This window comes from Adiantum capillus-veneris, chromosome 10 (assembly GCF_014529385.1).
Source record: "Adiantum capillus-veneris isolate H3 chromosome 10, ASM1452938v2, whole genome shotgun sequence".
Taxonomy (NCBI): Eukaryota; Viridiplantae; Streptophyta; class Polypodiopsida; order Polypodiales; family Pteridaceae; genus Adiantum; species Adiantum capillus-veneris.
The window spans coordinates 37,393,752-37,682,109 of NC_140940.1; the positions used below are offsets into that span (position 1 = coordinate 37,393,752).

Genomic DNA, 288,358 nt, shown 5'->3' on the forward strand with positions numbered 1-288,358 from the left:
GGCACTTATGTTGGCTAACCATACACACACAAGCTTGTTGCAAAAGGACATTGACAACTACAAGAGGGCCAATCATACAGCAACTGACGAAGATACTATGAGGCATGTGCTTCGATACAGCACCCCATCCACCATGCCAGGCTCCTGCTCGTGGCACCGCAAGAACCTAAAGGACTTGATAGCAATGGTGGACGAATGGGGAATGCCTGGTTTTTTCTTGACTTTCACTGCCGATGAGGTCACAGACACAAGATGGCATGAGATTGACACGATCGAGCTAATTGCACATTACTTAAATGCCTCCTTCACTTGGACAGACTGCCCAATTGAATGCGCCCTCACCTTCCACTCTAAGTTTCAAATGCTTATGTCCAAATATATACTTGCAAAAGGTGTATTGGGCCGTGTGCAACATCACTCGGTTAGATATGAGGTTCAAAATAGAGGATCATTGCATGCTCATGTCATATTGTGGATGCATGAAGAAGACACCGAGCAACTATCTGCTGAAATAGCTGCATACATCCCGACAGAAACAGGCTCTATGGTTTTGCCAGAAGTAAGCCGGCTTCGAGAACTTGTACTCAGGAAACAACTTCACAAGTGCCATACAAGTTGTTACCACGCTCAAAGAGATGGAGTATGTAAACATGGGTTTCCATTTCATGTGCAGCCGAATCCAAACCCAATCTTCAACGAACAAAATCACAGATGGAAATACTTCAGGCCCCGACATGAAGACAGAAATGTCGTATCGTACCACCCTACACTGCTCTTGCTATGGGGTGCACATATGAATATACAGTGGGTCACGAATTCATCGATGTCCTACTACCTCTTGAAGTATGCACTCAAAACTGAACCAATGGGCCATCTCAACATCCGCTCAGAAGATGCAGAGCGCTTAGGCCTAGGTGGCCTCGACACTATAAAATTGAAGCTGATCTCAACCTCTTTATTGTCGAAACCTATCTCAGCAACAGAAGTGGATTAAATTATTTGCAAATCTCAATCATTTCAAAGAGCGATAGCGTCCAATATGTTGACTCATCGCCTTCGGCACTATGACAACGAATCATTTCTCACAACAATGATGTCGTGCTGCACCCTATTGATCTATATTGTGCACGACCACAAACTCTGGAGAAGCTTACATTTTACGAATTCCACAAGAATTACATAGTGACGAAGGGAAAAGAAAGGAAAAAAAGTATTTCAGAGGAGAATACCTACGGCCAATCGCTGCAGCGGCAACGCCGACTGGTCCATTTCACAGACTTTCACCTAGGGCATCATCCGGAGGCTTTCTTTTACAACGTGTTGCTAAAGACCATCACCTTCATAAATGAATCCCAGCTGCTCTCACCGGAGAACACGTCCAGGTCATACTATCTTGAGTTCAAACTTAGAAATTTGATATTGACAAATGAGGACCTTGAGATGTACATCACAGAGTACACACAGTGAAATATGCTGACGACAGATCAAACACACCAATTTCATAACACGATACTACATAAGACATCCTCAACAAAGGCTAATCTCCAAATGTGCAAACAGACTACGAGCAACAAGACACGTCATTTCGTAGCTCTGCCCTTCTAAACGAGCTTCAAAATGTCCAAAACGCGTCACTGACAATTGAACAAGCAGAGATCTACAAGAAGCTCACAACGGCAAAGGGTGGACTGCATGTGATCATAGGCACTCATGGGAGTGGCAAAAACTTCCTCATAAGATACATCACAAGCCAACTCATAATGTAAGGGAAAATTGTCACACTCGCTGCTTCGACTAGTGCAGCAGCCAGAGGTTAAGCAGCATCGCAACAACTATCCATTACCAATTCAAGATACCAGTGCGCACACAACAGTATCCCCTGTCAATCTCCAAAACTTATGACATATATGTCAGTATTAAAGAAGCAGACACGATTATCATAGACGAGATTTCTATGTTAACAAAGCAAACTTTTGATCTCATAGTACGACAAATTGTGAATGTTACCAACGGCACTGCTAGACCCATTCAAAGATAAAAAGGTCTTCTTGTTCGGTGATTTAGCGCAGTTGCCGCCAGTATGCAGGCATCAAAGTGATCAGTGCTACTCGTGCCACATCACAAGCTCCACTTATTGGTCCTCTACTACTATGTACATTATGTCTTGCTCAGTGTGCCATGCAAAAGATATCTCTTTATAGAGTTCCTCAATACAATAAAAGTCAGGCTCCCCACAAAGAAAGAGATTCATGATGTGCTTGGTGACCGCATCATAAAGCAGGATGAAATAGAGCAATACATGGATAGGAACATGACAATCATTTGCACACACAAGAGTGACGTTCGATATTATAATAACCTTCTTTTGGAACGCTTCCATTGGCATAGTCACATCATCCAAATCGGCCTCAAGACGAATGCACACAATGTCCCTGAGCTCCAAGCATGGCTTGAAGATCCTGACTTCCACACAATTGACAGAATAGCAGAAGGAGCAAAGGCGCTGATAACAGAGAACATAGACTTAACAATTGGAGCAGCCAATGGATCATTATGTCGCGTAGACGAAATCCTCCAAGATGAAGATGGCGGCGTCAAAGCAATCAAAGTGACGCTAGACACATCCAAACAGGAACTTACACTTCGACGGTCAAAGCATAGTAGGCGGACATTCAATGGACATTGGTACCATAAATCCACATTCCCAATAGCTCTCGCCTATGCTATGACTAAACACAAGTCCCAAGGCGCAACAATCAACACAAACGTCTTGCTCATTGTAAAAGAAGTTTTCGCCCGTGGCCTTCTATATGTGATGCTACCGCGTGTCACTGAGCGAACCCGGCTACATTTACTGCAGCTCCCTATGCCAGAGATGTTCACACCATCTAGATTTTTGACCATCTAAATGTGAAAGTTTCCTTCCCCCTCTTCAGTATCAGTTCCTCTTTCTATTAAACTGATTGAATCGCCTTGTAACTGCCTTGTATATAAAGCAAAAATTTTTGTTCAACTGCTTATCTTCTCTTCTGTCGATGTGTCATGTTCAATATGTTACATTGTTGAGACATCTTCTCTATCACCTCTTCTCACTCTGATCCACCTTTTGTAAATTTACTGCTCTTCCCTTCCTCACTTCATTCATTTGTGTTTAAACGTTTATCGGATCTTATGCTTCAGAAATACTGTAAGAGATCATCAAAATAATTATTTCTATGTGCAGGAAACTAAATCAAAAAATGGATCACAACACGGTACATTCTGCACGTTTGTCTGATCTTGCATCTACCTATGTATACACATGCGAATCAATCACTCATCTTACTGTGCATCTCTTCAAGCAATACACGAACAATGCAAAGGAAACGCAACCCATGATACAACCTAAGAGATTTTACCTCACGACTAAGCAGATGAGATTGGCTAACTCAGCAGGCGAGAAACCCCATGCGTACATTGAGGGGTTCCATACTTTTTAAGAGCGTCGCAACTTCATGAATAGGTGCGATGCAAGATATAAAGCTCTAAACCAAACGATGGACACACCAAACACAGATAGGATGACAACAGGTACTATTAGAAAAGAAAAATCTAATGCCCTTTGTCTGTCATGCTAACCAGCTTGCTACTACATCCTGCAGGTCTCATGAAGCAAATACTAGAAAAGCTTGATATCTAGTACGAGGATGATGAGAGTATGCTGCGTAATGTTGAAGCACAACAACTCCTCGACACAAAAAACTAAAGGAATTACATTGTATACAATGGAGCAGCTGCGGTTTGGTTACAACATTGATTTGGATGAACTTTCAAAAGCTACTCAAGAAAAGTGTGCCGCTATCTTGGCAAATTTCATGACTTCAGCAAACACACGCATGACGCAACTAATCCACCTATCACAATCTAGAAGGTAGCATGGCACTACAGCGAACACAAGACAGTAAGTTACGGCCAACCAGCCTCCCCATACGAGCCAGTTGCAACAGTGACTTCAGCAAACACACGCATGACGTAACTAATCCACCTATCACAATCTAGAAGGTAGCATGGCACTACAACAAACACAAGACAGTAAGTTACGGCCAACCAGCCTCCCCATACGAGTCAGTTGCAATAGACCAAAGCAAGTATGGATAACAAGTATCACTAGCTTCCATTCATTTCTCCGTAGCATTGTCATTTTTTTACTGACCTAACCAATCTGCATGGACTACAGATCTTGACACTCATCAACAACCAGAGACAAGCATCGGTCTTCCACCCTAGAAAAAGCAACGTCGCAGGAAGAATACATAGTCTACAGTATACGATGCATGAAAAACGATAGGAGATATATCGGAGTTACAAACAACATCCATAAACACGTTGGCCAGCAAAACGCAATCCTTCGAAGAGAATGCAAGTGGACACATAGTCCTTTCGAGGACAATTTTGAAATTACCACTTTAGCAACTAGTACCAATATACATAAAGCTAGAACATTTCTATATTAAACAACACAAAACAACATCTGCCTTAGGTTATAACGTTTGTTTTGGACATCCACCAAGGTTGAGAAAATATTAATTTTTGAAAAAACACAAGAAAATATAGCTGCGAACTTCTGCCGTCTTTATTTCATTGTTTTGTTCATTGTCTTTGTCACATAACTTTCATCATTGGCTACAACAATGTCTTTTTGTTTCCATTCAAACTATGACAGACATGACAACCTATCAACTGCTTCGATTTATTAAATGCTTTTTTTTCTGTTCAGAATGGGTAGGACAATTCCAGCAGATCTGGTTGAGTAGCAAACAAAATTTGAGACTGCAATGTATAAGTTGCAATACTGTCTTTACCCAAATTTGCAAGAGCGGGTGCTCAGACACTACATGCATAAATGGAGTGAGTTCATTCCATGGCCAGTTCAACCACCTACCCTGTGGCATCCACATTACATCACTTGGAATACACTCGGTCGACAAATCACCATCGACATCGCCGTACTGGCTAGTTGCTCCACAAAACACCATTGTATGTTGTTCGTGCAGATTGCGGACGTGCTTGGCCTACTCAAGAATATAGAATTAAATTACTCTAATGTGGTCCCCAACCACCTTCAGTCAGCTAAACAATTCGTTTCACGCTACTTTCCTGACAACCAATTAGCCACACGCGCAACTTTGAACAACATCTTACCGATATAGCCTTTTCTTCCTGCATCAAAAACTCCCACTGATATGTGTTGTTACCTAGTCCTCCTCCTCTTCTCCACAAAAGTTTTGTCCATTGCATAGTAAAGCAGTCATTGCATGCTACATTCAAAGTCTTCCCAACTCTCGCTTGCTTAGTTCCGTTCTTAATTCATCAACTTTTTTTGGCATACTCTTTACATCAAATAGTTTCAGTGACTTATACTCACTTAGAGTAACAAGATTTGTGCAAAACAAATAATAAGCGCTCTCTCTCTCTCTCTCTCTCTCTCTCTCTCTCTCTCTCTCACCTTCATTTCTACATTCTTCTTTACGGATGTATACTCTTGTTCAGTGCTTTCATGAGAACAAAACAGTATATACATTCTTGTAAGTATGAGTGACTTCTACTCACTTAGGGTAATAAGATTTGTCGAAAACAAATAATAAGCGCACGCACGCTCTCTCTCTCTCTCTGTCAGCTTTAAAACCATTTTGTTATCCACTTCCAGTTATGCAGGCTAACGAAGCACTCTAGTTTTATATTGCAGTTCATTAACGCTTTCTCCATTCGCTTGTTACTTTGGTGAGCCAAAGGCTCTTTCTGGGCTATCTAGACACAGAAGCCACCACGTGGCAAAAAAAAAAAAAAAAGCTGTGAAATAAGAAACACTGCCATGAAAAGCTACCAACTAACTAAATAAAAGCACCAAGTTCAAAGGATTTCAGTGCTTTTCTTGTAGATAGTAGTTCAAAGCAATTCGGAGCTTGGTCTGCAGGTTTGTCTCTAGCGCGCGCGCACACACACACACACACACACACAAAGAGAGAGAGAGAGAGAGAGAGAGAGAGAGAGAGAGAGAGAGAGAGAGAGAGAGAGAGAGAGAGAGATAGTTCTATTATCGTCCTGGGAGGTCAAATATGACCTATGGGACCAAATGAACATGTCACGTGGTGTGAGTGGAGTTCATAAGTGACTCTCGATGCTCAAAAATGGCTGAAATGAGCGTCGCAATAGAGAGTCCACATCGTGGTTGGGAGAGGAAGGTATGTAGGGAGAGCTCATGGCTGAATATATGGGGAAAAGAGGACCTAATGTGGTCAAAAGCTGAGCACTCAAGTAGTGTGTGGTACTCACTCTCTCGCACTTGACGAGGGCATAAGGTGCAAAGTCGATGACACTCCTCGCCAGTGCCCCAACGTCCTGTCTCGCAGCGTAGAGAATGGGAGCTAAGACGAATGGAGGCAATGGTGCGGATCGCACTCAACGGGATGGGCTCAAGGATGTAGGAATGGGTTCGGTTACCTCGTTCCGAGAAGAAGAGAGATTTGTAGTTTGGGGCAACGTGTGTGGTGTAATGGCTGAAGCGAGAACCTCCAGATTTCTCCCAAGCCATGATACATTGGCGTTGTAAGAAGGCCTCATTAACTTGGGAGTCGATCGACGCATCCTTGACCAAGTGACATGCATCCCATCTTCCAAACCATTTCTTGATATCAAGCATCCACCCCGAACTTAGTATTTTGCTCTTGCATGTCTTTTGAACCTTTTGACTTGCTTCATATGCGATTCTAGGAAGTCGATGCAAAGGGCTACGTTGTGTCTTACGCATGTACTCCACAACCCTTTCCATGCCCAAGACCTCAATGGGAAGCGATCCGGACTCAAGAGGTAAGAGCATGTAGGGTGTTTGTGTCTTGACTTGGAGAAAGTTGGTGAGAAAACGCTTTTGGACATTCTCAAACTCTTTCCAAGTAGACTTCCCGATGCTTCCACCCCACACCTCCACTCCATAAAGAAGCACCGGTGTCACCAATGTGTCAAAGAGGTACTTTTTGAGAGCCCAACACTTGATCTCTCCTGCATTGCACATGTTCTCAAATGCATAATAAGCCCTCTTTCCCGGCTTCCAAGCGACGCATTGCACAATCCTTCCATTTATGATTGGATGGAACCTCAAGGCCAAGGTACTTGAAGTGATCTACCACTTCAAGTTTCTCATTGTTGTATACAATGCATGGATTTTTGTCATTGAGGGTCTTTACAAGCATAACCTTGGTTTTGGATCCATTCACAATCAGCCCGCTATGTAGGCAAAAGCGTTCCAAGACACTCATAAGCTTTTGTGCATCTTCTAAGGTATGTGCCAAGAGCACTACATCATCGGCATAAAGCAAAAGCATGATCACCGCATTTCCAATCTTAACCTCTTCTATGCCTTCTTGCTGCATAAAATCAAGAACCATGTATTCCAATTCATCAATGAGTAGCCCAAAGAGGGTTGGGGAAAGTGGGCATCCTTGTTTGACACCAATAGTGCTTGCAAAAAATTCTGAAATTCCATCTCCCATACGTAATCGACATATCACTTTTTGGTAGATGCGAAATACTGCATGCATAAATTCTCTCGGCACTTGAAGGCTTTGCATACGTCTCCAAAGATTTCCTCGCGGTACCATGTCAAAAGCTTTCTTGAAATCCACAAAGCAACAATACAACTTTTTTCCTTTCAATCGAGACGCTTCCATAAGAACTCGAAGAGTGACAAGGTGATCAATAGTGCTATGATGCTTTCGAAAACCTGCTTGGCCAAGCGCACGTTTGCCATTCTTTTCAGCCCATTCACTTATCTTCATCTCCATGATACATCCAAATAACTTTGCCATCAAAGAACCAACCATTATAGTGCGATAGTTGTTCACATTGTTTACATCTCCTCCTTTGTGCAAAGGTTTGATCCAATTTGCACTCCAATCATGAGGCATGCCATACTGAAGTGCAAGGTTAAACATATCGCATATCCAATATCGTGTTTTCTTGCTTGTCCATTTAATCATTTCAGCCTTGACACCTTGAAGGTCACCTGCCTTGCGAGTAGCAAGTTTCTCAAGCGCGCGGCATACATCTTCAATGGTAAAGAAGGGAGACATAAATGGAAGGGAGCTACAACCCTCCATCTTATCAACATTGGGTTGCTCATAGAGGTTCTTACAATGCATATACATATCCTCAAGAGTCAAGTCACCAAAGCTCTCAACGCGCTTGCCTTTTAGATTTTGCCAAAACTTGCCACATGCATGTGCTTTCTCTTGTGCTAAAAGAAGTTGTTTTTCGACTTCCCACCTTCTCCTCTTCTTTTGAACAAGTGCTTTGTATGTGTGTGAACATTCCAAGTAAACTTCCTTGTCTTTGATTGCATCCAATCTTAGCAAGTGTTTTCGGGCTTGACTACATTCCATGTCAAACCATTTCTTCTTGGTGCTACCCTTCTTAGACCTTTTGCAAGACATGTGTTTCGCCGAAAAGCATTCCTTTGCACAAGAGAAAATTACTTCTTTGAAAACTTTCCACTTGCATTCTAATGTTGGGCTCCCTTGATGCTCTATCATGCTTAACATTTGGTCCACCATATCAGCATATATAAGTGCTCGTTTGAAGTCTAGACGTAGGTACAAATGATTCACATCATGATTGGAGGCTACATGCTCGGGCCGTTTACCACACTTGAGGTCAATACATAACATCCTATGATCCGATTCCGGATTCCATTCACCAAGTGTAAAGCTTTGTATGCATTCTAGAGTGGCTTCTGAGAACAACATATAGTCAATCACGCTAGCACCATTGTGCTTTCTACATGTAAAGTCATTGGTGCCTTGCCATAGAGATACACCATTTGCAATGAGCATTCCGGTACTATTGCACATATGTAGAAGTGACTTTCCATAGTGATCCACTTCTTTTGCATCATTAGAACTTCGATTATACATGTATGAGTCATCCACTCTTCTTGATACATGCGGCATGTCGACTTGTTGTGTGTCGTGTTGTAACATATTTGTGCGAGCATTCATGTCTCCAAAAACAATGACTTCACCTTGATCCTTGTAATAAGCAATGTCTTCCTCTAGTTCAACAAAGGGCTGATCTCTATCCATATTCAAGCGAGCATAAAAGTTGGAGTCATAGTGAGGAATGTAGCAGCCGGCCACAAACATGACTTGACCATTTGGTGGGCTAATTTTCAGCCATAAGTAGCGTTTATACTTATCTTCTTTGACAATGGAAACATCTTTCAAACCCTTTTTGGTCATACATGCTATGCCTCCTTGGCCTCTTCGTTGCTTTGCATTTTTGGCCCACATCAAAGAATGTACATCGTATTTGTCAAATCCAAGAATTCGTTGCGCATCATGCTCCCATGTTTCGACAAGAAGTATCACATCGGAGTCATTGGTAAGCTCATCAATGCCAATTCCCGCATTCCATGGATACCCGTTACAATTCCAAAAGCTTATTCGCAAGCGTGAGTTGGTCTCATAGATCATGTGTCCCTATTTGTTGGGTGGACTTGCATCCTCCTCAAGTGCCTTTTCTTCTTGAGATGATATCTTAACCTTCTTGCTTCTTTCCTCGTATGCTTTGCGACGTACATTTTGTTGCATAAGAGTGCGATCCTCATATACATTACAACCCGTTCCTTTGAGGTAGATCCAACCATTGTCAAGGATGATCTTTCTCTTTACCTCATCAGCCATGGTACATACAATAGGTCTTTCTCCCGAGCGAGGGACTCCTTGTTTTCCAACTCGATGTGCACCATAAGCCATGATTCCTGACATGCCAAAGTGTGTAGCAAAAAACTCTTCAATAGCAACTGCAAGAGATTGGGGTGTTTCCATGCTTTCCTCCTTGATTCCACGAATGACGATGTTCTTTGAGCGTTTTTGTCGTTCTTGCAATTCTTGAGTGTCCACATTCTCTACATTCTTTGCTTGGACAACGGCTTGCGTGATAGGAGATGTAGAAACCACATTATCCTTACATATATCAGCCCATGATTTGGATGCATTTCTCATCTCACATACATCATGTCGTATTGTATCTATCGTTTCCTCTTTCAATACATGATCACTCTCAACTTTGCTCAAGCGCTCTTTCACTACATTCATGTCAACAAGAGAGCGTTTACATTCTTGAACTTCATTCTCAAGATGCATCAAGCGCGTTGTTTGCATTTCAAGAACCTTCTTGAGGTGCTCATTCTCCACAACGAGAACTCTTAAAGTACCATTCTCCATTGCAAGTGCGCGCAACTCTTCACCTTGCTTGTTGACGGTTTCTTGTAACGAGATCAAGTAAGCCATGATCATTGCTTCCGTTGTTGTAGACGATGTGGTTGGATTAGCATCCAAATTCCTTGGAGATTTTGCATCATTCTCCATGGCGAGTGTGGCTTTTCCACCCTTGCGAGTTTTGTCTGACATTGCCTTCAAGTCGGCAACAAAAACGCAAAGTTTTGACAGTTTTTTCAGTTCTGAGATGCTGTTACAGCAAAGCCTTCCATTACACAGAAAAATTCTGTCTTTACATCAATGCGTAGAGGGCTTCGTGCTCTTCGATTGAGGCTATAGATCACCTAAATCGGAGTTCGGATGAGCAAGTTATGGTCAAAAGAGTGAACTGCTGTCTACTAGGTCAAAAAACGGCTGTGTGTGTGTGTGTGTGTGTGTGTGTGTGTGTGTGTGAGAGAGAGAGAGAGAGAGAGAGAGAGAGAGAGAGAGAGAGAGAGAGAGAGAGAGAGAGAGAGAGAGCATGAAACCGCAAGGTGGTTGCACGCTAGAGCAAGAGATGAGGGTGCTTGTCTGTGCAGAGAAAACAAGAACTGGCTGCGAAGGAGCTTGTGGCCAAGAGGAGCACGAGATGTGTGTGGTATCAAGAGTGCCGCCAAGTGTGTGTAAACATGCTTTTCTTTACCAAAAACCTCAATACCAAGAGGTTTTTGCTTAAGACCATACAAGGCCTTACTCAACCTGTAAACATGCTTTTCTTTACCAAAAACCTCAATACCAAGAGTTCACATGGAACCATATTTGAGAGAGAGAGAGAGAGAGAGAGAGAGAGAGAGAGAGAGAGAGAGAGAGAGGTGGGGAGAGATGATGAGATGCTTGTAGAGAATTTGTGAGGAGCGAGGGAAAGGTGACCGATATGAGCTATTTAGATCTCTCGAGTCCCATGTTCGCTCTCTTCACAATGTTCGCTTCAATTGTGGCCGTTCACATGGAGCTCCTCCAACCCACCAATTGGTTCTTGTGAACCATAGTTGCGAGAGAGAGAGAGAGAGAGAGAGAGAGAGAGAGAGAGAGAGAGAGAGAGAGAGAGAGAGAGAGAGAGAGAGCAGGTGTGCGTGGAGATGCTGATCCGTTGCAACTCGAAACCAGCTTTATAAAGGACCCCAGGGCCCAGGCCAACTATAGATCTGTTGATGTTTATAGTCGCTCCACCTTTTTTGATAGATTGAGCCTTTCTTGAATTTGACTTTGGAAAGAACAGACATACTTGGGACCCAAGGCCAGCTTTTCGATAGGCTGACTTAATCAATATCCTACATCTACTGCATTTGTCTTAATGCATGTTTTGTGTATGGCAGGGAAGACATGTATTCACAACACTTGACATTTTGACTGTACGAGCGCGACTCCAACTCGACAACACTACAAGGTCCATTATCTGCATCCAATTTCTCATGTCTATGCGTTTGCTTGGCGCAACGCATAAACGCTACAGGGCAGGGCACGACTTCCGTTTCTTATAATTTTTGGAAAGACCACAGTGTCAATTCTCCACCATACTTTTATATGGCACTTCTACATGATGTGCACTGTATACTTTGCAATTTCAGTCTTCGATGTTTCATTGCAAGATGAAATGTTTAACTATTCACATTGCTTTTTTGTAGCGTGACTCAAATATCGGCCTGTATATTGGACAATTGAAAAGCACGAGTACAACTTTGCAGGTCAATAAAACAAAATAGTTTCTTGTTGGAGTTCAATACCGCTTTAGCCATTTGCTTGTTTTAGAATTTTGCACATTACTCTATTTGGTTAGGTTTACTTGGATGTTGTTTTTAGAAGTATACATTCGATGTCAATCAAGATCTGCACATGTTAATTACGCACGCAACTCCTTGCAATTTCATTTAAACCAACAATATGTTAATTTCTAATATCAATCTCTATTTACCTCTATTAATTCATGCACCTAACTTTGTATCCTCCCATAACCAAAAACATAATAACAAGTTTAAAATGTTTTTCTACTTCTCTTCAACACTCAACTAAACTCTCCCAAAAATCATCCCTATAATCTCTATTAATTGCGCCACCGTTCCCAAATTAGCCCCAAATTAGTCATGGTCTTGTTTTCTATAAATCTCAATTTGCAAATGTCCTGGTATATTCTATAGATGTTATATAGCATGGCGCACCAAGCAAGACTAGTTCAATGGATTCACGATTTTCCTAAATCTCCTTTTCCTTCCAAACTTAATGAGCCCTTTTTTTTGAATTTTCTCCAGCTGGTAGTAGTAGTAGGCAGGCTCGTTCCAACTTTACAAACGTGATCGTACTTGAGATTTCATTTCACTGCAACTAAGGATGTGCGGCATCGGCCTCGTTGTTTCGTCTTCGGCACAGCCTGAGCAAGTTCGTCCCTCTGCTTTTCTTGTTTTTTTGTTGGTTCGAAGGTCAGAAGCCAACAGGAAGGAGAGAGAGAGAGAGAGAGAGCTGTAGCACAGGTACATGGTCAATCAAGTATCATTAGGCAAATCTCATGCGCATGCACACATGCACACGTGAGGATTGCAAAGTGCTGCTCAAGGGCAAGTGATTTGGCTACTCAAAACATATCATGGAAACATATGTGTCTTTTCCAAGGGGATTGGAACCAACAACTTAGTGGGCTTAAGAACCTTGCTGCCACAGATTGTGAATGAGCAAGAGTTTGAGGTGGATAGTTCAAAGCCCACCTTGGGCTTTGAACTATCCATGTGTTATCCTGTCCAGAAACAAAAGAGAAAAAGTGAGTTCAAAGGGATATGAACCCATGGCCAAGTGATGTCTAGGCACCAATTTTCCATTGCTGTTATCCTCTTGAGGACAAAAAATGACAAAATTCTAGACCTATAAGTATAAAAAGAGCAAAATACAAAACCAGGGAGTTATTTTGGGTCATATGAGCTATGGAGTGTCAAGACCTTTAGTGCCATGCACAATGGATAATGTCAGACGTCAGCAGAACTTGGAAGGTGTGGTGACATGGAAGCATGGGGGGGAAAGAGAGAGGAGAAAAGGAGAGAGAATATGCAAGCGAAAGAAGATGGAGAGAGTGAGAGAGAAACGAGACTGGCCTCGCAAGGGCAATTTCTAAACAAGAGAAGTATAAAAGGCTCTACGAGGAATTTGCAATCTTTGCTTGAACCCCCCCCCCCCCCCCCCCCCCCCCCCCCCCCCCCTCCCCGCGGAATAGAGAGGTGTAGCTAGGTTGAATGTTGCCCAATTTCAATCTTACACCCCATGACCCATAAAATAGGAAATGTGGGAATGCCAAGGGTCACAAGCCTAAAACAGGGTGCCCTCTACAGGTGGCATAAAAACTGACCAATGCAAAACAAATTTAGGAAGCCCCCATGGTGTGTGGACACTAGCAAAGCCTCACAAGGTTGGACACGGCCACAAAGAAGCCTCTCTCACTAGACAAGGATTTGGCGACCTCAAAGAATGAAGAAGGAATTGGGCAAGTCTAGTCCACGAGAGCTATTTCTATTTGAACAAACGTGGTGTTCAAAAAGTTTTTAAGTAAAGTGATATTGGACATAATCTCAAAGCGCGAGAGAGATTAGCTATCTCTCGTAGTGATTGTCCTTGTATCAAGGTGGTTGCCTTTTCTTCTTACATGAATGGAGCTTTGGGTCATGAGTTACTTCAATTTGTTCTATTCTTCCTTTTGATTCCTTTTGAGGAGTCTTTAGGAGTTCAAGGTATTTTTTCGCATTGGAAGTATGTAGCTTAAAAAAAAGCTTCTTCTGAAAGTAGCATCTCTAGGAAGGAATAGCTTGTCCTTTTGAATTTGTGTTATCTCGTATGTAGATGTCACGTGCGCACTGTAATTGTGCTACGTAGATAAGCTTCTGCTGTAGTCTAGCGTCAGTTTAGTCAGCTCAGGATTTAGCCTGACATTTTGTGAGACTCTAGAAGGACGTGCATGATCAGGCAGGTCATAGTTGCATACCCTCACTTGCAAAGTTAAGTTAAGCATATAGGCATATGAGCAGTCACTTAAGTCATTTATTAATATGTGACTTTGACATGATATTTATTAAAAGTAGGTAGGACAAATGGCTAAAAGACTTAAAAAAGAAGCCCTTTGGACGCTACAAAAGACAGAAGAGGCAGAGGAAGACGCAGTTCCCGCAACAACACCTCTTCTCAGTTGTACCCAACAGATATGGCGTTTTTAAGCCATCAGCCTCAACGTTTTGAACATTCAGCCCATAACCTCATCGCGATTGCAGATTTCGGCCTCGACATTCCCTAGCGTTTTTAGCATTCAGCCATAGCCTCACCGTACAAGCATCTCTACCAAGTATCGTTGTCGAAGTACCCCTCGTCATCGTCATCGTCATCGTCGTCGACGAAGTACCAAGCATCTCCAACAACACCCATTAGCACCTCAACAGCACTGCAATACAAGTACCCCTCGTCGTCGTCGTCATCGTCGTCGACGTAGTACCCCAACATCTAGCACCCCTTGCGTTTTGGCTTGGCTCTTGCCTAGCTCAGTGTAGGGATCATCAGGACCTCCGTGTCCTTAGCACCCAAGTACCTTTTGTACCCAAAGTGCCCGCAGTATCAAGTACCAGCAGTACCAAAGTACCCTGCAATACCAAGCACCAAAGTACCCGCAGTACCCAACGCTTAGCCTCTCAAGTACCAAGCATCCACCGCAGTACCCAATCCTTAACCTTAGGAGTACCCAGCATAAGTTGTATCAAGTACCCATTAGCATCTCAGCATCTCAGCATTTAGCATTGTTGTATCAAAATTTTGTGCAAGTAATAAAGCAAGCACTTGCTCTGGCAACAGAGCAAGGGGGCCCTTGAGGGTGGTTGGGACTCGACATCTCGTGTCGTCTCTCTTTTCTCTTTTTGTGTCACTCTCGTTCATTGTCTTCAGTTGAGTTTCTCTTTTCAAGTGAAGTAAAGTAACCTTGTGTTCGTGGGGAGTTCTAGATCCGAGCTAAATCCTTAAAACACTTCCGCTGCACCTGACATTGGTATCAGAGCTCTGTGCGTGCTTCAACTTCGCGAAGTGAAGGCAAGAACCCAAGAATCCCAAGAACCCAAGCGAAACTAAGAACCCAAAGAACCTCTCTCAAATTTTTTTTCCTTCAAAGAATCTTTGCGTCCCGATCCCGGACTTATTAGCCACTCCCACCCTTAGTCCATCGCGCATCGGGCGCGCTCCTGTCTTCATTGTTGTCTTTGAACGAAGATCGACATCGCATACATGAACATCCAGATCTTGAATACCAAAATTTACTTGCCTTGTATGTGGATATGGAAAGAGTTGGAGAAAGGATCCCTAACCCTCTTTTGCATTCGCATTTGCATGTAGCGTGCATCCACTTTCGTTGACAAGCAACCCTTGGAAATATCTCCGAGCACCTTTACCTTTTAGCTTTACCTGCTATGTTTTCACGACAGGACTATTCGAGTGGTCGTACTCGCTCGCAAGGCAGAATCAGCACCAAGGCTGGTATTGTGCGACAGTAGTAAGGCTACCTAGTAACTCGTATGGTCGGTGTTTACATCATAGCAATACCTACATCCACGGTACCCACCCGTTTGGAGCATTTTTCATCGGCTTATGCGTCCACAAGCATCAGAAGAATTCAACATTCAAGATCAAAAGTACAGAAAGAATTCAAAGGTAGAAGTTCGACAGTTGTGTCTCACCTTTAACAGGGGGGGTTTGTCACGTGCGCATTGCAATTGCGCTACGTGGACAAGCTTCTGCTGTAGTCTAGTGTCAGTCTTAGTTAGCTTAGGATCTAGCCTGGCATTTTGTGAGCCTCTAGGAGGTGCATGATCAGGCAGGTCATAGTTGTATACCCTCACTTGCACAGTTAAGTCACTTAAGCATATAGGCATATGAACACTTAAGTCATTTATTAATAAGTGACTTTGACATGACATTTATTAAAAGTAGGTAGGGCAAATGGCTAAAAGACCTATAAAAGAAGCCCTTTGGGTGCTACAGAAGGCAGAAGAGGTAGAGGAAGAAGCAATACCCGCAACAACACCTTTTCTCAGCAATACCCAGCAGATCTGGTGTTTTTCAGCCATCAGCCTCAGCGTTTTCAGCATTCAGCCTATAACCTCGTCGCGGTTGCAGATTTCGACCTCGGCATTCTCTAGCGTTTTCAGCATTCAGCCATAGCCTCACCATACAAGCATCTCTACCAAATATCGTCGTCGAAGTACCCCTCGTCACTGTCATCATCATCGTCATCGCCGCCTTCGTCGTTGATCGTTGTCGTCGTCGTCATTGTTGTCGACGCAGTACCCTAGCATCTAGCACCCCTTGCGTTTTGGCTTGGCTCTTGCCTAGCTCAGCGTAGGGATCATCAGGACCTCCGTGTCCTTAGCACCCAGTTACCTTCCATACCCAAAGTACTGGCAATACCAAGCACCAAAGTATCCGCAATACCCAACACTTAGCCTCTCATGTACCAAGCATCCACCGCAGTACCCAATCCTCAACCTCAGTAGTACCCACATCAGTCGTATCAAGTATCCATTAGCATCTCAACATTTAGCACCATCGTATCAGCATTTCGTGCAAGTAATAAAGCAAGTATTTGCTCTGGCAATAGAGCAAGGGGGCCCTTGAGGGTGGTTGGGACTCAACATCCCGTGTTGTCTCTCTTTTCTCTCACGGCACAAACTTGTGATTTACCCCCTTCTTGAAGAATGGTAATTGCCTTCGATTACGCCTACAATGCAGACACATGACAAAAACTAGCTCAGTAGACACTGAATCTATGTACTCATGCACTAGACTAGACACATCCAACACTTGCACACAGACATCACCAAAAGCATATCCTGCTAAAATGCTGGCCCTAGGCTGCCGTACAGTTCTGTGAATTGCGGCGGATTTTCCACTAACTACCATGTCAGCAAATGATACTCTTTTTAGGGTTTATGTCCGCCTCTTTAGTGGGAGCCAATGGCCCTGCCATGTCATCACACTTGTGACATGTTGCATTTTCTTCAAGAACTTTTCATCACCTTACCTCTGAGCCAGGCCCCCCTATTAAGGCCTATTGGCAATAATGCATGGGTAGGGAGCCCGACAATGATCAGGATATTTCCATCCTTACAATGACAAATGTGTTAGCAATCTTATAATCAGCAGGCAACTACTTTTGCAAGCAAGTTTGGACTTCTAAATTCCGAGTTCTCATGCCATGAAAGTGTGATGATTGTATGTTTTGAGAATCTATGATTATCAAAGATGTTTTACACACCCACATACAAAGTTGTATGCATGTTAGACATATTTATGGTTCCGTACTTAACGTTTTTATGAAAATAATGTCAAGGTCTAGTACAAACAACTTTTTTTTTTCATACTTTAGGTCTTGTATGTAACATCTATATCCACCTTGCTCACAACAGACACATACATGCACACACCCACATAGAAGATGTATATTAGGTTTGCATGTACTACATTGTTCAAGGATTCAAGTCTATTTTTGTTTTACTGCAGCTTTTGAATGACGGGAGACTCTTAGTAGGAGATCTTTTGGAAGCTCTCAAAAGAAGGGGTCCTGACACCATGGGAAAGCACACCATTTGCCTTCCGACTCGCTTTGAGCATAACATCAAGAAACCTATGGAACCTGATGGTGACATGCTGCAAACTCATGAAAGAAATGTGCAAGTTATTCTTGAGTTTTTGGCAACTACCTTGCAACTTCGAGGATCGGTACAAATCTGCCAACCTTTGAAAGATTTACATGAAAACGTGCTCATCTACAATGGTAATATTAGTTAATTGCTACAAATTCATTTCACAATCCCTTGCTAACAGTTTTGTTTGCATATTTTGCATTTGTATTGTGGGCATAGGCTGTATAAACGCTTCAAAAGATACCAAGCCGTGATGACATCTTCTTTCATAAACCATGCTGAAGTGAAAATTCTCTTGAATTTTATCTACTTCTTAGGTGCTTCCTTGTGCAACAACAAAGTAGACCACCATGTCTGTGCATTTCCTTTGAGATGAGATGCCGCCCTTCGTACCTTGGAGCATTCCATTCTAAGAAACGACCTCTTGAAAAGGCGATGTTAAACTGATGTATGAATTCAAGGGCTCGTTGGTAGCTGAAAACGTGTGAAACTTGACTGCTTGACCCCCATCCTTGAACTCCTTTGTCTTCTTGTTCTTTTTCTCTCTGTTTGAACTGTCAGAAGATGTCCTCTAGTCTGCTAGATTGCTTTTTGTGCTTTCTAGACTTTTTCTTGGCTCTGCTTTTCTTGCTTTTCACTTCTTCTTCTGCTTTTTTCTCATCCTCACGGGAACTAGGGGACAATGAACTGTCAGAACTCTCTGAAGACGAAGAAAAATTTGGGTCATCCTCGAAACGAACATGTTTTTTGGATCTGCTAGCCACCTCGAAAGTGGATTTCAGGCCCAAAGATCCGGGGGAAGCCACTGATTTTCTCTTCTTTCAAGCGTGTTTCATGCTTTTCATCAACTGGTTTGTCTTCTTTTCAAGAGCTTCATCAAACTCTTTCTGCGTAGAGTTTCTGCTTTTCTGCACCTGGCTTTCCTTTTTGTTTCATTACCGACTTGAGAGGAGACTGGATGGTCTCTGGCCATCTGGAGTGCACCTTGTCAAGCGGGTAATTCTGTAGGTGATTCACACATTTCGCGTACTTGGAGTACTTGATCAATCTTTTCGTGCACGTGTCAACCTGCAGTTGACGTTTGTACTCTGCGTTGTCGAGATACCCCTCTTGAAATTTGCCAAAATCTCCCGACTCCTCGGAAAAAGGCTTACTCTTGTTTGAATCTCCGTTGGTTTTCTCTGTTCCCCTGATGGGATTTTGCTTTTCTTCATCTCTCCCTAGACTAGCAGTTGGAGGGGGGTCGTCTCTATTGAATTCTCCACGAGAATGCATGTGTGTTGTAGATTGAATGGGATCCTCCGAGGTTCTTTTCTTGAGTGATGATACCGAGCACAGCTTTGAGAAATTAAATGTGAAAGAGGCTCTTTTCTTGAGTGATAATACTGAGCACTGCCAAAGAGCTCTGACACCAATGTAATGTGTTGCGGAAGTGATTGACGGTGAATGCTCAAGTTGAGTGCTCGGTGCGTACTCAAGGTTCCTTTTACTGAATGAGAGAGTTCCTTTTGCTTCATGAGAGATGTGCAAAGACTAGAGAGAGAAGATGTAACAGACTTGGACACTCCAAGTCAAGAATCAATCACGACAACACCAAATAACCACTTCAAAATAATACACAGATCACAATAGATTTGCACTGGCCCGACGGAGTTCCATGCCTAGAGATATTGGCCCCAAAGACTGGCGCCCCTTTTGGTATTTCTTTATGTATTAATCAATGTCAAAGTACAAGAGAGCGGTTAGGGTTTCACTCTCAGACTCTGTGCCCAGATGCTCTGCAGAGTGAGCCCAGAACCACTTATTTAAAGTTTACAAGGGATGCCCAAAAGCAGAGCCCCAAAAGCTTCCAAATCAAAAGCAACCGTTTCTCTCTCAAACCCTCTTAAAGGCTTTCCATTAAAATAAAGCAATGGAACTCTCTCTCTCTCTCTCTCTCTCTCTCTCTCTCTCTCTCCTTGGTCAATTTGCGTTGCCAAAAGCTGAAAAATCAGCACCGTAAAATCCGTCGCGAAACCCGGAAATCCGTACTGTTGCCACGTGGCATTTCTGCCGCCCGAATTAGGGTTTCAGCCACATTTAGGATTTCAGCCAGCAGTTAAGGGTTAGGGTTTCCAGAATTAGGGTTTCTGCAAATTAGGGTTTGCAGGTTTTAGGGTTTCTGGCAGAAATTAGGGTTTTTGCTCTCGGTAGCCATGTCATCACTTTGTGACAGAAGAGAGTGATACTGTGAATGAAGGTTCTAAGAGAGAGAGAGAGAGAGAGAGAGAGAGAGAGAGAGAGAGAGAGAGAGAGATTTTTTATGTCTATGTCAGGCCCAAATCGGCCTATGAGACAAATCAAATATACATTGTGTGTATGTCATCCGTCTATTAGAAAGACAAATGAAATAATACTGATACAAAACTGAACTGAAGTGGAAATAAGTAATGATGTACTGGAGATGGTGGTGGTGATATATCCAGGGGATATCTGAAGGGGGATGAAGCTCTATCTCTGGGGGTATATGCATGTCTATATGCTCAGGGTAGTACAATCATGAGAGTGCATCAAGCTATCTACCTCATCGTGTACTAATGGGGGGGTGTAATATGTGGTACATGGGCGGGTCTGGTGCCAGGGCTGCCCGGATGAAAGCTGCAGGGTTGGCCCTCATCTGAGCCACTCGCTCCTCAATGGCACGACGCTCTCGAGCCCGAATCTCCTCGATTTTTCGGTGGAGGCTCTGCACCCCTGTAGCCAGTGACTTGTGGTCGTTGTCTAGCTCGGCTCGCCTTGGCTTGTGGGAGTGTCACTCCCCTCTCAGTGTCGGATGAGGAGGGGGCTATAACTCTCTGAAAGAAGTCTGTGAGCTGCGACGGTCTATCCTCTGTCTATGTAGCTGCGTGTGTCTGTAGTAGTGTGTCCCAGTGGCTCGGTATCTCTAATAGGAAACGCCCTAGCTGTCTCTGATCTCGAGAGTCCATGATCTCTCGGAGAGTGGGCTGCCCTCTGAATAAGGCCTCATACTTGCCTCTGATCTCAGTATATGCGCTGCATCGACACATAAAATGCTCCTCGCTCTCCACCTCCTCTGTGCATGCTCTGCAGACTCACTCCTCTCTGGGGACACCAGTGTCTCCCAGTCTCAATCTCTAACCTGTGTGATGCCACTCTCAACTGACCAATCGCCACCCGTGAGCTATGTGGCATGTATGTGTCCGTGTAGCGTGGTCTCTGTATGAACCCATCAGGTAGTATAGTAAGGAACTGGTCTCTGTAGTCTGACATCTTCGTTCCCAAGCCTGGTGACTCCCAGACTCTCCTCGTGTATAGCTTCCAAAGGTCCTGTCTCAACACTAAGTTCCTCTTGCTGCAAGAGAGTTGAACATAGGGTGAGTCAGGGTCGTACCGGAAGGGTGGTAGACTCTCCATATCAAGAACGTGTGCCTCAAACCATGCTTTGACCTGTGAGTACCATGCTCTCTCATGCCCACTCTCTGATAGCTGTATAGCTGCCTCAAAAGCCCTCCGAGTAAGTTTGTCGAGAGGTAGCTCTCTCATCCTGTGGATGAAACAGACTGTCTGGAATATTGCCTCTACTACCATAGGTAGTGTGGCGAGCTCTGCTCTGATAATGTCATGTGGCACTGTCTGCTTGCTACGAGCACTGTCTGATAATGTCATGTGGTACTATTTGTGGCATCTCTATCTGTGCCCACTGGTTAGCTGTCAATCCTAGTGCCCATACTACCGCCGAGTACATCAAGGCCTGGGTGACTAAGGTGTCGAAAAGCCACCCCTTCGTGCGGGTCTCCTGAAAGTGTGCCTGGTGGCACCTCCGCTCTAGCATGGCGAGGACTGCTGAAATCGGCCTGTAGGACGGTAGGCGTTGGCTTTCACTCGAAATTCTTTACTTTAGACACACACACAGAGCACTTAGCAAAGGGAACCTGCGACGGGAATTAACACTTAAACACACACACGGCTCGAAAGCTAGAATGCTTCGAGCAAACGCCGACAACCTGTAGGCCCCAAAATTGGCGCCCCTTTCGGTATTTCTTTATACTTTGAGAGGGTAAATTACAAAGTAGAGTCCTGGGAATCCTTTACGTGTATCCCTCTAGATACTACATGGTAACAATCACTAAACTTTTGCAAAAATGCTGACCTTTCTTTATCTAACACATATAAATTTGACTGATCACTATCTGAGACATCACGTGCAAAAATCAAGTACACAGAAAGATGATTCTTTATTACAGAAGTGATAGCAGAAGCAGATACAATAGGGACTGACTCTCCTTTAAGCTTTACATCCAAGATGTCAGTTTTGCCCCTATGCTGTACATTGATCTTTTTGTTGTAGGCATCCTAGACTCCATGCACTCGGAACATCCACGGGATCCCCAACAAGCATCACATCCTTCTAGCGGCATGATGTAGAACTCTTCTGTGTCCACATATGATTGAATATGCAGACGCAGCTTTCCAATAATGGGAGTAACACACTCTGAGTGGCCAGGACATGCCAACCCTGCCTCTGCTGTGTATCCCATCTCTTCAGCTCTGATGCCCAGCTTCATAGCTAACTCTGGTGAGATAAAGTTGGCTTTGGCACCTGGATCAAAGAAGATGAGTGCCGTCTGACCCCATGTCATGCATAACTCACTGGCATTTGTACTGGGCCTGTCACCCACCATGTCTGGCACCAAACCTGCCGTGGGTTTACGCTTCTTGCCTTTTTGGTCTTCTTTATCATCTGAGTTAGTTGGTCTTTTCCTTTGTGGACAATTGGTAGCAAAGTGACCAGGCTGCTCGCATATAAAGCATTTTTTTTCAACCATTAGGACCTTTTTCTCGAGCGACTTGCCCACAAAAGGCTTCCTTTTTTGTTTCTTTGCCTTCGCTCCAGAAGTCCCGGCTGAATCCTTGTCTTTGGTGGCCTTTTCCGACCCCTCTGATGCATCAGGAGCCGTTTTCACAAAGGGCTTCTTCGCTGAATTTTTCTTTTGTTGGCCTCCTTTCTCATTGCTAGGAAACCCACTGTCCTCTCCTTTCAACAAGGCAAGACCAGTGTTCGCAACTTGTCACAAAGTGATGACGTGGCGGACAGCAGAAACCCTAATTTCTGCCAGAAACCCTAAAATTCCTGCAAACCCTAATTTTTGCCAAAAACCCTAAATTCCGGAAATCGCAGAGGCGGATTATTAAAAAAAAAAAAAAAAATAAATTTTTTTTTGTTTTTTTTTGTTTTGGAAAATGATGAGCGACGCGAATTTTGCTTTTGCTTTTTTATATTAAAAAAAAAAAAGAGAAAAGACTCTCTAAGAGAGAGAGAGAACTGATGCTTTTGATTTTAAAAGCTTTTGGGGCTCTGCTTTTGGGCATCCCTTGTAACCTTTAAATTAGTGGTGAGGGCCTCACTTCTCAGGGCATCTGGACGCAGAGTCTGAGAGTGAAACCCTAACCGCTCTCTTGTACTTTGATGATTGATTAATACAAAAAGAAATACCGAAAGGGGTGCCAGTCTTTGGGGCCAATATCTCTAGGCACGGAACTCCGCCGGGCCAGTGCAAATCTATTGTGATCTGTGAATTGTTTTGAAGTGGTTATTTGGTGCTGTCGCGGTTGATTCTTGACTTGGAGTGTCCAAGTTTGTTACAGTGGTATCAGAGCACGGCCGATTTCTCTTCTACGGGAAATCCGATCCCCGAATTTTTTTTCCGCGGCACCTATGGCTTCAGGCAATGATCAGTCGACTCCCTCTGCATCTGGAGATGCGGGCTGGGATCACAACGAAGATTCAGGCAGAGAGTATGGCCCGCCTTGGCCTACTTAGGCGGAGCGGCGAGAGATAGAGCGTCGCGAGTTGATCAGCGATGCAACAATGATGATGCTCAATTTTGCCAAGGAAGCGAAGATGGCAAAATATATGAACCAGACCTCTTTGGAAGAGGTACAGATGGAGTGGCAGAGAACCACAACACCACTCCCGAAACCCGCTCTCAAGAAACCTTCTGCCTCCAAGAAATATACGGAGAAGGAACTGGAGAACGTGGTTGATGCACGGATTGCTCAGCTTTTTGACACGCAAAAGAAAGCCAAAAAAAAAAAAGCAAAAAGTGAAGCAAGGCACAAAGCTTCGGAAAGGGCAAGAAAAAGGCAAAGAAGGCTACATCTCGCCCAGAGACTGACAGTTCTACTGAGGACTCGTCTACAGACAGCTCAGATTCCGATGACGGGAAAGTTTTATGCGAACAAGAAGAATTTTTACAAAGCCAACCAATATGACTTTCTCGAAGATAACAGCAAGAAAGTCCGAGAGTTTAAGGAAGGTGGCCACTCGATCAAGTTTGATACTTTTCAGGATACTCAGATGCTTCGAAGGCTTTGTCTTTTATACAGCAGTTTGACATCGCTTTCGCGGGAGGACGCTATTCAGAGCACTCCAAGATTCGGAGAGCTGCCTCTTACTCTGAGGGGAATGCTCGTACTTGGTGGTCCACGCTTCTATTAAGCAAGACTGTGCCAGTTACATGGCTGAAATTCAAGAGGCTTTTTATTTCTTCTTGGTTGACTCAAGAGTTTGAGCGAGATATACGAGCTGCTTGGAACCATCTCCGGATGACCAAGAGCGATACAGTGAATTCTTATTGTGAAAGATTCTGGAGCTCTTTTCTACCCGCCTCTTCATTCAAGAAGATCTCGTTCAGAGAACAGATTGAGCGGTTTACCTTGGGTCTACCTACAGAGATCCGAGATCACTGCTTGGAACAGAAGTCAGCTTCTATTCAGGAGTTGATGAGTCATGCGAAGCGGGGCTTTGCCATTCACTCTGGCAGTCTGACCTACCCCACAGATGAGGCCATGACACAACGAGCCGAACAGACTTTTGGGAATGAAAGTAGAATGAAAAAGAGCAACCCAGAGAAAAAAAAAGGATGCACGACCCAAGCTTTACTCCTGAGGAGAGAGCTCGCTTCATCAGAGAGGGGAAGTGCTTTGGATGCGGGAAACATGGACATATTTCCGCAAAGTGCCCTGATAAGGCACAGAAAGAACAGAATGATAAAGACGACGACAGGTCTTAGAGTTCGAGAGCAGCTGAGGAATGTGGCAGAAAAGGCAGATAGAAAAGCAGAACTGGTACCACATGGCGTGGGACTTGCACCGAATCAAATGAATGAAAGTACAAACTTTGCCGTTTTTTTGGGGCAAAGTGAAGGATCAGGAAGCTCTTTTGAAGGAGCCAAGGCCAACTTCTTTTCACTTGGAATTGGCGGCTCGATTTGGAACTACGCCCGACAGACTGACGCCACAGGCGGAGGTAGTTCGACTGGCACCCGGATGGGATGTTGCCATTACACCGAGCATTGGCAAACTTTGTTTGCAATGACAGGGGTGTTCAGGGCACGTGAGTGACGTTCTACTCGGGATCCCTTGGTACCACAAGAACTACGCCGTGGTTGACTACCGGGCCGAGAAAGCGACTTTGATAAATGAAGGGCTTAGAGATTGTACTTGATGAACTTCAGTTTTCTTACTCATTCTTTTGGGAGAACTGAACCATGGATAAAAGTTGAATATGTTTTGACCTGAAGAAAAGAACGCCACGATTTTTTTTCTCCACGCTCATGCCGATTGCTTTTGAGAGGGCCTGAAGATCATACCATTGATCTGATATCTGGAAGCACACCACCGAATCGGCCACCTTATTGTGTGAGCCGAGTACAGAATGAAAAGATTATGAACTCAGTGAAAGACCTCTTGGAAAAGGGTCTTGTCCAGCTTAGTACTTCACCGTATTGCTCTCCAGTGTTGTTGATTTTGAAGAAAGACAGATCTTGGAGAATGTGCATCGATTATAGCACTCTCAACGAAATCACCATCAAGAACAGATTTCCGATTCCTAGGATCGATGATATACTCGACAGGTTACAGGGATCCTCGTGCTTTAGCAGGATTGACTTGAAGAGTGGATATCATCAGATCAGGATAGCGCCAGGAGATGTCTACAAGACAGCTTTTCGGACGACTTTTGGGTTATTTGAGTTTTTGGTGATGCCTTTTGGCTTAACCAATGCTCCTGCGACATTTTACCGGATGATGGACAGGATTTTTCGAGAGTACAAACTATTTGTTGGCACTTTCTTTGACGACATCATTGTTTTCTCCAAGAATGAGGCAGAACACAGAGATCATCTGCTTCAAGTCTTTCAGGCAATTACGAGATCACACGTTAGTGATTAATGCTAAGAAAAGTGAATTTTTTCCTACCATGGATACACTTTTTGGGACACATTGTGTCAGCAACACAACAGGAGTGCAAATGGACCCGGCCAAGATAGAGACTATCCGTGATTGGCCCGATTTGAGGAATGTCCATGAAGTTAGAAGCTTCTTGGGACTATGTTCATACTACAGGCGGTTCATACGAAAGTTTGCAGAGGTTGCTTCCCCTTTGCATACCTTGACACAGAAAGGAGTACCTTTTTCGTGGGGACCCACAGAGGTGACTGCCTTTCAGACATTGAAAGAGAAATTGACTACGGGACCTATTTTGACTTTGCCGGACTTGCAGAAGTCATTCGAAGTATATTGTGATGCTTGTGGTCGTAGTCTGGGTGCGGTCTTGATGCAAGAAGGCCATGTCATAGCTTACGAGAGCCGTTTGTTCTCTAGGCCGGAGATGACAGCACAGATTTATGAGAAAGAGCTTTTGGCGGTTATCCATGCTCTTACTCAGTGGCGGCATTACCTACTCAGAGCGGATTTTATTGTCTTTACAGACCATCAGAGTTTGCGCTACTTCTTGTCACAGAAGCAGCTTTCGGAAAAGCAGATGCGGTGGGCGAACATCTTGTCACAGTTTCACTTCCAGATTGTCCATGTGCAGGGACAGAAGAATGTGGTGGCAGATGCTTTGTCTCGGAAACCGTTGGTTCTGGCTATTTCCGCGATACATCATAGGAGCTTCGAGGATATGGTCGATCAGTGTGCCACAGATACAGATTTTGCAGATATTTTCACACGGATACGGGATGGGGAGACAGTAGCTGGATACTCCCTTCGAGAAGGCTACTTGATGAAAAAGACTATGTTGTGCGTTACACAGCCGTTGAGGGAAAAGGTTATGACTGATTGCCACTGTCCACCTTTTACGGGTCACCGCAGCATTGCTACCACCATGAAAGGGGTAGAGAGAGATTTCTTTTGGCGGAGACTGAAGAAGGATGTGGAAGAGTTTGTGCGCAGTTGCTTGGTATGCTAGAAGGTCAAGTTTGACAGGCATAAGGCACAGGGATTGTTACAGCCTTTACCCATACCCACCCACCCGCCCCTGGGAAAATATTGAAATGGATTTCATTTTTTTTTAATCTCCCGAGAATACAGAATGATCACGATGATTTTCCGATTACATGGCACGCCTGAGACGATTGTCTCCGACAGAGACCCCAGCTTTATGAGTTTGTTTTGGAAGGCAATTTGGGAGAACATTGGGACGCGGTTGCAGTTCTCGTCATCGTTCCACTTGCAGACTGACGGGCAATTTGAGATTGCCAATTCAGTGATTTTAGATTTATTGAAGTCTTGTATCTCGCATCAGAAGACTCAATGGGAAAAGAACTTACCTTTGGTGGAATTTGCCTACAATAACACGATACACTCTTCGACGGGGAAGACGCCATGAGAGATTGTTGAAACTGCTGCGAAGGTTCCATCCTTCCTGAGCACGAAAGATTAGAAATTTGAAGCGGATGAATATTCGCGAGATTTGGATACGGCTTTTGCCAAGGTTCACGAGACTTTACAGAAGTCTCAAGAACGACAGAAAAAGGCAGCGGATCGCCATCGTCGCGACTGGAAACTGAAGGAGGATGATTGGGTGCTCTTACTTTTGAGAAGGCACGCCTAAGAAAAAAAAAAGGGCAAAGGAGAGGCTTTTTCCAAAGCTTAGTATGTGATACTACGGACCTTTCCAGATTACTGACAAGATAAATGATGTCTCCTTCCGATTGGACCTGCCAGATACTTGGAGGATTGATAATGCATTGCATGTGAGTCTCTTGAACCCTGTTAAGGGTGATGTGCCTGATGATGGGGAGCTTGATGAGCAACCCGAAGTGGAAGAAAACGAGGAGATCCTTGTTCCTGAACAGATTTTGGCACATAATGATACGAAGAAAGGTAAAGTCCGAAGGCGGTTCTTGGTTAAGTTCAAGAACTTTCCTGCATTTGATGCGAAGTGGATGGAGGAGGAGGACCTAGCAGATACTCCTCGGATTGTGAAACTTTACCTCGATGTTTTGGTTTAGCATAGTCTACTCCAAACGGAACCCAGAAACTCAGCTTGGCCGAAGATCTGGTGCAGTGGGATGCACAAGAGGGGAGTCGCTCCACTCCTTTGTCAACAGATGCCTCGATTTTGATACTAAAGTCACTGATGTCTCTTTGAGCTTCAGGGATACTGAGAGCTGACAGTATTCTGCTGGATGACTTTATGAAATGGAATTCCTGATTATGATACTGATTTGTTCTTGACTTCTTGTGAGTGCAGGAACTGATAGCCGAAATGATTGCAGCATTTTGGTCTGATTGATCTCGAATAGACATGGTTGCAATAGGGGTTAGTCAATCAGACATCGATGAGGTCCCGATTGGACCTAGATGTGATTGCTAGCTACATTGCCGATAAATCATGGTCTAAGATCCGAATGAATGTTGAATGTCATGTGATGTCTGGTGATGTCCTGTGATGTCGTGTGATGTGACTGTCGATTTTGTACATGTGCTAGATGTGTGTTCCTAGTACGTAGGTACTAACAGTCAGTGTCTGCTAAGACGGTTTATGGCTTTTGTCGGTTTTGCAGGCGTAATCGCGGTCGATTACAATGCTTTCAAGAGGGGGGTATGTCACAAAGTGATGACGTGGCGGACAGCAGAAACCCTAATTTCTGCCAGAAACCCTAAAATTCCTGCAAACCCTAATTTTTGCCAAAAACCCTAAATTCCGGAAATCGCGGAGGCGGATTATTAAAAAAAAATAAAAATAAATTTTTTTTTTTTGGTTTTTTTTTGTTTTGGAAAATGATGAGCGACGCGAATTTTGCTTTTGCTTTTTTATATTAAAAAAAAAAAGAGAAAAGACTCTCTAAGAGAGAGAGAGAACTGATGCTTTTGATTTTAAAAGCTTTTGGGGCTCTGCTTTTGGGCATCCCTTGTAACCTTTAAATTAGTGGTGAGGGCCTCACTTCTCAGGGCATCTGGACGCAGAGTCTGAGAGTGAAACCCTAACCGCTCTCTTGTACTTTGATGATTGATTAATACAAAAAGAAATACCGAAAGGGGCGCCAGTCTTTGGGGCCAATATCTCTAGGCACGGAACTCCGCCGGGCCAGTGCAAATCTATTGTGATCTGTGAATTGTTTTGAAGTGGTTATTTGGTGCTGTCGCGGTTGATTCTTGACTTGGAGTGTCCAAGTTTGTTACACAACTTCCATAAGCTGAGTGACGGTAGCCACTCTGTTCTTGGTACAGTAACCACGAAGCCCTTTAGGCAACCCACAACAATACTTCTCTATCTGCTCTGTCAATGGCACAAATCTGTAGGAGGTCACTGAGAGTAACGCTTTACAAAACCTCCTATTGTACTCCAGCAAGCTCTTGCATGAAGCTGAAGTAAGCTGGTGCCAATCTGTGTCACGTGACACATCCCAACCCTATGTGTCCGTGGACAAGCTACACCACAGCAGGGTTCAGTCAGTTCAGTCAAGTCTAGATTAGCAGTGATCTGGCACTTTTGTGAGTCTATTCGTAGACCGTGCATGCCCAGTCACTTAGCATAGATGCATATCCTCCGGTTGCACACAACATGATCATCGGAATTCCCATCAGAATCCATTAGCATCAGTTAGGGGAATTTTCCAGTGCATTTAGCCTATCTTCCTATTTATTGGGATTTTGACTTATTATTTTTAAGTGACTTTCCTACAAAAGTAAGTAGGGCAATTTTGCTAAGTTTCTATATAAGCAAACCCAAGTTAGCACTAAATGGCAGAAGAGGCAGCAGGAGCTTCCCGCTCAACAGGCAACTTCTCAGCAGTACCCCCCCCTCGCAGTAGATCCTCGCCATTCTCCCATCCCCTTGGCGTTTCCTCTGCTAGCAGATCCTGGCGTGCCATTCCCAGTAACCATCGCCAGCACCTACCAGATCTTGGCGTTTTTCCATTAGCACCAAGGCAGCCAGTTCAGCCCATTCAAAAACGCCAGCAAGCCAGATCCTTCCAGCGTTTTTGTTCAGCTTTAGGACCCTTTTCACACCAGCGTTTTTCAGCATGGATATGCCTGCATAACCAGCGTTTTTCCAGCCTGATACATCAGCCCTTGCAGCGATTTCAGCAGGTGCAAATCTGCCCTAAAACGCAGCCAAGAAATGCAGCAGATCTCAGCGTTTTCATGTCAGCCCTCAGCGTTTTTGATCAGCAGTTCTCAGCCATGAAGAAAAGGCAGTTTTCAGCCTATGCACAGTAGCCGATCGCCCCCAATGAGGTTGCAGATGGTTCCTCATTTTCAGCCATAAAAACACAGCCCAAAACAGTCCATTTTCAGCCCTTGAAACAGTCCAAGAAATCAGCATCAAGAAGAGCCCAGATTTCAGCCCAAGTCGCCGTCGTCGTCATCGGCATAGTCTCATTGCATCAGTCCATTGCATTTGCATTGTACGCATTTGTGCAATCAAGTAGACCACTCTCGCCGACGAGAGTGGGGCCTTCGGAGGAGGGTTTTACAACCCCTCGGTGTCGTATCTCTTCTCTCTTCTTCTCTTAGTCTCATTCACTTGCACGCACAATCCACTCACTTTGTTCGTGACCACAGCACTCTACAAGACGGAAAGCTCTCTCTCTTTCCCTAAAGAACTAAAAGGAACCTTGAGAAATAAAGATCACTAATCTTGAGAAAATACAACATTCATTCCGCTGCACCTAACATTGGTATCAGAGCTTTGGAAGTGTTCTGCATTACTCAAGGAAAGAACCACAAGAACCACAAGATTTTTTTTTGCTTGTTACGATCGCACGAACCCAAGTTTACTTGGGCGTGGTGATTCCTAATCGTGTTTTGTTGAAGAGTGACAGGAATCCCAAGAAAGAAGGGCTTGTCCAGCCTCCCCTTGTGTCTCTTTTCACTCATTGCGAGCGGACCGTGCACTTAGCGGCCGGCCAATCGACATGAGGTGGGAAAAAGCAACCTTGGTGTGAGCGCAAGGCCGCCAAGGGGTGCGCCCGCAGAAAAGGGTAGAACTCGGGTGAAGAGAAGATCCTTCTCCAACGCGATTTGCAAGCGAAAGAAACCCTCAAGAACCCCAAGAACCCAAGACCCTCAAGACTCAAGAACCTCAAGAACCCTAGATTCTCACGAATCAAGGACCCCAAGAACCCAAGACCCTCAAGACTCAAGAACCTCAAGAACCCTAGATTCTCACGAATCAAGGACGTCAAGAACCTCAAGACCCTCAAGAACCAAGTTCCTCGCGAGCTTAAGACCCCAAGATCATAGTGCATGGTCGTCACCCGAAGCGGCATGGATACTTTGCCTTCAAGTGATGAGCATGAGAGAGGCGACGAAGGATTCTCCCTACCAGGAGGTTTTTCCAACCCTCCCCCTTCGCCATCTACGCCAGACCTTATGGAGGCAATGATGAAGCAAATGATGGCCATGATGGATTGACAGGACGACAAGCACCTTGCTCAGGAGCGTGAGCGCATTGCTCTTGCCGCAAAACAAGAAGAAAATTGACTTGCTTTCGAACGCGAACGCGATGAACGCAAGGCTCAAAGGGAGATTCGTCATCAAGAGTTTATTTCCCACATCCTAGCCTCGAAGACCGAACCACCCAAAGATCGTGGAAGTTCGTCAAGTGGCGCAAGCCACGACGCGGATTCCAACCATCCAGTTAAAGAAAAGTTGACTTTCAGTAAGTATGACGGTAAGATGGATGCTACAGTGATTCATTCTTGGTTGCATCAATTTAATGCTTATTTTGCGACAACTAAGAAGACAGGGAATAGCAAAGTATTGACGGCAGCTATGTACCGTGCCGGTGATGCCATCAATTTGTACCACGCATGGCAAGAGGCACAGCTAGCCGCGCACCTAGAGGCAGCCGACGATTTCACGCCCCTCTCTTTTAGTTGGGCTGATTTCCAAGACAAGCTCAAGGCGCGGTTTATGCCACCTCAGTATCTCGCACGGTTGAAAGACGATTGGCGCGCTCTCAAGCAAAATGGTATGCCGGTTATGTCTTTTTCTAATCGTGTTTTGCAGCTAGGTACCCAATTACGCATGTCGGATGATGAACGCAAAGAGGCTTTTCTCTTTGGATTGGACGAGTATATCAAGTACGATGTCAAGGTATTCGATCCAATCGATCTCAACAAGGCGGTAGCCAATCGATCTCAACAAGGCAATAGCGATTGCTCTCGCACAGGAGATGAAGCACAACAAGGGAAAGCCTAAGGAGAACAAGACTTCCACAAGTACCTCGCAGACTCCTCCGAACAGTAAGAACGGTAAGAATGGTAAGAATGATAACTCTTCTAACCACTCTACCAACAGTATCTCATCAAAGAATTCTTTCAATGAATCTAAGGGTAAGGCTAACACAATTGCTAAACCTAAGCTTACTCCAGATGAAAAGGTAACACAAGGAATTGTAGGAGGTTACATCACTTCGGAAGAACAAAGCACGTATTCTAAAGAAGGTCGTTGTTTTCATTGTCACATTAAGGGTCACATAAAAAGAACATGTCCTAAGCTTGAATCGAATGAATCTAAAGAACCCACAACACCCACTACATCTGTCAATGCAATGTATCATAACACGATTGTGCCCACAGTTTCTCAGGACCCTCCTATTGATGATTCTCTCATCAAATGTTATGGTCGTACGTCAGGGCACCGTTTTGTCATATTGTTTGACCCAGGTAGTATGCATGATGTGATCAGCCCCTCTCTTGTTGAGAGAGCCCGCCTTGAAGTTAGTCCAAGGTCTCCTATCGAGGTCTCTGGCTTTCGTCCTGGTATGGACGCTCTCATCACGAAGGAGTGCCTTGATGTGTTGTTTGCAATTCAGCAGACTGCCTTCACTAGAAGATTTGTTGTTTCTCCTCTCTCAGGATGTGATATGATTTTAGGCATGAAATGGTTTCGTGAAATCAATCCTCTCGTTGATTGGGAGGCTAGCACTTTAACTCTCAATGTCAAAAGTGATTCTCCTACTGTCTTTCATGGAGTGGATACTTCTCCTTCTCCATCTCTCATTGCTAATATGCAGGACAAGATTGAACGGATTCGGGATAAGGAGATTCTCTCAGTCTCTCTTTCTCCAAAGCAGGATACACAGGATTTGCATGATTGTTTGAAGCATGATGATGATTTGAATGACAATGATTTGCATGATGATTTGGATGCCAATGATTTGCATAATGATTTGGATGACAATGACAAGTATGATGATTTGCATAATCAAGATGTGATTGTTCACAAGGCTGATGTCACGTGACACATCCCAACCCTATGTGTCCGTGGACAAGCTACACCACAACAGGGTTCAGTCAGTCCGATCAAGTTAGATTAGCAGTGATTTGGCACTTTTGTGAGTCTATTCGTAGACCGTGCATGTCGAGTCACTTAGCATAGATGCATATCCTCCGGTTGTACACAGCATGATCATCGGAATTCCCATCAAAATCCATTAGCATCATTTAGGGGAATTTTCCAGTGCATTTAGCCTATTTTCCTATTTATTGGGATTTTCACTTATTATTTTTAAGTGACTTTCCTACAAAAGTAGGTAGGGAAATTTTGCTAAGTTAATATATAAGCAAACCCAAGTTAGCACTTTCTGGCAGAAGAGGCAGCAAGAGCTTCCCGCTCAACATGCAACTTCTCAGCAGTACCCCCCCCCCTCATGACCCTCCTAGCGTTTTTGCATCCTGACCCCATCCTTGGCGAATCCCTTCTACTGCAGGCCATCGCCATCCATCTTTAGCCCCTAGCGTTTGCAGATCCCCGCCATCGCCAACAGATTCATCAAGTTTCCCTAGCGTTTTCCCAAGACAGCCCAACCAGCGTTTTTGGATTGCAGAGCCAAATCAGCCTAGCGTTTTTGGCTAGCAGCAGGACCCCTTCAACGTTTTTGGTTTCAGCCCCTTACCGCAGCAGATACTCGCAGTTTCAGCCTTAAGACACAGAAGCAGATCAGCCCCCAAGTTGGTTGCAGATGATCCCCCATTTTCAGCCATAAAAACGCAGCCAAAACAATCATTTTCAGCCACCAAAACAGTCCCGAATTCAGCGATTAGAAGATCACAGATTTCAGCCATCAAGCCGTCGTCGTCATCACCGTCGTCGTCATCGGCATAGTCCCATTGCATCAGTCCATTGCATACGCATTGTACACCTTTGTGCAATCAAATTAGGCCACTCTCGCCGACGAGAGTGGGGCCTTCGGAGGAGGGTTTTACAAACTCGCGGGTGTCGTATCTCTTCTCTCTCCTTCTCTCAGTCTCATTCACTTGCACGCACAATATCCACTCACTTTGTTCGTGATCATAGCACTCTCCATAAAAAGCATCAGTTCTCTCTCTCTCTTAGAGAGTCTTTTCTCTTTTTTTATAAAAAAAAAAATAATTCGCATCGCTCATCATTTTCCCAAAATTTTTAAATTTTTGTTTTTAAAAAGCCTCTGCGATTTCCGAAAATTAGGGTTTTTGGCAGAAATTAGGGTTTGCAAGAAGTTTAGGGTTTTTGGCAGAAATTAGGGTTTCTGTTGTCCGCCACGTCATCACTTTGTGACATTCCGCTGCACCTAACATTGGTATCAGAGCTTTGGAAGTGTTCTGCATTACTCAAGGAAAGAACCACAATAATTTTTTTTGCTTGTTGCGATCACACGAACCCAAGTTTACTTGGGCGTGGCGATTCCTAATCGTGTTTTGTTGAAGAGTGACAGGAATCCCAAGAAAGAAGGGCTTGTCCAGCCTCCGCTTTGTGTCTCTTTTCACTCATTGAGAGCTGACCGTGCACTTAGCGGCCGGCCAATCGACGTGAGGTGGGAAAAAGCAACCTTGGTGTGAGCGCAAGGCCGCCAAGGGGTGCGCCCACAGAAAAGGGTAGAACTCGGGTGAAGAGAAGATCCTTCTCCAACGCGATTTGCAAGCAAAAGAACAACTCAAGATCCTCAAGAACCCAAGATTCTCACGAATCAAGAACCTCAAAAACCCAAAGAACCCAAGAACCAAGACCCCAAGAATCCAAGAACCAAGACCTGCAAGAACCCAAGTTCCTCGTGAACTTGAGAACCCAAGACCCGCAAGAACCCAAGTTCCTCGTGGACTTAAGAACCCAAGACCCCCAAGAACCCACGACTTCAGAATGATCATCACTCGAAGCGGAATGGATACTTCGCTTGGAAGTGATGAGCATGAGAGAGGCGACGAAGAATTTTCCCCACCAGGAGGTTTTCCTGACCCTCCCCCATCTACGACACCGATTGCACTAACTCCTATGGAGGCTTTCGACAAGAGGATGATTGACAAGAAGTTAGAAGACAAAGCAAGAGATGCCAAACGAAAAGCAGAAATACAGCGTGACCACGAAGAAAAGATGGCAGCCATAGAGCGTCAGTACCAAGAAAGAATGGCAGCCATAGCGCGTAAGAGTGAGCAAGCACGCTTGGAAGCCAAAGCAAGAGAAGCAGAAATGGATCGCAGACACGCAAAAGATAAAGCAGAAAGAAAAGCAATACAAGAACAGAGCGACCGACAAAACACAGAGTTTTGGCGACTCTATTCTCAAGTTCAGGCACAGATGCAAGAGATTTGGGGAAAGGAGACTCTCTCAGTCTCTTCGTCTCCAAAGCATGACACACAGGATTTGCATGATTGTGCGAAGCATGATGATGATTTGATTGACAATGACTTGCATGATCTTTTGATTGACAATGATAAGCACAATGATTTGCATGATGAATTGGATGCCAATGATAAGCATGATGATTTGAATGATAAAGACAAGCATGATGATTTGCATGATAATCAAGATGTGATTTCTCACAAGCATGATGAGTTGCATGAAGATGATGTGATTGTTCACAAGGATGATATGTTAGTTGATGCTTTTTCTAGCAGTAGGAGCTTCCCGCTCAACAGGCAACTTCTCAGCAGTACCCCCCCCTCACAGTAGATCCTCGCCATTCTCCCATCCCCTTGGCGTTTCCTCTTCTAGCAGATCCTGGCGTGCCATTCCCAGTAACCATCGCCAGCACCTACCAGATCTTGGCGTTTTTCCATAAGCACCAAGGCAGCCAGTTCAGCCCATTCAAAAACGCCAGCAAGCCAGATCCTTCCAGCGTTTTTGTTCAGCTTTAGGACCCTTTTCACACCAGCGTTTTTCAGCATGGATATGCCTGCATAACCAGCGTTTTTCCAGTCTGATACATCAGCCCTTGCAGCGATTTCAGCAGGTGCAAATCTGCCCTAAAACGCAGCCAAGAAATGCAGCAGATCTCAGCGTTTTCATGTCAGCCCTCAGCGTTTTTGATCAGCAGTTCTCAGCCATGAAGAAAATGCAGTTTTCAGCCTATGCACAGTAGCCGATCGCCCCCAATGAGGTTGTAGATGGTTCCTCATTTTCAGCCATAAAAACACAGCCCAAAACAGTCCATTTTCAGCCCTTGAAACAGTCCAAGAAATCAGCATCAAGAAGAGCCCAGATTTCAGCCCAAGTCGCCGTCGTCGTCATCGGCATAGTCTCATTGCATCAGTCCATTGCATTTGCATTGTACGCATTTGTGCAATTAAGTAGACCACTCTCGCCGACGAGAGTGGGGCCTTCGGAGGAGGGTTTTACAACCCCTCGGTGTCGTATCTCTTCTCTCTCGTTCTCTCAGTCTCATTCACTTGTACGCACAATCCACTGACTTTGTTCGTGACCACAACACTCTACAAGACGGAAAGCTCTCTCTCTTTCCCTAAAGAACTAAAAGGAACCTTGAGAAATAAAGATCACTAATCTTGAGAAAATACAACATTCATTCCGCTGCACCTAACAATCTCTCATGACGTCGGCTTCAAATTCATTTGACAGCCGAGCAGATGCGAACATTTGCTTGAAGTAAACCCAAGTGGCGAGTGCCTGTCCTTGCATTAACAATGTGGTCCACCATGTGAGCGCATTGACCTTTAAGAAAGCGGCTGCCCCCATCCGTCTGTAAATCTCTTCCACATAAATTGAATCCGTCTCTGGTGTAAGAGAGAGAGAGAGAGAGAGAGAGAGAGAGAGAGAGAGAGAGAGAGAGAGAGAGAGAGAGAGAGAATGAGCGAAGCTTCTTGTCCGAAATCTTCCAGTGACGAGGTGGACGATGGGGGGGGGGGGGACTGCTCGCTGCCCTAAGAGCCCACGCTCTGCTGTCCTGGTGCCCTGAGACCTGTGCGCGCTGTTGTTGCGTACTCGTGCTGACGCTGAGGCCTACGCGAGCAAGCCTACGCGCTAGTGTTGAGGCTCATTCTACGCGAGCAGGCAGCTTTCCTGACTTTCGAGGCCTTTGTAAAACTCCCTCTTGCATAAGCTGTATGAAACTGCCGGAGGAAAGTGAGAGTCTTTGTTTTATCCTCAAAGCCACTGGAAGTGCTGAATTTCATAGGTGCACCACCTTCTTTGTAAGCTTTGGGCTTTTGCAGTGCCCCCAAGTTGTCATATGGAATGGTCTGCAACATGGGCACTATAGTAGGCATGATCGGCTCATCTTGGCGATTCACATTTTGCGTCAGAGGCGCGATATATGGCTGCTGTCCAGAAAAACAAGCCATGCCAAAATGACCCTGTGGCACCCCGAACTGGCCCTGGTTGCAGTGAAAACCTTGTTGCATGCCGATACTACCATACATGGGGTTTGGCATGATGCCTTGCATACCCCCAAACACTGTTCCTGGCATGTACGGCTGACTTCCAGGCGCATAACCAGCCATACTTTGGAACACTGATCCATCCCGAAATACCCAGGATGTACCGTGGGTGGTGGAAAAACGGGGTGCATAGCCTGGTATCCAGTTCCCTGTCCATTCAAGACAGCATGCGGGCTCTAAAAAGTGGCGGGCTGAACTGGCATAGCCTGTGGAATAGGCGCTCTAGCCACCTCTTCAAGCACAGAAGGAACCTGTTTTGGAGCCCCTGATTGTGCAACATGGGAGTGTTCCCTTTCCTCCTGAGTCGCATTGAGTACTTGGGCTTGAGCCTCAACAAGCTCCGTACGCGGTGTAGGTTGCCTATTTTGCTGTTGCACTGGTGGCACTTGCAAGAACTCCATAAACCCTAAATTCTGCACTAGCTGCGAAAAGACATTCACCGCGGCAACTAATTGAGTCCTGAATGCATCATCCTCAAGTTGCCCAGTCATAAAGCCTTGTACTACTGGAGGGACATTCACATTGACAGGAGGTACAGTCTCACGTGGCCGTGAGCTCTTGCCAATCTCGAAAACAGTAGGGATTTCCTGTGTGTCCTATGAAGAGGAACCCTCTTCCATAATGCCCTTCCCCTTGTCGGCCATAGTGTAATCCCGCGTTCCTGCACTTTGTCTTTACCCAAAACAACCGAGGCTCATTCTTTGAGGAAAAAGTGATTGATGTCCCGGCAACGGAACCTTGAAACCGGCCTGTAGGGCGGTAGGCGTTGGCTTTCACCCGAAATTCTTTACTTTAGACACACACATAGAGCACTCAGGAAAGGGAACCTGCGACGGGAAATAACACTTAAACACACACACGGCTCGGAAGCTAGAATGCTCCGAGCAGACGCCGACAACCTGGAGGCCCCAAAATTGGCGCCGCTTTCGGTATTTCTTTATACTTTGAGAGGGTAAATTACAAAGTAGAGTCTTGGGAATCCTTCACCTGTATCCCTCTAGATACTACATGGCTTGGCCAAATTTTGGTAACCTAACAGTCCCAAAACTTGCGCAAAACCAATTCCCCTGCTAGAACTTACTTCTACTGGCGTATACCCTCTAATTCCAGCTCAAAAAAAGTAAATTCAGCTTGCTGTATTTACTGGTTTTTGCCCTGTTTTCAGCCCCAAACAGTCCCCTAGCTGTCCTCTACCAGTGGGGCAGGATTCCCAAAGGTTCTGAGGTCCGTATGGCTGAAAAACAATCAATTTTCTGTGCATACACAGCGCTGAATTTGCACCTGTACGGTGAGGTTATGACCCTCACCCGTGCCTGCTTTGGAGTAGCAGCGAGTTCCTGCTGAAGGAGGCTCTTGCCTCAATACAAAAGCATGAACCCACACAGCTGTACATCAGTCAAATGAAGAGCCCTCTTGCGGGGCATCACATAACTGCACGTAGGGGGGAGAGAGCATTGTGTAGCGTGCAGGGCATCACTCCTAGCACCACATTGTACATGGGAGGGAAAGAAAGCACTCCATAGCTCTTAACCTGTGACCGAAAACCAAATGAAGCCTCCTCCCATCTTAAAATTCAGTGCCCATTTTTTTGCATGGTAAGTTCATGAAAAATTGCCACTTTGCGCATTTAGAAGCATTTTCCCGTTTCGGGTTTGTAGCCTAAAAATCTCCCGACTTGTTGGTCAGTTGACTTTGCGGCAGGGTTGTAAAATGTTCCCCTAATCATACCGAAGGTAATGACATGAACACATTTCACGGCCCAAAATAGGAGTTCCCTAAATTTTAGGAAATGATTCCGTGGGGCTCCCAATGGTCATCTGACCATCTATCCTCATTGGGACCGCATCCAAAAGTGCAATGTGGCCAATTGTCGGATACTTTTTGTTTGTAGTCCCACCTTGACTTTACGCTTTTATTGAGTTCACTTCCTAGTATCCACCAACTTGCTAAGTGCAACGGGGGGACTTACATGATCTTGCTCTGAGCCTAGACATCCTCTTACTATACGAATTCCAGTGCCGACCACTACCCATCTTCGGGTGAAACTACTGTTCACATTGGCCATACAATGTCCCACCGTTCGCTACTTCAAAAAGAGGGTCTCAAAAATAAAACAAAACCAATGTTGGAAAGAAAGCAATAACTAAGTTAGCAGTTGCCACGTCCTCGTGACATTTTCTATTTGGTCGGCTACACCCTGGCACCAAATCTATCCGATGGTCCTCAGGTCTCTCTGGCGGCAATTGCGACGGTAATGAATCAGAAAAACAGTCACTAAACTTTTACAAAGATGTAGACCTTTCTTTATCTAACACAGATAAATTTGACTGATCACTATCTGAGACATCACGTGCAAAAATCAAGTACACAGAAAGATGATTCTTTATTACAGAAGTGATAGCAGAAGCAGATACAATAGGGACCGACTCTCCTTTAAGCTTTACATCCAAGATGTGAGTTTTGCCCCTATGCTGTACAATGATCTTTTTGTTGTAGGCATCCAAGACTCCATGCACTCGGAACATCCACGGGATCCGCAACAAGCATCACATCCTTCTAGCGGCATGATGTAGAACTCTTCTGTGTCCACATATGATTGAATATGCAGACACAACTTTCCAATAATGGGAGTAACACACTCTGAGTGGCCAGGACATGCCAACCCTGCCTCTGCTGTGTATCCCATCTCTTCAGCTCTGATGCCCAGCTTCATAGCTAACTCTGGTGAGATAAAGTTGGCTTTGGCACCTGGATCAAAGAAGATGAGTGCCGTCTGACTGGATCAAAGAAGATGAGTGCCCCATGTCCTGCAGAACTCACTGGCATTTGTACTGGGCCTGTCACCCACCATGTCTGGCACCAAACCTGCCGTGGGTTTAGGCTTCTTGCCTTTCTGGTCTTCTTTATCATCTTTGTCAGCAGCTGGTCTTTTCCTTAGTGGACAATTGGTAGCAAATTGACCAAGCTGCTCGCATATAAAGCATTTTTTTTCAGCCATTAGGACCTTCTTTTCCTCGAGCGACTTGCCCACAAAAGGCTTCCTTTTTTGTTTCTTTGCCTGCGCTCCAGAAGTCCCGGCTGAATCCTTGTATTTGGTGGCCTTTTCCGACCCCTGTGATGCATCAAGAGCCGTTTTCACAAAGGGCTTCTTCGCTGAATTTTTCTTTTGTTGGCCTCCTTTCTCATTGCTAGCAAACCCACCGTCCTCTCCTTTCAACAAGGCAAGACGAGTGTTCGCAACTTCCATAAGCTGAGTGAGGGTAGCCACTCTGTTCTTGGTACAGTAATCACGAAGCCCTTTAGGCAGCCCACAACAATACTTCTCTATCTGCTCTGTCAATGGCACAAATCTGTAGGAGGTCACTGAGAGTAACGCTTTACAAAACCTCCTATTGTACTCCAGCAAGCTCTTGCATGAAGCTGAAGTAAGCTGGTGCCAATCTGTCATGATGTCGGCTTCAAATTCATTTGACAGCCAAGCAGATGCGAACATTTGCTTGAAGTAAACCCAAGTGGCGGGTGCCTGTCCTTGCATTAACAATGTCGTCCACCATGTGAGCGCATTGTCCTTTAAAATAGTGGTAGCTATCCTGACTTTTGAGGAATAGGCGCTCTAGCCACCTCTTCAAGCACAGGAGGAACCTGGTTTGGAGCCCCTGACTCCGCAACATGCGAGTGTTCCCTTTCCCGCAGAGTCGCATTAAGTACTTGGGCGGCTTGAGCCTCAACAAGCTCCGTACGCGGTGTAGGTTGCCTATTTTGCTGTTGGATTGGTGGCGCTTGCAAGAACTCCATAAACCTTGGATTCTGCACCAGGTGCGAAAAGATATTCACTGCGGCAACTAACTGAAGCCTGAACGCATCATCCTCAAGTTGCCCAATCATAAAGCCCTGTACTACTGGAGGGACATTCACATTGACAGGAGGTACAGTCTGACGTGGCCGTGAGCCCTCGCCAATCTCGAAAACCATAGGGATTTCCTGTCTGTCCTTTGAAGAGAAACCCTCTTCCATAATGCCCTTCCCCTTGTCGGCCATAGTGTAATCCCGTGTTCCTGCACTCTGTGTCTTTACCCAAAACAACCGAGGCTCACTCTTTGAAGAAAAAGTGATTGATGTCCCGGCAACCGAACCTTGAAACCGGCCCGTAGGGCGGTAGGCGTTGGCTTTCACCCGAAATTCTTTACTTTAGACACACACACAGAGCACTTAGCAAAGGGAACCTGCGACGGGAATTAACACTTAAACACACACATGGCTCGGAAGCTAGAATGCTCCGAGCAGACGCTGACAACCTGTAGGCCCCAAAATTGGCGCCCCTTTCGGTATTTCTTTATACTTTGAGAGGGTAAATTACAAAGTAGAGTCCTGGGAATCCTTTACCTGTATCCCTCTAGATACTACATGGTTTGGCCAAATTTCGGCAGCATGACAGTCCCAAAACTTGCGCGAAACCAATTCCCCTGCTAGAACTCACTTCTACTGGCGTATACCCTCTGATTCCAGCCCAAAACCAATAAATTCAGCTCGCTGTATTTACTGGTTTTTGCCCTGTTTTCAGCCCCAAACAGTCCCCTAGCTGTCCTCTGTCAGTGGGGCACGATTCTTAAAGGTTCTGGCGTCGGTATGGCTGAAAAACAGTCAATTTTTTGCGCATACGCAGCGCTGAATTTGCACTTGTACGGTGAGTTTATGACCCTCACTGGTGCCTACTTTGGAGTAGCAGCTAGCTACCCCTGTTCCTGCTCAAGGAGGCTCTTGCCTCAGCACAAAAGCATGAACCCACACAAGTGTACATCAGTCAAATGAAGAGCCCTCTTGTGGGGCATCACATAACTGCACGTAGGGGGGAGAGAGAGCAGTGTGTAGCGTGCAAGGCATCACTCCTAGCACCACACTGTGCATGGGAGGGAAAGAAAGCACTCCATAGCTCTTAACCTGCGACCAAAAACCAAATGAAGCCTCCTCCCAGCTTAAAATTCAACGCCCATTTTTCTGCATGAGGCAAGTTCATGAAAAATTGCCACTTGGCGCATTTAGAAGCATTTTCCCGTTTTGGGTTTGCCGCCTAAAAATCTCTCGACTGGTTGTTCAGTTGACTTCGCGGCAGAGTTGTAAAATGTTCCCCTAGTCATACCGAAGGTAATGACGCGAACACATTTCACGGCCCAAAATAGCAGTTCCCTAAATTTTAGGAAATGATTCTGTTGGGCTCCCAATGGTCATCTGACCATCTATCCTCATTGGGACCGCATCCAAAAGTGCAATGTGGCCCAACTGTTGGATACTTTCTGTTGGTAGGGCCACCATTGACTTTATGCCTTTATTGAGTTCACTTCCTAGTATCCACCAACTTGCTAAGTGCGACGGGGGGACCTACATGATCTTGCTTTGAGCCTAGACATCCTCTTACTATACGAATTCAGTGCCGACCACTGCCCATCTGCGGGTGAAACTACCTCTCACATTGGCCATACAATGTCTGACCGTTTGCTACTTCAAAAAGAGGGTCTCAAAAATAAAACAAAACCCATTGGAAAGAAACCAACAACTAAGTTAGCAATTGCCATGTCCTCGTGACATAGTTAACAACTGCCACGTCCTCGTGACAGTTGCATATCCTCGAGTGAGCGTGTGAGTAGCTGCCTGCCTCATAGTTTGGTGAATGTAACTCCTGGTAGACATATGAGGTGATCACATCAACCCGTCCTGCTGCTGTGAAGGTGGAGGAGCGGGGATATGAGAGAGAGAGAGAGAGAGAGAGAGAGAGAGAGAGAGAGAGAGAGAGAGAGAGAGAGAGAGAGAGAGAGAGAGAGAGAGAGAGAGAGAGAGAGAGAGAGAGAGAGAGAGAGAGAGAGATATGAAATGTTATATTAACGTCTTCAAAAGGCCAAAATGACCTATGAGACCAATCTGTTACAAAATGGTGAATATAATACCATGTCTGTGTACAAAAGAACTAGAACAAAGATACTACTACCAGAATCCATCCTCATCTACACTCTGGATGTCGAGAGAGTATGGCTCGAATCCTCTGCTGTAGTCTCCGTCGATGCTGTGTAGCCTCTCTCCCCAATCGTGGCCGTCTGGATCTCCGTAGCTCCAGTGCTCGGTCGATGAGAGTGCCGGTAGTGGTCGAATGAGTGTGGGCCGAGCTCTGCAGTGATGGCTGCTCCTCTGGCTGTCCCATATCTAGTGAAAAGAAATCTGTAATCTGTCTCTGGGACTGTCTCTCTCTATCTCTCCCCATTAAAGTGTCTCTATATCTGTGTAACTCAAGTAGATATAGCCCAAGACATCTCTGATTCTCATAACTCATGACCCTAGAGAAAGGACCGAAACCCTCTCTAAATAAGCAATGGAAATGGCCTCGTATCTCATAGTACACTGTGCTCTGTCTGTGGCTCTTGCTGGCATAAGCGGCATATCTTGATGTCTGATGGTCTCCTCTGAATCTATCAGTCTCAATCTGCAGCTGATGTGAGGATGTGCGTATCTGACGAATGGCACACCGCAAACCATGAGACATATGTGTGTCCATGTAGCTGGGTCGAATCACAAACCCATCTCCTGTGAGGTGGAGAAGATGCTCTCTATAGAAAGCCATCTTCGTGCCCAGCTCCTGTGGCGGCTCTATCCATGTCCTTTTGGTATCCAACTGATCAGGTCCTGACGAATGAGTCTAGTAATCTCCACCCGTGTAAGAGACATCGAGGGTGCCTGAAGAGAGTACTGGAAAGGGGCCAGCCTGTACATGGTGAAGCCATGTATCTGAAACCATGATGTAATCTGTGCATACCAGCATGAAGTGTCCCCCTCAAGAGCTAATTGTTTGGAAGACTCAAGGGCCAGTCTAGCATATCTGTCTCTAGTAGTATCCCACAAGCTGTGCACAAAGGAGACTGATCGGGTAAGCGCCTCAATCTCCATAGGAGGGGCAGCTAGCTCTGCTCGAATGATAGCGTGGGGTACGGAGGCCTTGGCTCTGATCAGTCGAGAGATCATAGATACCAAGGGCCTCTCCGTACGTCTCTGAAAGGGCGGTGGTGATGCCTGTGCTAGTTTCCACCCAACCGTGCTATCTTATAGCCTCCCCCTAGCGTACACACTGTCCGGCCGTGCCAGTGGCCTTGCCCATAGGACCCTTGTCCTTACATTACCCCCCCCTCGGAGAATCGTTTTTGTCCTTGAAAACAAACGTAGGAAAACATTTCTTAAGTATCTAGCCATTTTACCAACACCTGTCGTCTGACATGATGTCTGGTGCGAAGCTCATGAGAATCCAAAATCTTTTTGGGCTCATGAGAAATGCTTGGCGATTCGATAAGGTCAACTAACACACCTATGTCAATGACGTTATCATTCTGTCCTAGCTGTTTTTGTAAACGGCTAACATGAAAAACAGGATAAACTTGTGAGTGCTCTGGGAGAGCTAACTTATAGGCCACTTGACCTATACGTTTGAGACCTATACGTTTGAGAATGGTAAACGGTCCACAATAGCGTGGTGAAAGTTTAGCAACTTTTCCCGTCTTCAGACTTTCTGAATGCTCCGGAACTTGAAAACCTTGTCTCCTTCTTCGAAAGTAGCAAGACAATGATGCTCATCTGCGTACTTCTTATATCGATCTTGAGCTTGCTTAACATTCTGTGGAGCAACTCGAAGCATGTCAAAATGGTCTTGGAGAAAATCCTTCGCTTGTTGTATCTTCTCCTTAGCCAACCCCACCGTAACGGGTGATCTATGTTGAAATCCATATAAAAGCATAAATGGATTGAACCCTGTAGTCACATGCTTTGAACTATTATAAGCAAATTCCAATATAGGTAAGTAGTCTTCCCAATTGGTTGGCTTCTTGCTAACGTACGCTCGTAGCATATCCTCTAGCACTTGATTAACTCTTTTTGTTTGACCATCCGTTTCTGGATGATCAGTCGTACTTGGATTAAGTTTAGTTTCCAACTTTTGGAACACAGCTCTCCAGAAGTGATTATCGAACTTTCGATCTCTGTCACTAATGATACTAGCTGGAAAACAGTAGAGTTTATATATATGCTCTACAAATAGACGTGCTAATTCCAATGTCTTAACCGTAGTCTTAGTGGGAATGAATCGACCCATCTTTGTGAGACGGTCTACAATTACCCAAATGGCATCATAGCAATGATTTGTAGTAGGTAGTCCTACTACAAAATCCATAGAGATACTCTCCCACTTACCTTGTGGAATCTCTAAAGGATGTAAAAGGCCACCTACCTTGAGGCGCTCTGCCTTATTAACTTGGCACTGTTGGCAGTTTAGCACGTACTCTTGAACATCATGATGTAAGCTTGGCCAATAAAATTGCCGTCGAACTAAGGCATACGTCTTACGGATACTTGGATGACCAACACTTGGACTATCGTGATACTCAAATAAGATTTGGCGCCTAGTGTCTGAGTCCTTTGGCACACATACTCTACCTTTGTGGAGTAAGTAGCCATCATCAATGAAAAAATTCTTCCATCGCTTAAGCTCTTCCTGAATAGGGGTGGAGCTTTGTGTGTTGGAGTTTCTGTTTACGCGTGCAGAGACATGTTGATCTCGCTGTTCAGAGATATGTGAGTGTGAGGGATCCCTTTTTAAAACTGCACTCTACACTTTAGCATATGATTGATCTTGTGCACACTTGGCATGTAATGACTCCAAAAATCACCTCTTTAGTTCCGTGAAAGCAAGTGAATTAATCTGAGGCATCCGAGTTAGTACATCTGCTACTACATTATATCGCCCCTTGCGATATCGTAGCTTACAATCATAATCTTGAAGGATTTCTGCCCATCTAGCTTTACGGCCCTTCAAGTCTGTTTGAGTAGTAAACCATTTGATACTCTCATGGTCAAAAACTACTTCAAACTCGGCACCATATAAATAGTGTTGCCACTTTCGTAAAGCGTGAATTATGGCATAGAGCTCTCTCTCATAAACAGAATAATTCTGTTGAGCTCTATCTAACTTTTTACTTTCAAAAGCTATAGGTCTTCCCTCATGGAGAAGTACTGCACCAATGGCTTTATCACTAGCATCCGTCTCTACCACAAACGGCTTAAGTGGGTCGACGATTGCTAGGATGGGAGCAATAGCTACCTTGAGCTGTTCGAAACTGCGTTTTTGGGCTTCTTCCCAAGAAAAGGTCTTACAGTTTGCTTTAAATTGATCCGTTATAGGAACAGTGATTTTGGCATAGTCACGGATATACTGTCGATAAAATCAAGCCATGCCTAAAAATATTTGAAGCTCTTCAACCGTGTTGGGATGTGGCCATCGAAGAATGGCAGCGACCTTGTCAATGTCCATCTTGATGCCAGAATAAGAGATCACATGACCGAGGTAATGTATCTCTGTTTTAAAGAATTCGCACTTGCTTTGCTTAGCATACAGCACGTGAGCTCGTAGCTGTTCGAACACTAATGGTAATTGTTCTATGTGTTCATCTTCAGCTTTACTGTAAATGAGAATGTCATCAAGGAAAACCACAACAAATTTTCCAAGATAGGGACGTAAGACACTATCCATGAGTGTCATAAATGTAGCTGGAGCATTGGTTAGACCAAAAGGCATAACCAAAAATTCAAAATGCCCGAACCGTGTTCTAAAGGCAGTTTTGGAGATATCTTGTAAAAGGATACACACCTGGTGGTATCCTGAACGAAGATCTATCTTTGTATAGTATCTTGCCCCATGGAGTTGATCAAACAACTCATCTACTCTTGGCAGAGGATACTTGTTCTTGATGGTTATGGCGTTTAATCCGCGATAATCTACGCACATGCGCATAGTACCATCTTTCTTTTTTACCAATAGAATTGGTGATGCCCAAGGCGAAGTGCTAGGTCTAATGAAACCACGGGCGAGGTAGTCAGCTAACTGACTCTCAACCTCCTTGGCTTCTTTAGCACTCATACGATAAGGTGGTTTACTCACCGGTTTAGTGCCTGGCAAGACATCTATGCCATGCTGCACATCACGTGTAGGGGGTAAACCCGTGGTAAATCACTTGAGAACACATCACTATACTCCGTGAGTAAGTGAGTTAGCTTTTGCCGTGCAAAAGGAGAAAGTAAACTAGAGTTATGCTGGGATGGAGAATCTTGTTATTCCTGTAATGTTTGTTAAACAACAGTTGCACGTTGCTCTATAGAATTAAAATTGAGAGCACTTTGCTCGTTAGATTTGTTAACACTTTGTTTATCAGTAGAATTCATTGCACTTTGCATACCATCACTAGAATTCACCGCACTTTGCTCTTGAGAATTCACAAGACTTGGAGACAAGCAGTAACACAAAAAGACTTCATCTATTAAATTTGCTTTCTACAAAATAGAAAGCTCAGCTGTACATATAAGAGGTGCAGATGGTATATTTTTCTCACCAAGCAAAAGCACATGTTTACCATTGGCCATAAAGGATAAGGAGTTGTGTTCATAACTAGTGTGCAATGTGTTTCCTAAACCATGCAGCCACTCCCGTCCTAAAACTACATCAGTACGGTCCATGTTCATAACTTGGAAGTCAAGGGTCATGGTATGATCTTGAACAATAAGCTCAACCCCTTGAACTACCGTGTCCCATACTTCTTTATCATTCGACATCTGCTCCACCACATACTTGTGAGAGCAGGGAGTCTGTGTAAGCTTCAATTTCTTGACTAGCTTATAGTTCACGAAGTTATGAGTTGCACCATCATCCACTAAAATACGAACACGTTGTCCGTTAAATAGTGCCATGCATGCGAATCACATCATGGGGGCCAAAGGTGGGCTGCCACATTGAAGCAGGCACACAACACTTTTGCTTTTCTTCCATATGAAGAACCTCTACATCACAATATTTAGGAGATGAATCTAATGTGAGGTGTTGCACCGTGTGCATGGCCTTTTCTTTGCCTTGCAAAAGAGGACAATCTTTCTTGTTATGTTGGTCCGAAAGACATCTAAAACACAAATTGTGTTTCTTTGCACGCTCAAAATCAGCAGTGCTGAGAAACCCACGTGGAGTATCTCGTGAGTGATTAGGCTTCTTAGCCTCTTGTGGGCGTGGAGAGGTAGATTGTCTCTTATTCCTCTTGGAACGTGTGGGAGATCTACCTCGCCATTGGCTCTTAGCAAAAGTATTCTTAGAGTAGGGACCATTTCCTTTCCTCTCTTTGTCATCATCATATCTTTGCGCATGACTGATGGCTTCTTCCAAAGTTTTTGGATGTTGGGTCTTGACATGAAGACGATAGTCTTTGTCAAGACCCATATTAAAACCCCGTATCTTTTGGAATTCATCTAGACCTTCTAGTTTTAATATGATTTCCCGATACTTTGAAAGGTACTGTGTGAGAGAGAGGCCAAACATGCGGCATGCATCCCATGCTAACCAATTCTTATCTTCTTCATTGGAGTCCAAATTTTTTTTGGAGAAAGAAGCTTGAAACGTAGCCCAAGACGGAGGACGAGCATCTATTGGAAATGTCATCCACCTCTTATAGGCCTTGCCTTTAAGAGATAGACTTGTTTTCATAGCCGTCTTTATATCCGGGGTGTGTCTCAATCTATGAATGTCACTCCATTTGTGTAAGAACGTATTGACCGCATCCTTGTTGCGATCATGCTCTTCCCTGTGAAACTCAAGAATGGTGATATTCTTAAGTAATGTATTGCTACCTTCTGCATCTTCTGCAACACTTGTTTCTTGGACTCCTTGAGTCATGCGAGCTTGGTTCCCTTGAACCGTGCCACTTGTGGCTCCTTGAGTCGTCTGTGAATTCATAAATTTCACAAGTAACTCCGTAAGATTGGTAACATTTGCATTGAGTGCACAGAGGTTGCTTTCAAGTACGCTTTGGCGATGTTCCAAAGTCTTGAAAGAAGCCATATCTACAAGCCCATGATCTCCTAGATCATCATCATGATGCATATTAGTGTCAGCAGCACCCGTGGTGTCTTGATTTTGATCTACGTGCTCAAAATTAAATGTGTGTGTAGGTGGATATCCTCACTGGCCATGGTAAACACACATTAATGCAAAGAGAGAAAAAAAAACGACAACTTGTACCTTGTGAAATTGAAGTCTTTGTGTTTTGTATGCTCCGCGATTTGCGTTGCATGCGAACCTCGCCTTGCGGGAATTTGAGCGCTTCACTTGTCGTTCGTTGTAAGAACACCTTTGTTGATTCTTCACAAAAATCCGTCGTTTTTGTGAAGGCTTTTGTTCACTTTGAAGCTACCTCCTTGAGAAAAAAAGAATTTTTGGAGGAAAACTTGCTTTCCTCCAAGAAGTGAAAAGGAAGGGTGAAGCTACTTCCTTGAAGTTTGAAGCTTTCTCTTTCCTTCTAGTTTTCCTTTCAACACAAGTAGGCTATCTTTCTTTGTTATACACAACAAGGGTCAATAGCTTGAGGGTAAAGTGTTGGCCTCTTATCCTCATGGGGTGGGTTCAACCCTCCTTCATGCAAGGGTTAAGCGAGCCTTCCTACGCGCGTGGCCAATGGCGCCAACGGAAGCCTTCGGAGCCTCGGTGCTGTCGAGTTGCCGGTCAAGTTTGCCTTAGTCGCCCGCCTTAGTTGTGCGCTGTGGAGGGCGTTTATGGGGGGCCGCGGTCGGCTGTCGTTGTTTGTCCGCGTGCTGTGCACAAGAAAGCGTGCCTGTCTTCTTTTGCTGCACAGCGAAGACGTCGCTGTCTGCGGAACATGGGAGAGAAGCGGGGCGTCGCACGCACATGCAAGCCGCTTTTAGCCTCCTCCCAAAAATAGCTCAGATACCAGTGAAAGGGCGGTGGTAATGTGTGTGCTAGTCTCCACCCAACCGTGCTATCTTATAGCCTTCCCCTAGCGTACACACTGTCCGGCCGTGCCAGTGGCCTTGCCCATAGGACCCGTGTCCTTACAGTCTCCAACCATCCTGGCCTATAGAAGGTCCCCATATCTGCACCCCATACAACATAGCTGAGGCTACTAAAGTATCAAAGAGCCATAACTTTGTCCGAGGTCTTGGAACTGAACTTGCGAATACATCCTCTCCAAGCCTCCCAAGGCCGCAAAAGCTCCAGTCTGTCTAGTCTCTGCTGCTCTCCCCAAAGAAAACCTCGGCCCAGTGAAGACAACCCCACTGTATACTCTACAATCTCCTGACCATTTGTGAAAGTCGGTGCCTATCTCCTGATCCACTGTGGGCATCCAACTATTGGTGCATACCCTTTGGTGAGTCAGAGATCAACACAATATCATCAGCATATAATAACAATGGGATCCATGTCCCTGCCAGTTGGGCACCTCTATCACCCTCTCTGTCAATGTAATCAGACACCTCATCAACATACATACCAAATAGAGTGGGAGACAAGGGGCAACCTTGTCTCACCCGAATGGAGTGAACTAAATCAGATATCCCCTCTGGAATGCGTACATGTCCCATCACTGATCTGTATAGAGCCATAATCCCCCAAATCAACACTATGAGAGAGAGAGAGAGAGAGAGAGAGAGAGAGAGAGAGAGAGAGAGAGAGAGAGAGAGAAGACTAACACCAGATGGGGTCCCAAACCCCCTAACAAGGGCCCCCCTCTCTATCGCTAGAGAGGTATTTGCTTTAGATTGCACGAATGCAGATACAATGGTCCTAGATGTTGAGATGCTGATGGGATCTTGCTGTGGACGCTTGGATCTGCAAGGCTAGGGGTTGAAAATGCAAAACGGTAGGGATGTTGAATAGGATCTACAACTGCGACGAGGCTATGGGCTGATCTGCTCTCGTTGATGTTGGTCATGGGCCGAAAACTAAAAAACACTGGCTGATTTGAGGGCTGAATCTGGAAACGCTAGGACAATGGCTGAAATCTGCAAATCTGAAAAACGCTAGGGCTGAAAACTGATGGCGATCCAATCTGCTATTGTTTGCTGAAAACTCTGATGGTCTGCTGGTCGTGGCTGAAAACGCTGGTGCAAAAACGCCATGGATGCTGATGGTATTGTGGGTACTGGGTGCTGGTACCAAGGGTACTGACTAATGCTGGAGACTCGAGAGGGGACCCCTAGGGTCACTTATATAGGGAATTTAAGCTGGGTTGAGCAGTGTCAGATTGAACCCCATGACCTTATAACATGATGCTAAAATGTCACTTATTAATAGGTTGATGAACTACTAGTAAGAGGTGTTTCACATGCAAGCTTGGTACTAATAGTGCTCAATGGGAACACTCCCCAATGCCTACACCTAGTAGACACTGGTTGTGCTCATGTGCAGGGTATGCAACTAATGTAAAGTGTCTGGACATGCACATCTTGCGTACAGGCTCACAAGGGTGTCAAAACACTGCCTAGGCTGTCCTAAACTCTAGAAGTAAGATTTTCTACATGCACATAGAATTAGATGTGCAAGTGAAATTAGGGCCATGCCACGTCAGCAACTTGTAACGTATCCCCCTCTTGAAAGAAGATTAATTGCCCTCGATTACGCTTGCAAAACTCTAGAGACGTTTTGCATGATTGTTGAATGGTAATGTTGTTTGCTATGATTTAGTTTGTTTATTGTTTTGGGTTCTAAGCAATCAGAATTTTACGTAAGCAATAGCATGCACATGTCTTAATTTTGGTATAAATCTGCTCTCAGGTGAAGTATTTGATGGTCCTGTCATTGAGAGCAATGAAAATGATGCTCAGGTGCTTTTGGATTTGCTAGGCGATTGCTGTTCTTGCCTCTGCCATGCAGGATGTGCAAGTATGGATGGTTGCACATGTTTGGTTTCTGAGAGGGACAGTAAAATCCATATTAGTGTTCCAGAATTCTTGTCCACAATAAAAGGCCCTTGGGCTTTGGTGTTCTGGCAGGCAAGTGTTCAATTCTTTGATTAGCATGAGCACTATTGATAGCCTTTCACACATAGCCCAGTTGTTCACGGGCACCCCTGCTATTACAGAAATAGGGTTTTAGGAATCTGATTATAGGAGCTTTTCAGAGAGTGTGCAAGCACTTAAATTTTGCAGCCTCTAGGTCAAGTCTTTGTTGTCAAGTCTCCCAGGCATAAATTTAAATAATGAATATGCATATGTAGTTGTGGAATTTGCTCGTGGTTAAATATTTGCAGTTTTTCAGTTACAGAGTGCAGGGTTAGGCATGGAAATGGTTTGTGTCTATAAGAGTCCTCAAATTGTTTGGTTTAGATTACTTATATTTGGTAGACATTTCTAATTTATTGGCAATTTGTACAGGCTAAGTCAGGAATACTTTGGTTTGGTCGGGATGTACTTGGACGACGAAGCCTTTTAATACACTGGCCATGTCTGAATGATCAGCGGCTGATTTTGTCGTCTGTCTGTCCTCCCTTCGATTATTCAAAGTCAACAAGTACATTGTTTGAATCTGGCATCTTTGAATATTGGGAAGAGTTACCTTGTGGCATTTACAGTATTCACATCAATGCTGGGGCAATCAAAAACATTGCTAAGAGGGCAGTGAAGCATTCTTGGAAAAATGCTGTCTTAATTGAGCTCATTGGTTGGAAAAGAGACTGTATAGAGCCCCCACCTGAGCACTTGGATGTAGCCTCGCAAAGTGCTTGTGATGACCTTCAACTGGGTAGGGCAGATTTGTCAGTCATCTCGACGTTAAATGCAAAAACTTCACATCATGTTCAGGTGTTAGCTTCTTTGCAAGAATCGGTGAGACGGCGCACGTCAAATATTTCTGAGTATTGGAAGGTATGTGTATAGTTCTGCTCTTTTGCTGCCAGTTGTTTTGTTGAACTTGGAAGCACTGTCTACCCAGATTGAACAAGAAGAGCCTTTAAACAAAACCAAGAAGATCTTTCGACAAAAAAGTTATCTGGCTAGTTGGACATATTATTTCTTGCACTCATGTGTTCTGGCTTTTGGACGAGGCTAATGGATGTTTCTGTGAAATGTTTAAAGTATAAATTAGCATGAGTAGTAGATTGGGCTAGCCCAGCAGCTCTTTCTCATGAATTGTAGAAAAGGCGTGAAGTCTAACTGAAGGTAAGATTTAGAACAATTTATAATAATCTCAACTTACTAGAAGGTGCTCTCAAGCCCCAAATAGTGGAGCCCCAGCTTTAGTTTCTTGTCTTCCCCCCTTCAGAAAACACCAGCCCCGATGATTCAAAAGATAGTTCTATCACCCGCCTTCAGTAAGAGATGTAAAAAATTCCAACATAGGGCAAGTCATGCTGAGAGCCGACACAACCGACATCCTGTGGAACAGCAATTGTTTTTACATGAGCCAACATGCTGATTGTTTGCATGAGCCGTCACAACGGACTTAGGCACTTGCAAATAGTTTACATGGTGTTGTACGATTTTCGTGCGCTAAATTTTTAGCCTCTCTGAAACGCTTTATTGATCGTGCATGCAGGAAGATGTGAAATCAATACACGCGCCATTGACAACTGAGCTAAAGATGGAAACTCCTTTTGCGATCCTTTTCTCTGGGGGCCTTGATTCTATGATATTGGCTGCTATTGCAGATCAATCTGTACCTTCGCATTGTAAGCCATTTTTGGTTGTTTTAGTCTCGAAGGAGCACTGAGGTTACAACATGTCAATCTTGAGTTCTGATTTCTGTGGGCTTGTCCTCATTTTTTTCTCTGGAAATGCTATTATCAAGAATTTCAAAACTATTGTACGTAGCTTGTAGGCCACTCCAAGCAGATTATGTGTAATACTGGGGACGTGTGCTAGTCTTAGGGCATACCCAAACCACCAAGAGGTGGGGAACAAGGTACTAGTTGCTGACAGCGAAAGATGGTTAGTGTGCTGCTTAAGCTGGCTAGCATGCCTGGTTAACTTGCTATCAAAATTTCGAATTTTGATATTTCTTTAACAATTTTATGGCATTAACCTTCAATTTTAACGCATAGGAATGCCCCTTGGCCATGAAGTCGAAGTTTGATGAAACAAAGAAGTTGTCCCTAGGCTAGAGAGAGAAGTGCTTAAAATGACCACCAAGTGAGCAATACATTTGGTGGGAACGGAAATGACATGCTTTTTAAGCCTGAGAAGGGTGATGGAACTCCATGTGCTGTTGGATAAATCTAAGAATTCTGACATGCTTTTCAAAATAAAAAACAACTAAAAGTTTGCTCGACACGACACTTTCAGGTGGCGGGAACCGTATGGCAGAGGGGACATGGCTTAAGAAGGAAGGGTAACATTGGGGGCTATGCTAGTAGCCGTTAAGCTACAACTCTATGTGGGGAAGTTGATGGGTGGAGCACGAAAGGAGCGCTCATCTACCCAGCTGAAAGTCTAAGCTTTTGATTACATCCCATTGCTTGGGGACAATGAGGAGTAAATCCACATGCAATAATTTAATGATATTTTTAAATTAAAGTGGCGATGCAACGCATGTGAATGTTAGTGGATTAGTCATGTTTGGCTTTGTAAGAGCCCTATTTATGCGAAACATATCGAAATCATAGTTTCTTTATACAGCAAACACATATGGGTATGGAAGTAAGGAAAAAGTACGGTTCAGAAAGAATCTTGGATCGTAAAATGGTCGAAGACTACGCTATGAATGATGAGTAGCATGACGTATGTAGACAAAAGATTGTCGAAAGCTAGGGATTGGGACTCATAATGCTCAATGAACTTTGAAGAAGTCGGGATGGGGTCGAGACTCAAAATCTACCGACATCGGATACACGAGAACCCAGATGTTGAGTACCAGGATCTACTTGCCTCTTATGCGGCTATGGAAGGAGTTGGAGACCGGATCCTGAGCCTCTTCTGCATTCGCATTCGCATGTAGCGTGCATCCACTTCCGTCGACAAGAAACCCTTGGATTCACCTCCAAGCACCCTTACCTTTCAGCTTCACCCTCAATGTTTTCACGACAAGACTGTTCGAGTGGTCGTACTTGCTCGCAAGGCAGAGTCAGCACGAAGGCTGGTATTCTACGACAGTAGTAAGACTACTTGGAAACTCGTATGGTAGGTGTTGACATCGCACCAAATCGACATCCACAGTATCCACCCGTTTCGAGGAATCTTCATTGGTTATGCATCCACATGCATCATAAGCAGTCAACATTAGAGGTTCAGATAGAAGTTCGGCCCTTGTGCCTCACCTTCAACAGGGGCGGATGTCATGTGCGCACTTCCCTTGCGCTACGTGGACATGTTCTGCCACAGTCTAGCATGATCTAGTAGCTTAGGACTGAGCCTCGCACCTTTGTGAGCCTCTAGCAGGACGTGCATGTCCAGGCCGGTCACACTTGCATACCCTCTCTTGCACAGGACATCATTTCATCATGCAGGCATTTTACCGCATGAACCACCTCTTATAGCATTGTCAATAAGTGACTTTTCGTTTACCCTTGTTGGATTGTAGGTAGGGCAAATGGCTAAATGAACTATAAAAGAAAGCATGGGGCACCAATAGAGAGCAGATGAATGCAGAGACATAAGGAGGCAGGCACCCCCGATCGGCAACACCTCAGGAGCTCTAGCGTTTTCTCCAAGATCAGCTCTGCGTTTTCAGCATTAAAGACCAGCGTTTTCAGCCCATAAACCAGCGTTTTCAGATCAGCCCTGAACCTCGCCGTACCGCATCCTTCTTGGTGCAGATCCTATCATCAACACCTAGATCAGCCTAGCGCTTTTGGTTTCAGCCCAAAGCAGCCAGCACTTTGCAGATTCAGCTCAGATCCGCTAGCATTTTTGCATCCCAGCTTCGCATGCATTGGCGGTTGTAGATCCTCGCCGCAGTAGCAGATCCACAGTTGAAGTACCTAGCATTTTCAGTTTTCAGCCTTGGCATCGTCGTCGACACCATCGTCGTCGTCATCAAGTACCACATCATCAGTACCCATTAGCATCAACATCTCAACATCCAGTCATTGTATGAGCATTTGTGCAAGAATAAAGAAAGTACTTGCTCTGGCAACAAAGCAAGGGGGCGGTTGAGGGTTGGGACTCTCATCTAGCCGTGTTGGTACGTCTTGGATACATTTGAGTTGTAATGTTTCATGAAAGGAGTTATTGCTGATCTCTAGATTTTATTCGTGTGTAGTCTCTGAATGCTCGACTTAGGCAATATACATAACAACATCTTTCAAAAACTATACTGATGAATTGTTTATCAATTCTGATGTTTCTACTGTTCTATAATTTGCCATATGATATTTCTTAGTTGGCCTTTTTACTTACGGATCATTCATTGTGAGAACTTCAGGGTCTATTGATTTGTTAAATATCAGTTTTGAAGGTCAAACAGCTCCTGATCGAATAACAGCTATTGCTGGGGTCAAGGAGCTTTCTACCATTTCACGTTCACGCAGGCTAGTTTTTGGGCTTTGTGTTACCATAAGAGTCGGTGTCCTAGGTACTAATTGTGTTCAACTTATAATGCGAATACAGATGGAGGCTGGTTGAAATTGATGGAGATCCATCTAGTTTACCTGAATTGCATGGCCACCTTTTATCTCTAATATGCCCATCAAAGACTCACATGGTGAGTCTTCTCGTTTTTGATTGATTTTGTCTTTGAAATTAGCATTCCATTGAAAGTTTAAAAAACTATGTTGTTTTATTTTTTGGTATCTGCTTCGGTTTTATGCTTGTATGCTCCTAAGCAGAAAACTTGGCTGTCAATTAGATGATCTTTTAATTTTGATTAACAATGGGTGAAGCCATTCAAGAAGGCTAGAAACAGTCATCAAAGACTTCAAACTGATGAAGTGAAGTGTCTCCCAAATGAAACAATTACGAAGACATTGAAGTAGTTTAGTACAAAAGTATGAGGAGGGCAAAATAGAAGAACTATTGCCACAATGAAAAACTTTCTGAAGATGATTGTGTGTGTTATAAATAGCACAAAGGGCCTAGAAAACTTGGCTGTCAATTAGATGATCTTTTAATTTTGTCGTAAAATGGGTGGAGCCTTTAAGAAGGCTAGAAACAGTCATCAAAGACTTCAAACTGATGAAGTGAAATGTTTCTCTAAGCAGAAAACTTGGCTGTCAATTAGATATTATTTAATTTCGTCTTGAAATGGGTGGAGCCATTTAAGAATGCTAGAAACAATCATCAAAGACTTCAAAGTGATGAAGTGCAGTGTCTCCCAAATGAAAACAATCACGAAGACACTAAAGGAGATGATCACAAAAGTATGAGGAGGGCAAAATAGAAGAACTATTGCCACAACGAAAAGTTTTTTGAAGATGATTGCGAAAGTGGTAAATATCCCAAATGGCTTAGAATTTCACTCAAGCAAGAAATGAGTCTAACTCTAATAGTGGTGCACTCAATTGATCAAAATTCCAAAAAGTCGTCCAAAATATTATGAAGGGAATGATATTGCAACTGTTTTATAACCTTCAAAAATAGTCTTGAGCATGAGGGCAACACCACATGTCAGGTATTGTTTATCACATTGGTGGCAACAACAACATTAAATAGTTCGTTTTCCCCCTAAAAAGCCCCCCCAAAAATGCTTTTTGACGCTTTTTAGTGTCTCAGACACTTCTAAAAATGTCTTCAATGGATGAGAATTTTGATAGGTATCAGAAGTTAAAGTTGATTCTCTAATGATGGCTACACATTGACACAAACAAATTTTGATTCGGACAATTTGAAAAATAAGGGTTCTCAGCAGCGAATTAGGGTTTTTGCAGAAAATTTCAGGATGTGATAAAAAGGGATTGGTAGAACCTCTTGGTTTGTGCAAGTAGAAAAGTTGCAATTGGCAACGACTTTTCGACAAGGTATAGAATTTTGGACACAACATTTGTTGATCTGTGTAATGGATTTAAATAGAGTCAGCGTGAGCATTTCGACTTGATAGTTTGCGAAGGTCGCAACACCCTGACTCAGAAAGGGGTAGCATTTATTTCGGGACCTTCACAAATTGCAGCTATTGAGAGACTCAAGCACAAGCTAACTACTGGGCCAATGTGTTTTTTTCCCCCAAGAGCAAGATCCTTATATTAGTTAATAAACCACCCAACGGGCTACAAACTGCCCCGACAAGAGGGGGCTATATCAGCATGAGGGGAGACTCTCCCAATGAAAAAATGAGATATGTACAATGGCGGCTAAATTAGGAGATGGGAGGAGGCAACAACCACACACGTGGCTGGTAGTGCCATCTAGGAACCCCGTGGACCATGGTATAGAAAGGCCGTGAATGCCAAAATCGTAAAAATGCTGTAGCGCGGATAATGTGTCGTGCTCTCTACAATGTGGGTGCCCCTCAATGCAATGTGCGTGACAATCTCACTCAAACGAATGGAAACTCTCTCAAATAGAATGAAACACAGAAACAATGGATAACAACAGAGACACAATAGTGGACCAGAACATATGGACTCGACTAGCTCAAAGAACCATGTACAGACTCTGGCGTGGCAGCACACTCAGCTCCAGCCCAGGACTCACAGGTACAAATGGGGTGTCGAGGCTCAGATGTGCAGGGATGGTGAAGCAGTGCTCTGTGTAAGACTCACTCTAGACGACTACGTACAAGATCCTGCTACTGGCACAGAACGACTACTCATATGTATCACCATAAAGAGCCACCAACGGCTCATAAATGTCAGCCATGTGGTGACCTGGCCACGAGGTCCACTAGACCACCGTCGGTAGGTACCCTGCCACGTGTCACTCCCAGACCAGAGGGTCCGTCCAGTGTGAACCAGACCAACTGTAACCAACTGTCCAACTGTCTGTCCTGTGAAGTGACACTGTAGCCCGGCTACAGGTTGCCCGCCACAAGACCGCTCATCGTCTCGATGAGAGGAAATACTGAAAAAACTGTGAAAGAAAACCATTAGGTACTGCATATGTACATCCCTCTTGAAGCAGGTTCTAGGCCCAAAAATGGAGTTTAAACACACTGCACTGCTTGTAAATTTTTAATCCTTTGGAGAAGCGGGACGCAGTATGATTTCATAATCCAAGAATCCCAATTGGCAAAGCATAATAAAGCTCCACAGCAAGAAGTAAGTGACCGGTAGCTCTTCAACCAATCGCAACCAATCGATATCAAATGTTTAGCTCTGACAAATGAAGTGTGCCTTAAGCATTGTCCTAAGTCAACTTCAAGTTTTGTTTGCCACTCAGACTTTTCAGGCTTCTTCTTTTGCTGCTTCACCCGTGAGTACGCAAAGACTCTAGCCAAAGCAATACCAGTGCCAATGCCATTGATGGGGAAACAGGGGTCCTGAAGAAAAGAACAGAGGTAACAATGACCACCAGTCGCTTCACGCAATTGCCTACTAATTGAGTTTGAGGTGAAACCCTCTGCAAAATCATGTATGAGACCTGCTGATATGCATGAAAACAGATGGCAGCAAGTAGAGCACGAACTGCCAAAACTTTTACATCTAGTCCCGCTGATTGAAGATATGTAGGTGTGAATTTCACTCCTATCTACCTACCTACAGGTGCTCTCTCAATGCAGGGAATGAACACAAAATACATTGCTTGTAGGCTGCTTGTTTGGGCTGTGCATTATTTTGGAGAGAGTATCCCATTAGGGAGAGGGGAAAGGGGGTAGGGTCGAGGGGGAAGGGTGGGTAGGGGCGAGGGTAACTGGGTAGGGGCGAGGGGGAGTGAGGGGGTGGGTAGGGGCGAGGGTAGGAAGGGGTGGGTAGGGGCGAGAGGGAGTGAGGGGGTGGGTAGGGGCGAGGGTGAGCTGGGGTGGGTAGGGGCGAGGGTAGGAAGGGGTGGGTAGGGGCGAGGGTGAGTGGGGGAGTGGTTAGGGGCGAGAGGGGGTGGGTAGGGGGAGGACGAGGGGATGAGGGGGAGGGTAGGGGCGAGGGGGAGGGACTTAGGGCGAGGGTGAGGGCGAGGGTAGTGAGGGGGACTAGGCGAGGGGGAGGGTAGGACGAGGGCGAGGGGGGGAGGTGGGAGGGAGGGTGAGGGACTAGGGCGAGGGGGAGGGTAAGGCGAGGGGTAGTGAGGGGAAGAGGGGGAGAGGGGGATAGGGTAGATAGGTGCAAATAATGAGCACGCAGCTACCATGAGCAATACAACGATCATGATCTTAGAATTCATCTTGCAGGATGGGCTCTGTGAAGGGAGTTTGCTATACACACAGGAAAGCTTTGTTCTGGTCGGAGAAGCAGACACCAAAGGTGTTTGTAGAGGAGATTTCTTATTGCTTCTATACTTCTTCATAGGCTTAGGTGGCTCATTTGGTGTAGTTACTATGGCACCATTTGAGTGTATCTTCATGCAAAGAGTGAATAGAGACTCCATAACAAGGCATAGATTTGGTAGCCTCTAACCACTCCAACAGATCTTCATCTGACCCTTCAGGTGTAGTAGGCTGTTCTTGTTCAGGTTTGGTTTCCATCGACAAAGAAACTTGCTGCACCACGGGATCCATACCACCTTATAAGAGAATGGGTTGCATCGAGGAGCCAGAAGTATGTATCCACATAGCGTCGTTTCCCCAATCATGAAGTGCTTTAGTGTGTCGCAGCCATGGTCTTCCAATGAGCAAAGGAAATCCGCCCTCAACCTGGGGAAGACGAACCACAACAAAATCCAAGTTAAAATAAAGTCTTGTACCTGCAGAGGCACATTGTCTACGATGCCCACTGGGTATACTGTTCGTTGATCGGCCAATGTAACTGTGAAGGGAGCAAGGCTAGTAGGCTGTAGACCTAGAGCTAACATAGTGAACTCGGGCATCAGGTTGATGCCAGATCCACCATCCACTATCACTCCTGAGAAATGCCGACCCAAAACGGACACTGTCAGGCGAGGGCTTCTATAATCAGTGAGTGGAGCAGCGGGATTGGATATCATATAGGACTCTGATGGTCGCACTGGGAGGTGCCCGCCACTAGGACCTGCTCCAAGATAAAGTGATTGAATAATAGCAAGGGTGTCACTTCTAAACTTTGCATCTATTCGTAGCATGTCATAGAGGGACACTTGTTGGAAAGTGTTCTTCAAGACTGTCTCTGCTGTATGCTTCACTTTTTCTACCTGTTGTTGTTCCTCTGGTACTTTGATCTTTTGTAAGTCAGCAACTGCTTCTAAGAAAGCCCCATCAATATCTGAGAGCATAGTAAAAGATCCTTTCTTAGCACTAGTGGATGGCATGTCCGCTGCTGGATGAGGTGTAGGCATTGGGGAGGAACGGGCTGTACCTGCTGGAAGATTGAGGCCGAGGGCTGCCCTCTGAGCTCGTGTGAGGACACCAGCGGGCTCCTCTACCAGCTGCAACTTGTCTTGAGAGGCAATCATATGGGCAGAAAGGGGTGGCTTGGGGTTGGTACTAACTGCTATCAAATTGATCTTGGGAAAGGTGAATTCAGGTTGGCTCTGACTTGGGCTCGCAGAGGTAGAGGCTCGTTGTTTTGGACAATCCTTAGTGTAGTGATCCTGAGCCTCAGGGCAAAGTTGGCACGGAGAAGAGCCTTCTGGCAGAGGGCATTTGCTCTGATAATGCCCATACTCTCCACATCTGTAGCAGAGTATGGGCCGATTGGAAGGACGAAACGGGGGACGAGGTGGTTGCTGCATGGAGTTGGAGGCTGAAGTGTAGAAGCTCTGAGGGGTTGAGGTGGCATTAGCATTATAAAAACTTTGAGTCGGGAAAGTACTTGACATACCTTGGACAACAGGAGTATTGAGCAAAGGTGGCATGTAGTTGGGATGGCCGTAGTGGGAAACCATGTTGGATGATGGTGCTAACCCCTGTTGGAGAGTAGGACCAAGACTTTGCTGTATTTTGTGCAATCCCTTTAGGTAGTAACAATCCTTGTCCTCATGTCCAGATTTTTCACAGAAGTGGCAGTAAACCCGAAGGGGGCATTCCTGTGGAGGGTGCCCTGGAGAGCCGCATGAGCTACACCAAACCGTAGCCTTAGTCTCTTGCTGACACTTGAGCTCTTCCAGCTCGCGCTTAATCTGTTCCAATGCCTCATGATGCGGACGCTTCTCTTGTTTAAGAGAGAAGGACCTCTCCTCTTGAAGAGCTCGCTGTAACTTTAGGGCTTCCAGTTCCCTGCGTAAAGAAGTTAAAGGATCAGCAGGACTACCTTCCGAGAACACAGAGGGAGTATCTATGTGAGGAGAGTTGTTGAACAGCTTCCTAGCCCCCTCTATTCTAGTAGCAGTTGCGATGAATTCCTCCAGAGTGGCGTCAGGTCGGAGGCTCTCCCGGAGTTTTTGTTGAGAAGTTTTGGGAAGCGCCTTCTCCACCCACTTTTTAACCATGAATTCACCGGGTTGTTGGGGGAGCTTGGCCACCAGCGACTTAGTTTTAGTCATAAGCTCTGCAAAAGTCTCCTCAGGCTTGAGCACCATGTTGGCCAACTCATCCAACACCTTCTCCTGGTAGTCACCCGGCCTGAAAGCTGCACAGAACTGTTGTCTTAAGGCTGCCCAAGTTGCAAAATGGTTCTCTGCAAATTGACTGTACCATTTATCTGCTAAGCCGTCCAAGGTGGATGGAAAAAGTACCAAATAAGCATCTTTCCTGTTAAGACCACGTCCTCTACAGAGAGATACAAATCTTCTTGCATGGTCGTCAGCATCTTCTGAAGAAAGCCCTTTGAAGGTAGGGAACTTGATGTTTACCTTGGCCAAAACACTAGCTAGTGGCTCCATGATTCCTTGCTGAGCCTGTTGCTCTATAGCTTGCTGTATCAGAATAGGAGAGAGCTTTACTGGAGAAGGTGATCGGGAAGATGGGGAACCTGATGAAGGAATGGGTGATGTGGTATGTGGAGGTATAGGTGATGAGGTTGAAGGATTTCTACAAGGTGTCAAAGGTCGTCTTCTGTGATAGTACTTCAGAGGGCTCAGTAGTGCGCTTTGACGCTCGACTGACCTCCTTGTATGAGTCATGCAGTGACCACCAGTCCAACCAAGCTTGGGGCAAGAAAACTTGTGACATGTCTAGACTCCACCAGACCAGACCAGGTAAGTGACTAGACCCGGCTAGACCAGACACGAGACCAGGGACGAGGAGGACTAGACCAGGGACGAGGACAGGTTGGACCAGGGCAAGAGAGTAGACCAGTTGGACTAGGCGAGAGGAGAACAGTGCAAGGCAAGGTTGGCGAAACTAGATAAACCTAACTAGCTTCAAGATTTGCACCTCACAGAGTGAGATTTCAGTTGAGATCCCATCGTGGTCGCCAAAATGAGAGCACTTGTAGCGCGGATAATGTGTCGTGCTCTCTACAATGTGGGTGCCCCTCAGTGCAATGTGCGTGACAATCTCACTCAAACGAATGGAAACTCTCTCAAACAGAATGAAACACAGAAACAATGGATAACAACAGAGACACAACAGTGGACCAGAACATATGGACTCGACTAGCTCAAAGAACCATGTACAGACTCTGGCGTGGTAGCACACTTAGCTCCAGCCCAGGACTCACAGGTACAAATGGGGTGTCGAGGCTCAGATGTGCAGGGATGGTGAAGCAGTGCTCTGTGTAAGACTCACTCTAGACGACTACGTACAAGATCCTGCTACTGGCATAGAACGACTACTCATATGTATCACCATAAAGAGCCACCAACGGCTCATAAATGTCTGCCATGTGGTGACCTGGCCACGAGGTCCACTAGACCACCGTCGGTAGGTACCCTGCCACGTGTCACTCCCAAACCAGAGGGTCCGTCTAGTGTGAACCAGACCAATTGTAACCAACTGTCCAACTGTTTGTCCTGTGAAGTGACACTGTAGCCCGGCTACAAATGCCTCTCGGCGCTCCTGCATACGGTCAGAGCTGTTGTGAAGCCTCTTGAATTGTACTCGAAGTGTATTGATTAGGTTGAGCAAGATATCTCGTACAGTTTCCACTGGTGGGATGGTGTGGGCCTCAAAGATGCGGAAGCAATGGGCTCTCCAAATGAACCACATAGTAAGGTTGCAGATAAGCTCCTACAAAGCTCTCCATCACTGCTCCACTCCCGAGGTGTAAGCTCTGTTGGCAGGCTGAAGTTTAGGCCGGCCCTCTTGTATCACAATCATCCTGCTAGCTGAAGACAGCTCAAAACGAAGTGTTGGGCGCGTGTGGGTGGACCAGGCAGTGGCACCCCAAGTGTACTGTCTAGCTGACGACAAGGCTGACATCAACTGGAAAATTCTACTGCGCCATGGGGTACTCCCTTAGACAATGGCTCTATGACTAGCTGACGACAAGGCTGGCATCAGCTATAAAATCCGAAGCCAAATCTACTATGCCATGGGGTAGTCCCATAGACAACGCCTCTGTGACTCAAATGGGTGGTCACAAGTGGCACATTCCATTGGATGGCCATTGTAGACCGACACTGTGGTGGCTCGATGGGTGACTAGCCATTAAACCATGGCTCTCCTCGGTTGTTTGCTGACCCACAAGCGCTCCCAAAAGCTGACAAGAACTCAGTTGTGAGGCCCTCCTCCTGCTAGTGACTTGCTGTAGCAGGGTGTGCCTCTCCGAGCCGTTAGTATGTGACTGTTTGTGACGCCCCAGTTGTGCTGTGTATTGGAAGAAAGGGATCCCTCGGTGATCAACTGAAGCAAAAGGATCCCGCTAAACCCATTCCCCATGGTCCCAATGCACTTGTGACAAGGGGCGAATCTCCCAAGCCCAAAGCCTCCCATGTCTAGTCTCAAGATCTAATGGGTCTCGACTAAGCACACAGGTTATCCCTCTGACGCCCACAACTCGAATCAGCTGGAAACAACATTGTGCTATCTCTGGTGCCTGAGTAGTAACTTTGTGGAGGCGACCCTCTCTCTCAATCTCAAAGAGCATGCAAAGGCGCGAGCGCTGAGTTTGAGCAAGCCCTAGGTGCTATGAGGACCTATAGGCGAGTGAAGGTCCCCATTTAGCTGGGAACCCCCTCCTCAAGAAGTGCTGTTAACTGCAACCAGTCTCCTAGGGTGCGAGCTGGACCCTCTGCCATGGGACCCCATGAGACATGGGGTCTACTGTCAACCATGTGACCTTGCTGTGTACTGACCAAAAGGTTCCATTTAAGAGGTTGCCTCAAGCGCTCCTGAGTGCATGTGGCCTGAAGCTACTCCAGTCCCCCCGTGAGCTTCTCCTTAGACGGATGCAAGCTCAACGCAAAACGGTCCTCCCATCTCTTGCTCAGGCCCACTCTGTGCATCTTTGTGAAAATCCAACGATTGGATGGGCTCCAAAGGCCACCCGTCTGTGGGACTCCACCTCTAATCCGGTGCAACAAAAGCTCCTTCCAGGGATCCTCACCTGGAAGATGACCTTTGACAATGAGCTTCCCAAGGAGGTCTCTACTTTGCCGTGTTGGATCGATGATACCCAGCCCTCTCTGAGAGCACGGTAGGGTGATGACCTGCCAGGAAACTGTGGCCCGAGTTAATTGCGTGTCTCTCCCTGTCCAAAGAAAGTTCCCAATGAGCGTCTAGCTGGCTGATGCAAGAACTCGAAAAAATATAGCTGGAAGTGATGTACTACATGATGGCCAAGAGCAAGTGGTTTTCCACAACAGCCCTGCTAGCTCCAATGCAACAGCTTCCTCCTGATCGCTAGGAGGGGAGCAGTCTGCTGCTTTCGTGACAAGTCCAAACCAACTTGGCAGCCCAAGTAGCGAACAGGCATCTCTGGAGGGATCGAACGAAAACCCTCTGGAGACGACTAGTCAAGCGTGGGAGCATCGCCAACCCAAAAAGCCACCGTCTTTTACCAGATGATCAATGCTCTCGACGCACAACAAAACACCTCCAAGGATTGCTCACACATGTGCAATTGACCTCACAGCCCTCCAAAAGCATGCCTGGTCATCAACAAACGCAGCAAACCAATGCAAAACCAACCTCCTGTGAGGCCAGAAATCTGCTCATTGCCTCTCCATAGAAAAGAAACAGGAAGGGGGCAAGAGGGAAGCCCTATATCGTATTGAGTGTCTGAGCATGAACCGCTCTCCTCAACCTCCTGCTAGCAACACCTGACTGCGAGCACATCTGTAGAGAGAAGACACCCCTCTCATCCATACATCTGAAAAACCCATCCTACGCATACTTCCGGCAAGGAAGTCCCAGTCAACTGTGTCTTAGGCCTTCTCATAGTCAAGAAGGAGCACTACAAGATCCTCTCCTCGTAGGCGGGCAAGGGCAATCGCCTCCCAAAAAGTGAAGATGTTGTCAAGGATACTACGCTTCTTGACAAAGCTCGTGTGAGTCTCATGAATGATGCTCTCAAGTAGTGGCTGAACTCTCAAACTTAGAGCCTTTGTAAGGATTTTGTAGGCTGAGTTGAGAATGGTGATGGGCCGCCACTGCCGAATCTCATCAAGGGAGCCCCCCTCCTTGGGGATGAGGTAGATCAAACCCTTGTTCATGCTATTAGTCATCTCCCCTGTGCGCAAAATGTGAGGGTACGCACTACATAGGTCCTCTCCAAGCACTTCCTAGTACTCTTAAAAAAAAACTAGAAGTGAAACGATCTTCCCCTCGGCAACTACCACGAGGGAGATCCCTGAGAGCCTCTTGGAGCTCCTCTGGAAGGAGGGGGCTCCCAAACGTCTGTCGCATCTCCTCATTGACGAGGCTAGACATTTGTGCCCACACCTGCTCTCTGCATGCATCCCTGCGCTCTGACTGGTGCTTGACTGAGAGTAGCTCACGGTAGAAGTCAGTAGCTATTGCTTGTATGTCCTTAGGCTTTGTGGCAACCGACCCTTCCAGAATCCTCAAGTTGCAAACTTTGGTAAGTGTTTGATTAAAGGCCTAAATAACTTTTGTACATTTTTATACTTTTGTGTCCAAGTTCATATTGAACCTGGACACATTTTTCAAAGATCACTTATTAAAAGTGGGAAAACCCAAAACTCACTTATTGAGTTTTCCCCAAAAATGTGAGCTCTCTCTCTCTCCCTCTTCGTTCTGCTAGCGTTTCTCTTCTGCAGCATAGTGCCTCCGCTTCAAGTCTCAAGGCTTGCACATCTGCGCGTGCTCTATCACTTGCAAACACCGCCGCGCGCTCATCAACTGGTATTAGAGCCCAATTAGGGTTTGCTCCCAAACCTGCAAACGTTGATTTCCAGCCAAGGAGGTCAACTTTCACATGAGATTTTGCAATTTCCTCGCCAAAGGACTCGTCCCCGGACACTAGAGAGCTCCCGGCAAGTCAAATTGACCTAAAACAGACTAAAATTAGGTCAAAACCAGCAAATTACAGGTTATGACAGCAAAATACAGGTTTTGCAAATGATGTATTAAGGTGTGGGAACACCTTTGCTAAGTCCCCGCTACCCGAAAACACTGAAATTGCCGAAAACAAGTCCTAAAACAGGTGTTTTCAGCAAATTTCAGATTTACGCAGGTTTTTGCAAGTGTTTTTATGATGCGACTACATTGGGGGAAGTGCAAATTGAAGCAATCTATGCACGTTTGACAAAGTTTGGCTATGTATGACCATTTGTGGTTCAATTTCATACAATTTGATGCTACAAATTGGGGCTTTTGCTCTTACATGCTTCTAAAGGCTGTGCATTAGCCTTATGTATGTTCTGTGAGGTTAAAAACAACTAAAATTGTTGTTTTTGAGCACAAATTCGCTCGCTGAAATTTCCTGCGCATAAAATTCAGAAATTGTTTTTTTGTGCCTAAATTGACCTATTTTGCCCCAAATTGCTCCCGTGACCATTTGGAGCTGTAGTGCACACCTCAGTGAGGCTATACTCCGTTTTTTGTGCATTTTGTCAAAAAATTCAGCGTATTAGCCCTCTTACTCGTGCAACTATGGTCTCATCTTCTTCGGATGTGAAGAATCTCTTCGAAATTAGGAGGTTTGATGGAACAGATTTCGATCTTTGGAAAGACAGGATGCAGGGAATCCTATTTCTTAAGGATTGTGAAGGGGCACTTGAACAGGTAAAGCCATTGAATATGACGGATGAAGCATGGGTTAGCCTGAACAGGAAGGCTGTTACATACATTAAAATGGCCATGACCGATGAGACAGTCATTGATGTGAAAGGTCTCACAAGTGCTTTTGATGTGTGGGAGAAGTTAAAGGGAATGTATGAGAATACAACGCCTGTCAACCAAGTGCATTTGATGCGAAAACTTGTTGGCATGCAACTAGATGAGTCCAAGAGCGCTGCAGAGCACTTGTCGTTGTTCGTAGGTACTTTGTCGCAGTTACAGGATTCAGGCTTGCCCCCTTTTGATGATAAGCTGAAAGCTATCTTCTTGCTTATGACCTTACCTGAGTCATGGGAAACATTGGTGGTTTCATTGTCTAATAATCCCAATTTGACCTTTGATGGTGTTAGGGGCTCTATCTTGAATGAGGAAATCAGGAGGAAAGCAAGTGGAGAGGGAGGCAGCTCTGCCAACATGGTTAGAGGCATGACAGAAAAGAAGAATGCCTATGCACAAAGGAGTAAGAGTAAGAGTAAGGAAAGGGGAAATGGCAGCAAAGGCAAGGGTGATGTGACTTGCTATCAGTGTGGCAGGAAAGGTCACAAGAAACCCGATTGCAGGTACTACGAAGCCGAGTTAGAATGGAAAAAGAATGGCGGAGACAAAAAGAAAGAGACGAAGGAAGTTAAGACAGATGCACATGATAGCTCAAAGGACAAAGAGAAGGCCAATGTGGCTTCTAGTGTTGTGATTGAGGAGCTGTCAGATGTAGAGGACATCTTGTGTGCCACTTTGTCAGATGATGATGCTTATGACATTGATGCCTCTCTTAATGTTCCTTCACAGGACATGCAGATCACCAAGAGTGATCTTATTGATGCTTTGTTGGCTGTCAATGATGCATTATCCCAGACTTGGATTGTTGATTCCGGTGCTTCATTTCATGTGACTCCTATCAAGGAGTGTTTCTCTACTTTTGATGCTGGTAAGCGTGGCCATGTATACCTTGGAAACAATCATGCATGTTCCATTGAGGGTATTGGCACTGTGCATCTCTCCATAGATGGCACAAATGAGCTTGTCTTGCATGATGTTAGATATGTGCCGGGAATCACGAAGAGTCTGCTTTCTGTTGGTCAGATGGATATGCATGGTTACAACATCTTATTTGAGAGAGGATCATGGAAAATGACTAAAGGCTCAAGGTTGATTGTAAAGGGCACAAAGAAAGGGACACTTTACTGCATGCATGGAAAGGCCGTGTTGGGCAAGTTTATTGCATTGGCTGAAATTAACTCTCGCATGGAGTTGTGGCACAAGAGGCTTGGCCATATGAGCCAAAAGGGCCTTTCTAAACTTTGTACTTTGAACAAGCTTGATGCTAAAGGCACAAAGCTTGACTTTTGTAATGAAAGTCAATATGGCAAGCAAGTAAAGCGTTCTTATTACTCTGGTGTCTCTCGTAAATCTTGTGTGCTTGATCTTGTACATTCTGATGTATGTAGCATGCCTACTAAGTCTATGGGAGGTGCATGCTATTTTGTCTCCTTTGTTGATGATCATTCTAGAAAAATTTTGGTTTATTTGCTTAAATCTAAGGATGAAGCCTTTGCTGTGTTTAAGAGATTTCATGCATTTGTGACCACCCAAACAGGTAGAAAGCTAAAATGCTTGCGTACGGACAATGGGGGGAGTTCAGAAGTGCTGAATTTAACAAATTTTGTGAACATTTGGGCATTAAGAGGGAGCTTACTGTGCCATACAGTCCCTCTTCTAATGGTGTGGCTGAAAGATTCAATAGGACACTTTGTGAGAGGGTGAGATGCATGCTGTCCAGAGCTAATCTCTCTCATGGATTTTGGGGAGAAGCTTTGAAAACTGCAGTGCATATATGCAATTGATCCCCTCACATGTCTTTGAAAGGTGACATCCCTGAAGAGGTTTGTTCTGGCAAGCCTGCTTCATATGATCACTTACGCATTTTTGGTTGCGAGGCTTTTGTGCATGTCAGACCCGAGTTGAGGAGTAAACTAGATGCCAAATCCATTAAAGGCCTTTTCATGGGATATGGTGAAGAAGGCGAAATGGGTTACAGGATTTGGTTACCTCAGCTCAAAAGGGTTGTACGCAGCCGGGATGTTGTTTTTAATGAGGCAAGGCTGCTTCAAAACAATTGTGCCTCAAAGCATGACCATAAAAGGGTCAAATTTCAGCATGACCAGCCACCTGTTAGGCCTATTTTTGACCCTCAGGATGCACCACATATGGCTGAAAATGTAGATGATCCAGTGGTGTTTGAGCCAAATGATGTTGGACAGAAAATTGAGGCTCTTGAAGGGCATTTGCAGCCACGAAACAATGCTGAAAATGATGTACAGCAGCCCATTGTTGATGATTTTATTATGCCACCTGATGTAGACCCATTACGGATAATGTGGATCATTGGGTGAGGTGGTCTACTCGTCCAAGACGGACTGTGAGTAGATATGATCCCTCTTTGCATTACATTATGTTGACAGATGAGGGAGAGCCTCTTACGTATAAAGAGACAAAGACATGTGAGTCAAGCAGTAAGTGGGAGCTTGCAATGCAACAGGAAATGAAATCCTTGTATGCAAATGATACTTGGGATCTTGTGCCATTTCCTAAAGGGAGAAAGGCTCTTCCTAACAAATGGGTATACAAGATTAAGATTGTGGATGAAAAACCCAAGTACAAGGCAAGATTGGTTGCAAAAGGATATGCACAGAAAGAAGGATTTGATTTTCAAGAAATCTTTTCTCCCGTTGTAAAGCTTACAACTTTACGTGTCCTTTTTGCTCTCACTGCGGTGCTTGATTTGGAATTGAATCAAATGGATGTAAAGACAACGTTTTTGTATGGTGACATTGAAGAGGACATATACATGAAACAACCTGAAGGTTTTGTAGTTCCTACACGTGAGGAACTTGTATGCAAACTGAAAGGGCTCTGTATGGTTTGAGACAATCATCACGGCAGTGGTATAAGAAGTTTGACACTTTTATGCTGTCTCAAGGCTTTAAACGCAGCCATGCAGATCATTGTTTGCATACGAAAAGGGATGAAGATGGTAGTCCCATCATACTTGTTCTCTATGTTGATGACATGCTACTTGCCGGGAAACATAAGACTAGTCTTGATGCTCTGAAACGTAAGCTAAATTCAACATTTGGTATGAAGGATTTGGGTGATGCAGAGCATATTTTGGGCATGCGTATTAAAAGAGATAGAAAGCTGAAATTGCTGTTTTTATTTCAAGAAAGGTACATTGCAAAAATACTTGACAGGTTTAATATGGCTGATGCTAAGCCTCTTGGAGTACCTTTACCTCCATACACTAAGCTTAGCAAAGCAGATTGCCCAAAGGATGAGGTGGCATTGAAAGCAATGAAGGGAATCCCTTATGCATCAGCTTGTGGTTCTCTTATGTATGCTATGGTTGCCACTCGTCCCGACATTGCTTATGCAATGGGAGTTGTTAGTCGATACATGTCAAATCTGGCAAAGCGCATTGGGAAGCTGTCAAATGCATTTTGAGATATTTGAAAGGTACACAATCAAAGTGTATCTGTTATGGCAAAAGTGACTTAAACTTGCAGGGATATTGTGATGCAGACATCGCAGGTGACATGGATACCAAGAAATCTACCAGTGGATATATATTTTCCATTGCTGGTGGTGCAGTTTCTTGGTGTTCTAGGTTACAGAAAATTGTGGCATTGAGTACTACTAAGGGTGAATATATTTCAGCCACAGAGGCTTCAAAAGAGGCCATTTGGTTGGGCAGACTTGCAAAAGAACTTGGCATGCCTGCTCATACACCCGTGTTGGGTTGTGATAGCCAGAGTGCTGTTTATTTAGCCAAAAATGCCATGTTTCATGCGCATACCAAACACATAGATGTGCAGTACCACTTCATACGACAGGTATTGGAGGATGGTCTAGTCAGCTTGACTAAGATCCATACACAGGATAACCGTGCAGATGTTCTCACCAAGAGTCTTGCTAAGGCTCAACATGAGCATTGCATACAGCAAGTGGGAGTTGGTTAACTTAAAGGCGTCATTTATGCCTATAAGTGGGAGGTTGTTGGGTTAAAGGCCTAAATAATCCCTTTTTATACATTTTTATACTTTGTCCAGGTTCATATTGAACCTAGACACATTTTTTAAAGGTCACTTATAATAAAAGTGGGAAAACCCAAAACTCACTTATTGAGTTTTCCCCAAAAACGTGAGCTCTCTGTCTCTCCGTCTTCGTTCTGCTAGCGCTTCCCTTTTGTAGCACAGTGCCTCCGCTTCAAGCCTCAAGGCCTGCACGTCTTCGCGTGCTCTATCACTTGCACACACCGCCGCGCGCTCATCAGTACGGGCATGGCGGGAACCCACTATCTCAAAGAACTCTCCAGTAACTCTGTCACCCACTTGGGTCCACTGAATAGTTTGACGGTGGTAGGCAAACTCATGGCACCGCTCCTCAATGGTGATCAGCTCCTGTCGAGCCTATTGCATCCGCTTCTCCATCCAGGGACTGCGTGGGTGCCGCTCTTGCATCCTCTGGAAGGAGGCAATGCCCCGATGTAGCCGCTTCTCCTCCTCTCGGGCCGTAGCCAATTGTGCTATTGACTCCTGGAGAAAGAAGCGACTAAACTCTTTGAGGCCATTGGCTACTCTAGCAGCAACGTCCCCCTATGTGTCCAGAGTCTCGGTGTAAAGCACAACAACCTACTCCTTGGGCTCTGTATCTACCAAAATCCTCTGAGGGATGCGTAACATTTCATTGCTATTCCTCTACTTGTTAGACTACCTCTTTTATCACGCACCAGTGATCCTTACTCTACTTGTTAGAGTAAGGATCACTGGTGCGTGATAAAAAAGGTAGTCCATGCCAAGATGCATACTGTACCACCCAAGTCACATAAGTGGTCATTAGCAGAGAATCGATCTATCTTGGATAGATTCACTCCTACTCATGGTCAGACCGAGAGAATGAGAAGTTGTGTGAGGGTCGTGCAAAGCCAGCATGCAACCATACATCTGAGATTCTCAAAGCCATACATAGCCGTTCCCATGCAGGCAACTCAGCCCCATTTACAATAGCATGGCTGCCCCCAATCCTGTCTCAAGGGTCCTCAAGCAAGTTGAATCCCCCCCCCAATGCACCATGCTCTGCATGAGGTAAGGACTCCACTAAATGTGACCAAAACTCAGCCCATGCACTCACATGGTTGGGTGCATAACTATTCAGAAATCCTAGGTCCTGCTTGGCACGCTGATGCCTCTGCCCACAATGGCTTGCTGCCATGAATCCGCAATAGTCATACATACACCTCTCTAAATGCCACCAAGTCCAAAAGCAGCTGACCAAAAGGTCTCGTAGTGACTACGCAAGATCTGTCCACATCGCCTGATACGGCTCTCACACAAATGATTCTCTTGGAGGATAAGCATATTCATCGCTCTACCCACAAGGCATCTTTGGAGCTACTGTCTATGTTGACCCCTCTAACGTAGAAACTAGGGTCCACCTACCCGTGCACATTCCATGAGACAATCCTCATAAGGTCAGTGAGGGAAAGCAGATGTTGCCATCATAGCCAATCTCGCAATCTTTGAGATAGGCTTGGATGAAGAGTAATTTGCAGCTGAGCGACCTCGAGATAGCCATGTCCTGAGTGTCTGTCTGACCCATACCCAAGTGGGCGTGCAGTCCCTAGAGTTGTACAAGAGTCCTCATGAAAATATACATAGTAGGGTGCACTCTGAGTGTTTGCAAAGAAGTATACCACAATGTGCCTACATTCTGTTGCATTTGGTGGTGACACGGAGAACGTGGCCAGCGGCCACAGAGTTTGTATCAAGTCTGTCACCCGGAAGTCTCCCATGTGGTGAGCGAACTCCAGAGCGTGAACATGGAGCCATTGTATGTATAGTCCACTCTATTTGCTAATCCCTGCCACACAATGAGAGGAAAATCCAAATTTTGTGTTTAGGGTCTCTGCCCCTTTGGTTGCGGGAAAAAGAACATGACTCAGAACAAACCGCCTCGAGGATAGGAGAAGAGTTGCGGAGGAAACATGTACAGGCGTAGTTGAAGAAGTCCGAGCGGCGGTGGATGCTAAAATTGGTTAGCCCTTGACGAGACTGTTGGAAAAGGTGACGTCTGCACCAAGAGAGGGGTCTGTAGGTGGGGAGCGAGAGGTCGCTATCTCGCGCTAGGCGGCTCTTGGCAAATGCACTGCCAAGAGACCTCTAAGGTTTCGAAGAGTAGCCGGTTCCCTAAGCTGACGACAGGGCATGGGAGGGGTTAGGAGACGGTTTGGAAGGACTAGCAAGAGGGATGGGAGAGGTGGAGGGGGTGGGTGGAGAAGGTGAAAGTGGAGGCGGGGAAGTGGGGATGGTAGGCGGGTGTGGGGAAGGAAGGGGTTTGGGAGGGGGGGCGGGGTGGGGTGCTGGCTGTCACGTGCACAACTAACCCTATGTGTATGTGGACGAGCTACTTGATGACAAGGGTTCAATTCAGTTTAGTCAGTCTAGAATAGGAAGTGATCTGGCACTTTTGTGAGTCTGTTCGCAGATCGTGCATGTCCGGACACTTAGAATAGATGCATATCCTCTGGTTACACACAGCATGATCGTCAGATTTCCTATGTATATGTGGACGAGCTACTTCATGACAAGGGTTCAGTTCAATTCAGTCAGTTTAGAATAGGAAGTGATCTGGCACTTTTGTGAGTCTGTTCGCAGAATGTGCATGTCCGGACACTTAGAATAGATGCATATCCTCTGGTTGCACATAGCATGATCATCAGATTTCCATCAGAACCCATTAGGAGCATTTTTACACAGCATAGACCTATTTTTCCTATTTTTGACATTTTTCACTTATTATTTTAAAGTGACTTTTGTTGGGAACTGGGTAGGGAAAATTCACTAAGCAAGTATATATAGAAACCTAGTGCTAGCACTTTCTGGCAGAAGAGGCAGCAGGAACTTCGGGTTCAACAGCACATTGTAGAGATTTGTGCAATCATAAGTAGACTGCTCTCGCCATAGAGAGTGGGGCCTTTGGAGAAGGGTTTGACAACATTCTGGTGTCGCATTCTTCTCTCTCTATCTCTCAGTCTCATGTACCTTCATTCACAGTGTTCTCCACTTGTTTGTGTCCATTGCACTCTCTCACTAAAGGAACGGAAGGCTCTCCCTTCCGTAAGTAAAAGGAACCCTTGAGCACAGTTCGGAGCACTCATCTTGAGCAAAGTTCAACATTCACTTCCGTTGCATCTTACATTGGTATCAGAGCTTTGACAGTGTTCTGTATCACTCAAGGAAAGAACCACAAGAATTTTTTTTGCTTGTTGCGGTCGCACGTAACCCAAGTCCTCTTGGGCGTGTCGATTCCTAATCGTGTTTTGGAAGAGTGACAGGAAACCCAAGAAAGAAGGGCTTGCCTAGCCTCCCCTTGATTCTCTTTTCACTCATTGAGAGCGGACCGTGCACTTAGCGGCCGGCCAATCGACGTGAGGTGGGAAAAAGCAACCTTGGTGTGAGCGCAAGGCCGCCAAGGGGTGTGCCCGCGGGAAAGAGAAGAGCTCGGGTAAAGAGAAGATCCTTCTCTAACACAGATTGCAAGCTAAAGAAGAACCTTAAGAACCTCAAGACTCCAGAACCTCAAAAACCTCAAGACTCAAGAATCCAAGAACTCAAGACCCGCAAGAACCCAAGTTCCTTGTGAACTTAAGAACCCAAGACATCAGTGGATGGTCATCACCCGAAGCGGAATGGATACTTCGCATGGAGGTGGTGAGCATGGGAGTGGCGAAGAAGAGTTTTCCCCACCAGGAGGTTTTTCCGACCCTCCCCCTTCCCCATCTACGCCTAGGATTGCACTAACTCCTATGAAGGCTTTCGACAAGATGATGATGGACAGGAAGTTAGAACGTGAAGCAAGGAAGTTAGAACGCGAAGAAAGAACAACAGAAAGAAAGGCAGCAATTGATTGTAAGTACCAAGAAAGAATGGAAGCCATAGCACGTGAACGCGAAGAAAGAATGGCAGCCCTAAAGCGTGAGTGCGAGCAAGCGCTCTTGGCGGCGCGAGTAAGCATGCTTGGAAGCCAAAGTAAGAGAAGCAGAATTTGATCGCGAGAACAAAGCAGGAAAAGCAATGAATGACCGACACATGAAAGAGATGTTGCGACTCTTTTCTCAAGTGCAGGCACAGATGCAAGAGATTCGGAAAAAGGAGACTCTCTCCGTCTCTTCTTCTTCCAAGCACGACACACATGATTTGCATGATCAGGATAAGCATGATGAATTGGATGATAATGACAAGCATGATGATGATAAGCATGATGATTTGCAGGATAATGATGTGATTGTTCACAAGGATGATGGTTTAGTTGCTACTTTGTCTAGTGAAGCTAAACTCATTGCAGATTCGGTAGATCACAAAGAACCGATCTTGGCTCTCGAGTCGAGGTTCAAAGAACCCGCACAGGAAGTATTATGTGTTCGAATGATTAGTCAGCACGCATTGTTCGAGTGTTTCATTTGTGATGCTTTCCTGTATTTTAGTCACCGTCCTTATGTGATCCCTTTTCACAGGCATGGCATATTGTACGATGAGAACGATTCACTCATGAATGAGCACGGATGTATGTGGATGATTCATGTAAAGATGAAATGTTTGCACCCAAGGAATTCACATTCCATGTCTCTTCCTTGGCATGACACAGTATCCGAAAGAGCACAAGAAGCATTGAGCATCAAGCATCGGCATTTCCATTGTGTTTTGCCACAGTTGATTTATTTAGATCAGAGAGTCAAGATTCGATGTCACGGTTTGCGTGTGTTTGATGAACGGTTTGGCACTCCGTCACTTTGTTCATCTGCATTGCATGCACAGTTTTTTCTAAAGAATAGTATTTTTCCAGTCACTTTACATGGAATGGGTATGTTCATGTTTTTGTGTTGGAAGTGGTTTCAGGAATTTTCAGCCACAGAGATTCTTGAAGATGGTAGATGCATGACTATAGACGAAGTTGAAGCATTGAAGGAGCCACACATGGCTTTGTGTCGCTTTCAGCGCGGCCCAAAGAAGCAAGTGTTGTATACCTTTATGAAGTTCAAGTATTGCATGACCCATGCATCAGAGTGGACCGACGAAGAGTCCTTTCCAGGATTTTGGATGCTATTGGCGATCTCCCTCGGTGCCATACAGCTCGGTACCAGTACCTCACTTTGAAAAGGAGGGGATGTCATGTGCACATCTAACCCTATGTGTACGTGGACAAGCTACTTCATGACAAGGGTTCGGTTCAGTTCAGTCAGTCTAGAATAGGAAGTGATGTGGCACTTTTGTGAGTCTGTTCGCAGACCGTGCATGTTCAGACACTTAGAATAGATGCATATCCTCTGGTTGCACATAGCATGATCATCAGATTTCCATCAGAACCCATCAGGAGCATTTTTACAGAGCGTAGACCTACTTTCCCTATTTTTGACATTTTTCACTTATTATTTCTAAGTGACTTTTGTTGGGAATTGGGTAGGGCAAATTCACTAAGCAAGTATATATAGAAACCTAGCGCTAGCACTTTTTGGTAGAAGAGGCAGCAGGAACTTCGCGTTCAACACGCACCTTCTCAACAAGACCCCCCACCGGCGGTAAACCTAGCGTTTTTAGCCAAGGACCAAGCGTAGCGTTTTTTAGCATTGCAGAGCCTCCAGTGTATTTGCATTGCAGATCAGCCCCGGCAACAGCAGTACAGCAGATCAGCCCTAGCGTTAGCAGATTCTGTCCGCAGGACCCCAAATCAGCCTAGCTTTTTGGAGCAGCATAGCAGCCAGCGTTTTGTAGTTCCGTCGTGACAAGACCTCAAGAAGGACCAGTGTTTTCAGTTTTCAGCAGTCAGACACCGCAGTGAAAGTCCCAAACCTCGTAGATCTCACCTTCCCACAGTAGATCCTCGCCGCACGGTCAGTTTCCACGAAGTTTGCAGTTTCAGCCCGGAAAACGCAGATTTCAGCATCTACGTTTTCAGCGCGTCGTCGACATAGAGTCAGAATTCAGCAGATAACGATTTGCAGATTTCAGCCCTTAGCATTTTCAGATTTCAGCCGTCTCGTCGTCGTCCTCATCGTCGTCGATATCGTCGGCAAGTCCAAGCATTGTAGAGATTTGTGCAATCATAAGTAGACCGCTCTCGCCATAGAGAGTGGGGCCTTCGGAGGAGGGTTTGACAACATTCTGGTGTCGTTTTCTTCTCTCTCTATCTCTCAGTCTCATGTATCTTCATTCACAGTGTTCTCCACTTGTTTGTGTCCATTGCACTCTCTCACTAAAGGAACGGAAGGCTCTCCCTTTCGTAAGTAAAAGGAACCCTTGAGCACAGTTCGGAGCACTCATCTTGAGCAAAGTTCAACATTCACTTCCGCTGTATCTTACGCTGGCAGTGGTGAAGTTGAGGAGGGGGCATCTGGTGGCTCATCATGCTGTTGGCTTGGTGCAGACCGACCACCAAGGGCGCCAGCTTGGCGTGCCTTTCCCTGACGGCGATGGCCACGAACTTGTTGCCAGCCCTCATCTGCCTAGGCACCTGTCTCAAAACAGCTACTTGTCTGTGTTCCCTGCACCTTTGCGTGTTGAGCTCGGCCAACCTTGGTAGACTAGGTCTGTGTCGAGAGAGGAGTTGTCTCCCGTGGAAATGAAACACTGGTTCGGGAGTCTTGATTACTCTACCCTCTATTTGATCTAGCCACCACTTGCCTGAGGGAGTAAAACCACCTTCGGAAGTGCATGTGTTTCTCGGACAAGAACCCGCACAGTGGGTAGCCTTGGCCCTTGCGGCCTTGGTCAAAACTGAAGCTGAATTGTGTGGGATCTCCAAGACCGTCCCAAACATGGAACCAATTGTGGAGAGTAGGGGGAGGTACTCCCGCCTCAGGCTTGGGAAGAAAACTGAGATAGGAAGATTTTCCTATTGCGTGGGATCTCCAAGACCGTCCCAAACATGGAACCAATCGTGGAGAGTAGGGGGAGGTACTCCTACCTCAGGCTTGGGAAGCAAACAGAGATAGCAAGATATGCCTCCTCCATCACATCTGAAGTCGGGTCGAAGCTGTGGTGCCACTATCTAAAGTAAGGTCAAGCCGCCCGAATGCCAGCGGGCTCATTGAGATCACTTTGGCTGCCATCTCTAGAGACTCGAACTCTATTCGATATTGACCTCTCCCACTTCGGTGAGGAGTCGGGCCTGGAGTAGGGTCCCGATCCTTACCTTTGCTGGGGCGTGTGCCAACGATCTTGCAGAAGACCGAGGTGGCTTAAAGCCGTTCCACCTTGGCCATCAAGCTCACTTGCTGTTATGGCGAAAGAGCAAGTCAAAGGGTCGGCTTAGTGGTGTCGGACGAGGGGGCTTCAGTAGAGTCCCTTTGAGGTGAAGTAGGGGGTGCCATTTTGTGTCTGCTGTCGAGGAAGAAAGCGAGGATGACACGACAAGCTACCAATAGGCTGAAAACAGCCCGTAGGGAGCCCGAGGAGGATAGGGCTATGAGGCGGGGCGGGGGCAAGTTGAAGAAGGGCGGTGAGGAGGGGGGAGTGTGCGAGGAGGTACGGGGACGGGGGGAGGCGACGCAAGCGCGGGGAGGAAGGGGGGGTCAGGGGAGCGCCCGATGGCGAAGATTAGCAACAACGAGTAACTCGTTTCAGCCATGTTGAAGTTACCAAACTTGCAGAAACCTTTTGAGGTTTGTTGTGATGTTTGTGGAAGCCATCTTGATGCAAGATAACCTTTGTCATAGCTTTTAAGAGTTTGAATTTTGTTTGAAGAGGATCATGTTGTAGGATGTGGAGATTGCTTTTTGGAGACTTTGCAAAAGTTTCGGACACGACAGGAGAAAGAAGCAGACAAGCATCAACGTGACTTGCAGTTGAGGGAGAATGATTGGGTGCTTTTTCCTTGTGAAAATGCATGCCTTAGAAAGAGGAAGGGTAAGGAGAGGCTTTTCTAAAAGCTAACTAAGTATGCGATATTATGGGCCCTTCTAGGTTCTGGGAAAGATCAATGATGAACCCTTCAGACCGAGGTTGCCAAATGTTTGGAAGATTCAAAATGTTTTTCATGTGATTCTGTTGTTACCTTTTAAGGGTGGGATGCCAGAGGAGCAATGAGAGGTAGAGGAAAAGTGAGCAAATTCTTGTGTTTGAGTAGGTCCTAGGGCACAATGAAAGGAAGGTGAAGGGTGGTCCATAGGTATTTGGTTAGGTTTAGGTATTATCCAGCCTTAATGTAAAGTGGATGGAGGAGGATTTGGCAGATACTCTTAGTTATTAGAGCTTTACCTTGAGGCTTTTGATTTAGCGCCGACTATTCCAAGAGTGCACGTTGAATCAACGGATTGAATATGGTGTGGTCCGTGCTGCACAAGAGAGAAGCCACTCCACTCCTTTGTCACAGATTATCCATAAGAGAATAGAGTCAACTTTCTCTTTGAGATCTTGGGATTTCTGATAACTTGACAATACTCTGCTGAGTGACTTTGTGATATGTACATAAATAATTGCTATAAGTTGGGGGCTTGTGGGTGGAATTTCATCAATTGAGGTACTCTTGATTGTAACATAAGGAGCAATGAAGATTTTAGTATCCGAGCCGGTTTGTTGCTGTTGCTCGCCATCGTTCACCTCCCCCCCCCCCCAACATCTCGCACTGCCCCCTTTCTCATTTCACGCTGCCCTTCATCCACCCCGGCTCGCGTCCCCCCTCTCCTTTGCCCCCCCCCTCGATTCTTCGGCTGATGCCAACACCTTTTACAGCCCAACAGTACACTTGGGGTGTTGTAGCCTGGTCCACACTCTCGGGCTCAGCGCTCCGTTTTGAGATGGCTTCCACTAGCAGGATGATAGTGATTCAGGCTAGTCAACCTGCACTTCAACTTGTCAGAGAACTCATTCCCAAGAATCGGTGTAGTGATAGAGAGTGGTGTTGGAAGCTCATCTACGGCCTAACACTTAAGTTCATATGGTGGGCTCGTTGCTTTCGCATCTTCGCGACTGTCCCATCGGCAGAGATTGTTCGTGACATTTGGTTGGAGTTGATTCATACACTCGGGGGTCAATTTGAGAGACTTCAGGCAACTCCGACCGCACGTGGGAGCGCCGGGAGGCTTTCTTACGACTTTGGTGTCCAAGACCTTTCCTCGCCATGGTTGAGGGTGTGCCTAGATGGCACTACCGGCCACCAGTGTGGCTGTTTCCTCCTCCCATCTCGCGATCTAGCCCTCATTGTACATACTTTGTCTTCTCACTAGGAGATTCTCCCTATGTTTTTGATGTATCCCTCTTTCGCAGAGATTGTTTATAGCCCTTTGGGAAATTTTATTAGCTAATACAGTTGCCGTTCCCCATTCCCCGTTTCGATTTCCTGTTTTGGGTAATTATGGGGCCCTGCTGTCCCACAACCACTCCCTGAATCGTGACAAGAACTCGGCTGTGAGATTCTCCTTTTGGAATGGCAACCGTTACAAAATGCCATTCCCTTGTTTCGGGTAACTATGGGGCATTTTTTCCCTCTTTAGGCGGTTTTTTCCCCCGAGCATTGTATATACGCCCATCACTCTAGGGCTATCTATCTTTCCATTACACACTAAGTAACACACTCTCTATTGTGTGCCTTGAGCTTCCTTCATCTTCTCCAAGCTGTGTGTGTTTCTCTGCAACCCTAATTCCAACAATTGGTATCAGAGCAGGTTGCGTCCTCCCGGGCTTAGTCGCCAGCTGCTCCGGTACACGCCTGCTCACTTTCTTCGATTTCAGTGAGCTTTGGCGAGCGTTCGCAAGTCGACAAATACTTCGGGTGGACTCGTAGAGCTTGGTCTGCTCAGATTTTCGATTTGGACTCATTTCGGCCTCCGTTTCCACTACAGGCAAGTCTGCACAGGCAATTTCGTCATTTTGTGCAGAATTTCTGTCAGTGCCATTTTCTGCATAACAGGTGTCCTATAGTCTTCTGCGGTTTGTGCTATATAGCACGTGTTGCAAGGTAGGATCCGTACGTACGTACCTTACCGTATGGTACGGTACGTCCGTACGATACCGTACGGATCCGTACTGTACAATCATTTTTTTGTTGGGGAAAAAACCACAGCGGGTCTGCAAAATTGAGTTCGCCCATCAATTTTTTGTGTGCAAATTGGCAAATCATGATCAATGTGAACTTACAAGTTCTCTATAGTAACTAGTTTGTTATGAAACTGCAAATTTTAGGTTGTGTATATTTGAGTTGTATCTGTTCTCGTCACTTCAATGTTGATTCATTGAATGTCGAGCAAGGAGTCGCGACTTGCTTATGGTATGTATTTGTATGAAACCTTTCCCTTGGTTTGTAGAATAGTGAACTAACATGCTTGAAGTGATACTTGTGAAATTTTTATTAAGTATGGACCGTATTGTAGGTTTTTGGACTTTAGAAAAAAAAACATATGAATTTTACGTACCTAACAACTCTATCCATTCGGTACTACGTACAAGACGTACCGAATACGTACCGTACCTTATGTACCTTACCACCTTGACGTGTGTTCTCGCTCCATTTCTCCTATTTTCGGGCAGTTTTCACATCAGGTGCAACATTTACCATGGCTGACAACAACAACACAGATGTGTTCAAGATGTTTGCTGCTGAGGACAGGTTGGATGGGGACAATTACCCTATGTGGGCTTATATGATGCAACATGTTCTTGTGTCAAAGGGCGTCTGGAACATTGTGCTGGGCATTGATGTACGTCCTGGTTCTGAGGATGTAGATGATGTTGAGGATGTTGCAGGTCTTGCTGCAAGGATTGCTGCTGTTAGAGTTGTTTTGCCTACGGCAGAACAAGCTCGTTGGGATGTTAAGGATGCGCAGGCTCATGCATTGATTGCGTTATCTGTGAAGCGCACCATTGTTCCTCACATCTGTTCAGCAAAATCTGCAAAACAGGCTTGGGATATTCTAGCAGGTCTTTATGCAAGCCGCAATAAGGCTAAAATTGCTTTGCTGCGTAAAGAGCTGGAGTCAAAGATTATGCATGAGGAAGATGATATGGACACTTTCCTTGCTAGTGTCAAGGATATCAATGAGCAACTCATTTCTGCAGGTGAAGTCATTTCAGACAGTTCACTAGTGCAGACTGTTCTTGATGCCTTACCAGATTCCTACCAGACTTTTGCTAGTACTTGGAGACTGATGACCCAAGGAAATCCTGAAGTGTCAAGTTTGATGCATTATGCACATTGCTGTTGCAAGAGTCACTTTCTAGAAAAAACAGGATTAGGCAGCGTGCAGTTGAACAGGCTTTTATTGCTTCTCAAAGAAAGGGTGGTAACAACAATGCAGCCACTTCTTATGGTTCTGCTGCGAGTGGCAAAAATTCTGTTCCTAATGGTTCTGCTGGCAGCAATTCGTTTGGAAATTTTGGTGATAAGGGCAAAAAGAAGATGCGTTGCCATTATTGTAAAGCTAATGATCACTTGATCAAGTCCCGTCCTAAGTTGAAGGTCAAAGAGGCTAAGAAGAAAGAGGGTGGTTCCACTGCAAATGCTGGTTCCACTACAAATGCAGCCATTGTTGAGTCTTCTGTGAAAGGAGACTGTAATGCTGATGTTGATGCAGAATAGGCTTTTAGCGCAGAGTGCACTTACAATCCTGCTGTCCATGATGCATGCTTGTCAGTCGCTGCAGATTCACATGTGTGGTATTTCGACAGTGGTGCTACAAAGCACATTACCTCACATCGTGAATTGTTTACCTCTCTCGAGTTTGTCCCTCATGGGAATTTAGTCACTTGTGCCAACAATGCCTCTTATCCAGTTCAGGGAGTTGGAAAGATTGTGCTTACTGCCGCTAATGGCAGTTCTTTCACACTTGTTGATGCACTTTATGTACATGGGATCAAGAAGAATCTCTTATTTGTATCCGCACTTGCTAGACTTGGACTTGTAGTGAAATTTGTGGATGACAGATGTACAGTTCATGATCTCAGTTTTGGTGATGAAATTGTTGCATCTGGCCTTTTGTGCCGTGGGCTGTATAAGCTCACTTTGTATGATAAGTGTGGACAAAATTTTGCAAATGCTGTTGCAGATTCAAGGGCTATTTCAGATGCAAAACTTTGGCATGCATGTTTTGGTCATCTGAATTTTTCCAGTTTGCTGCGTTTGCAGAAGTCTGATATGGTTGCTTCTTTGCCGCCTCTTGAAGCACCTGTCAAACATGTTTGTGAAGGCTGTATTTTGGGTAAGATGCAGCGTTCTAAATTTCCAAAGGATGGTTCAGTTCGGGCCACATGCAGGTTGTAGCTTGTGCATAGTGATGTTTGTGGGCCCATGTAAACTCCGTCCTTGGGCAATTACCTGTACTCCGTGACTTTCATTGATGATTACTCCAGGCATGCATGGGTATTTCCGCTTAAAGCGAAGTCCGAAGTTTTTATGTGCTTCAAACAATTTTTGGCTATGGCTGAAAATGTCTCGAAATGTACTATGGGCACCCTCCGTTCCGATCGAGGGGGGGAGTATATGTCTCATGAATTTAATGCATTTCTGGCTAGGCGTGGGATAAAACACCAATGTACAGTGCCTTATACACCTCAACAAAATGGTGTTGCTGAGAGGAAAAACAGGTCACTTGTGGAAATGGCACGATGTATGGTCAAAAGTCAAGCTTTACCGCATTCTTTTTGGCTTGAGGCCATCATGTGTGCCACTTATGTACTAAACAGGTGTCCTACGAAAGCTTTGCAGTCTATTACTCCATATGAAGCATGGCATGATAGAAAGCCTTCTATTGAGCACATGCGTGTTTCTGGCTGTTTGGCATATGCTTTGGTGCCACAAGTGCAGCGCAGAAAATTGGATGATAAGGCTGTCAAATGTATTTTTGTTGGTTATAGTGCTGAAAGCAAAGGTTACAGGTTGTATCATCCGCAAACAAAACATATTCTGGTTTCTCGGGATGTAGTGTTTGTGGAAGATTCTGTTCAGCCCCTGCTGTCATATACTAGAGACTGTAATGTAAGCTCACAGGACATTTATGACACTTTGTTGCCTCTTTTCAGTGGTGGAAATACGAATGTAAGTTCCAATGAGGCAAATGTACAGCCTATGGGGGTTTCTGAAAATGTTCTAGATCAGCCTATTACTGATGCAGATGTACATGATGTACTTGATGAGGAAAGGGCTGAAAATGAGCAGGCTAGAGGTATGCCAAAATGGCTGGTGCACACTTTGCGTGACAGTAAATTGGATGCACCTTTGTCTAGTCGTACTCATTCAGGCTCTCGCCATGCATCTTATGCATCAGATTGTTATGCTTTGGCTGTGTCTAGCTTATATGATGTTGAGGAGCCTCTGTCTTTTAATGAAGCTCATAATTCAGACAATTGGATGGCTGCCATGCAATCAGAATATGATGCACTCATAGAAAATGACACATGGACTTTATGTGATTTGCCTCCTGGCAAAAAGGCCATTGGTACGAAGTGGGTTTACAAATTGAAAGGCAAGCCGGATGGTGAGATTGATCGCCATAAGGCTCGACTTGTTGCAAAGGGTTATGCACAACAAAAAGCCATAGATTATGAAGAGAGTGTTGGTCCCACTTGTCGTATGACTACTGTGCGTTTTCTATCTGCATTGGCAGCTCATTTTGCTTGGGATGTACATCAATCAGACATTGTTACTGCTTTCTTGAATGGTGACCTATTTGAGGAAGTTTATGTAACGCAGCCTCGCGGTTTTGTCATAAAAGGACAAGAGGACAAAGTGTGCAAATCTAAGAAGGCTTTGTCTGGGTTGAAGCAATCTCCTCGTGCTTGGTATGAGAAAGCTGACACTCATTTGGTTAAACGAGGCTTTCATAACAATCCAACAGAAGCACATTGTATGTAAAGCGTGAGGGTGATGTACTTCTCATTGTGGTTCTTTATGTTGATGATTTGCTGATCACTGGACCAAATGAGAGACATATTGCTGAATTTAAGGCTGATTTGAATGCTGCTTTCAAGATGAAAGATTTGAGGCTGTTGCATCATTACTTGGGTATACAGTTTAAGCAGTGTGATTGTGGTATTGCCTTGTGTCAGAAAAGTTACATAGAAACATTGCTATGTAAGTTTGGACTTGAGGATTGCAAACTATTGCCACTCCCATGGAAACAGGTTTGAAGTTGAGTCTACATGATGTTGGCGATCCTGTCGATGTCACTCTTTACCAAACTGCTGTTGGCTGCCTCATTTATGTATGCAACACGAGGCCGGATATTCAGTTTGCAGTCTCACAGGTATGCAGATTTATGCATAGCCCAAGGTCTAAGCATTGGCAGGCTGTCAAGTGGATTTTCCGCTACCTTAGTGACACTTTACATCTTGGCTTGTTTTATCCCAAGGGGGGATCATTGCCGCGAGACTTACATGCTTTTTCGGACTCAGATTGGGCTAGTTGTTGTGACACGCGAGTGTCCACAAGTGGTTTTTGTTTCATGCTTGGCAGTTCATGTATGTCATGGTTGAGCAAGAAGCAACCTACTGTGGCCACTTCGAGTTGTGAGGCTGAGTACAGGGCAGTCTTCACAGCTACGGTTGAGTGTGTATGGCTCAGACGCCTTATGGCTGATTTGGGTGTTGGACAGGACATTGCCAACACTATCTACACTGACAGTTAGAGCGCATTGGCAGTTGCGAGGAACCCAGTTTTTATGCTCGCACAAAGCACATTGAGGTGCATTACCACTATATCAGGGAGAGGCTCTCAGGAGGAGAGATCAGCTTGGCTTATGTGCCAACACAGGACAACCTTGCAGATCTTTTCACAAAGGCATTGTCTCGTGAGAAGCTTGAAGCTTTCCGCAAAGGTTTGGGTTTACTCCCCTTTGTGGACTGATCATGTCCTTAGGGCATGGCACTTCCCTTTACTCATGTGCCAGCTCTCGTTCACCGCATCACTCGAGGGGGGATTTGTTACCATATACATGTGGTAGTGATGTGTGTGAACACACTAGGACCGCCGGGGCATTTTTTCCCTCTCTAGGAGTTTTTTTCCCCCGAGCATTGTATATACGCCCATCACTCTAGGGCTATCTATCTTTCCATTACACACTAAGTAACACACTCTCGATTGTGTGCCTTGAGCTTCCTTCGTCTTCTCCAAGCTGTGTGTGTTTCTCTGCAACCCTAATTCCAACAACAGGTCAGATCCCTTGAAAACAACACTCTGTAACCTGTGGTGCCTCTATTAAGACTCTGTGAAGACGACACTCTCCTTGAACCTTGAAAAACATGCAAGGTACTCACTCTGAGCAAGCCCTAACTGCAATGAGGACCTCCAAACGCGTGAAGGTCCCCATCCATCTGGGAGCAACTAAGGTGATCACAGCTTTAATGGAAAGCTTGCCTCTAAGGGAGGATCTGTGTGCTTGATACCGACGCTGAAGATCTTGGGACTGGACATTGGAGGCTTTGGGCTTCGGAGAGTCGCTCCCTGTCACGAGTGCAATGGGACTGTGGGGAGTGGTTTTAATGGGATCCTTTTGCTTCAACTGATCACCTAGGGATCCCTGTCTTCTAGTACACAGCACGATTGGGGCATCACAGACTGACTACTTGGAGAGAGGCCCACCCTACTACAACAGGTCACTGGTTGGAGGAGTGCCTCACAGCTTAGTTCTTGTCAGACTTTTGGGAGCGCTTGTGGGATAGCAGACAGCCGAGGGCCACCATGTTTTAATGGCTAGTCGCCCATCGAGCTATTGCAGTTGGGTGTTGGTTGGTCTATAGTGGCTATCCAACGGGCTGTGCCGCTTGTGACCACCCTCTTGAGTCTCCCTCTTGAGTCTCAGAGGCATTGTCTATGGGACCGCCCCATGATGTAGCAGATTTGACTTCGGATTTTACAGTTGATGCCAGCCTTGTCGTCAGCTAGGCAATACACTTGGGTGTCGTTGCCTAGTCCATCACGGACCCAACACTTCATTTTGAGTTGTCTTCGGCTAGCAAGATGATTGTGATGCAGGAGGGCTGGTTACACTCCAGGCCGTCAGAGAGTTTACGTCTTAGGAGTGGTGTCACGAGGACGTGGCAACTGTTAACTATGTCACGAGGACGTGGCAACTTCTAACCTTAGTTGTTGGTTTCTTTCCAATGATTTTTGTTTTATTTGAGACCTCTTTTTGAAGTTGCAAATGGTCGGACATTGTATGACCAATGTGAACCGTAGTTTCACCCACAGCGGGAAGCTGGTCGGCACTGGAAGTCGTATAATAAGAGGATGTCTAGGCTCAGTCCAAGGTCATGTAGGTCCCCCGTCGCACTTAGCAAGTTGGTGGATACTAGGTAATGAACTCAATAAAGGCATAAAGTCAAGGTGGGATCACCAACAGAAAGTATCCGACTGGGCCACATTGCACTTTTGAATGCGGTCCCAATGAGGATAGATGGTCAGAAGACCAGTGGGAGCCCAACGGAAGCATCTCCTAAAAATTAGGGAACTGCTATTTTGGGCCGTGAAATGTGTTCGTGTCATTACCCTCGGAATGACAAGGGGAACATTTTACAACTCTGCCGCGAAGTCAACTGGGCAACCGATTGGGAGAGTTTTAGGCGGCAACCCCGAAACAAGAAAATGTGTGTAATTGTGGCAAGTGGCGTATTCTAATACACTTTCCTCATGCATGAAGAGCTAGAGCTGATTTTTAAGCAGGGAGGCTCATTTTGCAAGAACTGTCACAGGTTAAGAGCTATGGAGTGCTTTCTTTCCACTCTATGTACAGTGTGGTGCTAGGAGTGATGCCTTGCACACTACACACTGCTCTCTCTCTCCCCCCTACGTGCAGTTATGTGATGCCCCACAAGAGGGCTCTTCATTTGACTAATATACAGTTGTGTGCACTGTGGGTTCATGCAAATTACCGAGGCAAGAGCCTCTTGCACAGGTACTGGATTAGCTAGTTGCTAATCCCCCGCAGGTACAGGTGAATTCGGAGAGGTTTCAAGTGAGAAATCTCGTCCGATTCAAAGGGCAAGTAGCTCTACGGGTGCGGGAGCTCGAGGACTTGCTACGGATGCGACCGGCTTGCGAATTGGAGCCCAAAATAGGGAATTACAGCCTCCTGTGTATTTTTGCAGGTTTAGGGTTTCGGCCCTAAATGGTCCCTAATACCCCCAGAAGGGTCGGGGAGGCGAGGGGACCTCTTTAGACGTGATCTGGCGCATTTTCAGGGCAAAAAACAGAGAATTCAGTGTGCTGCAGATTCTCGCCAGGTTTTGCAAAGTGTCCGTATGCGTCGGGAAAGTCATCTATTGCGTGGGGATACTGTCTGTGAAGCGTCCTAGTACAGTTATGATGCCGAAATCGGGCCAGAACAGGTAGATTTCAGCCCGGATTATGCGGGACAGCTTGTAGGAAATCAAAGGTTTTATTCCCTCTGTTAAAGTATACAAAAATACCGAAAAGGGCGCCAATTTTGGGGCCTACAGGTTGTCGGCGTTTGCTCGGAGCATTCTAGCTTCCGAGCCATGTGTGTGCATAATTGTTAATTCCCATCGCAGGTTCCCTTTGCAAAGGGCTCTGTGTGTGTGTCTGAAGCTAAGAATTTCGGGTGAAAGCCAAAGCCTACCGCCCCACGGGCCGGTTTCAAGGTTCTCATTAAGTCATTTGTAGCTATGTGTTACGACCTTTCTTGCGGATACATGCGATGATAAAAGAGTGCTAACTACATAAGATTATTAGTGGCGTGTATTTATGGTATGTAATCGAGGACGTTTGCGATTTCAAGAGGGGGGTATGTCACGAGGACGTGGCAACTGTTAACTATGTCACGAGGACGTGGCAACTGCTAACCTTAGTTGTTGGTTTCTTTCCAAAGATTTTTGTTTTATTTTTGAGACCCTCTTTTTGAAGTTGCAAATAGTCGGACATTGTATGGCCAATGTGAACGATAGTTTCACCTATAGACGGGAAGTTGGTCAGCACTGGAGTTCGTATAGTAAGAGGATGTCTAGGCTCAGTCCAAGGTCGTGTGGGTCCCCCCGTCGCACTTAGCAAGTTGGTGGATACTAGGAAGTGAACTCAATAAAGGCATAAAGTCAAGGTGGGATCACCAACAGAGAGTATCCGACAGTCGGGCCACATTGCACTCTTGGATGCGGTCCCAATGAGGATAGATGGTCTGAAGACCAGTGGGAGCCCAATGGAAGCATCTCCTAAAAATTAGGGAACTGCTATTTTGGGCCGTGAAATGTGTTCGTGTCATTACCTTCAGAATGACAAGGGGAACATTTTACAGCTCTGCCGCAAAGTCAACTGGGCAACTGGTTGGGAGATTTTTAAGCGGCAACCCTGAAACGGGAAAATGCGTGTAATCGTGCCAAGTGGCACATTTTAATACATTTTCCTCATGCATGAAGAGGTAGCGCTGATTTTTAAGCTGGGAGGCTCATTTTGCAAGAATTGTCACATGTTAAGAGCTATGGAGTGCTTTCTTTCCACTCTATGTACAGTGTGGTGCTAGGAGTGATGCCCTGCACACTACACACTGCTCTCTCTCCCCCCTACGTGCAGTTATGTGATGCCCCACAAGAGGGCTCTTCATTTGACTAATGTATAGTTGTGTGGGTTCATGCGCGATTGTCGAGGCAAGAGTATCTTGCACAGGTACTGGATTAGCTAGTTGCTAATCCCCCGCAGCAAACAGGGAATTACAGCCTGCTGTGTATTTTTGCAGGTTTAGGGTTTGGCCCTAAACGGTCCCTAATACCCCCCGGAGGTCTGGGGACGCGAGGGGACCGTTGTAGAGGTGATCTGGCGCATTTTCGGGGTAGAAAACAGAGAATTCAGCGTGCTGCAGATTCTCGCCAGGTTTTGCAAAGTGTGCGTATGCGTCGGGAAAGTCATCCATTGCATGGGGATACTGTCTGTGAAGCGTCCTAGTACAGTTATGTTGCCGAAATTGTGCCAGAATAGGTGGATTTCAGCCCGGATTATGCGGGACAGCTCGTAGGAAATCTGAGGTTTTATTCCCTTTGTTAAAGTATAAAGAAATACCGAAAGGGGCGCCAATTTTGGGGCCTACAGGTTGTTAGTGTTTGCTCGGTGCATTCTAGTTTCCGAGCCGTGTGTGTGCATAAGTGTTAATTCCCGTCGCAGGTTTCCTTTGCAAAGTGCTCTGTGTGTGTGTCTAAAGTAAAGAATTTCGGGTGAAAGCCAAAGCCTACCGCCCCACGGGCCAGTTTCAAGTGGAGCAGGGATGGAGAACTTTGTTAGGAGTTGATCTGCAGCCTGAATCTCTGGATCATATGGAGAGCCCATTGCTTCCGCATCTTCGAGGCCCACCCTATAACACTGGTGGAGACTATACGAGATATATGGCTTGTGTTAGAGGCTTGGGCAGCACCCCAAGGAGAGAATCCGACATGACACACGAGTAAATTACTTAAAATAATTCACAACTTTAAAAACTTGAGTCGACACGGCCAGCGTAGTTCTGTGCCCAGAGATATTGGCCCCAAAACCTGGCGCCCCTTTCGGTATTTCTTTATTATATTAATGCTTGAGCAAAGTACAAATCCTGAAGGGGTTCTCTGCTCTCAGACTTTGCGTCCAGATGCTCTGAAGAGAGAGGCCCCTAAGGGTCTTTTTATTACAAGGGATGCCAAAAGCAAAGCCCCAAATGCTATCTAACTCAAAAGCAATTGGCCCAAAAGAAGCTGGGTCGAAAATCTGCCAGTAAAAGCTTTCAACGCAAAAAGCGAAACTATGTACAATTTGCCACGTCAGCAACTGTTGGCGCTTATCACGGAATTCCGTACAGCCACGTCAATAGCCTGTTAGCGCGTTTTACGAGCTTCCGTACAGCAGTCAACAGTCAATGCGAAATTCGGGCCCGTCCGTACTGGTCTACTGTGTCTTCTGTCCGGGCAGACATTGCCACGTCATCATTTTGTGATATACCCCCCTCTTGAAAGAATTATAATCGTCCTCGATTATGCCTGCAAAATCAGACATAAGCCATAAACCAGCTCAGTAGGCACTGACTCTTAAGTACCGACGCACTAGAGGACACAAATCCAACACTTGTACAAAGACGAAAGCCACATCACATCACATTCAGATCTCTGTCAGATCACATTCAGAGTACATTACATAGAATCTAGGACTGTGATTCCGACGACGTATTTAGCAATCACATCTAGATTTGCATCCGACCTTACTGATGTCGATTTAACTATTCCCATACTGCGATCATGTCTATGGATTCCGTCTTGATCTAAGACGATGATTTGTGGCAACATTTTTAGTAATCGCGTCTAGATCCATCCTGGATCTCGTTGATGTCGGATTAACTAATCCCATGTTGGGATCATGTCCATAGATTTCCAAGACCGAAATGCTGTAGTCATTTGGTCAATCACTCTATCTGCACTCAAGCACTGTCGTGTGCGAGTAATCATTTCCGGGGATCCCAATCCATCACACACTGAGTTCATACTGAACAGAGTGGTTCAATCATTCAGTTCTAGCTGTGTGGCCATCTCATCCCGCAAGAACTCTTATGCGCGCACGACAGTTCCATTGAATCATTCGTTATTCCAAATTCATGATTCGTTATCAGGTTCATTTGGGAGTGTCACTGCTCCAAAATCATCATCATCTCATTCTTAATCTTGTTATCTGTTCACAAATAGCAGGATCTTCCATAAAACATTAATTTTTATACTTAAAGCAAAATCATCTTCAAAAAGTCGTATTTCATAAATTCATAAAGCAAAATAATGCTAGTTCATCCATGATTTTCTATTTAATATCTGTGCTGGAACGAGTATCTTCTCGCCCCATTGTATTTTCAATATGTCAGTCATCCTTATTCTTGTGCCTTTTTGGGGCACCGTGCAGAGATGTCCTTGTTCTCTACATTCAAAACACTTTCCCGCTTTGAAATATCCATCTCTCTGTTTTGCTGCCAGTCGAGATCGTGTATCTCTCTGTCATCTATTTGTGTTCTGACTTGTTGAAAATTCATCTGGTGGGTAAGTCAAGTTATTCGAATGTATAGCAAATCCCCGCTTAGCGTGTCCTATCAATTGTTGTATGGACTCTGAGTTCTTCTCAAGACAGTAGTCTCAAATTTCTTTGGGAAGTCCACCACAAAACCGCTAAATCTGCTCCTTAAAACTGATCTTCTTAAAGGATGAAGCAGGTAGAAAAGTATCCCAAAATCTCTCACAGTAAGTATCCAAAGGTTCTGCCATGACCATCCGAATGTGATTCCAGTCAGTAATCACGTCTCATTCGTATTCTTGAGTGACCCATGAAGAAAGAAAGAGTTTCTTAAATTTCAGCCACTTTGTCGGTGCTTCTTTTCTTAACAAAAGAGTGGACCACCATGTCCGTGCATTGCCTTTCAAAAAGGATGCTGCCCGTCTAATCTTGGAGTGCTCTATATAGCAGCCTCCAGAAAATGCAATGTCAAAGTGTTGGATAAATTCTAAAGCCTTGGGAGCATCTCGAAACCCTGAATAGTACTTAAACTTTACTGCCTTTCCTCCCTCGTTGAATTCCTTCGCATTTTTTCCCTTGTTGTCGAGCAAATCATACTTATTGGCTCTGTAAAACTGCTTCCTTTTTGAATAAAACATATGGTCCTTTTGTCGTTTCTTGCCCTTTCTGTCCTCATCACTTGAGTTAGAAGAGGATGAGCTGTCAGAAGAAGATGATGATGAACTGGACAATCCTTTGAAGCGTACACGCTTCTTTTGTTTGCTGGCATTCTCAAAAGAGGATTTTCGGCCCAAGTAACCAGGAAGTCAGTTCCCTTGTTACGTTTCTTCAGTTGCTTCTTCTTTACCCCCAGCAGTTGGTTGACTCGTCTTTCAACCACATCCTCCAGTTCATCTTCAGTAAACATCCATGGGACAGGAGGTTTCTTGAGGGCTTACTTTGTTGGGGAATTGATGGCTTTCTGCCAATAAGAATGCACCTCATCAATCGGGTGTCGGGTCAAAAATTGGGGGATCCTTTGCAAACTGAAGCATCCGCTTTGCACAATCATCAACTTGTTGTTGACGTTGCTCCATCAATTGATATCCCGTAGGCCGAGGTGGTCCGTACTCTGGATCTGCTGAATCGTTCAAATTTCCCGTGCTGTCTCCTGTTTCCGAAGTGTCGGGAGGGTTTACCTGATTCTTGTAGGATTCGTCGTTTGAATCCAAGTGTGTCGTTGTAAGGCATTGGGGAGTGTTCCCATACAATTGCATTAGTACCCAGCCTAGGTATTTACCTGCATGTGCAACACCTCTTATAAGTGACTTATTAACTTATTTATAAGTGACATTTAGCCAGCATTATAGAAATCGTGGGTTTTTATTGGCATTTCCTGACCCAGCTATAATTCCATGTAAGTCGGTACCCACAGTACCTCAGGGGCAGCCAACCCATCAGCACCCTCATCCCATGGCGTTTTTCATCAGCACCCCGAATACCCTGGCGTTTTGCCCAGCATCAGCCCACAATACTGGATCAGCCGTGCAGTTTCAGATCAGTCTTAGCGACAACAGATTTCAGCCCCTACCGTCTAGTGTTTTCAGTTTTCAGCCCAATTACGAGATCAACTCTAGCATTTTCAGTTTTCAGCCCTTAGCCTCTCGTATCCAAGCACCTACAACAGGATCCCATCAACATCTTAGCATCTAGAACCATTGTATCAACATTTGTGCAATCTAAAGCAAATACCTCTCTAGCGATAGAGAGGTTGCCCCTTGGAGGGGGGCTTGGAACCCCATCCGGTGTTAAGTCCTCTCTCTATGACTCACAGACCTTCACTCATAGTATCATTCTCTCTTCTCTCTCTAGTCTATCGCACGTCTTTCTCCTGAAGTGAAAGGAACCTTAAGTACGCACCAAGCACTCATACTGAGCGTTCACCATCAATTACTTCTGTTGCACATTACAAATGAATGTGATTATGATCGTTTAGTGACTTGTGTCTTTGTGATAGTGCATCGTTTGAAGTGGTCAAATGCGTGTAAGTATAAAGTTAGTGTCTACTAAGCTATTTTCTGCTCACTGTTTGTTTTGTAGGTGTAATCTAGGGCGATTACTATTTTTTGTGGGGGGGGCGGGCTGCTGAAGACGGAGCAGAGGTATAGACAGTGATTGACGACATGGCAATTTTTCGTACGGTGCTGACGTGGCTGTCCATAACTTACAACGCGCTTTTCAAAAGTGCCATGTGGCATGACTTTCGCAGGAAAAAGCTTAATTCTAGTAGTGGTTGGTGAAGCGAACGCCGGCTTTTTGTATCAATTGCTTTTGGGCCAGGTAGATTCAAATATGAGCCTTGGGAATCACTTTTGGCAAATGCCATATCGTCACTTTGTTACGTACCCCCCGCTTAAAAGAAGATTAATCTTGATTGCCCTGGTCCCTTACAAAAGCCAGTTCTTCTGTAGACATTGACTCCATGTCGACATGCTAATGACCACTCCCAAAAGGCAGTGCATTTACAAATCATGCATCCACACATATCCTAATCCGATTCAGGCGGGATCTCTTTACTCCTCTTGATCAGCTGATCCGCTACAGCATGGCTGGGACTCCACATGCTGATAGCGTGGAGAGAGGCTCGCCATGTTGTAGCGGATCATTCAAAGGAGGACGGTTTCACATCAGACTTCTTGTAGACTTTTGGGGACGCTTGTGGGACAACAGACTGTCACAAACTGCTGACGTGTCAAAGCCCTGAAGAAGGGAGTCAACTTGCAGATGTCGGCTGAGGGGCCTAAACCCTAAGAAGAACAAGTAACAGAAGAAGTCCTACCAACTTATGGGGACCCCGTCTGATGGGGCCCCAAGTGACATAAAGGAAATAAAGCAAGACCCACACACACACACACACACACACACACAAGAAATTGCGTAGCTGTTGATGACGTGGCCAATTTTTAAAAATTACGACGGCTGATGACGTGGCAGGCTGTACGGATTTTTGTAAATTACGTTGGCAGCTTTTTGGCATTGCTTTTGGGAGCAGAAGCTTTTGAGTTTGAAGGCTTTTTACTGTAAATTGCTTTTGGGGCCTAGGGTCTTTAAATATGAGGTTAGGGCTCATTCGCTGGCATGCTTCCTGGCAAAGGTGCAGAGTCTGGAGTACCGGCTTGTACTATGTTGATGCAATATAAAGAAATACCGAAAGGGGCGCCAAGGTTTGAGGCCAATACTCTCTGGGGTGGAGTCCGCCACTCTGTGTCGCGCGTCGTCTCTCTCTCTCTCTCTCTCTCTGTCTCTCTCTCTCTCTCTCTCTCTCTCTCTCTCAGTTCTGTATTTATTGAAGTGCTAAAAGTCTGTTCAGTCTGTTCTTTCTTTCGGCACGTGGTGCCCGTCTTGTGACACAGACAGCCGAGGAGAGTCGCGATGTTTGAGTGGCTAGTCTCCCATCGAGCTGCAGTTGAGAGTTGGTTGGTGCATAGTGGCCACTCGGCAGTATATGGGCACAGGCAACACATACCTGCTGTGCCCCTGGCACTGTAGGTTTGGCTACGGCTAATGCTTGCATTTTCGACAGCTAGCCAATACAGTTGGGGTGTTGTAGCTTAGTCCATCCCTATGAGCCCAATACTTCGTTTTGAGATGGCTTCAGTTAGTAGGATGATTGTGATATTGGAGGGCGGGCCTACACTCTAGCCCAACGCAAAGCTTGTACCTCAAGAGTGAAGCAGAGATAAGGTGTGATGTTGGGAGCTCATCTATAGTCTGACACTCTTGGTTCATCTCGAGAACCTGATGCTTCCGCATCTTCGAGACTCGACTTGTCCCACCGATGGAGGCTGTACATGACATTTGGCTGGAGTTGATTCATACACTTAGAGGATAGCTTGAGAGGCTTTATGGCAGCTTCGACCGCAGACAGGAGTGCCCTTCTTCACCATGGTTCATGGGTTGCCTAGATGACATTACCGCTCACGAGGGCCCTTCTTCACCATGGTTCATGGGTTGCCTAGATGACATTACCGCTCACCAGTGTGGTTGTTTCCTCCTTCCATATCCTGATGTAGCCGTCATTGTACATATCTTATCTTTTCATTGGGAGAGTCTCCTCACACTCTGATGTAGCCCCCTCTCATAGGAGCAGTTTGCAACCCTTTGGGCAGTTTTCTTAACTAATGGAAGGATCTTTTTCTTGCATTAAAAGAATTAGAAAAGTTGCAGCAGCTGACAAGAACTATGTGAAAGGTACAAATCAGCGATTGGACACTGAACATCTATTGATGTGAGCAATAGATGCAAGCGAAAGATGAGCGAGCTACTTGAATTGACAGATTCATAGAGGAATCTTTTATACTTATATTGGTTTGGATTGGAGGAGGGTGACTTGGCAAGGTCCCCGGAGGAAAAAGATCTTGTCTTGGAATTTGCATGTGAGGAACAACTCTTTGTAGAGCTCTCAGGTATTGAGCGGTTGAGTCTGGTGCAATGCTTGTTGCATAAGATAAGACATTTTCACTCGCCATAACAGATCGACACAGATTGGAAAGGGAAGTTTATGGTTATGTCTTTCTAGAATAATAAAAAATATTGCTTGGTTGATATTATTCTGCCTTGAAACTTCTATGAATGGTTACAACAAAGGATGTTTACTATATATGTGCTTTATGAGTATTGACGTGATGTGTCTGTAGCATCTCGTTTCTATTCACCGGAAGGGGTGATACTAGTGACGGACATGATGAATTCAACACATCGCAACATCTCCTAAAGGCCGGTGGGGCCTAGATGTGATGGCTAAATGATTCATTGGGATCATAGGCTATGTCTAATGTCTCACCGGTGACAAAAACTTAAATAAGATGTGTGACAGAGATCCCAGTGCATCAAAAGTTATGTCTAGACAAGGTTGCTAGATGTTGATCAAGAGTACATCAAGAAAATCAAGAAATCTGAATTGGACAAGACGACTAGATTAATTGTCTATAACTGAGTATTCAATGTAAACTATGTGGATGTAGATTGTTATCCAAAATATTTGGATGTAGACTTTTTGCCAAAATCCAGTGTACTCTCCCGGCTCCCACTATACACACGTCACGTGCACATCTAAACCTATGTGTATGTGGACAAGCTACTTCATGACTAGGGTTCAATTCAGTTAGCTTAGAAAGTGTTCTGTCACTTTTGTAAGTCTGTTCGCAGACCGTGCATGTCCGAACACTTAGAGTAGATGAATATCCTCTGGCACAGGACAGACAGTTGGTACAGTTGTTCTGGTTTGGTTCACACTGGATGGACTCTCTGGGTTGGACAGTGACACGTGGCAGGATACGACGTTGGTCTAGTGGACATCGTGGCCAGGTCACCACCATTCAGTTTCGGGATAGACTTAGTTGGTTGACATTTATGAGCCGTTGGTGGCTCTTTATGGTTGTACATATGAGTAGTGGTTTGGCATTAATAGGGGATTATCTTCTGCACACAGGGCACTTCTTCACTCTCCCTGCACATCTGAGCCTTGACAACCCCATTGTACCTGAGAGTTCTGGGCTGGAGCTGAGTGTGCTGCCACGCCAGAGTCTGTATCAGTTCTTTGAGATAGTCGAGTCATTTGTGTGGTCTACTATTGCTGTTGCTGTTGTGTCTGTGAGCGTTGTTGTCTATTGTTTCCTGTTTCCAGTCTGTTTTGAGTGAGATTGTCATGCACATTGCACTGAGGAGCACCCACTGTAGAGAGCACGACACACTATTTGCGCTACAGGTGCTCTCATTCTGGCGATCATGGTGGGACCTCAACTGAAGTCTCACTCTCTGTGAAGTGCAAATCTTGAAGCTAGTTGGGTTTATCTAGCTTCGCCTACTTTGCCCGGCACTGTGTAGCCTGTTGGGCTGGTCCTCTCTCGCCCTAGTCCAATTGGTCTGGTCCCTGGTCTAGTCCATCTGGTCTGGTCCTATCTCGCCCTGGTCCAATTGGTCTGGTCTCTCTAGCCTGGTCCAATCTGTCCTTGTCCCTCCCTAGTCCAATTGGTCTGGTCTCTCTAGCCTGGTCCAATCTGTCCTCGTCCCTGGTCTAGTCTCTCCTCGTCCTTGGTTCAACCTGAGTCTAGACCTGTCTTCAACCACTACAGGTTTTCTTGCCGAAGGTTCGGTTGGATTGGTGGTCACTGCATGACACATACAAGGCGGTCAGTCGAGTGTCAAAGCGCACTACTGAGCCCTTTGAAGTACTACAATAGAAGACGACCCTTATTGCCTAGTAGAAGTCCATCAACCTCGACACCCATACCTCCACATCTTCCAGATCACCTTCTCCAGTAAAGCTCTCTCCTATTCTGCTACAGCAGGCTATTGAGCAATAGGCTCAGCAAGGGGCCATGGAGCCGTTGGCTAGCGTTTTGGCCAAGGTAAACATCAAGTTCCCTACATTCAAAGTACTCTCTTCAGAAGATGCTGATGACCATGCAAGGAGGTTTGTATCTCTCTATAGGGGTCGTGGTCTTAACAGGGAAGATGCTTATTTGGTACTCTTTCCATCCACCTTGGATGGCTTAGCAGACAAATGGTACAGCCAGTTTGTAGAAAATCATTTTGCAACTTGGGCAGCCCTAAGACAACAATTCTGTGCAGCTTTCAGGCTAGGTGACTACCAGGAGAAGGTGTTGGATGAGTTGGCCAACATGGTGCTCCAGCCAGAGGAGACTTTTGCAGAGCTTATGACCAAGACCAAGTCTCTGGTTGCCAAGCTTCCCCAGCAACCCGGTGAATTCATGGTTAAGAAGTGGGTGGAGAAGGCGCTTCCCAAAACATCGTAGCAAAAACTTCGAGAGTCTCCGACCCGACGCCACTTTGGAGGAGTTTATCGCAGCTGCTACTAGGATAGAGGGGGCTAGGAAGCTGTTCAACAACTCCTCTCACATAGAGACCCCCTCTGTGTTTTCGAAAAGTATTGCTGATCCATTGACTTCTTTGCGTAGAGAACTTGAAGCCCTAAAACTACAACGCGCTCTTCAAGAGGAGAAAAATATCTCTCTTCGCCAGGAGAAACCCCCACATCTAGAGGCTTTGGATCAAATCAAGAGAGAGCTAGAAGAGCTTTGGTCTCAACAGGAGACTAAACTATGGTATGGTGCAGCTCGTGTCGCTCTCCAAGACATCCTCCACAAGACTGTCCCCTTCGAGCTTATTGCCACTTCTGCGAGAAGTCTGGGCATGAAGACAAGGATTGCTATTATATCAAGGGATTACGGCAGATACAACAAAGTGTAGGTCCGTCTCTCCAACAAGGGCTAGCACCTGCATCAAACATGGTGTCACCATATAGCCTCAAAACGCGATGCCACCTCTGCTGACAACAGCTCCTATGCAAGGTATGCACAACAACTTTACATCCCCGAGCTTTTATCATGCTAGTACTCCTTCAGTTCCCCAAAGCTTCTACACGTCAGCATCCGGTCCCATGCAGCAAGGGCCGAGACCACCTCGTCCCTCAAATAGGCCAATTTTGTGCTACAGGTGCGGGGAGTATGGACACTATCAGAGCAAATGTCCCTTACCAGAAGGGTCCCTCCTTGCCGACATTGCCCTGAAGCTAAGGATCACTATAGTAAGGATTGCCCAAAACAAAGAGCGTCCACATCTGCAAACACAAGCCAGAACCAACAGGAGTTTACATTCCCAAAGCTTAACCTCATCACAGTGAACTCCATTCCAGAGGCCCCGCCTTCCACGCTTGTAGTTGCCTCTCGAGATGGGTTGAAGCAAGTGGAAGAGCCGGCTGGTGTGCTCACACGGGCACAGAGAGCTGTTCTTTGTCTCAGCCTCCCTGGCGGTCCAATCTTTCCATCTCCTGTCACACAAATGAGTCAAACTCCAGTAGTAGCTGCCAAACCAGCAGGTAGTGTCAAGAGCCAACCTACCTCGCTTCTATCAGATATTGATGGTGCTTTCATGGAAGCAGTAGAGGACTTGCAGAAGGTCAAGATACCAGAGCAAGATCTCATCAAAGGAAACAAGCCCACAACAGAGTCTATCTTAAAAACACTTTTCAGCAAGTGTCACTATACGACATGCTTCGACTTGATGCAAATTTTCGAAGTGACACCCTTTCCATCATCCAGTCTCTGTACCCGGGTGCAGGGCCTAGTGGCGGGCACCTACCTGTGCAGCCCTTGGAGTCCTATATGATTTCATATCCAGCTGCTCCCCTCACCGACTACAAAAGTCCTCGTCTCATTGTGTCTATTCTTGGGCATCAATTCTCAGGCGTCATAGTGGATGGTGGATTTGGGATCAATCTGATGCCAGAATTTACTATGTTGGCCTTAGGCCTGCAGCCTAACCGCCCTGCTCCATTCACTGTTACATTGGCAGACCAGAGGACAGTCTACCCGGTGGGCATAGTAGAGAAGGTGCCACTGATGGTACAAGGCTTCACATTTAGCTTAGATTTTGTGGTGGTCAGTCTTCCTCAGGTGGAGGGAGGATTTCCGTTGCTGATTGGTAGACCATGGTTGCGGGATACTAAGGCACTGCATGATTGGGGAAACGACGCCATGTGGATACATACTCCTGGCTTCCCCATGCAACCAATTCGGCTCGAAGGAGGTATGGATCCAGTGGTTCATCACAGCTCATTGTCAGTACAGTCCAACCCCGACCTTGAGCAGCCCATCCCACCTGACGGGTCTGACGAAGACCTGCTGCAGTGGTTGGAAGCTACCGCCTTGATGCCATACTATGTTGTTTCTATTCAAAACTCACCTGTGCCGGTAACACTCTCTCTCCCAACTCCTCTGGCGGAACATAAATGTCCCAAGCCCTACAGCAGACAGTAGTCCTACAACAGACAATGGTTCAGTCCAACAAGTAAGTGTGTCAGCCCTAAATTCTCATGATTCAGATGATCCGCCTACTGAAGCCCTCGGCCTCTGGGAACTTATAACACATCACCGAAGGGGGAAAAAATCTCTTCTGCATGAACTCGCCAATGATTTCCCTCTCCCTCTCACATCTCCCAGGTCGGACGTCCCGGCCCCTCAAAAGCACTCGGTTATGCCCGTGTCTGAAGATTTACCCTTCGAGGAGCTTCCACCAGGATGGTTACAAGAAGAGTATGCGGAGTTTCCAATCGATCAAACACCAGCACATGAAGTCTCGAGGCTCCAAGAGGCAGCTCAGTTCTCAACTTCTCAAGTACCCTCCACTGTTACACCCCCTGACCTTGTCAAAAAAGTCAACCTGGGCGACCCTGATGACCCTATGTACGTCCTCTTAGCAGCTTGGTTATGGGAGCATCCCGCATTACTTGATCAGGTAGTTTCTTTTATTCACTCTTTTAAGGATGTTTTTGCTTGGTCCTACAAGGATTTGGAAGGGATTCCACCAGAATTGGGTCTCCACACTATCCCTCTGGTTGAAGGGGCTAAGCCTGTCAGAGGCCGAGCTTATAAGCTCAACCCAAAGTATGCAGAGGCTATCAAGTCGGAGCTCGAAAAAATGCAAGAGGCAGGGATCATTGTACCTATGGAGCACTCTGAGTGGTTATCACCCATGGTGATAGCGCCTAAGAAGCAGTCAAATAAAATTCGTGTGTGCGTAGATTACCGTGCATTAAATAAGGTAACTATCCCATATGGTTTCCGCACACCTTTCACCGAGCGTGTGCTCGAGGACGTAGCAGGGCATGTTTTGTACAGTTTCATGGATGGGGTGGATACAATCAGTTGGGCATCCATCCGGGTGATCAGTTGAAAACGGCCTTTGTGACTCCCTGGGGTATTTTTATCTACACTAGGATGTCTTTTGGGTTGAAAAACGCTCCACCTTCTTTCAATCGGGCGGTATATCTCATCTTTTGTCTTCTGCTTACGGATCATCTTCGCATCTTCATGGACGATTTTTCGACCTTCTCAGGTGCTCAATGTTCAACCCCAGTGGAAAATCTAGAGGAACACCTCGCTCAACTCTCTGCTGTCTTCCTTCGGTGCAGAGAGGCACGCTTAAAGCTGAATCGTAACAAATGTCATTTTTTGGTCACTGAGGGCACACTGCTAGGCCATGTGGTGTCTGCTAAAGGTTTAGCACCTGACCCAGAGAAGATTGTGGCAATCTTGAAGTTACCACCCCCCATCAATCCAAAAGGGGTGTAGAGCTTTGTTGGTCACACAGGCTATCATCGCAGGTTTATACGCATGTATGCGCAGGTGGCTCAGCCCCTAACACGCCTAACCAGTGCTACTGTTCCCTTCCAATGGTCGAATGCAGAGGCTAAAGCTTTTGTATATCTCAAAAAACGCCTCACTGAAGCGCCTATCCTAGTAGCTCCAGATTGGTCTCTCCCTTTTCATGTATATACTGATGCCAATCAATTGGCTGTGGGTGCTGTGCTGACTCAGCCTAGTAAGGAGTACAACGTGGATCGCCCTGTTCACTATGCAAGTCGCCTACTCACCAAGGCAGAACGCAACTATAGCACCACAGAAAGGGAAGGCTTAGCTATTGTGTATGCTCTGCAAAAATCTCGGCATTATTTATTAGGGGTCCACTTCACAGTTATTAGTGATCGCCATGGCCTGCGCTATCTGCTCAACAAGCTGCAAGTTGCAGGTCGAGTATGGCGATGGCTACTTCTATTTCAAGAATTTGATTTTGAAGTGGTACTCAGGCCCAGCAAACATCATGTCCTTGTCGACCACCCCTCTCGCATTCACACGAGTGAAGAAGCAACAGGGATTGCAAACGACCTTCCAGATAGCAGCCTCTTTAAGGTGGATACCACTCCGGAATGGTACGGCAATGTTTTGCATCTACTTTCTACTGGCGTGTACTCCAAGAACGCTTCTCCACTCCAGAAACGACGACTATTGTTGAAGGCAAGGCCATTGACACTAATTGGGGGCCAGCTTTACAAGTCAGGACAGGATGGTGTTCTGAGGCGGTGGGTCTCCCCTCATGAAGTGGAATCTATTTTGGAGGTTGCCCACAGTGGTCCCACTGGTGGCCATTACCCTGGTCATATTACTGCTCAGAAGATTCTCCAGTGTGGCTTATGGTGGCCCTATATTTTTCGAGATGCAATTGCCTATGTCAAAGTATGTGATGTATGTCAGCGCTGTGGTCCAAACCAAGCAAGCAGTCAAACCGTCCCTTGCAGGTCTCTATGACATGGCAGCCCTTTGAGAGATGGGGCATTGATTTTGTGGGTCCAATTACTCCCTCCGCCCAACTAGGCAATCGGAAGTATCTACTACTGGCTACAGATTATGCAACAAAGTGGGCAGAGGTACTGGCAACAACGGATTGCACTTGCACTACTGTAGCCAAGTTTCTCTACGAAAATATTTTGTGCAGGTTTGGGTGTCCCTTGGAAATAACCAGTGATAGGGGTAGTCACTTTGTGAATGAAACAATTTCAACCTTGCTGGCCAACTACAAGATTTTTCACCGAAAATCTTGTTCCTATTACCCTAGAGAAAATGGGCAGGCGGAGAGCACTAATAAGGTTCTGATAGCACTTCTGCGGAAAGCATGTCATCTGCATCCTGCGACTTGGGGTCAAGCTATCCACGGCACCCTTTGGGCATACCGCACTTCTTTCAAAGCCACAACCAATCACACCCCATTTCAATTAGCTTTCGGTTTGGAAGCGATAGCACCCTTCGAGTTCAATTCAGGATCTCCGCGAGTGGGTAGTCTGCGTGCCAATGGAGATTTGGGGTCGGCATCTGTCTCTCGTCTTTACCTTCTGGAGGAAAGCCGAAGTTTGGCTTCTCAGGCTTTGGAAGCAGAGCAGCTTCGTCGCAAAGCATGGCATGATCGTCGTCTCCGAAAGCCGCAAATAACGCAAGGTACATTGGTGCTACTTTATCAAGCTAAGTATCTGAAAAAGGCTAAAAAACTGGTTCTAGCCTGGCAAGGGCCATTCAAGGTGCATGAAATTTTGCCACAAGGAGCAATCCAGTTAGTAACTTTGGATGGTGTTCCATTGCCTCTGGTAAACAGCTCCAGAATCAAGTGCTATTACTCTGAGTAAGCAATCTGCAGCGAATTCGCCATCTATAGGTTCTAATATCCCATCTCTTTCCTCCCAACTACCTTTCCACAAAAACGGATGTTCTGTTATGTCTCCATTGTTATGTCTCTATCACTGCTAGGTTTGTAAAAGTTTCTCACAATCTCACTTACTCTCTATGTAATTGTTCTATCATCAAGGTTATTTGACATTAGCACTAAGGTATTTCCAGTTAAGCTCGTAGTCTCTTTTGTAATATTTTCTTTTAAGTTTACACGCTTCTCTCTATAGCATAGAGTTGTCTGTTGTCTTTGAGACAAACTTAGGCATATACTTACCTCAAGGAGCTATGGTTGGAGTCTCATCCCAACCGACTAACATGACTAACAGATTCTACAATCCAGAAGTACAACACTGCCTGCAAGTCAGTCATCCATTCGACATCTACTCCCATATAGGCATAACCAAGGATCTCTTCGTTCACCCGGCCAAACCTAGTAGATAGCGTTTACCCGACACTGTAATCATGTCATACAATTGTGCTTCATTGGCATTGGGATCAAGGTCTCCCACACATAAGGAGCTTCCCACACATAAGGAGCTTGTCAGTAAAGATTTGGTAAGTAAATTCTTAAGCCTTGATCGATCTTCCTCAAACATGGCGCGCTGCATTGTTCCCACTGTGGTCACAATGAGCAAAATTCAAGTACATTCTTGAACAATCAAGCAGGGGTAAGCTCTTTGGTGTATGCCTCTCTGCACAGTGATGTATGGTATCCTCACCGGAGGGGGCACAGCCTCAGATTTGCGTCTTCAGAATTGGACGCCGATCATCCCATTTTTCGAGTTCATCCCATTTCTCCAGTTCGTCCCCCTCCCCTATCTCTTAAATTTGCCCTCCTCCGCTCTCTCCCAATTCGACACCCTTCCCTCCCAAATTCGACCATGCTGTCGAATTAGTCCCTGCTAGATTCGCACTTCTCCTGCCCATTTCGACCCCTCCCTTCCAAATTCGACCCCCTCCCCTATTTCCCAAATTCGCCCTATGCCTCACATTCGTCCCTCCCAATTCGCCCTCTGCCTTCCAATTCACCCCTCCCCTTTGTCCCAATTAGTCCCTCCTCCCCTCCATATTCGTCCCCCTCCCTTTGTCCCAATTCGTCCCCTTCCCTACCCTCCCAATTCGTCCACCTCCCTTTCTCCCAAATTCACCTCTCTGCCCTCCCAATTCGTCCTTCCCAATTCCCTCCCAATTCGTCCCCTTACCTTTCTCCAATTCACCCTTCGCCCCTTCGAACTGCCAAGTTAGCCCTCTGCTGAATTCGCCCATGCACAATTTCGTCCCTGCTGCCTGCTGCCCGAATTCGTCCTTGCCATATCTGCCCTCCTCTGCCCTCTCCCAATTCGTCCCAATTCCTTGGCCAAATTCGCCCTCCTGAATTCGTCCTGCTGCCTTTTTCGCCCCTCCTGAATTTAGCCAGTGCAGCCGGAATTAGCCCTACCCAAATTCGCCCCTGCCCAAATTAGACCCTGTACCCTTTCGTCCGACGCCCCTCCATCCCCAATTCGTACCCTACCCACCCTTGTTGCCCAATTCGCTCCTTCCCCATTCCAATTCGTCCCTTCGCCAATTTCTCCCCCCCTCAAATTCATCCCTGAAAATTGGGCCCTCTCCTTCCTTCCAATTCGTCCCCTACCCTCCCCTACCAATTCGTCCCCCTCCTCTTTTCTAAAATTGGCCCCATCTCCCTTCCAATTCGTCCACCTTCTCCTACCAATTTCGCCCTCCCTCCCAATCCCTCCCTCCTTACCAATACACCCTACCTTCTACAATCTCGTCCCCCCTCTCCTGTCCTTTTTCACCCCTCCCTCCTTATTCGCCCTCTGCACAATTCACACCTGCTCATATTCGTCCCTCCCTCCCTATTCACCCTGCCCTTTTACCATTCGGGGCTCCCCTCATATCCACCTAATTAGAACGTGCTACCCTTATTTCAAAGTTCGCCCACCGTTCCCAATTCGGAAGCTTCCAAATTCGCCCACCGCCAAACTCGAAACCACATCTCCTTGACCATCTTTGATCCCATCTCGGGTTCAACCAAATCAAAGATGGTTATGTGACAGTCTAGATATGTAAGCAGTCGCTCTGTATTGGATAAATTTTAATCTCTTTGCACAGGGGTGCACATCAGTAAGTTCAACAAGAATTGCAAGTATCATGGCGGGTACCAGCAAACCCTCAAGAAAAATAGTCAAGAAACCACCACCTCCGCAACTCAGTTCTGCTGAAGAGGAGGAGGATTCGGAAACGAACAGCCAAGATGTGGATGACTTCACTTCAAGTGATGCCAGCGATGAAAGCTATAAAGCATCCCCAACTTTGGAGTCGGAGTCAGGCGTTGTCTCTGGATCGGATGCATCAAAATAAACAAACTTGAAGACAGCAGGAAAAAATAAACGTAATCAGGAAATAATCCATCAGGAAATTGCGAGGCCGGCTACATCTAAAAGTAGCACACCATTCTCCTTGGCTGTTTATCTACAACCACCTCGACTATCTCTCAGCCAAATCCTCTCCAAGGACCAGCTACAGATTATGGGTCTCATAGCACTGGCCGAAGATCTCCCAACCACTGTTCCTATAGAGATGATTCATGATCTTCTGAAGAACTTTCCCAAGGTCAGGGGTCATAAACTCACCGCTACAAGGCTAGGCCATCCTATGGGTATGAAAACCTTTCCAGCTGTGAAGCTTGCCACTAAAACCTTCTCTCAGATTTCTAAGGAGGCCACAATTCAGTCATGCGAGGAAATGCTCAGTACAAATCATCTGAACTATGAAAGAAATAAACAGATCTTGGCAATCTTTAGATACTACTTTCTAGCTAGAGATGCCAAAGAAGATAAAGGGAAATGTGAACTGCCCACTACAGTATCTCATTGGGACGGTCTTTACTGTTTGCTCCATGCCCAACCTTGTGGATTTCACCAGATCCTTTTTTCATCTTTACAGGCTCGGGAAAAAAGATTTCGGACATAGGTGAGATCTGTACAGCTCAGCTTCAAATGCTTTGCAGTCCTTCTCTTGGCCTGGGTTGTCAGTATTCCTGTTACACCAGACGAAGTAGATGATGATCACTAAACATTCATGCTGATCCTGCAATCCACAAGAAAAAGAAGATAAAAGCAAAGGTGGCCAAAGATACAGCAGAGTCTCTAATCTCCTTGCCAATATCGGAGAGCCAACGGACTAAAGTTACACATCTTCCGCGGCGGTCTCTGTCTACCAACCCTCTCTCGCCACCAGTGGCACTCCCGAATTTCACGACAAATCGGCGGCTTCTCCCTCAGAGATTCCTCTACCTTCTTCCCCTATATTCACCCATACGCATCTGACTCCACCGGCAACTACCATCTCAGATCCCGTCTCAGCTCCTACTCGACCAGTAGTGACTCCTCATAATGAACCACTTGTGCCACTTGGGACGTCATCAGGGGAGGCCGACTCTACTTCTCTGGTACATCTTTCGAAGAAAGTATTACAAGACTCCAGGAATGCTATCGCCACCATAGAGCTTGGAGCGGAATAGTTAGTTGCTACCCACTAGCGCCACTCTGCCATATGTGCAGCAATGGCGCGATCTTTGAAGGTGGCCGAGAGTGCCATCTCGGATCGGGATGCTACGATACTCGCGCTACAGCAAGCTTTGAAGATAAATTCTGTAACAGACTTGGACACTCCAAGTCAAGAATCAACCGCGACAACACCAAATAACCACTTCAAAACAATTCACAGATCACAATAGATTTGCACTGGCCCGGCGGACTTCCGTGCCTAGAGATATTGGCCCCAAATATTGGCGCCCCTTTCGGTATTTCTTTTTGTATTAATCAATCATCAAAGTACAAGAGAGTGGTTAGGGTTTCACTCTCAGACTCTGCGTCCAGATGCTCTGAGAAGTGAGGCCCTCACCACTAATTTAAAGGTTACAAGGGATGCCCAAGAGCAGAGCCCCAAAAGCTTGAAAGCAAAAGCAGATTCTCTCTCTTTCTCTCAATGAGAGTCAGTAAAAAGCAAGTTCTCTTTTTCTCTTTCTTTCTCCCAAATCAAAGCGAAAAGCTGAGATTTGCGTCGCTCAAAATTTCCCAAATAATAATAATAATAATAATAATAATCCGCCTCCGCGATTTCCAAAAATTAGGGTTTCTGGCAGAACTTAGGGTTTGCAGGAATTTTAGGGTTTCTGGCAGAAATTAGGGTTTCTGCTGTCCGCCGCGTCATCACTTTGTGACATACCCCCCTCTTGAAAGCATTGTAATCGACCGCGATTACGCCTGCAAAACCGACAAAAGCCATAAACCGTCTTAGCAGACACTGACTGTTAGTACCTACGTACTAGGAACACACATCTAGCACATGTACAAAATCGACAGTCACATCACACGACATCACAGGACATCACTAGACATCACAGGACATCACATGACATTCAACATTATTTCGGATCTTAGACCATGATTTATCGGCAATGTAGCTAGCAATCACATCTAGGTCCAATCGGGACCTCATCGATGTCCGATTGACTAACCCCTATTGTAACCATGTCTATTCGAGATCAATCAGACCAAAATGCTGCAGTCATTTCGTCTATCAGTTCTTGCACTGGCAAGAAGTCAAGAACAAATCAGTATCATTATAAGGAATTCCGTTTCATAAAGTCATCCAACAGAATACTGTCAGCTCTCAGTATCCCTGAAGCTCAAAGAGACATCAGTGACTTTAGTATCAAAATTGAGGCATCTGTTGACAAAGGAGTGGAGTAACTCCCCTCTTGTGCATCCCACTGCACCAGATCTTCGGCCAAGCTGAGTTCTGGGTTCCGTTTGGAGTAGACTATGGTAAACCAAAACATCGAGGTAAAGTTTCACAATCCGAGGAGTATCTGCTAGGTCCTCCTCCTCCATCCACTTCACATCAAATGCAGGAAAGTTCTTGAACTAAACCAAGAACTGCCTTCGGACTTTACCTTTCTTCGTATCATTATGTGCCAAAATCTGTTCATGAACAAGGATCTCCTCGTTTTCTTCCACTGCGGGTTGCTCATCAGGCTCCCCATCATCAGGCACATCACCCTTAACAAGGTTCAAGAGACTCACATGCAGTGCATTATGAATCCTCCAAGTATCTGGCAGTTTCAATCAGAAGGAGACATCATTTATCTTTTCAGTGATCTGGAAAGGTCCGCAGTATCGCATACTAAGCTATGGAAAAAGCCTCTCCTTTCCCTTTTTCTTTCGTAGGCGTGCCTTCACAAACGTAAGAGCACCCAATCATCCTCCTTCAATTTCAAATCGTGACGATGGCGATCCGCTGCCTTTTTCTATCGTTCTTGAGACTCCTGCAAAGTCTCGCGAACCTTGGCAAAAGCCGCATCCAAATCTCGCGAATATTCATCCGCTTCAAATTTCTAATCTTTCGTGCTTAGGAAGGATGGAACCTTCGCAGCACTTTCAACAATCTCACATGGCGTCTTCCCCGTCGAAGAGGTACAGACGGAGTGGTAGAGAACCACAACACCACTCCCGAAACCCGCTCTCAAGAAACCTTCTGCCTCCAAGAAATATACGGAGAAGGAATTGGAGAACGTGGTTGATGCACGGATTGCTCAGCTTTTTGACGCGCAAACGAAAGCCAAAAAGCACGGCAAAAAGCAGAAGAAAGGCACTGACTTCCCGAGATATTTGGGTCGTCGGTCGACATTTGACAAGGCAAAGAAACAGAAGAAGCGTGTTCGATTTGAAGGAGTACCCATTAGTTCTTCTTCTTTTTCTTCTTCTGACAATTCTTCTAGCTCCTCGGATTAGAGTGAAGAAGACAGAAAAAGCAAAAAGCGAAGCAAGAAACAAAGCTTCGGAAAGGCAAGAAAAAGGCAAAGAAGGCTACATCTCGCCGAGAGACTGACAGTTCTACTGAGGACTCGTCTACAAACAGCTCAGATTCCGATGACGGAAAGTTTTATTCGAACAAGAAGAATTTTTACAAAGCCAACCAGTATGACTTTCTCGAAGATAAAAGCAAGAAAGTCCGAGAGTTTAAGGAAGGTGGCCACTCGATCAAGTTTGATACTTTTCAGGATACTCAGATGCTTCGAAGGCTTTGTCTTTTATACAACAGTTTGACATCGCTCTGGCGGGAGGACGCTATTGAGAGCACTTCAAGATTCGGAGAGCTGCCTCTTACTCGGGAATGCTCGTATTTGGTGGTCCACGCTTCTTTTAAACAAGACTGCGCCAGTTAAATGGCTGAAATTTAAGAGGCTTTTTATTTCTTCTTGGTTGACTCAAGAGTTTGAGCGAGATATACGAGCTGCTTGGAACCATCTCCAGATGACCAAGAGCGATACAGTGAATTCTTATTGTGAAAGATTCTGGAGCTCTTTCTCTACCTGCCTCTTCATTCAAGAAGATCTCGTTCAGAGAACAGATTGAGCGGTTTACCTTGAGTCTACCTACAGAGATCCAAGATCACTGCTTGGAATAGAAGTCAGCTTCTATTTAGGAGTTGAAGAGTCATGCGAAGCGGGGCTTTGCCATTCACTCTGGCAGTCTGACCTACCCCACAGATGGGGCCATGACACAACGAGCCGAATAGACTTCTGGGAATGAAAGTAGAAAGAAAAAGAGCAACCCAGAGAAAAAGGATGCACGACCCAAGCTTACTCCTGAGAAGAGAGCTCGCTTCATCAGAGAGGGGAGGTGCTTTGGATACGGGGAACATGGACATATCTCCGCGAAGTGTCCTAAAAAGGCACAGAAAGAACAAAATGATAAGAACGACGACGGGCCTGAGAGTTCGAGAGCAGCTGAGGAATGTGGCAGAAAAGGCAGATAGCAAAGCAGAATTGGTGCCACATGGCGTGGGACCTGAACCGAATTAAATGAATGAAAGTACAAACTTTGCCGCTTTTAAGGCAAAGTGAAGGATCAGGAAGCTCTTTTGAAGGAGCCAAGGCCAACTTCTTTTCACTTGGAATTGGCGGCTCGATTTGGAATTACGCCCAATAGACTGACGCCATAGGCGGAGGTAGTTCGACTGGCACCCGGATGGGATGTTGCCATTACAACGAGCATTGGCAAACTTTGTTTGCAATGACAGGGGTGTTCAGGGCACGCGAGTGACGTTCTACTCAGGATCCCTTGGTACCACAAGAACTACGCCGTGGTTGACTACCGGGCTGAGAAAGCGACTTTGATAAATGAAGGGCTTAGAGATTGTACTTGATGAACTTCAGTTTCTTACTCATTCTTTTGGGAGAGAACTGAACGCTGGATAAAGGTTGAATATGTTTTGACCTGATCAAAAGAACGCCAGGATTTTTTCTCCACACTCATGCCGATTTCTTTTCAGAGGGCCTGAAGATCGAACCATTGATCTGATTCTTGGAAGCACGCCACCGAATCGGCCACCTGACCGTGTGAGCCGAGTATAGAATGAAAATATTATGAACCCAGTGAAAGACCTCTTGGAAAAGGGTCTTGTCCAGCCTAGTACTTCACCGTATTGCTCTCTAGTGTTGTTGGTTTTGAAGAAAGACGGATCTTGGAGAATGTGCATCGATTATAGCACTCTCAACGAAATCACCATCAAGAACAGATTTCCGATTCCTAGGATCGATGATATACACGACAGGTTACAGGGATCCTCGTGCTTTAGCAGGATTGACTTGAAGAGTGGATATCATCAGATCAGGATAGTGCCGGGAGACGTCTACAAGAGAGCTTTTCGGATGACTTTTGGGTTATTTGAGTTTTTGGTAAGCCTTTTGGCTTAACCAATGCTCCTGCGACATTTAACCGGATGATGGACAAGATTTTTTGAGACTATAGGCTATTTGTTGGCACTTTCTTTGACAACATCACTGTTTTCTCCAAGAATGAGACAGAACACAGAGATCAGAAAGAGCTTCTGGCGGTTATCCATGCTCTTACTCAGTGGCGGCATTACCTACTCGGAGCGGATTTTACTGTCTTTACACGCCATCAGAGTTTTTGCTACTTCTTGTCACAGAAGCAGCTTTCGGAAAAGCAGATGCGGTGGGCGAACATCTTGTCACAGTTCCACTTCCAGATTGTCCATGTGCAGGGACAGAAGAATGTGGTGGCAGATGCTTTGTCTCGGAAACCGTTGGTTGTGACCAGCGTGTGACTACTATCTATCCTTTTTGTTGATTTCTTTCTTATTATCTATTTACTTTCACTTTTTGGAAACACCCCTCGGGAAATCTTACTGCCCTGCATTGCATAACTAGTTTGGAACTGTCCAGAGGGAGTCCAGGCCTGAGGGCAAGAGAGCACTAAGGTTGGACAAGGACTATGGTTAGCCAAGTGGGGTCATTGACTAGCCAAAGTGGAATCCTTTGCTACAGAGGCTACATTTCAGTTCTGGATGTGGCCGCAGTGTACAAAGAGGGTCGGATGACCTAGAAAGATACAATGGCAGCATCTCCTAAAATTTAGGGAACCGCTATTTTGGGACTTGAAAATGTGTTGGCGTCATTACCTCCGGAATGACAAGGGGAACATTTTCTTACTCTGCCGTGAAGTCAACTGGGCAACCGGTTGGGAGATTTTTAGGCGGCAACCCCGAAACGGGAAAATGCTTGTAAATGTGCCAAGTGGCACCTTCTGGTGCACTTGCCTCATGCAACAAGAAGTGGCGCTGAATTTAGGAGGGGAAGAGCCTTATTTTCAGATTTGTCACAGGTTAAGAGCTATGGAGTGCTTGCTTTCCCTCTTATGCACAGTGCGGTGCCAGGAGTGATGCCCTGCACGCTACACATTGCCCTCTCTCTCCCCTTTGGCAATATGTTATGCCCCTCTAGTGGGCTCTTCATTTGACCAATGTACAGTTGTGTGGGTTCGTGCGCGATTGCCGAGGCAAGAGCCTCTTGCACAGGTACTGGATTAGCTAGCGGCTAATCCCCCCGCAGGTACAGGTGAATTCGGAGAGGTTTCACGCCAGAAATCTTGTCCGATTCAAAGGGCAAGTAGCCCTACAGGTGCGGGAGCTCGAGGACTTGCTAAGGATGCGACCGGCACGTGAAACGGAGCCCGAAACAGTTAATTACAGCCTGCTGTGTATTTTTGCAGGTTTAGGGTTTTGGCCCTAAACGGACCCTAATACCCCCAGGAGGTTCGGGAACGCAAGGGGACCGCTGTACAGGCGATCTAGCGCATTTTCAGGGCTGAAAACAGAGAATTCAGCGTGCTGCAGATTCTCGCCAGGTTTTGCAAAGTGCCTGTATGCGATGGGAAAGTCAGTCAATGCGTGGGAATACTGACTGTGAAGGGTTGTAGTACAGTTATGCTGCTGAAATCGGGCCGGAATAGTTGAAATTCAGCCAAGTTTGTGCGGGGCAGCTTGTAGGGATCCACGGCGTTTATTCCCTCTTTGAAACAATAAAGAAATACCGAAAGGGGCGCCTAAGTTAGGGGCCAATCTGGTGTCGGTCTTCTCATACAGGTGCATTCTAGCATCTGTATCCCATTCCCCTCTCTTGTGTCACTGTAGCGCAGGTATAATAGACGACTTATAATGGGTGAAAGCTAAATCAAGGTTTGAAGTAAAGTCTACTGCCCTTTTTGGATTGAACAGGCCGGTTTCATGGTTCCATCGACGGGATTAAATCACTTTTTCCCATAGAAGTGAGCCTTGGTCAGTTTTGGGCTTGAAGAAACAGGGGATCATAGACCAGACACAGGGAATTGTAATTATGACTGACAGACCAGATGATGTGACTGAAGAGGTTTCCTCTTCCCAGGGTCAACAGACACATGAAGTGGGTGAGTTCTCAAGACCACCACAGACAGATGACGATATATTCATGTCCCAGTTGGCTATTGCTGTGGCTATGTTCACACAAGTAATGCAGAACCCGAGGTTTTTAGCCTTTCTGCAATGTCCTGTTCCGTCTCAGCAAGTTGGGTCACTGGATCATATTCAAAAGCCTGTTAAGGCTCGAGCACATGTGATTTATACCGCACTGTCAATGGAAACACCTGTACACTTGACGGAGAACATGCAGTCTCCACAACCTATGCCTAAGGTGCAAGAATAGGTGGCTGAGATGCCAGTATTTCAAGCTGTACCAGTTCAGCCCGCCACCTTTCAACAGCCTATAGCTAGTTCTAATGGGCAGGGAAGCAACTTACAGGCTATGCAACAAGTCTTCCCACCACCTTCAGTACACCCTGGCTATTTTGGAGGTGTTGGGATATAAAGCCCAATGTGGTCGCCCAGGTAAGTGGGCGGGCCGCCAGGTATGTACACATATTCTTTTGTAAAGACCTAATAAGAACTCACTATGCTCTACACATTACAGTAGAGCGAGTTCACCATATCGTCGTGCTTTTCTTCTCGCACTCTCTCTCGCGTCGCACTTCCGCTCGTACTCCTTCAACTGGTATCAGAGCTCAGATCGAGGCTCGAGGCAGCACTGCAGGAGGCTAGAGTCACCAACTCAGATTGGAGTGAAATTCGACAGGCGAAGACACGGCCCCAAATCTCGTGGGTCAGCCCGAAGGGCATGGTGTTGTCAGAATTTCATTCTGAGGTCATCTCGGCCACCGTTCGGCTTCGACAAAGGTCTGTGCAGGCCATTTTCGACTACGTGGTCTCGACGGGTGTAGATCCGACTCTGCAAATTTGGGGTTTTCGGCCTACGACTGCAGGTGCTGAGGATATCGACACTCCCAGAGTGTTGATTTGTGGTGGTCTATACATCGAAGGACGGCTCACAGTTCTTGGAGGCGTGTCACATACGATACGGGCGCATCTACACACAGACTGTAGTCGACATCCACTAGTTCATCAGGTAGCTTGTGTTTGCTGCTTGATATTCCAGATTTCATCTTGACATTGCAGGTACTTCAACATGGGATGTATTGTCAGAGATGATGTATGTCTGTGGAGGGTTTGCTGGCTGTAAGTCACGCAGCAAACAACCGCCGCAGCGGTTACAACATACAGTGGGAAATTTGTGGATGTATGACTTTGTGGGAAGTCTATGTACTGTCAGATTTACTGCAGCCTTTGTTAAGGGTCGAGTAAGGTTTTATTGAGCCGGGGGATTCTCGAATGTTGAGATCCTTTGGGTGATAGAGGTCTTGGAGCGATCCTTCGAGCACCCTTAGATAGGCAGCTAGGATGTATTGACTGTGAGTTAGACAGTTGGGATTGCATCTTTGCTTTACTGCCGTCGAGGCATTGTCGCAGTCTATGCTTGCAGGACAGTGACAAGACAGTCACAGACAGTACAGGTTCCGGACAGGTTTACCCACAGCTTACAGTGTCAGAGAGACAGTGTTTTTTGAGTTGTTTTTGGTCTGTTTTTTAGTACTCCAGAGCCATTTTACAAAGGAGTCTCTGCCAAAATTTCTGCAGAATCTGAAGCTTTCTTGGTTCATTTGACAGGTTGATATTGGTTCAGAGGCCAGTTTACAGGGGCAACTCTGTCGAATTTTTCCCAGGAAAGTAAACTACTGTGAAGCGTAACTATGGCTGGATCACAGGACACTGCTCTTTACAATATCAAGAAGCTGGATGGAACCAATTTCCCATTGTGGAAGAAGCAGATTTGGCACGTGTTGGTACAAAAGAAGCAGATAAAACCTATAAAGCTCAAGGGGATAAAACCAGAAGATATGGACGAAGATGAATGGAGCGAAATGGATGAATTGGCACTTTCTACCATTATGCTAACTTTGGCAGAAAGCGTTTACTTCAATGTAGCAGACGAGATGTCGGCTTATCAAGCATGGTTAAAGCTGAGTAATCTTTATGAGAAGCAGAGTGCAGCTTCACAGGTATACTGGCTTAAGAAGCTTGTTGACTTGAAGACGAAAGAAAGGACACCTATGTCCAATCATCTAAATGAATTCAACACAATCTATAGTCAGTTGTCAGCTCAAGCTGTCAAGTTTGATGAACCTGTTAGAGCTATGTTCCTGTTGATCACATTGCCGGAAAGTTGGGACACTTTTCGCACAGCTTTGAGTAATTCTGCACCTCCAGATGGTTTGAACATAGCAGGTGTAGAAAGAAGTCTGCTTACTGAAGAAACCAATAGAAAGACAATGGACAAAGGCAAAGGAACAGCCTTAGTTTTCGGGGGAAGGACCAAAGAAAAGTACAAAGGTGGAAAGAGGAATCAGTCTCGTAGCAAGTCCGGCAGTGCTAAAGGCAAGAGTGACATAGAATGCTACCATTGTGGCAAGAAGGGTCACATGAAAAGAGACTGCAGAGAATGGAAAGCAGAAAAAGGCAAAGAGAAAGCGGAAGACCATGGTGAGAAGAACAAGTCCTCAGTGAAGATTCAAGAAATAAATGTGACAAACACTGTTGCAGAGGATGACAGTCTAGTGTCAGGAGACATCTACTTCTTGAAGAATACAATGGACTCAGCTCTTCTTACAGCATCTGATGGAAATGCACTGAGTGACTGGATTATAGACTCAGGGGCATCACTTCATGTGTCTCCAAACAAGGAGTGGTTTACCTCTTATGTGACCACTAAAGATCATGTTCGGCTAGGCAATGGGCAGACATGTGAGATCTTAGGTGTTGGAGATGTTCAATTGAAGTTTCAGAATGGCTCTTCTTTCACGCTGAAGAATGTGAGACATGTTCCCGCAATTACAAAGAGCTTGATCAGCACAGGTTTACTTGATGATGTTGGCTACGTCACCACTTTTGGACAGAACATGTGGAAGATATCCAAGGGTTCTATGACAGTAGTAAAGTCTGGAGGACTTTACATGATTTATGTATCAAATGTCTCTAAAAATGTATCAATGTAACCGAGCAGCTGAACGTTTCTTTGTGGCATAGCCGGTTAGGACATATGTCCAAGAAGGGAATGGAAATCTTGTCTCGTTCTGGTTATTTGCCTGGCTTTTCATTTAATGATTTTGAATTCTGTGAACATTGTCTGTATGGTAAGCAAACACAGCAGCCACATAAGCATAGAAGCAGTAGAAGAGATACACAGTTGGCACTTGTTCATAGTGATTTGTGTGGACCTATGCCTAACCTATCTGTAGGGGGAGCTTCGTACTTTATGACATTTATAGATGATTACTCGAGGAAAGTATGGGTTTACTTTCTCAAAGCACAAGGATGAAGCGTTTAGTGTTTTCAAAACGTTTGTGACACTTGTGGAGAATCAGAGTGGCAAGAAGCTTAAATTCTTACGCACTGACAATGGTGGAGAGTATGTTTCAAAGGCCTTTCAGGACTTTTGTGAGTCAAAAGGTATAAAACGTAAACTTACTGCTCCTTACAATCCTCCTCAAAATGGTGTTGCTGAGAGGATGAATAGGACCATACAAGAGAAGGTCAGAAGTATGTTGTCTAATGCACAACTGCCAAATGGGTTTTGGGCTGAAGCTGTATCAACAGCTGTTCATCTTGTAAATAGATCTCCTAGCAAGGTTTTGCAGAATGATTCAGTGCCAGAGATGGTATGGTCAGACAAAATGCCCTCATACAAGCATCTCAGAGTCTTTGGCTGTGAGGCATATACTCACGTTCCAAAGGAATTTAGGAACAAACTTGAGCCAAAGAGTAGAAAGTGCATCTTTCTAGGCTACGGTAATTCTGGTGAGATGGGGTACAGACTTTGGGATCCCGAATCCAGAAAGGTTGTCCGCAGCAATGATGTTCACTTTAATGAATCCAAATATCATTCTAAACCAGAGAGGGTTGAGGAGATTAGAAGAGTTGTCTTCCAAGAAGATGGACCTGCACGTGCAAGAAAAAATGTCAGGGCTCAAGAGGAGCAAGGACATGATAGAGTGGAACCACAGGTTGTGGCTGAGCCTGAGCCACCTATTGTGCGTAGATCTGGACGTGTCACGCGACCTCCTGATAGGTTTGTTCCATCTATGAACTATGTTATGTTGACTGATTGCAATGAGCCTTCATGTTACAAGGAAGCAGTGCAAATGAAGGACTCCGGGAATTGGCAATTGGCCATGCAGTCAGAGATGACAGCTCTGCATAAAAACAAGACATGGAAGCTAGTTAAATTACCACAGGGCAAAAAGGCTCTACTTTGTAAATGGGTTTACAGGTATAAGATCACCGCTCATGATAGTCAGCCAAAGTACAAAGCAAGGCTTGTTGCCAAGGGCTTTAAGCAAGAACAAGGCATTGACTTTGATGAAGTCTTCTCTCCGGTGGTCATGATGACTACATTGAGATGCTTTCTTGCATTGGTTGCCATATTAGATTTGGTGTTGCACCAAATGGATGTCAAGACAGCGTTCTTGCATGGTGATTTAGATGTGGAAATTTACATGCAGCAGCCAGAAGGGTTTGTTGAGAAAGGCAAGGAAGATTGGGTATGCCAATTGTTAAAGAGTCTTTATGGCTTAAAACAATCACCGAGGGCATGGTACCATAAATTCCACAAGTTTATGCTTTCTCAAGGCTACAAACGTAGTGAGTTCGATCACTGTCTATATACAAAGAAGGCTAAGGATGGTAGTTGGCTGATCCTTATTTTGTATGTGGATGACATGTTGATTGCTGGCAAGCACTTGAAAGAAATTTCAGCTTTGAAGTCAAAGATGGCAAAATCGTTTGACATAAAAGACATGGGTGAGGCAAGTCATATACTTGGTATGCGCATTGAGAGAGACAGATCAAAGAAGTTGATTTGGTTATCTCAAACAGAGTATATTGACAAGGTTTTGCAACGTTTCAATATGGAGAAGGGAAAGGCACTGAGTGTTCCATTGCCACCATATGTGAAACTTAGCAAACAAGATTGTCCTGTGTCTGAGGAATAACAGGCTGAAATGGATAAGATTCCATATGCGTCTGCAGTGGGTAGTTTGATGTATGCAATGATTGCTACTCGTCCAGACATTGCATTTGCAGTGGGAGTAGTAAGTCGACACATGTCAAACCCAGGCAAGAAACATTGGGAGGCAGTGAAAGGAATATTGAGATACCTGAAAGCTACAAAGAGTATGCGTATATGCTATGGGAGTCAGGAGCTAAGTGTAAAGGGTTTTACAGACTCAGATTATGCAGGTGACTTAGACAACCGAAGGTCTACGTCAGGGTATGTCTTTACATTGGCTGGTGGAGCAGTATCATGGCGTTCTAGATTACAAGATTGTTTTACTCAGTGTACTACAGAGGCTGAATATGTTGCAGCATCAGAGGCATGCAAAGAATCAATTTGGCTTAATCGACTAGTAACAGATTTGGGAATCAAAGAAGAGATGCCTGTGTTATATTGTGATAGTCAAAGTGCTATACAATTGGCTCGCAATCCAGTTTATCACTCAAAGACAAAGCATGTGGATGTGAAGTATCATTTCATCGGGGAAATGCTCGAGGATAATTAACTTCAGCTTGTCAAAGTTCACACCACAGAAAATCCTGCTGATCTACTTACAAAAGGACTTCCCTCAGAGAGCTTTGCGCATTTTCGCAAGCAGTTAGGTGTAGGGTAGTACATCACTTCTCTACATCTCTTGTATATTAGCTTGTGTAGTAGCTTCTCTCACACTTAAAGTACCACATTGGACTTTAAGTGGGAGGTTGTTGGGGTATAAAGCCCAATGTGGTCGCCCAGGTAAGTGGGCGGGCCGCCAGGTATGTACACATATTCTTTTGTAAAAACCTAATAAGAACTCACTATGCTCTACACATTACAGTAGAGCGAGTTCACCATATCGTCGTGCTCTTCTTCTCGCACTCTCTCTCGTGTCGCACTTCCGTTCGTACTCCTTGAGGAGGTGGATCGGTATTCCAGAGCATGGCTGGTCATGCACCTGGAAATCAGTTTTACACGCCAGGAACAGTGTTTGGGGGTGCTCAAACGATGATGCCTAACCCCATGTATGGTGTCATGGGTATGCAACCAGGGTTTCAGAGCACTCAGGGCCAATTTGGGATGCCACAGGCAAATTTTGGTATGGCTGGAATTACAAATCAGCAGCAAAATATGGCATTTCCAGGTCAAGTTAATAGCGGCCAAGGAACACAGATGAACCCTAATAGTGTTCCCATGTTTCAGTCACTTCCATATGACAATTTAACGCCGTTGGAGAGGCCAACTCCGTACAAAGAAGGTGGCAAAGGTGTGACTTTCACGACCTTTACAGGGTTTGATGACAGGAAGAAGGCTCTCTCATTCCTCCAGCAGTTTGACAAGGCCTATGCAGGGGGAAACTTTACAGAGGCTTCAAAGGTCCGCAAGGCAGCCACTTTCTTGACAGGGAATGCGGGACAATGGTGGACAACTTTATTGCTTCAAGGGCAAGCTCCATCCACATGGATTTATATCAAGCAGATTTTTGCAGCATCATGGTTATCTGATGACTTTGAAGCAGATGTCATGACAGAATGGCACCAGCTTAATGCTGCCACTTGCAGAAATTTGGATGATTACCATCGGAAGTTTTGGAAAGCTCTACTTCCAGTAACTTCCTATAGGTTTGTGCCATTGACAGAACAAATTGAAAAATACTGTTGTGGCCTACCTAAAGGATTGAGAAAGTACTGTACGAAGACAAAAGTCACTACTTTGACGAAGCTCATCGAGGTAGCAAACACTGGCAATGGTTTGCTCAAGGGAGAAGATTGTGAATTTAACACTGGCGTCAAGGCAGGATCATGCAAGAAAAATTCAGCCAAGAAGCACGTTCCCAATGAGGCTCCTAAAGGGACTCAGGAGTCAGCCAACGCAGGGAAAGATAAAGCTACGGCTGAATCAGAAAAAGGACCAGCAAAGAAATGGAAAAGACGTTTTCCTCGCAAGTCAGAAGAGCAAAACAAGGTCCTGAGGACAGAGAACAAATGCTTTATATGTGAGCAGCCTGGCCACATTGCTTACAACTGTCCTACAAAGAAAAGGCCAGCTGATTCTGATGACAAGGAAGACAAGAAAGGAAAGAAGCCCATGGCTGGTCTAGTGCCAGATATGGTGGGCGACAAGCCAAATTCAGATGCAAGTGAGCTTTGCAGAGCATGGGGAAAGGTCTGGGATCTAACAGTGCTTATCTTCTTTGATCCAGGTGCCAAAGCCAACTTTATTTCCCTAGAATTGGCTTCAAAGTTGGGAATCAGGCCTGAAGAGATGGGGTATACAGCAGAGGCAGGTTTGGCATGTCCTGGCCATACAGAGGTTGTGACGTCCATCATTGGAAAGTTGCGTCTACATATCCAGTCCTATGTAGATGCTGAAGAATTTTACATCATGCCACTGGACGGATGTGATGTGTTGTTAGGTATTCCTTGGTTGTTTCGTGTACAGGGAATCATGGATGCCTACAACAAAAAGATCACTGTACAGAGCAGGGGAAAGACTCACATTTTGGATGTAAAGCTTAAAGAGGAGTCTATTCCTACTGTATCAGCTTCTGCTATTACTTCTGTAATGAAAAAGCATCTTTCTGCGTACTTGGTTTTTGGACGTGAAGTGTCAGATTGTGATGAATCAAATTTATCTGTGCTAGATAAAGAAAGGTCAATGTTTTTACAACAGTATAGTGACTGTTTCTCCGATTCATTACCGTCTCAATTACCGCCAGAGAGACCCGAGGACCATGCGATAGATTTGGTGCCAGGCAGTAGCCGACCAAATAAGCCTCCGTATAGGGTTAGTGCGGCTCAGCAGAAAGAGATAATGGGCCAAGTACAGGAGCTGTTAGAAAAGGGGCTGATTCAGCCCAGTTCATCTCCATTCTGTTCTCCAGTGTTGTTGGTGTAGAAAAAGGATGGCTCATGGCGTATGTGCATCGACTACCGTGCACTGAACAAGAATACCATCAAGAATAGGTTCCCTATACCTAGAATTGATGATATTATGGACAAATTAGAAGGAGCAGCTATGTTTAGCAGGATAGATCTAAAGAGTGGGTACCATCAGATCCGCATTAGATCAGAGGATGTGCACAAGACTGCTTTTAGAACAACGTTTGGCCTTTACGAATTTTTAGTGATGCCCTTTGGTCTTACAAATGCTCCTACTACGTTCAATAGGATGATGGACAGAATTTTCCGTCCACACCAGCAGTTTGTTGGTACATTCTTTGATGATATGATAGTCTACTCAAAGAATGAAGAGGAGCATAGACATCACTTGGCCATTGTGTTCAAAGAGCTACGCAGTCATAGGTTGCTCATCAATGCAAAGAAAAGTGAGTTTTTTCTGGAAGAGATTCACTTTTTGGGACACATTATCTCAAAGGATGGTGTCAGAATGGATCCTGCAAAAGTTGAAGCGATCAAGTCATGGCCAAATTTGAAGACGGTGCACGATGTCCGAAGTTTCTTGGGATTATGCTCCTATTATAGAAGGTTTATCCGAAATTTCGCTGAGATTGCTTCACCTTTACATGCTCTTCAAAAGAAGGCAGTCACCTTTAGATGGACACAGAAAGAGATTTCAGCTTTTAATCTCTTAAAGGAAAAGATGAGTTCAAATCCAGTCATTGTGTTGCCAGATCTTAGGAAGTCATTTGTGGTCCAGTGCGACGCCTGCGGTAGTAGCATTGGTGCAGTGCTAATGCAAGATGGCAGGGTAGTAGCCTATGAGAGCAGAATTTTGCAAGGGCCAGAGATGACCATGCACGTCTATGAGAAAGAGTTACTGGCTGTGATTCATGCGCTCTTAAGTTGGAAACACTACCTGCTAGGTGCAGACTTTGTTGTCCAAACGGACCATCAGACCTTGCGATACTTCTTGACATAGACAAAGTTATCTGAGAAGCATATGCGATGAGCAAATATTTTGTCCATGTTCCATTTTCAGATTGTGCATGTGGAAGGCAAGAAGAACGTTGTGGCTGATGCCTTGTCAAGGAAGCCACAAATTTCAGCTGTGTCAATTCCTTATCATCATGAACTTGATGATATGAGAGAACAGTATGCAAATGATGAAGATTTTGCAAGGGTCTTCGAGCAGCTAATGGATGGACAACGTCATGAACACTATCTTCTCAAAGATGGATTCATGATGATGCATGGCAGATTGTGTGTCACAAAGCCATTGCGACGCAAAGTGATGGAAGAGAGTCATGTCCCACCGTATGCAGGGCATCCTGGTATCGATGCTACAGTTAAAGCGGTTGAGACATTCTTCTATTGGCCTACATTGAGAAGGGATGTGGATGCCTTTGTGCGAGAATGCCTAATATGCCAAAAGGTCAAGTTTGACAGGCAAAAGGCACCAGGGTTATTGCAACCACTACCTATTCCAGATAAACCATGGGAAAGTATTGCTATGGATTTTATCTTTGATCTTCCGAGAACGTAGACAGGAAACGATGGTATTTGGACCATTATTTGCAGATTCAGCAAACAGGCTCATTTTATTCCTGTCAGGAAGAAGATAAAGCCAGATCAGATGGCACGCTTGTTTATGAGCAATATTTTCAAGTATCATGGCATGCCACAGTCGATTGTTAGCGACCGTGATCCACGCATGACAAGTTTATTCTGGAGAGGCTTGTTTGAGAATATGGGCACCACGCTCAAATTCTCTTCGTCATTTCATCCTCAAACAGATGGGCAGTCAGAAGAGGCAAATTCTACTGTCCTAGATCTGCTGAAGTGTTATGTGTCAGAGCATAAAGGAAAGTGGGAGCAGTATTTGCCATTGGTGGAGTATGCATACAATAATACAGTGCATTCATCAACTGGCAAGGCACCTTTTGAGATAGTTGAAGGTGGCAAGAAAGTTCCTCCCATACTGCATACAAAGGACAAGATATTTGAAGCAGATAAGTATGCTCAGGACATGGATGAAATGTACAAGAAGGTCAAAGTGGCCTTAGAAAGGACTCAGGCAAAGCAAAAGAAAGCAGCTGATCGTCACCGTCGTGAAGTGGTATATTCACTTGGTGATTGGGTGCTTTTACGCTTTGAAGAAAGGTTAAAGAAGATGAAGGGCAAGGAAAGACTGTTTCCAAAGCTCAGCATGCGTTACTATGGGCCTTTTCAAGTGTGCGACATAATCATTGATGTTGCATATAGGCTGAAATTGCCTGACAGTTGGAAGATTCACAATGGGTTTCATGTGAGTCTTCTCAGACCCTATGTGGGTGATGTGCCAGAAGATATGCCACCTGAAGATCAGCCGGAAGTCGAGGAACTTGACGAGATCTTGGTCCCAGAACAGATTTTGGCACACAAAGAAAGGAAAGTGAAAGGCAAGGTTGCTAGGCGTTACTTGGTAAAGTTCAGAAACTATCCACCAATGGATGCTAAGTGGATGGAAGAAGGTGAACTTGCAGAGTCACCAACTGTGTTATCACTTTACCTTGAAGCCTTCGATTTGCAACCTACCTTGACCCCTTGAGTTTCAAAGCTACATGGATTGTCAATGTGACAATGGCTTCTGAAACAAATGATGTACATGGTATTTAAAGTGAGCTCAAATGAAATACCTGTTACATGAATGTTAGAGCTGTACAGATTGTCAGTTTGGCAATTGCTCTTATGGAATGTCCAAAAGTTTGGTTAGTGCTATAGAAGTGAGTATTTCTTGTCAGTTTAACAAGGATGCAGTAGTTGCTTCTATTAAAGAGTACATGTGTAACTGCATTCTTAAATTGTCGGTTTGGGTATGCTCGAAACTGTTACGGGATCCAACGTGTACTATGACACAGTGGCAAAATGTGCAGCTACCATTTTGTCATTGGAAAGTTAGTGACTCAAAGCAATGGCAGAGTGCGAAGCTACCACTATGTCATTGGGATAGGGTTCACACGCAGACAATACATGAGTCGACGAGGTGTTGAATACACTAGGGTTGACAATGAGCATGCATGTGTCGTATGTGTCGACAGGTGTTGAATACATCAGTGTTGACAGTAAGCATGTACGACATAGATGCAAACGAGGACGTTTGAGATTTCAAGAGGGGGGTATGTCACCAGCGTGTGACTACTATCTATCCTTTTTGTTGATTTCTTTCTTATTATCTATTTACTTTCACTTTTTGGAAACACCCCTCGGGAAATCTAACTGCCCTGCATTGCATAGCTAGTGTGGAACTGTCCAGAGGGAGTCCAGGCCTGAGGGCAAGAGAGCACTAAGGTTGGACAAGGACTATGGTTAGCCAAGTGGGGTCATTGACTAGCCAAAGTGGAATCCTTTGCTACAGAGGCTACATTTCAGTTCTGGATGTGGCCGCAGTGTACAAAGAGGGTCGGATGACCTAGAAAGATACAATGGCAGCATCTCCTAAAATTTAGGGAACTGCTATTTTGGGACCTGAAAATGTGTTGGCGTCATTACCTCCGGAATGACAAGGGGAACATTTTCTTACTCTGCCGTGAAGTCAACTGGGCAACCGGTTGGGAGATTTTTAGGCGGCAACCCCGAAACGGGAAAATGCTTGTAAATGTGCCAAGTGGCACCTTCTGGTGCACTTGCCTCATGCAACAAGAAGTGGCGCTGAATTTAGGAGGGGAAGAGCCTTATTTTCAGATTTGTCACAGGTTAAGAGCTATGGAGTGCTTGCTTTCCCTCTTATGCACAGTGCGGTGCCAGGAGTGATGCCCTGCACGCTACGCACTGCCCTCTCTCTCCCCTTTGGCAATATGTTATGCCCCTCTAGTGGGCTCTTCATTTGACCAATGTACAATTGTGTGGGTTCATGCGCGATTGCCGAGGCAAGAGCCTCTTGCACAGGTACTGGATTAGCTAGCGGCTAATCCCCCCGTAGGTACAGGTGAATTCGGAGAGGTTTCACGCCAGAAATCTTGTCCGATTCAAAGGGCAAGTAGCACTACAGGTGCGGGAGCTCGAGGACTTGCTAAGGATGCGACCGGCACGTGAAACGGAGCCCGAAACAGTAAATTACAGCCTGCTGTGTATTTTTGCAGGTTTAGGGTTTTGGCCCTAAACGGACCCTAATACCCCCAGGAGGTTCGGGAACGCAAGGGGACCGCTGTACAGGCGATCTGGCGCATTTTCAGGGCTGAAAACAGAGAATTCAGCGTGCTGCAGATTCTCGCCAGGTTTTGCAAAGTGCCTGTATGCGATGGGAAAGTCAGTCAATGCGTGGGAATACTGACTGTGAAGGGTTGTAGTACAGTTATGCTGCTGAAATCGGGCCGGAACAGTTGAAATTCAGCCAAGTTTGTGCGGGGTAGCTTGTAGGGATCCACGGCGTTTATTCCCTCTTTTAAACAATAAAGAAATACCGAAAGGGGCGCCTAAGTTAGGGGCCAATCTGGTGTCGGTCTTCTCATACAGGTGCATTCTAGCATCTATATCCCATTCCCCTCTCTTGTGTCACTATAGCGCAGGTATAATAGACGACTTATAATGGGTGAAAGCTAAATCAAGGTTTGAAGTAAAGTCTACCGCCCTTTTTAGATTGAACAGGCCGGTTTCATTGGTTCTGGCTATTTCCGCGATACATCATAGGAGCTTCGAGGATATGGTCGATCAGTATGCCACAGATACAGATTTTGCAGATATTTTCACACGGATACGGGATGGGGAGACAGTAGCTGGATACTCCTTTCGAGAAGGCTACTTGATGAAAAAGACTATGTTGTGCGTTACACAGCCGTTGAGGGAAAAGGTTATGACTGAATGCCACTGTCCACTTTTTACGGGTCAGTGCGGCATTGCTACCACCATGAAAGGGGTAGAGAGATATTTCTTTTGGCGGAGACTCAAGAAGGATGTGGAAGAGTTTGTGCGCAGTTGCTTGGTATGCCAGAAGGTCAAGTTTGATAGGCATAAGGCACAGGGATTGTTACAGCCTTTACCCATACCCACCCGCCCCTGGGAAAATATTGAAATGGATTTCATTTTTTTTGATCTCCCGAGAACACAGAATGATCACGATGATTTTTCGATTACATGGCACATCTGAGACGATTCTCTCCGACAGAGACCCCAGATTTATGAGTTTGTTTTGCAACGCAATTTGGGAGAACATTGGCACGCGGTTGCAGTTCTCGTCATTGTTTCACTTGCAGACTGACGGGCAATTTGAGATTGCCAATTCAGTGATTTTAGATTTATTGAAGTCTTGTATCTTGGATCAGAAGACTCAATGGGAAAAGAACTTACCTTTGGTGGAATTTGCCTACAATAACACGATACACTCTTTGACGGGGAAGACGCCATGTGAGATTGTTGAAAGTGCTGCGAAGGTTCCATCCTTCCTGAGCACGAAAGATTAGATATTGGAAGTGGATGAATATTCGCGAGATTTGGATACGGCTTTTTCCAAGGTTCGCGAGACTTTACAGGAGTCTCAAGAACGACAGAAAAAGGCAGCGGATCGCCATCGTCGCGACTTGAAATTGAAGGAGGATGATTGGGTGCTCTTACTTTTGAGAAGGCATGCCTGCGAAAGAAAAAGGGAAAGGAGAGGCTTTTTCCAAAGCTTAGTATGTGATACTACGAACCTTTCCAGATCACTGAAAAGATAAATGATGTCTCCTTCCGATTGAAATTGCCAGATACTTGGAGGATTCACAATGCATTGCATGTGAGTCTCTTGAAACCTATTAAGGGTAATGTGCCTGATGATGGGGAGCCTGATGAGCAACCCGCAGTGGAAGAAAAGGAGGAGATCCTTGTTCCTGAATAGATTTTGGCACATAACGATACGAAGAAAGTTAAAGTCCGAAGGCGGTTCTTGGTTTAGTTCAAGAACTTTCCTGCATTTGATGCGAAGTGGATGGAGGAGGAGGACCTAGCAGATACTCCTCGGATTGTGAAACTTTACCTCGATGTTTTGGTTTAGCATAGTCTTCTCCAAACGGAACCCAAAAACTCAGCTTGGCCGAAGATCTGGTGCAGTGGGATGCACAAGAGGGGAGTTACTCCGCTCCTTTGTCAACAGATGCCTTGATTTTGATACTAAAGTCACTGATGTCTCTTTGAGCTTTAGGGATACTGAGAGCTGATAGTATTCTGCTCGATGACTTTATGAAATGGAATTCCTGATTATGATAGCGATTTGTTCTTGACTTCTTGTGAGTGCAGGAACTGATAGACGAAATGACTGCAGCATTTTGGTCTGATTGATCTCGAATAGACATGGTTGCAATAGGGGTTAGTCAATCGGACATCGTTGAGGTCCCGATTGGACCTAGATGTGATTGCTAGCTACATTGCCGATAAATCATGGTCTAAGATCCGAAATAATGTTGAATGTCATGTGATGTCCTGTGATGTCTGGTGATGTCCTATGATGTCGTGTGATGTAACTGTCGATTTTGTACATGTGCTAGATGTGTGTTCCTAGTATGTAGGTACTAATAGTCAGTGTCTGCTAAGACGGTTTATGGCTTTTGTTGGTTTTGCAGGCGTAATCGCGGTCGATTACAATGCTTTCAAGAGGGGGGTATGTCACAAAGTGATGACGTGGCGGACATCAGAAACCCTAATTTCTGCAAACCCTAATTTCTGCCAGAAACCCTAATTTCCTTAAATCGCAAAGGCGGATTATTATTATTATTATTTGGGAAATTTTGAGCGACGCAAATCTCAGCTTTTCGCTTTGATTTGGGAGAAAGAAAGAGAAAAAGAGAACTTGCTTTTTACTGACTCTCATTGAGAGAGAGAGAGAATCTGCTTTTGCTTTCAAGCTTTTGGGGCTCTGCTTTTGGGCATCCCTTGTAACCTTTAAATTAGTGGTGAGGGCCTCACTTCTCAGAGCATCTGGACGCAGAGTCTGTGAGTGAATCCTGACCCTGTCTCTTGTACTTTGAATTGATTAATACAAAAAGAAATACCGAAAGGGGTGCTAGTCTTTGGGGCCAATATCTCTAGGCACGGAACTCCTCCGGGCCAGTGCAAATCTATTGTGATCTTTGAATTGTTTTGAAGTGGTTATTTGGTGTTGTCGCGGTTGATTCTTGACTTGGAGTGTCCAAGGCTGTTACAGTGAAACCCTAATTTCCGCCAGAAACCCTAATTTCCGGAAATCGCGGAGACGGATTATTATTATTATTTTTTGGGAAATTTTGAGCTACCGCTCTGATACTACTGTAACAGACTTGGATACTCCAAGTCAAGAATCGACCGCGACAGCACAAAATAACCACTTCAAAACAATTCACAGATCACAATAGATTTGCACTGGCCCGGCGGAGTTCCGTGCCTAAAGATATTGGCCGATTTCTCTTCTACGGGAAATCCAATCCCCGAATTTTTTTTCCGTGGCACCTATGGCTTCAGGCAATGATCAGTCGACTCCCTCTGCATCTGGAGATGCGGGTTGGGATCACAACGAAGATTCAGACAGAGTATGGCCCGCCTCGGCCTACTCAGGCGGAGCAAAGAGAGATGGAACGTCGTCAATTGATTGGCGATGCAACAAAGATGATGCTCAATTTTGCCAAGGACCCGAAGATGGTAAAATATATGAATCAGACCTCTTTGGAAGCAGTACAGATGGAGTGGCAAAGAACCACAACACCACTCCCGAAACCCGCTCTCAAGAAATCTTCTGCCTCCAAGAAATATACAGAGAAGGAACTGGCGAACGTGGTTGATGCATGGATTGCTCAGCTTTTCGACGTGCAAAAGAAAGGCAAAAAGCACGGCAAAAAGCAGAAGAAAGGCACTGACTTCCCGGGATATTTGGGTCGTCGGTCCACATTTGACAAGGCAAAGAAACAGAAGAAGCGTGTTCGATTTGAAGGAGTACCCAGTTCTTCTTCTTCTTCTTCTTCTTCTGATAGTTCTTCTAGCTCCTCGGATTCGAGCAAAGAAGACAGAAAAGGTAAAAAGCGAAGCAAGAAACAAAGGTTCGGAAAGGGCAAGAAATAGGCAAAGAAGGCTACATCTCGCCTAGAGACTGACAGTTCTACTGAGGACTCGTCTACAGACAGCTTAGATTCCGATGACGGAAAGTTTTATGTGAACAAGAAGAATTTTTACAAAGCCAACCACTATGACTTTCCCGAAGATAAAAGCAAGAAAGTCCGAGAGTTTAAGGAAGGTGGCCACTTGATCAAGTTTGATACGTTTGAGGATACTCAGATGCTTCGAAGGCTTTGTCTTTTATACAACAGTTTGACATCGCTTTCGCGGGAGGACGCTATTCAGAGCACTCCAAGATTCGGAGAGCTACCTCTTACCTTAAGGGGAATGCTCGTACTTGGTGGTCCACGCTTCTTTTAAACAGGAGTGCGCCAGTTAAATGACTGAAATTTGAAAAGCTTTTTATTTCTTCTTGGTTGACGCAAGAATATGAACGAGATATACGAGCTGCTTGGAACCATGTTCGGATGACCAAGAAAGACTCAATCAATGCTTATTGTGAAAGATTCTGGAGCTATTTTCTACCTGCCTCTTCATTCAAGAAGATCTCATTCAGAGAACAGATTGAGCGGATTACCTTGGGTCTACTTACAGAGATCTGAGATCAGTGCTTGGATTAGAAGTCAGCTTCTATTCAGGAGTTGATGAGTCATGCGAAGCGGGGCTTTGCCATTCACTTTGGTAGTCTGACCTACCCCACAGATGAGGCCATGATACAACGAGCCGAACAGACTTCTGGGAATGAAAGTAGAAAGCAAAAGAGCAACCCGGAGAAAAAGGATGCACAACCCAAGCTTACTCCTGAGGAGAGAGTTCGCTTCATCAAGAAGGGGGGGGGAATTTTGAGCGACGCAAATCTCAACTTTTCGCTTTGATTTGGGAGAAAGAAAGAGAAAAAGAGAACTTGCTTTTTACTGACACTCATTGAGAGAGAGAGAGAATCTGCTTTTGCTTTCAACCTTTTGGGGCTCTGCTTTTGGGCATCCCTTGTAACCTTTAAATTAGTGGTGAGGGCCTCACTTCTCAGAGCATCTGGACGCAGAGTCTGAGAGTGAAACCCTAACCACTCTCTTGTACTTTGATGATTGATTAATACAAAAAGAAATACCGAAAGGGGCGCCAGTCTTTGGGGCCAATATCTCTAGGCACGGAACTCCGCCGGGCCAGTGCAAATCTATTGTGATCTGTGAATTGTTTTGAAGTGGTTATTTGGTGTATTCGCGGTTGATTCTTGACTTGGAGTGTCCAAGTCTGTTACAAAGTCGGACATCATTGAAGACCTTCGGGCACAGGTACAAATGTTTAGGGAAATGCTTCTACATGGAGATCGGCAGGGGCAGGCCCAGGCCCAGGCCCAGGCCCAGGCTCAGGCTCAGGCTCAGGCTCAGGCTCAGGCTCAAGCTCAGGCTCAGTTTGGATGGACTGGATCCGGGCCACCATTATAGACTGCAGGTCCTTCTCAGCACTTCATGGGACTATACACACAGCCTCAGCTTCCAGTTCAGTACTACAGTCCACAGTACCCTCACGGGTTTCAGTCTCCATCGTCCCACATGCATAGCGTTCCTTGTTGCGACGGTGTTGCTGTGGCTCACCGCCATGGCTGTGTCACTCGTATTCCTCAGTTCATTTCCGGACAGGTGTTACCCTCTGCCATGCAACAGCTGGCGGCTCCTTTCACAGGGGGCCAGGTTATGGACAGAGCCCAGCAGCCTCTACCAACTCAGCAGTCCCTACAACGAAGTTCCACCATTGATTTGATGGCTCCACCTCCAGAGACCGATCCTTCGAGTGTAGCTATAGCGACTACTCTTTCTCTGGGATGATGAGTGACAGTCTTTTCACCATGACAGTACGGTAGTCATTTATTATCGCAGTTCAGTGTTTTAGCAGTTTCAGCGGTTCTCTCACCGGGACGGTGAGTGGTTTTGTGGCGGGCAACATGTAGCAGGGCTACAGTGTCACTTTCACAGGACAGACAGTTGGTACAGTTGTTCTGGTCTGGTTCACACCGGATGGACTCTCTGGGCTGGACAGTGACACGTGGCAGGATACGATGGTGGTCTTGTGGACATCGTGGCGAGGTCACCACCATTCAGTTTCGGGATAGACTTAGTTGGCTGACATTTATGAGCCGTTGGTGGCTCTTTATGGTTGTACATATGAGTAGTGGTTTGGCATTATTAGGGGATTATCTTCTGCACACCGGGCACTTCTTCACTCTCCGAGCACATCTGAGCCTCGACACCCCCATTGTACCCGAGAGTCCTGGGCTGGAGTTGAGTGTGCTGCCACGCCAGAGTCTGTATCAGTGCTTTGAGATGGTCGAGTCATTTGTGTGGTCTACTGTTGCTGTTGCTGTTGTGTCTGTGAGCGTTGTTGTCCATTGTTTCCTGTTTCCAGTCTGTTTTGAGTGAGATTGTCACGCACATTGCACTGAGAAGCACCCACTGTAGAGAGCACGACACACTATCTGCGCTACAAGTACCATCAGATTCCATCAGGAGTATTTTACAATGCAGAAAACCTATTTTCCCTATTTTAGCCATTTTTCACTTATTATTAATAAGTGACTTTGATGGGAAACTGGGTAGGGCAATTTGACTAAGGCAGTATATAAGAAAAGCTAGCGCTAGTGTTTTTTGGTAGAAGAGGCAGTAGACTACAGTTGAAGTGCACCTTCTCAGCAAGACCGGCAAGAAGACATAGCGTTTTCAGCCACCAAAGACGGCCAGCGTTTTTCACCAAGTGCAGATCAGCCCCAGCATTTTACCACTTGCAGATCAGCCTGGTGTTTGCAGATCTCCTAGCATTTTGTGCAGCAGACACAATTTCAGCCCTAGCGTTTTTGGATCACTAAGCCAGCCTAGCGTTTTGCAGATCCCCTGCGACGGATTCAGCCCTAGCTTAAGCGATTTCAGTTTTCAGCATATAGACACCGCAGAATAGCCCCCAAACCTCGCAGATCTCACCTTCTTGCAGTAGATCGTTGCCGCACGGTTAGATCAGCCAAAGTTTGCAGATTCAGCCCGCTATTCGCAGATTTCAGCATCTGCATTTTCAGCACGTCGTCGTTGTATCGTCGTCTCGCCGTCGTCACCGACATAGAGTTAGAATTCAGCAGATACAAGATTTGCAGATTTCAACCCTTAGCGTTTTCAGTTTTCAGCCCGTCTCGTCGTCGTCCTCATCGTCGTCGACATCGTCGGCAAGTCCATTGCATTGTAGAGATTTGTGCAATCAATAGTAGACCGCTGTCGCCATAGTGAGTGGGGCCTTTGGAGGAGGGTTTGACAACATTCTGGTGTCATATTCTTCTCTCTCTATCTCTTAGTCTTAGTACCTTCATGCACAGTGTTTACCCACTTTGTTTGTAATCATTTGCACTCTCTCACTAAAGGAACGGAAGGCTCTCCCTTCCGTAAGTAAAAGGAACCCTTGAGCACAGTTCGGAGCACTCATCTTGAGCAAAGTTCAACATTCACTTCCACTGCACCTTACAACACACGAGAGGGCAGATCTCCCAAGCCCATAACTGCCAATGTACAGTCTAGAGAGCTGATGGGTGAGGATATATCACACAAGTCCTCCCACTGATGCCCACAACTCGAACTCGCTGAAAGCAACACTCTACCACCTCTAGTGCCTTGGTAGCAAATCTGTGGAGGCAACTCTCTCTTTGAACCTCAAAGAACATGCAGAAACTTGTGTCGATGCAAGCCCTAAGTGTAATGAGGACCTCCAATTGAGTGAAAGCCCCTGCCTAGCAGGGAGCTACCGGCTCAAGAGGGGTGTGCGACTTTGATGATATCATCTACAATATAATGATGCATGCTCTGCACCACCCTGAAGTCTCGTAGGCTGAAGACTCTGAAGCTCCTCAGGATGTGATGTAAACTGCAAGCAATTCACAAAAGTGCAGGCTGGACCCTCTGCCATAGGACCCCAAGAGACATGAGGTCAGCTACCAACCATGTGGTCTTGTTGTGTGCTAACCAAGTGGCTCCATGTAAGTGATTGCGATGGCCTGCAAGCGCTCCTTGATGCACGTGGGTTGGTGTTGCCCAAGGCCTCTCTGTAGCTACTCCCAAGACCAAAGCAAGCTCAAAGCAAATCGGTCCTCTCATCTCCTTCTCAAACCCACTCTGCACAGCTCTATGAAGATCCAGCGGGTGGAGGGGCTCCATGGGCTGCCCGTTTGTGGGACTGGGGCACAAACTCGATGAAGCAACAACTCTTTCCTAGCCTCCTCCCCTGAATGGAGACCTTTGACAATGAGCTTCTCACGGAGGGCTCTACTCTGCTGTGTTGGGTCGATGATCCCAACCCTCCTTGAGAGCAAGGTAAAGTAATGACCTGCAAAGAAAATTTGGCCCAGTAGACTGTGTCTCGCCTCGGCCTCAAAATATTCCTGTTCAACCTCTCCAATTGGGTGATGCAAGAAGTCAAGCAAAACGTGATGTACCACATAGTAGCCAAAAGCACCCGGTTGGCCACTACAACCTTGCTAGCAAGCGAAAGCCGTGCGGAGCTCTAATGCAGCAGCTTCCTCCTAATGGAGAGGAGCAATCTTCTGCTCTGGCGACTGATCCAGGCCAAGCTAACAACCCAAGTATCAAATTGGTGTCCGTGGCGGGATCTACCTAAAGCCTTCTCTAGGCGACCAATCGGGCCAACTGCAACTTTTCTACTTGCACAAACCCAGAGATTCTGACAATCCCTTTAACCATCTCTTTCAAGAGCAAAGTTTACAATTGGGAGAGCCACGCTCTTCCTTTGAGTCATCATCGGACGATCTTTGCTCTAGCGACACCCTTGGTTTCTTTTTTAATAGGCACAGGTTCAAAATTGATCCCCATAAGCGACTTTAAATATCACAGTCATTTTTACTAGTACAATAACACCAATGTCAATTGCCATCTAAAACTGCCAAAACCACTGAAAGTCAACTCTTTCATAAAACTGACGCCCAAAAGCAGTTGAGTGCTCCAGATGCCATGCCACCTGCTGTATTACCACATCAGCGGACTGCCACATCAACACTCCTGATTCCCGCCCCAGAAATCACGGCGTGAATTCTGCTGGCAATTCGCGCTACCCTCATGGTGTTTTTCTTGTCAAGTTGGGGTTCGACTCTTCCCTTCCCTTTCGGTCTATCGGCAGATGCCACGTCACGTCATCACTGTGTGACAGTGTCAGTGTCGAGAAGAAATTCTACATATTCATGAAGACAAAATTTGAAGGATGGAAGGTATAGATGCAAGCGGATTGGGATAAACAAAGTCGAGGCATGCATGACAAAGTGGAACTCACGTGGATAGGAGAGGAATAGCTATTTCTGATCTAACGATGAAATTGTGCTACTGAAAATTCAGATCGATCATTTTTGTACAGTTTGATGTCTTTCCTAATCTGCTGAACAAAACATTCCAGTGGCTATCGAAAGTATTGAACTTTTCCTTTTGGTTACTATTGATAAGCTTGTTGACGTTTTTTGCAGTGAGGGCCAAAAGTTTGAGTACTAAAAACACCGTCACATACAATGAAATTTTTCTTTCTAGTCGCATGCTTAAGGCCAATACGCTCTGCTGCTTTGATATGCCAAAGGCCAGGAAGAAAGAATGCCTAAAATGGCTGTGGGACACAATAACAGGTCTAGAAAAGCTGGTATATGACATAACATGAGTAAGAAAGTTTAAGACAAAGGAAAGAGTCACTTAGTAAGTACATCCAGTGGTGAGAATGATTTCGCAGCAGGTACATCTGCCATTTATAACTTCTTAGGAACATCAAGAGACCAAAGATACTATTAACATTCAAATAGTTGCACAAAAACCAGGGAATGGCATCAGCAAAACAGTCTTTTTATGTTGACATTGCTCTTTTGTGTAAGACTTCAATTTAGTGAGCTTTCTACTTTATTGGCTGATGGATAGTATGTGCACTGGTTAGGACTTAAATATTGGAACAGCTCTTTGGTTGGCAGCTCAAGGCCATGGCTGGGTGACTGAGAATTCGATTCGCAAAGAGTACAAGTGTAAGGCTCGAGTGATCTTAGTTGGTTCAGGAGCAGATGAGCAATGTGCTGGGTATGGACGGCACCGCACAAAGTATAGAGAAGGCGGGTAGGTAGTATTTTTGTTGAATGTATGTCATTTAAAGCATTTTCGTGGTGTAGCAACTAGATTTAAACAGAGCATTTCAGATCAACGTTGGGACAACCCCCATGCCCCTACCTGTCTATTACAGATGTTCTTTTGTTAGGTTTATGGGTGCATCTATTGTGGGGATGCCAATTGGTGGGCTCTATCATCATGCATTACTATTTGGGCTATTCAGTTCTGTTTTTGTACTTCAGATATAGCACTTTTGGACGTGTGTTGGACATGAAAATGTTAAGAAAGGTTTAGTTTCATAGAACATTCTAATCTTTTGAAAAGGTAATTTTTGTTCTGGGCATGCCTGTGCAAGGTTGCTTCATGGACTTCTAAACTGCTACATCTGTCCCGTTACTGTATCTGCGGGAGTGTGCAAGTGTCTGCATGGGTCCCTCGCTCTTCCCTCCAGTTTTTTTTTCTTCCTGTTTCTCTCAGTTGTTATCCTTCTCTTACCTGACGAGATGTCTACAAAGTTCTTTTTTTTCCATGAAAATGAACCTGAGCTAAAGCAGCAGTGCACTTAACGCTATAGCTTTCTTGCCCACAGAATAGGTTTTATTCAATGCGTTAGCACACATACTGGATAAAATCTGCAGCACTTGGAAGTATAATATACCTAAACTTCACCTTGTAGTGTCACCTCTGGAATGATTTTGAAGAATGCAATCGTCATTTCTTCCCTAGGAAGAGGCCCTGTGACTGAAATTGCTCAATGGTTGAAAGCGCTTTTATAGGAAAATTCTCTGGATGTTGTATGTTGGTTGCGTTATGCATCCAACAAGTCATTGTTGCGCAAAGTCCACCCTTGATGGAAGGCACTCAGTGGTGCATATACTGCCTCAGTTGCCAGATAAACTTACTAGTAAGTAATGAGACATAAATGTCAAGTCTGGGTGGTAGTTTTTTTTTTTTTTTTTAACGAGAAAAAGATCCTTCTATTAGTTACTGAAACTGCCCATAGGGCTACAACCACGTCTTCAAGAGAGGGCTACAACAACCATGGTGGGAGACTCTCCCAGTGAAAAAACCAGCATATGTACAATGGGGCTAATCAAGAAATGGGGGGAGGGAAAAGCCACACAGGTGGTCGGTAGTGCCATCGTAGTACACCCTGGACCATGGTGTGAGTCGTAGGAAAGCCTCTCTGCGCTCCCGCATGCGGTCGGAGCTGCCCCGAGTCCCTCGAGCTGTCCTTTGAGAGTGTGGATCAGCTCTAGCCAAAAATCACGTACAGTCTCTGCTGGTGGCACAGGGCGAGCCTCAAAGATGCGGAAACAACGGGCCCGCCAGATGAACAAGAGTGTCAGGCCACTGATGAGCTCCCAACACTCCTCTCTCTCTCGCTGCACCAGTCCTGTGGAGTAAGCTCTGTAGCAGGCTGAAGTGTAGGTCGCCCCTCCTGCATCACTATCATCCTGCTGGTGGAGGATAGCTCAAACTGAAGTGCCGGGCCCGTGAGGGTGGACCAAGCCGTTTCTCCCCAAGTGTATTGTCGAGCCGTGGAGAGAGCAGGCATCAACCAAAGAACTAGTAGCCACATCTGCTGGGCCGAGGGACAGTCCCACAGACAGTGACGCTGACTCTCCACAAGATGGTCACAAGCTGCACATGTGGCCGGAGAGACCACTTTGCACTAGCCAACTCCCAACTGCTGTAGCTCTGTGTGTGACCAGCCACTGAAACAAGGTGACTCGCCTCGGCTGTCTGGAGTCCCACAACCTCTCTCAAAATGCTGCCAAGAACTCAGCTGTGAGACCCTCCTCCTGCCAATGAGGTGCTGCAGCGGGGCGGGCCTCTCTCTGTGCTGCTAGTATATGACGTCCCAGGCGAACAGTGTACTGAAAGAACGGGACTCCTGGGTGGTCTGCAGAAGAGAAGGGATCTCTCCGTAGCCACTCACTAGGATCCCACTGTACTCGTGCTAGTGGACAACTCTCCCAAGCCCACAGCCTCCAGTGTCCAGTCTCAAGAGCTGTTGGGTCAGGATCTATGACACAAGTCCTCCCACAGATGCCCACTACTCGGATCCTCTGAAAACAGCACTCTGCCACCTGCGGGGCCTCTACTGAAACTCGCTGAAGGCATCCCCCACCCTGGAGCTCGAAGAAAAGGGCTGGAACAGTCTCTGAGCAGGCCCTGACTGATATGAGAACCTCCAGTCGTGTGAAGGCTCCCATCCACCGGGGTGCTGCTGGCTCGAGAGGCGTGAGCCACTCAACTGGAACTGACTCTGAGATGTCCTGGCACATGCTTTGCACCCCTCTCATGCCCTGTAGGTAGCTGAAGACCCTGCACCTCCTCTGACAAACCTGTGAACTCTAGCCAGTCACCTAAAGAGCGCGTTGGGCTCGCTGCCATGAGACCCCAGGAAAGATGAGGCCGACTGCCAACCAAGTGGCCTCTGTGAGTGCTAACCATGGGGTTCCAGACGAGGGGCTGCCGTAGGCGCTCCTCCGTGCACGTAGGCTGTCTCTGCTCCAAGCCATGCCGCAAGAGCTCCCAAGATCGAAGCAAGCTCACAGCGAAGCAGTCCTCCAGTCTCCTGCTCAAACCAACTCTGCGCATCTCTGTGAAGATCCATTTGGTCGAAGGTTGCCAAGGGCCTCCTGCCTGAGGCACCCTAGCACGAAGCCGTTGTAGCAAGAACTCCTTCCAGGGCTCCTCACCGGGAAGAAGTCCTCTGACGATGAACTTCCCAAGAAGGGCTCTTCTCTGCTGTGCTGGATCAATGATCCCAAGCCCTCCTTGTGAACAAGGAAGAGTGATGACCTGCCAAGCCACTTTGGCTCAGGCTATCTGAGTGTCACGTCCTGACCAAAGGAAGTTCCTGATCAGCCTCTCTACATGGCTGATACAAGAACTCGAGAAGATCCAGCAAGAAGTGATGTACCACATAGTCGCCAACAACACCTGGTTGGCAACTACTACTCTGCCAGCCAAAGAAAGTCGTGCTGAGCTCCAATGTAACAACTTTCTCCTGATAGACAGGAGAAGGGGAGTAATCTGCTGCTCGGAAGACAAGTCCAAACCCACCTGACAGCCCAAGTAGCGAACTGCAGTCCCTGGGGGAATCCACCTAAAACCCTCTCCGGCATCCAATCGGGCACATGAGCACTACCAACTGAGAAAGCCACTATCTTTCTCCAGTTGATCAGTGCGCCCGATGCACAACAGAATGTCTCCAGAGCCTGCTCACACCTGTGATGGTTGGCCTCCTGGCCATCTAAGTACAAGGCTGAGTCGTCGGCAAACTCAGCGTCCAAAAGCTCATCTCTCCGAATAGGAAGTGCTAAGCCTTGCAGACTAACCTGCTGCGACACCAAAAACCTGCTCATCGGCTCCGCATAGAACAGAAAGAGGAAGGGAGCAAGAGGATAGCCCTGTCTGACCGAGCGTGTAAGCATGAAGTGATTTCCTCTACCTCCTGCCAAAAGTACCTGACTATGAGCCTTTCTGTACAAGGCTGACACCCCTCTGATCCAAGCATCTGAGAAGCCCATCGTGCGTAGAGTGCCCTCTAGAAAGTCCCAGTCAACTCTGTCGTATTCCTTCTCAAAGTCGAGAAGAAGAATCACGAGGTCCTCACCACGGAGTCGTGCCAGGGCAGAAGCCTCCCAAAAAGTAAAGATGTTGTCAAGGATATTGCGTTCCTTGACAAAACTTGTCTGAGTTCCATGTATAAGGCTCTCTAGAAGTGGCTGAATCCTCAAACTCAGAGCCTTGGCAAGAATTTTGTAGGCTGAGTTGAGGATGGTGATGGGGCGCCACTGTCGAATCTCATCCAAGGAGCCACCCTCCTTGGGAATGAGGTAGATCAAGCCCTCACTCATGCTGTTAGGTATCACTCCTGTGTGCAAAATGTATTGAAAAGCACTACAGAGACTGGGCCAACCAGGTCCCAGTACTCCAAGAAAAAACTGGGAGTCAACCCATCCTCACCTGGACAACTACCACGAGGGAGGGCCCTAAGTGCCGTGTGCAGCTCCTCAAGCTGAAGTGGCAGCTCAAGTCTCTGACGCATCTCCTCAGTCACAAGACAAGGCAACTGTGCCCAAACCTGCTCCCTGCATGCATCCTGACGCTCCGACTGGGTCTCTGTAGACAGTAACTCACGTAAAAGTCAGTAGCAACTGCACGCATATCCTTGGGCTCAGAAGTAACTGACCCGTCTGGCCTCCTTAACTGACTGACCTTGGCATGCGAGTCCTGAGGTCCCACTACCTCAAAGAAAGCACCAGTCACTCTATCGCCCACCTGAGTCCACTGAGATGCCTTTCGGTGAAAAGCAAACTCATGTCGCCTCTCCTCTGTGTTAGCAAGCTCCTGTCGAGCTTGCTGTAATTGCTCCTCCAACCAAGGACTGTCTGGATGGTGCTCCTGCATCCTCTGTAGCGAAGCAATGCCTCGTTTGAGACGGTGCTCCTCCTCTTTCGCGGCATCCCGGCGAGCGAGAGACTCTTGGAGAAAAAAGCGGCTAATCTGGGCTAGGCCTGATGCTACTCTGTCAGTAGGAGACTCTTGCCTATCCAAGCTCTCTGTCCAAAGAGCCTCTACCCGATCTCTGAGTGCCGAGTCCAACAAGACTCTCTCTGGGATGCGAAGCATCGTGCTCCCACTCCTCTGCCTGTCTGCTACTGTGAGGATCACTGGTGCTTGGTCCGAGAAGGAGGTCCCTGCCAGAATGCCCACTGTCCCGCCCAAGTCACTGAAGTGGTCACTAGTGTAGAAGCGATCTATCCGCAATAGATTCACTCCTCCCACTGTGCGGTCCGACCGAGAGAAGGCAAGGCTGTCTGGGGGCCTGGCAAAACCAGAGTGCTGCCAAACATCCGAAACCCTTAGAGTCGTAGAAAACCTCTCCCAAGCTGCCAGCTCAACTCCATGCACTATAGCATGGCTGCCACCAATCCTGTCAGAAGGGTCCTCCAACATGTTGAAGTCCCCTCCTATGCACCAATGTTCTATCGGCGGCAGAGACTCAACTATCTGAGACCAAAACTTTGCACGAGCGCTCGCCACATTGGGCGCATAGATGTTCAGGAAACCCACTAGGCCACCCTGAACCTGCATAGTAATCCACTGAGCCCTGCCTGGCACAATAATCCCTCTGCCCACAATGGCTTGCTGCAAAGAGTCCGCAATAGTCATACATACCCCACCCTGGATGCCTCCATGTCCAAAAGCAGCTGACCAAAAAGTATCATATCGTCCATGCAAGAGCTGACCACAACGTCTAATGCGGCTCTCACACAGATGGTGCTCCTGAAGCATAAGGAGATCAATCTTTCCTCCCACAAGGCAGCGCTGAAGCTCCTGACGCAGTCGGTCCCGCTGACGCTGAAACTTGGGCCCACCTATTCCCTGCAAGAGCTAACCACGACGTCTAATGCGGCTCTCACACAGATGGTGCTTTTGAAGCATAAGGAGATCAATCTCTCCTCTGACAAGGCAGCGCTGAAGCTCCTGACGCAGTCGGTCCCGCTGACGCTGAAACTGGGGCCCACCTAGTCCCTGCACGTTCCATGAGACGATCCTCATGGGGAGCGAGAGAGAACAGGAACTGCCGCAGCAGCTAGACGGGCTATCTTCGAGGCTGGCTTGGATGGGGAGTAATCCGCATCCGAGCGTCCTCTAGATAGGCGTGACTACATCGAGTGCCTGGCCCAAGCCCAAGCAGAGCGGGCCGTACGTAAAGCCACCTTCTCTGTCCAGGAGTCCTCATGAATGTATACATAGCATGGCAAGCATTGTGTATCGGCAAAGAAGTAAACCACAATGTGTCTACATCCTGCTGAATTTGGAGGTGTCACTGCAAACTTGGCCAATGGCCACAAAGTCTGGAGCATGTTTGTAACTCCTAGTTCTCCCATGTGGTGAGAGAACTCTAGGACATGAGTGTGCAACCATCCCAACACTAAGTCGAGAGTCCACTCTGTCTAGTCTCTGCCGCAAAGGGGGAAGGAGAAGCCAACTGCTGAGTCCAAGGCCTTTGTCCCCCTAGCGGCAAGGAACAGAACATGGACCTTGAAGCAGGCTGCCTCATGGTTTGCTGAGGGGTCGCCGAGAAAACGAGTGTAGCCGCAGTCGAAGAAGTCCCATCGGCGCCGGATGTCAATGCTCGTCAGACCACGAGGGATAGCTGCAAGGGAAGATGTCTGTACCTGCAGAGGGGGTCGCAAGAAGGGCTATCCCTCTCTCGCTAAGTGACTCGTGGCAAAGGCGGTGCCAAGAGATCTCCTAGCCGCCGGAGAAGGCCTTGCCCCTTGGGTCGACTGTGGAACTCAAGCAGGAGGGGGGGGAGAAGGAGCTGGGGGGAGTGGTGGAGAAGATGGGCGGGAGGGAGCTGCAGAGGTAGAGGGGCGGGAGGAAGAGGCGGCGGGAGCAGGAGGCGGGGGGGAGGATGAGGAGGGGGGGAACTTTGGGGGGGGAGGGGCTGTCGAAGGTGAAGCCGGGGGGGGGCTGGAGCAGGGACCTCATCCTGCTCAAGAGGACGAAACCGGTTCCCTGTGGGAACCCACTGCTGTTGAGTAGGCGCCTGAGGACCACTCTGAGTGCCAGGTTGACGCTGTGGCCCCTGACGTCGTCTACCACGGGCTTGCTGCCATCCGTCCTCCGCTGGAGCCCCAGTCTCAGAGGGTGGCTCTGCATCTGTGCGCTGTCTCTCTGTCTGTGTCTGCTGGCCAGCCCTTGCAAGCTGGTGGTGAGGCTGTGGTGTAGGTCGAGGCCTCCTCTGTGGATAGGCCTTCGCTAGATGGCCCATCTGTCGACAAATGAAGCACTGGTTCGGGAGGCCCGAATACTCCACACTTTGTCTAAACCAACCCCCACGCACCCAAGGCAGAAGAATAACCTTCGGGAGCGTGTGAGTGCCTCTGACCGAAACGCGAACTGAGGGAATGTCAGCTGCCTTGGCAGCTACTGAGGCTGCCGTGCGAGGTGTCTCTAGGACAGTCCCAATGGTTGAGCCGATCCTGGACAAAAGTGGTAGGTACTCCCTCCGCAAACCTGGAAAGCAGACTGAGATGGGGATGTCTGCCTGCTCTACTAGAACATCCGAAGCAGGGTCAAAACCATGTCTCCACTATCGAAAGTGGGCACGTGCTGCTCGGATGGTCAGTGGACTCATGGCGATGACCTTGGACGCCATCTCGGAGGTCTCAAACTCTATCTGGTAGTAGCCTCGTCCGAGTATTTGCACGTCCAGGATCTTGCCCACCTCTGCGAGAAGGCGGGCCTGGAGAAGGTCACACAACTCTCCTCTACTAGGTTTGGTGCCGAGAATCTTGCAGATGACAGAAGTCGCCTGCAATCGCTCTACCTCTGCGGCAAGGCTCACTTGCTCTGTCGGCGAAAGAGCAAGTCGAATGGTGGGCTCAGTGGGGTCGGGCGAGGGGGCTTCGGGCGAGTCCCTCTGAGGCGGAGCTGGAGCCTCCATCTGTGTCTGTTGCTGTGGCGAAACGAACGAGTGGTGGAGAGAGACTGCAGACGAGCGCCGAGCACTTGCCCTAAAAAGAACAGTGCTACACGAGCCAATGTGCAGGAAGGGGGGGGGCGGGGGGGTGGAGCAGCTGGATAATGTGCGCAAGCAGGATGGGGGGGGGGGGGGGGGGGGGGGGGGGGGGGGGGGGGGGGGGGCGGGGGGTAAGGCAGCGCGCAGGCAGGCAGCCGGCAGCCGGCGGGGCAGCACGAAACCAGGAAGGGAGGCAGTGGGCGGCTGTGGGGCAGCGCTCAGGAGCGGCGGGGGATGGGGGGCAGCGCGCAGGGGTAGGCGAGGGTGGAGGCAGCGCAGGGGCAGCGGGGTGGGTGGGTGGGGGGTAGCGAGCGCGTCTCTGGGTGGTAGTTTTGGACTGATATAGACTCAGGCATGCATGTGCTCATTATCACTTTTGAGTCTTCATAGCATGTGAGAGGTGTGTGTCCAGTCGCTGGAAGGGCCTAAACCATGAGCACTTTGTATCTTATTCAACAATATCTGTCTGAATAGCTTGATACAGATCTTTGCGAATAAGATTGAGGAGAGAGCAGTCAAGGCAGCAATCAAAATGTGGGATGCAGCAATACTCAATCAAGCCATATAAAGCTAGCTATGTGTGCATCTGGGCATACGAGCACTGGGTGTGCTAAGGGGGGATATTTCAAGCTCACTTGTCCTACGGAGAAATTTCTTTGCTCATGCAGTTCCTCTGTGACCTCTGAAGCAGTCCCCCATCTCTGCTTTAACAATCTTATGCTGTATTGGTGACATACATGGAATTATACTTGCAATCATGAGCACAAGCAGCCTCTTTATATGCTGCCATCCACATATGATCACTTGTCAAAATTGACATTTCACAAAGGATCAGAAGACGCTGCCACCATGCAGACTTGCTCATCACCATCCATACTAGGCAGTAAACTCATACATGGCAGACACATCATGGGGCATATTCAAGATTCAACCTTTTACACAGAATCCAGCATCCTCTCCAACATTTCACATTATACCTCACATCCTGGTGCAGCATTTCATATCAGATTTGTCCAAATGTCTGATGCGTTAGTACAAACAGAGATGCAATGCTGCAGACGTTCATCCCACAAAATCAATCAGCAAAAGTCTATCATGACTTAGAATTTGAAGAGTTTACATTGTTGCAACAATTTGTATGTACATAGAAGTTCCCAGGCAGAGTATTGTCAGCTCAATACCTCTTGACATACCAAAAAGCAATGTAACATGACTACGATACACAATCGAGTGGATTTGTTGACAAGGGAGTAGAGTGGCTCCCCTCTTTGAAACACACACTAAATCAGGAGCAACCACTAAAATTGCCTGTTCTGGTAGGTTCCAATTGAAAAGCCTTGATGTAAAGATACAACACCTGAGAGTGATCCCCCTCCTTCAACCCTTGGCATGTCACAAAATGATGATGTGACATCCCTGCTAGGGAGAGGAGAGTGACAGATCGTTGACTATAGAGGTGGCATTTACGAGCTGATCATGTTGATAAATCCTTGGTTGATTGTATCGCGTAATAAGTAATAAGACAGATGTCAGGTCCCTCTTTGATACCATCGGCTTGTCTATGAGTATGTGGTTGTACAAAACTTGCTTTTGTAAGCTCTTGATGTGTATGGATAGCTCTTTTGCCAGCAAGATGGAGGTTCCAGGTCACAATTGTAACAGGATCTTAAGCTTTTAAATTGCTCGGCACTTGATAGTTTCTTGACGAGGATCTTGTAAAGATTGGAGTATTATAGAATCTTTGATTATGTTGAGTTATCGGGAAGAAGGAGTTCTTCTTACCAGAGATACACTTGTTGGGGCCCATCAAGGTTCCTTTTACTTACGGAAGGGAGAGCCTTCTGTTCCTTTTGTGAGAGAGTGCAGTGGACACAAACAAAGTGAATAGACATTGTGAATGAAGATGCTGAGATTGAGAGATAGAGAGAGAAGAATACGACACCAGAAACTTGTCAAACCCTCCTCCAACGGCCCCACTCTCGATGCCGAGAGTGGTCTATACTATTGATTGCACAATCCGGTACAAGATGCTGATGCAAGTTGCGAGGCTATGATGCAATGTGGATCTAAGTCTGTAGACGACGGTGACTACAAGAACCGCGACGGCGACGTCTCACTGAAATGGCTCTCTTCGGGCTGATCCTTATTTGCGGAGTTCGCTGATTCTACTGCTGAACTGCTGCTGTGGCAAAACGCTGAACTGCTGCTTTGCAATCGCTGATTTGCTGCAGCTACAAAACGTTGTTCTATTGCTGGCAAAAACGCTCAATTGCTGTCTTAAAAACGCTGGGCTGGCTGGTTGGGAAAACGCTAGACTTGCTGGGCTGAAAACGCTGATGTGAGGATGCTGGAACGCTGATCTGATGACCTCTAAAATGCTGGGTTTGCTGAGGAGTAAGGCTGATTCTGCAGGCGCTGAGGTGAGGGCTAAAATCGCTGAACTTAGGGCTGCAAGAGCGCTGTCCAAGGCTGCTGAAAAACGCTGAAATGCAGTGCTGAAAATGCTGGTTGACTTTGAGGGGAAAACACAAGGGTTCTTTAGGGATCTTGCTTGAGAGAGAGAGAGAGGGAGAAGCTTGCTGCAACTGGTGCTTGTGCTCTCCTTGCTCTTCTGCCAGAAATGCTAGCGCTAGGGTTTGCTTATATATTTCCTTGGCTAATTTGCCCTACCTAGTTCCCAACAAAAGTCACTTAAAAATACTAAGTGAAAAATGTCAAAAATAGGGAAAATAGGTTTAATGCACTGGAAAATGCTCCTGATGGTAATGCTGTGTGCAACCAGAGGATATGTATCTACTCTAAGTGCCTGGGCATGCACGATCTGCGAACAGACTCACAAAAGTGCCAGATCACTTCCTATTCTAGACTGACTTTACTGAACTGAACCTTGGTCATGCTGTAGCTTATCCACGGACACATAGGGTTGGATGTGTCACGTGACATCCCCTCCTTTTCAAAGTGAGGTACGATTACCGAACTGTATGGCGTCGAGGGAGATCGCCAACAACTGCCGGAATCCTGGAAAAGACTCTGCGCCGGCCCATTCTGATGCGTGGGTCATGCGATACTTGAACTTCATAAAGGTCTGCAACGCTTGCTTCTTTGGGCCGCGTCGAAAGCGACACAAAGTCTTCTGTGGCTCCTTCAATGCTTCAACTTCGTCTAGAGTCATGCGTCTAACTTCTTTAAGAATCTCCGAGGTTGAAAATTCCTGAAACCACTTTCAACACAAAAACATGAACATACCCATTCCACGTAAAGTGACTGGAAAAAGACTAATCTTTTGAAAAAATTGTGCATGCAATGTAGATGAACAAAGTGACGGAGTGCAAAATCGTTCATCAAATACACGCAAACAATGGGGTCGAATTTGACTTTTTGATCTAAATCAATCAATTCTCGCAAAATAGAATGGAAATGCCTATGTTTGATGCTTTTCTTTCTTGGTATTTGCGCTCCATTTCGACTCTTATTTCTTTGTGCTTGCGATCCATTTCTGCTTTTCTTTGTGCTCTTCTTTCTTCGAGTTCTAACTTCCATGCTTCACGTTCTAACTTCCTGTCCATTGTCATCTTGTTGAAAGCCTCCATAGGAGTTAGTACAATCCTTTGCGTGGATGGGGAAGGGGGAGGGTCGGAAAGACCTCTTGGTGGGGAAAACTCTTCTTCGCCACTCCCATGCTCACCACCTCCATGCGAAGTATCCATTCGGCTTCGGGTGATGACCATCCACTGAAGTCTTGGGTTCTTAAGTTCACGAGGAACTTGAGTTCTTGTGGTGTCGTTGGGTTCTTGGGTTCTTGACGTTCTTGAGTTCTTGAGGCTCTTCTTTAGCTTGGAATTAGTGTTAGAGAAGGATCTTCTCTTTACCCGAGTTCTGCCCTTTTCCGCGGGCGCACTCCTTGGCGGCCTTGCGCTCACACCAGGTTGCTTTTTCCCACCTCACGTCGATTGGACGGCCGCTAAGTGCACGGTCCGCTCTCAATGAGTGAAAGGAGAATCAAGGGGAGGCTGGACAAGAGCTTCTTTCTTGCGTTTCCTGTCACTCTTCAAAAACACGATTAGGAATCCACACACCTAAGTGGACTTGGGTTATGTGCGACCGCAACAAGCAAAAATAATTCTTTCCTTGAATGATATAGAACACTGCCAAAGCTCTGATACCAATGTAAGGTGCAGCGGAAGTGAATGTTGAACTTTGCTCAAGATGAGTGCTCCGAATTGTGCTCAAGGTTCCTTTTACTTGACGGAAGGGAGAGCCTTCCGTTTCTTTAGTGAGAGAGTGCAATAGACACAAACAAAGTGAATAGACACTTTGAATGAAGGTGCTGAGACTGAGAGATAGAGAGAAGAATATGACACCAGAAAGTTGTCAAACCCTCCTCCAAGGGCCCCACTCTCGATGGTTAGAGCGGTCTATGCTATTGATTGCACAATCCGGTATAAAATGCTGATGCAAGTTGCGAGGCTATGATGCAATGTGGATCTAAGTCTGTAGACGACGGTGACGACGAGAACGGCGACGGCGACGTCTGGCTGAAATGGCTCTCTTCGGGCTGATCCTTATTTGCGGAGTTCGCTGATTCTACTGCTGAACTGTTGCTGTGGCAAAACGCTGAACTGCTGCTGCTACAAAAACATTGTTCTGCTGCTGGTAAAAACGCTGAATTGCTGTCTTAAAAACGTTGGATTGGCTGGTTGGTAAAACGCTAGACTTGCTGGGCTGAAAACGCTGATGTGAGGATGCTGGAACGCTGATCTGATGACCTCTAAAATGCTGGGTTTGCTGAGGATTAAGGCTGATTCTGCAAGCGCTGAGTGAGGGCTAAAATCGCTGAACTTAGGGCTGCAAGAGCGCTGTCCAAGGCTGCTGAAAAACGCTGAAATGCAGTGCTGAAAATGCTGGTTGACCTCGAGGGGAAAACACAAGGGTTCTTCAGGGATCTTGCTTGAGAGAGAGAGGGAGAAGCCTGCTGCAACTGGTGCCTATGCTCTCCTTGCTCTTCTGCCAGAAATGCTAGCGCTAGGGTTTGCTTATATATTTCCTTGGCTAATTTGCCCTACCTAGTTCCCAACAAAAGTCACTTAAAAATAATAAGTGAAAAATGTCAAAAATAGGTTTAATGCACTGGAAAATGCTCCTAATGGATTCTGATGGTAATGTTGATGATCATGCTGTGTGCAACCAGAGGATATGCATCTACTCTAAGTGCGTGGGCATGCACAGTCTGCGAAGAGACTCACAAAAGTTCCAGATCATTTCCTATTCTAGACTGGCTTGACTGACCTCAACCCTGGTCATGCTGTAGCTTGTCCACGGACACATAGGGTTGGGTGTGTCACGTGACACCAGTCATTCTTAAAGTTCGACTTACAAAGACAAACCCTGAATGAATTTTACAATTGCTTTATATTAGATACTTCTGAACTTTGTTTGAAAAAGAGTTAATCTATTTTTAACTTTTTTTGGTGTTAATTTGAGATTACTCGATTCTGGTTTTGATGCTGGTTTTAATGATTTGTGATTTACTCCTGGGAGGGGTATCAAAGAAAAAATTGGTGTTTGACACTGTCTGAGTATCTTGGGCTTTCGCCACAGCAGTGTTCATGTTAGTGTAGTACCTTTCATGTTAGTGTAGGACCTTTGAACGACGTAGACCGGTGGTCTAGGGTGTTACCATATACATGTGGTAGTGATGTGTGTGAACACAGTAGGACCGTCGGGGCATTTTTCCCCTCCTTCATCAGGAGGTTTTTTCCCCCGTGCATTGTATATACGCTCATCACTCTAGGGCTATCTATCTTTCCATTGCACACTAAGTAATACACTCTCTATTGTGTGCCTTTAGCTTCCTTCGTCTTCTCCAAGTTGTGTGCGTTTCTCTGCAACCCTAATTCCAACAATTGGTATCAGAGCAGGTTGCGCCCTCCCGGGCTTAGTGGCCAGTAGCTCCAGCACACGCCTATTCACTTTCTGCGATTTCTGATTCGGGCTCATTTCGGCCTCTGTTTCCACTACAGGCAGTATTGCACAGGCTATTTCGTCATTTTGTGCAGAATTTTTTCAGTGCCGTTTTCTGCATAATAGGTGCCTTACAGTCTTCTACGGTTTGTGCTATATAGCACATGTTGTTCTCGCTTCGTTTCTTCTCTTTTCGGGTAGTTTTCATATCAGGTGCATCATTTACCATGGCTGACAACAACACAGATGTGTTCAAGATGTTTGCTGCTGAGGAGAGATTGGATGGGGACAATTACCCTATGTGGGCTCACATGATGCAACATGTTCTTGTGTCAAAGGGCGTCTGGAATACTGTGCAGGGCATTGATGTACGTCATGGTTCTGAGGATGCAGGCGATGTTGAGGATGTTGCAGGTCTTGCTGCAAGGATTGTTGCTATTAGAGTTGTTTTATTCCTTCAGCAAAATCTGCAAAACAGGCTTTGGATATTTTGTCTGGTCTTTATGCAAGTCGCAATGAGGCTAAAATTGCTTTGCTGCGTAAAGAGTTGGAATCAGAGATTATGCATGAGGAAGATGATATGGATACTTTCTTTGCTGGTGTCCAGGATATCAATGAGCAACTTATTTCTGCAAGTGAAGTCATTTCAGACAGTTCCCTTGTGTAGATTGTTCTTGATGCCTTACCAGATTCTTACCAGACTTTTGCTAGTACTTGGAGACTTATGACCCAAGGAAATCCTGAAGTTGTCAAGTTTGATGCATTATGCACATTGCTATTGCAAGAGTCACTTTCCAGAAAAAACAAGACTAGACAGCGTGCAGTTGAACAAGCTTTTATTGCTTCTCAAAGAAAGGGTGATAACAGCAATGCAGCCACTTCTTATGGTTCTGCTGTGAGTGGCAAAACTTCTGTTCCCAATGCTTCTGCTGCGAGCACTTCGTCTGGCAATTCGGGTGATAAGGGCAAAAAAGAAGATGCGTTGCCATTATTGTAAAGCTAATGATCACTTGATCAAGCAGTGTCCTAAGTTGAAGGCCAAAGAGGCTAAGAAGAAAGAGGGTGGTTCCACTGAAAATGTTGGTTTCACTACGAATGCAGTCATTGTTGAGTCTTCTGTGAAAGGAGACTGTGATGCTAATGTTGATGCAGAATGGGCTATTAGTGCAGAGTGTACTTACAATCCAGCTATCCATGATGCATGCTTGTCAGTTGCTGTAGATTCACATGTGTGGTATTTCGACAGTGGTGCTACAAAGCACATTACCTCACATCGTGAATTGTTCACCTTTGTCGAGTGTGTCCCTCATGTGAATTCAGTCACGTGTGCCAACAATGCCTCTTATCCGGTCCAGGGAGTTGGAAAGAGTGTGCTTATCGTTGCAAATGGCAGTTCTTTCACACTTGTTGATGCACTTTATGTACCTGGGATCAAGAAGAATCTTTTGTCTGTATCTGCACTTGCTAGACTTGGACTTGTAGTCAAATTTGTGATGTACAGTTCATGATCTCAGTTTTGGTGATGAAATTGTTGCATGTGGTCTTTTGTGCCGTGGGCTATATAAGCTTACTTTCTATGACAAGTGTGGACAAAATTTTGCAAATGCAATTGTAGATTCAAGGGCTATTTCAGATGCAAAACTTTGACATACGTTTTGGTCATCTGAATTTTGCCAGTTTGCTGTGTTTGCAGAAATTTGATATGGTTGCTTCTTTGCCGCCTCTTGAAGCTGTTTGTGAAGGTTGTATTTTGGGTAAGATGCAGCGTTCGAAGTTTCCAAAGGATGGTTGAGTTAGGGCCAGATGCAGGTTGTAGCTTGTGCATAGTGATGTTTGTGGACCCATGCAAACTCTGTCCTTGGGCAATTACCTTTACTTCGTGACTTTCATTGATGATTACTCCAGGTATGCATGGGTATTTCCGCTTAAAGCGAAATCCGAAGTTTTTATGTGCTTCAAACAATTTCTGGCTATGGCTGAAAATGTATCGAAATGTACTATGGGCATCCTCCGTTCGGATCGAGGAGGGGAGTCTCATGAATTTAATGCATTTCTGGCTAGTCATGGAATAAAACACCAATGTAGAGTGCCTTACCTCAACAAAATGGTGTTGCTAAGAGGAAAAACAGGTTACTTACGGAAATGGGACGATATATGGTCAAAAGTTAAGCTTTGCCGCATTCTTTTTGGCTTGAGGCCATCATGTGTGCCACTTATGTACTTAACAGGTGTCCTACGAAAGTTTTGCAGTCAATTACTCCATATGAAGCATGGCATGATAGAAAGCCTTCTATTGAGCACGTGTGTGTTTTTCGTTGTTTGGCATATGCTTTGGTGTCACAAACACAGCGCAAAAATTTGGATGATAAGTGCTGAAAGCAAAGGTTACAGGCTGTATCATTCGCAAACAAAGTGTATTCTGGTTTCACGGGGGGATGTGTTTGTGGAAGATTCTGTTCAGCCCTTGCTGTCATGTACTAGAGACAGTAATGTACGCTCACAAGACGTTTATGACACTTTGTTGCCTCTTTTTAGTGGTGGAAGTTCGAGTGTAAATTCCAATGAGGCAAATGTACAGGCCATGGGGGTTTAATTGTATCTAGAAACCTCTGAACGACACAGAACGTGGTCTGGGAAGTGTTTAGTCATGTGTTGGAAATCTTCAACCGACGGTCTTGGGAGCATTTGGTTGTATTAGTCCTCTATATTTGAGGGCGTCGACCTTTTTAGGTTATTTGTGGGAGGAGTGATGAGGTAGTTGTTGAATATTTTTGTGCCTAAGACCATTTGTTTGGGAGGAGTATTCATTGGCGTTGTTTGTTTCTATGTTCAGTAACATGCATCTGTAATCATCTGTGTTCCATTGTGATGTGTCAACCACTGAATATACTCCTAATTGGATGAGATTTCCTGGGTAAGTGATGGAAATTCCACGATCCAGAATATTTAGACGTCCACTAGGAAATCAAAAATTGAACAACCCTTAGAGTGACCCTATGATTTGTTTTTCTAACTTGAGTTGTTTTGCAAATATAATCGCGGGTGATTTATCTTCTTTCGAGAGGAGTATGTCACAACCTCTCGAGTGGCAAGCCTTGAATTACGGGCCAACTTTCAAATCTCGGCCGAGTGGCCTAAATCCTAGCAAGAGAAACAGAATCACAAGAAGAAGAAGGCCTCCTCAACTTACAAAGTCTTATTGAGGGGCCTAAAACAAATAAGGGGCTAGGATTAAAAATCCTAACCCTCCTAACTTACAGTACCCTGTCCTATGGGGCCTAAAATAAAGGAGGAGACCACACACACACACACACACTCTCAATGGTGCAAAAATTGATGACGTGGCAGGGTGTACGGATTCTTGTGATTTGCGTTGACAACAGATGACATGGCAACAACGTACGGACAGCCCCATAGGGTGCTTGGCTTTTGGATATGATGCTTTTAGAAGTTAAGCTTTTCATGTAAACTGCCTTTGGGGGCCAAGGGCCTTCCAATAAGCCCTGTGGGCTCTCACTTTGGCATTGTGCCAAGTGGTGATGTCACAAACTGCTGACGTGTCAAAGCCTAAAGAATGGAGCCAAGTTACAGATGCCGGCCGAGGGGTCTAAACCCTAAGAAGAGCAAGTAATAGAAGAAGTCCTACCAACTTATGGGAACCCCGTCCGATGGGGCCCCAAGTGACATGAGGGATTAAAATAAAGCAGAACTTGCACACACACGGAAACTGATGATGTGGCAGATTTTCGAAAATTGTGTTGGCATGATGACGTGGCAGGCTGTATTGATTTTCGTAAATCACGCTGACAGCTGTTGGCATTGCTTTTTGAACAAGAAGCTTTTGAGTTTTAAAAGGCTTTTCACTGTAACTGCTTTTTAGGCCAAGGGCCTTTAAATATGAGGTGAGGGCTCATTCTCTATTGTTTCCTGGCGAAGGTGCAGAGTCTGGAGTACCGGCTTGTACTGTGTTGATGCAATATAAAGAAATACCGAAAGGGGCGCCAAGGCTTGGGGCCGATACTCTCTGGGGTGGAATTCCGCCACTCCATGTCGCGTGTCGTCTCTCTCTTTCAATTCAGTTGTTATTGAAGTGCTAAGAGTCTGTTTAGCCTGTTCTTTTCTATTGGCACGTGGTGCCCGTCTTGTGATAGTGATATCAGAGCATCAAACGTGTGCTTTTCTGAAAGCATACCGGTCCCACAAAAGAGCAGACAGATCAAACCAGAGACTTCTGGAATTTATTCGATGTATCTTCGTCCTCCAACCTGGACTTATTAGCCACTCCCACCCTTACTTTATCGCGCAGCGGGCGCGCTCCCGTCTTCACCGCTTATGTCTTACAGGGCATAAGCCATAAAGATCACTTACAAGAGAAGGATCCAAGATTTGTGTCGAGCTACTGTTTTTCTCAGAGGCAGTGCCATGCAGATGTTGATAGCTACCAAGCAGCATACTCCAAGTACTTGGCAAGCTTTCAAGAAAAGTTTTGCCCGAAGTTATATGGTTTCTGACATCTTCCTTCAAAGTGCAACTTTTGGCATAGTGGGGTATCTTGAAATGCTTGCCATGGAAACCCTAGCAGATTATAACTTACAGTTTCTCGACATCTCCTAGTAGATGTCTCTTCATGATAAGATGACCTTGGAGGTCCAGTGCGATTGCTATCTTGGAACTACCATCGCTGCCAAAGAAACATTGGTTGTCCAAGAGCTGATGGACCATGCTGTGCTCGGCTACGACCCTATGGAATGAACCTAACCCTAAATTTTTGGTGCAGGTTTCAGGTTGGAAAGACAATCGACTTTTCGAGCTCGGCTGATGTCGAGATTTCTTTTTAAGTTTGAGTTTTGTTTGATCTTTTTTGAAATCTGTTTGAAATGGATGGTATCTGTTTTGAACCTGTCTTGGTGCCGATTTGAACTGTTTGACTTTGGTTTTAATATTGGTTTCAATGATTGGTGATTTTACTCGTGGGTGGAGTAGTGAGAAATAATGTTTGAGAATGCTTGTTTATACTCACGACCCGGACCCTTGAGGTTATTTACGGGGGGAGTATTAAGAAGTCTGAGTGGTGGTTACTCTCAGCACCTCTAAACGGCGGAGGCTGCGGTCTTGGGGGGCGTTTGGTTGTAAAAGGCCTCTATATCTATGGCCTGGACCTTTTTAGGTTATTTGCGGGAGGAGTGATGAGGGAGTCGTTGAACAGCTCATGGCCCGGACTTGGATGGTTATTTGGCGGGGGAGTGTTCATCGGCAGCTTTATGTTTCTATGTCTTTTAACATGCATATGTAAGCATTTGTGTTGCATTGTGATGTGCCAATTACTGAATATTCCTAATTGGATGAGATTGCCTGGGTATGTAATTTTAGTGCATCAAGACACTCGTGGAAGATCAATACGGTCTGGGTGTGATGGCTAATTTTACTACGCCGGAATATCAAGAGTTCCGATCTGGACGAAAGGAGAAGCTAACTCCTTGATCAAAAGAGCTGAAAGGAGAAGCTAACTCCTTGATCAAAAGAGCTGACAGGAGAAGCTAACTCCTTAACAAAAAGAGCAAACTGATTGTCCCTCGGAATGACCCTCGGAAATTTTTGAGCTCACTTGAGTTGTTTTGCAGATATGCTGTAATCGCGAACGACTATCTGTAATCGCGAACGACTACTCTCTATCAAGAAGGGGAGATGTCACAAACTGCTGACGTGTCAAATCCTAAAGAATGGAGCCAACTTACAGATGCCGGTCGAGGGGTCTAAACCCGAGGAAGAGCAAGTAACAGAAGAAGTCCTACCAACTTATGGGGACCCCGTCCGATGGGGCCCCAAGTGACATAAAGGATTAAAATAAAGCAAGACCCGCACACACACGCAAACTGATGACGTGGCAGCTTTTCGAAAATTGCTTTGGCATGATGACGTGGCAGGTTGTACGGATTCCCACGTTTTGCACTGGCTGATGACATAGCAGGTTGTACGGATTTTACGTTGACAGCTTTTGGCATTGCTTTTTGGATTAAAAGCTTTTAAGTTTTAAAAGGCTTTTCACTATAACTGCTTTTTAGGCCAAGGGCCTTTAAATATGAGGTTAGGGCTCATTCTCTGGCATGCTTCCTGGAGAAGGTGTAGAGTCTGGAGTACCGGCTTGTACTGTGTTGATGCAATATAAAGAAATACCGAAAGGGGTGCCAGGGTTTGGGGCCAATACTCTCTGGGGTGGAATTCCGCCACTCCGTGTCGCGTGTCATCTCTCTCTTTCAATTCAATTGTTATTGAAGTGCTAAAAGTCTGTTCAGCCTGTTCTTTTCTATTGGCACGTGGTGCCCGTCTTGTGACAGGTGAAGTGGAGCAGGGCCACAAGCATTGTATCTTGTTGTAGCAATATAAAGAAATACCAAAAGGGGTGCCACAGTTTGGGGCCAATGCAATTGAGAGGTGGAACTTGGCCACTCTGTGTCTCATGTGGATTCTCTCTTTCAGTTCAGTTGTATTAAAGTGCCTAAAAGTTTATTGTGTCTGTTCTTTTCACCTGGCACATGGTGCCTTCCCTCTACAGGCGAAAATATTGTCGCAATTCCATTTTCAGATTCTTTACCTCAGGCTGACGTGTTGTCTCGCAAGCCGCAGATATCCGCTATCACGACAGTACACCATCATAATTTTGAGTAGATGCTTGAGCAGTATATTACAAATATGATGTTGCGACGTCTTTGATAGAATACAGAGTGAGGAGAGAGTTGTAGGATATTCTATCAAGGAAGGTTATTTGATGCATAAATCCATATATGTGATACGTGGATTGAGGCAAATGGTGTTGACAAAGTGCTAGAATCCTCCTTCGCGCTAACAGCCTGTACGGATTTCCGGATTTTATGCTGACATGCTCACGTGGCAGAGCTGTACGGATTTCCGCTTTTTACGGTTACTATTGCTGATGTGGCAGAGCTGTACGGATTTCAGGTTTTATGCTGACAGCTTTGGGGCTAGTTGCTTTTGAGTTTGAAGGCTTTTCATGTAAATTGCTTTTGATAGGCCAAGGGCCTTTAAACATGTGCAAAGGGCTCATTCTCTGGCAGGCCACGGTGAGAAGGTGTAGAGCACGAGTACGGGCATTGTACTGAGTTCAAGTAATATAAAGAAATACCGAAAGGGGTGCCAAGGTTTGGGACCAGTACTCTCTGGGGTGGAATTTCTCCACTCCTTGTCGTGTGTGCTCCCTCTTTGTTTTCGGTTCACTTCTTATTGAAGTGCTAAAAGTCTGTTCAGTCTGCCAAAACGTTGAAAAGAACAGACTGAACAGAGTTTTAGCACTTCAATAACAACTGAACTGAAAAGAGAGAGGGAGCACACGTGACACGGAGTGGCGGAATTCCACCCCAAAGAGTACTGGCCCAAAAACCTTGGCGCCCCTTTCGGTATTTCTTTATATTACTTGAACTCAGTACAATGCCGGTACTCGCGCTTTGCACCTTCTCACCGAAGCGTGCCAGAGAATGAGCCCTCTGCACATATTTAAAGGCCCTTGGCCTATGAAAAGCAGTTTACATGAAGAGCCTCCAAACTCAAAAGCAACTGGCCCAAAAGCTGCCAGCGCAAAAGTTGAAATCCGTACAGCTCTGCCACGTCAGCATGTCAGCGTAAAATGTGGAAATCCGTACAGGTTGTCAGCGCAAATTCCGAGAATCCGAAGAGGTACCGCGTCATCTTCTCTCCGCGGACGTGTGTGTTTGTGATTGCTTTATTTTAATGCCTTTATGTCACTTGGGTCCCATCGGACGGGGTCCCATAAGTTGGTGGGAACTTGTTCCGCTTCTTCTTTTTCTTCTGCTGCTCGCCGGGATCTGGAGGTTGGCTTCGTTGTTCAATGACTTCACACGTGAACAGTTTGTGACATGCTCTCCATGCCTCTATGCCCAAGAATTTCAGGAATCCGTACAAGTGCCACGTCATCTCCTCTTCGCGCGCGCGTGAGTGTGTGTGATTGCTTTATTTTAATGCCGTTATGTCACGTGACACATCCGAACCCTATGTGTCCGTGGACAAGCTACACCACAGCACGGTTCAGTCAAGTTTAGATTAGCAGTGATCTGGCACTTTTGTGAGTCTATTCGTAGACCGTGCATGCCCAATCACTTAGCATAGATGCATATCCTCCGGTTGCACACAGGATGATCATCGGAATTCCCATCAGAATCCATTAGCATGAGTTAGGGGAATTTTCCAGTGCATTTAGCCTATTTTCCTATTTATTGGTATTTTCACTTATTATTTTTAAGTGACTTTCCAACAAAAGTAGGTAGGGCAATTTTGCTAAGTTAATATATAAGCAAACCAAAGTTCACACTTTCTGGCAGAAGAGGCAGCAGGAGCACCTTGCTCAACAGGCAACTTCTTAGCAAGACCAACCCCCGCGACTACTCTGGCGTTTTCTACATAGAAGACCGAGCGTTTTTGCATCAGATCAGCCTTGGCGATTTGTGCACAGCAGATCAGCCCCGGCGTCATCACGACACAGTAGATTAGCCTAGCGTTTTTGCATTTGCAGAACCCCGGCGACAGAAGGACCAATTTCAGCCCCTGGCGTTTTTGGATCTCAGCAGCAAATTAAGACCGGCATTATTCACCTAAAGTGTAGCAGATTCAGCCCGTAAAGACCATCAGTTTTCAGCCCTAAGAAACCTCATTTTTCAGCCAAGAAAACGCAGCCAAAACAGTCATTTTCAGCCACCAAAACAGTCCCGAAATTCAGCGATTAGAAGATCTCAGATTTCAGCCATCGTCGTCATCGTCACCGTCGTCGTCACCGGCATAGTTTCATTGCATCAGTCCATTGCATTTGCATTGTACGCATTTGTGCAATCAAAGAATAGACCACTCTCGCCGACGAGAGTGGGGCCTTCGGAGGAGGGTTTTACAACCTCTCGGTGTCGTATCTCTTCTCTCTCCTTCTCTCAGTCTCATTCACTTGCACACACAATATCCACTCACTTTGTTCGTGATCATAGCACTCTCCACAAGACGGAAAGCTCTCTCTTTCCCTAAGAACTAAAAGGAACCTTGAGCGATAAAGATCACTAATCTTGAGAAAATACAACATTCATTCCGCTGCACCTAACACGTTATGTCACTTGGGCCCCATCGGACGGGGTCTCATAAGTTGGTGGGAACTTCTACCGCTTCTTCTTCTTATTCTACTTCTTCTTCTTCTGCTAAGGTTATAGGTCCCTCGGCTAGGATTTGGAGGTTGGCTCCGTTCTTCAGTGATTTGACACGTCAACAGTTTGTGACAGAGCACCTTGAAGAGGGTGGAAAAGTATTTCGATTGGTCTCAGCTCAAGAAGGACATGGACGAGTTTGTGCGCACTTGTGTGGTGTGTCAGAAGGTAAAGTTTGATAGGCACAAATCGGCAGGACTCCTATAGCCTTCACCTATTCCGGATTGACCATGGGAAAGTATAGCAATGGATTTTATCTTTGATCTCTCAAAGACTCGAAGCGAGGATGATGATATTTGGATCATAGTTAATGTATTTAATAAGTAGGCTCACTTTGTACCGATAAAGAAGACACTGGAAGCTGACCACTCGGCTAAATTGTTTGTTGCGCAGATTTTCAGATTACATGGCATGCTTAAATTTATAGTGTTAGATAGAGATCTTAGATTCATGAGCTTGTTTTGAAGAGCAGTGTGGGTGAATAAAGGCACTTAACTTCAATTCTCGTAATGGTTTCATCCACAGACTCATGAGCATTCAGATATAGCCAACTTGGTGGTTTTGGACTTGTTGAAGTCTTACATCTCTGACAACAAGACTCAGTGGGAGAAGTATTTGTCAAGTTTTATTACAACATGTTCACACGTCTACGGGGAAGGCGCTATTTGAGATTGTCGATGGTGTCAAAAAGGTTCCATCGATTCTGTGCACCAAGGACAAGATTTTTGAAGCAAATCAGTACATAGGATTTGGCGACTTCTTTTACTTTGGAGAAGTCTCAAGACGGCATAAGAAGGCAGCAGACAAGCATCGACACGAATAGCATTTTGAAGGAGAATAATTGGGTGGTACTTCTGTTTGAGAAAGCATGCCTACGGAAGAGGAAAGATAAGGAGAGGCTTTTCCCAAAGCTTAGTTTGCTAAACTATTGACTCTTCTAGATTCAAGAAAAGATCAACGATGTATCCTTTCGACTGAAGTTGCCAGATACTTGGAAGATTCAATGCTTTTCATGTGAGTCTCTTGATGTCACAAATTGTTGACGTGTCACGTCACTGAAGAACGGAGCCAACTTGTACATCCTGACAGAGGGGTCCAAACTGTAGAAGAAGCAGCAGAAGAAACATAAGCAGCAGAAGCAATTTTACCAACTTGCGAAGTCTCGCCGAGTGGCCTATTTTTCCCACCAACTTATGGGACCCCGTCCGATGGGACCCAAGTCACTAGAAGATAAACGGCTTTACACTGATGACGTGGCAGAGCTGTACGGACGTCCTACAATTTCCACTGACTTACTGACGTGGCACACTGTACGGACAGTCTCACAATTCACACTGACATGCTGACGTGGCAGTTGTACAGATTTCTGTGTTTTACGTTGATGACGTGGTCGTTGTATAGATTTCCGCAAAACGTGCTGGCAGCTTTTGGACCGATTGCTTTTGAGTTTGAAGCTTTTCATGTAACTGCTTTTTATAGGCCAAGGGCCTTTAAATTTGTGCCATGGGCTCATTCTCTGGCACGCTTCCGGATGAAGTTGCAAGGCGCTGGGTACCGGCTTGTACTGAGTTGAAGCAATATAAAGAAACACCAAAAGGGGTGCCAAGGTTTGGGGCCAATGCTCTCTTGGGTGGAACACCGCCACTCCGCGTCTCGTTTCGTGCATCCAATTGTTATTTGAAGTCTTCAAGTTGTTAAGTCCGTTCTTTTCCGTTGGCATGTGGTGCCCGTCCCCGTGACACTTGAGACTTTTCATGAGACCTTTCAAGGGTGAGGTGCCAAAGGACAGGGAGCCAAAGCACGAACCAAATGTGGAAGAGACGGATTCTCGTTCTTAACAGGTCTGAGCCCACAAGGCAAGGAAAGTGAAGGGTAAGATGGTTCATCGATGGTCAGGAACTATCGGGCTCTTGATGTAAGACAGGGAGCCAGAGCACGAACTAAATGTGGAAGAGACGGAAGAGATTCTCGTTCTGAACAGGTCTAAGCCCACAAGGCAAGGAAAGGGTAAGATGGTTCGTCGATGTTCAAGAACTACCGGGCTCTTGATGCAAAGTGGATGGAGGAGGACGACTTAGCAGATTATCCTTAGTTACTAGAGTTGTATCTTGAGGCTTTTGGTTTAGCACCGACTAATCGAGAAGTGCATGTCTAATGAGGGGGTTGAATCTGGTGTGTTCCGTATTTCACAAGAGGGGAGCCATTTCATGCCTTTGTCACATAGATTACCTAAAAGGAATGAAGTCACTAATTTCTCTCTGAGATTTTAGGGGTACTGACAAGCTAACAATATTTTGCGGAATGACTTCATGAAAAATGTATATTGAAATGGGAATTCCTAAAAAGAACTTGTTACATGTGGTCTCTCATGTGTGTATGTTTGAGTATCTATTGAAAAGACGAAATGGCTGCAACATTTTATCTGTTCATTTGACGGGTGATGTGAATATGATAATAACGAGATTTAGCAGATCAAGGCATCTGTGAAAAGATCAACGCGGTTTGAATGTGATTGCTAAATAAGCTACAATGATCATGATTCGTATCTAACATGGCGACGGTGATAATGATGTGAGTGTGATGATGATTGTTTAGTAATTCGTGTCTTTGTGCAAGTGCTAGATGTGTGCAATTTGTTGTGTGTGCATAGAGTTAGTGTCTACAAAGCTAGTTTTTGTCCTTTGTTTTTTTGCAGGCATAATCGAGGGCGATTACTCTTCTTTCAAGGGGGGAGTATACCACTCCATGACATGGCACTTAATTACCAGGCCAAAAAATTCTAGGCAATGATGATGTGGCAGTTCGTGCGAATTGCCGGCTATTGAGGTGCCTTGTTTAGGGCCCCCTTGTAACCTATACAAGTGTGCCCTTGGGGTGGCTCTAGCAGATCAGCTTGGAAGCGTTTGCAGAACACACCTCCCGCAGTTGTATTTAACCATCATCAATCAAGAAAGAAATACCGAAAGTGGCTTTGGGGCAAGTGCATCTGGAAGCGGAACTCTTGGTGTTTCTGTTTGTGTGTTGCTATTGATTTCTCTCTCAAGCCTGTCATGTCCTATATGCACATTCCACTACTAGATGGAGTTCCTAAGATCTACGTAGTCCGATGCATATAGTACTGCATTTTGAGCCCCTATAGATGAAGCTGCATTCATCCGGCCACCCATGTTTTTATATTCAGTTTAGTGCTTTTTCCTTTCATTTTCGTTTTCTTATGTGCCATAGTAGACTGAGTTACTAAATTGATTCGTCTCATAGACCGTCTTCAGCCTGTAGAGGATTTTAAAAAAGCTTTCTTTCCTGCATGGAACGGCTGTAAGAGTTCCATAAGGAATAAGTCCGGACATTTTTGGTCCTCGAACTGCATGATTCGTGGCAGTGGCCCAAGACCCTCGATAAACAAGTAGTGGTTTCTCCTCTAAGTTTCCTAGTACCCTGTACAAAGGAATAGAATTGCCAGAACTCAAAGATTAAGGGTAAGGGAGTGATCAGGCCGCTCATGGTCTCTTTTACTTTGAGATCTAACACAGAGACAATATGGTGGGACACCCTCTTTCAATCCATGTAAATTTCAACTGTGTTACTGCTGTCCATGGTATTATTTGGCCCTGTACGAAAAGGGGAATGATTTCATTTGATCTTGACACCTGTTGCAAGGCAAAAGGTTTCAAAGGTAACGCAAACAGTTTCAAATGTTTCCTCACTGTCCTCTACATGCAAGGATGTATGTGGAATCAAGAAAATCTCATCAGTTGTAAGTCAGAAACCCTTGTAGGTTTGTCTTTCAAGTAGCAAGATATGGTCTTTATGTGCCAAGTGATGAGAATCAAACAATCTGTAATACTCAAGGTTCCTCACAAAAACATTACAAGTGATTACTCAGATAGCAATCAAATAGGGCAGGAAGTGTTGATGTATTCTCTTCCCCTAAAATCTTGCAGTGAAGGAAATTACACTTTAAAGAACCAAATGGATTAGGAAACCATGTCATATGTAAGCAATAAACATGAAGATTGAGCTCAATGTTTTTATCTTTGGAAGTAGGTGAAAATTTAGTTTAGATATTGCTCGGTGGTAACTTTACTGAGGTATGAATGCTGAAATTAACCTTTACTGCTTGTTCTTTCTGTGTCAGATGGAAGGCATTGGAGAGGGAAATGCAACTTGATATGCAAAGACTTTGGAAGCGAAACTTGGGAAGGGATGATAGGTGCATTGCTGATCATGGAAAGGAGGTGGGTTGTCTGATGTTGCATGCCACGCATTTATTTGCTGTGGAAACAAACCCATGTACATAAATACTAGTTATGGTAATATTTTCTGAATTCAAAGTACTGAATTTGCTTCGTTGTTGCACCATGACACTCTGAAAACGTGATAATTAATACTTCTACCTTTCATGCATAATAAGAGAATATAAACACGTCTTCTAATAATATCAAGGTGTTCTCGCTGTGGAGGTGTCTCGCCTGTGTTGCGAGCTTCAGTGCACGTATTGAGATGTTAGAATTAGGGTTTATTGGAAAATGTATTGAAGCTTAGCTGGGTGAGAGAGTTTTGGCTTCATGTGTGGGTCAGTGGCCCTTGTCACTCCTTAACCTCGTTAAGAGGTTTTTGTAATGGTAATTTTTGGCTGTTGAGGCTGGTATTTGCAGATTTAGGAACTGCGGAATTTAACTGGGCTCCTATATGTAGATTTACTCAATAAATAAGCATAAACAAGAATAACAGTATGTGTTTCTAGTAGGAAGTATTGAGTTTCTAGGTTTGTGCTCTAGTAGCTTCTTAATGCATGAATGAATGATGTCATTATATGATGTGTCAGGCAAGATTTCCATACCTAGATGAGGATGTGATTCACTCTCTGTTGAGTGTACCATTGTGGGACATTGCTGATCTCAGAAAGCCTCCGGGACAAGGCGACAAAAAATTTCTTCGGGAGGTAATAAGAGGCTGGATTTTGCTTTGGTAGATTAGATAGTTTCCAATGTGTAATTTTACTGTGTTTTGAAGCAGATTGCTCTTCTTCTGGGCCTCAAAACTGCAGCAAATTTGCCAAAGCGTGCTATACAGGTTTCTTTGCATTGTTCCACATCATTTTAAAACAATTAACAGCCATAGGAATTCAAATGTAAAATCTCCGTATTCTTGCATGTATAAGGTTATAAATTCCCCTTGAGAAAATTAGTGTTGACTCTTCACATATCTTGAGCATGATCCTTGCAGGTGACAACCCTAAGGTTGCTCTTGCTGCCTTCCTCAGAAAGAAACTTTGACTTCCCATATTCTTTGCTTACGGCCGATGTGTCTTTTCGAGGAGAAAAATCCCATCCAATAGTTGTCAATGATGGAAGCTCAAATCTACGCTGGGCTTTGGGTGGATGGTTTGCTTATCTCTCTTTTTCTGTTTTGGGAGTTGGGAAATTTGGAATAGTGGTCACATGGTTGATGGCCTCTTTGAGGGTTGATATATTCGATTCCCAAGAAGAGAGAGGACCAGGAGGAGCTACAGCTTTGGAGGCTGATTGCTCCTGTTGGCATTGAGCTCATCCACTCTATTTAGACAGGGTATGCCAAGACATATAGTAACCTTTAGGAAGTCACTACCCTCACCGGCCTACAGGCTGAGGACCTATAAAGGCCTACAACTGTGTAAAATATACTCTCTGCTGTATGTCACCTCTATGTTTAGTAGGGAAGGAGGTGAATCATGGAGGACATCCCACAACCCTTACTAAAAACAACACTCATTCTATTCCCAATCTCTGTAATATGCGGCTGAAACTCTGGCAATAGACCTGGAAATCTGGCTATAATAGCCATACCCTTCCTGAGACTAGCTAGATCCATCCCCTACCTGCATCTATATAAGTAACAATAAGCTTTGCTGAGCGAAGGGGACTTTGTGACAATGCTAACTAGCCTTGTCCTGTGCATAGTTGCAACCATACTGTATGGTTAGTTGAAACATACCCGTATGGTAAATTTTTCCCTGACGGGATGAGGAGGCTGACCTGCTAATTTCGGTCTGCTTCCAAGGCCTGCGGAGAGAGTACCTCTCTACTTCCGAGGATTGGTTTCATGTTTGGGACAGTTTTGGAGTCATCGCGCTCTGCAGCTTCAGTTGTGGCCAAGGCTGCAGGTTTACCTATTGTGCGGGTTCTTGTTCGAGAGACACTCTCCCTCCCGAAGGTGATAGTGTTGCCTCGTGTGAGCGGCGATTGGATCAGACAGAGTGTGGAGTATTCGGGTCTCCAAAACCAATGCCTCATTTGCAGGCAGATGGGCCACTTGGCAAAGGCCTGTCTTCGTAGGAGATTTCAACCCACAGCGCATGCGCAACCTCCCAAGGCTGAGCATGGCCAGCCAACAGGTACCCACGACACACAGGTTGGTACCTTGACAGAGGCCAGCGATCAGACAGCTGAGTGAGGCCCCCTCCACTTGAGCTCCTCCATCTCCACCGCCTCCCCCCCTCCACCCTTAGACACCTCCATTCCACCTCCTCCGCCTCCCCCTCCTCTCTCCCCAGTGGGGCCTCAGCCTCATCTCCCGACTTGTCCCACAATGGACATGCATCTGCAGCGAGGCGATCTCCTGGTAGGGCTTTCGCTCTACGAGTCGCTTAGCTCGGGAGGGACAACCCCACGTGAGGCCGCCACTTGTGGTTTAGACCTCTCCTTTTGCAGCCGTCGTCGGGGTTTGACCAGCTTTGACATTCGTAGACGACAGGACTTCTTCGATTACAACTTCACACGCTTTCTATGTGATTCTTCTCTCGACGTGGAGGATGCTTGCTTTCGAGTCCATGTCCTCTTGCTAGCAGCCGGCGGCACTGAGGCACTGGATACAACGATAGAAAGTAGCATGGCAGGTCATCACTCTACCATGTTCTCAGGGGGGGGGGCTGGGGATCATAGACCCATCACAGCAGAGCAGAGCCCTTCTTGGGAAGTTTCTTGTCAGAGGACTACTTCTAGTGGAGGAGCCCTTGAAGGAGTTGCTACTTAAGCGGCTTCGAGCTCGAGTGCCTCATGCAGGAGGCCCTTGGAGCCCTTCCATCAGGTGGATCTTTACAAAGATGTGCATAGTTGGTCTGAGCAGGAGCTAGAGGATCGATTTACTACGAGCCTGCTTCGCTCTTGGGAGTAGCTACGGAGTGGCCTGGAGCAGCACCGGCCCACTTGCACGGAGGAGCGCTTGAGACAGCCCCTTGTTTGGAACCCCATGGTTAGCACTCAGAGAGGCCACCTGGTTGGTAGTAGGGCTCATGTTTCTTGGGGTCCCATGGCAGAGGGCCCAACCTGCACTGTAGGCGATTGACTTCAATTTTCAGGTTTGCCAGAGGAGGTACAAACATCCAACTACGAGGCTTGAGAGGGGTGCAGAGCATGTGCTAGGACATTACAGGGGCTTTACTAGCTCAGTGGCTCACCCCTCTAGAGACAACAACTCCCAGATGGATGGGGACGTTCACGCGAGTGGAGGTCCTCATCGCCGTTCGTGCACCCCCCATGTTCTCTAAGATCTAGGGTGAGCGTCAATTACACAGAGTCTTAGTAGAGGCTCCACAGGTGGCAGAGTGCTATTTTCAGAGGGTACTAGTAGTGGGCATTTGTGGGAGGACCCGTGTCACAGATCCTGACCGAGGAGATCTTGAGACAAGCCAAGCTTTGGGCTTGGGAGAGCTGCCCTTTGGCACGAGTGCAAGGGGACCCTGGAGAGTGGTTTTGGAGAGACCCCTTCTCTTCAGCCGACCATCCAGGGGTCCCTTTCTTTCAGTACACTGGTTGATTGGGACGTCACATACTGGCAACACGGATAGAGGCTCATCCTGCTGCAACACTTGATTTGCTGGAGGAGGGTCTCACAGCTGAGTTCTTGTCAGGCTTTTGGGAGCCGTTGTAGGACTCCAGACAGCCGAGGCGAGTCACTTTGTTCCAACGGCTAGTTGTACACAGAGCTACAGCAGTGGGGAGCTGGGTGGTACATAGTGGCCTTTCCGCAGCCTGTGCAGCTTGTGACCATCCTTTGAAGAGTTAGTGTCATTGCCCCATGGCACGACAAGTTTGGCTTCAGGTCCTTCGGCTGATGCCAGCTCTTTCCACAGCGCGACAATACACTTGGGGTGTTGCTGCCTGGTCCACCCTCACGGGCCCTGCGCTCCGGTTTGAGGTATCTTCCATCAACAGGATGATAGTGATCCAGGGGGGTCGACCTACACTTCAACCTGCTACCGAGCTAACCCCCCAGGAGTGGTGCAATGAGTGAGAGGTGTGTTGGGAGCTCGTCTGTGGCCTCACACTCTGGTTCATTTGGCGGGCACGTTGCTTCCGCATTTTCGAGGCTGGGCGTGTCCCGTCGACGGAGACTGTTCGTGACTTTTGGCTGGAAATGATCCATACTCTCAGAGAGGAGTTTGAGAGACTTCAGGGCAGCTCCGACCACATGCGGGAGCGCAGAGAGGCTTTCTTGCGACTCTGGCGCCCAAGGCCCGTCTTCACCATGGTCGAGGGTGTGCCCAGATGGCACTACCGGCCACTTGTGTGGCTCTTTCCTCCTCCCATTTTGTGATTTAGTTTCATTGTACATATTTTGTTTACTCATTGGGAGAGTCTCCCCATGCTTTGATGTAGCCCTCTCTTGTAGAGGTGGTTTGTAGCCCCATGGGCAGTTTTTCTTAACTAATGGAAGGATTTTTTTTTTCTGAAAAAAGAAGTGCTTACCATGTATAATCGTTTGTGTTTTAGCAAATAAAATTAGGGTCACGTATGTTTCAAGTTCAAAGGGTTGAAACATACTTCAATCATACTGCCATACGCGTATGCTTTTGCTGTATGGAAATGTATGGAAAAAACTATGGTCCTATGTCTCAAATTGGACAGTGTAACCACCTCTCTTAAGAGCAAGAGAATCACAATTCTCATCTTGCTTGGCAGAGGTACTTTCATTGCTATTTTTGCATCAAAGGAACTTGCCTCTAGGGTAGGGTCATTAGCTGCACTCCTCTCGGGTTCGTGGACAGATTGGTCTTTTTGCATCCACGGTATGGAGATTTTTCATTTGGTACCTTTGAGGACAGATGTAGGTTCCAAATTATCTAGTAAAAATAGCTTTTCGAGAGCTATCAACATAGTTTTAGTTGCAAGATATGTTGAACCAGATGGGCTCTATCTTTGGCATGCCATTCATGCGCTTAATGCAGATCCACATATCCGTGCCATCTATAAAGGTGGTTGCTATCCCTGCCACAGTCTTTCCATTACTATACCATCACTCTGAGTGGAAAGGGTGCTACACTCGTAGAGGATAGTGGTTATGATAGACCAAACCAGTGATTTAAATGTCTTGAGATGGGGCACTTGGTGAGGGCGACAACAGAGATAGACTTGTCGTAGGAGGAGACCACCGTCATAGCCACAACAGAGTTCTGTATAGTAACAGGACCCCGCGCAGAGTTGGGAGGCATAGAGACAAAGACACAGACATGCATGAAGACTGGTACATGTACGATCTATCCTTGTTTAGAGAAGCGTAGTGAGACGGAGGTTGCCAGAGGGAGAGCAACCCACAGACAGACCTCGGGAGGAGAGGTTTCCGGACCAAAATTGAGAGGAGGTACCAGGTTAGTTGGACAGAGGGATAGAGGAGGATCAACAGTCGATGGTAGTTTAGGATCAGCTTGAGTTGCCCCAAAATAGACCAGTCTAGCAGGCTTTGGATCTCTTGGAGATGTAGACATAGGTGCCTCTCACAGTAGGCAATGTTCAGGGGACGTAGGAGAGTGAGTCTTCGCAGTTTGTAGAGGATTTTGACTATTCAGCAGGCTTTGCATCTCCAACAGATGTCCCTCTTTCTGAGATCTTGCCACCATAGTTCTTCGCGGTTGGTCCATATGGAGATCTGTAGAGGTTTCTTTGAGGAGTGGGCCACTATGTGTCAACCATGGGGCAGGATGAAACCAGCCCGTAGGGCGGTAGGCGTTGGCTTTCACCCAAAATTCTTTACTTACGACACACACACAGAGCACTTTGCAAAGGTGACCTGTAACGGGAATTAACACTTAATCACACACACGACTCGGAAGCTAGAATGCTCCGAGCAGACACCGACAACTTGTAGGCCCCAAAATTGGCGCCCCTTTCGGTATTTCTTTATTCTTTATCAAAGGGAATAAAACATGTGATCTCCCACAAGCTGCCCCGCACAATCTAGGCTAAGAAACACCTGTTCTGACCCGATTTCGGCAGCATAACTGTACTAGGACGCTTCACAGTCAGTATCCCCACACAAAAGGTGACTTTCCCGACGCATACGGACACTTTGCAAAACCTGGCGAGAATCTGCAGCACGCTGAATTCTCTGTTTTCTGCCCCGAAAATGCGCCAGTTCACCTGTACAGCGGTCCCCTTGCGTCCCCGAACCTCCTAGGGGTATTAGGGTCCGTTTAGGGCCGAAACCCTAAACCTGCAAAAATAAACAGCAGGCTGTAATTCACTGTTTTGGGCTCCGTTTCGCGTGCCGGTCGCATCTGTAGCAAGACCTCGAGCTCCCGCACCTGTAGGGCTACTTGCCCTTTGAATCGGACGAGATTTCTGGCGTGAAACCTCTCCGAATTCACCTGTTCCTGCGGGGGATTAGCCACTAGCTAATCCAGTACCTGTGCAAGAGGCTCTTGCCTCAGCAATCGCGCATGAACCCACATAACTGTACATTGGTCAAATGAAAATCCCACTAGTGGGGCATAACATACTGCTCGTAGGGGGGAGAGAGGGCAGTGCGTAGCGTGCAGGGCATCACTCTTGGCACCGCATTGTACATAAGAGGGAAAGGAAGCACTCCATAGCTCTTAACCTATGACAGAGAGTGAATGAGGCTCCTCTCAGCTTAAAATTCAGCGCCCATTTTTTCCTTGCATTGGAAAGTGCACAGAAATGTGCCACTTGGCGCATTTACAAGCATTTTCCTGTTTCGGGTTCGCCGCTTAAAAATATCCTGACCGGTTGCCTAGTTGACTTCGCAGCAGAGTTGTAAAATTTTCCCCTAGTCATACCGGAGGTAATGACGCGAACACATTTCACGGCCCAAAATAGGAGTTCCCTAAATTTTAGGAGATGCTTCCGTTGGGCTCTCACTTGTCTTCTGACCATCTATCCTCATTGGGACCACATCCAAAAGTGCAATGTGGCCCAACTATCGGATACTTTTTGTTGGTGATCCCACCTTGAATTTATGCCTTTATTGAGTTCACTTCCTAGTATCCACCAACTTGCTAAGTGCGACGGGGGGACCTATATGATCTTGCTTTGAGCCTAGACATCCTCTTACCATACGAATTCCAATGCTGACCACTTCCCGTCTGCGGGTGAATCTACCATTCACATTGGCCATACAATGTCCGACCATTTGCTACTTCAAAAAGAGGGTCTCAAAACAAATAAAATAAACCCCATTGGAAAGAAACCAACAACCAAGGTTAGCAGTTGCCACATCTTTGTGACATGGTTAATAACTGCCACGTCCTCGTGACACAGGACCTTCGTCGGTTGCTAGGAGATCTCTTGGCAGCGCTTTTGCCACAAGTTGCTTGGTGAGAGAGGGACAACCTTTCTTGCGAACCCCCCTTCTGGTTAGACGTCTCGCTTTGCAACATTTCCTCGTGGACTGACAAGCTTCGGGATTCGTCGTAGGTGGGACTTCTTCGCCTACGACTTCACACGGTTTCTCGGCGACCCTTCACCTGACTTTGATGCAGCTTGTTTCAGAGTTCATGTACTGCTTCTTGCAGCTAGAGAGATAGAGGCCCTAGACACAACGACTGGCTTCTCTTTTCCCCTATGTGGCAGGGACCAGTCTGTGTGGACTCTGGACTCAGTGATAGAGCGGCTGTAGGCACATGCCGTCGAGTTCTCTCACCACACGGGAGACCTTGGGGTTAGAGACCTGGTACATACTTTTTTTTCCGAGAAAATGATCCTTCTATTAGTTAATGAAACTGCCCATAGGGATACAACCACCTCTACTAGAGAGGGGTACAACAATCATAAGGGGGAGACTCTCCCAATGAAAAAACAATATATGTACAATGAGGCTAAATCAAGAGATGGGAGGAGGGAAAAGCCACTCAGGTGGACGATAGTGCCATCTCAGCACACCCTGGACCATGGTGAAGAAATGCTTAGGGCACCAGAGTCGAAGGAAAGCCTCTCTACACTCCCACATGCGGTCGGAGCTGCCTTGGAGTCTCTCGAATTGTTTTCTGAGAGTATGGATCAGCTCTAGCCACAAATCTCGAACAGTCTTTGCTGGTGGTACAGGGCGAGCCTCAAAGATACGGAAGCAGCAAGCCCGCCAGATGAACCAGAGTTTCAGGCCGCAGATGAGCTCCCAACACTCCTCTCTCTCACTGCACCACTGCTGTGGAGTAAGCTCTGTAGTAGCAGGCTGGAGTGTAGGTCGACCCCCTCGCATCACTATCATCCTGCTGGTGGAAGATAGCTCAAACTGAAGTGCCGGGCCCGTGAGAGTGGACCAAGCAGCTGCCCCCCAAGTGTACTGCCGTGCCGTGGAAAGAGCTTGCATCAGCCAAAGGACACGAAGCCAAACCTGTTGTGCCAAAGGACAGTCCCAAAGACAATGACGCTGACTCTCCACAGGATGGTCACAAGCTGCGCATGCTGCTGAGAGACCACTATGTACAAGCCAGCTCCCAACTGCTGTAGCTCGATGTGCAACCAGCCATTGGAACAAAGTGACTCGCCGCGGCTGTGTGGAGTCCCACAACCTCGCCCAAAAAGCTGACAAGGACTCAGCTGTGAGACCCTCCTCCTGCCAATAAGGTGCTGCAGCAGGAAGAGCCTCTCTTCGTGCTGCCAGTATGTGACGTCTCAATCGTATAGTGTACTGAAAGAAAGGGACGCTTGGATGGTCGGCTGGAGATAGGGTCCCTCCAAAACTACTCTCCAGGATCCCAGTGCACTCATGCAAGTGGATAGCTCTCCAAGCCCACAGCCTCCAGTGGCCATTCTCAAGAGCTACTGGATCAGGATCTTTGACACAAGTCCTCCCACAGATGCCCACAACTCGGATCCTCTGAAAACAGCACTCTGCCACCTATGGGGTCTCTATTGAGACTCGGTGTAGACGGCCCTCACCCTATAGCTCAGAAAACAGGGAGGGTACAGTCTCTGAGCAAGCCCGAACTGCGATGAGAACCTCCAGGCGCGTGAAGGCCCCCATCTATCTGGGCGCTGCTGACTTGAGAGGCGTGAGCCACTCAGCTGGTACGGCCTTTGTCATGTCTTGACACATGCTCTGCACCCCTCTCATGCCCTGTAGCTGGAAGCTCCTTTGATAAGCCCGAGAACTGTAGCCAGTCACCTAGAGTGCATGCTGGACCCTCTGCCATGGGACCCCATGAAACATGAGGCCTACAGGCTACTACCAATCAAGTGGCCTCTCTGAGTGCTAACCATGGGGTTCCAAACAAGGGGTTGTCTCAGGCGCTCCTCCGTGCAAGTAGGCTGATGCTGCTGCATGCCTCTCCGCAGCTGCTCCCAGGAGTGGAGCAGACTCACAACAAAATGGTCCTCCAGTCTCTTGCTCAGGCCAACTCTGCGTATCTTTGTGAAAATCCATCTGGTCGAAGGTCACCAGGGCCCTCCAGCGTGAGGCACTCTAGCTCTAAGCCATTGAAGGAAAAACTCCTGCTAGGGCTCCTCCCTGGAAGTAATCCTTGGACAACAAACTTCCCAACAAGGGCTCTACTCTACTGTGCTGGGTCTATGATCCCCAACCCTCCTTGAGAACAAGGAAGAGTGATGACCTGCCAGGCCACTTTGGCCTGAGCTATATGAGTGTCGTGCCCTGACCAAAGGAAGATCCTGATCAGCCTCTCTACCTGGCTGATGTAGGAAATCGAGAAGATCCAACAAGAAGTGATGTACCACATAGTAGCCAACAACACTTGGTTCGCCACTACAACTCTACTTGCCAGAGAAAATCGTGCGGAGCTCCAATGTAACAACTTCCTCCTGATCGACAGGAGGAGGGGAGCAATCTGTAACTAGGAGTCAAGTCGAAGCCAACCTGATAGCCCAAGTATCCGAACTGTAGTCCCTGGGGGAATCCATCGAAAACCCTTACCTGACAGCCAATTAGGCGTAGGAGCACTATCAACTGAGAAAGCCATTGTCTTTCTCCAGTTGATCAATGCGCCTGATGCACAACAAAAAGTCTCAAGAGCCTGCTCACACCTGTGAAGGTTGGCCTCTTGGCCCTCCAAGTACAAGGCTGAGTCGTCTGCAAACTCAGCATCCAGTAGCTCATCTCCCTGAATAGGTAGCACTAAGCCTCGAAGACCAACCTGTTGTGAAACCACAAACCTGCTCATCGCCTCAACATAGAACAGAAAGAGGAAGGGGGCAAGAGGGCAGCCCTATCTAACCGAATGTGTGAGCATGAAACGATCTCCTCTACCACCTGACAAAAGTACCTGACTGTGTGCCCGTCTGTAAAGAGCTGACACACCTCTGATCCAGGCATCTGAGAAGCCCATCCTGCGTAAAGTGTGCTCCAAAAAATCCGAGTCAACTCTATCGTAGGCCTTCTCAAAATCGAGAAGTATCACCAAATCCTCAACACGGAGGCGTGCGAGGGCAGAAGCCTCCGTGAAAGTAAAGATGTTGTCAAGGATACTACGCTCCTTGACAAAACGTGTCTGTGTCCCATGTATGATGCTCTCTAGAAGTGGCTGAATCCTCAAACTCAGGGCCTTGGCAATAATTTTGTAGGCTGAGTTGAGGATGATGATGGGCCGCCACTGTCGAATCTCATCCAAGGAGCCGCCCTCCTTGAAAGTAAGGTAGATCAAGCCCTCACTCATGCTGTCAGGCATCTCTCCTGTGTGTAGGATGTACTGAAAAGCGCCGGAGAGATCTGAGCCAAGCAAGTGCACTCCACACCTTGGGTGCATAGATGTTTAGGAAGCCCATGAGGCAACCTTGAACCTGCATAGTAATCCACAGAGACTCTTACAATATGAGACCAAAACTCTGCACGTGCACTCGCCACATTGAGTGCATAGATGTTTAGGAAGCCCATGAGGAAACATTGAACCTGCATAGTAATCCACTGAGCCCTGCTTGGCACAATAATCCCTCTGCCCACAATGGCCTCTTGCAAAGAATCCGCAATAGTCATACATACCCCACCCTGGAGGCCTCCATGTCCAAGTGCAGCTGACCAAAACATAGCGACCATGCAAAATCTGACCACACCGTTTAATGCGGCTCTCACAAAGATGATACTCCTGTAGCATAAGAATGTCAATCTCACCACCCACAAGGCATCTCTGAACCTCTTGTCGTAGCCAACCCCTCTGACGCTGAAGCCTGAAACTGGGGCCCTCCTAATCCCTGCACATTCCATGAGATGATGCTCATGGAGTCAGTGAGACAAAACAGCTGCTGCCAGAGCAGCCAACCTCGCTATCTTTGAGACCGGTTTGGATCGGGAGTAATCCGCATCCGAACGACCTCTAGACAAGCGCGAAAGAAGTGACTGTCGTGCCCAGACCCAAGCTGAGCGTGCAGCGCGAAGGGCTACATCCTCTGTCCAAGAATCCTGATGTACAAATACATAACAAGGAGGGCTTTGAGTGTCAGCAAACAAATGTACCACAATGTGCCTGCAACCCATTGCATCCGGAGGCGCCATGCTGAACTTGGCAAGAGGCCAAAGTGTCTGCACCAGATCTGTCACCCCTAAGTCCCTTGTGTGGTGGGAAAACTCAGTAGCCTGAATCTGGAGCCAATCAAGAACTGTGTGGTGGGTCCACTCTATGAGATCCCTACCACAGAACGGAAAGGAGAAACCCACCGCCGTGTCCAAAGCCTCAATGCCTCTAGCTGCAAGAAAGAGGACGTGGACTCGAAAGCTAGCCTCCTCCAGGTCAGGAGAAGAGTCACCGAGAAACCGAGTGAAGTTGTAGTTGAAGAAGTCCCAGCGTCTGCGAATGTCGAAGCTAGTCAAACCTCTAGGGACTGTTGAAAAGGGAGAAGTCTGTACCAAGAAAGACGGCCTTAGGTGGGGTTGTCCCTCTCGAGCCACACGGCTCGTAGCGAAAGCACTACCAAGAGAACGCCTCGCTACAGAAGCGTGTCCAGTTCCCTGCATCTGAGAAGGAGTGGAGGAGGGGTCGGGAGATGAAGCTGTGGGCCCCATCGGGAGAGAGGAGGGGCGGGAGGCGAAGGTGGAGGTGGGGGAGGGTGAGCAGGCGGGGGAGGCGGAGCGGCAGCATCTGAGGGAGGAGGAGGTGGAGGTGGAGGAACTGAAGTGGAGGGGGCCTCCTCAGGCGGGTCCTGCTGAAGGGGGTCAAAACGGTTCCTAGTCGGAACCTAGTGCTGCTGAGCTGCAGAAGGTCTGCCACCAGGGGGAGCAGTGGGATGAGCCCGTCGTTTCGGCGGCAGCCAGACACCTGCTGTCAACCGTCAGTTGTCTGATCGTTGGTCTCAGTCGAGGTACTAGCATATGCGTCCTGTGTAGCTGGCTGCTGGGCTGGCTCAGCCTTGGGAGGTTGCGCATGCGCTGTAGGTCGAGGTCTCTTGCGAGGACAGGCCTTTGCCAAATGGCCCATTTGTCTACAAATGAAACACTGATTCGGGAGGCCCGAATACTCCACGCTCTGATAGAACCAACCGCCGCTCACTATAGGTAGTAGGATGACCTTCGCGAGAGTATGGGTGTCTCTAATCAGAACACATACTGTGGGTATGCCGGCCGCCTCGGCAACTACAAAGGTTGCCATGCGAGGTGTCTGCAGGACAGTCCCAATCGCTGAGTCTATCTTGGAAAGTAGCGGAAGGTACTCCCTCCTCAGGTCAAGGAAGCAGACTGAGATGGGCATGTCTGTCTCCTGGACAAGAGCGTCGATAGCTGGGTCGAAACCATGGCGCCATTGTCGAAAGTGTGCTCGAACTGCTCGGATGGCCAGGGGGCCATCACAATGACCTTGGACGCCATATCGGGAGTCCCAAACTCTATCTGGTAGTAGCCACGTCCGAGAAGCTGAACATCGAGGATCTTGCCCACATCTGCGAGAAGGCGGGCCTGGAGGAGATCACGCACCTCCCCTCTGCTGGGTCTGGTGCCGAGAATCTTACAGATAACAGAGGTGGCCTGGAGGCGCGCCACCTCTGCCTCTAAACTCGCTTGCTCTGTCGTCGAAAGAGCAAGTCGGATGGTGGGTTCTGTGGGGTCGGGCGAGGGGGCTTCAGTGGAGTCCCTTTGTGGCGGAGCAGAATCTTCCATCTGTGTTTGCCGCTGTGAAGATTGGTGAAGGCGAATGAGAGCGTCGAAGAAGAGGCTAAATGAGGTGAATGGCTGAGCCACTACCATCGGGAAACAACACCAAGGCCAGGCTCAGGTGAGCAAACCAACGAGCAACAAAAGAAAGGGGGGGGGGGGATGATGCAGGGCAAGCAGCGCGGCAGCCTGCAGGGGCCAGTGCGAGCGCGGGTGGGCACGCGAGCTGCTGGCTGGGGCAAATGGCAAGAGCGCGAGGGCAAGGGACAGCGAAGGCGAATGGCAAGAGGCAGCGGGAGCTGCTCGGCGGGGTTTAGCGATGGCAAGGGAGGAGCGTGAGCAACAACGAGTCAAGAACGATTCGGTGCACTATTTTTATGTTTTTGACCCTGGCCTGGTACAGACTTTGTGGTCGTTGGCCAAGTTTTGAGTGACACCTCTAGACTCGGCAGGATGTAAACACATTGTGGTACACTTCTTTGCTGATACGCAGAGCCCACCATGCTATGTATACATACATGAGGACTCGTGAACAGAGGAGGTTGCCATGCGTATGGCACGCTCTTCTTGGGCTTGGGCTAGACATTCTTTGCAGTCACGGCTATCTCGGAGACGCTCGGGTGCGGATTATTTCCCATCCAAGCAAGTCTTCAAGATAGCACTGTCAGTTGCTGTTCCAGCATTGGTTCTTTCTCGTTCTCCATGAGAATTGTCTCATGGAACGTACAGGGATTGGGCGGGCCCTAGTTTCAGTGCCAGTGGGATCGATTGCGTCAAGAGCTTCAACGATGCCTTGTGGACGGAGAGATTGATCTTCTTATGTTGTAGGAGCATCATCGTTGTGAGAGCCGCATTAGACGATGTGGTTAGCTTTTGCATGGTCAATATGAGACATTTTGGTCAGCTGCATTTGGAGTTGGTGGTATCCAGGAAGGGGTATGTATGACTATTGCAGACTCTTGGCAACAGGTCATTGTGGGCAGAGGTATTATTGTGCCTGGCACGGCTCAATGGATTACTATGCAAGTTCATGTTTGCTTCTTGGGCTTCCTGAACATCTATGCGCCCAATGTGGCAAGTTCACGTGCAGAGTTTTGGTCTCACATTGTAGAGTCTCTGCTGCATGTAGAGACTCTACAATGCACCATTGCATGCAGAGCAATGGTGCATTGGGGGTGACTTCAACATGTTGGAGGACCTCTTTGACAGGAACATGTTGGCGGACATCTGAGAATGCTAAGGGCTGAAATCTGCAAATCTTTTATCTTCTGAATTTTGACTCTATGTCGATGACAATGTCGATGGCGACGATGCGACGACGACGCGCTGAAAACGCAGATGCTGAAATCTGCGTTTTTCTGGCTGAATCTGTAAATTACGCTGGATCCGATTGTGCGGCGAGGATCTGCTGCGGCAAGGTGAGATTTGCGAGGTTCGGGGGTTCTACCATGGGTACTGACTGCTGAAAACTGAAAACGCTGAGTCTAGGCCTGATTCCGTCACGAAGAACGCTGAGGTGTCTGGCAGATGCAAAAACGCTAGGGCTGAAAATCTTCCTGTGGTGGGAATCTGCTAATGCTGGGGCTGATCTGTTGTGGTTCTGTCGCCAGGCTGACGCAGATGCAAAACGCTGACTGATCTGGGTTCTTGTCCAAAAAACGTAGCCCATCTGCTTTGGAGCAAAAATGCTAGGGATCTTGGGGTCCTGCTGAGAAGTTGCCTGTGAGCAATGCTCGTGCTGCCTCTTCTGCCAGAAAGTGGTAGCGCTAGGTTTTCTTATATACAAACTTAGTAAATTTTCCTTACCTAGTTCCCAACAAAAGTCACTTAATAAATAAGTGAAAATTGTCAAAAATAGGGAAAATAGGTTCAATGCACTGGAAAATTCCCCTGATGGATTCTGATGGGAATGCTGATGATCATGTTGTATGCAACCGGAGAATATTCATGTAATCTAAGTGTCTGCACATGCACGGTCTGCAAACAGACTCACAAAAGTGCCAGATCACTTCCTATTCTAGACTGACTTGACTGAACCGAACCCTTGTCATGCTGTAGCTTGTCCACGGACACATAGAATTGGATGTGTCACGTGACATCCCCTCGTTTTCAAAGTGAGGTACTGGTACTGAACTGTATGGCGTCGAGGGAGATCGCCAACAACATTCGGAATCCTTGAAAGGACTGTTCCCCGGCCCACTCTAATGCGTGGGCCATGCGATACTTGAACTTCATAAAGGTCTGCAACGCTTGCTTCTTTGGGCCGCGCCGAAAGCGACACAAAGTCTTCTGAGTCCCCTTCGATGCTTCATCTTCGTCTAGAGTCATGCGTCTATCTTCTTGAAGAATCTCCGAGGCTGAAAATTCTTAAAACCACTTCCAACACAAAAATATGAACATACCTATTCCATGTAAAGTGACTGGAAAAAATCTCGTCTTCCGTAAAGACTGTGCATGCAATGTAGATGAACAAATAGACGGAGTGCCAAACCGTTCACCACACACACGCAAACAATGAGATCGAATCTTGTCTTTTTGATCTAAATCAATCAATTGTGGCAAATCACAATGGACATGCCCATGCTTGATGCTCAATCTGTCTTGTGCTCTTTCGGAAACTGTGTCATGCCAAGAAAGAGACATGGAATGTGACTTCCTTGAATGCATACTTTTCACCTTTTTATGAAAAATCCGCATATATCCGTGCTCATTCAGGAGTGAATCGTGCTCAACGTACAATATCGCATAAAGACGCTGACTAAAATACAGGAAACGATTACGAATGAAACATTCGAACAATGCGTGCTGACTAATCATGCGAACACATAGTACTTCCTGTGAGGGTTCTTTGGACCTAGTCTCGAGAGTCAAGATCGGTTCTTCCTGAGGGGGTTCTTGGGACCTAGGCTCGAGAGCCAAGATCGGTTCTTCGTGATTGATCGATCTGCAATGAGGTTAGCTTCACTAGAAACAGTATCAACTAACCCATCATGCTTGTGAACAATCACATCATCTTCATGCAAATCATCATGCTTGTGAAAAATCACATCGTGACCATCATGCAAATCATCATCCTTGTCATTGTCATTCAAATCATCATGCTTATCATTATCATTCAAGTCATTATGCTTATCATCATGCAAATCTTGTGTGTCATGCTTTGGAGACGAAGAGACTGAGAGAGTCTCCTTTTCCCAAATACCTTGCATCTGTGTCTGCACGTGAGAAAAGAGTCACAACATCTCTTTCATGTGTCGGGCGCTCTGTTCAGCCGCCAAGCGCGGTTGCTCACGCTCACGCTCCAAGTCGGCCTTTCTTTCTACTTCTCTTTCTGCTTTTATTACTTCATCTTCCAAGCGGTACTTACGCTCTATGGCTCTGCCACTGTTTCTTCGTAGTCACGATCTATGGCTGCCCTTCTTTCTTCGTGTTCTACCTTCCTCTCCAGAAACAACTGCGGCAACTCCTTCATAGGAGTTAGTGCAATCCTTGGCGTAGATGGGGAAGGGGGAGAGTCAGAAAAACCTCGCGCTGGGGAAAATTCTTCTTCGCCTCTCTCATGCTCATCACCTCCAAGCGAAGTATCCATTCCGCTTTGAGTGATGACCATCCACTAAAGTCGTGGGTTCTTGTGGATTCTTGTGGTCTTGGGTTCATAAGTTCATGAGGAACTTTGGTTCTTGGGGGTCTTGGTTCTTGGGGTTCTTGAGGTTCTTTTTTCGATTTCAATCTGTGTTAGAGAAGGATCTTCTCTTCACCCGAGTTCTGCTCTTTTCCGCGCGCGCATCCCTTGGCGACCTTGCGCTCACACCAAGGTTGCTTTTTCCCACCTCACGTCGATTGGCCGGCCGCTAAGTGCACGGTCCGCTCTCAATGAGTGAAAAGAGGCACAAGGGGAGGCTGGACAAGCACTTCTTTCTTGGGTTTCCTGTCACTCTTCAAAAACACGATTAGGAATCGACACACCCAAGTGAACTTGGGTTCGTGCGACCTCAACAAGCAAAAAAAATTATGTGGTTCTTTCCTTGAGTGATACAGAACACTGCCAAAGCTCTGATACCAATGTTAAGTGCAACGGACATGAATGTTGAACTTTACTCAAGATGAGTGCTCCGAACTGTGCTCAAGGTTCCTTTTACTTATGGAAGGGAGAGCATTCCGTTCCTTTAGTGAGATAGTGCAATGGACACAAACAAAGTGAATGGACAGTGTGAATGAAGGTGCTGAAACTGCGAGATAGAGAGAGAAGAATACGACACCAGAGATGTTGTCAAACCCTCCTCCAAGGGCCGCACTCTCTATGGCGAGAGCGGTCTACTTATGATTGCACAAATCTCTACAATGCTTGGACTTGCCGACGATGTCGACAATGATGAGGACGACGACGAGACGGGTTGAAATCTGAGAATGCTAAGGGCTGAAATCTGCAAATCTTTTATCTGCTGAATTCTGACTCTATGTCGATGACAATGTCGATGGCGACGATGCGACGACGACGCGCTGAAAACGCAGATGCTGAAATCTGCGTTTTTCTGGCTGAATCTGTAAACTACGCTGGATCTGACCGTGCGGCGAGGATCTGCTGCGGCAAGGTGAGATCTGCGAGGTTCGGGGGTTCTACTGCGGGTACTGACTGCTGAGTCTAGGGCTGATTCTGTCGCGAAGATCTGTAAAAACGCTAAGGTGTCTGGCAGATGCAAAAATGCTAGGGCTGAAAATCTTCCTGCGGTGGGAATCTGCTAACGCTGGGGTGATCTGTTGTGGTTCTGTCGCCAGGCTGATGCAGATGCAATACACTGGTTGATCTGGGTTCTTGTCCAAAAAACGCTAGCCCATCTGCTGTGGAGCAAAAACGCTAGGGATCTTGGGGTCCTGCTGAGAAGTTGCCCGTGAGCAATGCTCGTGCTGTCTCTTCTGCCAGAAAGTGGTAGCGCTAGGTTTTCTTTTATACAAACTTAGTAAATTTGCCCTACCTAGTTCCCAACAAAAGTCACTTAATAAATAAGTGAAAATTGTCAAAAATAGGGAAAATAGGTTTAATGCCCTGGAAAATTCCCGTGATGGATTCTGCAACGGCCTGCGACAGACTCACAAAAGTGCCAGATCACTTCCTATTCCAGAGTGACTTGACTGAACCGAACGCTGGTCATGCTATAGCTTGTCCACGGACACATAGGGTTGGATGTGTCACATGACATTTGAAGCCTTCTCAAATAAAAAAATATATTATTTGACATTGAGTAAGGAAATCCCTTGTCCACCTTGTCTGCACCTACGCTTGCGTTGACACATTTCTTAACTCCTTTTGACTGCTTGGTAAAGATGGATGAAGGCATTATCTCCTCTATGTGCAAATAGCCTCTTATTTGAAAGTACACATACTCGTTTGAGACCTTCTGAGCAAGATTGACCTTAAGTGGTATAGGAAAAACATTCTCAGTAATTCCTTTTTCCCTTAAAGCATCCTTAAGGAAACCATATAAGGCAATGTATCCCTTAGTACTAATTCCAACTTCATCACGCCTTCTGTACATCAACATCGCTCACAAGATTTTATAACTTTCGCATCACCTCCTTTGTGACAGCATTGTTTAAACGTTCTGCATTTGGTGCTCGTAAAAGGGCTACGACATCCGATTTCTTGAGGCACAAACTTAACAAATGGATGCGATCCTCTTGGCTGTGGCCACCGTACAGCTGTTGGATAAAATTCCTACAAGAATGAACAAAAACATACCACAGAAGCATAAATTGGAGCGTCGTAAAATGTACCTTGTAGGTGTAACTCTTCTATTTTGAGCTTCGCCTTGGGGGGCTAAAGTCTTTATGGCATTGAGGCTCCTCTTACGTTCCCTTGCACCTAAGGGCATCTTCTTAAGATGCAAGATCTTATCTTCAAGCTTCGCAATCTTAGCATCCTTCTCTTCCACCTGTAGCTTAAGAGTTTCCACTTCCTCCTCTGCATGAACGATCCTTTTGCGCAATCCACTAGTGGTATGGGAAAGAAGTTGACATTGATGCAAAGACCATTGTGCGGTATCAGCTTCAATAGTCGATAATCGCTTGCAGTATCCAAGAAGACCTTGTTCCCCTCTACCTACATATTGTAAGAATGAAGCAAGGCTATTGAATGTTGGATACACATTAATGGCTGGATCATTAGAGTAGAGGCAACCATGCACGTAAAGGTCCACACTAGTGTGACCTTCACCACAGCGTTGTTATGCAGTTTGCAAGTAATGACGCTTTTGAGGGTGCGAAGTCCTTTGGCAACCGAACATGTAGAGAAACCGTTTCCGAACTTGACGATCTTGTTGTGGATGGGAGGTTTGTAATGTCGCCTAGCTCCATGGCAAGGGGAATAAGGCTGGCCTCAAGCAAGAGTGGAGAGCTGCAGGCAGAGCCACAGAGTGGAGAGGTGAGCTATGGAGTAAAGAGCTATGGGATGGAGAGCTGTAGGAGAGCTACGGAGTGGAGAGGAGAGCTATGGAGTGGAGAGGAGGGCTATGGAGTGGAGAGTTATGGGGGGGAGGGAGAGCTGGAACAAAGCTATGGAGTGGACGTGCAACAAGGAGAGGGAAGGAGGAAGAGTGCTGAAAAGTAGGAGAGAGGAGAGAGGGAGAGGAGTAAGAGAGGGAACGAGGAAGAAATGTGTGCTGAAAAGTGAGAGAGAGAGAGAGAGAGAGAGAGAGAGAGAGAGAGAGAGAGAGAGAGAGAGTGATTTTGGAGGGAAATAAAAAATGTGGGAAGTTTGATATTTTGCAGGTCTAGCAGTGAGATTTGAGAGAGAGAATTGATTTTTGGGTGTATATATAGGTTGGGGAGAAGTTTTGAGTAAAAGTGAAGTTTTTTTGATTTTTTTTTGAAAAAAGTGCTTTTTTGGGCTGAAGCTAGGGACGCTCTTGATGATGTGGCAAAAGAAAGGGGGGGAGGGCAGTTATTGTCATAAGGACCACCACTCTTTTGGGTAGAGAGAGAATGTACCTATCCTCCCTCCCTAGCCTCTATTTCAACCTACAAAAGCCTATGACAACCTAAAAAAAGCCTAAGGGAATACCCTCATTCAATGGCTTTGTCTCCTAAATCACACACATTTTCAATCTTAATCTCTTAAAATTAGGGATCCTTACAAGGCCCTTTTGGGGTTCATATCTCGCCTGATTGCTTGTGACCCCCTTGTATGATATAGATGCTTAAAAAATTGCTCCAAAGCACATACTTTATCCATAAATCTTGTTGACGGGCACGTGTTTGCCATTTAGCAATCTTTCGCTTATCATTATGCTAAATACACACACAAGCTTCACACAACTCCGCCATTTCAAAGTTAGACAAAGGCCGCAAATCAGCCAATTCTTGCAGGGTTGGCAGACTTGTTTCGCATCATCGACACCCGCCCGAGTGCATTGCATATAATGTGTGCCATAGTCTTGAATAACACTTTGTATCCTCATGACAAAGTGATACCAGGTAGCATCCATATCAAGATGTAAGGTGCAACGGAATGAATGTTGAACTTTGCTCAAGATGAGTGCTCCAAACTGTGCTCAAGGTTCCTTTTACTTAGGGAAGGGAGAGCCTTCCGTTCTTTAATGAGAGAGTGCTATGGACACAAACAAAGTGAATGGACACTGTGCGTGAAGGGTGCATGAGACTGAGAGATAGAGAGAGAAGAGAATACGACACCAGAATGTTGTCAAACCGTCCTCCGAAGGCCCCACTCTCTATGGCGAGAGCGTCTACTTATGATTGCACAAATCTCAACTATGCTTGGACTCGCCGACGATGTCAACGACGATGAGGACGACGACGAGATGGGCTGAAATCTGAAAATGCTAATGGTTGAAATCTGCAAATCTTTATCTGCTGAATTCTGACTGTGTCGGTGACGATGTCGATGGTGACGATGGAACGACGACGCGCTGAAAACGCAGATGCTGAAATCTGCGTTTTCCGGGCTGAATCTGTAAACCTTGCGGAATCTGACCGTGCGGCAAGGAAGTGCTGCGGGAAGATGAGATCTGCGAGGTTCGGGACTTCTTCTGCGAGTGCTAACTGCTGAAAACTGAAAACACTGATGCTTGTGGGGATTCCGTTGCGAAGATTTGCAAAACGTTGAAGTGTCTACAGATGCAAAAACGCTAGGGCTGAAAATCTGCTGCTGAATAAAATCCACGAACGCTAGGGCTGATCTGCTGTCGTGAAGTGGTTCTGCTGTGTCTGTTAATGCCGAAGCTCCTCTGCAATGCAAAATGGCCAAGGCTGATCTGTCCTTGCAAAAACGCTAGCTGATGCTGAGTTGCAAAAACGAGAGGGCAAAGGGCGCCTACAGAGGTGAAGAGGACACCTGCTCGTGTAGGCAACTCACAGTTGCGAGTGTGCGGAGGCAGGGAAGCCTGCAGGTGCAGAGGCATAGGAACTCTCGCTCTGCAGGTCACGATCCACACACACACACACACACACACACACCACACACAACGTGGACATAGTATTTCTCACACACACACACACACACGCACACAAAAGAGGTATTCTTTGCCCAAAGTGACTCAACTTTGTGAGATGCACTAAAAAATTTAAGGGGTGTTTCAGCTCAGGTTTCACGTGCGGCGGTTTAAGCGCCACCTAAAAAGTTTCAGTAGTTCCAAGGTTTCAGGTTTCACCCTTGCCCACATGCTTGCATGATGACCATGGCAGCAGTTGGGTTAAATATGCATTTTGGTCGCTCTTTTTGGTCATCAAGGTCTTGGGATCACTGTGCATTTTCTTACCTCATGCATCAGGAAGTGGCAGGAACCTTTTTGTAACTAACCAGGGGTAGGATATGGGGTGGATCATCAATAAGCCAGTGGTTAGGTTATAGAATGCTTAAACTATGTGGAGGACTGATCAATAGGTCAGTGCTCATATTTTACTTGTATACAAGAGTAGAAGACAGAGAAATCTGCCTTTATCTTTGGGCACCAACTGTTGCACTTTTAGCAATTCTGTCAAAAAATGTCATTTAGTTACGCCTATGTTCTCATGTTTGCCTCTAGCATTTTGGGAAATTGGATTTTCGAATGTCTGAACTTGATATATAGGTCCTTTTCTTTGGCAATCTTCCAAAGAGTTCCAGAGACAAAGTAATGTATATCGTGTTAGTTGCTTTTGGTGGAAATTGGAAACGTTGATAAAGAGGATAAAGGTTCGTCTGTTGAAAAGGTATCATTAGTTTGTGAAGGAAAACATGAAATAGGAAGCCAAACTGTAAGGGTCTAGGGTCTATGGTTTTAGGGTTTAGAAAGTACATTATCCGACTGACTGTGTTGAATGTTTGATGTGTACAGTTTGGCAGCCGCATAGCACAAGAGTCTAATAGAAGGAATTTTGGCAGTAATCGTGCTGCCAACCAGGCATCGGTTGGCAGCGCAGTTCTTCATGATCTTCGAAAAACGTAGATGGCATACTGATTGCAGCATATTGGATTGAAGGATGAAATCATTTTCATGCTCAGCTGCAAAGCTGGCGGATAGTCTCGCACATCCAGACAAAGAAAAGCTATACTTCTTCAGAGAAAGTGAAAGGGTACATTACTGTCTCTACAAGGCTCAATTGGCCTATGAGACCAAAAGAGTAGAATGTATTTCTCGTCGAAGACACGCAGAAAACAAGCCCAAAGCTAAAGGCCAAGAAACTGCCTATCTAGCAGTGCATCCATAGTTCAAATATGAAAGAAATTAGTGGAGCCTTTGGGCTTTGGGCTTAAGTAGTAAGTAGGATTCCAAGCCCCTCTTGTGTGTGTATGAGAGAGAAAGAAAGAAAGAAAGAAAGATTTTTAACGTCTATGTCAGGCCGAAATCGGCCTATGAGACAAATCAAATGTACATGGTGTGTATGTCATCCGTCTATCGGAAAGACAAATGAAACAAAACTGATACAAAACTGAACTGAATGTAGGTAGGTAGGGGAGTATCTGAGGAGGGATGGAGCTCTATCTCTAGGGGTATATGCATGTCTATATGCTCAAGGTAGTACAATCATGAGAATGAGAATGCATCAAGCTATCTAGCTCCATCCTGTACAAATGGGGGGATGTAAGATGTGGTACATGGGCGGGGCTGGTGCCAAGGCTACCCGGATGAAAGCTGTCGGGTCGGCCCTCATCTGAGAGAGAGAGAGAGAGAGAGAGAGAGAGAGAGAGAGAGAGAGAGAGAGAGAGAGAGAGAGAGAGAGAGAGAGAGAGAGAGAGAGAGAGAGAAATGAAATGTTATATTAACGTCTTCAAAAGGCCAAAGTGACCTATGAGACCAGAAAGTTACAATGTGGTGGATCTGATACAAAGAGAGAGGCACTTCAATGGCCACAAAATGAGGAAAAAGATAGGGGCTATTTATAGCCCAATGGCTGTTTTTCAAGGTTATCGAAATATTTTGGGCTTGAAAAAAAAAGTAGATTAGTTATCAACATACTCACCCAATTTCTCCCAAAATTGATGGGGATTTATAGAAGAATTCTTAAAAAGTACACTAGAAATCATATTGTGTAGAAAATGTAAATGATTCGCCCGAAACTCTACACTTACGTAAGAGTGTAGATTCGCCAACACATGAAGTTGTGTTATTCTTTACCCTGCAAAAGAAGTGGAGAGTAGACAGCAACATAATAAAGAACTCTTTGAGCTTTTTGGTTGTTTACGAGCTAATGGCAATATATATCCAAGAACACTTTGAGCTAAGAAAGTAGAAGCATTTACTTTCATTGATCCAACCCCTATTCCGTTTACTCATTGCTTGGAGCCTTGGAGTTGGACTCTTTAAGTTTAGACGGTTGAGTGGGTCATTGTGTTCACGTGGGTGTCAAGTGATGGTCGGCATGTCATCACCTAAACTTGAGGATAGCCTGGCAACAAGCATTTGTTGCAAGTGTGTGAACGGAGTGATCAAAATTTAACGTGAGTAGTGTTGACAATCTTGTGAAGGATGGAGGTTGCGGCCTTTGCCTCAAGGACCACTTTCTGTGTGTGTGTGCGCGCGCGCGCTTGTGTGGGCCATCTGTGGGCCGTCTGGCACCATAGAAACATGTTCCCAAGGCACTTATGTTGACCCCTTTCCCTATTTCAAATTATCTCTGGCTGAAGCACTATATTTTGCTTATGACGCTGGAGACATCACTCTTGATGCCTACTGGATTGCTTTGATTGCTTCTAGCTTTCGGAGCCTCATAGTGTTGTGCTCTTTGTATCCCTTTCTTTTCGTGGGTTTTCCTCGCTTTGAGGTTTCCCACTTGTAAAGCAATCAAATCAGATTTACAAAAAATGTGTGTGTGTGTGTGTGTGTGTGTGTGAGAGAGAGAGAGAGAGAGAGAGAGAGAGAGAGAGAGAGAGAGAGAGAGAGAGAGAGATGGTGGCGGCTCTGTGGAGGTGGGCAAGGTGAATGAGGAAGAGTCCTATGGTGGCTAGGCGCGCGCGTACGCACACTTTTTTTTGGGTAAATCCATTATAAACTAATTAGTGGGAAACCTCGGAGCGAGGAGAAAACCCACCTAAAAGGGATATATACGGCGGATGCCATAGTTCAACGCCGACTTTGACAAGATCAAAAGATGTCCAGGAACAAAGCATACAAGAAAGAACTAATCTCTTCAAGAGAGAGACCAGCATACAAGGATTGTTGAAGAGAAGCTTGGAAAAAGGGGAAGGCCGGCTGAGGCGTTTCGCCGAAGACCAACTGGTTACAAGCCAACCAATGAAAAAAGGTCGCATAAGATCGGAGCATAGTAGGGAGGATGCCAAAAAGCCAAAAGGATTTTCCAAATGTAAAAGAAGTCAAATGTGCTCGAAGGCGGCCCCCGATAAAATCCAGCAGCTGAGAGTTGGCAGCCCCACATCTTGTACATGGAGAGGATGCAACCTGAGGCTTTGCCAACACTATCCCAACCGGTCACACTACGAGCAAGCATCTCCATAGGAAAAGCTTGCTCTTTAAAGCAACCTGCTTTTCCAAATATCAGTGAGTCTTTTTCTTCACCATGACTGAGGTTTATGCATATTCCAAATGGCATTTGCATAATCATCAATCTAAGGCGAAGGCAAGAGAAACGCATAACCGAACTCACTGTAATCTGCTGTAAAGATAACATACCTAGACCCAATGTATCCCTGTTTAGACTCCAATCTTTCAAGCAGTCCATGCCATCAGAAGAAGGAATAGGCTGAGAAGGTCCCAACATGTTTCTTAAATCATTAAATTATGGTACTTACGAACTATTAAAGATACAGAAGTCATAAGGTAACTAGCTATTTATTGTAGTTTTGGAACTACATTACTCTTGAAAGAAAATTTTGGCTCATCAACTAGACATATATATACCCTTGTAACCTTGATTGAAGATCCAATGGATAATATACTTAAAAGGACTTACTGTAAATATCTTGTCGAACTTAAATAGTCTTAAATGTCATTATGTAGGCTCAACATTAGTTTACAAACAAACTTTTGCATGTCAATCATACATATCTAAATGCCATAAGCCTTGATTTGAGCTCCATTGGACGTGACATCACACGTGTCACCTCGGCTTATCCGCTCATTCTAGTAAGCTTAAATGCATTGTACATTATACAGGGTACGTATTATACACTTTAATCGAGCATATTATACAACACCATCAATTAAAGGGACGTACAATACGGTGTCACATCAGCAAGATCAATGTATGGATTAATTTCTTCATAGTTTGATCGAAATATATTGTTCTATATTAGCATGAACCGCGGGCCTTTCTTCATTGTGGGTTTCTTTATTTGCAAGTTGCCTTGAGTTCCACCTAGAGGTGAACTCTAAAATCCAAAACCAAAAGAAAATCTTTTGTTTTAATTGAGCTTTTAGTTAGAAATCAAGCTTATTTTAGGTTTTTTTTTTTTTTAAATGAGTTTAAATTTGATATTTATATACATTGATTAATATGTTTTTTATGTTTTTTGTAGACTAAATTAAAGTGCCTTTAGTGAATGCTTACCATCTGTAGAAAAATTCACGCTTAGAAGTGATTTAATTTGATTTAAATTGAACTTGTTATGATTTGTACTGAATAAGTAATCAATTACTTCATTGAAAATACTTGTAACATTTTTTACACCATCTCTATAGTGTGACACGGTGGTCTACACAACTAGAGATAAGAGCAATTACTAAACCCTAAATCCTCTCTGTAGTGCGACACAATAGTGAGCGCAGCTAGAGACATGGAATCTAACCCTCGTTGTGCACTCCTTGTAGGCGACGCGACAGTCTACACAGTTAGGAAGAAAGTGTCTAGTTTTCTAACCTTCTCGTAGTGTGACTCGGAGGTGTAAACAATGAGAAAAAGGTACCTAAGCTAAACTGTCCCCGTAGTGTGACGCTTTGGTCTACAGAGTTAGGGATTGGGTACTAACCTGCAAACTATACAACAATATGGTAAGCAAAGAAATAAAAAATTAATAATAAATATTAAAAATAAGTAGAAAAAGTTAAATGATCACATCAAGCAGCTCTTCAAGGGGTCTGCAAGTGCTTTGACAAGTCAAGAAGAAAACGAATTTGATAGTTCCTTCGAAGTATCCATGACACTTTTTTTTATATACAATAACAGTTTGATCAAAATATAGTTCGACCAAACTATAATTTATACGGATAAATGTGTGTTATAGAAAAATATAGTGTTTAATTGTGTTTTATACGTATAAAAAATATTATACAGGCATATAAATGCAACTTAGCTAGTTAGTAGAAAAGACATTGAGGGAGACAAGGCAACCACATGGGAAAGACCATGGTTCATGTGCATTATCCACCAAAGGTAGTGTAGTTTCTGGATTATTCACCAAAGTTAGTGTAGTTTAAGGATTATGCCCAAACCAAGGGCCATTCTGTTATCATATTACGGTAGTGACGTGTGAACACATTAAGGACCTTCATGGCACTTTTTTTCCTCACTAGGAGAGATTTTCCCTTAATCTATCATTATTCTAATGCAACCCTTATACTTGTATTAGTGTTCTTCATACTAGTAATTCATGTGTTGTGTGCTCTTGAGCTTCTCCGTAGCCTTCTCTTCCGATAGTTGTATTTCCAACAATTGATATTCGAGCAGGCTTTGGAATCTAGAGAAAAGTTGTTAGCACACGCTTGACTCACTTTCTTAGATTGAAGTGATTTTGGTGAGCATTCTCCGTACCCTTCTCTATTTTTTCATGTATTCCCATAGCTGTATTTCCAACAATTGATATTAGAGTAAGCTTTGGAATCCGGGAAAATGTCGTTAGCACACGCTTGCTTCACTTTCTTTGATTGAAGTGATTTTTGTGAGTATTAAGAGGACTACATACTCTTCAAGGGGGTTTTGCGAGAATTTTGATTTGGGCTCATTTTGATCTCCATTTCTAGAATTGGGAATAATGTACAAGCAATTTTGCCATTGCAATTTTCTATAAAATAGGCCCTTTGTAGTGTACTATTGGTTGTGATATATAGCACCGATCGATTTTGTGTAGTTTTTTCCTATATAGACTACTTTTGCATCAAGTGCAATCACCGATCATGATAGACGACAATGATGTTTTTTGTATGTTGTCTGGTGAAAACAAATTGGATGGGGATAATTACACACATTGGGTATCCATGATGTAACATCTCCTTGTTGCAAAGGGTGTTTGGAGCATTTGCAAGGTTATGATGTAAGACTAGGTTTTGTGGATATAGTAGGCTTGGTGAAAGATAGTGTAGGTTTTAGTACTTCCAATGGTAGAGTTGTTTTGCCTACTAATGAGGAGGCATGTTGAGTGTACTTACTATTAAGCATTCCACTACATTTTCAAGGAACAAACAACAAAATAAGCATGGAATAGATTACCTTCTTTATATTCATGACCTAATTTAGAAAAAAATGCTTACTTGTGCAAGGAGTGAGAGTCAACTATTATGCACAAGGAGGATGATATGGGTGTATTTATTATGGATATTAAATATCTCAATGAGTAGTTCAATGCATTGGTGAGGTTATTACTAATAGTGCTCTTGTGCAGATAGTTCTTGATGGTTTGCTAGAGAATAAACTTGATGATGTGAATATTGATGGTCTTATCTTGTATTGTTGCAAGAGGTTGTCTAGAAAATATAGGGTCAAGAAATGTGGTGTTGAGGAGGAGTTTTTTGTTGTATGGCAAAAGAAGAATACCATTGTTGCTGCTTAGAATGCTACTTCAAGTAGTAGGCCTAACCCCTAGCAGATATTGCTTATTCAAATAATAATAGGTCTAAGAAGTCTGATGATAAAAGAAACTAGAAGAGGAAACTCCGTTATTGTAACAAAATGATAAGCTAAAGAGACTTATAAAAAGGAGGTAAGTATAGCCTTTTTAGTATGCTCTTCAAATACAAATTTTAGAGAGATATTGAGCAAGATGGAGAATAGTGTTTTAGTGCACACTTTCAATACAACCCATTTGTCATGATGCATGTATTGCAAACTTTGTGGATCATGTCTAGTACTTTGAGTAGTGCAGCTAGGCACATCACATCTCATTGCAGTTCGTTTACTTGTCTTGAGAATATACCTGATGGAAATACTAGTATGTATCCATGTATTCATGTTTAATAGCAAGTAGAAAGCAAAGGTTACACATTTTATTATCCAAAAGAAAAGCAAATCTTGATTATTCAAGATGTTATTTTTAGTTCATGTTAGTGTGTATGAAGGAAACAAGTTTGAGCTCTTAGAATGTGCACAAAATGTAAAGTTGCCTCACTTTAGTACAACCTATAGAGTTTTAAAATGAAAATATAGGTCAGTCAATTTGTGACGCAAATGTAGATGTAATTGTGGAGGACATGACTAAAAATGAGCAGGCTAGAGGTATGCCACAATGGCTGGTGCATAATTTGTGTGACAGTAAATTGGATGTACCTTTGTCCATTTGTACTTGTTTAGGATGTCTCTTATGCATTAGAATGTTATACTTTTGATATATCTAGCATGTTTAATGAGGAAGAGCCTTTGTCACTTGATCAAGCACAAAGCTCAAGAAATGGTAGGCTTCAACCAATAAAATTTTAATATGATGCTATTAGGAAGAATAGTACTTTGTCTCTTTGTGTGACTTCCTTCCTGGAAAAAAAGGAAGTGGTACTAAGTGGGTGCTACAAACAGACAAATGCTAGTCATACGATAAGTGGGAGCAAAAGTCTCAAAAAATTTATATGCTTCTTTTCTAATTTAACCTTTTGCCACAAGTCTAGCCTTGTAGCGATCAATCCTACGCAACATTTCTATTTAAGAACAACCTCCTAGTTTTTTTCAACAAGGGTAGAAAACAAGGTGTAAATGGTTAAACATGCTTTATATGGTTTGAAGCAAGCTCCATGTGCGTGGTATGAAAAGATGCATGCTTATTTGGCTATATATGGTCACCTTCAATGCATCTTTGACAATTGGTCTTTCCAAATATAATCAAATCATCCACACAGAGGATCAAAATTAACATCCTGTCAAATGTAGCTTTCTTTTTGTAGAGGTAGTGATCAATTTTGCTCCACCTATACCCTTGATTCATGAAAGCATTAAACTTATGGTACAATTCCCTTCGTACATGCATCAAGCCATAGAGGCTCACACATCAAATTATCTATGCCTTTCTACGACGCACTTATAGAAAATGACACATGGACTTTATGACACATGGACTTTATGTGATTTGCCCCCCCTAGCAAAACGGCCATTGGTCCAAAGTGGGTTTACAAGTTGAAATGTAAGCCGGATGGTGAGATTGATCGCTATAAGGATGGACTTGTTGCAAAGCTTATGCACACAAAAAGGCATAGATTATGAAGAGACTTTTGCTCCTACTTGTCATATGACTACTGTGTATTTTCTACGTGCATTGACAACTCACTTTGGATGGGATGTATGTCAATATGCTTTCTTGAATGGTGATATATTTGAGAAAGTTTACGTAACACAGCCTCACGGTTTTGTCATAAAAGGACAAGAAGATAAAGTGTGCAAATGTAAGAAAGCTTTGTATGGGTTGAAGCAATCTCCTCATGCTTGGCATGATAAATTTGACACTCATTTGGTTAAACGAGTCTTTTGTAACAGTCCAACAGAAAGCACTTTGTATGTAAAGTGTGAGGGTGATGCTTTTCTCATCATTGTCTATACGTGGATGATTTGCTGATCACTGACCCAAACGAGATACATATTGCTGAATTTAAGGCTGATTTGAATGCTACTTTCAAGATGAAATATTTGGAGCTATTGCATCATTACTCGGGCATACAATTTAAGTAGTGTGATGTTGATATTGCCTTGTGTCAAACACCCTACATAGAGACATTGCGATGCAAGTTTGGACTTAAGGATTGCAAATCTATTGCTAATCCCATGGAAAAAGGTTTGAAATTAAGTCTTCATGATGCTGGTGATCCTAATGATATCACTCTTTATGAAATTGTTGTTGGATAAGCCACTTTCAATTGTGAGTCTGAGTATAAGGGAGTCTTCATAGATAAGGTTAAGTGTGTATGGATCAGATGCCTTATGCCTGATTTGGGTGTTGGACAAGACACTACTTATATCATCTACACTGATAGTCAGAGCGCATTAGCAGTTGCAAGAAACCTAGTTTTCCATGCTCGCACTAAGCACATCGATATGCAAGTAGTCATGGATAATGCAAAGAACTGTAAAAACACTAGCAAATTAATAAAGAAGTACTTTCCACACATTCTCGTCAATCGTTGTAATAGGCACATCTTAAACTTGATGGTGAAGGATTGGTACACGGATCAAAAGTGTTGGCTACGCGGAGGAAGTTCCAGTCTGGTTGTATGATTGTCAAAACGAAGACGAAGAAGAGTTCAATGTTGGTGTATCTCAATGCACTATAGACAAAATAGAAGAGAATCTAATAATAGATGTGGAAGTTGAATTATAAGAAGATCCACAATACTCAAACTTGGAACCAGATAACAACTTCACAGATTCAGTATAGCTTGAGAGTAGAATGAAGATTGTGTCATGAAAGAACTTGTATTCAGCGTGTTTTGATCAGATACAATGCTTCATAGTAGCGATTATACATAATCTGTTGATCTTAATTGTTATGCTCAGAACCTGGATCTTCGTTACCAAATAGATTTTTAATTGTGCTAGGGATATCTTGGTCGGCTTGCTTGAATTTATACTCATTTTCCATGCCAAACATATAATATATTCCTTGTGGAATATCTTGTGAACAAATTGGACATCGGCTACTATTTTATATATATGAATTAAACACACGAGGTGATAATAATGACCACATGCCAATGTATAGTATCCATCAATATTCTTGTAGCAAACTAGACACTGAGAACATAAAGATGCATCCGAAGTAGACGCAAGGACAACCTCTCGATGCAGGACGAGGTGACTAATGTGTCCCTTGTACAGGCGATTCACTCGCTGTGTCAAATTCTAAACATCCTGGCTTAAGCGATAAATACTTTTCTCCATCCGGACCTGTTATGGTTAAGGTGTTTAGGTGGCTATAGAAAGCCATGTTATTTCTACATTTTTCTCTACGAGTTGTGTCGTGTAAATATCTTGCTTCTTTTTTAGCTGTATGTCGACCCCTTCAACTATCAATGTCAACTCATCCCGGGTGAAACTGACACAACTCTCCCTGATATCTTGGGTGACACAAGAACGTGTTGCATCATATAAACCCACATAGGGTAATTGTCCCCATCCAACCTGTCCTCAACAACAAACATCTTGAACACATGTGTGTTCTAATTGTCAGCCATGGTAAATTATGCACCTGATGTGAAAATTGCCTGAAAGTAGGAGAAACGGAGCGGGAACAACACGTGCTATATAGCACAAACCGTAGAAGACTATGAGGTACTTGCTATGCAAAAAATGACACTGACAGAAATTCTGCACAAAATGACGAAACAGTCTATGTAGTACTGCATGTAGTGGAAACAGAGGCCGAAATGAGCCCGAATCAAAAATCTGAGCAGAGCTCACTCACCCGAAGTATTTATCGACCTGCGAACACTTGTCAAAGCTCACTAAAATAGGAGAAAGTGAGCACGCGTGTGCTGGAGCAGCTGGCGACTAAGCCCGGGAGGATGTAACCTGCTCTGATACCAATTGTTGGAATTAGGGTTGCAGAGAAATGCACACAACTTGGAGAAGATGAAGGAAGCTCAAGGCACACAATAGAGAGTGTGTTACTTAGTGTGCAATGGAAAGATAGATAGCCCTAGAGTGATGGGCGTATATACAATGCACGGGGGAAAAAACCTCCTAAAGAGGGAAAAAATGCCCCGGCGGTCCTAGTGTGTTCACACACATCACTACCACATGTATATGGTAACACGGTGGGTGTTACTATTCTGTTTGTTTTACTTTTCTTGCATAAAGGCTCATATCTAGGATTCAAATCAACGTATAGATGATATTTATGTTGTTTAGTGAGAAGGTTTGAGGGCTGGACGAAGAGGCCATGAATACACAATCAAGAAAATCAAGAAATGAGTATAATGCCATTACTCCCTAGACTCCGTACATCGTATGGAGAAGAACTTCCCTCCTATACGACAAGGTGCATTCAATATAACTAAAAAGGGACATTCCATGAATCATTACGACGGTTATGACTCTGTCAAAAGAATCAACTTCGAAGTACACTTTTTGAACGGTTGATGAGGACACCTTTTCTTTTACCACACCAATTTTCTAGAGAAAAAATGCAAAAAGTTGTATTTTCTTAGAAGGCCTCCAAACGACCTCCCAAATTCCCTAATGAGTGCAACCAGGAAAGTTTATTTCCCAGAAGAAGTATTTTACCACCCCAATCAAGATGCCACGAGGGCCATTTAGATAAAAGTAGACTGTTGGATGAAGTTATGAGAGTGGGAAGCTAGAAGAAACGCATCAGATATTTTGATCTTTTCCAAAGAGCATTTAAAGTCAGACCCTAATCCTGTCCAGTGATCGCTTGTTGAACTTGTGTCCTCTTTTTACCCTGCCTGAATATTTTTTACTATACATTTGTCTTGTTGTCTGGGTATTTTATTTATATTGAAGTCTATATTATCTGCATTTGGGGTGGTTAGCCTCATTGAGTCATTTGAAGTATATTTGAATCTATATGTCTCTAGTCAATTTTCTTGTAGTTCAATTGTCTTGTATATTGAAGTCTATTATCTGGGTTTGGGGTGGTTAACCTCATTGAGTCATTTGAAGTATATTTGAATCTATATGTCTCTAGTCAATTATCTTGTAGTTCAATTTGATCAATTGTCTTGTGGTTCAATTGGATCAATTGTCTTTAGTCATTTGCCTTGTGGTTCAATTGGTTCATCAGTTGTGATTTTGTTTTTTGCATCAGTTGTGGTTTGATTGAACCAAGTTACAACATGGTGTGTAATGGATGAGACATATACATGTTGTGGTATCTTTGAGACTGTTGAATCATGATGAGAATATATTTTTGTCAAAGATATTGAATATTTGTCTATTTGTCCATTGCAGCTCTAAGATACAATGGCCGATGAAGAACGAGTTTGTGGTACCCAACCAATGCCAGATGATCAACATTAAGTGGCTATTAATGTGTTTCAGTGCATGAAATCTCTAGTGCATGGTATGTTGGCACAACAAGCGATGCGCATTGCTTGACGACTATCAAAATCGGCAAATCCAAACCACATGCAATGGAAAGATATCAATATAGAAGTGACCAAGGATATGATTAAAACAACATGGCCATGTGAGGACGTGGAGATAAATAAAGAACGATGAAAGGTATCGAACTGCCTTCACGAAGAGATCAAAGATAACGCTGAGAGGATCTACTTGGAAGCTTATGGCCATCCATTGCACAATCCAGAATTTTCATCGAAGGAGGCAATGCGTCTGGAATATTGTGCAGGGCATTGATGTACGTCCTGGTTATGAAGATGCAAGCGATGTTGAGGATGTTGCAGGTCTTGCTGCAAGGATTGCTGCTACTATTAGAGTTGTTTTGCCTACGACAGAACAAGCTCGTTGGGATGTAAAGGATGCACAGGCTCATGCATTGATTGCGTTGTCTCTGAAGTGCACCATTGTTCCTCACATCCGTTCAGCAAAATCTGCAAAACAAGCTTGCGATATCTTTATGCAAGTCTCAATGAGGCTAAAATTTCTTTGTTGTGTAAAGAGTTGGAGCCGAAGATTATGCATGAGAAAGATGATATGGACACTTTTCTTGCTAGTGTCAAGGATATCAATGAGCAACTTATTTCTGCAGGTGAAGTTATTTCAGACAGTTTTCTTGTGCAGATTGTTCTTTATGCCTTACCAGATTCTTACCAGACTTTTGCTAGTACTTGGATACTTATGACCCAAGGAAATCCTAAAGTTGTCAAGTTTGATCATTACGCACATTGTTGCTGCAAGAGTCACTTTCCAGAAAAAATAGGACTAGACAGCGTGCAATTGAACAAGCTTTCATTGCTTCTCAAAGAAAGGGTAGTAATAACAATGTAGCCACTTCTTATGGTTCTGCTACGAGTGGCAAAACTTATGTTTCTAATGCTTCTGCTGACAGCACTTCGTCTGGCAATTCAGCTGATAAGGGAAAAAAGAAGATGCATTGCCATTATTGTACAACTAATGATCACTTGATCAAGTCGTGTCCTAAGTTGAAGGCCAAAGAGGCTAAGAAGAAAGTGGGTGGTTCCACTACAAATGCAACCATTGTTGAGTCTTCTGTGAAAGGAGACTATGATGCTGATGTTGATGCAGAATGCGCTTTTAGTGCAGAGTGCACTTACAATCCTGCTGCCCATGATGCATGCTTGTAAGTTGCTACAGATTCACATGCGTGGTATTTCGACACTGGTGCTACAAAGCACATTACCTCACATCGTGAATTGTTTACCTCTCTCGAGTCTGTCCCTAATGGGAATTCAGTCACTTGTGCCAACAATGCCTCTTATCCGGTTCAGGGAGTTGGAAAGATTGCGCTTGCTGTTGCAAATGGTAGTTCCTTCACACTTGTTGATGTACTTTATGTACCTGGGATGAAGAAGAATCTCTTGTCTGTATCTGCACTTGCTAGACTTGGACTTGTAGTCAAATTTGTGGATGACAGATGTACAGTTCATGATCTCAATTTTGGTAATGAAATTGTTGTATCTGGCCTTTTGTGCCGTGGGCTATATAAGATCAATTTGTATGACAAGTGTGGACAAATTTTGCAAATTTTGTTGCAGATTCAAGGGCTATTTCAGATGCAAAACTTTGGCATACATGTTTTGGTCATCTGAATTTTGCCAGTTTGCTGCGTTTGCAAAAATCTTATATGGTTGCTTCTTTGCCGCCTTTTGAAGCACCTGTCAAACATGTTTGTGAAGGCTGTATTTTGGGTAAGATGCAGCATTCTAAGTTTCCAAAGGATGGTTCAGTTCGAGCCACATGCAGGTTGCAGCTTGTGCATAGTGATGTTTGTGGGCCCATGCAAACTCCATCCTTGGGCAATTACCTGTACTTCGTGACTTTCATTGATGATTACTCCAGGCATGCATGGGTATTTTCTCTTAAAGCAAAGTCCGAAGTTTTTATGTGCTTCAAAAAAGTTCTGGCTATGGCTGAAAATGTCTCGAAATGTACCATGGGCACCCTCCGTTCCGATCGAGGGGAGGAGTATATGTCTCATGAATTTAATGCATTTCTTGCTAGTTGTGGGATAAAACACCAATGTACAGTGCCTTATACACCTTAGCAAAATGGTGTTGCTGAGAGGAAAAACAGTTCACTGATGGAAATGGCACGATGTATGGTCAAAAGTCAAGCTTTGCCGCATTCTTTTTGGCTTGAAGCCATCATGTGTGCCACTTATGTACTTAACAGGTGTCCTATGAAAGCATTGCAGTCTATTACTCCATATGAAGCGTGGCATGATAGAAAGCCTTCTATTGAGCACATGCGTGTTTTTGGCTGTTTGGCATATGCTTTGGTGCCACAAACACAGCGCAAAAAATTGGATGATAAGGCTGTCAAATGTATTGTTGTTGGTTATAGTGTTGAAAGCAGGTTACAGGTTGTATCATTCGCAAACAAAACGTATTCTCGTTTCACGGGATGTAGTGTTTTTGCAAGATTCTGTTCAACCCTTGCTGTCATGTACTAGAGAGTAATGTAAACTCACAGGACATTTATGACACTTTGTTGCTCCTTTTCAGTGGTGGAAATATGAATGTAAGTTCCATGAGGCAAATGTAAAGCCTATGGGGTTTCTGAAAATGTTACAGATCAGCCTATTACTTATGCAGATGTACATGATGTACTTAATGAGGAAAGGACTGAAAATGAGCAGGCTAGAGGTATGCCAAAATGGTTGGTGTACACTTTGCGTGATAGTAAATTGGATGCACCTTTGTCTAGTCGTACTCGTTCAGGCTCTCGCCATGCATCTTAAGCATCAGATTGTTATGCTTTGGCTGTGTCTAGCTTACATGATGTTGAGGAGCCTCTGTCTTTTGATGAAGCACATAATTCAAAAAATTAGATGGCTGCCATGCAATCAGAATATGATGAACTTATAGAAAATGACACATGGACTTTATGTGATTTGCCTCTTGGCAAAAAGGCCATTGGTACGAAGTGGGTTTACAATTTGAAACGCAAGCCGGATGGTGAGATCGATCGCCATAAGGCTCGACTTGTTGCAAAGGGTTATGCACAGCAAAAAGGCATAGATTATGAAGATACTTTTGCTCCCACTTGTTGTATGACTACTGTGTGTTTCCTATGTGCATTGGAAGCTCATTTTGGTTGGGATGTACATCAATCAGACATTGTTACTGCTTTCTTGAATGATGACATATTTGAAGAGGTTTATGTAACACAGCCTCGCGGTTTTGTCATAAAAGGACAAGAGGACAAAGTGTGCAGATGTAAGAAGGCTTTGTATGGGTTAAAGCAATCTCCTCGTGCTTGGTATGAGAAAGATGACACTCATTTGGTTAAGCGAGGCTTTCCTAATAGTCCAACAGAAAGCACATTGTATGTAAAGCGTGAGGGTGATATACTTCTCATTGTGGTTCTTTATGTCTATGATTTGCTAATCACTAGATCAAATGAGAGACATATTGCTGAATTTAAGGCTGATTTGAATGCTACTTTCAAGATGAAATATTTGGGGTTGTTGCATCATTACTGGGGTATACAGTTTAAGCAGTGTGATGGTGGTATTGCCTTGTGTCAGAAAAGTTACATAGAGACATTGCTATGTAAGTTTGGACTTGAAGATTGCAAACCTATTGTCACTCCCATGGAAACAGGTTTGAAGTTGATTCTAAATGATGTTGGTGATCCTGCTGATGTCACTCTTTACCAAACTGCTGTTGGCTACCTCATTTATGTATGCAGCACGAGGCCAGATATTTAGTTTGCAGTCTCACAGGTCATCAGATTTATGCATAGCCCAGGGTCTAAGCATTGGCAGGCTGTCAAGAGGATTTTCCGCTACCTTAGTGGCACTTTACATCTTGGCTTGTTTTATCCCAAGGGGGGATCATTGCCGCCAGACTTACATGCTTTTGGGGACTGAGATTGGGATGGTTGTTTTGACATGCGAGTGTCCACAAGTGGTTTTTGTTTCATGCTTGGCAGTTCATGTATATCTTGGTTGAGCAAGAAGCAACCTACTATGGCCACTTCGAGTTGTGAGGCTGAGTACAGGGCAGTCTTCACAGCTACGGTTGAGTGTGTATGGCTCAGACGCCTTATGGCTGATTTCGGTGTTGGACAGGACACTGCCAACACTATCTACACTGACAGTCAGAGTGCATTGGTAGTTGAGGAACCCAGTTTTTCATGCTCTCACAAAGCACATTGAGGTGCATTACCACTATGTCAAGGAGAGGCTCTCAGCATGAGAGATCAGCTTGGCTTATGTGCAAACACAAGACAACCTTGCAGGTCTTTTCACAAAGGCATTGTTTCGTGAGAAGCTTGAAGCTTTCCGCAAAGCTTTGGGCTTACTCCCCTTTGTGAACTGATCATGTCCTTAGGGCATGGCACTTCCCTTTACTCATGTGCCAGCTCTTGTTCACCGCATCACTCCATGGGGATTTGTTACCATATACATGTGGTAGTGACATGTGTGAACACACTAGGACCACTGGGACATTTTTTCCCTCTTTAGGAGTTTTTTTCCCGCGTGCATTTTATATACACCCATCACTCTAGGGCTATCCATCTTTCAATTGCACACTAAGTAACACACTCTGTATTGTGTGCTTTGAGCTTCCTTCGTCTTCTCCAAGCTGTGTGCGTTTCTCTGCAACCCTAATTCCAACATGCCGGAGAAATAAAGACTCAGAGTAGAGGGAGCAAAACATATATATTTATGGATAAATGGTTCACTCTATCCTTTGCAAATCCCACTACTTTATTGACCTTTGCAGGTGACGGACAGAATGGTTTACTTGGCTACTACAAAGCTGTAACTGGGAAATTTGAAATTCAAAAAAGCATGTTTCACCATCAGCAAATGAGATTCTATGACTTTTTAATTTTCATTGTGAGAACTAAAAAACCCTTTTAAAGTGCACACAAAAAATACAAGTCTTGCAAGAAAAAATGCGGGACTTACAAAGGAAAGATACAAGCTTAGGTGCTCGTGTGCAAAAGAAGAGTCTACGAAATATTAAAAACTTGAAGGTTGGCTGTGGATGTCTCAAGAAAAGAATCCAAGCATTGAGGTCAGGATTGTGAACCTTTTAATTTAATTTCACCTATACATAGTTTTTTCTTATGTCTGTTATATTTTCTATGTAGACATGCTATATATCCAGACAAAGAAAACATAATTCCAAAGGCCAATGTAGGAAAGCACTTGAAGCCTTTGATAACAAGTGGTCTTGCAAAGGATATAATGCATGAAAAAAACTATAAGGTTTTGCAGTGGGATGTTGTTGACCATTTTATTACAAAGAGTGCAATGCCTGCCAATGAAATATAGGGCACACTTGACTCCCTTGGCGTGAGTAAGAGAGGGTACTCAGCTATTCAACAGTCTATCTCCTCCATTTTTGTTAATAATGGAATAAAGTCGAATCTTCTACCAATAACAACAAGTGTCTGGAAAGAGAGACTTCAACTTAACCATGCACAAATATATTTCATTGGATGTCCATATCATATTGATGGTATTTATAGATTTCAAGGAACAATTGTAACCTACGATGAGTACAACAATATCTTCATGGACCTCACTTTGTTGCAAACTAGAATGATTGAGTTCTATAATGTAACATTTGAAGTGACAGGTGGCGTTCTGCATTTTGTATTGAAGCTAGATGAGCGTGAGATTCTCAAAGACAAGAAGCTAGAACGAGTCACAATAACATTGATAAATATGGCTCTTTCAAAATGCCCCATTGGTGATCCTTCATACTTCAATGTTCAATTAGAAACAAACATATGGTGGCTTGGTGCTTTTCAGGTATTCCATTTCTATCTTCTCTTCAGCTTTGCTGAGCCCTCTTGAGATTTAATTTTAGATTTAGCAAATTTGACGTCTCGTGCGGATTTAATCTTGAAGGTAAAGAAAGACCACGACATTTTATATTGGGTGTTCCACTATTCCTCATATCATTGATAAACAAATGAATCCAAGAAAGGTGCTCGTTGTCAATGGGAGGGGAAACTTTCAAGTCCAATGGAATCTTGCAAGTGACCTTAAAACACTGAAGTATATGTATAATTGTGGAATGGGTGCTATGGTAAAGGCTCCATGCTTGTATTGCATGGAGCGTGCAAAGATGATGAACCCAAAATGGTGGAGAAAGGCTCCTACTCGCCACAATGAGGATCCTGATTTTCACCCAGTTCTAGATATCCCACGTGTCAATGTCCACATTTGTACAATGCATGCTCTTTGCAGAATTATAGAGAAGTTGGTGTATCTGTACATCGGGTTTGCGAGGAAAATCAAGAACTCAAAAGAACAGATGGTCGCGGTAGAGGCGCTTGAACTGGTTTTGTTAGAGATGGGTCTCCATGGGGGCAATGTGAAAATCCAATGGGATGAGAAAAGGTCAACCAATGATAAAGATGTACCTTGCAAACCATCTATTGGTGGGGTCAAGGAACATCATTTTTTATCAAAACCAGCAAGCGTGAAAGATAAGAAGCTAACCAAGAATGGAAGGATATATCAATCCACTTATGTCAACAAAATTGATTTTCAAAAATGGAAAAATCTTCATATGGTAGTGAAGACTAGAAACCCACAACTCCTAATGCCAAGGGTGAAGTGTGGCATTCCATCGATCTGCTATTTCAGATTTGTGACAAAGGTGAGTGGACACAAAATGATCTAAACACGTTTAAGGAGAACCTTCAGCTACTAAAAAAAGCATTTAGGATAGCATGGACCGAAACTCAGATTACTCATTACATGGTATTGTTAAAGCACCCTTTTAAATAAAGGACTAAAAGAATGTTTAAAATTCATGACAACTTGTTTTATTTGCACCACATCATTTTCAATCACTTACCATACTTCATTCAAACATATGGAAACCTAGGGATATGAAACACCCAAGGCTTGGAAACGTCTCATTACATGGCCAGGAATGCATAGCTCAGACACACACAACATGGTGGCTCTAGAGATAAGGCAAATGGAAAATCTCTACAGACAATCTCTTTTTTTCTTCGTTGCATTACTTTGTGTCCCACCAATTAAGAAATAGAACTGCGAGGGCTTGTTTTCCATGGTCTCATCCACTATCTCGTGCCGAAATTGTAGAAGGTTGCATTGCTCTCTTATTGTGACCACTGTAACAAGTTTGAGCTCTTTGTCAAATCCCTCCACATTTATGGCACCATTGTCCTCCAAGCTTGTCGACTCTTGATCAATAGGAATAAACTTAGAGTAGTCTACAACAATTTGAGAGCACTGGTACCAAAAGGAGATGAAAAGATATTGCGTCTCGATCATGTACTTGGACACCAAAGTGTCCAGTGAAACCTCGCAATGTATGCCGTCCACCTCTTTAACATCCCACCCTCTATCAAGAAGCTTGTCACAGAAGCAAGTGTCTAGAGATTTACATACTAGCATTGTCTTTGCAACATGTATTTGGCAGGTGTGAAATAGTTCCACAAATAAACTTATAGGATAAACATTAGCAATCTTTACCGATCTAGTGGGCACTAAATTTTGTAGGGACCTTTGCACATCCCTAAACAACTTGCTTTTGAGAGCTTCACACACTGTGGTGTCCGAGATCGACGAGTCAATAGAGCTCCAATTGGTAGAGAGAGGGCGTTTAACCAGAGTACCTTTCTGATTTTTCTGGTTGAGCTGGTAGAAATGCTCGTAGAAGAAAATTTCCTCATCCGAGATCGGCCAATCAATACAGCTCCAATTGGTAGAGAGAGGGCATTTAACCAGAGTACCTTTCTGATTTTTCTGGTTGAGCTGGTAGAAATGCTCGTAGAAGAAAATTTCCTCATCTATAAGACTCTTGCTAGTTCTTCCATCATATTGTAAAACACCAATGTCAGTGTGGATTACAAAGATGAGACCTATAATACACTCCACTGGCTCCCATTTTTCATATGATGAAGGATAGACATCTGTAATTGCAACAAAATGTAATAGACCACCTAGTCTAACAACCTAATAGAATTCAGAACTAATGAGAACTTGATATACCTTTGTTAATATTGTTCTACCTCTTCAAAAAGAAAAAAGAAATTAAGAGAACAACAAGGTATGAAAGAAAGAATAGAGATGGAAGGCTATGAACACACTTACAGTTGCATCGAGGATGATAAGCCAATGAGACATCTCTACCATTAGCAATCACGTGCTGTACCAAAACCTCCTTAACAATTTTCTTGCCCACCTCCACTTTGAAATCTGCTTTCCATGCTGAACAAAATAGATTAGCTTTTGAGGAAGTCAACAAGAGATGGAAGCTTCTTCATTTTGTGGGTTGGAGGAATGCAGTGCATGAAGGCAGTTGTCCTTCATATGAAAACACAGCTACAGTATGATAAACAGAATCTAAACAATGTGCAAGAGGCTGTAGAACTTGCTAAGGCTTTGAATGCAAAAAATGTGAAGGTCAATCCTATTGTCACGGCCATGTGACAAAGGTTGCAAGCAGCTGAGATAGAGTTGCATGCTCTATTGCAAAGAAATGATGTGGATTCTCGGTGAAAGATGGAGCTTGAAATCAGAATAGAGACAACCAAAGACACCATAGAGGCTATGGGGTTTCTTCCTGGTGAAGATGACCCCATAGATAGTGACATAGACATAACCTGTAAACTGGTAAGTGTCCGTAAGTTTCATCTCTACACTTTATGTTTAGTACATGTGATCAGCTAACTCATGTACTTACCATGCTCTTTTTGTCTTGGTTTTGTAGGTTGAGGTGGACATTGCAAAATCCAAGGTGCAAAACTCTGAAATCCAACTTGAACTTCTGATGCACATGCAGTCCAAGCTGTAGGACTCGTTTCTCTAGACTACCCTAACTAATCTAGCCCTTGCTAGTTTTATGAAGGATAGAGAGGTGCAAGACAACATCGGAACAAACATGTGTACTGGGCTGTGTTCTGCCCCTTGAGGTCCAACCATTCATTGCAATGGTCAAGCTCCCTTGTGAGCATAACTATCACCTTCTCTGCTTTGCTGCTACATGCTCCCTTTGAACCACCTGTGTTGCTCCCTCTTGCAAAAGAAGCATACCTACTGCATGGTTGTGCAACCTTGCAACACAACGACATCCAATCAAACCAAAGATTGGTAAGAAACCATACTTGAATGTATGCTTGCTAGCTAGCATACATGACATATAGTCTGCAAGCTTGATCATATTGGGAATAAAAGGTGTGCTACTTAGCATAATGAATATGCTAATTAGCATGTCAGGTATGCTAGTTATCATACTATATATGCTAGTTAGCATATACAATATGACAGTTAGCATATTGGATATGCTAATTAGCATATCCAGTATACTAGTTAGCATACTGGATATGCTAGTAGGCCTACTTGATATGGTAGTATGCCTACTTGATTAGCGTATCTAGTATGCTAACTAGCACACTAGATATGCTAGTTAGATGAGTGGATGCTAATTAGCATATACAGTATTCTTGTAAGCATATTGGGTATGCTTATTAGCATATCGGAGTTAGCATATTGAATGCTAATTAGCATATCTAGTATGCTAGTTACCATATTGGATTGATAGTTGGAATGTTAATTAGCATACAAGATATGCTAATTAGCATATGGATATGCTAGTTAGCATACTTGATATGCTATTAAGCATATCAAGTATATGTTAATTACCAATATTTATATGCTAGTAAGCATTTTGGAGCATATTGGATTAGCTTAGAGATTATAAATTTTTCTAGTTAGCATACTAGGTATGCTAGTTAGCATATTGGATATGCTTATTAGCATACCGGATATGCAAGCTAGAATGATAGTTAGCATACAAGATATGATAATCAACATATCAAGTATGCTAGTTAGCATACAAGATATGCTAATTCGCATATCCAATATACTAGTTAGCATAATGGATATGCTAGTAGGCCTACTTGATTAGCATATCCACTATGCTAACTAGCACACTGGATATGCTAGTTAGATGAGTGGATGCTAATTAGCATATCCAGTATGCTAGTAAGCATATTGGGTATGCTTATTAGCATACCGTATTTAGCATATTGAATGCTAATTAGCATAAAAGATATACTAGTTAGCATACTGAATATGCCAGTTAGAATACTTGATATGCTATTAAGCATGTTGGATATGTTAATTACCAATATTTATATGCTAGTAAGCATTTTGGAGCATATTGGATTAGCTTAGAGATTATAAATTTTTCTAGTTAGCATACTAGGTATGCTAGTTAGCATATTGGATATGATAATTAGCATACCGGATATGCAAGCTGGAATGATAGTTAGCATACAAGATATGCTAATTAGCATGTCCAGTGTGCTAGTTGGATATGCTAATTAGCATACTTGATACGCTATTAAGCATGGTGGATATGCTAATTAGCATATGCTGTCCTATAGCAAGCACACCGAAGCTTGTGGGTACACTTGAATTGCTTAGAGATTATAAGGTTTACTACTTAGAATATGTGGTATGCTTGTCAGCATACTTGATATTCTAGTTAGTATATATAATTATGCTAGCTAATATACACGAGAATGCTAATTAGCATACTGGCCTAGCTGTACACATAGTCAGCATATCAAACATACTATGTAGCATACATGACATGCTTGTAAAGCGTGTAATCAAAGATTTTTTTGTTGCAGGCCTCTCAAAGCCCCTGCATGATGTGGGTAGTGTGCATGACACCAAAGGTAAGGGAAAGACTGCAAAACTGAGAAACCTTTGACTGCCATGCCTGCTACAAATGAGAACCCTTCAACTGCCATGCCTGCTACAACTGACATAGTAAAAGCTTCTCAGCAGACAATGGCTAGTGCTAGTGCCAGTGCCTCAGGGGAAACATTGAAGTCTAATAGCATAGAGGACCCGCAAGAAGTTGGTGATTACATGCCTGTTGCATCTAGCACAACAAAAACTTCTCAGCAGACAATGGCTAGTGCTAGTGCCAGTGCCTCAGGGGAAACATTGAAGACTAACAGCATGGAGGACCTGCAGGAAGCTGGTGATAACATGCCTGTTGCAAAACTGAAACAATAAAAACTTCTCAGCAGACAATGGCTAGTGCTAGTGCCAGTGCCTCAGGGGAATCTTTGAAGACTAACAACATAGAGGACTTGCAGGAAGTTGGTTCCCTCTCAAGGGTTTTTTGCAAAAGGCTAAGGCAAAGAGAAAAGTGGGCCTTGAAGAGGTACCTAAAGAAACTGCAAGCAACGGTTGTGGCTCCCCAAAGAAGATGGAGGACAAAGCTGAAAGCACCAAAGGTGAAAAGAAAGCCATGCAAAAAACTGTGTCAATGACCTTTCCTTAGATTCGGTATTGTAAGCAGGCAACTGTCACTGTTCAATTGTTTGGCCTTTACTTAGTGTTCCCATACCTGTGCCCTTCACTCTTATGGCTTTGCCATTTTGAAAAACTAATGCCTCTTGTGACTGACATTGTAACTTTTTTTATTTTCCTGAAAAATGTTTGTGTAATATAATGTTGAGCAGCAGACCATTATAATTTTCTGCCAATCTATGAACTTCTTCACTTCGTATCGTTGTTCCTTTGTAGAGGAAGAGAAACTGGCATTACTTTCCTTGCCTGATGTAAATGTGGCCATGCAATGGCAGAAAGTTTCAAAAAGGCGAGTTTGCAAAGCTAGGCAGATAAGGAGACAAAATTTGGAGATTGAAAAGCAGCTCAATATTCACAGCATGCCTGTAGAATTTTTGAGTGCCTAAATTATGTTCACCCATCTAGGGAGGTTATATATGCTAAATGGTATCCTCCTCCAACATTAATTTCCTTGTCTCATGTAAATGCGGCCATGCAATGGCAGAAAGTTTCAAAGAGGCGATTCCGCAAAGCCAGGCAAATAAGGAGACAAAAATTGGAGATTGAAAAGCGGCTTGAACGATATTCACAGCGTGCCCATAGAATTTTTGAGCGCCTAAATTATGCTCACCCATCTAGGGAGGTTATATATGCTAAATGGTATCCTCCTCCAGACCAAATATGGGTGCCTAAAGCGACTGTGTGATGAAAAAAGGGCTCTTTTACTAGATCTAATGGTATTTTGGTAAGGGTGGTAGAGACTCTCTTTGGCAAAAAGCCCCCCTGCATATGCAGATGAAATGATAAAATACAATGTAGAGGGCCAGCATGTGTTCTGTCGCAAGGACATCCACAAGTTTTTGGACTGGTGGCTTCAGTTCTTCAATGTGTATATTTGGATCACAAGCATGCAGTGTAAAGTCATGAGTATTTGCAGGTATGTTTTTAAATTGCAGGTGCCAAGGATTTCCGTATTCTTGCGCAAGAGCAGTGCAAGAGGCAACCCTGACTAATTAGCAATAAACCTGTGTTTATGAAAGATTTAGCCATGTTTTGGAAATATGCTCCAACGTACAATGCCCAAAACACGCTTCTAATTGATGATAGCCTCTACAAAGTGTCTCAAAACCCAGCACAAGCTTGGCTCGTTGTTCCAAAGCTGGAGGACCAGAGTGCTGAGGAGAGAGAATAGTTTCTTATAAAAACTATGAAAGACTCGCTTTTCCTTTGGCTGCAGTCGGATAATCGGGTAGCGTATGTGGTTGACAATACCTTTGATATAGGCTCTGATAACTTCTCTGATGAAGTCCTCAAACAATTGCTAAAGGCAAATGGAAAAGGAGCAGCAAATGGAGGCTGACCTAGCATACGAGAGAGAGGAGAAAGCATGGCTAGAGAGGGAAATAAAAGAAAAGGAGCAGCAAAGAGGTGACCTAGAAGAAGAGAGAAAGGAAAAAGCAGAGTAAAAGGTAGCAAAAAAGTGCGATCAATACATACGCCCTATAAGGAGGCCTAAAGATTTTTAGGGGGTGTGACTCTCATTGTAAATTAAACCCTATTGACATGTTATTTGATGCTAGAAATTAATGATGAGATAATCTTTTCAACAGTTGCCTCCTACTATTCCATTTTTATGTGTTACATAATAATGTATTGGGTTTTTTGTTAGGTAGCACACACTATGAAGTAGCAAGTAAGTATAAATTAGCATGTATTGTGGTAGTTAGTATACACTATATGCTAGTTAGCATAATATTGTATGCTAGTTAGCACACCATATAGCAGCTAGTTAGTGTACATTTAGCATATACTGTGCTAGTTAGTATACACTATATGCTAGTTAGCATAATACTGTATGCTAGCTAGCACACCATATAGAAGCTAGTTACTATACAATTAGCATATACTGTGCTAGTTAGCATACACTATATGCTAGTTAGCATAATACTGTATGCTAGTTAGCACACCATATAACAACTAGTTAGTATACAGTGATAGCCGTTTTTCGGCTATTCAAAATTGTCATAGCGAGCTACCTCACCCTACCAAATTCACCCAAACACTATGGCTATCCCTACCATTTCACTGTATATAGGCGTGTGTGAGTTAGGAGACCTTTCCCGTATTTTCTTAAAAACCCTCAATTAGCTAGTCACTGGGCTAGTTGAGCCAACAAAATTAAAAAATAATTTAAAAAAGGTATATTATGGTCTCTTTGTGTGTAAATATTTCATTATATATATGGCCTAAATATAAGGATTTTTATAATTATTTTGATATTTTATTTAAATATTTATACCTAGGTGTGTGTTTTATTAAACTTATGTATGCCTTCTTTCATCCTCTTGCACCATAAGTGTATTTTTTGCCAATGTGTACATACTCTAACCTCATATTTTTATTTTATACAAATCACCCCCACATTTTCACCTTCACCCTCGTCAAAACAAAAAATTGATTTCTACTTTCTTAGTCATGTTTATTATATTATTTTCATTTACTTGCATACCTTTTCCTCTTTCACCCAAAATAATACAAAGAGGGACCATATCATATGATTTCAATATCTTTCCATATCCATAATTCCTCCATTTTTTTAAATTTATTTTTTACTCATTATTTTAACACCATGTGCTCATTGAGCTAAAATCCATGAATAGTCCATACACTAGTCCCACCATGTATATATTGCTTTATTCACCAATAATCCTCCTCCATGCATGTGTAAAGGGAAACTTGGATGCTTTGTATTATGATATGACAAAGGAGGGGCTCACTCTTGGATGCATTGTACAAATTCAACAAAGAAGGGGGCCGCTAAAAGACTTTTGCAGGCATAAAAAACAGGCTTTTTGGTGATATTTTTGGCACCCATCTCCACTCCGAATTTGGAGCAGTGGTCCAAAGAGAAAATGTGGAAAAAAAGCTAAATAATCACCTCAAATATTTTGGTGATTTTTGGAGCAACCACCGGTGAGCTATGGTTTTTTGAGTGGACCCCAGTCTGCCCACTTTTCTCACAAAGTAACCCATAGTCTTCTCTCACCTCCTTTCCCACTTCCACACACATATACTCATTCCTCTCCATCCCTCACTCAAACCTGCAAATTTCATGGCTTACTTCATCTTCTTCACCATTTCCATCTCTCCTTACTCCAAAGCTCAAAATATTATCATCTCTACACACATATAGCTCAATTTCTCTCTCTAGAATCAAATTCATATTACCATAACCTCTTCATCCTTTCATAAAAAGAGAAAAATCAGAAAATAACCAATCTCAAGCCCTGCAAAAGGAGGAGTTTGATCATGGATAATTCAACTTCCCCATGGTCACAAGAACTGCACCGACAAAGTTCTACAACCGCTTCATTCACTGGAGGAGAAGGTGGAAAATTTCATTTACATCTTGTGGTTTCCACCAAATTGTGTATATTCTCATTCTTCTCTTACTTTTTATCATTGTATAAATCATATAATGCACCTTAAGTGCATATGCCATGTAATTTTACCCCATCCTTCTAACTTCAAACTACTAACACTAACTGCTAACCCTATTTTTGTAAATTGCACCCACTCTACTCCACTGTGGAGTAGGCAACCTCACACAAAAAATCACTCACCTCTCTAGAATCTTCTCTATTTCACCTCAATAATTCTCTCGTTTTGAGCCCACATCCATGTGACTCAAGAGACAAGAGAGCCCCACTCTCATAAGAACATATTAAAAATTTCATAAACATGATTTTCTATGAAAATGTTGATTAGGTATAATCCTAATTAGGACTCTCCTCACCTATAAATAGAGCCCTTCTCCCTTTGTAAATGGCAGGATCCCTACACTATTTCTCACTACTTTGAGCGTGCCATTCACCATCTTAGTTTTAGGGAGTGAGAGTGAGCTCTTTATGCACCATTACATGTGGTGTATAGGAAAGCTTCTTTGAGCTAGTTGTAACATTGCAAGGGAGTGAGTGATTCATAACTTCCAATCAAAGTTGTACCTACTCTTGTGCATCAATTTAATCAATAAATTGGGTGAAAATCGCGGGTCAAAACTCTCTTGAGTCTCTCCAATTTACGCTTGGCAACCTCATCTCGTTTGGTTTAAGGTGACGCGTTTTCATTTTGAGATTCTTTTGTAGTATCTGCTTGAATGTGACTCAAGAGCTCTTGTGTTTGTTTTTGTTGCTTGGGAAAACATTATAAGAGGGTTGTATGGTGAGAGGTCTCCCATAACCCTAAGATAATGTGTAGTTTGCAACATCATCAAACTTAATCGTGTCTCTTGACTCTCCTTCAAGCTGTTCATACACCCACGTCAATCATTAAAAATTCTTGTACAAAGATCTCTCTCTTTCTTGTGTGTTTGGTGTGTGTATTTGTAGCATTTAAATTAGTGATAGTGTATCCTTCCTTCTTGCTTGTATTGCTAAGGGATTCTCCTCTTTTGCGTCCTAGTTCGCTCTCTAACTAGGTGGTGCCCCTATCTTGTTTGGGTTTGGCTGTGGGTTGGTTGTTGTGTTGTGCTTGTGGTTGTGGTTGCCCCAACCCCAATTGAGCAGCACGGGAGCCTTGAGGGGTGATATGAGGTCGCCTCTCTTGTTGCCCGCCCCGGACCGCCTCAACAACTACTAGTGTATACTGTGCTAGTTAGCATATATTGTGTATGCTAGTTAGCATATACTGTTTGCTAGTAGTTAGCAAACAATATGTAGAAGCTTGTTAGTAAACAACTAGCATATAGTATGATAGTTAGCATACACTATATGCTAGTTAGCATATAATGTATGGTAGTGAGTATCCAATTAGTATATATTGTGCTAGTTAGCGTGCACTATATGCTAGTTAGCATATATTGTATGCTAGTTATAATTGATACAATGTAGATAGTATACAGTTAACATATACTATGCGAGTTAGCATACAATATAATGCTAGTTAGCATATACTGTATGCTAGTTCACTTTATGCTAGCTAGCACACACTTTGTAGAAGCTTGTTAGTATACAATTAGCATATACTGTGCTAGCTAGCATATACTGTATACGCTAGTTAGCATATATTGTTTGCTAGTTAGCACACACCATGTAGAAGCTTGTTAGTAAACAATTAGCATATACTGTGATAGTTAGCATACACTATATGCTAGTTAGCATATACTGTATGGTAGTGAGTATCCAGTTAGCATACATTGTATGCTAGTTACAATTGATACAATTGATACACTGTACATAGTATACAGTTAACATATATTGTATGCTAGTTCGCTTTATGCTAGCTAGCACACACTTTGTAGAAGCTTGTTAGTATACAATCAGCATATACGGTGGTAGTAGTAAGCATACACAAGATACAAAATAGAATAGAAGACCATGACGCGCATGTCAAAAACCAAATGGCATGCTATTATAGATTGCTTCATAATCTTCGGGGGTGATTGTGTAGATTTTCCTTCTCCTTTGCATGTGTTCCATGGGTATCTTGATACAATGTACAAGATTTAAAAGTATGTGAACAATAGGTTGATTGTAGTCTACCACTTGCTTGTAATACAGTCCTTGCATGACATAAGAGCCTTGAAAGGCTCACATTGTTCCACTCATCAATGAAACCCTGTTTTGCCTTTTCTTTTATTGCAATGCACTTTACCAAGTAAAAGTCTACAGTCTCATCAATAGTTGTAGCATCTGGATTCACTGCAAAAGTGTCACCAAAACACAAAGCACTACTTAATGCATCACGGTGGCCTTCATACACGAATTTTTCATATCCAATGATATATCCTTCAAGGGAATCATCAGTTGGAGTGTCTTCTTCATCCTCAACTTCATCCGACAATGGCATCAAAATGTGATAATCCCAAGGCTGCACATGAGATTTGTTAGTACAATGATTCCAACTGTGGTTGATACATGCATCACAAAAGCATGCCAATGGTCTTGTGGCAATGGAAATTGCATCGTGCCAGTTGTGACGGCGAAAAGCATGCAAGGTGCTAGACTTCTCAACCATGGGACAATTCCATTTAACCTCCCTGTTTACATCACCTACTTTGATCTCCCAAAACACACGGGCACATTCCCTTTCTTTTAGAGGATATGATGCTACTGCCCCCTTTGATAGGTTGGCTTGGCAATAGGAAACCACATCTGCAACACACTTTAAAGTGGCCCCATTAGGCTTCAGCTGTTCATGTGTCAACGTTCTTTTAACAACTATGCTTGCACTGTCATGCTCTCCCTTGCCATGTCTTGATCCAAAGAAGAACCAACTCATCTCCATTCCTTCCAATTTAGCATATCTTGCAACAAAATAGAAAGGCCTAGCAGCCTTAAACTGTGAGGCAGCACCATCTGACCAGACCCGGTGACATTTTAGAGTGATACCTTCTCTCTGTAACCAGCCATTATGCAACATAAAACAATGTTGGACAAACAATGTGTCATGCACTTTTTCATGTGATATGAAGAAGTGGATTGTCTTGACTACTTCCCCTTCCCTACGGTAGTATGTTATGTGCACAAAAATGGTTACTTGACTTGAGTGCCAATGCATGGATTGAATCTCATTTTTCTCCTTGAATGCATAATTTTCTACAAAGTCTACAACCGACATAACCACATCGTCAGGAAATCTAAGAATAGAATCCTTGAACTGTTGTGCTTGCCATTGAGCGATGTAGTTATGTTTGATAAAAAGCTTCAGCTTGGTCTTTAAGATTTGAAGAAACTCCCAACATTGCATTTCTTTAGTCACAAGATCTTTTCTTTTTTTTTTTGTCTTCGTGCTTACCTGTTGCCTCCACATATGCAAACGATTTTATCAAGATTTTATTACATGGGATTTGTGTCTCTAAGAAGCATGTTTCTAGTTTTTTCACACCACATTTCTTACATTTTTCCATCAAACACTCATTGTTGTGGTAACCAGCATCTATCTGCTTTGGGCATAGAGCTCACTCCCACAGATGTGTGACACCTTTGAAAGTTTTACATAAGCCATGCAACCCATGCTAGTTTCATCACCTCTGATGCAAATGCTACATGTACATCTGTATTGGGCTCCATGTATCCCGAATGATTGAGACCGCATATGGTTAAACATGTCCTTTAAAAAGGACATCCGTACATGATATTCGCAACAACAGCACATGTATCTATCTTTCAACCGCCGTACAAAAAATGGCTTCATCATCTCAAACATTCTCATACCTATTTTGCAATCTGGATGCTTTTCTTTGAATCTATAGAAGAGCTCAACCTGCAATTATGAAAGCTAGAAGGCGGTTATTATGTTAGTTATGCTACTTAGTATACAGGACATGCACGGAAGTATATTGTATGTAACTAGTACTTACAATATGCTAGCTAGCACTTACAATATGCTTCCATGCATGTGCAGTATGCTAACTAACACATTTAATAGCTAATTGGTACATTCAGTATGTAAGTAGTTCATTAAGCTAAATGTTACATTCAGTGTGCTAATTAGCACATTCAGTATGCTAACTAGCACAAATAATATGCTAACAAGCACATCCATTATGCTAACTAGCACATTTCGTATGCTAAATAGCACTTAAAATATGCTAACTAGCACTCCCAATATGCTAATAAGCACATACAACGTGCTAACTAGCACTAATCATATGCTAACTAGCACCTTCAGTATGCTAACTCACACATTCAATAGGGTAATTGATACATTCAGTATGCTAAGTAGCACATTTAGTTAGCTAATTGGTACATTCAATGTGCTAACTAGCACAAATTATGCTAGTTAGCACTTATGGTATGCTCACCATCACTTAAAGTATGATAATTAGCACTCATAGTATGCTAGTAAGCACATACTGAGTGCTAACTAGCATTACAGTATGCTAAGATGCACTTACATTATGCTAACTAGCACCTTGAGTACAAAGGGGACTTAAACTTAGAATATGCTAACTAGCACTTACAATATGCTAAGATGCACTTATAGTATACTAGTAAGCACATACAAATCGCTAACTAGCATTATAATATGCTAAGATGCACTTACATTATGCTAACTAGCACCTTGAGTACAAAGAGGACTTAAACTTAGAATATGCTAACTAGCATTTACAATATGCTAATCAGCACCTACCATATGCTCACTAGCACTGACCGTATGCTAACTAGCATTTATAGTGTGCCTCCAGGTATGGCTTGTATACTAATTAGCATTACTAATATGATAAATAACACACTCTGTAAGGTGATCAACATATTGAAGATTTGAACTAGCATATGCAATATAGCATGTTCTAGCTAGAATAAACCATAAACAACCACAATGTAAATAACAACCAGTATGCTAATTGTAAAGTTTCACATGCTTTTTAGTGTACTTGAATAATGGTGCTTTGGTTGGATTAATTACCTGAGGCTCATCAAGGAGGTGTACAGGGTGCTTTATGCAATTTTTCTCCCCATCCCCTTTCGACAAACATCTTTTCTGTTGGGGAATACACGGGTCTCTTCCCTCCAAAATGTGTAAACCAGCTCTTTCAATTCATCTGTGATTGTGCTACGACGAGCATGTTTTTGACATGCAGCTAATAAGAACATTCCATCGCCAGCATTCAATGTCACCCGCAATTTAGCCTTGTACAAGGATTGACGCGGAACTTTAAGGAGTCTTGAGACTTTTGACATATGCATGTTCTCCTTTGAATTCAACATCATGGACAATGTTGTATGCTTCAAATACAACTCCTCATTATAGCTTGGCTGCTTCACAAGCGCCAAGGTGTTACAAACATTGCACATGATGCACTTTGAATAGTAGACTCCTATGGACACACTGCTTGCACGACAGGATGATGAGATACTAGATTCCAAATTCCTTGTTTGTATTCTGTACTAATTCCTTCAGTCCTCCTCTTGAATAGTGTCACAATCTCAGACGAAATTTTCTTCTTCTTTTCCTCCTCAAAGGAAATCTCTCAAACATGAACCTGCTTAAGTTTTATCTTCTTTCGTTGTTTCCTCTTTCTTTATCTCTCATAATCCCTAATGATAGTAGAAGTTGGGTCCTCCAAGTTCGGATTCATTGTCTATAAAGGATCCCTTCTGCTACCTTCATCTGCTTTTGTTGAACATGCAAGTAAACCTAGCAAATCAGATTGCAAGGTATAGTTATCCATAGCTGTATGAGATGGGGAGGAAGTGGGCTACACGGAGAGAATGCGAGGCAAAGGGAGAGGGTCAGACCGTTTGAGAGAGAGAGAAAGAGAGAGAGCTTGGATTACATAGAGCATGGAGAACGTCGGGAGAGAGAGAGAGATACACACACATACACACACAAAGAGAGAGAGAGAGAGAGAGAGAGAGAGAGAGAGAGAGAGAGAGAGAGAGAGAGGTCATCTACTAGCAAGCACTACTAACTAGCATTGTCTGGGACAACATTTTTTGTGCACGTTAACATGCTTCTAGCCTTTTCTTTTGATCTTGCATCATTTTTTCACAAGACAATAAAAAACAACATATCAAATTTCATGGGTGCACACTGCATTGACACTCACACTAGTTCAAACAAACCATAACCGTGACTTGAAGACTTCAAAAAATGTGCATGCTTATATTGATACACATTGGAAACCATTTTCACTTTAAAATGCTATGTTTACTTGTGTAAAATGCAAAAAACAAGTAACTTTTAAGAACTTCATCCAGATCAAACAATACAGGTTAAAAACTTGAAACATTTCAGCATATGTCTGGAAACCACAAGACATGAGTTTATATTTTTCATGTTACACTCTCACACTAGTTCAAACAAACTATACCTTGACTTAAAGACTTTAAAAAATTATGCAAGATTATATTTATTCAGGTTGATAATCATTTTGACTTTAAAATACTATGTTTCATCGTGTAAAATGCAATAAAAATAAGTAACTCCTAAGAAAATCATCTAGATCTAATAGAACAGGTTAAAAATCCAAAACAGTTCAAAATATTCTGATAGAACATAAGACGTGAGTTTATATTTTGCATGTTATCAAGATTCGCTTCAAAACAATTTGCCAATAGAAGATACATGCATCATGATGTACATATTTTCAATTTCATTTTAGCTTATTTTAAAACATTGAAAGTATACAAACCACTCATAAATTGCAAAGAACGTCTTGCTCTTTTTAAAAAAAATAAAATATTTTACATGTAAAATGTGTGCATATACTTTTTTAAATTGAAAGTATAGTACCTATTTGTAGACATAGAGAAATAACATAGTGTGAATATTACTTATGTAAATGTAGCATTTAAAATAGCGACAATGATTGATGAATAAATCATTCTTTTAGATATGATTAGCTAGTATATATTTTCATAAGAACACTTAAAAATAATAATATTGAACAATTCAAACATTTGTATATGAAATACTCTTCACGGTCGCGTTACCGACCAAGTATTTCATATACTTAATGCTTTAAAAAAATGAACTACACATGCATATACAAATTAGGGGAAATTACCAAAATACCCCTCTAATTTGAGGAAATTCCCAAAATACCCCTCAAATTTCAAAAATTCCCAAAATGCCCCTGATATTTTGTCATAAATTCCCAAAATGCCCTTCAAATTTTCCAAAATTCCCAAAATACCCCTGGTCGTGAGACTAAATTTCTCGAAAAATAAATCTTTCTGTAGGTCTTCATAAGAAGAGTGATTGTCTATCGTACAAGATGCTAAAACTACTATTTGAGTTGGTTACGTAGGCTTTGGAGATGAATTGCTTCATTATTTTTAGACATAATTGCCTTTTTTGCGGTGGTAACTGATGACAAATTACATGCTGAGCACTAAAAAACGGATCTCAATTGTCAAAAACGAATGAAGATTAGAAAAATCTTGAACATTCCAACCAAAATAGATACAAGGGTATTTTGGGAATTTCCTCAAATTAGAGGGGTATTTTGGTAATTTTCCCTACAAATTATATGACGTTCGTACGACTGGGTTAACGAGTTGAATGCCACATTTATGCAAAAACAAATGCTTCTAACAAATGACACTCAATTAGCTGCGTTATCGATCGAGTGCCACCCGAATCTAAAGAGCAATGATGGATTGCTTATGAGCATCATAGAGCCGCATTACCGACCAATGTCCATATGTTTTTCTGGAAAGGGGAAGCATTAAGAAGAGAATGGGGTCTAGGAGGGCCTCTTTATTTGGCAGTTTAAGGGAGTCAAATCTCTAGTATTAAGAAAGCAATCAAAGAACAATTTTTGAATTCAAATAGGCAAAACGGCTAGTTTATTTGAATTCAAATTTCCCCCCAAAATGAAATTCAAAATCTAGTGGGCAAAACCATATCATCTAATATATCTATGGAAAGAGCTCGACGTGTAGATTACTGATCTATAATATCTGCTCAAATCAAAGATAGTATGTAGAACTTATGGAAGGCCGAAAATCATGAAGTTATTCCCCTCTTTTTTTGGGAAAAAAGTGCATCCTTTGACCACTCTTACACCTCTCCTACACACCCACCATTCTTGTACACATACCATGAACGTATTTGTCAAAATGCTAATCACCTCCATAATCTCATGGCAAATAAAGAGGCCCTCTTAGACCCCATCCTCTTCCTAATGGAAAGTTGACTCACCATAAGGATATTAGAATTTCCATGTTACCCACGTAGTACCCAGACAGTGAGCAAATACTAATTACAATGACACCATATTTGTCGCGTCACTGAGGTGATGCCCCCCTGGTAAGCGTAGAACAGCTTATGCACACACTCACATTGTGTGGTAAGGTACCTTATGACTTTCGTGCAATACGACAAAAGGTACGCTACCACACAATGCACAAGCGCACACACATACACACACACACACACACACACAACACAACACACACCCAGGTTGTGTGGTCAGGCACTCCGCTACTGCCGCGCACTGCGACACAGAGCACGCTCCCACACGGTCCCCTCGCACTCTCTCTTTACAACGTACCTACGAAGTCTCTCTCTCTCTCTCTCTCTCTCTCTCTCTCTCTCTCTCTCTCTCACTCACACTCACACACACACACACACACACACACACACACACAAAGTGGCTCAATTAATAACATCCATCGGGCCCGATCGAGGCCCTTTATATATAATGTTGTCGGCCCATCGGGCATCTGGGTTTTCCTTGCAGGGCCGTAGGAAAAATACTAATTTTTGGCAGACACACTGACAAAACTGCATTGCCCGGCGAGATTTTTGTGGGTTTCCAGGTTGCTCTCAATTGACTTGTTTGTGATTATATTAAGTGTGATTATGTAAATATGTCAAAAAGACCTTGTGATCACACAAAATTTTGGTAATTATGTAAATATAAAATCCCTGGTTGAAACTTCTCAAGAAAGGGAGGATAACGTACAAGTTTTTTCTTTGTGGTAATAGAACATCACTTCAAATCTCTTTACATTACTTTGTTTTGCCATTTCTCATTTGTACTTAAGGATGTTCTCTATTGTACTCACGATGTATCTTAATATCCTTCTCTTTTGCTATAATTGTATAGCTAGACACTACAAGAGATACTTCATATTAGCGACACTCGCAGTGCGATGCTCAAAAGTTAAAATCCACTGCATCGCTACGAGAAACACTATAAGTGTCTCTATGAGCATCGCTATTTTCTTTGTTGCATAGCGACACCGACAGGGATAAAAAATAAATCAAGAGTGCCAAAAACTCAAATCTTAGATCTGAGTTTCGACGCTCTAGCAAAACAAGTAAACCCATGCCTCTCCCTCTCTGTCTCTCTCTCTTCCCCCCTCTCCCCTCTCCTCTTACCTCCTCCCCCCCCCCCCCCACACACACACACACACACAAGGAGAAGAAGGAGAGCCAGGTATGCTCCTTCCCTCTCCTCCCTCTCATGTTCCCTTCCCCTCTTTCTCTCTCTCTCCCTCTCAATCTCACACACGCACGCACACACACACACATTGTGTCTTTGAGAGAGAGAGAGAGAGAGAGAGAGAGAGAGAAATAGAGAGAGAATGTATACACATGCATAAACAAAACACATACACACACATTGAATATACAAAAATTTACACACATATGCATAAACAAAGAATTCATATATACACATTGAGAGAATGTGTGTGTGTGTGTGTGTGTGTGTGTGTGAGAGAGAGAGAGAGAGAGAGAGAGAGAGAGAGAGAGAGAAAAGAGGAAAAAAAAAAGAGAGTCCATATTTTCTTCTCTATTCAATATTAAGATTAAATGTTTGTGTGTTTGATGCAGGTATGGATGAAAATGAGTTTCTTTCTTCTTTGTCATCCCAACAGAGGAGATGGTACGAGGAGAGTCATCGCTCTAGAGCACCATCACGTCGTTCCACTCCTTCAATGTCTCCTTCTGTTTTGGAGCATTCAATGCACTCCGAAGCTTCGGTGTCCATGAGACGATCTTCACACTCATTTATGCACCGATGCTCTAGTGGTGGCGGTGGCGGTTGCTGTGGGGATGTCGCCGCTGATGCCTCAACAGCGCCTCATGTTCGAGAAGGCTCCTTACCTTCCCCTTGTTTTTTCGCCCCCACACCAGCCATGACATCTCCATCTATGCCAGGTTTTGCGCAGCTATCGGAAGTTCTTGGCTACACACCATTAACTACTCCTCCGGGAGTCACCTAGTCGACATTCCTCGCTTTGGGGCCCAGACTCCAGTGGAGACATCTGACGTTCGTACCCCCATCGAGACGCCGCTAGAGACACCACTCAAGACTCCTGTCGAGACACACAGGTTCATGTATCACAGGCGAGAGGGCTTGCCGTACATGGTCGACATCAGCGGCGGCATCATCTTGGATGACGAAGTCAAGAAGGTGATCTCACACACGGGCGGTCTTTGCTCTCAGGTGTTTTGACACTGCATACTAAACACCTGGAGTGAAGTGCCAAATGAATTAAGAGACAGAGTCATCAACATGCTGCATGACGAGTTTCCCTTGTCAAGTTGGGATGAGCGCTTCAATGAAGACCTGATGAAGGTTCGAATGCGTGAATACTGCAAGCACAAGCATTCTAAAGTACAAAAAGCAATAAAGCATGGGTGCAACATATCAGATTGACTGACCAAATAAGATTGAAAGAATGCGAAGCGAGCAGCGTGCGAGAATCTTGACAAGTGAAGCAACAAAAGGAGGCAGCCAAAGCACGAGTAGACGCAGAGAGCTCGCACCACTTAGGGAGTGGCAGGTGGGTATCATTTGAGGCCGATTTTGTAAGTGTTTTTGGATTGCACTTTAGGTTTGGTTGTTATGTCTATTTGTACTTTTAAATTCTAACATAATGTATTCTTTGTATGTTTTGAACAGTGGTCGATGACAGGACGTGACCCCACTGAATGAGCGCGAGTACGCAGGTAGAAAGGGCTTAAATGCCTTGATGGACCTTCTCAGTTCTCTCGGCGGCATGGTTAGTATTTCACTTTACTCTTTTACATTTGTTGTATTTTAATGAGAAGCTAAGGAAATAGATTATTTTGTAATTATATGTTTTTACTTACAGAACATCTTATTGTTTTTTCTTGCAGAATTTGACAGATACGCTACTTGGACGCGATGAGATGTCTGATTAGACGATGTGAGTCTAGCCATAGCCAGATAGCATTAGTTTTCTTTGGTCATAGCATGTATAATGAGATGACGTGTATACGTCTTTTTATAACTATTGAAAAACGATGTATTTTCTCAATAATGACAATTGTGTTGTAATTATTACATTTGCAAAGCTTAACAATCAAGTGATTTTGCATATGATGTGTATAATTGTCATTGATTTACTTTTGTCAATTCACTTTTGTCCAATTACTTTTTCCAGTTTTGTATCTTTATTCTGCAAACAATACTATGCATGATGGAGTTAATGCTTATATTGTTTGTGGGTGACTACTATGAGCCTATACCTTGTACTTTCTTTCAAAGGCGAATCTGTGCTTATCTTGGATTCATTTAGGTATAAGTTATTCTAAAAACATTCAATATGGTTGATGGGTGGTAGGGAATGCCCTACCACCCAAAATTTTATACTCTCGGGCATCGCTATAAGCGTCTCTATATAAGGTTCTGCAACGTTGCTATAAGTGTTGCTACATAAGGACTGCATTCGTCGCTATAACTGTTTCTATATAGCGACGATTTTAGCGACGTCGGAGAGTAAAAAGACCCAATGTATTTCCGTCGCTAAAAGCATCACAAGTGCACATGACCTCTTGTAGTGAGAATAACACAGGATGTATCTTAATCTAGAGGCATTAAAACTAGCAGCAAGACCAAACATTCTAAGGGTAGCCTCTCTCTACAAGCAAAAACTTATTGAAACAAATTTGGAAGGGACTCTGTCCTATACATCTAGAGAGAACGTTAAAATTAGTCCTATAATTGGACATTCAAGTGTCGAGGATTGTAAGAGTATCCGATTGAAAATATTAGAAGATGCAGGGACAATGCTTCCTCATGCGGTCTAGGCCAACATCCCATGTGATGTGATCAGGGGCTTACTGAGATTTTCAATGGGTTTCTTTTTATATCATCCACACCAGACCTCATAAAACAATCATTGTAAATTGAAAAGATTAGAAGGTGCTTCCTCATTCCATTTGGGCCATCCCATCCTTCTCTTGCCTCATGCTAGCACCATTCACTTTTTATTGTTTGTGCCTTGGAAAGATGGAAAGGGCAAATGAATCAATAAGAAAGGTCTATCTTGCACAAAATAATCCAAGAAGGCAGAAGGAAAATCCAGTTGGGACGAGCCCCAATGTACTGTTTCCAGCTTTGATCCTAGTGTTCCCAAGAGTGAACTACCAAGTCAAGTCTTTGTGAGAGAGATAAGGAAGGCCTAAAATCCATTTTTCTTCTCAATCCTACTTTGCCCTTTACGAAGCTTGTTAGAGAGACATCTAATACGTAATGCTAATGAAGACTGCTGGGGTTCAACAACACATGAAGAAAATAGCTCAAAAACACCATTGCTCATAGAGAAACAACTCAAGAAACACTTTAGGCATATCAGAACTCACACAGATGACTTCAGATTGAGCAGAATACTACACAGAAGTAGATCAGGCAGAGCAAGAAACAGAGCATTGTTTGATTGATTCATCACAAGAATACACATATCTACATGACCACGAATCCCCTTCTCCAAGGTGTAGCCTCTTTCCCTAAAGTATCCAACCCGAAACAGTAGTAACTACCCAAAAGAAGTTCTTGGCAGAATATCTGACTCATCACAAATCCGACTCATCACAAAACCGATTCAACAGAAATCCGACTTCAAACAAATATCAGACTTAGCAGCAAATCTGACTCAGTAAATATCATACTTAGAAGCAAATCTGACTCAATAAATATCAGACTTAATAGTATCTGATTCATCAGTAATATCTGATTTAGCAGTCTGATTCACCACAGTATCTGATTCAACAGTAAACTGGAATCCGACTCACCATAATCTGACAAACCAACATACGACCTACCAATATCTAACTGAGTAACATCCGATTGACCGACATGTGATTAAGTAACATCCAACTAACCAACAAACTATATTTGATTTGAACAAATAACTGACATACTAGATTGCCTGTCAACAAAGACTGTAGATGGAAATATCAAGCTTTGCTTTGTATGCAAGAGGAGGAAGTTGAGGATCTCCTCATTAATGTCCACTACATAGACACAATGGCATACATAAGACGATGCCCAATGAGTGCACCATTACAAATTTGAAGGAAGAAGAAAATCTTTCCTTGGTTAACTTTGCCACGGTGGCACAAATCTGCAAGTTTTATATGATGGCCCATAATTTCTCCCAACAGCTCTAGATCCAAGCAAAGAGATATGGAATAAAGTATTCTTTGTATTTTAGAATAAAGTGTAGAGTTACAAAGAGCATAATCATAAAAGTTGAATTTTCTACTTGGCAAGATGCTAAAGGGAATTTTGCATATCAAGAAAAGTGTTTTTTACAAAGGCTATTTTAAAGAAAAGTGATGAAAAAAAGAAAAAAATATTAATTAAACTTTTGAAGGCAGCTCTTCAAGTAAAGTTCCATGGTTCCAAAAATGAAATGCTTGCGTTTTTTTCTTCCAAACTTCAAAGCCCCACTTGAGGGCACATGTCCAGATGCACAAAATTGAAGGTCTCTTCCCTAATGCTTGTTTTAACAAGCCAAAACTCAAGAACACATTGGATCTACACCTCTTGACATATGCATCAGACATGACATGCAAATCACTTTCTCTAACTTTCTTTAATTTTTTTTGAAATAATAGCATACCAAATTTTTGCTACCCATGATAATGAGAAATTTCTTGGTTCTATAAATTGTGCTTCCTTGCACATTTCTCTCATAGCAGTGTGGCTTCACATGGGTGCAAAGAGGAGAACGAGTGGGACAAACACATACTAAATGATGCAGTTATGATCGTCAATGTGCCACGTTCTCTATGAGAACTCTCCTTTGGTGGCAAGTGAATTTTTAAGATACCATGCACCAAAAGGGTCCAAATAGGTGGACTAAGAGTGCATTCAAATGATTTTGATTTATTATTTTGCATCTTTTCTTGTTGATCCAGTATCGCCACTTCATTTTTCCTTCTATTTTCAAGGAACCTTGAAATTTGGTCTTTTGTAGGAAAGCCTAAAAAAGCTACATGAGATCTAATACCTAGCATATGTCCATGCTATGTACAAAGAAAGTGGTTCCAAATTAGAGACTCTCAATGATGTTCCTCCATACAAGCCAGCCAACTTTGACTCAAGCATATGCACAACATTTGTCAAGCTTTGAGCAGTAAACTCATGGAGAATCTATCCTCCAATCATTGACATAATCCCTCTGGCACATCTTTGGCAGACTTAGTTTGCTCCCATTCTTGGACATGGATTTTGTCTTTGAGGAATCTATTCTTGGACTTCTAGATGGTGTGTAGTAGATCCATAACATTGGGATTTCTTTGAAAGCTTCGAAGAACAATTATAATAATGTAATACATGAGTAGTATTATGAAAATTTACCACCTAAGTTAGAGTAGTTAGGTCATGTCTATGCGTGAACTTGGGACCTTTCTACATGATTTTTGTGAACACACTTAGGACTCCCTTTGCATTTTTCCCCTTCATGGGAGATTTTATATATACACCCATTTATTCTAGGGTAGGTAAGATGTAACTTTGTGTTAGCACTCTTAGTAATCAAAATTCTTGTGTTGTGTGCCCTTCTGCTTCTCCTTTTTATCAGCTCCGTCTCCATGTGCATTCTTGAAGACACATTTCCAACAATCTCCAATGGCTAGAGTCACTAACACCTTCTTGGCTCACTCTCTCAAATCAAGGTGATATTTGGTGAGGGTTCACAACAAAACATATCTTTTGACATAGATTGTAGAGCTAGCAAAACCAAAAAAAAGTAGTAAAAAATGGAATGCCCAAATATCAAAGCCTTCACCGTTAACTGTAAGGGTCTCATTGATCCTCTAAGAGCCCGTGTCATTAAATAATGGCTTTGTGATTCTAACATCAGGCCTGACTTCATCTGTTTGCAGGAGCTTAAGGCCAATGGGGCCAACCTAACCTCTAACCTTCAAAGAATTGGCTCTGTATACAACTGGTATAACACAAACCATTACCAAGGTAGAGGGGGAGAAACTTTGGGTATTTCAGACAAATATAATCATATGGTGGAACATCAACAATCCTCATAAAAGGGCAGTTGGATGGCTTTCACCCTTGGAAATCCTTTCAATTACACTCCAATCTCTGTTTATGCCTCTGATTCAACTTTGGGAAGAGCTCTTTCCTAGGAGGATATTTATAACCTTATAGGTCCTTGCATGGTTGCAGGAGATTTTAATATGGTCGAGTCCTCTTTTGATAGATGGAAACGCCTTGGTCTTACTATAGGAGGCTATAAAAAGATGATGTGGGAACATGCCCAAGGAAAGCTCAACCTTATTGATATTTTTGAGAGTACTAGACACACATGGAACATAAGCAAAATGGAGCCTGCTATAGAGTAGCTAGGTTGGATAGGGTCTACATGAGCTTCAACCTTATGCAGGAGTGCAGGCATGTAAACTGTTATAAAGATAACTCTATAATGATCTTTGATCATTTTCCATTGATTTTTGAGCTCCAAAAAGAAGAGTGTGTTTATAAGGCAAGGTGGTCTCATTTGGATCAATCTTTGCTTTCTCTAAATATTGTCAAAGGGAAAGTTAAGAGCATCTTTGAATCTGCTTTCTGTAACAATGTTTCACCATTCAAAGCTAGGGACAGTGCAGTTAGAGAATCTCATAAACTACTCACTGAATAGAAAAAGAAAGCTAGGGCTTTAAGAGAAAATATAAGGATGATGATAAGGAGAAATATAGAAGAGCTAAAAGCTCTCTCTGACCCTAGTAGTCCTCCTTCCCCCCTCTTAGTTGAACTTAAAGCTAGCCTTAGAGATGAGGAGCTCCTAGCTGCTAAAGCCTCCCTCCATTGGACAAGAGAATTCTGGGCAGGAAAAATTAATAAACCAGATAAAAAAATGTTCGATCTTCTAAAGAAAAAGATCTTCTAAAGAAAAAGAAGTTTAAAGATTTCATTCCATTGCTTAAGGATAAGAATGGTAAATTGACAGTTTCACATAAAGAGAACTTGAAGGTTACAAAGGATTATTTTGCTAAAATATTCTCCTGCCCTCCTAAACGAGGGGTTGACTTCACTTCTACCAGGGCCACTATTGCTAAAGCAAGAAAAAAAAGTGTGCCTGAGCTTACAACTAAAGTGATGGATCAACCCCTTACTAAGGGGGAGGTGAAAGATGCCATTGATGCTCTCAAGGATGGGAAATTTCCTGGTATAGCTAGAATATCAAATGAGTTTTTTAAAACATATAAAGAATTTTTGTTGCCCTATCTCTTGTCCATATGGAAGGAGGATTTAAAGGTAGGAGCCCTTTCCACCTCTATGAATACAAGGGTTATCAAGTTGATCCATAAAAGAGGGAAAGGAGGACCTAGGTAACTGGAGACCTATTACCTGTCTGTCTTCTGTTTACAAGATTTTCTCTTTGGCTCTAGCTAGAAGGTTGAGTCCATACATGCATCAGATTATCTTGCCAGAGCAGAAGGGATGCATTCATAATACTGTGGGAAGCAAGGATAGTAATGATGAATTTCTTTTTCCCAAAATAAACTTTGATAAAGCCTATGACAAATGGGACTTTATTTTTCAATCTCTGCATGATATTGGATTTGGAAAATATTTCATCAATTTTTTCAAATTCTGTTTGGAAATGCTCGTGCAAGAATTTCCATAAATGGAGAATTATCTGAACTATTTCCTATGAAGAGATCTATCAGGCAGGGTTGCCCTATATCCCCAATGTTGTATGCCATTTTCTCAGATTCACTTGGCTGGCTAGTGAAAGATGCATTGGACAGAGGGTTCATGCAAGGTATAAAGATCCTAGGTATAAACAGACAAAGACCTTGTAACAGTTTGCAGATGACACTAACTCTTTATGGCCAATGACAGTGCTACAGCAGAACGATTTTGGTTGTGTCTTGATGCCAGTGGCTCAATTATAAATCACAACAAAACTAGATTTAAGAGTTCTAATGGTCCGGTTCCTCAAGTTGTTACAGATTCTAGATGCCTAAAGCTAAAGAATGGAAAAATCTTCAGACTATTAGGCTTCCCAATGGGCTTATTTTTAACCATTACCTCCTACTCTCTCTAGTTTATTTCCTATCTTGCTAGTTTCCAACCAAATACCAGTTACATCAAATTTTCTTTGGCAAGGAATTTTTTGTGGGGTAGGGATAATGAACATAGAAGGATGTCCAAAGTTCCATGGGAAATTTTTTGTCAACCTAAGGATAAAGGTGGTTTGGAGCTCCTCAACTTGGAGAGGATCTCCACCAGAATGGGTGCCAAATGGATTCTCAGAACCGCAGACTCCAATGATTATTGGGAAGCACTTCTTAAAAGGGACATTCAAAAATTCAAATGCTTGAATTAAAATCCTGGACTAATCTTCACCTTAGGGAAATTTTTCTTTCTAGTACCGTTCCAATTCAGCCAGTAGTTTCAAAGCTTGTGTGTAGAATGTGGAAGGCTTGGAACTCTATCTAAGCTAATTGGAAGCCTTCAGAAGATTTCTTTGCTAACCAATCCAACTTTTGCAGGACTCCCTTTGGTTTGTCTTTTTTGCAGGGAAACCAAAATTTCAACTATGTAGAAAAGTACACAAGTGCCATAAAGCTGGCATCATATTCTGGGTAGACCTCCTATCTCAAGGGACATTAAAGTTAGACACACAATTGCACCTGCAACTTTCAATCCCACTTTCCCTGCCTAAATGGTGTCAGGCTAGAGAAAAAGTAAAGCTGGAACAAATCAATATTCCAATCAGACCTTATCAACTTTCTAGCAGTTTGATAAAGTTGCAACTGATGCCTTCAAGCGGTTTTGTCCCAAAGCAGGTGAAGAGGAAGAGATCAAAAAAAGATTACACAAAATTTGAAATGTTGATTGGAGTTGTAACCACTGGACATACAGGTTCAAGTACATATGGGCTTTCCATATGGAGGTTAAATAGTCAACTTTATGTGGCTAATTTTACATAATGGGATTTGGAATGGTAGCAAAGGCCTTGGAGTAGGGGGTGAGTAATCATGTATGCTCTAGATGCTATAAATCTATGGAAGGCAGTGTCCACTTTTGATTCAATTGTAAATCAAATGAATACATCTCAAGAACTTTGCAGAATGTTACCAACAGGGATTTCACTAACGTGATCACTATCATGTGATCACGTTAATAATGCAAGTAATTACACATAAAAAAGATATGATCACGTTAATTGTTAACATATCTTTCTGGTGACCTGCAAAAACCAATAGAGTCGGTAGGCCCACTGGGTTTTTGGCCGGGCCTGCCGAGAAAACAAAAAGCCCGGTGTGCCTAATTGCATATAGTAAACCTCTTCTAGATTTGGCAATTTAACTAGGCAAATCCTTGGGGAGTGTATCTGAGCGTCGGGTACAATTATCTCCTTGTGAATTGACCTAAGGTTACAGAGTCATAGGTCCTTTTTTAGGCCGAGCGTGATGCTTAATACGATAACCACTTCTAAAAATATTTAAATCCTTCACTGAAAACAAAGGTATGAAGCCAAAACAATTGAAACTTTGGAGAGTTGTGCTCATTGTGATGAAGCCATTGGTCCATAAAAGTGTAAAATTTGGTTTTAGAAGATGAGAATATCTAAATAACGAGTTGATAGTCAAGGATCACATGCCTTGTACTAGTGTATTGGGTGTAAAAAAATCCTTGAAGTCGTACAATTTTCACCATCATAGATTTGAATTGATATAAATTGTCACTACACAATATGAGAGCTATAATCCTTAATTGGGTGAAATTAACTTTAATATATTGAATTGGATGCATAAGAGGGCTACATGTAATTGTATTGAAGATTTCATTGCCTTGTTTTATGCATTGGTTTATATAGGGAGTGTAATATGTATTATGAAAGATTGTTAGTGGATGAGATGACCAATCATCAACATTATTGCTTCCGTGTGTGTTTTGCAAATAATATCATAGTTTCAATGTAAAAGTTGATTATTATATGTAGCATGTGAAAATAGACGTGTCTTATTGTTTTCATACGTAGGGGATGTATAACTAATCATTATATTTATAATTGCATGGACAATTTCATAGCATTGTTGTAGGCATAATGCATGTAGAGAGTGCATTGCAATGTGTATGTTCGCTCACAACATATGTGGTCAATATGTGGATTGACTAGAGTGCATTGCAAATCTTATACTATGTAGATTTGATTGCTGTATTAGTGATTGTTTTTCTAATATATATTGAAAAGAAGAAAAATAGTTTTAAAATTGAACATCTATTTCTTATGCCTTTAGTATTAAATTGAAAGAAATGGATCAAACTGTCGGCACAAGTGGTACGAGGAAGGCAAAGAATAAAAAATCCCCTGGCAAAGAGTGGGATTATGCTCACAACATATGCAGTCGATATATGAAGTGGCAATGTAAATTTTGCTTCACCACAAAATCAGGCGGTGCACCACGTATTAGGGATCATTTTTTAGGTAGCCTTAAAAAGAGTTGTAAGAAATATGATCATCATCAGGCACCTGCAATTGCAAAGCATTTGAGAGAAGAGCTTTCCAAAAAAAGTGGCAAGAGACAGCGTGTCCATAGATCTGTTATGGATGCATGTCAAGAGCAGATAGAGTCAAATATCAACTCTCCTAATCCTGTGGTGACACCAACTAACCCTGTAGAACAGCCTGTACAAGGAGAGGTAATGCCAAGCAGTGTTCCTTTTAAGCACCACAATGAAGGTGGACTTGGAAAAATACGTCAAAAATCATTAGATCAAAGCTTTTGAATGCAGTCACTAGAAGAAACACAAATTGCACTTGTCAAAGAAATTTCTTTCATTGGGGGTGCTGTAGTCATAGTATACAACAATCATTGGAAACATGCATGGAAGAAAATTGGTGAGTTCGGCCCAGAATTTTGAGCCCCTTCATATCACACGATACAAAATGATCTCTTGGACAAATGTTTCATCAAATTCAAAGAGTGTGTTTCCAAAAAAAAACTCATAAGTATATCTCTTTCAAGATGCACAATTGTGAGTAATGGTTGGTCTAATGTTCAAAGAAGACCATTTATCAATGTAATGTTGGTTTGCTCAAGGGGAGAAAAGTTCATAAAGGCGGTTGACAGTTCTGGTGTATTTAAAAGTGGTAAATATATTATTGGGGTCTTGATTGATGCAATTAAAGAAATTGGTGCTGAACATGTCGTTCAAGTAGTCATGGACAATGCAAAGAACTGTAAAAATTCTAGCAAATTAATAAAAAAGTGATTTCCACACATTTTGTTGCAATACGCACAATTTAAACTTAATGCTAAAGGATTGGTACTAGTGAAGAAATCACATGGTTTACCAAAATAATTGACATAGCGTGACAAGTTGTGAGGTTCATCCTGAAACGACAAAGAGTGCTTGATTTGTACACAATACGCATGTCAGTTATGTCTCAATTTTGTATGCACTTTTATACATCAAAATCACTCCTATGCAATAAGTGCATTGTGATTGACACTTTCAACTACATAGCTTTTGACGAATGGTAGCTTGAGCACACCAAAAAAGTAAAAGAGAAAAGTACATGTCGATTCAGATCCATAAACAATCCTGCTTGGTGGATGAGTGTTATGGATGCATACCATGTAATGATGTCCATTAAGTTTACGATTTGTAACCTCGATAAGAAGGCGCAAAATATGGGCAAAGTGTGGATGACATGGTGGTTGGTCCAACAAAGTCTTGAAAATCCTGAGGAGTTAAAAGAGTATCTAGTAGAGAAGGAGTGGTGACTACCATTCTTTGCAAAACAACGAAGAGTTTTGGCCAAGTATTTTTATGCAAGATGGAAGAGCGCTCATAGTCTAGTCCATAGAGTGGCTTACATGCTCAATCTAGAGTATTGGAATTTATATCTGATGTCCAATACAGAGGTGGTCAACGATTTCTATCATGTAGTCAATAAATTCTACTCTAATGTTCATTATTAAATTGATTGTGTCAAACAAATGAGTGCATTTAGGCTAGAATAAGGTCCTTTTGCTAATGATTTTGTACAGTCAATGGCAAAAGAGCAACCTACATGGAAGTGGTGGATGATGAATGGTGAAGAGAATTACTTGACCTTACGCTCCCTTGTAATGAAAGTCCTAGTGCAATGTGCAATAAAATCAAGCTCGGAGAGAAACTGGAGTATGTACAAGTATGTTGATAGTACTATTCGGAATAGATTATTGCCAGACAGAGCACAAAAATTGTGTATATTTTTTGCAACAAAAAGATATTGCGTCACATTAGAAGCACTAGCTACAAGGAGGAAATGCCAATTTGGGTGAATGATCAAAACGAAGACAAAAAATATTTCAACGTTGATGAATCTCAATGCACTATAGATGAAATCGAAGAGAACCTGACAATAGATGTGGTAATTCAGTTACAGGAAGACCCACAATACTCAAAATCAAAACAAGATAACAACTTCACATATTTAACATAGCTTGAAAGTAGAATGAAGATTGTGATTTAAGAAATTCAAGAGCTTCTATTCAACGTGTTCTCATTTTATACAATGATTCAAAGTAGCAATATTACACTATCTTCCAATCTCAATTTTTGTGCTCAAAACCTGCATTTTCATTACCAAATAGATTTTCTAATCGTTCTAGGTGTGTATGGGCTGCCTTGCTTGAATTTATACTCATTTTCCATGCCAAACGTATAATATATCTCTTGTGGGATATCTTGTGAGAATAGATTGCACATCAGCTATTTTTTTGCATTAAATGAATTAAACACACGAGGTGATAATAATGGCCACATGCGAATGTATAATATCCACTCCATCCGTTCAAATTGTTGTAGCATACTGGACACTGAGAAGATGAAGATGCATCTGACTATGATGCGAGAACTAACTTTGGATGCAAAACAAGGTGACTAATGTGTGCCCCTTGTACATGCGGAGGATTCACTCATCATGTCAAATTCTGAATATCCTGGCTTAAGAGATGAATACTTTTTTTATTTAGACCTGGGATGCTTGAGGTGTTTGGGTTGCTACTAAGAGCCATGTTTTTTCTGCATCTTTATCTGCCAGCTGTGTTGTTAGAATATCTTTCTCCTTTTTAAATTATCCCAGGTCCAAATGTGGACCCCTTCAACTATCAATACTAGCTCCTGTCATGTGAATGTGACACAACTCTCTTTGATATCATGGGTGGCTACAGTTGTTTCCTTTTAGGAAAAGTCTACTGGTGTTGCCGCATAAAATGTACATACAAATTTTTTATGAAATACAATGCACAATCTACATTGATTAATGGATGTCCACAAACTTCCAAGTAGATCCTCTTAGTGGTAAAGGCACTTTGATACTTTCCACCGTCCTTCACATGGCCATATTGTTTAAATCATATCCTTCGTCACTTCTTTGTTGATATCCTTCATCCTCACGTGGTTTGGATTTTTCCATTTTGACAGTCAACGAGCTATGCGCGTCATTTGTTGTGCCAATTTACAGTGCACTAGAGATTTCATGCACTAAAATGCATTAACAGTCATTTGTTGTTGATCATCTACTGGCACTGTTTGTGTATCACATGCTTGCTCTTCCGTAGCCATAGTATCTTAGAGCTGCAATGGACAAATAGACAAATATTAAATATCTTTGACAAATAGTTGTTCTCTCGATTCAACACCCTCAAAGATACCACAATAGATGAGAAAAAAAAATCACAATTGATCGAATTTTATCGTAAGATAATTAATTGACTAAAGAAACCCATCCAAATATACTTCAAGTAAGATAAACCGCCTAAAACATAGACTTTGATGTAAATATAACACCCAATCAACAAGTCAATAGCAATATAAAAATGGTTCAAGTCGGGTAAAAAGACGGGGCAAGTTCAATAAGCGATCATTGGACATGATTATGGTCTGTCTTTAAAGCTCTATGAAGAATAGAAAAATGTATGATGCATTCTTCTAGCTTCGTGCTCCCTTAACTTGATCCAATTGTCCACTTTTATCAGAATAGCCCTCATGGAATATTGATCGGGGTGGTAAAATACTTCTTTTGAGAACTAGACTTTCCTAGCTACATCCCAAAAGTCTATTAACATGTTGAATTGTAAGGTCCCCATCCTAAAAGATCGGGGCGACATGGAAGATAGCCTTCTCTATCCTCTAAATCCGATGACGACACCCTACTCCGATAATGCGAAGCAAGGATACGAGCAACGAAAGAGAAGAAGACTTCCACCTAATATGTTCGTAGTTGCAAGACCCTATGCCACAAGCCAGGTCGATGAGGTTAAAGGTTCTATGGACTCTAGATATTACATTATAAGAGAAGAAATCCCTTTCACTTATTAAGGATCCAAAAACAACGCCTTTTTCCCCGCGTTTAAGAGGCACGGCCGCCATCCTTAAATCCAAAATATGATATGGGATAAATCTCTAACTAACTGAGACAAAGTGAAAAGTACTCGACTAATCGAGTCCACCCATCCTTGACTGGCAACCTGAGCCAGTCCCCACTTTCCACCCCACACGCACACTTTTTTCCACACTGTTTTACATATACAAACAGTGTTCCTTAATTAATTCCAAACACGGGTTCTTTTATACATCCCTTCAAACAATACCAAAACAATTCAAACAATGCTAATGAAGGCAACCCTATTATTCAACAAAACAACTTTTCCAATTTCTCATCATTTTGCCGCTACGCGCCGACTTTCTCTGTCTAACAAACAGAGCCTTTGCAAAGGATTTATTCGCTAACCGCGAATTATGCAACCTTCCCATCTCGCTAACCGCGAGGCATCTCGCTAACCGCGAGGCATCTCGCTAACCGTGAGGCATCTTGCTAACCGCCAGGCATCCCGCTACCCGCGAGGCAACCGCTAACCGCAAGGCATCCCGCTAACCGCGAGGCATCCCGCTACCAGCGAGGCATCCCACTACCTGCGAGGCATCTCGATAACTGCGAGGAACAAAAGAGAGACGATAACCTCAACTTAATCTCCGCTATCGGCGGAATTATCTCGCTACCCGCGAGAACAAAATATACTCTTTTAACAATTCATCTCATTAATGATTCATCAAACATGATCAACCAATTCTTCATATAAGAAACCGATTATCAACAATAACAATTGATTAAACAATAACAATCCAACAAACAGTAACAATTTATTAAACAGTCCTTTCACTAGTCTATGAAAACATATGCTTGTTTCATGTGATAGAATCACGTTTTTCGGATTGTTTAAGGATTCCCTATGCTTAGCTTCCCAAGTCAAACATGAATACCATTGCAGAATTATAAATTGTCTTACCGGATTTGGAGCGCGTGTGGCTAACTCCTGTACTAGTGGTTGGACGGCTTCGACTTCTTCTTCGATTGATGCTTCCGCATGAGCTATGTTTGGAGTTGACACCTTTCTTCCCACCTTCCTTGGTGCTGCAACGGCATGGGCGTCCTTAGAACTTCATGTTACACGCTTCGGAGCCATAGCTTCGGAATGGAGAAAAGAAAAGCACGTTGATGGAGAGAGAGAGAGAGAGAGAGAGAGAGAGAGAGAGAGAGAGAGAGAGAGTGTTCACAAATCAGTTAACGGCATGTCGACGATTGGAGATGGAGATGGTTTGAAGGTGAGAGGTTAAGGGAGAGAGGCTTCCTTCGACGCGTCGTTGCAAGAGAGCTTCCACTTCTGTAGATGTGTGCGTTAAAAGTGAGAGGAGAAGGGTCCTTTATATAGGCCCTAGGGGGGTGCTAAGAATACTGAGAGGTTTCAAGAATAGGAGAAGAAAAAAGCTTGCGCGTCATCGCAGCTCTATAATTGTTTTATTTTTTTTTGGTACGCGAATTCTATACGCGATTCTAAAAAGCTCTATACTTACAAGTTCCCATTCTATTTTGAAAGAGAGAAAGAAAGAAGTATCCTAATTTTGACTCACCTCTCTTTCTTTCCTAAAAATACTATTTCTAAGCTTTTTTTTCATACATAGATTAGGTTCCCACATAAATCTATTGTTCCACATAAAGAAATATCATAAATAAATGGATTCTGAACCCGATTTTCAAGCCGATTGCACTGATGAACTCACGATCACTCACAAAATCGAGAATCTCAATTACTTCGTAAAATATCTGAAATGATTTATATGGATAATTGTTGGGTACATTACAATCTTCCCAACTTAAGGATTCGAGATGTCCTCATCTCGAGAAAAACTGAGAATACCCCTACTCTAATTACGTTCTCAACCCTCAATATATCCAAAAGAGTGATGTCCTTAGTCTGGTTTGCTTGCTACTACTGCTCTATTAGTTCGTTGTGGACAAGAGTTCCGATAATGTCCCAACTCCCCACATTCAAAGCATCGAACATTCAAGCGTGTAGAATCTTGCGCATTAGTAGCATAAACCCTTTGTGGTTGTCTATCTTTGATACTTTGATTCTGCTCAATTCTTCTTGTAATCCCTTGTTCCTTCATTAAAGGTTTGGCTCGTAGTAAAGCATCTTGTACAGTGGTAGGTTTCAAGGCTTCCAATCGCGAGCAAATGGGTTCTCTTAATCCTTGAAAAAACCGAGCTACCTGCTGCTCTATGGTCATTGATGGTGCGTAATGTCTAAGCCTTACAAACTTTGAGTAGTACTCTTCCAAAGATAAACTGTATTGTTTCAAGCTAAAGAACTCATTCATCTTTATCGCTTCATGGGCAGGAGGTAAGTATCTTTCCTTCACCGCTTGTTTGATCTCCCACCAACTCTGAGAGTTCTCCAACACTCCCATGTCACGACAATGTTGTTTCCACTATAATTTCACTTCCCCTGAGAGGTGAAACATCCCTAACGTCGCTTGATTTGCAGGTGTGGTTCTCGCAGCAGAGAAGTAATCATCCATAGCTTCAATCCATACTTCTGCTTCTTTCTCAATATCATCACCCTCTCCTTTAAAAGAAGGTGGTTGCATTTGTTTGAGCAACAACTTCTTCTCCTGAATCTCCCTATAGAGAGCATCGTTATGAGGGTTTTCCAACGTAGAAGTGATTTGAGGATTCCCCTGAGTGTACATCAATGTTTATAATAACTCAAATCAATAGGGTACTTTTGAAACTTAGACTTATCCTGTCCACTAAAAGCTCAATCTTATGACTTAATCAATCCTTACTTATCCGATTCATTAAAACCCAATCACATGACCTAACAAATCTTGACTTAACCAGTCCATCAAAACTTATTCATATGACTTAACCAGTCATGAGTTATCCAATTCGTCAAAACTCAATCATATGACTTAACCAGTCATGATTATTTCAATCACATGACTTAACCTGTCATGGGTCATCCAATCACATGACTTAACCAGTCATGGTTCATTCAATCTACACAAAAACTCACTTACATGACTTAACCAGTCAAACAATATCTCTGTAGAATTAACTCAATCTTTTAATCATAAAGTCATCAAAATGTCATATAGGAGCCTACAAAAGATCTCTCCAAAAGCAACCATAATAGAGGTTTCAACCATAACTATGATATACATCAATCGGCATATTGTAATATCCTTGCGAGTCTCATAATGGGAATAGAAAACCATATACATGAAGAAGCTTGAAGTAGCCAACTAAATCTTTTGAACCTTGTTGGGGTTAAAGCCTATGTGCCTTGACCGGTCGCCCAGGTCATGGGCGCCCGCCCACTGTTACCCTATACTTAGAGTGAGTATACTGTATAGGGGGAGCTGCCACTTCACAGTCTCTTCACCCACATCATGTGTGTCTCCTTCTCTCTCTCTCACTCTCCGTCTATGGTGCTCCCCGATCCCCTTCAATTGGTATCAGAGCTATGGTGACCGCGGAGAGCACGACGGCTTTGAGAGCTTCGAGGCGATAGCTCGCTCGCTCTCGACGGTAGAGAGATTAAGAAAGCTTGGAAGCTTTGTGATAATGCAATGGGAGCTTGTGAGCTCAGTTGAGAGTGATGTATGCTCTTGTGGAAGCTCAGAAAGGAGTGTGGAAGATTGTGTGTAAGGTGCTGTCCTAAAACTGTGTGCGCAGCAACACAGTTTTCAGATTCGTTTTTCTCCTTGTAGAATGCAGATCTGAGAATTCTGTAGGCTATGCCCATCCGTTTCGACGTGGTCTACAACTTTGCAGAAGAAACTTTTTGCAATTTCCTCACCGTTTTGCTGATATTCAGCTCAAACTGACTGTATACAGAAATTTCAGATTTTCTGTTGTCGCATTGTGTGCGAGTTTGATGCACTTTTGGAAGCACGGGAGATGCTTGATGTTGAGTGCATAAATTCTGAGCTGAAGATGCAATTGCAGCTTGTGTTAAGCTTGTGGTTTGAGGGTTTTTTGGTAGACTTGGGCAACGAAGTACGGAGGCGTTTACACACCATCGAGGCGGTCTCTTGAGAGACGCAGTTTTTTGGAGCACACAGGTGGAGCTTCTTTCACTGGTTTTCACAGGATACTTTGGCAGTGATTTTGTGCTTGGATTCATGGTCTTTGCGGATGGTTTGCATATGGTTATGGCGCATGGTTGATGCCCATTATACATGCATTTTGACGAGCACTTTCAAGTGCCGGTGAGCTCTTTTGAGAGCATTGTTTTCGCATTGATCAAGTTTCCGGATTGCAAATCTTTTGGCACTTGCTTATGCGCGGTCACTCTGTTGATGTACGTTGAGTGCGGATTGCCATTGTATGTGGAAATGTGGAGCCATTTTAGCATTTCTACTCATTGGCATTGAGTAGTGTTATGGTTTATGGTAGAGATTGTACTTGAGTTTTTTGCTCAGTTTTCAGGGGAAATTCTGTCGGATTTTTCCCAGATTCTCGCCATAGTTTGTGATCGAGTGTTTACTCTCACTTTGACAGGTTTTGTCAGTTTGGACACAGTTTTGTGTTTTTGTATCCACTCTCACAAGAGTGAGGAGTTGTGTATCTTTCTTTGCTTGAGACAGTGGTTTTCTCTCAGGTGGGAGAGTCTTGTGATCTCGAGCATTGTTTGCCATAGTTTTGTAGAGCTTATGCATGTATATTGAGTGTAGTTTGATGCGCATTGATTGCTCATTGTATTGAGCTTGCAGGACAATGGTTATTTTGTGTTGATAGCCATTGTGCGTCGAAACTCTGGCGAAATTTTTCCAGGAGTTTTATGCGTATCAATTATGCGATCTAGGTAGAGATTGTAGGTTGCACTCAGCATTGGTGTGCGGTGTTCTCTGCAGGTGGGAGATTTGTGCGTGTGTATGCATCGATACCGCACAGTGTGGGCTTGGTGATTAGCTCATAGATTGCAGTGTGATACTAGAGCAGGCGAGGCTTGTATTGACATTGCGGGAGCTCTATTTTGGAGTGTGTCTCACAGGTTTTACATTGTGTTTTTGGCCATATTGGTAGACAGTTTCCAGGTGTTGTTGGTGAGGTGGTTTTGCTATCTAGCTTGCTACTTGTGTTCATGGCAGAGACAGGTGATCGATCAGATTGTGACCTCTCACAGATGCGCGTGTTTGATGGGTCAGACTTTGCGGCATGGAGAGAGTGTATGCTTGATGCATTGACAGAGCGAGGGTTGCATCGACCATTGAGTGGTGATGCATGTAGACCTTCAAACATGTCTGACGATCAGTGGCAGGAGCTAGAGGAGATGGCACTATCTACACTCTCTTTGCACCTTGCGGAATCTGTATATGCTCTTGTTATGTATGAGCCTACTTTGAGACCACTTTGGCGCAGATTACATGATATGTATGATAGATCTGAGTCATCAAGGACGCGTGTGAGACATGTACATTCACGAGTATGCCGACAGGTGATATGTTGGTATTGTGGTCATTCTGGACACGTTAGACGACGTTGTTTTCGTCGTATGCGACATCGTAGGAGACATGGCAGTCTCAGAGATGTATGTAGTGATGCCATGGACTCAGTTGCTTTGACAATTGAGGCAGATGTAGTGTCGAAGTATACTAGTGACGGGGATGTCACTTTTACCTCGAGCTATGCACGAGATGCTATACATGTGGATAGTGCACTCCCTTCGCAGTGGTTGCTAGACGCAGATGATATGTTTCATGTCACGCCGCATAGTGCATGGTTTTGTAGCTATTCTAGCGGGATGCTTGGCAGTGTACGTTTGACCGATGGATCAGTGCATGCGATAGCAGGTGCAGGAGATGTGAGACTGTCATTACAGAGTGGTGCATCTTACTTGTTATGACATGTGCGCTATGTACCAGATTTGATAGTGAGTTTGATCTCGATTGGTCAGCTTAGAGATTGTGGATGTCAGATTTTGCTACGAGAGCGAGATTTTGTGATGCATTTGGGTTCGCTAGTGATTGCGAGAGGTGCCAGGAGTGGTACACGTTACCCATTGCATGTGGATCACGGGAGAGACGGTGTTGTCTCTGTGATCATGTAGCCAGGTAGAGAGAGAGAGAGAGCAGGCGAGTCTCTTTTGCTTGTGGGTTGCAGGATGCTTTGCATGGAGTGCAGAGCAGTGACCTTGTTGTGCAGGTTGCGTCTACGGATGCACAGGTAGAGCGGGACAGCTCTAGTGAGTCACAGTAGGATGAGTCATCAGAGGTGATGATAGAGATGACTCACATGGATGTTGAGATGTCGGCTATTGTGGAGTCATTTCTTGATATGCTTATGCCAGAGCTTGATGCAGATTATGGACAGATGGATACTCTTGGTACACATGTGATATGTGGTGGGCACGAGGAGTCACTCCAGAGCTCGGAGTCAGAGTGCCATGGTCTCTATGATAGGGGACAGGATTGCCATGAGTTGAGTTCTGAGTTGGAGGTGACAGAGGTTGCCAGGGTTGCATCAACGTTCGGTGTCCTCATGTATGAGATGCTGATCTCGAGGCCTGACATAGCAGCTGCAGTGGGAGCATTTGCAGTAGAGTTGATTAGTTGTTCGATGACTGATCTTGGCATAGAGCATAGGGGAGGTTTGCAGGTATTGGACCGATACTTGCAGGAGTGCATGAGCTCTTGTAGACTCTTTGCAGAGCTTGGAGCTAGCTCTGTGTGGCTTCCGCAGTGGGATGTTTGTCTATCAGTAGAGCCGGATGCACTAGCTCATCGAGAGTCAGTGGGCATAGGTTGAGAGAATCTCTCACCTTCTATTAGTTGTACACTAGTAGATCTTGCTTAAAGGCACATTGGCCTTTAAGTGGGAGGTTGTTGGGGTTAAGGCCTATGTGCCTTGATCGGTCGCCCAGGTCATGGGCGCCCGCCCACTGTTACCCTATACTTATAGTGAGTATACTGTATAGGGGGAGCTGCCACTTCACAGTCTCCCCACCCACATCATGTGTATCTCCTTCTCTCTCTCTCACTCTCCATCTGTGGTGCTCCCTGATCCCCTTCAAACCTAAGCTCTGATACCAACTGTAAGGTCCCCATCCTAAAAGATCGGGGCGACATGGAAGATAGCCTTCTCTATCCTCTAAATCCGTTGACGACACCCTACTCCGATAATGCGAAGCGAGAATACGAGCAACGAAAGAGAAGAAGACTTGCACCTAATATGTTCGTTGTTGCAAGACCCTACGCCACAAGCCAAGTCGATGAGGTTAAAGGTTCTATGGACTCTAGATCTTACATTATAAGAGAAGAAATCCCTTTCACTTATTAAGGATCCAAAAACAATGCCTTTTTCCCCGCGTTTAAGAAGCACGGCCGCCATCCTTAAATCCAAAATATGATATGGGATAAATCTCTAACTAACTGAGACAAAGTGAAAAGTACTCGACTAATCGAGTCCACCCATCCTTGACTAGCAACCTGAGCCAGTCCCCACTTTCCACCCCGCACACACACTTTTTTCCACACTGTTTTACATATACAAAAAGTGTTCCTTAATTAATTCCAAACACAGGTTCTTTTATACAGCCCTTCAAACAATACCAAAACAATTCAAACAATGCTAATGAAGGCAACCCTATTATCCAACAAAACAAATTTTTCAATTTCTCATCATTTTGCCTCTACGCGCCGACTTTATCTGTCTAACCAACAGAGCCTTTGCAAAGGATTTATTCGCTAACCGCGAATTACGCAACCTTCCCATCTCGCTAACCGCCAGGCATCCCGCTACCCGCGAGGCATCCCACTACCTGCGAGGCATCTCGATAACTGCGAGGAACAAAAGAGAGACGATAACCTCAGCTTAATCTCCGCTATCCGCGGAATTATCTCGCTACCCGTGAGAACAAAATATACTCTTTTAACAATTCATCTCATTAATGATTCATCAAACATGATCAACCAATTCTTCATATAAGAAACCGATTATCAACAATAACAATTGATTAAACAATAACGATCCAACAAACAGTAACAATTTATCAAACAGTCCTTTCACTAGTCTATGAAAACATATGCTTGTTTCATTTGATAGAATCACGTTTTTCGGATGGTTTAAGGATTCCCTATGCTTAGCTTCCCAAGTCAAACATGAATACCATTGCAGAATTATAAATTGACTTACCGGATTTGGAGCGCGTGCAGCTAACTCCTGTACTAGTGGTTGGACGGCTTCGACTTCTTCTTCGATCGATGCTTCCGCATGAGCTACGTTTGGAGTTGACACCTTTCTTCCCACCTTCCTTGGTGCTGCAACGGCATGGGCGTCCTTAGAACTTCGTGTTACACGCTTCGGAGCCATAGCTTCGGAATGGAGAAAAGAAAAGCGCGTTGATGGAGAGAGAGAGAGAGAGAGAGAGAGAGAGAGAGAGAGAGAGAGAGAGAGAGAGAGTGTTCACAAATCGGTTAACGGCACGTCGACGATTGGAGATGGAGATGGTTTGAAGGTGAGAGGTTAAGGGAGAGAGGCTTCCTTCGATGCGTCGTTGCAAGAGAGCTTCCGCTTCTGTAGATGTGTGTGTTAAAAGTGAGAGGAGAAGGGTTCTTTATATAGGCCCTAGGGGGGTGCTAAGAATACTGAGAGGTTTCAAGAATAGGAGAAGAAAAAAGCTCGCGCGTCATTGTGCTTCTATAATTTTTTTATTTTTTTTTTGGTACACGAATTCTATACGCGATTCTAAAAAGCTCTATACTTACAAGTTCCCATTCTATTTTGAAAGAGATAAAGAAAGAATTATCCTAATTTTGACTCACCTCTCTTTCTTTCCTAAAAATACTATTTCTAAGCTTTTTCTTCATACATAGATTAGGTTCCCACATAAATCTATTGTTCCACATAAAGAAAGATCATAAATAAATGGATTCTGAACTCGATTTTCAATCCGATTGCTCTGATGAACTCACGATGACTCACAAAATCGAGAAATCATAATCCATAAATGTTGCTTGCTTTTGAGTATGCATCTATGCGCTATGGATCATATATTTTTGGGACACTCCACGACAGCTTTGCGAGCTCTCATTTCCTTGCTTCATTTGCCTCCAAAACTGCAGAGTTTGATTGAGCTACCAAATGCAAAAAATTATTTGATACTCGCTTGGCTGGCGTTCTAAGAATCATATCCCAATCAATGATACCAACGTAGGGTTTATTCTGTTAGGAAATAAGACGTAGCTAAATAGATAATTGAGTAGATTACTTAATGGAGAGAGACAGATTTATATACACGAGATTATAGAGTAGAGAGAGAGAGAGAGAGAGAGAGAGAGAGAGAGAGAGAGAGAGAGAGAGAGAGAGAGAGTACACACGATATACGTGGTTCACCCAATGTGGGCTACGTCCACGGGAAAGCAGCCACTCAATGGCTTTAGTACTTCAAAACAAGAAGTAGTTTACAAAGGGATTATACCCTTAATGGAGCTCCCGCCTTGCTTCACTCTCACCACAACACACTCACCTTGTTGCATCAACTTCACACTATGAAATGTGTGTAGAAATGGCCTCCTTTTATATGCCAAAAGGGCTGCCCTCTCTTATGAGAGACAGCCATGTGTAGCCGTCCTTGTGCGAATAAGTCCAAATCGGACCCTCCAATCTGCCCATGTGTGGCCGCCCTTGAGAAGACAAGTCCGCTTTTGAATTCGGCCACCGAACACCAGCCATTGACTTCCGACCACCGGCCATCGGCCATTGACTATCGGCCACCGGCCAACCGACCAGTTGTTTTCAGACCCCTTTCTGACCGCCGTCCGGCCATAATAGTCCGGCGAAAAAGAATATTCTGACGAAAAAAAAGTCTCGGGGGCCTCCGCCCCCGAGGCCTCTAAAGTTGCCCCTGATTCTTGTCCGTGAAAATTTTGGTTTCCGGTGAGTGATTTTCCTTCACGCACGATGGCTTCTCCTCATAATGGGGGCCTTACAAATGTGCACTTTTACCACAGAAAATTACAAGGGTAAATCAGGCTCCATACTTAACAATCTCCCACTTGGAGACTGATCTCCAAACCAAACCTGTGACTGCTTTCCATTATGGCTTCTTATCCTTGAATGCCGATTGAAGATGAGAAAAAGCTCAACTTCTCCTTGTTGACCACCTTTGTAAACATGTTTGCAGGATTTTCACTTGTATGCACCTTTCCTAGCTTTAGTTGTCCCTCTTCCAAAAGAGTGCGTATGAAGTGATATCTCACCTCAATGTGCTTTGTCCTTGAATGAAAGGCTGAGTTCTTCGCAAGATGGATAGCGCTTTGGCTATCACTATACAAGACACAATTGTCTTGTTTGAATCCAAGCTCTTCTAAGAATCTGTGAAGCCACATAATTTCTTTGCTTGCCTCCGTCATTGGTACATACTCTGCTTCTGTGGTAGAAAGTGAAACCACTTTCTGCAGCTTTGAAGCCCAGCTTACTGTTGTGCCTCCAACCGTGACCACATAGCCAGTAGTGCTCCTTCGAGTATCTTTGTCACCTGCCATATCTGCATCAGCATACCCTTCTAGAAAAATATCAGTTCCTCCAAAATACAAAGCATTTGTTGTTGTCCCTTTTAAATACCTAAGTATCCACTTCACAGCTTGCCAACGCTCTTTACCTGGGTTGTCCATGAACCTACTCACAACTCCCACTGCATGTGCAATGTCTGCCCTTGTCCAGACCATAGCATACATTAGAGAACCTACCGCTGCAGCATATGGAACTTTAGACATATAGGCTATCTCCTCTTGTGTCTTTGGACACATATCCTTCGTTAGTTTGAAATGACCAGCCAAAGGTATAGAAACTAGTTTTGCATTTTTCATTGCAAACCTTTCTAGTACCTTCTTGATGTAATCTTCTTGAGATAGCTTTATTGTCTTCTTCGTCCTGTCCCTTGATATTTTCATACCAAGTATCCTCTTTGCGGCACCTAAATCTTTCATTGAAAAAGATTTGGACAGCTCCTCTTTTAGGTCTTTGATGTCCTGCATGTTAGCACTTGCAATCAACATGTCATCAACATACAACATTAGGATGATGAATTTCCCATCTCCCAAATTCTCCATGTAGACGCAGTGATCCGAGTTGCATCTTGTGAATCCATGATCCAACATCCATCGATCAAACTTCAAGTACCATTGTCTTGATGCTTGCTTTAAACCATACAAGCTCTTCTTTAATCTGCAAACCATTTTCTCCTTACCTTTTACTTCATACCCCTTTGGTTGAAGCATGTAGATTTCCTCCTCTAAGTCATCGTGAGGGAATGCCGTATTTACATCCATTTGCTCGAGATTTAGATCATGAGCAGCCACAAGGCTTAAGACAAGCCTAATTGAGTTCATTTTTACAACAGGAGAAAATATTTCATTGAAGTCAATACCTTTCTTTTGAGAAAAACTTTTTACCACAAGCCTAGACTTGTACCTTTTCTTCCCACCTTCTTCTTCCGTTAGCTTGTACACCCATTTGTTTTGAAGTGCCTGCTTACCTTTAGGCAACTCAACCAACTCCCATGTTTGGTTGCGATGTAGTGAGTCCATCTCCACTTGTATGCTCTTCGTCCATTCTTCTTTGGATTCATGTTGCATAGCTTCTTCATATGATTCCGGATCTCCAGAATCTGAGATCAAGAGATGGTTGAAGGAAGGAACAAACCTTTCTGGAGGTCTACTTGCTCTTGTAGATCTTCGGGGAATAGGTTGAGGCTCCTCATTTGGTTGACGTTGTTGCACATTGTCACCGTTTGCAGTCCTTGAGTCTTCACCGTCCTCAAGCTCCATGTACTCATCACCTGTTTCTTTTGTTTGTTTTCTTTCCAAGTAATCTTTGTACATATTTTGTTCGTTAAAAATTACATCCCTACTCCTTAAGATTTTACCATCTTCAGGATTCCATAGGCGATACCCAAAGTCTCCTTCTCCATAGCCAATGAAGAAATACTTTTTGGACTTTGCATCTAACTTTGATCTTAGGCTTCTATCTATGTGCATGAAAGCCTCACACCCAAACACTTTGAGAAATGCATAATTCACCGGTTTACCTGTCCATGCCTCTTCTAAAACTCCCCCATCCAATGCCGTTGAGGGTGACCGATTGATTAAGTACACAGACGTACTTACAGCTTCCGCCCAAAGCTCAAGCGGTAGGCCTGCATGTAGCCGCATGCTTCGTGCTCGTTCCATGATTGTCCTGTCCATCCTTTCCGAAATCCCATTTTGTTGAGGTGTCCTTGGGGTTGTCCTTTGCCTCCGAATGCCATTGCTAGCACAAAAGCTTTCAAAATCTTGGCTGCAATATTCGCCTCCATTGTTAGATCTGAGGCATTTAACCTTGGTACCTGTTTCATTCTCCACAAAGGCTTTCCACCTTTGAAATATGGAAAATACATAGTACAATGAGCCACCAAGTGATGGTGTACTTGCAGGACCCCAAACATCAGAATGAACCAACTCAAGTTTTTTATTTTTTTCTTTCATTTCGTGATTTTTGAAATTTTACCCTCTTTTGTTTACCATAAACACAATCTTCACAGAACTCTAAGTCCACTTCTTTCAAACCTGGTAGAAGCTTCTTTGTTTGAAGGATTTGCATTCCTTTGGCACTCATATGCCCAAGTCGGTAGTGCCACACCGCACTGTCAACTTCTGTAGTTGCTGCACAAGCTGAAGGTTGCGTGCTAACAGTACACAAGTAAAGTGTACCGACTTTTTCACCCTTGGCAACCACCAAAGATCCCTTTGAGATCTTCCACCGTTTGTTTCGGAATGCAATGTTGTGACCTTCATCGTCCAATTGTCCTTTAGAGATCAAATTTTTGCGAAGAGAAGGAACATGCCTAACATCTTTAAGCTTCCATTCATTTCCGTTAGCAGTTTTGACAAAAACTGTACCTTTGCCGACAATCTCACAAGCTTCATCATCTCCCAAGTATACATACCCAAAATTACCTTTGGTGTAGTCTTGGAAATGTTGCTTGTGTGGTGTCGCATGGAATGAAGCCCCAGAATCTACTATCCAGGAATTAGACACATTGTCTAATGAGAGAATTAGAGCATCTTGCTCTACTTTACCTGCCACATTGGCCTCCGATGTTGGCTTGTTGTCTTGAGACTCTGTCTCCTTCTTCTTCTTGGACCAACAATCCTTCTTGACGTGCCCCTTCTTGCCGCAGTTCCAACATTCAAGAACTGACTTTGTGCGTGACTTGCTCCGCATTGAGCGATCACGACCCTTTTGGTTTTTGAACCTCTCCTTAAGCCTTCCTCTTGTTTCCACTGATAGTGCAGCACTTGATGATTCTCCTGTGCTTCTCCTTTGCATTTCCTCGCTTAGGAGAACACCCACAACATCATCAAACTTAAGAGTATTTGTGCCAGAGATAGAATTACTTACAGCCATCACAAGGCTGTCCCAACTATCCGGTAGAGATGATAGTATAAGGAGAGCTCGCACTTCTTCATCGAAATTGATTTTCACTGATCGAAGTTGACTTATGTTTGTGTTAAAGTCATTTAGGTGTTCTGTAGCTGAACCATTCTCTGCCATCTTTAGATTGAACAAGCGCTTCATAAGAAATACCTTATTGGATGCCGATGGTTTCTCGTAGAAGTCGTCAAGTGACTTCATGAAGTCCTCCGTGGTCTTCATCTCCGAAACATTGAAGGCCACCGTTGACGCCAAGCTTAACCGGATTGTTCCCAGTGCCTTTCGATCAAGGACAATCCATGCTTCATCTGCCATTGTTGCGGGCTTCTTCGCAAGACCGCCTAGTGGCAAATAGAGGTCCTTCTGGTAGAGATAGTCTTCAATCTGCATCTTCCAATGTCGGTAGTTTTTGCCGTTGAACTTCTCAGTCTTGAGCTTCCCTTCCTACGCCATAACTCCCACTAGATTCAAGGAATCCTTTCCTTGCGATAGTTTAGCTACGAGCAAACCTTGCTCTGATACCAGTTGTTAGGAAATAAGACGTAGCTAAATAGATAATTGAGTAGATTACTTAATGGAGAGAGACAGATTTATATACACGAGATTATAGAGTAGAGAGAGAGAGAGAGTACACACGATATACGTGGTTCACCCAATGTGGGCTACGTCCACGGGAAAGCAGTCACTCAATGGCTTTAGTACTTCAAAACAAGAAGTAGTTTACAAAGGGATTATACCCTTAATGGAGCTCCCGCCTTGCGTCACTCTCACCACCTCACACTCACCTTGTTGCATCAACTTCACACTATGAAATGTGTGTAGAAATGGCCTCCTTTTATAGGCCAAAAGGGCTGCCCTCTCTTATGAGAGACAGCCATGTGTAGCCGCCCTTGTGCGAATAAGTCCAAATCGGACCCTCCAATCTGCCCATGTGTGGCCGCCCTTGAGAAGACAAGTCCGCTTTTGAATCTGACCACCGGCCACCGGCCATTGAATTCCGACCACCGGCCATCGGCCATTGACTATCGGCCACCGGCCAACCGACCGGTTGTTTTCTGACCACTTTCTGGCCACCGTCCGGCCATAATATTCCGGCGAAAAAGAATATTCTAGCGAAAAAAAAAGTCTCGGGGGCCTCCGTCCCTGAGGCCTCTAAAGTTGCCCCTGATTCTTGTCCGTGAAAATTTTGGTTTCCGGTGAGTGATTTTCCTTCAAGCACGATGGCTTCTCCTCATAATGGGGCCTTACAAATGTGCGCTTTTTCCACAAAAAATTACAAGGGTAAATCAGGCTCCATACTTAACATATTCATGGGAGTAAAATCTAACATTATGTTGAAAGGATGCAAGTCAATGTGCACTATACCAACTGAGTGAGCACCTGCAACACCATCAATAAGAGTGTGTAAGTTTGATGGTATCTGCTCAATAACTACTTTGAGCCATGTAGTCTCTATCTCTGTGTAAGATCCCTAATTTTTGGGGTCTCCTCTAAAAATAAGAAAAAATAACTTTCAATATCTATTTCTCCAAATTCTGACTTAAGATGCTTGATTGACAGTATTGGAAAGTCATAATTATGTCGGGATATTACGGTGTGGCATAGTCTAGCTACGGTTTCTATTAGTTTCTCAGATACTGCTCGGGTGGTCAATTTGATGAAAAAATTGAATGGTAAGTGAGAGAGTCAACCACCAAAAAGCAAAGGCTTGCTTTTAGGAAAGAAAGATTCTTTTTACAAAAGAGAGAGGAGGAGCTTAGTTTAGAACTCTTTTCTTGGAAGCCAAGCTTCTTCTTAGAGACTCTATATCGCGCATCGAAATCCGTGTCCAAAAAAAAGTTTTTTTAATAAAAAAAGATACTGCGAATGTACGCGAACTTATCTCTCTTTGCTTCACTTTATTCTTAGCTTGTGGTTTTGGCCTTGAGAGCCTATATAAAGACCCTCTCCCTTCACTTGAAAAAAACACACTCTCAGATGCGGAAGCTCTCTTGCCTTGACGCCAGAATTACCTATCAATTATATGGAATGATGCAAGCTCTTCATCACCATCTCCATAAGCTCTTCTCTCTCAAGAAGAAGAAGAAGAGGAAGAAGGATAATCTCTCTCTACTTGCTTATTATCTTCTCTCTCGTTTCACAGTGTACGCACTCTCCGGAAGCTTTCGTGGCGGATATCTCTACGTAGCTCTCATCACCGCTCTCTTGCGGCAAAGCAAGAAGCCTTTAGACATCCCCTAATGGATTCTAAAGCACAAACTCCATAGTCATCATCATCTCTCTCTCTCTCTCTCTCTCTCTCTCTCTCTCTCTCTACGTCGTTTTTTTGAGTAGTCACCCTCTCGGTGATTGTTTTTTTGCATATGAGTGCATGTATGGATTAACCGAGTACATACAAAGTTGCCCCATGATTATTTTATCATGTTTAACACGCTGATTTATTCACATGATACGTTTATGATCACGTCCGTGTATAAAAAGCACTTTTTTGTTTCACGTCATAGAGGCGGTAGGAACACTGTTTTGGTCATAAATCACAAACCATTATGAATCAACCCAAACCCTTTATACCAGAGATAAAACACATCATTTAGATCATTTTCTCTCTTAAGTGTCATATGAAAAACACTCACGAGCTCAGAGATATGGTCAAAAAACAGTTTGCTACCCACTAAACCAAATATTTTCGACTCCAGGCTCCTTGGAGAACCACTATATAGATTCACCGGATAGGAAAACCCACTTAATCAATTGAAAATATTGATGAAACTTGATGATAAATTAATTTTGGTCTTTGTTATCACCTCAGTAATGTGAGTTATTAATCACTCTATAACTGGTTTTACCTACACGCTTATGAGTGCTATCAAGGGGGGATACCATATGACATCGTGAGTTAACCAAGCATTTTTTATATGTTTTATGGTTTGTTTTGGTGAGTTGATTTCAATTATTAGATGGCCATAAACTTATGTGGGAGTGTATGGTTAAACATCCCGAACCGCATAGGCAGATATGAATAAAGTGGATTTCTTTTGGGGTTACCGTTTGTTATGTGAGTACCATATGGTCAAAGTGATGTGATGGAATGATAGTCTATATTATGGAGCTGAACTTGATGCATTGATTTGAGGTCATAAACTTTCATTTGCATGTTTTGTATGCTCCTAAAAATGTCAAAAAATTGTTTTTTGCATATGTGTGAAGTTATGGTTTATGGTTGACCTAAAGGTCCGAGTTGTTTTGCATCGTGTTTATGGTGTTGGAATGTTATCGTATGATGTATGGAAACTCATGGATTGATGTGGATGCTTCATATGCATGGTTATGACTGCTTTAATTTCCACCTTTCTATGTCAAAAACTAGCTCTATCTGCTAGAGAGGTGAAGTGCAGATGTGATGCATCAACTTCGCATGGTTGTATGTTGTCAAAATTGGATTTTTATATCATGATTAATTGTTGGTCAAACTCTTTTTATGCATAAAAGAATCACATATTAAGGGTCACATGTATGTAGACCCTGCTTGATTGCAAGGGATGTGTCAAACTCCAAGTGTGGAAGTTGGTTTAGTGTGATTATGGTTTATGGTTAAGGGTTGAGATTCCCTTATAAATTATGGTTGAAATTTTATGGTGGAAGCCGGTGTGGATTATGGTTTTGTTTTGGATATGGTTATGTTGTCAAAATTTTTGCAACTATGTTATGTTCTAAAGTGGTTATACAGGATTGGTTGTGCCTTACCCAAGTAGAGTGGAGTGCTCACCCGTGTGATTTGATTGGATTATGGTTTATAATCTTTGGACTGGATCATGAAGTGATCAAGATGGTTTATGGTAGACGTGTAAGTGTAGAGACCCTGTAATATCTAACAATTTGGAAAAGGATTGTTTGTGCATCTAGGAAGTGCTATTGTGATTGGACTCATGTGTTATGTTTCTCATGGCAGTGTCGCTACAAGACTAGGATCACCTACATCGCTTAGCCTTAAACTAAAGGGTCGTTGACCTGGCGCCTTGCTGGATCGGGGGTGTTGCCTAGGTCTTTTTCTTTTTTGTTAGGCTCGTCTGTACAGGTTAGTGTGTCGGGGGTTGAATGACCGACATGGCTAGCACGTCGGGGATTTTGCCTTGGCTTTGACTAAACACGGTGCTGGGCATTGAAGAGGCGTGGCGCCTAAACTGATATGGTTGGTGTTGATACCCTACCACCTGCTGGTATTTGGGATCCTTTCTGTTAAGTATGGAGCCTGATTTACCGTTGTAATTTTCTATGGTAAAAGTGTACATTTGTAAAGCCCCCATTATGAGGAGAAGCCATCATGCGTGAAGGAAAATCACTCACCGGAAACCAAAATTTTCATGGACAAGAATCAGGGGCAACTTTAGAGGCCTTGGGGACAGAGGCCCCTGAGACTTTTTTTTCTCTGGAATATTCCTTTTTGCCGGAATATTATGGCCGGACGGCGGCCGGAAAGTGGTCGGAAAACAACCGGTCGGTTGGCCGGTGGCCGGTAGTCAATGGCCGATGGTCGGAAGTCAATGGCAGGTGGTCGGTGATCGGAAGTCAATGGCCGGTGTCCGGTGGCCGAATTCAAAAGCGGACTTGTCTTCTCAAGGGCGGCCACACATGGGCGAATTGGAGGGTCCGATTTGGACTTATTCGCACAAGGGTGGCTACACATGGCTGTCTCTCATAAGAGAGGGCAGTCCTTTTGGCCTATAAAAGGAGGCCATTTCTACACACATTTTATAGTGTGAAGTTGATGTAACAAGGTGAGTGTGAGGTGGTGAGAGTGAAGCAAGGCGGGAGCTCTATCAAGGGTTTAATCCCTTTGTAAACTACTTCTTCTTTTGAAGTGCTAAAGCCATTGAGTGGCTGCTTTCCCGTGGACGTAGCCCACATTGAGTGAACCACGTATATCGTGTGTACTCTCTCTCTCTCTCTCTCTACTCTATAATCTCTTGTGTGTGAAATCTATCTCTCTCCATTAAGTAATCTACTTAAAAATCTATTTAGCTACGTCTTATTTCCTAACACTTTCAGAGCTCGGGTTCATGGAGGGAGGCGAAGCGGCCTCACCTATGTCTCGCTCAGGTAGGTTGGAGGTGTTCTGGCTCTCTCCCGGCGAAGTGAAATTCTCTCTCTCCGTAGTAGAATAGAAGTGGATGGGTGGACCGGTCGATCCCTACACAGGGTCTGGTGCTCTGCTAGTTGTTTTGTCATAAAATTTTTGATGTTATGGTATACCCAGATTTTGTCATTGCATTAAGACATGGTTGCCTATTCCATTTATATGGGCATTTAAAGATTCTCTGTTGTCATCTTCTCATGTCTTTGTGCACTCTATTTCACCCTCCACTATATTCTCTCTCTCTCTCTCTCTCTCTCTCTCTCTCTCTCTCTCTCTCTCTCTCTCTCTCTCTCTCTCTCTCTGCCAACAACAAAAAACGCAGCCGCTTTTTGACCTAGTAGACAACAGCTCACTCTTTTGATCATAACGTTTTCATCCGAACTTTGATTTGGGTGATCTATAGCCTCAATTAAAGAGCAAAACTCCCTCTACGCATTCATGTAAAGATAGAAATTTTTAGAGATATGGAAGGCATTTTTGTAACGACATTTCCAAAGTAAACAGGTTCATAAAAATTGACTCTCATCTCTTATTTTACATACAATGTCTTTCGGCACTCGCAAGGGTTCTTCTTCTTCAACAAGGTCCACAACCATTGTGGAAAATGATCCAAGATTTCTAAGTGTGGAGATAGAAAAACAACCACCCAACCAACGACATCGGAAAGCCTGATCATGGCATACTTGGTATCATTGCAAGAGACTGTAAACAAACAAGGCGAAGACTTACGAGCACTTGCAATGGAGAATGGCACATTAAGAGTACTTGTGGTTGAGAATGAGAATCTCAAGAGCACACTTGAGATGCAAACAACACGTTTGATGCAACTTGAAGAGGAAGTCAAGGAATGTAAACTCTTTCTTGTGGAATTGAATGCTTTGAAGGAGCGGATGAGCAAAGTGGAGCATGACCATGTATTGAAAGAGGAGAAATTTGACACCATGAGCTAGGATGTATGTGACATGAAAAATGTATGCACAAACAAGTCTTAGGCTGATGTATGTGGTAGCAATGTGGTTTCTAATTCCTCATTCATGCAAGATATGGCTCAAACAAAGAATGTTGAGAATGTGGATGTGTAGGAGTTGAAGGAACGGGAGCGACATTCCAAGAATATTGTTATTTGTGGAATTCCCGAAGAGAAGCTAGAGACACCTCCTTCTCTTGCCATTGTTATTGAAGATTTCTTCAAAACCCACTTTGGCATGTCTAGAGTTATGGTCTATAGAGCACATAGAGTGGGGAAGCAAGGAGCTCCTCGCTCGGGAGAACGACCAATTGTATGCACCATGCCGGATGAGACCAAGCGAAAGATTATCCTTGATAATAGTTGGATCTACTGAGGGATACAAAATGTTTTGTATGTGAAGATCTCACTATTAAGCAACAAAATATGCATCGAATTGAGGTGACATCAGCTGATCCAGAGATTGATGCATTGTTCTATGATGCATCTGACACGTTTGAGGGCGATAGTGTCCTTCAGACAGCTGTGTGTGATTGCATTGGTGCTGATTTTTTGGTTTTGCAGTCATTCTCAGCAGATATGCCTTTGCCAGATGATGCTGACATGGTGATGCATAGTCAGGTGGTTCCTGATGAGGATGCATATGGCAGTGAGGTTGCTGACAGGGATAGTTTGGTACACATAGTGCATGTTTTGTCGGCTTTTGGGTCTCTCATGTTTGACCTTTTGGTCTCGAGACCTGGTCTTGCTTATGCGGTTGGTGCATTTGTAATGGGAGTTGTCAGTTGTGCGGTGACTGACACTGGCATGGTGCATAGTGGAGCATTGCAGGTCCTTACTAGTTACCTGCACCAGGAGTGTCATCGTGGCTCTATCCCCAGTGGTACGCACCTTGCGTTTACGCTAGAGCGGTTACAAATGCACTCACATACTTCGAGTGAGCCAGTGGTGGACGTAGGTTGAGATCCGTCTTCTCTCACCTTTTGTACATACTAGTTTAGTCTAGTTTTCTTGCCACTTATCGGCACATAGCCTTTAGTGGGAGATTATTGGGTAAAGGCATTGTGCCTGCACCACTCGGGGACCAGTTAGTGTCCAACCGCTCACATGTGTTCATACCTTATTCTTTCTATACGTATGAATAAGGGGCTCACTCACACATAGTTGACACAGAGTGAAGCTCCACCCACATCGTGTGTGCTCTCTTACGTTCCCTCTCTCGCATGTCTTGTCTTCGCTCCCGCACCCCCGATCTCCAACACTAAGCATGATAATCTCAGCCAAAGGAAAGAGAAATTATCACTATGTATGGATTTCAAACGGGCACCAATGTACATTGAAATGGTTGAGCAAAAAATATGGATGAAGAAGCTTTAATATGATGCACCATTGGAAACTAAATGGGAAGCTTTCAAGAAAGTTATTTGTTCTTGTGCCGAAGAATGCTTTGCTATAAAGCATCTCCATGGTATCAACAAGGATAGATCACGCAAAAGGTGGTTTGATAAATAAAGAATGTCAAGATGCTCGAAAGTCCTTGATAAATCTTGATGCAACTATAGACAAAGACAACTATCAAAGTCATTTGCATACATATAAGACATTGATTCAAAAAAAGAGAAGAAGATGGGAAATAAAGCAACAACTTTTTCAAGTCCAAGAAAACGCACATGCATGTGCAAGATTTTGGAGAAACTTGAGGGGCAAGCGGGTTGAGAATTTTGGTAACTTGAGTCTTGTGGATATGTACACACATTGTAGGCAAGTATATGAGCAAGCAAATGTTGCAAAAATTCCCTTTTATGGTTCACTCCCATGTATGCCCTCTTTTTTTACTATTGAGGATGTATGTGGTGGGCTTGAAAAGTTGACCACTCGCAAAGCGGAAGATCTTCAAGGTATCAAGCCGGAGATGATCAAATGAACAAGATATTTTACCCATGAGTGGATGTGTGATATGTTCAACCTTGCACTTCAACATGGTATGCATTATGATTGGAATACTAATTGGGTTAAGCCTTTGCACAAAGGAGGGGATGTAAAGAATGTAAACAACTACTGGACTATAATGATTGGGCCTCTTATGGAAAAGTTGTTTGGGTGCATAATGGAAATGAAATTGAGTGATTGGGCTGAAGATCATGACAAGCGTGCAAAGGGACAAGCGGGTTTTTGTCGATGCCATAGCACCATTGATCATCTTGTCACTCTTCATGTTCTCATGGAGGAAGTCCGTTGAAAGGCAAGCGATTGTATTGTTGTTTTGTGGACTTTAAGAAATCCTTTAATATGATTCCGCGTAACAATTTGTGGAGAAGGATGGAAGAGCTCCAAGTGCCAAGTGAGTTTATGCTTGCGGTTTCTCGAATCTATGAGAAGGTGATTTGTCAATTGCGCATGGGAAGAGAAATTTCAGAAATTTTTGTAAGCACTATTGGGGTTAAACAAGGATTTCCATTGTCACCAAATCTCTTTGGTATATAAATCGATCAATTGGAACAAATTCTACTTGACTTTATGCAAGAAGAAGGCATTGAAGAGGGCACTATTTGCAATGCGGTAATCATGCTTTTGTTGTATGCGGATGATGTAGTGCTTCTAGCACATACTTTAGAAGATGCACAAAAGCTTATGGTTGTCCTTGAGAACTTTTGCTTGCATAGTGGGCTGATTATGAACGAATCCAAGACAAAGGTTACGCTTGTGAAACCAACCATAAGGAGAAGCCATGCATTGTCTACAACAATGAGACACTTGAAGTTGTTGAGAGCTTTAAGTACCTTGGCCTTGAGGTTCTATCCAATCACAAGTGGCATGAATGTGTTGTGCGTTGTTTGGAAGTGTGTTGTGCGTCGTTTGGAAGCGGGAAAGAGAGCATTCTATGCATTTGAGAACATGTCTAATGCAGGAAACATCAAGTGTTGGGTTCTCAAGAAGTATCTTTTTGATGCATTGGTGACACTGGTTCTTCTTTATGGAGTTGAAGTGTGGGGCGGGAGCATCTCAAAGTCTACTTGGAAAGAGTTTGAGAATGTCCAAAAGTGTTTTCTTACAAACTTTCTCCAAGTGAAGACACAAACACCATATATGCTCCTACTTCTTGAGTTGGGATGTCTTCCAATTGAGGTTATGGGCATGCAAAGGGTTATGGAGTACATGATAAAGATGCGTAAAAACCCCTCACATCGACTTCCTACAATTACATGGGAAGCAATCAAAAAAGTTCAAAAGATGCATAAAAGCAAGATCTTGATCACGGGATGGATGCAAGATATAAAGAAGTGGTTTGGGAGATGGGATGCATTACACTTGCTACATGATGCTTCAATGACTCCCAAGTGAATGAAGCTTTTCTACAACGCCAATGTATTACGGCTTGGGAGAAATCCGGTGGGTCCAATTCATACATTACACCACCCATATTGCCCCAAACTACAAAACCATGTTCTTTGCTGAAAGAGGAAACCGTACTCACACTTACATGCTTGAGCCTATCCCCTTGTCGGCGATATGCACTATCGCAGCCATTCGGCTTAGCTCCCATTTCGTTTGATGCGAGATAGGGCATTGGGGCAATGGAGAAGAGTCAAATCAATTGTGCACATTATGCTCACTGCAAGTTCCAGAGTCTGAGTACCACACACTACTAGAGTGCCCAACTTTTGGTCACATCCGAACTTGCTTCTCTCACATTTTCAGCCATAACTTAGACCTACACACTTTCCTCTCCCAACCAAAGTGTGGGCTCTCCATTGCAACTCTCATCACCACAATTTTGGAGCATCAAGAGTCACTCATCGGCCGTACACATACTACATCACATGTAGCTTTGGTCCCATAGGTCATATTTGACCTCCAAGGACGATAATAAAATCTATCTATCTATCTATCTCTCTCTCTTCTCGCAACGCAGTGTACACATACATTCACCCTCCACAATGTTATATTTTTCTTGAGTACGCTTTCATTCATAACACCCATTCAGGGGTAGTACTAGTCGCTAGGTACCTCTAGATGCATTCCGGCTCATGCCCTAAACTCCATGCTTGGTCGGGCGTTGAGAACTCCTCCCCTATGCAAATGCTTCGGCAACTCTGATGTATAGTGAAAATGGTATAAAAATGTAAATTGTATATTTTGTGCATAGACCCATGGGGAGGGGTATCTCTCACTCTGGTAAGTAATAATTTTCTGGTGGCAAAGTCCTCCATCCATATTGTAGCATGTGCATGCAGCGTCTGAACGTTCCTTGGGCAAATGGCAGGCGGCACATCATGTCTCCCAAGGTGCCCCCATTGTAGTATGGGAAGATTTTGATCCAAGGGGCCTTGGTGGTAAATCCAATGCATCTTACAATGGAGGGGTGAAGTGTTTGCATTTCTTGCTCTATGTGAAAGCTTTCAAATTTTGCGTCGTTCCCTCCCTTGTAGCATTTTCCTACATATGTAATGCGCTTTGGAAATAAAGAATGCTTTCAATGGTGTATAATGTGCATACACCAAAAGAGCCTGATCCAATCCTTGCACCTTCCATTAGGGCTTTGTGGGGAATGCCGATTAGAGTGCACTTGGCATTCAATGCTATGCGCATGATTGTGCGGATGCCGCTGGCATCTGATTGACTGCCTATGGCTGCTTGCACATCTTGGGCCATCTTTAATCACTTGGGTAAAGATGCTTAGCCTTGAGCTTTCACCTGCTTCATTTTTACCTTTTTCTTCTCCCATTGTTTTTCCCATAGCTCTATTTTTTCCATATCGCAAGTGAGAGGGGTATCTTCTTTTAAGTCTCTGTAGCATAGTTTCATGTTTCCTAGCACTGTCCTAATCTTGTGGTGGGGGTCAAATTTTTTGATCCCTATAAAATTTAGCAACTCAAATTGGCCTTTGCTTTGCAACCTGCACTGTGTGTTCTCCTAAATAGCACTAGAGCGATCTTTAATGAAGACATCACTTTCATTAATCTGCTATATGCCACCAAATACACATGCAGTTTGTAATGGAATTGTCCTATTAACTTGAGAGTAGCGGAAATTAGAGAGAGTGCTTTTGAGAAATTACTATGTGAGCATAGGGGGTGAACATAATTGAAGAAAGTAACATAAACATAGCATTTAGTTAACTTGGCATGAACAATACTTTTGCAAGAGAGATAATTTAGAGAACATGACAACAGTTGAGGACATGATTCATGTGGAGCCGGTCCCCCCTCCAATAGGCATTTGTATTGTGATTTCTCAAAAGAAACTTGCTACAATACAATCTTGGTGTTCCTTATGACCTAGGTGATGCAATGAAGATGGAAATCTTCATGCATCACGAGCATAACATAAACTTGTGGTGGAAAGAATTAACTATCCCAAGCCTTAGTCCCAAGACCTGAAACACCTTCGAAGGTGCAAAGAGCTAGCAGGGAATGAGGGTAGGGAAGATGAAGAAGAAATATTTCATAGAAGAAAGAACTAGTTTCTCACTTATCATCACTCTTCTTGCTAGCATACATAATAGCATAGTAATGAAGATGGAGAAGATGGAAAGCTTAAGCATTGAAGCATGGCTCTTGGTTGGATTTGCACTTCATAGACAAGAGTGTTGGTGTAGTCTCTCTACCTCTCTACTTGCTTCAAGAAGGAGAAGGAGATCTTGCACTTTGCACTTCACACAATGAGAGTGTCTATGGGAGAGTATACCCCTCAAGCATGCCCCCTACTTGCTTTGGTTGACCCCCCCTTGTAGCTCATGCTTGAAGCTCATTAGACCCCTCAAGCCTAGCCAATCATAAGCAAGAGTCATACCAAGCAGGCATACTAGTCTTGGGACAAGTGTCCCCCTTTCCCCTTTGAGAGAGAGGACTTGATAAATGCAAAGAAAATTAATTAAATCTCATAAATTAGCATTGGATCCCTTGGGTGTCCAACCAATAGGCTTTAGGCACATCATGAGGGAAACATGAGGAGGAACTTGACAAGTGTCCCTTTTGCTTTCTTTGAACCAAGCATGCCTTGTGTGAGTGAGTGTGTGTGTGTTCTCTCTCATCCCCCTCTCGTAGGGCTTGTCCCCTCGTTGTAGGTATTGAATGTTGACTTTTTGACACACCTTATCTCAAGCACCTTAGTCAACAAGCGCATGACAAAGCACCTCAAGCTTGGGTGATGTTCCCACAAGCACCTCAAGATCTCTAGTCGGCAAGCACGACAAGCACCTCAAGCTCCCTAGTTGGCAAGGACGACAAGCACCTCAAGCACCTTTAGTCATTAAGCATGACAAGCACCTTAGTCATCAAGCATGACAAGCACCTCAAGCACCTTAAGCTTGGGCCAGGTTCCCACCTCAAGCACAGCCCTAGCTTACCTAAGGTTGAAGGACTTTTAACACTAACTATTGGAGGTCTTCAATGAAGCTAACCCTAAGGTCTTTATGCTCCATTGGTTAGCCTTTCTCTTTGACATACAATCTCTCATTTGGGCCCCTTTACCATTGGCATCATGTTGAGATAGATCTATAAGCACATGTCTATATCTTAACCCTTGTTCTCGTTTATTCTCCCACATTAAATGATCAGTTTAATATGAGAAAATCATTTGGGTTGCTTAGATATTAGATTTTATTACATTACCTCTCCCTTGAAATCATGGTCGTCCTCGATTACGAGGTAGAAGAGATAAAGCCTTAGTCACTAGTCAATCTTAATTAGCGGGTAGAGGATCCCTTTTTACCCTACGACATCTTTCCAAGATGGATGACTAATCCATTTGGTGCTTGGGAGACATAGCTGCCGTAAGCATGTCTATTCTTTAGTCCATTTCATTCTCCCAAGTAGAGTGACAAATTCTACTTGGTATTTGAGGGACGTTGTCATCACAAACATGATTCTAAGCATGCATACTATTTAAATTTGTGCATAGTTAAATAGAGAACTAGTCTTATAAGACAAAAACATGGGTCATTTAAAAGAAATTTGTACAATTGCTTACTCTAATGTAGCATGGTAAGCATTGACAAGGTTCATACTATTTTTAAGTTGTATTCCTTGCATCCATCTAGCATCTTCAAAAGGATATTTTTTGAACTTAATAAGATATCGATGAATAATCTTACCATGTCGTAGTACCTTGTCTTCGTACTGAAGGATAGCTTCTTGTTGTAGCACCTCTTCTTGGTCTTCAACTTAGGGAGGGTCTTCAAGGATTGGTTCACTTGGTGGATCCCCTTTGTAGAGCTTGAGTAGGCTCACATGAAAAGCATTGGGTATGAGCCAATGGTTGAGTAACTTGAGTTGGTAAGCCATTTCATTGATAGGCTTCAAGATTTGGAAAGGACCATAGTATCTTTTTGCTAGATTAGCATAATACTTTTGATGGCCCGTAGGATTTTTGCCCGTCGTTAGCCTTAATCAAGCCTTGGCAAACTTAAGTAAGACCCAATCATTTTCTTTGAACGTTAAGGCCCTTTTGTGCTTCTCAGTGGTAGATTTTTTCCTTTGTTGAGAGATGGATATAGCCTCCTTAATCTTTTGAAAATATTCTTATAGGTCACGGCTATACTCATCGACAACGAAGATATTCCCATGTATTTTAAGTAGCAAGGGACTTTTAGGTCTTCCCTCTATGATCTCAAAAGGTACTTTTCTCATAGAAGTATGTACAATATTATTGTAGGCATACTCTACAAGAGGTAAGTACTTTTCCCATTGTGAGCATTGATCTACTTCGATAACATAAGTCTTTAGTAGATCGAGTATGCTAAGATCAGCTATCTCACTTTGTCCATTCGTTTGTGGGTGACAGGCCGAAGAGAAATTCAATCTTGTTCCTAGATTTTCAAAGAGACCTTTCCAAAAATTACTAGTCATTCTAGGATCTCTATCTGACACGATGGATGCTGGTAATCCATGGTGTTTGAAAATCTGAGATGTGAAGAGAGTTTCCATTTGGTGTGCCTTAATAGTCTTTTTGATAGGAGTAAAGTGTGCTTGCTTGCTAAACCCGTAGACTATTGTCCATATTCCCGTATTCCAAGTTGCTTCCCTCTATCATACTTGGTCATTTGACATACTACACATTTTGAAACATACTCTTGTATGTCCACTTTCATGGTAGGCCAATAGCTCTACTCGTCCGAGAGTAAGTTGAATACCTCTATGCCCCGCATAGGGAGGAGTATGGGTTTCATACATAACTTTCTCACGAAGGGAATGGATAACACATAGCCTATTCTCATGGAGAAGATAACCATCCTGCAATGTGAATTGTTCCTCTTTATTCCCTAAAGAAAGGACAGACATTATGTCTTTAAAGTTAGGGTCAATAGCATACTCATCTATCATAGAGGATAGATCATTGTGAGTAGCTATAGACACCACATTAACCTTTGGTCGTCGTGAAAGTGCATTAGCCACTTGATTATGCTTACCAACAATGTGAGAAATATGAAAATTAAATTGCGAAAGAAAATTAGCCCACCTCATTTGTTTGTCGGAAAGCTTGGTTTGCATCATGAAATACTTGAGACTTTGACGGTATGTTCGAAGAAAGAATGGAGTCCCAAATAAGTAGTGCCTCCATGTGTCTAGGGCATGTAGAATAGCTAAAAGCTCTTTTTCATAAATGCCCAAGACTCATTCATCGGTATTGAGCCTTCGGCTCTTATATGCTATGGCATGCCCTCCTTGAAGAAAAACTGTTCCAAGGCAATCACCACAAGCATCACATTGGACCTCAAATGGCTTTGAGAGATCCGATAGCATGAGGACTGGTTCGGAAGTAAGCTTTTCTTTGAGCTTATCAAAAGAATTTTTCTCCTTAGCAATCCATACATACTTAACGTTCTTCTTAGTTAAGTCATATAGTGGTCTTGCTACTTGAGAGAATTTTATATGAAGCATCTATAGTATGGGCACATACCAATAAAGCTTCTTAGCTATGTAGGACTAGGCCATGATTTTATTACCTCTAACTTTGATGGATCCATACGGATACCATCTTGTGAGATAATATGACCTAGGTATTGAATCTCTTGAAGGAAAACTTCGCTTTTCTTTTGGTCGAGAAAAAGCTTGTTCTCCCTCAATAGGCTTGAAAAAACACTTGGAGATGTTGCTTATGTTCTTCCAAAGACTTTGAGTAGATGATGATATCATCAAAGAACACTCCAGTGAGTTTGCGGTAGGGTCTAAAAATTTCTCCATTAGACGGTTGAACGTAGCTGGTGCATTAGTCAAGCCAAAAGGCACGACTAGATATTCATAAAGACCAAACGTTGTGCAAAACGCTGTCTTTAGGATATCTTCATCCACTATCCTTATTTGATGATAGCCACTTTTAAGGTCAATCCTACTGAAGTAGGTAGAGCCTTGTAGCTTATCAAATAGATCTTCTACCTAAGACACAAATCTATTCTTGATAGTGATATTGTTTAGTGCTTGATAGTCCACACACATACGGTATCTACCATCTTTCTTTTGCAGTAAAAGGACTGGAGAACAAAAGGGAGAGGAACTAGGCCTCACCATCCCTTTGTCTACCAATTCTTGTACTTGCCTCATGATCTCCTCTTGTTGAGCTTGAGAGACTCAATAAGGAGGCTTGTTAGGCGGTGAGCTTCATGGAAGGAGCTCCATTGGATGGTCAACATCCCCTGGTTTTGGAGGTAAGTCCATAGGGATATCATCGATGAACACATCTTGGAATCCTTTTAGAAAAGTAGACAAGTATAGCTCTTCTTTATTCCTACCATTTACATTTGATGAAACATTAGGATCTTTTAGAGTCTCTTTGACAAAAAATATGTACTAGGCAGAAATTGAGCTCTTCATTGACTTTTTAAAAGCAAGAGGATTTACAAGTGGAATAGTGCGACCACGCTCACTAGCATCCATATACATGTTCTTTTCCCTGTAGGTGAAGTAGATTCTCCTTTCAGGGAACTTCATATTGAAAGCCATGCGATCAAAGTTCCATGGCGCCCCTAGGATAGCATCCTCATGTTGGAGAGGAGAGATGAAAAAGTCTTCTTTGTCGACATAGCTTTGGACATGGAGCCTCAATTTCCCAATCAAGGGAGTAACTTGAAAGTAGTGTCGGCCGTTACAACATCTCCCATCTCAAAAGCTTGAATGCCCAACTTAGTGGCCAACTCCGTTGATATGAAGTTGTGAGTAAAGCAAGGGTCAAACAAGATGAAGGCATCATGCTCTCTTACCTTTCCCCAAGCATAGGAAAGTGATGATCCTTTGCAATGAGCATCCTTTTTTGGAGCTTCGATGGTGGAAGCCCTAGGAGTCTCATTGCAAGCATTCTTCTTGGGGCAAGAACGATAGCCATGTCCTTGCTCCCCACACTTGAAACACTTATGGTTCTTGTGAAAAGCTTCAAGATCTTTAGGAGAGAGTTTGTTTTTGCCTTTGTAAACTCCCTTCTCCTTGGACCGATTGTTGTTGTTGTTGTTGGAATTGCCTTGTGAAGAATTTTGAGCATTGGTTTTTTCCTTTGCATCATTTTTATCTTTGTTTTCCATGGGCTTGACATTTCTTCTAGCCCCTTGTTGGAAATTGATGCGTGAAGCAAACTATGCTATGATGGATTATTTCGGTGATAGAATTAGGCCGTTGAGAGTTGACGTATTCGGTCATCTCTTCAAGTAATTGTGCACAAAATTGTTTCTTTTGCTTGGTGAAGTCTATCTTTTGAAAGACAATAGCCTTGAGATGTAAATCCCAAAACTTGTCTGCATACTTGTGGATAGACTGATGAGAGAGAAGCTTCAAGCTACACCATTCGGGGAGCTCTTTGTCCTTTGCATTGCTTGCAAGGAATTGCTTCATGATGGAAACTCGTAGACTTTTCCATGTCTTTGGGGCTTCTCCATTGCCACAAAGGCTAGCATTGACGAGATGATTTCTGGAAGTGCATAGCTACATGACGTAGCTTGGAGGACTTTGTGAAGCCTTCATCTCCAAAGGCCGCATCAAGTTGTTGGATGAAGGCCAACACTTTGTCAGTAGCACTAAAGGTTTCATCATAGGTGAGAAAAGAGGTACGCTTTCCTCCCTCCTTGAACTTCTTTAGCTTTTGTGACCTTCGTCATGCAGGGTATGATTTATGATGTCCTCCCCTCTTGTATTCTCTAGGAGAATAGCCATAGATTTCGTCAAAATAGGAGGAAGGTCCAGAAGAAGGAGAATAGGGTGACCTCTTTCTAGCCCTTTTCTTCCTTTGTTTCCTCTCTTCCCTTTCGGAATGACAAGGAGAAGGACTGTGGGTTGATCTTTTTCTCTTGGGAGGAGTGGGCGATCATCTAGACCGCCATCTTCGTGGAGCCACATCTTCAGAGGAACTTAAAATTTCATTGCTTTCTTGCTCTTTGGATTCCTCCTCTCGTATGGGAGAGAGTCTTATTTTGAGGGTCTCTTCAAGAGGCCTCCTAAGCTCTCTCTCCTCTTGGAGAGGAAGGGGAATCCCATAAGCGCGAAGTTGTTGAGTAACTTTGGCTTGCAAAGTAGGGTTGCCCATACCTTGCTGCAATCTAGTAACAAGATAATTGACAAACATGGGAGCATCATCATTAGCACCTTCATGTGCAAAATCAAAGCTATCAACGTTCATTCTTCTCTCTTGGTTATGGTCAACCATGTGACAAAGTGTGCAGATGTAAGAAGGCTTTGTATGGGTTGAAGCAATCTCCTCGTGCTTGGTATGAGAAAGCTGACACTCATTTGGTTAAACGAGGATTTCGTAACAGTCCAACAGAAAGCACATTGTATCTAAAGCGTGAGGGTGATGTACTTCTCATCGTGGTTCTTTATGTTGATGATTTGCTGATCACTGGACCAAATGAGAGACATATTTCTGAATTTAAGGCTGATTTGAATGCTACTTTCAAGATGAAAGATTTGGGGTTGTTGCATCATTACTTGGGTATACAGTTTAAGCAGTGTGATGGTGGTATTTCCTTGTGTCAGAAAAGTTACATAGAGACATTGCTATGTAAGTTTGGACTTGAGGATTGCAAACCTATTATCACTCCCATGGAAACACGTTTGAAGTTGAGTTTACATGATGCTGGTGATCCTGTTGATGTCACTCTTTACCAAACTGTTGTTGGCTGCCTCATTTATGTATGCAACATGAGGCCAGATATTCAGTTTGCAGTCTCACAGGTCAGCAGATTTATGCATAGCTCAGGGTCTAAGAATTGGCAGGCTGTCAAGAGGATTTTGCGCTACCTTAGTGGCACTTTACATCTTGGCTTGTTTTATCCCAAGGGGGGATCATTTCCGCCAGACTTACATGCTTTTTTGGACTCACATTGGGCTGGTTTTTTTGACACGCAAGTGTCCACAAGTGGTTTTTGTTTCATGATTGGTAGTTCATGTATATCATGGTTGAGCAAGAAGCAACCTACTGTGGCCACTTCGAGTTGTGAGGCTGAGTACAGGGCAGTCTTCATAACTAGGGTTGAGTGTGTATGGCTCATACGCCTTATGGCTGATTTGGGTGTTGGACAGGACACTGCCAACACTATCTACACTGACAGTCAGAGTGCATTGGCAGTTGCAAAGAACCCAGTTTTTCATGCTCGCACAAAGCACATTGAGGTGCATTATCACTATGTCAAGGAGAGGCTCTCAGCAGGAGAGATCATCTTGGCTTAAGTGCCAACAAAGGACAACCTTGCAGATCTTTTCACAAAGGCATTGTCTTGTGAGAAGCTTGAATCTTTCCACAAAGCTTTGGGCTTACTCACCTTTGTGGACTGATCGTGTCCTCAGGACATGGCACTTCCCTTTACTCATCTGCTAGCTCTCGTTCACCGCATCACTCTAGGGGGGATTTGTTACCATATACATGCGGTAGTGATGTGTGTGAACACACTAGGACCGCTGGGGCATTTTTTCCCTCTTTAGGAGGGAAAAAATGCTCGGGGCATTTTTTCTCTCTTTAGGAGGTTTTTTCCCTCGAGCATTATATATACGCCTATCACTCTAGGGCTATCGATCTTTCCATTGCATACTAAGTAACACACTCTCTAATGTGTGCCTTGAGCTTCCTTCGTCTTCTCCAAGCTGTGTGCATTTCTCTGCAACCCTAATTCCAACAAATAAAACTATCTTTTAAACATGATTAGATAGTATATATTTTCACAAGAGAATTTAAAAACAACAATTCAAACATTTGTATATGAAATACTTTTCACGGCCGCGTTACCAACCAAGTATTTCATTTACTTACTACTTAACAAAAAACAAATTGTACATGCACATATATATGGCGTTCATACGGTCGGGTTAACGACCTAAATGCCACATTTATGAAAAAAAAAAGCTTCTAACAACCGACACTCAATTAACTGCATTATCGATTGAGTGTCGCCCAAATCTAAAGAGCAATAATGGCTTTCAGATGAGCATCATAGGGCCACATTACCGATCGATGTCCATATGTTTTTTTTGAAGGATTACGAGCGGAAGTGCGACGCGAGAGAGAGTACGAGAAGAAGAGCACGACGATATGGTGAACTCGCTCTACTGTAATGTGTAGAGCATAGTGAGTTCTTATTAGGTTTTTACAAAAGAATATGTGTACATACCTGGCGGCCCGTCCACTTACCTGGGAGACCACATTGGGCTTTATACCCCAACAACCTCCCACTTAAAGTCCAATGTGGTACTTTAAGTGTGAGAGAAGCTACTATACAAGCTAATATACAAGAGATGTAGAGAAGTGATGTACTACCCTACACCTAACTGCTTGCGAAAATGCGCAAAGCTTTATGAGGGAAGTCCTTTTGTAAGTAGATCAACAGGATTTTCTATGGTGTGAACTTTTACAAGCTGAAGTTGCTTATCCTCGAGCATTTCCCTGATGAAATGATACTTCACATCCACATGCTTTGTCTTTGAGTGATAAACTGGATTGCGAGCCAATTGTATAACACTTTGACTATCACAATATAACACAGGCATCTCTTCTTTGATTCCCAAATCTGTTACTAGTCAATTAAGCCAAATTGATTCTTTGCATGCCTCTGATGCTGCAACATATTCAGCCTCTGAAGTAGACTGAGTAACACAATCTTGTAATCTAGAACGCCATGATACTGCTCCACCAGCCAATGTAAAGACATACCCTGATGTAGACCTTCAGTTGTCTAAGTCACCTGCATAATCTGAGTCTGTAAAACCCTTTACACTTAGCTCCTGACTCCCATAGCATATACGCATACTCTTTGTAGCTTTCAGGTATCTCAATATTCCTTTCACTGCCTCCCAATGTTTCTTGCCTGGGTTTGACATGTATGGACTTACTACTCCCACTGCAAATGCAATGTCTGGGCGAGTAGCAATCATTGCATACATCAAACTACCCACTGCAGACGCATATGGAATCTTATCCATTTCAGCCTGTTCTTCCTCAGACACAGGACAATCTTGTTTGCTAAGTTTCACATATGGTGGCAATGGATCACTCAATGCCTTTCCCTTCTCCATATTGAAACGTTGCAAAACCTTGTCAATATACTCTGTTTGAGATAACCAAATCAACTTCTTTGATCTGTCTCTCTCAATGCACATACCAAGTATATGACTTGCCTCACCCATGTCTCTCATGTCAAACGATTTTTCCATCTTTGACTTCAAAGCTGAAATTTCTTCCAAGTGCTTGCCAGCAATCAACATGTCATCCACATACAAAATAAGGATCAGCCAACTACCATCCTTAGCCTTCTTTGTATATAGACAGTGATCGAACTCACTACGTTTGTAGCCTTGAGAAAGCATAAACTTGTGGAATTTATGGTACCATGCCCTCGGTGATTGTTTTAAGCCATAAAGACTCTTTAACAACTGGCATACCCAATCTTCCTTGCCTTTCTCAACAAACCCTTCTGGCTGCTGCATGTAAATTTCCACATCTAAATCACCATGCAAGAACGCTGTCTTGACATCCATTTGGTGCAACACCAAATCTAATATGGCAACCAATGCAAGAAAGCATCTCAATGTAGTCATCTTGACCACCGGAGAGAAGACTTCATCAAAGTCAATGCCTTGTTCTTGCTTAAAGCCCTTGGCAACAAGCCTTGCTTTGTACTTTGGCTGACTATCATGAGCGGTGATCTTATACCTGTAAACCCATTTACAAGGTAGAGCCTTTTTGCCCTGTGGTAATTTAACTAGCTTCCATGTCTTTTTTTTATGCAAAGCTGTCATCTCTGACTGCATGGCCAATTGCCAATTCCCGGAGTCCTTCATTTGCAATGCTTCCTTGTAACATGAAGGCTCATTGCAATCAGTCAACATGACATAGTTCATAGATGGAACAAACCTATCAGGAGGTCGCGTGACACGTCCAGATCTACGCACAATAGGTGGCTCAGGCTCAGCCACAACCTGTGGTTCCACTCTATCCTGTCCTTGCTCCTCTTGAGCCCTGACATTTTGTCTTGCACGTGTAGGTCCATCTTCTTGGAAGACAACTCTTCTAATCTCCTCAACCCTCTCTGGTTTAGAATGATATTTGGATTCATTAAAGTGAACATCATTGCTGCAGACAACCTTTCTGGATTCGGGATCCCAAAGTCTGTACCCCATCTCACCAGAATTACCATAGCCTAGAAAGATGCACTTTCTACTCTTTGGCTCAAGTTTGTTCCTAAATTCCTTTGGAACGTGAGTATATGCCTCACAGCCAAAGACTCTGAGATGCTTGTATGAGGGCATTTTGCCTGACCATACCATCTCTGGCACTGAATCCTTCTGCAAAACCTTGCTAGGAGATCTATTTACAAGATGAACAGTTGTTGATACAGCTTCAGCCCAAAACCCATTTGGCAGCTGTGCATTAGACAACATACTTCTGACCTTCTCTTGTATGGTCCTATTCATCCTCTCAGCAACACCATTTTGAGGAGGATTGTAAGGAGCAATAAGTTCACATTTTATACCTTTTGACTCACAAAAGTCCTGAAAGGCCTTTGAAACATACTCTCCACCATTGTCAGTGCGTAAGCATTTAAGCTTCTTGCCACTCTGATTCTCCACAAGTGTCACAAACGTTTTGAAAACACTAAACGCTTCATCCTTGTGCTTGAGAAAGTAAACCCATACTTTCCTCAAGTAATCATCTATAAATGTCATAAAGTAAGAAGCTCCCCCTAGAGATAGGTTAGGCATAGGTCCACACAAATCACTTTGAACAAGTGCCAACTGTGTATCTCTTCTACTGCTTCTATGCTTATGTGGCTGCTGTGTTTGCTTACCATACAGACAATGTTCACAGAATTCAAAATCATTAAATGAAAAGCCAGGCAAATAACCAGAACGAGACAAGATTTCCATTCCCTTCTTGGACATATGTCCTAACCGGCTATGCCACAAAGAAACGTTCGGCTGCTCGGTTACATTGATTACATTTTTAGAGACATTTGATACATAAATCATGTAAAGTCCTCCAGACTTTACTCCATGTGCTACTGTCATAGAACCCTTGGATATCTTCCACATGTTCTGTCCAAAAGTGGTGACGTAGCCAGCATCATCAAGTAAACCTGTGTTGATCAAGCTCTTTGTAATTGCGGGAACATGTCTTCAGCCTGAAAGAAGAGCCATTCTGAAACTTCAATTGAACATCTCCAACACCTAAGATCTCACATGTCTGCCCATTGCCTAGCCGAACATGATCTTTAGTGGTCACATAAGAGGTAAACCACTCCTTGTTTGGAGACACATGAAGTTCCAAACACATGAAGTGATGCCCCTGAGTCTATAATCCAGTCACTCAGTGCATTTCCATCAGATGCTGTAAGAAGAGCTGAGTCCATTGTATTCTTCAAGAAGTAGATGTCTCCTGACACTAGACTGTCATCCTCTGCAACAGTGCTTGTCACATTTATTTCTTGAATCTTCACTGAGGACTTGTTCTTCTCACAATGGTCTTCAGCTTTCTCTTTGCCTTTTTTTGCTTTCCATTCTCTGCAGTCTCTTTTCATGTGACTCTTCTTGCCACAATGGTAGCATTCTATGTCACTCTTGCCTTTAGCACTGCGGGACTTGCTACGAAACTGATTCCTCTTTCCACCTTTGTACTTTTCTTTGGTCCTTCCCCTGACAACTAAGGCTGTTCCTTTGCCTTTTTCCATTGTCTTTCTATTGGTTTCTTCAGTAAGCAGACTTCCTTCTACACCTGCTATGTTCAAACCATCTGGAGGTGCAGAATTACTCAAAGCTGTGCAAAAAGTGTCCCAACTTTCCGACAATGTGATCAACAGGAACATAGCTCTAACAGGTTCATCAAACTTGACACCTTGAGCTGACAACTGACTATAGATTGTGTTGAATTCATTCAGATGATTGGACATAGGTGTCCCTTCTTTCATCTTCAAGTCAACAAGCTTCTTAAGCAAGTATACCTGTGAAGCTGCACTCTGCTTCTCATAAATATCACTCAGCTTTAACCATGCTTTATAAGCCGACATCTCGTCTGCTACATTGAAGTAAACGCTTTCTGCCAAAGTCAGCATAATGGTAGAAAGTGCTAATTCATCCATTTCACTCCATTCATCTTCGTCCATATCTTCTGGTTTTATCCCCTTGAGCTTTATAGGTTTTATTTGCTTCTTTTGTACCAACACGTGCCAAATCTGCTTCTTCCACAATGGGAAATTGGTTCCATCCAGCTTCTTGATATTGTAAAGAGCAGTGTCCTGTGATCCAGCCATAGCTACGCTTCACAGTGGTTTAGTTTCCTGGGAAAAATTCGGCAGAGTTTCCCCTGTAAACTGACCTCTGAACCAATATCAACCTGTCAAATGAACCAAGAAAGCTTCAGATTCTGCATAAATTTCAGCAGAGTCTCCTTTGTAAAATGGCTCTGGTGTACTCAAAAAACAGACCAAAAATAGCTCAAAAAACACTGTCTCTCTCACACTCTAAGCTGCGGGTAAACCTGTCCTGCACCTGTACTGTCTGTCACTGTCCTGTAAGCATAGACTGTGACAATGCCTCAATGCAGTAAAGCAAAGATGCAATCCCAACTGTCTAACTCACAGTCAATACATCCTAGCTGCCTATCTAAGGGTGCTCGAGGGATCGCTCCAAGACCTGTATCACCGAAAGGATCTCAACATTCGAGAATCCCCCAGCTCAATAAAACCTCACTCGACCCTCAACAAAGGCTGCAGTAAATCTGACAGTACATAGACTTCCCACAAAGTCATACATCCACAAATTTCCCACTGTATGCTGTAACCGCTGCGGCGGTTGTTTGTTGCGTGACTCACAGCCAGCAAACCCTCAACAGACATACATCATCTCTGACAATACATCCCATGTGGAAGTACCTGCAATGTCAGGATGAAATCTGGAATATCAAGCAGCAAACACAAGCTACCTGATGAACTAGTGGATGTCGCCTACAGTCTGTGTGTAGATACGCCCGTGTCGTATGTGACACGTCTCCAAGAACCGTGAGCCGTCCTTCGATGTGTAGACAGCCACAAATCAACACTCTGGGAGTGTCGATATCCTCAGCACCTGCAGTCGTAGGCCGAAAACCCCAAATTTGCAGAGTCGGATCTGCACCCGCCAAGACCACGTAGTCGAAAATGGCCTGCACAGACCTTTGTCGAAGCCGAACGGTGGCCGAGATGACCACAGGATTTGGGGCGGTGTCTTCGCCTGTCGAATTTCACTCCAATCTAAGCTAGTGACTCTAGCCTCCTGCAATGCTGCCCCGAGCCTCGATCTGAGCTCTGATACCAGTTGAAGGAGTATGAGCTGAAGTGCGACGCGAGAGAGTGCGAGAAGAAGAGCACGACAATATAGTGAACTCGCTCTACTGTAATGTGTAGAGCATAGTGAGTTCTTATTAGGTTTTTACAAAAGAATATGTGTACATACCTGGCGGCCCGCCCACTTACCTGGGCGACCACATTGGGCTTTATACCCCAACATTGTTGACAAGGGGAAGGAAAGTTACTCACCATAAGGATACTAAAATCGTCATGTTATTGACGTAGTGCACAGACAGCGAGCCAATACCTACCAGAAGGACACCATATTCTCCACGTAACCGACGTGGCACACCCGTGGTAAGCATTGTTCCATAGAACAGCTTACACACACACTCACATTGTGTGGTAAGGTACCTTATGACTGTCGTGCACAATACAACAAAAGATACGCTACCACACAACGTACACACCCTGGTCGTGTGGTTGGGTACTCTGCTGCTATCATGCACTGCGACGTAGAGCACGCTCCCATACAACCCCCTCTGCTGTTGGAATTAGGGTTGCAGAAAAACACACACAACTTGGAGAAGACGAAGGAAGCTCAAGACACACAACATAGAGTGTATTACTTAGTGGGCAATGGAAAGATAGATAGCCCTAGAGTGATGGACGTATACACAATGCACGAGGGAAAAAACCTCCTAAAGAGGGAAAAAGTGCCCCATCGGTCCTAAGTGTGTTCACACACATAACCACCATCACATGTATATGGTAACAAACCCCCCCTAGAGTGATGCGGTGAAGGAGAGCTGGCACATGAGTAAAGGGAAGTGCCATGCCCTGAGGACATGATCAGTCCACAAAAGGGAGTAAGCCCAAAGCTTTGGGGAAAGCTTCAAACTTCTCAAGAGACAATGCCTTTGTGAAAAGATCTACAAGTTTGTCATATGTTGGCACATAAGCCAAGCTGATTTCTTCTGCTAAGAGCCTCTCCTTGACATAGTGGTAATGCACCTCAATGTGCTTTGTGCGAGCATGAAAAACTGGGTTCCTTGCAACTGTCAATGTGCTCTGATTGTGAGTGTAGATAGTGTTGGCAGAGTCCAATGCAACACCCAAATCATCCATAAGATGTCTGAGCTATACACGCTCAATCGTAGCTGTGAAGACTGCCCTGTACTCAGCCTCACAACTTGAAGTAGCCACAATAGGTTTCTTCTTGCTCAACCATGATATACATGAACTGCCAAGCATGGAACAAAAACCACTTGTGGACACTTGCTGTCAAAAAAACCAACCCAATCAAAGTCTGAAAAAGCATGTAAGTATGGCGGCAATGATCTCCTCTTGGGATAAAAGAAGCCAAGATGTAAAGTGCCACTCAAGTAGCAAAAAATCCTCTTGACCGCCTGCCAATGCTGGCGGCAATGATCCCCCCTTGGGATAAAACAAGCCAAGATGTAAAGTGCCACTCAAGTAGCAAAAAATCCTCTTGACCACCTGCCAATGCTTAGACCCTGGGCTATGCATAAATCTATTGACCTGTTGAGACTGCAAACAGAATATCCGGCCCCGTGTTGCATACATAAATGAGGCAGCCAACAACAATTTGGTAAAGAGTGACATCAGTAGGATCACTAGACTCAACTTCAAACATGTTTCCATGGGAGTGGCAATAAGTTTGCAATCCTCAAGTCCAAACTTACATAGCAATGTCTCTATGTAACTTTTTTGACACATGGCAATACCACCATCACACTGCTTAAACTGTATGCCCAAGTGATAATGCAACATCCCCAAATCTTTCATCTTGAAAGTAGCGTTCAAATTAGCCTTAAATTCAACGATGTGTGCCTCATTGGGACCTGTAATTAGCAAATCATCCCTATAAAGAACAACAATGAGAAGTACATCGCCCTCATGCTTGACATACAATGTGCTTTCTGTTGGACTGTCACAAAATCCTAATTTGACCAAATGAGTGTCAGCTTTCTCATACCAAGCATGAGAATATTGCTTCAACCCATACAAAGCCTTCTTACATCTGCACAATTTGTCCTCTTGCCCTTTCTTGACAAAACCACGAGGCTGTGTTACATAAACTTCCTAAAAAATGTCACCATTCAAGAAGGCAGTAACAATATCGGATTGATGTACATCCCAACCAAAATGAGTTTCAAGTGCACATAGAAAATGAACAGTAGTCATACGAAAAGTGGGAGAAAAAGTTTCTTCATAATCTATGCCTTTTTGTTGTGCATAGCCTTTTGCAACAAGTCGAACCTTATGGCGATCAACTTCACCATCCGGCTTGCGTTTCAACTTGTAAACCCACTTTGTACCAATGGAATTTTTTATAGGAGGCAAATCACATAAAGTCCATGTGTCATTTTTGATAAGTGCATCATATTCTGATTGCATGGTGGCCATCCAATTTTTTGAATTTCGTGCTTCATCAAAAGACAGCAGAGCTAGACACAGCCAAAGCATAACAATCTGATGCATAAGAGGCATGGCAAGAACCTGAATCAGTACCACTAGACTTGTAGCACTAAACCATAAGCCAAACAGTCAAAAACACACACGTGCTCAATAGATGGCTTTATATCATGCCATGCTTCATATGCAGTCATAGACTGTAATGCTTTTTTAGGACACCTGTTGAGTACATAAGTGGCACACATGACAGCCTCGAGCCAAAAAAAATGTGGTAAAGCTTGACTCTTGACCATACATCTTGCCATTTCCGTAAGAGACCTGTTTTTCCTCTCAGCAACACCATTTTTTTGAGGCGTATACGGCACTGTACATTGGTGTTTTATCCCACGACTAGCCAAAAATGCATTAAATTCATGAGACATATACTCCCCTCCTCGATCGGAACGAAGGGTACCCATAGTACATTTCGAGACATTTTCAGCCATAGCAAGAAATTTCTTGAAGCAAATGAACACTTCGGACTTAGCTTTTAACAGATATACCCATGCATGCCTGGAGTAGTCATCAATGAAAGTCACAAAGTACAAGTAATTTCCCAAGGACGGAGTTTGCATAGGCCCACAAACATCCCTATGCACAAGTTGCAATTTGCATGTAGCACAAACTAACCCATCCTTTGGAAACTTAGCACGCTGCATTTTACCCAAAATACAGCCTTCACAAACATGTTTGATAGGTGCTTCAAGAGGCGGCAAAGAAGCAACCATATCAGATTTTTGCAAACACAACAAACTTGCAAAATTCAGATGCCCAAAACGTGCATGCCGTAGTTTTTCATCTGAAACATTCCTTGAATCTGCAACTACATTTGCAGAATTTTGTCCACACTTGTCATACAAAGTGAGCTTATACAGCCCACGACACAAAAGGCCAGATGCAACAATTTCATCACCAAAATTGAGATCATGAACTATACATCTTTCATCCACAAATTTGACTACAAGTCCAACTTTGGCAAGTGCAGATACAAACAAAAGATTCTTCTTGATCCCACGTACATAAAGTGCATCAACAAGTGTAAAAGAACTGCCATTTGCAGTAGTAAGCACAACCTTTCCAACTCCTGGAACCAGATAAGAGGCATTGTTGGCACAAGTGACTGAATTCCCATGAGGGACAGACTCGAGAGAGGTGAACAATTCACGATGTGAGGTAATGTGCTTTGTAGCACCACTGTCAAAATACCACACAGGTGAATCTGCAACAACTCACATGCATGCATCATGGAAAGCAAGATTGTAAGTGCACTCTGCACTAAAAGCCCATTCTACATCAACATCAGCATCACAGTATCCTTTCACAAAAGACTCAACAATGGCTGCATTTGTAGTGGAACCAGCATTTGCAGTGGAATCACCCTCTTTCTTCTTAGCCTCTTTGGCCTTCAACTTAGGACACTGCTTGATCAAGTGACATTAGCTTTACAATAATGGCAACGCATCTTCTTTTTGCTCTTATCACCAAAATTTCCAGACAAATTGCTATCAACAGAAGCATTAGGAATAGGTGATTTTTCACTCGCAGAAGAGCCATAAGAAGTGGATGCATTGTTGTTACCACCCTTTCTTTGAGAAGTATTAAAAGCTTGTTCAACTGCACGCTATCTAGTCCTGTTTTTTCTGGAAAGTAACTCTTGCAACAGCAATGTGCACAATGCATCAAACTTGACAACTTCAAGATTTCCTTGGGTCATAAGTCTCCAAGTACTAGCAAAAGTCTTGTAAGAATCTAGTAAGGCATCAAGATCAGTCTGCACAAGGGAACTGTCAGAAAATGACTTCACTTGCAGAAATAAGTTGCTCATTGATATCGTTTCTGCTATCATATATCACCAAAATTAAGCATTTAGGCCTAAAAAACCACGTTTAGCATACAATTCTTGATTACCTTGTTTGCCTTGGCATCAAGCTATTGTAAAAACCCATTAGCATGCCTCTACTTATAGTCATAGCCACATTTTCCAAGTCTTATAGCATCAATAGTCTTTGGTTGCACCATCAACAACCCCAGTTCACAACAAACATCTTGCACATTTGTGTTGTTGTCAGCCATGGAAAATATCTGCGGTTGATGTGAAAACTGTCCGAAATGAGGAGAAACTGAGTGAGACCAGCACGTGCTATATAGCACAACCCGCAGTAGACTGTATGAGACGACCTGATATGCAGTAACTGATGCTGACAAAAACTTTGCACAAAATGACAATTGCCTGTGTAGACCCGACTGTAGTGGAAATGGAGGTCGAAATGAACCCGAATCAGAAATCTGAGTAGACTGAGCTCTACGAGTCTACCCAAAATTTTTGTCGACATGCGAATGCTCGCCAAAGCTCACTGAAATCGGAGAAAGTGAGTAGGCGTGTGTTGGAGTAGCTGGCGACTAAGCCTGGGAGGACGCAACCTGCTCTGATACCAATTGTTGGAATTAGGGTTGTAGGAAAACACACACAGCTTGGAGAAGACGAAGGAAGCTCAAGGCACACAACAGAGAGTGTATTACTTAGTGTGCAATGGAAAGATAGATAGCCCTACAGTGATGGGCATATGTACAATACACGGGGGGGAAAATCTCCTAAAGAGGAAAAAATCCCCCGACGGTCCTAAGTTTGCTCACACACATCACTACCACATGTATATGGTAACATCTCCCTCTCTCCTCTCGACATACCTGTGAAGGCGTTCGTCGATACCTCTCTCTCTCTCTCTCTCTCTCTCTCTCTCTCTCTCTCTCAGAGTGGCTCAACAAATAACACCCAATGGGCCCGATCGGGCCCCTCTATATATTAAGTTGCGGGCCCGTCGAGCTTTAGGGTTTTCCCAGCGGGCCTCTAGGGAATGCTCGGTGGGCCCTCAGGGAAAACGTAAAAGCCTGGCGAGCTATTTGTGGGTTTTCAGTTTCCTCTCAACCGGCTTATTTGTAAATGTAGAGTTTTAGGTAATTACATAGATGTAAAATCCTTGGAGCTTACCAGCCAAATCAATCTAAAAGCTCTGGACTTGAATGACTTTATTTTGGGAAGCTACAGAGGACTAAACATTCCACTATGGAACATTTGGAGAGGTCTCACTCTTTGGTATATCTGGAATCAGAGGAATGCATTTGTCTTCAAGAGTCAATTTGTTACCCTATCTAGCTTTTAAAGCATGATTTAAAGCTCTCAGCTCTTAATCTTTATAAAAAAGCTCAAGAAGCTTTCCCTGAGGATCGTTTGGTCTCTTCCATCCTATAGTCAATAAGATGGAAAAAATGGATCATTGTAGCCCCTATGTTCTACCATCGTGCTAGATGCAGAATGCTCAGCTTCTTGTAATCTAATCTTTAGCTGTCCCACCCCCTTCTTTGTATCCCTTACGAGAGTTTTTTTTCAACAAAAACAAAAAAAGAGCCAAAACAGCGATTTGCTTTCTTGTTTATTTTTGTCAAGGTAGATTTGCCAAAATAGCAATTTGCTTTCTTATTTGACGTTATCTGCTTACGGGCGATTGACTATTTATGAAGAGCAGCTTTCTCCTGCTTTTTCTGTGGAGGGCAGGCTCAAATCAGCAGAGAGAAACGGCAGTTTGCTCACGTTATCAAGCAAAGGTACACTTAGCCGCTTGCTGGAGCGCTCAAAAACAAGAAGATGCCTTCTTTCCTGCCCGTTGAAATGATCCTTGGAGCGGTGCTTGTAGCTATGACGGCTGCAGCAGCGACAACGGGAGCCGCAATCTCATCAGCATCATCCTCATCACTGCCATTATCGTCGTCTTCCCCAGAGCATTGCCCAAATCGGCAACTCACCGGGCTCCTCCTTGTTTTCGACCTTGAGTGCTTAATGATCTGTCTTTGGCCAGCCAGTCGATAAAAAAATTAGTGTATGTACCACAGAAGAATCGGACACTCCCTAGCTGGCAAACAGCCTGCTATCTTAATGATTTTAGTGACTTTGGGAATATGATAAATGTCTAGCAACTCAAAATTTGACCCGGTCGGTGACTTTGAGCAAATTTTTCCTTTTGATAAAAAACCAGTGGCATGTATCAAACCCAAATGATGTTTCATTTCCTTGGCAACAAGCCTGTTATTATTGATGGTGTTATTGAATGATGATCACATTTTGATATTTAAAGTGGTACTTCTGTACTATGTTGCTCTGTTTTATATGCCTAAGACTGTTTTGCGTTTTTGAAATATGAGTTCTGTGGCCCTTTTTGGTGATGCACACATAAGAGTCTCTCTATCTATGCTCAGTAATTGCCACGATTGTAATTGCTACGTGAAAACATTTTGATAGGTTTATGATCTTAAATTTGCATCAACACCCTAATGAGTTTGCAGTCATCAATGTACACAATTACCAGCAGCCCCCTTGCTGCAGCACCAGGGAGGCCTTTTGTATTGTTGGCCCGCATGCGGGAAATATTTGTGAAGATTACAACCATGGCCCACAAAACACGGATATCTGCAAAGAGATTACCTCAGCCCGAACATATCCAAGATGCACTTCCAAAGGGGTTGGCACCTCCTCTTCTTTATATGCCTCGGCCTCAAGTTCATGTACGCATATCATAAACATTTATGCGTAGCAGAATAGGTGTGAAGGATTGCTCGCTATCATGAGACGAAACACAAACCAAAGAGAAAGACAATAAGAGAGAGGCACATGACTACCACACACCTCTAGTAGAAAGAGAGAGATGGCTTGCCTCTTGGCTCTACTAAGGGCTTGTTCACGTGGATGGTCATTGGAATTAAAGCTGATCTCTTCAAATAGCTGATTCCAGTGTTAGAATTTAAAGCTACTGGTAAGTCGTCAGTTCAGTTAGTGAAACTGGAATAGAGAACGGAGACTGGACTGAAGTAGTTATGTGAACTAAAATAGTATACTAAAATGAGAGACATACTGGACAACTAGAAAAGTGTTTGCAGTTTCACATTCATAGTTCAGGGACAACCAGTACAAGGTGTAACAGGTTGAAGCTCAAATGATTACAGCAATAATGATTACAAGGTGAAGTCAAAAGCGAAGAGATTGTAGCTCGAAAATACTTGAAAGCTAAAACCAAAAGATAAGTGCTAAGCCAAGAGAACTAAGAAGCAAAAAGCTCGATTACAATGTAATGGGTCCTATTTATAGCCTTCTAGAAGTTACTGTAGTAACTGCCATGGTAATTACTGATGTGACTGATCCACTCTTCGGCTTTCCAGGAGACAGTTCCCACCTGTTGAAACTGTCTTCGCCTTCTACATCCTTCCTTCTTTCTTGAATTTTGGTATAACTCCAAAAATTTTAGAAAAAATATTTCCACCGTTTGTTTCTCAATTGGTGTTGAGGAACCCATCTGTCTATTTGCTGAGTTGGCCGATGTTCCTCATGAGTTGGCCTATGTTCCTCATGATAGTACTCCTCTGGAGTTGCTAGCTCTTCTAGTATTGCTAGCTTTATACCATACTTCATGCTTGTTGAGTGCTTGACACCCCTATAATTGTAATTCCAAGGGTGCCCAGCCAAAGAAATTCCAGCATCTCACTTGGAAAAATCCACCGTTTGATTCTGAGATGGAACTACCCAGTATCCTTCCATTGAACCCGCTTCCTCTTGCCCTTCTTTTGTGCTGGTGCTTTAGAAGTTCCATTGCCAGCATTGTCCTTTTGAATAAGTCTGTAGATGGTCTCCTACTCAAGTTGATCTCGCCTCTCAGTGGATATCTCAAATTCATAAGGCATGAGAGGGTTATAGGTTTTGGTGTTGGGATCATACAAAGTGCGTCTACCCTTTGTCAGACGGATTCGGGCCAATTTATGACAATGTGAAGCTGTGTGGATCTATCCTTCTGGAAGAGGCTGATTTGTTTTAATCATGGCCTCAAAGAGGATCTCAGTCATTTCTCTGTACTGTGGCCCCAGCCTTGGTCTAGCCGTAATATCCTTTTCAAGAATCTTAGAGCACTCCACAGTAGGTTGAAGCAGCTGATTTGTGATCTTGGTGAGACCTCTGAGCTGGATTTTCCATTGTCCCATACAGAGCTTAACCCTCTTCATTTCTCCTTGCAACTCCAAAACATTATTTAGTTGGAGAGCATCATTGATTAGTGTTTGCCAGGTTTTCCATTCTACAGTGGCTCGCTCATACCAATCCTGAAGATCATCAGTGATGCTAAAGTATGTGAGCCTATCCGCTGGTTCTAGATGCTGAGGATACATTGCTGGGAAAAATCTGGGTAGTTCAGATTCCTTAGTAGGCAACGCATACAAGAGAATCTATGAATCAGACAAAAATTCCAAGAAATTAAGTACAATCTTATTCTCTTGCTGCATCATCTTTTAAGTTACACGGACTAACTGAAAGAGTTTCCAGAGAGTAGTTTCCTCCTGTTCCCCTACTATCATTTGAGTCCGCAATCCTTTACTGCTGAAAGTCTGATCTTCAATAATAGCTTGTACCCTCTGGTCCAAAACTCCTCTGGCAATTTGCATTTGAAGTGGGACTTCTTTCAGTTGATTCCTCACTTCCTTCATGCACTTATATGAAGGTCTATTCCCAAGCAGGAGATCCAATTCAAGTGTTAGAGAGTGTGTGTCTGCAGCAGCAGACTATTGCTGCCAGTGTGGATTGACTATCTTTTCATCGGAAGTCAGTGTCCACTCAGGTACCCTTTCCAACATCTAGATGATGCTGGGATGCACAAGTAGTTGGCACAAATCCTGATCATGGAAAGGAGTTGATTTCCAATGCTGGATCATTTCTCCAGCGTCGACATATAGTCTTTGAAAGCGTTCCAGATCAAAAAGAAGAACATCATCCTCCAGATACATCCTCGTAATAGGAGCTTGCTGATGTCTTAGCCTCTTGTTCAGTGTGATGAGTTGTAATGAGTGTTGCTCATCACCCTTCAAAGTCTCAGTCACAGCTTTAGCTTTTCCTTTCACATCTGAACTGTGCTGTGACTGGTGTACTGGGAAATCTTCAGTGTTGTCTGGCTGTTGATCATTTGCCCCCTGGTCTCCCGACTGCTAATCCTTGTACTAGTCTGGCTGGTCTATTTTGGGCTGATTGCACCTTGTGGCAGCTGATCCACCAGCACTAGATCCTGAAGGTGGACATGGAGGAGATTCATTATCATCATCATGTTTATCTGCTAGTTCGTTCTCCCTCTCTTCATCCTCGTCCTCCTTCTCGTTATCCTTCTCTTCTGCTCTCTCAGAATCCTCGTCGAGGTTATTCTGCTTATCAATGTAGTCCAGGATAGCTTGATTTGCCAAAGCACTGTTATATTCAGAAAGCTTATCTTGCAAATCACTCTGCATAGTTTCCATAAGTGCCTTCAGATTGTCCATATTGAAAATGGTGTTGCCTTTTGGATTCAGAATATCATCCAAGTTATTGTATATGTAACTTTCTGTTGAAGAGGCTTTTAATGCAGTGTGGCTAGTCAGCAATGTGTTGAAATCAACCTTCTTCATCCTCAACATAGTCTCAAATCTGTCATAGCAGCTCTCTCAGCCTCTGTCTTTTCTTCAGTTAACTGCCTATTCTCAAATTCAAGCTTTGACAACTTTCTTTCCATTGTCTGAATTGTCCTGTATGACTAATTTTCAAGAACACTAGGCCGCAAAGATTGTGCCCCTATATCCTGTTTCAACTTTTGAACTTGCTGTTCACTGATCCTCAATTCTTCTTTTAACTTGTTCACTTCATCAGTGGACGCTGAGGTATCCATCATTTTTGCCAAAGCATTGACAATTGTATTCCAGGATGATTGGATAAGCACTGAGCAACCATGCATTACTATCGCTGGGTCAAAGGCAACTGACTCGTAAATCGTAACAAGGGCCATATATGGTAATGTGGTAAAGTCAGGTTTCTGTAGAACTAATCGTCCTATGAGGGGGTGATTCTGTAATTGTTGTAATCTGTCCTTTTTGCTTAAAGTTAAAACCAATTTGCTGAAAGGAATAGGACCTTTACTGGCTGGACCTTTACTAAACCATCAGAGAGCAAACTGCGAATACGTATAAACCATGGCGAGAAATCTTGGAAAAAAACCATGACAGGGTTTTCCCTAGAAACTGAGCTAAAACTCAAAAAATCTCACCAGATACACATGACAATAGTCATTGTCTCAGTAGTAGCAAAATCCACAAATGGTCTATATGCAATGCCAAAAGCCTGGCAAACTGGCTTACTTCTGACTGAGTAGCTCTATGGACGTGTACCTGTCCAAAAAACACTGCAAACTTGTAAACCTGCTACTTGCGAGCTATGTCTAGCTCAAACTGTATTCGCATAATGCATACATAGCATGAAACTGCACAAAATCGTGCTAAAAAAGCTCTCTAAAATGCCCACACAGTCAAACAATGCGCATGAAACCACATCCGGATGTGTAACGATCCGAAAGTCACATCCCAAAGTATCACTTGCATACACAAAAACAAGGTGAATTTTCTCTCAAATAGCACCACAGTGTGCCATACATAGCCAAAGATGCAAACCGCATCACTCTCTACATTGTAGTAATCAAACAGCAAAACCTCGATATGTCGAGATTGTTGACAGGCTACCGCAAAAAATTCAGCGCTCAGAATTTCAAAATTCTGATATGACCAACACGTTTGGAACATGCCAAAACCTTAGGGTAGACTCCTGGATCACATGTATCCGAGTCCGGGTGTGAGAGATATACCAAAAACCTCCATTTTCGATCCAAAAACGCAACATAAATTTATAGTTGTTGCACCTGCTGTAATTTAGAGAAAAATTTCAGAAAACGGGCATCACCATCACGTCCAGAATGTGCCAAAACTCCAACCTAGACTCTTGGATCATATGCATTCGACTCCGTGTGACGGAGATATGCGAAAAACGCTATTTCGGGAGCCAAAAACAATAAAAACGAGCTGCAACACTTCTTGTTCCTACTCTTTTTCTACAAAATTCAGCAATGGCTTGCTAGGAAATCTCTACACAAGATGAATATACATACCTAAGCTGAGATCTGACACCGTCGAGCCGTATCCACCTCCGTCGAGCTCAAGCTGCCATAGCTGAGCTCCATCGCTTCCATCTCGTCGTCGGAAAGCCATCGCACGCGCGTTGCCAAAGCTCTGATACCAATTGTGAGTGAGAGAATGTGGTGCACGAATGCGTGTGTGTGCAGAGAGTGAGAAGGGGAGGAGAGAGAGAGTACAAAAGATGTGGGTGGAGCTCCCAAATCTCATTGTATGAGCACAATGTGAGAATGTGAGTGAGAGCTCCTTATTCTTTGTATGTATAAAGAATAAGGAGATGAATGTGGAAAGCCGGACAGTGGCCGGCGGACATGGACAAAGTATGGTGAGGCACACCGTCTTTACCTAACACATGGTTGTTGTGCACATCAAGGGATCAAGCTCCTCTTTTGGAATATAAATGGACTCCTCCAGCTTGGTGATGTTCCTTGCCTTGAATGCTGCCACATCCAAGATCTCTTTTCTTTGAAGCCTCTCCATTTTCTCTCTAAAATCTTGACGTGTTTCCTCCCCATTATGGTCATTTGTATATGTTGTGATTTGCAAAGATTTGGACTCTCCTTCCTCTATTGGAATAATAGTTGAAAAGAGAAAAAATATAATGCCTTCAATCACAAGCTTACAACCATGCTTTCCATGCCACTCACAAGGTTTATGGACATTTTTTTAATCATCTTGGAGTAATGCCAACTTCTTGGAGCCTATGGTTAGTGTTAAATTGCTTGATTTAAAAATATCATTAAAGTGTACAAAGTTTCCAACCCATTAGGGAAAATTTGGACCTCTCAAAGGGGCCCTATAAGGATGTTTGACTTTGCCTCTCTTGTCCAAAGTGGACAACCCGGTGAAGTCCATCAACACTTTTTCAAAACCCTATCAACGAACATGTCATTGGAAAAATCTTAGAAAGAAGGTTGTAAATTCCTAAACTTTGACAAATTTGAAGTTGATTTGTAGAAGTTATAGCCTCCCACTGAAATGGAGATGTGGGGAGAGATTCCATTTATAAACCAGAGTTGTCACATCAAAAAATTGAATCTTCTTGAATGTAGGGAATCTGATGGCATGCATGGATAGATCTCAATGAGTACATTCTTAATTCAAAAGATCCGATAAGTTTTTATTTCATTTGTAAAATTTTTACTATGTCTACATTTTGGACAAGAGAGAGTAAGTCAAAGTCCTTATAGGCCCCTTTGAGAGTCCAAATTTTCCCTAATGTTGTGCTCCTTGGTAAGAGTCAACAAAAGCCTTATGATAGTCAAGAAACTAACTATTGAATCCTTTCAAAAATATTTTCAATTCAAAGGTAGCATTAAACATTTCCCTGACATAGGCAAACTTAGACAATTGTTTGACTTGGTAGAGTAGGTCCATCAACCTATCATCACTTGTCTCCTCAACCTCTTCAAAGTCCACACCCTTTAAACTCTTCCTAGACGTTTTTTTGCACAACAAGGAGAGGAAGAAACCTCAAAAAAATTTATACTTGTGTCGTTCTTATGTGAATTCAAAAGGTAAGAAAGGACTTCCAAACATATATATTTCGCACAAGAATGACATATATTAAAGAAAAAAAAATAAAAATAAAAATAAATAAATAAATAAATAAATATATATATTCTATATATATATGTATATATATAAAGTGGTGTTATCGCTTCAAAAAAAATGAAAGCTATGTCGTCCCTACACAAAAATAGTGTAGTCGGCGGACATGC

At 44.0% G+C, this 288,358-nt stretch overlaps 2 protein-coding genes across 5 annotated transcripts; both read left to right on the forward strand.

The window, feature by feature from the left end:
* The first annotated feature begins 2,311 nt into the window (after positions 1-2,311).
* LOC147448701 (uncharacterized) lies at positions 2,312-2,908 on the forward strand. The gene has a single exon (XM_086521440.1). The coding sequence runs from the start codon at positions 2,312-2,314 to the stop codon at positions 2,906-2,908; it is 597 nt and encodes a 198-aa protein (XP_086377566.1).
* A 9,597-nt stretch (positions 2,909-12,505) lies between these two features.
* Positions 12,506-198,435, forward strand: LOC147448702 (Asparagine synthase family protein). Of its 4 annotated transcripts, XM_086521239.1 has the most exons (12): positions 12,506-12,662; positions 17,796-18,069; positions 52,520-52,737; positions 53,119-53,607; positions 54,278-54,410; positions 57,101-57,206; positions 57,286-57,379; positions 137,563-137,735; positions 164,587-164,686; positions 165,277-165,393; positions 165,468-165,524; positions 187,085-188,009. In XM_086521239.1, exons 1-12 carry the CDS (start codon positions 12,615-12,617, stop codon positions 187,193-187,195), a joined length of 1,920 nt encoding a protein of 639 aa, XP_086377365.1. In that variant the 5' UTR covers positions 12,506-12,614; the 3' UTR covers positions 187,196-188,009. The 4 variants fall into 4 exon arrangements, with proteins under 4 accessions (XP_086377365.1, XP_086377364.1, XP_086377363.1 ...); XM_086521238.1 differs by lacking the exons at positions 52,520-52,737; positions 187,085-188,009 and adding an exon at positions 198,303-198,435 and having other exon boundaries at positions 17,796-18,014; XM_086521237.1 differs by lacking the exons at positions 52,520-52,737; positions 187,085-188,009 and adding an exon at positions 189,157-190,163 and having other exon boundaries at positions 17,796-18,014.
* The last annotated feature ends 89,923 nt before the right edge of the window (positions 198,436-288,358 follow it).

Coding starts and splice junctions, on each gene's coding strand:
- LOC147448701 (XM_086521440.1), top strand. CDS start 2,312: ATGACAATCATTTGCACACACAAGAGTGACGTTCGATATTATAATAAC.
- LOC147448702 (XM_086521239.1), top strand. CDS start 12,615: ATGTGCGGCATCGGCCTCGTTGTTTCGTCTTCGGCACAGCCTGAGCAA. Junction 53,608..54,277: donor ATATTTCTGAGTATTGGAAG/GTATGTGTATAG, acceptor TCGTGCATGCAG/GAAGATGTGAAATCAATACA. Junction 57,207..57,285: donor ACCATTTCACGTTCACGCAG/GCTAGTTTTTGG, acceptor ATGCGAATACAG/ATGGAGGCTGGTTGAAATTG.